The sequence below is a fragment of the Desmodus rotundus genome, chromosome 4, assembly GCF_022682495.2.
Source record: "Desmodus rotundus isolate HL8 chromosome 4, HLdesRot8A.1, whole genome shotgun sequence".
NCBI lineage: Eukaryota > Metazoa > Chordata > Mammalia > Chiroptera > Phyllostomidae > Desmodus > Desmodus rotundus.
Genome location: NC_071390.1, coordinates 177,902,734 through 178,106,410, shown reverse-complemented (window position 1 = coordinate 178,106,410; position 203,677 = coordinate 177,902,734). Strand labels below are relative to the sequence as shown.

The following is a 203,677-nucleotide window of genomic DNA, read 5'->3' as shown; positions in this document are numbered from 1 at the left end:
TTCTTTCTTTGCATATATACTTCCACTCCCTGTTACAGCATCAGTTTTTAAAGGCCACTCCTTCTCCACTAAATTGCCTTTACCCCTTGTTGAAAATCAGTTGTATGAGTACTCGTAGGAGCTGGTCATTTCAATGTATTTGCTTATTTTGACACCAGTTATAGTTTCTTGATTACTATAGCCTTACTGTCTTGGACCCAGTAATGTTAAATAAATACGGTCATTGTTTCTTCACAAAGTTGTTTTGCTATGATAGGTCCTTTGCATTTCCATACAAATTTCAGAATTACATTTCTACTAAAAGCCTGCTGGGATTTGATTCAGATTGTGTTGGAGGTATAGGTCAGTTTAGGAGGATTTACATCTTAACAAGATTGATTCTGCTGCCCCATGAATACAGCTCTCCACTTCTAAATTTCTCCCCGCAATGCTTTATATTCCTCAGTATTTTTTAGCAGATTTATCCATAAGTATTAAGTGTTTTAAATGCTATTGTATATTATATTGCTTTTTAAAATTTTGATTGTCCTTTTTTCCATTGATAGTATATAGAAACACAATTGATTTTTTGTTTGTTTACTTGTATTCCGCACACTGGCTAAAGTCACTCCTTAGTTTCAGTGACTTTTTAATATATTTCATCAATTTTTCTATTTAGACAATCATGGAGTCTTTGATTAAAGACAGTTTTACGTCTTTTCCAACCTGGACACATTTTTTTTTCTTATCTTGTTGCACCGGCTAGCACCGCCAGTCCAGCATTTAACAGATGGTGTTACAGCAGATGTAATTAATTTCTTCCTGATTTCCTCTTCCGTCACGGAGTCTGATGTTAGTTATAGGTCCTTCATGGATGCCCTTTATCACGTGGAGGAATTTCCTTTCTGTTCATAATTTGCTAGTAGGTTTAATCATAAATGGATGTTGGATTTTGTCAGATGCATGTGTCTTCAGCTATTGACATGATCATATTGTTTTTCTTTTCCATTTTATAGGATGATTTATATTGATTTTTTAAAAAATATTAAATCAGTTTTGTGTTCTTGGGATAAACTCAACTTCATCACGATATACTATCCCTTTAAAATGTATTATTGATTTCTATTTGCTAAAGTTTTGTTAACTTTCACATCTAAGCTCATGAGGAATATTGATCTGTCATTGTCTCTTCTTGTAATGTCCTTTTGGTTTTGGAATCAAGGTGTTGCTGGCCTTGTAAAATGGGTTGGAAAGTATATTCTTACCTCACACTTCTGGAAGAGTATGGCGAGAATTGGAATTATTTTTTCCTTAAACATTAGGTCTAGTTTATTGGTGAATGTTGGTGCCCAGAATTCTCATTATTGGAAGGTTTTTCACAAAAATTCTATTTCTTTAAAGATATAGAACCTATCTGGTTATCTGTTTCTTTTTGAATGTTCTTTGATAGTTTATATCTTTCAAGGAATCTTCCCATTTCATCTAGATTGTTTAATTGATTGGCCCAAAGCTGTTCATAATGTTTCCTTATTATCCTCGTAATTCCTGCGGACTCTGCACGGTGCCTCTGCTCTCATGCCGGATCTTAATCATCAGCCTCTTTGATGTGTTTATTTCCTTGTTTGTTACTGACCAGCCTGGCTAGAGGCTTATCCATTTTATTTATCTTTCAAAGAGGCAGCTTATAGTCTTACTGGCTTTTTCCACTGTTGTTTTTTTTTTAATTTTATCAGTCTCTGCTTTTATCTTCATTATTTCCTTTATCCTATGTACTTCAGGTTTAATTTCCTCTTTCTTTCCTAGTTTTTTAAGGGGGAATGTGAGGTCGTTGACTTGCGAGCTTTCTTCCTTTCTAACATGGGAATGTACTCCCTCAGTGGCGGCCGCACACCCCTCGCGGCGGTGGAGTCAATGACTTGTCCTCCCCATTTGCAGCACATTTTCTGCTTCTTTCATGCCTGGTGTTCGTCGGTCGAACACCAGCTGGCTTGTTAGGTGCGAGATACTTTTGTATTTCTCATAGACAGCCTTGAGCTTTGTTCAGGGGGCGGTGAAGCCCTTGGAATATTTTGATCCTTTTGAGTCTGGTTTCTAAGGTTGGTGAGGTGGGACTAGGGCATTGTTTAGTCTGTGACTCACTATACCCCATGATCGAGATACGATTCTTCCGGGCACCCTACAGAATGGCCCCTGACTTACAGGGTCTTCAGGTCTGGCTGGTGGGAGGCATCTGTGTCCCCAGCCCTGCAGGGCATTGAACCCGATTCCCTCCAAACCTTTCAGGCCATTCTTCCCACGGCCCCAGGTGCTTCCTGCGTGCGTGCACTGAAGGTGCTCCCTGACCAGTGGAGGTGGCCCTCTGCGGGTCGTGGGGGTTCTTGCCCCCTGTGTGCTCTCCTCTCCCATACTCTTCCTGGCAACTTCTGGCCACCTTGACTGCTCTGGCCTCTCCTCTCGTTCCCCAGACTCAGGGAGCCCCGGCTCCAGCTGGGTGCCTTTCCCCACAGCAGGGCTAAGGGGTCTCTCCAGGCAGGGAGTGCGGCAACCACAGGGTTTGCCTCAGTGGATTCCGTCTCTCAGGGGCGGGCAAGGCCCTTCACTGCCTGATGTCCAGTGGCTTGGGAACGAGTGTTCCGTGCCTTCGGTCCAGGTTTTCAATGATTCAAGCGAGAGTGTGGATCTAGTCCTTGTCGCTACATCCCGGTTATAAGCTTTAAGCCAAAGCAGTTCTAATTTAAAGATAATTTACCTTTCCCGTGTCAGCGAGGTTTGTGTCTTTTTGTATAATTAAGGTGCTTTTTCTTTTTCTGTGAATTGCTTATTCATTTCTTGGCTTATTTTTCTCCAGGGTTTTTCTTTCTCCTATGATTTTGGAAAATTCTATAGAGATTTATATATTAGAGATAATAACTCCTTATTAATATTGTGTTTTAAATTCCAAATATTTTTAAAGGTAACATTTGTTACTTTAATTTTTATGTTTTTTTGTTATGCAAATGTTTTTAGTTTTTATATACAAATATCTTTATTGCTTCTAAATTATTAAATGTATTTCTTTGAAAACAAACAACACAAATAAGCACATTAAGTTGTAATCAAGCAAAACAGATAAACGCTTTTTTATAAAAATCCTCACTCAAGGATATTTTTATTGATTTTTTTCTTTTTTAGAGAGAGAGGAGGGGAGAGAGACAGACAGACAGACAGACATTGATGTGAGAGAGGAACATGAATCAGTTGCCTCCCATACACACCGCGACTGGGGATCGAACCTAAAACCTAGGTATATGCCTGGGAACCAAACATGCAAACCTGCTGTATGGGATGATGCTCCCACCAACTGAGCCACCGGGCCTGCTGGTTGGATAAACTCCTTAAGCTTCCCCGGGGTGGGGGCACTGAGATTCTGGTATAACAGACAGACTGTCTGCACCCAGATGTTTTGAGACAGCAGTATGGAGACGCATATGCATTGAGTGTGTGCATCTATGTTAGAAATCATGGCTAAAGTCGAATACCATGAACTTCTGCCTGTGGAAGTCAGTGGCTTAGTTCCTCTTTCTAAAGCTCTGGTTACAGAGAAACGGTCCCCAGCAGGAAGTTCCAAGCACAGGAGCCCAAGCAGAAAGACTCACACTCCGTCTCAACAGAGGACCAGGGCTGGGGGCAGGCGCCACCACGCGCTGAGCGCCTCCTATGGGTCAGGCTTGGTAGGGAAGAAAGCAGACTTAGGAGAGAAAGGCAGTAGTGGGTATCTGCCTGTCCATCTTGCTAGCCTTTGGAATACTCATCCCAAATTTGGAAAATTTCCCTCCTGATGGTCCTTGCCCCCCTGACCCAGAAGTCAGTGACTCACTTCCCAGCTGCCCTTGTGAAACAGGACAGGCATGTGACTCGGACTTCGCCAAAGAGAAACCTTGATTTGCAAGAGAGAAATGGTCGGAGGAGCAAGCACATAGGAAGCCCGCCTCCCCGTGAGGGTTACAGCAGGGGCTGTGTTCAGAGAGGGGCAGGGGGGCGGGGGGGGGGGGGCCGTCCTGCCATCCAGCCTGCAGTCAGCCTTGGGAGCTAGGATGGCTGAGCTCGGTGGAGCCACTGTGGGAGAGCTTCGCTGGAGATGACCAGCAGGGCACTTGGATATTATAGCCACCAAACCTGATCCTCAGGCCCTTTGGGGACGTGGGGGGCCCTAACACCTCCCAGTCAGCGTCGGCAAACCTCTGGCGATCGCCCATTATCTAAGGCTTGGCAGTATGGAGACACATTAGGAAGTTGCAGCTCCTTCAGAGCTGACAAAAAGAAAAGAGACATAAATAAGAAGAAATCCTTCGTTTTCCTCAGAGAATAGAGATGAGAGAAAGTAAAGCCACCAGCCGTCCCTTTGTTCACTGAAATGGGAATCGAGCGTTTTCCAAGTGCCAGATGCTGAGCTGCGTGACAGATCACAGTGGGGCGTGGAGAGCAGCCCGGAGAGCAGAGCCCTGCGAAGGTGGGGATGCGGAAAACAGCGCAGGCCCCCCTCACTCCCTCAGCGCAGTCGCCTCTGAAAACAACCCTGCAGGCCGCCTGGGTGGCTGTTGGACCTTACCTAACAGGAAGCCCAAAGGTGCTAATCTGACAAACCAGCAGGCGGTTGTTTCCCACCCCACCTCTCTCCCACCCCCAGCAAGACCACTCAGTACTGAATGACAGCACCCTAGGGGGGAAACACCCTCAGAAGTGACCATTAACAGGCACGATGCGTTCATTCAGCCAGTAATTTGCAGAGCGTCTTCTGCCTGCCCAGCACTGTTCTAGAGTCAGTGAACACTGCAAATTGCTACGTTCCATGGAGTTAACATGAGTCACATCTCTCAGCATGGTGCTGCAGCGACTCTGAATATGTCATGTTCACACCCCCAATTGCAGGCCCTGCCCCAGCCTTTTCTCCGAAGTGCTGCCAGACTGATCTTTTTGAAAATGCAAATCACGTCTTGCTTATAGTCCTCCAGTGGCTCTGCATCACTCCTAAGAATAAAGCCCAGATTCCTTCCCATGGCCTGCAAGGCCTTGGAGGGTGTGGCTTCTCTATGAGCTCATATTCGGCCTCTATCTCCTTGGTGCCCCCTAATTCAGCCACCTTTGTCTTCTCTCTGTCCTTGCAACGTGCCAAGCTGGGTCATCTTAGGACCTTGGCACATCTGGTCCTGACCACTCAGCTCTCTGTAGATTTCTTTGCTCAGGTCTCAGCTCAGCAAGGACTTCCCACCCATCCATCTTCCCTGCCACCCCTCTTCTCTCCTTCCCGTGGTGCTGTGCTATCCGTCATCAGCAATGGCAGTGGACTTGGCTGATGTCAGTTGAGGGGGAAGGGAGCAGCAGCCTTCCCAGTCAGACACACTGGCCTGTTCTTCTATCCGCACGGCTGCACAGCCTGAGACCAGCTCCTTCATCTCTGATCCTGTAAAGGTGTAAGTCTGGCCACATGCTTCCTCTGCTCAGAGTCTTCTGCAGGCTTCCCAGCGCCTCTCTGGACCCTGGAAGCCATACCAATGGGACGGTTACCCACCTGCCCTCTTCCCCCTCCTTCCCTTCTCACTCCAGTCCAGCCCCTCTGGCCCTGGGGCGCCAGACCTGCTGCTGCCTCAGGCCCTTTGCCCTTGCCAGGCTCGCCCTCTGCGGTGCTCTCCTTGATGCCCCCAACCCCCACAACCCCTATGGCTTGCTCCCTCCCTTCCTTTGAGCCTTCACTCGCATGTGGCCCTCAGTGAGACCTCCCTGGTTGGCAGTAGCAACCCCACCTTCCCTCCTCTGCGCCTCCTGCCTTCCCTCCTTTCCTATTTTCTCCCTGGCATTCGCTGACTTGCAGCTCATTGTACCAGTGGCTTTTTTACTGGTTTATGGTCTGTCTCTCCCCAGCCCAGTGACAGCTCCAGCACCCCGGGGGAGGGCTTGTGTCTGCTTTGTGCTGATGCGGTCTAGCACCTAGGTAGGGCTGGCTGTCGGCAGACCTGTTGAGTGAATGAGCGAGCAGGGTGCCACAGGCGGTAAGACCCCTTCCTGGCATCAGGGTGGTGAGGCACCCGTGGACATTTAATGATGCGGGAGGCTCAGTCTCCCTTGAAGAGCCGCCCTAGCGCCACCCCCACCAGTCCTGGGAGCAGTAGAGCGAGTTTGCTTTTAACATGCAGCGTCCCGGGTCACGTGCGCAGGACTTGCCTGCAAGGGTGGGGTGGGGAGACGTGGATGAACGTGGCTCCTAATATACTTGACATCCTGTAAGAAAGAGCTCAGAGCGCGAGGTAGACGGGCCTGCATTCGAATCCAGGGACTTTTATCACCTGTGAAACCTCCAGCAAGTTCTGTAACCCCCCTGAATTTCCCTTTTAATCTCTAAATGGGGAAAAGTCACGTGGCTCCTAGACCGGTTGTGAGGGCTAAGTGGGGCGGTGTGTGCGGTAGGGGCCACGACCCTGTGGGGTCTCCTGGGGGCAGGGCCTCTTGTCAAGTCAGACCCCCAGGGAGACTCCTGGGGTTCAGGTCACCGTTCCATCCCCCACCCCGGTGGTCTTTGTCCCTCATCCATTTGGGCCCCTCTCAGCTGTCAGAAAAGCTCTGAACGGTGGGGGGAAGGCCGTTTCATACCCTAAGCTGGCCACCTCGAGCTTTTTGCTGAGGCTCAGTTCGTTTTTCTCAGGAAAAAAAGAAGGAAAGAAAAACTATAAACAAAAACATAAAAAAAAAAAAATCCTGCTTCTTAGAGGCAAAGCCTCAGGAGACAGAGGGGGGACGTTTGCTCAGTGACAGCCTGGTCTCCGTGCTGGGCTCGGAGGGTCTGTTCCCAAGAGGATGGGCACAAAGGCAAGGACACTCAGGCCACCCTGGGGTGGCTGGCCCTGCCGTTGAAGGTGACACTCTCTTTGTCACTTGCGCCTGAAGGCGCCTTTGAGAAGCAGGGCAGGCCTGGCCCGCAGGGGTGGCGGAAGCAGGCCCCACCTTTGGCCAACAGAAGTCATCCAAGAACCTGGCCTGTCCCCTCCTCAGCCCTGGCATACAGTACGGACACACCCATCAGTGAAGCCCCAGCTCTCCTGCAGCTTCCTGAAGCCCGGGCTGCACCAAGGCTGGTGACAAATCCCCTGCCCAGGTCAGACTCTCCCAGAAGCAGAGCCTGGGGCAGGGATTTGGGCACACGGTTTATTAAGAAAGTGCCCCTGGGAAGTCCCAGTGAGGGGGGCAGGGAAAGATTGAGCCCTCGGGTCAAACCCAGCCTTGAGAGGCAACAAAGCCGAGAGTACAGTTAGAGTTTGTCCGGCCCCAGGCTCCTCACTGGTCGGTCACTGGCCATGGGTGGGGGCGGGGAGGACCAGGTTGACCCTGTAGCTCTCTGTGGGGGTGGGGCAGGGGGGAGCAAGCCTGGGAAGGGCACAGGGACAGGGCCTGGCAGCAGAGCCTCCAGGGGCTGCGCCTCATCTACAAATTCGGGGTCCCAGCTGCCCCCGCCTCACTGGGCTGTGGGGGCGTCCTGCGTGTGCAGACCTTGGCAGACCACTCGGCAGACAGCAAGCCTGCCGCACGCCGCCTCCTGGACTGGGCCGTCACAGTCCCGGACCCCCGCGTCTCAGCTCTCAGCCGGGTTCTGCTCCTTCCCCCTCTACTCTCGGTTCCACGAGATTCTTCCACGTGTTCCTCCAGCCCTTTTATTGAGGTTTTTATTGTGGCAATAACTTTCCGTTTGCAAGATCTCTCAGATTCTTTTTTCCCTCCAGACTACCTCGTCCTGTTGTTTTATGGCCGCAATATCGTCTCGGATCTCTGAGGAGATGAGTTCGATCTTTGCCAGCCCTCTTCTCTTCCCTCAGTTGACTGTTTCCTTCCGGAAGAGTCGTTCTCGTTCTGTGTCCCCTCTCCCGGGACATGGCTCTTCCCACATCTGCGTCTCCTGGCCTGGCCTGCGGTCCATCAGTAACGGACCATGCTGACTGATGGGCACAGGTGGCTCTGTGGACCCTGCTGGGCATGTGTGACCACGTTTGACCACTCAGCCTCCCTCATGAAGAAGGCAGGGTCATCTGTGGGTGAGCCTGTCCCAGGGGTGTCACTGTGGTCCATACAATTGGTACAGACAGGGCGCCCTCCCCCGCCACCAGCTCCGCCCTGGGTGCCAGTCCCTGCAGCCGGGTTTGCCCTCCTGGGGGAGGTTCTTCGTGTCCTTAGAAGGGAGAACTCCAAGTTCAGTCTTGGAGACCAATGAAATTCTGCTGGGAGGGGCTGCAGGGGCATTGTTGGGGGGTGGGGGATGGTGCTGAGCTTTTCCACAGGCATTTTTAAAACTTTTTATTGTATAACAATGTTGGATTTACAGGACAGCTTCAAAGGTAGCATTAGAGTCCCCACAGGTCATTCATTTGTCCCCCCAGGGTCAGCGTCTCACATGCCCACGGTCCAGTTACCGACGCTGAAGAGTGACTCGGTGCATGACTGTCACCTGAGCTGCAGCCTGTGCTTGGGCTTCTCTATTTTTCCACGACTGTCCTTCCTCTGTCCCCTGATCTGACCCACCATCCGTCATTCATTCGGGCACCCTGTCTTCTCATTGCCCGGCGTCCCTGTCTTTCACGGTGGGTGATGCTCAGGTGTTGTGTAGACTGCTCCCCAGTCGAGGTTTGTCTGACATTTTCTCAGGAGTAGACTGGGGTTACAGACTCTGATGACGCGTCTTTCTCGTCACCTGTCATTCTGTTCAGACGTCACTGGGACTTTTTACTGGCGATGTTATCTCTGCCCGCCCGGATTAGATGGTGCCTGTTGGTACACTCACTCTCCCATTTCTCCCTCCCCCTTCCCTTACTCTGTGGGTTGGAAGCGACACAGGTCAGCCCGAGAGGTTCTGGGACCACTGCCAAGGTTTCCGTGAACACCCCTGGCTGCTTGTCATTGGTGGACCGACTGGGACCTCAGGCAAGGCTGGCACACTCACTGGGACCTGGGACTGGGAGGCATGGAGCATCAGGGCAGGCTGTCTCCAGGCACTTATGTTTTAGAATTGGAGGCACATAGGAAAACATTCCAACTCATCATGGACGGTGCTGCCCAGTGGCTTGGGACCTGTCCGGATCCCGGGATCCCCCTTTGTGCAAAGGGGTGAAAGACTTGGGCCTTGCAGAAATCCGAGGGTGCCGTGGGAGAGCACAGGCAGAGGGCTTGGCCCGGGGCACCGCGCCTGATGGGTCCTCAGTGAATCTCCGTCCCTCCTACCTGAGCAGCAGCTGTCCCTCCACCGCTCGAGCACTTGTCCTGAAATTTACAGTCACCAGAGTGCACAGGACTCTGACCTCAGTCTTTTCAGGGGACAAGATGATGACGGAAGACGGAAAAATAAGAAAATATGAGGGCACGATCTCCGCTGCCTCTTGTCTCTCTCTGGTAAAACCGAGCCAGGAGGGCCTGGGTGGGGTCTTCGCCAACAAAACTGTGACACGCGCCCCCAAGCCCGGGGAGTCTGGGTGTCCCGTTGTTAAAAGCCGGGTGCTCAGCCCAAATCTGTTTTCCCTTCCCCTTTCCTGACAGAACCCCAGTTTGGGTGGGGGGCACGTCACCACGTCCCCCCAGGAAGGTGACCCCGTCTGCAGCTTACGGGAGTGGGGGACTGCTGGTCCAAACCCATCAGAGCGCTGTGTTCTCCGATGGGTGCTGGGTGGGCGTGGCCGGTTCTGACCCGTGAGCCATTGGGGGAAGGCTGAGGGACTTCAGGGAAGACTTGTCCTGGCAACGCACTGTGCTCTGCCTGGATGGCATGTATTTCAGCTTCAAAGCTGTCAGCTGGGCAGGCTTAGCGGTGTAAAGGCCCTCACACAGATTAACAAAATGTGGGACGAATTCCTCCAGGGATACAGATTTAAAATGCAATACCCAGAGCATGTCAGCTTTACACCCCGCTGGGACCTCCAAGGAGGTGCGGGCGGGCGGGAAGCTCCGTGGGAGGAGATGTGCAGAAGACCCGTGGATACATCCTGGGCTTCTTTGATTTGGGGCTTTGATACAGCAGGACTCTCCAGCAGCTTGGTCGCTAGTGGAGCGAAGGGATTTTCACACATTTCCCCTGCCAGGTATGTCTGCAACCAACCCTTCCCAGCGCCCTCACCAGGACAGAGGCAGTGGGCTTCACTGAAGGGTAGAACTGAACACCGATGGGGGCGGCATTGCTAGTGGGTGGGGCCAAGGCCACATTTTGGGAAGAAGTGGGGCCTTGTTGAGGCTTGGATGGTGGGCTCTTGCTCCACTGGGGCTTCAGCTTGGCTGCAGTTGGTTCTTGTTTGGGCTATTGTTTCCCGAGGGAGCGCGAGAACAGGTGTGGTGGGGGGTGGGGAGATGGGGAGATGTGGAAGGGCTGATCAGCAAAAGAGGACTCAGGATTTTCTTTTTTCAATGATTTTATTTATTTACTCTTTAGAGAGAGGGGAAGGGAAGGAGAAGAGAGGGAGAGAAACATCAGTGTGTGGTTGCCTCTCACACGCCCCCTACTGGGGACCTGGCGCAGAAGCCAGGCATGTGCCCTGGGAATTGAACTGGAGACCCTTTGGTTTGCAGGCCGGTGCTCAGTCCACTGAGCCACACCAGCCAGGGCCCCAGGATTTTCTTGTCCTGCCCAGAACACCACCCGAGAACCCTCTGCTCTCACCCTTAGTTATTACTATTATTTATTTTATTGTATTTTTTAATCCTCACCCGAGGATATGCTTATTGATTTTAGACAGAGGGGAAGAGAAGGCGGGGTGGAGAGAGAGAGCGAGAGAGAGAGACATCGGTGCCTCCCACACCTGCCCTGACCGGGATCGAACCCGCAGCCTTTTGCTGTACGGGACGACGGTCCAACTGAGCCGCCTGGCCAGGGCTCACCGTTGATTATTCAGTTGACTGAACATGACATGTGCGATGAATTCCTGTGTAGAAAATGGTGTTGAATGGCACTTAGAAGCAGGCTGTACAAACAGATTCTTAGAATTCAGACGACACGAGGGTGGCAGCCTCGCACCGGGGCGGGGAATGGGGGAGGGCGGGCAGGGGGTCTGTGTGGAACCCACGACTCCTGTATCTGTAGAGAGGAAAGAATTAGAAAGCGTGTGTCCCGGGCATGGGAATAAACTCAAAGAGACGAGACACTGAGAGGGCAGTCCCCGCATCGCCTCTCTCTGACCTGGGAAGCCGCTACTTGCTCTTTGTGACAGTTAGTAATTAAACAGCAATGGCCTTGTCATGACTTCATGTTCAAGGTCGGAAGAGGAAATATTGAGAGACACCACGTGTGGGCTGAGTGCTCCGAGTGACAGGCATTTGCTAACCGTGGTCCAAGGAGGGCTCCCAGGTGGGACTGTCTGCACTCCCTCCACGTCCCCAAGGGGCAGCCCTGGCGGGGCCAGCTCTGCCCCGCCCACCCCATGGAGTTCGAGCCAGGAGTGGGGCCGGCGGGGCACACCCCCCTCAGTGGTCCGGTGTGGTAAGTGCTGTGGAAATTAAACCACACAAAGCTGAGACACTAGACAGAGGACCGCTGGGAGGACCGAGTAGCACAGGACGGAGGCAGGAAGTCAGAGGGTGACTTTCGATAACACCCAACTGGAGAGGGGTTATTGACAAGGGTCCACAGTGGGGAAAAATCCCACCAATCAACCCACGAGGGCAAAATGGACCATGGATGTCACTGCAAATCCTTCCCCATGGAACCCCGTGGGGCTGAATCCCCAGCGAGCACGGCAGCTGTGCATTCTCCACCGGCCCACCCCTCGTCCCAGGGGCGCCCTCTGCCTCAGAGGCCAGCACACGTTCTCCGCCCAGGGCCGGCCCGCACCTATCTTCAACCTTCCGGGCCACAACCCCCGCCCCCTGCAGCTGTAGTGGGAAAGGGCTGAAGACTCCTGGAAACGTGTGGGCGTGGCCAGGTGGGCCTGAGGACAGAAGGCTCTAGATCCTGGTTACTCCAAGGGAGGTCCCTGGCTGGCCAGGTCTTATCCCCATGCCCTGGAGGCTTGTTAGCAATGCAGAGTCTTGGGCCCCACCTCACCGTTGCCAGTACTGGGCCGGGGCTCCCTACCCTGAGAATGGGGTTTGGAGGAGGGAGAAGGGAAGACTCATGAAGAAGAGAGGGTGGGGGGTGGGCACCCTGTTCCGGGACAGCCTCTGGGAAAGAAAGCCCTGGCATCGGGAGGGGAGGAAGTCCCGGAAGTGGCCCTGGGCCAGGCCAGACGCAGGAAGCCACTGAAAACAAGTGTCACCCTCTTCGAGGATTTGTGCTGGGCTCGCTTTTATCTCATTCACTTGAAAACTATTGATTATGTCTTCGAGTCGGGCGTTATTTAGACTGGGAGGTGAGGGCGGGGGGCCCAGACATGAGAGGACCCACCCTCTCCCACTTGAAGGAAAGGATAATGAGCCAGGGGCAAAAAGTAACCCTACTGCACAGGTGACAGCAATTGAGCTGTGAGAAGGTTCCGGAAGGCGTGTGAGAGAATGGAAAACACCTGGCTTGGGCTAGGGACGTGAGGAGGTGCGGAAGACCTCGTGAAAGAGGGAGTTTCATTGGTCCTTGAGAAACACCTGTTTCTCCACACGTCCAGACGGGAGTCGAACCCGCGAACTCTGCACCCTACGGCCAACCCTGGCCCCTCCGCACCCTGCCGGGGCTGGGGCTGGTCTGACCCATAATTTGAGGGCATTTTAAGGGTATTTTTGTTTAGGTGGAGAATTTTCTATATATTTTGCCTAGTGACCAGGTTGTACCTTTGTAAGTATAAAACACTAAGATGGTAATGATAACAGTAATAATTATATAATTATAATAATTGTGTAACTTGTGATCAAGTTGGATAGAGCCTTGAATTGCTAAGTTTGGTTTTCATTCTCTGGGCAGAGAACACCCATCACTGACCTGGTATCCACCTCCCCCCACAGCTGTTTATGCTTCTCACTAAACTTAAGGTCTTAAAGGCATTACCCATCCCACCCAACCCCGAATAAGAACGAGGCTGTGGGAAGGAACGTCCAAGAAAGTTTATTCTGAACAAGGAACAATGCTGGCTTGAACAGAGCCAGGAACTCCAGCATCTCTCCGGCTGCTTCCAGCTCCTGCCCCCAATGCATGAAGCCCACCCACCGAGAAACCACCGAGAAACCCCCAACATTGCCGGGGTCCCTGTGGGGACAGACGCAGTCCGGTTGTTCCCCAGCGGGGACAGGACAGTGCCGACAGGGAATGAGGAATAAAAAGTGTGTCAGCCAAGTAAGTGGACGGACGTGGGCAACAGCACCCAGGCGTCGCCCTGGCTCGGAGGAGGAAAACAAGGACCGTTTAAAAAAATAAGAATATAAAACCACACATTACATTGTAATGCCTCTTGAGGAAACTGACAGCCCCAGGGATTGACTCACGGTGTAAAAAGTGAAAATTGGAACTTGGGTGAAAAAATAAAAACGTGGTTGAACATGCATCCACGGGGACGTACAGATATTAACGCCGCCAGAAGTTAGTCCAAAGAAGCCACACGGCGGGCTTGTTTCTACAGAAAACTAACCAAATGAGTGAAGAGGGCCGTTCCTCCAAATGTTGGCGGCGCTGCTGAGCAACAGTGGCGTCCGTTCAGCGGGCGGTCTGCGCCGGCGCCTTGCCCCCGCGATCAGAGCTAACCCCCTAACAACCGGCAGGGGGCGTCTGTCACCCCCATTTTTAAGCAGAGGAAATTGACGCTCACGTGGTGACACCATCTGCCTAAGGACTTCCGGTTAGTAAAGGGCGGGGCCGGCTTCTGAACCCAGGTCTGAGGTTTATCCCTAATGCTGCAGCTTCTTCCCCACCGGAGGCAACAGGCCCTCAAGGCCTTTGTTTTCCGTGTGGCCCCACGAACCTCCTCGGGGGGACTTCCTATAAGGACCCAGGCCTCCTTGCCCCCCATCCTGGAGGGGGTGCGGAGAGTCAGAGGCGCGCTGCAGGACTCGGTTTTGGGAACTAATGGCATTAAGGAGGGACAGAGGGGCAGTGACTTGACCTTGTGGGTGGGCACCTACGTGCCATCCCGGCACTGGGGTGGGGGCCTGCTGACATGAAAAATGGGGTGAGGCAGTCTTCTGTGAATGAGGGGAGAAGTCGTCTGTAGCCCCAAGACCTTGGGGACCAGGCTGGTCTCAGGCCCCGCCACCATAGGATGCCAGAGACGGGGCTGGCAGAGAATGGAACGAAGTCTGGCTCCGGCCTGGGAACGGTGTGCCCACAGGAAGGGCAAACGCCACTGATGTGTGTTTTGCCTTCGAGCTGCGTTTTCGAAAGTGCTGTCTAAGGAGCTGGGTGGACCGAACTGCAAAGTCTGGTGGTCTCATTGCTTCGGGGGCGGAAGTGCACGTCCACCATCACGATTAGACTCGGCGCGTGCAGAGGCTCAAAATCGTCAGCTACCCAGCAGGAGTTCCCCAGTAGCCGTGCAGTCAGAGGTGGGGCAGAGAGCTGTTGAACCCCTTTGGCAGATGCAGGAAACTGAGGCACAGGAAGGCTGAGGCTTGTCCAAGGTCGCACAGGGAACCATTCTGGCAGCTGGAACCAGAACCCTGGCTCCCCAGCTCCAAGCCCTGGGCTCCGCCTGCATCTGAGGTGGCTGGGGCGAGGCAGGGACCGTTGTGGCACAGAGGGGGACCTTTGTGGGCAGGGCACAGATGGGTGCAGACCCGCTGGGCAGGCCTGGGTGGTGGCTTAGCTGCTGCAGCTGCGGGAGCAGGCGGGGCCCAGGATGGTGGTGTTGCAGCTGTCCCGGAGCCCGCCCTGGGCCTGGCTCCCCGCGCGGCCCTCGCTGTCCGGGCGCTGGCCACCCTGCCCCTGCTGCCTCCTCAGCCTGCAAACAAGCACAGCACCAGCCTGCGTTAGTGACTCGGGGAAGGGGCGGTGAGACGTCCAGGACACACTGGGGCCAGCAGAGTGCCCGGGACCCCTAGCCCATACCTCCCCCAGGCCTGGGGAACCACAGTACTCTGGAGCCAGGTGGGTCTGCACTCAAAGCCCGGCTCAGGTGAGCTCAGGTGAGTTATTGCCCACACAAAGCCTCGGTTTCTCCATTGGTACAGTGGAGACAGTAACGCCCACCTCGTGGCCCCCGTGAGGTCTGCAGGGCACTGTGGATGTGACTCACCTGTGCTCACCGTCAGCACAGGTGGTGAGGCCCCCACACCACCCGTGCACATGTTCGCGCCGAATGGCCCCCGATGGACCAGCCGCCGTGCAGGGTGTGGGCGGGCAGGGGAAACCCTGGGGGGCAAGGCAGTCGTGGGGGACACGGTTCAGACTGTCCCACGGGTAAATGCCCAACTGGGGGCACCCAGGCCTAAATGTGAAAGACCAATGAAGGGACCGTGATTCTGAACGTGCATTTCTTCACAGCAGGGCACTGGTCACCTTCCAGTGAGTTAAGATGCTAACATCCTCTCTTTCTGGGCTTCGAGTTTGGGTTCACGCACCATCCCACAGCGGTCACTGCATGCAACCGAGACATGGAAGGAGGCAGCGAGAAGTCGGGGTGCAGGGAGGGACTCGGCTCCAAGCCAGGCTCTCGACCCCCGCCGGTCGGACCATGCCCGTCCCCTGAATCTCGGTTTCCCCATGTAACATGGGCTCGCAGCCTTCACTCGGCGGGAGGCTCGGGAGTCAGAGAGCCTGTGTGTGAAACACCCAGTGCGGGGCGGGACACGGTCCCAGCAGTGCGCTCTGCCTCGTCTGACAGACACAGGGCTCCGAACGTACTTGACATTAGTAGGCTGGAGGGCAGACCTGCAACCTGATTTAAAGGTTTAACTTCACGTCCTTGCCATGTGCAGGGCCCTGGGGACGGTCCCCAGGTGAGTACAACACAGTCCACGGTCCACCACGGTTGTGCGTGTGTGCCTGTGAATACGCCGTGTGGGGATGCCTAGTGCCAGCATGGGCGCCCCTGTCCGAGCAAGTCCTTGGGCTGTGCTGAAACACCAGCTGCAAGGCTGTGTTACAGGACGGTCACCTGGGGGCCCCTGCCTCCTCCCCTTTGCCCAGCTGCAGGGACGAGGCCCCCGTGTGCCGTCCTGCTGCCCTGAGGTGTGCGGCTCTCGGGTAGGACGACTGGGCAAGGTGGCCCCAGTAGAGGAGGGGCTGGGACAGGAGGGCAGAGTTGAGGTCTGGTGGGGGGAGGGTGTGTGGAGGGGAGAGGAGGGGAGGGGAGCGGAGGGGAGGGGAGGGGGGAGGTTCCTTGGGAGGTTCCCTGGGCGAGGCTGCTGTGTGCCTCAGAATCTTCCTCCAGCTCTCTCCCCCGCCCTCCATCCTAAGAGACTCAGGCACCTCTGGAGAGAAAACCATACAAAACAAGGGGGAAACAAGAGACCAAGAAACCCAGGAGAATGAGAGCGGAATCTGTTTACTTCCGGGGCAGGATGGCACTGGGGGGGTCACAGCTGTCCTGCTGTGCAATTCTCTGGGGGCTTTCACAAGATAAACAGGAATCCCTTTCAGATTTCCTCTGAAATGCCCCAAAGCTGGGATTTTGTGTTTAAAAATATCGTGTGCGCCCAAACATGGCTGCACTGAGAGCCAGCAGGGCTGTCTCCGGACTCACACTCTCACTCTGACAGAAAACGAAACTTGGAACGCTGCTGCAGAGCAGTGGAGCCTAGTGACGCAGGAGCCCCGATGAGGGAGAGATGGCTTCGGACCCTACTGTGGGTCAGGGAAGGCTTCCTGCAGGAGGCGGCATTTGAGTCGGGCTTTAAGGACTACAGCCGAGAGCCTCCCAACTCAGCGTCCTCACCTATCTCTAGCCAGCTCGGGATGCTGGGGTCCCAGCACTACCCACACCCATTTAATAATAATAGTAGTAGTAGTAGTAGTAGTAGTAGTAGTAGTAGTAGTAATCATTTTTACTATGACAGGCATTGTATCAACAGCCTCATTTAATCTGGTCACAACCCCAGTGCAAGGCAGGGGGCCCCGCCAGCCAATGCTGGAGACAAGGCCGAGGGCAGGGGGCACAGGACGTGACCCCAGGCTGTTTTGCTCCAGAACTTGGGCCCCTGACCACCCGCAATCCTGCCTCTGTGCCAGCACCCCTGGGCCAGCTCCATCTGCGCCCCCATTTCCCATGAAGATGCTGAGGCTGAGTGGGGAGAAGCCACGCAGGGTCCATGGACTGCTGTCCCTCCAGGGTCACGGCCGGCTTCCCGGAGCCCTGCGGTTTGGAAGGGCTCCATGCGGCGGGCCGCCGGGGACTTACTTCTCTCTGTTGAATACGATGAATTCCTTCCGCACGGTCTCCAGGCACTGCTGCAGGTGTCCGTTCTGCCAAAGAGCACAGACAGGGGACTGTGAGTGACCGTGGCGGCGAGCAGAGATTGGTCTAAATGGGACCGGGGAGGCCTGGGGCGGGGGACAGCTAAGTGGCAGGAGCCGCCTGTGGCACGGGCAGCTGGGCCAAGGGGACCCAGCAGACAGAGAAGTTTTCCTCACTTTGAAGCCATAAAATCCAATGTGAAAGCCCTGTTGGGCGGGTTGTGCGCTGAAAACCATCAGCTTGGCTTCCTGGTCACTGGAACGCCCCTTAGACCTAATTAAGCATGAGGCAGTGGGAGAAATGCAAAGCCACCCTGCAAGGTGCACATTCCCGTCAGGAACAGGTGCCAAGAACCACCTGTGCCACCGCACACCAGGCAGCCCCGCCCCCGCCATGTGTCCTTATTAACATACACTCAGGCGCATAGCGCCTGGGGCCCACATCCTTCCAGAGGCTCCAGAGAGGTGTTAATTTCTTTTAAAAGAAGCAGAAAAAAAATGAACTCTTAGTATTGAAAGTTATATTCATCTTCACACCAATGTGGTCATAACATATAATTAAAAAAATGTTTTTATGGAGGAAGGGGCAGTTGAGGGTTGTATGGGGCCCCCTTACGGGACACGTGTTGAAGTTCTGCAGTCCTAACGCCCCAACCGGTGAATGTGACCTTGCCGCTGTCACTAGTTAAGATGAGGTCATACTGGAGAAGGGTGAGCCCTCAATCCAATGACAGGTGTCCTTCAAGGAAGGACACAGGGCCAGGGAGGGGAAAATGCCACGTGACGATGGAGGCAGAGAGGAAGTGACGCAGCTACAAGCCAAGGACTGTCTGGACGGCTGGCCACCGCCCGCGGCGGAGCCTGGCTCTACCAGTATGCTGATTTTGAACTTCTGGCCTCCAGAATGGGGAGAGAACAAATGCCACTTATTTTAAGCCACGAAGGTTGCACCACTTAGCTATGGCAGCCTAGAAAATGAACACCTAAAGCCGGCGTGCCCGGGGCTCCACGGAAGTCACGGTGTGGCCCTGGCTGTCTCCACAGCACGACACCTTTCCCAAGGGAGCTCAGGACTTGGCACCCTTGTTCTGCTCCTGCCTGGGGACCCACGAGGCTCCTCCTACCCGGGGCGCAGAGCTAACCGAATGATCAGAGCGGGGACCGTGGCTCTGTTCCCAGTTCTGTGCGGTGAAAGGCCACTTACTGGATGGAGGCATCTCATTTACAGCAAGTGAAAGTGTCTGGGTGGGTGACATGGCGTGCCCCCCCGCTGGCCCCCCGCTGGCCCGCCCACACAGCGCTCACCAGAGAACAGCCGTCCTTCGTGCTGTCTTTGGACCTGTTCTTTGCCAGCCTCTTCTTCTTCTTGTGCAGTGGCTTGGACTCGAGAATCATTTCTTCAAGTTCAAAAGTGGGGTCACAGTTCAGTCTCCCTTTCTGAAAGGAAAGCATGGTTTGTCTTCGCCCCATTGACCGCTGGACTTTATCCCACTCGTCCATTCATCTGCCCAGCCCTTCACGCTGCAGGTGACCCACTACTGCGGGACACGTCCTCCTCCGTTTCCCCCTGTAACTCTCTCCGCCCACCCGGGACAAGCCCACTCTCCCCATCTTCACGTGGACTCCCTGCTGTGTACGTTTGTGTCTTGAGGCTGAGTTCAGTTTTCCAATCTGCCATCTCCATACTTTACCCTACACATTCCCATGCCAACACTCTCTTCTATAAATACCGTTTTTAGTTGTTCAGTTCGAAAATGCCATTTCTGATCAAATTCTTCCCAATTTCCAGTTCTGGTTGTCTGCTCCTGCTGCGGCCAGAGCCAGTGGCCCCGCTTGGCCCTCCCACAGGCTGTGGCCCCACCCACTGGGGTCAGGAGGCCTTCGGGTCTCCCTGCCTTCCAGACCTGGGATCCCAAACTGCAGGCGGCCTTTGTCTGCCCTGAGGCTCCGGATGCTGCTGCCCAGGCAGCAAAGCCTCACGGTTAGAACATCAGCGGCTCTGGAGGTACAGTCTCTCCCAATGAGCAGGTTGGGTTTCAGGCCTGAGTCTGCTGGCCTGATGTATCTGCCATTCATTCATTCACTGATTCATTCATTCATTCATTCCAAGGCAGGCTCCGGGTGCAGACTGCCTGAGGTCACCTGGTCCCGCCAATTTCTCACTGAGTAATCCTGGTGAGTCTCCCAGCCTGAGGCTCCTGACAGACTCACTTCCTGGGTGCGAGGTGCGGCACCCCGAACACACTCTGCCCGCAGGCTGTTATCATTAATTTATTCATTCATTCACTCGTGCTCATTGATCAGCAGCCCCTGGAGGCCTCCGTGCCTTCCAGGCCCCCCTGCTCTGGCAGAGCCCAGCCAGCACAGCATGGTCCCCACTTGGAAGTCTCAGGAGGACGGCAGCCGCACCAAAACGTCAACCTGGGCACCTCTGCAGTGGGGTGACCAGTGAGGCTGCAGTCTGCGGGGGAGGTAGGGGCTGGCCGGGAAGTGTCCCCATGGAGGCGGCACCTATGTTTGCCTTTTGTGCAGAACCCGTTCCCAAGACCCTCAGGTGGGCGGGTTGCTGTGTTTCATGCTGAGTCTGGAAGGAGGGGTGGGAGGCGGGAGACTGCCCCATGGACAAGAACGGCGTCCCTGGAAGGGGGAACAGCGTGTGGCCAGGTACAGAGCAAAGGAACAGCATGGCCAGAGGGCGCACTGCAGGCTCCTTCTGGGTGTGACGGAAGCTCGGGTCCTCTGCATGAGTGTTTGTGTGGGACTGAGTGTGCATATATAAGGGTATGTTTGTGCAAGAGTAAGTATGCATGTGATGGAGTGTTTGAGAGTGTGTGTGAGTGTTTGGACGGGGCTGGGGAGGAGCGGCAGATGAGGGGCTGCAAGGGCAAGCAGGTAACCATCCTTGGCAGACGATGCCACGTGCTGGCCCCGTGTCCCCCAGGCCATCTGCACACAGCCCTGGGAAGGCTAAGAGGCAGCAAGGGGGGGAAGGAACCAGGCAGTTTGCGCCCCACACACAGGACCGCAGCAGGGTCCCAGGGTCCCGATGGACTGGCCAGAACGTGGCAGGAGAGGGCGCAGAGACGCTGGCGCACTGCTCTGCCATCGCCAGCGTGGGCGTTCAGCCACGGGCACCGAATGTGACCTCCAGTGGGTGCATTAATGAAAACAGCCATGACACACACACATACACACCACACAATCATACCACACTCACACCCAACACACACAAGACACCCCACGCTCACATCCAACACAAAAACACACCACACGCTCACACACACAGCTGACATTGGCCCGGCAAAGCCCTCCAACTCCCACAGGGGGATGAAGGGGAAGGGCGGTGACTGAGCAGCCACTCTGTGCCTGGCCTGCCCGGGGCACCCGGTCTCCACACCCCGTTTGCTTCTCCCACTGTCTGAAGGGTACAAGAGGGGGCAGGGAACCAGAGGCAGCCCTGAGGTGAGGGAGCAGGTCCTCTGGGTGGGTCCCTAAGGAGAGTGGTCTAGGCAGGTGGACAGAGGACCAGACAGCCATGAAGTGGCGGGTGCCCAGGCCCGGAACACAGAGGCAGAGGGTTCTGTGACCCCTGGGCCTGCACCTCTGCAGCCTGGCCGGGAGGGAGGTGGGGGCAAGGGTGGGCTCAGAGGACCGCAGGGCCAGACCTCCAAGGACACGGTGCCAGCCTAGCCGGGCAGGGACGCAGGGTCTGCTTGTTGGGAGAGCCATGAAGAAACCCGTGTCACCAGGCTGTGCTGCCCCAGCAGCGAGTCCAGGGCACAGACGGGCCGGGGGAGGACGCGAACTCAGGAAGGGGCCCATGTGTCCCAACCACTGTCTGCGAAAGGGGGTCTTGAAACCTTGGATTCTGGTAGAAACCAATCTGGGGAAACATTTTTGCATCAAATGGAGTAACAGAGTCTTTAAAATAATCTGACATAAAACACCACTCTGAGAAGTCGGGGACCCCGCCACACCTACCCGCCTGGGGGCCTCAACAGGTCTTTTCTGCTCTTTTGCACTTGTGGTGTGAGTGTGCACGCACGTGAGTGTGTCTCCGGGTGGAGGCTTGCTGGGTCTGAGGGCTGTGATGGGTCCCCATGGTGCCAGCTTCTGTGCCCTTGTGCTGAATCTCAGTGAAACGTGAACCTCGCTGCTCGGGAAGCCAGCGACAGGGGCCCTCTGGGAAAGCAAGGCCGGGGCCCTGCCGAGGGCTGCGGGCCATCACACGGGGCCCCACTCACGTTGGGCACGAAGCTGGGTGTCAGTGCCTTCTCCAACACGGCGTCCCAGTTCACGTCGGCCAGGTAGGGTGCGCTCTGGACGTCACTGAGGCTGGACAGGCGGCTCTCGGGGTCCTTGGTCAGCAGCTGGGGGCACAGGGCGACCATGCTTGCCTGAGCCGAGTGCCACCAAGCTTAGCAGGGCTCTGAGGGCGGCGGCGTGGGAACCTGAGGGGCCTCTGCTTTTTACACTCCAGCCGTGCCATGCCCTGCCCGCTCTTCTCTTTATAGCAGGGAGGGACCAAGAGGTCAGGCTGCTTCCACAAGGTCACCCAGACAGGGACTCTTTGGGCAGGGACTCATTTGCCCTTGGGGACTATGGCTCTGTGACACGCTGGCCCTCAATGGTGTCTGCAGAGGCTTCTAATTAAAAATGAAAAGAACCAGCCACCTCATCTTAGGACTTTCGGCTTGAAAATGGGGCATACAAAGTGTCACCAAATTCACCCTGGCTGGTATGAGGTGACCTCTGTGGCGGATGCCCTGATTTCGTTGGTAGCCAAGGGGACACTTTTCAGCTTCTTCTCAAACAGATTTCTCCTAATAAGTGCGACACAGTATAAAGACAGCCGTAGACTGCGGCCTCACACCCCAACAGGCCTCTGCCTGTCCACACTCTGCCTCATCGAGTGCAAAGGACGCCAGGGCTACAACTGTAAGGACAGGCGTCCTCGCCCTGGGACAGCCACCGCACTGCCCGTGGCCTCGTGGGAGCCGCTGGGTGCTATGTGCTGGTCCGGGAGCAGGGCGGTTACCCCTCCGTGTCCAGGTCACGACCAGGATGAGACTCATGGGGGATGGGAAGGGCTGCCGACAGGAGGGGGCGGCAGAGCCCCCTGGTAGTTGGTCTGTCCTGCAGCGAGCGGGCTCAAGTCACCGCCCAGTGAGAGACGCCCCGCGGGGCTATGTCTGCTGACCTGGCAGCCTCTCCTTAGGGGCTGCCCCCACGTGAGCGGAGCAGATTTAGAGAGACCCCACTGCACTGCCCCACTGGGGCTCAGAGGTTAGGGCAGCCGCTGACTCGCTGCGGGGGGCGGGGAGGGCCCTGGCGGGTGTGGAGGGCTCCCCGTGATTCGGTGATTGGTCAGGCTAAGGACTCTGACTTCTAAGGACTAGACGGTGAATCTGCTCTAAAGCAAGTCAACCCCTTAGTCACTCAGTGTGTCCCTTACAGCGGGGTGGGGGTGGGGCTGGGCGCGGAGTGCGGACAGCTTGGCCAAGACCCCAACTCCGCCCCTAACACCCCTGGCACAGATGGAGCCCTTCACTTTCCGAAGCCTCAGTCTCCTCAGCTCTACTGTGGGGATCACACCCCACCTCGGTGTAAATCCACTGGGTGTGTGGGGGTCGCATGAGCAGGGCCACCACGGCCCCCTGACCAATGCTGGCCCACACCCTCCAGTGCTGGCACCGTCACTCAGCTCTGTGGGGGGTTCCAAGTGACCGGAGCTGAACGCCAGCCTCAAAAGGAGGGCACTGTGACCCCCTACCCTCGGGCGGGCCTCACAGCCACCTGGAGAGCTTAGGAAAATACAGATGCCCGGGCCCACCCCAGGTTCCTGATTCAGAGGGTCGGAGGTGGGGCGTGCATGGAGGGGGAGCAGAGGGGCTGCCTCTCCAGAAGCGCAGGTCCGTGGACCGCACTCCGAGAACAGCTTCTGTGCTAATAATAGCAGCAGTTCTTGCAAAAAGTCAGGAGACACCCAATTCCCTAAAGCTCGGTGCATTGAAAGGCCGATTGTAGCAAACATTTACAGAGCCACCTGCGTTACGTATTTCTACGTATCAGGAGCTTGTGGCGGTGTGAAAGAGCCCACGGCTTTGCTGCCAGAGCCGGGACTCCAATGCCCAGCGGCTTGGTGGCCCTGAAGGCGAATTAGAGCCCCGGCTGTATTTCCTGGTCCCCAGCTGGCCAGCTCCCTCCAGGATGCCCTGTGGCAGCACCTTACCTGCTTCAGCAGGGCGACCATGCCCGTGCCCCACGTGGAGGAGTAGTGCACGCGCTCCACCTTGAACACGTGCAGGACCTCGTCGACGGGCGTGGCCGAGTGGATCTCGTAGGGCCTCTGCGGAGGGAGGACAATGGGCAGAGTCAGGGCCGGTGCCACTGATGGGGACAGGAGGCCGCAAGGGCAGACCACGGCTGGCACTGTGCGGCCACCGGGGACGGCTTCCTCTTTCCCTCAGGTAGTTCTGGGTGTTCCCATTTCACAGCAGAGCAGGTGGCCTGGACCCATGGGCCACCAGTGACCCGGCCCGTGGGGCAGTGCGGGCACTGGCTGGCAGGTGCTCTGTTAAGGCCGTGGGAGGTTAAGTGACTCGAGCAGGTCACACAGCCGATAAGTGGCAGAGGCAGGATCCACACCCAACGGCCTAACTCCAGAGCCCCCCCCCCCCCCCCCCGCCCCGCTCCTGGCTCAGGAGGGCACTGGGGGTACTGGGGTAGGGTCTGGAGGGGCCGGCTCTCGTTACTGGATGCCCAGCCACACCTCAGTCACAGCCCACACTTCCCAGACTGGCTGGCCCCACATGGGTCAGTGGTTACTTTATCATAATTCTTCTAGCTCCAACAAAGCGGGGGATTATTCCTTGTCACACAGCTCCCTTTGCCATCTTTGGCTATTTCATTGGAATGAAATAACGGGAAAACACGTGCTGAATGCCCCAGGACACTGAGCTGGGGACTCGGGGAGACGGGAACAGACAGAAAGGTGGCACACCCGTGGATTACACCCCGTGGAACACGAGGAAGGTGCACTGTGCTGTGGGCACCTCGAGACCGGCACTCAGGACTACCAGGCCAAGTGGCTTCCTGTGTTTTGAGCTGACAGATCAGCCGCTGACCTTGGCACGTGACCTTTGCCTCCAGACATCCCAGGGGCTGGACCAGAAGCTTGCTAATGCTCAGGGACCTCAGAGCTGACACCCAGGGCTCACCCCTCACACAGGGCTCCTTTCCGCCACCCTGCACTGTCCCAGCAGAATGCCATGTCAACTCCACGCCAGCCCGGTGCGGCCTGAGCGCCTCCCGCCTCCGCGGCCCCCTCGCAGACGCACGTCTCACCCAGCCCCGCAGCAGCTCGTAGGCCGTGACGCCCAGGGACCACCAGTCCACGGGGTGCGAGTACCCGGGGCCTCCGTCCACGCACACCTGGAACACCTCTGGGGCTGCCAAAGACAGGACAGAGAGAACGTCACCGTGTGTCTCGGTTCACACTCTCCGCCCCTTAGGGAGGGGACGTGGGGGCGGAACCGCGAGGCCAGTACCCCATATGCTACGCCACGGGTTTCCTGCCCCCCGTAAGTGAGGAGTTGGCTCCAGAAAAGCTGCAGGAGTCATGGGAAACACCGGTGTGACCACCTGGGCAGAAGGACTGTGGGTGCCTCGCATGTGCGGTGGGGGCTGACTACTCTGCAGAGTCAGGGGCAGCCCCTGGAGCCGGCGCATTTGGTGGAGTGTGAACCCTACCAGCACGGGAAATGGGCGGGCAAGGTCTCAGCTGAGAGGCAGAAGCCACACCCAAGGGGCTGAGAACTTCGGTGAAGGTCACTCTGCTTCTGACAGCAACACCAGGCCAGGCGGCCTGGCCACCAGGGCTGTTTAGAGCCCTTGGCGCCTGCTGCCATCTCAGAACAAGTTTATTTCAGCAGACGTGGGGCCTGTCCCGAAAGCCTGGGGTCGGTAATGCCAGGGACTGAAGGCAGGCTGGGGGAGCCGGGCGCTGGGGGAGGGGGCGATGACAATGGTCTGGAACTAGCTAGGGGTAGCGGCCGCACGACATCGTCAATGCGCTCAGTGGCACGGAAATGCCACTTTAACGCGGTTCCTTCTGTTATGTGAATTTCACCTCTGTTAGAAAGAAGCGAAGGATGGAGGTGCAGAGTGGGGGATTCATCTTGTCGCCTCACCCCACCTCACTGGGCCAGGAGTGCACCCTGAGCTCTAATTGCTCAGTTTGGCCTCCGGGAAAATGTAGTGAAATGTGTATAATTTCCAGGGAATTCGTTTGTAGCTATGATTTTGTTTCACAGTTGTCGGAGCAGCCGGAGTCTCCCCTGGGGAACCACACACGCTGTGATCAGAGGTGCCCGGACTCTGGGGTCAGACCGGTGTTCAGACGGCGTAGCGATGGGAAGGCGCTGGGGTGGCCTCTGGACACGGATCCCACCCGCGGCCCAGCTCTTTGCCTCAGTTTTGGAAGTGGGACACAGCCATTTGTTCAGAGTGGTTGGGAGGGTTCAGAAAGACAACGCCCAGGCCTGCCGGGCTCACTCATGCTGAGGGCTGCAGGAATCTCAGGCAGGATCTTTATTAGCAGAGCTCTGATTCACACGCCCCTTCCTGGCATGCTTAGCCTCCCCACTGTCCCCCTGTTGCCCAGAAGCCTGGGACCCTCCTAAACTTCATCCCCTGCAGCCTCATGATCTAAGTCTCCAGACCCTGAGTTTTGCATTTTCAGCATCTCTTTGTCTCTCCCTCTTATCCGTCCTAGATCCGCCTGACTTTAATGCTGTGGGCCCCACCTGTTCATCTGGCATCCGGGGAGCAACTTGAGGCTTCCTAGGACCCGCTGGCCCTGAGCTGTGCTGTTGTTCGTCATCCCACCGGGCCCACCCTGAGCCCCCTTCCCCGCCTCACCATCTGCACATGCATCCTCCTCTGGGCTGAGGGTTCCCAAGAGAAGCAGTCACATGGGTCCCTGTGGACGTCCCCAGGGCCCCACAGCAGCTGGGCCGCCCACGTGCTCAGACTGAGCGGGAGGCAGGGATGTGCCCGTGAGTAGGGGAGCGGCTGTGTGCCAAGGTGTTCCCTGAAAACCCTTGTCATGCCCGCCAGCCCCGAGCCCACCCGGTGCTCAGGGTAGAAACAGCAGCTGACGGATTCTCTCCCGGCTGTCACAAGCAGTCAAGTGACAGATGTCTGCAGCCTGTAAAAGGTGACATTCTCTCTTCCCCTTCACACTTGGGGCTGATGATAGAATGTAACATTTATGTCATAATCCATATGCCACAAAAATGACTGCTCTGGTGGCCCGGAATCACAGCGCCATATGGACTTAGAGCTGAAGCGCGGCTACAACACTACACCCGTCACTCCACGTGCGGGTGACTGAGCTGGCGCACCACAGGGAACCAGGTGCGACCGCGGGGTGCCAGGTGCGACCGCGGGGTGCCAGGTGCGACCGCAGGGCGCCAGGTGCTAGTGAAGGGTTTACCACGCTCACGGCCTCTCCACGCCCTCCCAGCCACCCAGCCAGCCAAGCGCTCTGATGATGTCCACTTTTCAGACGAGGTAGTAGAGGCACAAAGGGGTGTAGCAGGCTGAACTGCGTCCCCCCAAAATGTGTCCAGGTGCTAACCTCCAGCACCCGTGAATAGGGCTCATCTGGAAATAGGGTCTTTGCAGATATGATGGGGGTGAAGGTCTCAAGATAAAACGTAGGGGTGAATGTCTTTGTAGGAGGAAAAAGAGGGAGACCGAGGCACAGAGAAGGCCAGGGGAGGGGGCAGAGACAAGCAATGTGACCACAGGCCCGGGGACTCCTGCAGCCACCTGGAGCTGTCAGAGGCGGGAAGGACCCTCCCCTGTGGCCTCTGGAGGAAGTGCAGCCCCAGAGCGTGAGAAGGTGACTCCTACTGCTTCCAGCCACCACGCCTGTGGGTTTGCTGTGCAGCGTGGGACATGGATGAGGGGCAGGGACGGTGCCCCAGGTCATCCGGCCAGTATGGCAGAGCGGGGCAGTTTCTCCCTGGTTTCTGACTCCAGAGTCCTCTCTCCGACGCTGCAGTGACTGCCAGGAGTGATGGGGGAGACCTGGGATCGGTTGGGTTCTGGCACACCCTTATACTTTCCTGCCCTCCCAGGGCCTGGGGCTCAGCCAAGTACACAGCAGGCACTTAATAAATGCACAATTGGCTCTTTCACCACTGAGGCCCCAGAGCCTGTCCAGCCCACGGCCTCCGGGTCAGTGTGGCGGCAGCAAAGGGTCCTGTGGACATCACCCTCTGGGACTGCAGCCCCAGGCTGATGGAGGAAGAACAATGCAGACTGTCCCCACAAAGGGCGCGGGGGAGGGACCAGAGAAGCAACCCCCTACCCCTGGGGAAGGGCAGACAAGCCACCTGGGCTCAGACAACTGGGGGCTTCCCTGCTGCTGGGAGAGGGCAGGACCGATGAGAAGGACCCGCCCCCGAGCCCCTGGGCACTGAGCCTCCTGAAGATAGAGGACAGGGCTCCCCTTTCCCCCTCAGCCCCGAACAGACCTGCAGGTGTCAGGTGATGGGAAACGGAGGTCTGCTGCTCAGGGACCGAAGGGCCAGGGAGTGACCCTCTGAGCGCAGGCCCATGGGAAGGCCTAGAGCTGGAGGTGGCACCCCCCTCTCAGCCCTACCCCAGAAGAGGCATGTTGAGAGTGACCAGGCAGCAAGAACCCCGAAGGGGCTCAGACCCCGCTGAGAGGGGCTGGGTTCTCCCCCCACCCCCTCAACACAAAGCGAAGGGACAGTCCTTTCAACAGATGGTGCTGGAACAACAGGGGGGCCAGGGGCCCCCAGAGGAAGCCAGATTTACACCTCGCGCCATATTCAATGATGACCCCAGAATGAATGTGGCTCCCAGGGTAAAACCCCAAAGCATCGAACCTCGACCCGAAAAACAGGCGAAAAGCCCTCGTGACCTCGTGCGAGGAAGAGTTTTAGAAGTGACAGCAGATGTAAGATCAATAAAGGAAGAATTGGACCTTATCAACATTGAAGGTTCCTGCTTTTCCGACTCCATAGATGCCAGAAAGACAAACTAGTGGCTGGTTGAAAACGCACAAACAACACACACCTGAGAAAGGACTTACAGCCGGTGTGGGTGAAGACTCTCAAAGAGCTTGGTCAGGAAAGAGCAAGCGATCCAGTAAATCCTGGGCAAGTGACCGAAAGGGTGCTTCACAACAAAGGCACAGGGACGGCAAAGAGCAAATGAAAGTCTGCTCAGCAGCATCAGTCATTAGGGAATGGCAAACCAAACCTGCTGCCTACATCTCAGAACGCTCGCAGAAACAGCAGCAAGCACAGGGCCGGTCCACACTGGGCGGAGGCGGAGCTCGGGGTGGGTGTGGGGGTGGGGGAAGTGGACCGCCCTCTCCGGAACACGGAACACGTGTTGGCAGTTTCTCAGGAAGTTAAATGTAGACTTTCCATATAGCCCAGGAATTCCCCTGCTACGTAATTACTCTAGAGAACTGAGAACGTGTGTTCTTAAAAAAACCTGTGTGCAAATGTTTGTAGTGGCTTTATTCAAAATCATGAGTCACAGCTCAGTGACTGTTTCGGCTGTGACTGACAGACCAGCTGTGTGTGTTCGCCCAATGGGGCTCTGCTTGGCCATAAAAGGGAACAAGGGACCGAGACACACGATGACATGTGTAGATCTCGCTGTAAACCACATCGTTCTAGGTGAGAAAAGCCAGATTCAAATGCTAGAGACAATATGGCTCCATTTATGGGACCTTCTGAAACAGTCACAACAGTAGGGGTAGGAAACTGATCACTGGCTGCTGGGGGTGGGGATGAGGGAATTCTGGAGGTGATGGAATGTTCTATATCATTGCTGTGGTGCTGGTTATATGACTGTAGGTGTTTGTGCAAACTCATAAAATTATATGCTAAAAGCATACATTTTACTGCAGGAAATTTGTTCCTCAAAAATAAACACTTCAAACTATATGTTTATCAGTTTGATGGTTTTTAAAGTGATTGTCTTCCTTACGAACAGCCAAACCAGTGAGGACAGAAACATTGTCTATTGGTTCACAGATGCATCTTTGGCCCCTAGAACACTGCCTGGCACATAAAAGGTGGTCAGTAAATCTCTGTTGGATGGATGGATGGATGGGCCAATGGATGGATGGGTGGACGGATAGATGGGTGGGTGGGTGAATGGATAGATGGACATGTGGGTGGATGGATAGATAGGTGGATGGATAAATGGATGGATGGATGGATGGATAAGTGGATGGATGGATGGATGGATGGATGGATAAGTGGATGGATGGATGGATGGATGGATGGATGGATAGGTGGATGGGTGGGTGGATGGGTAGATGGATGGATGAGTAGATGGATGGTGGATGGATAGGTGGGTGGATGGATAGGTGGGTGGATGGATGGATGGATGGATGGATGGATGGATGGATAGGTAGATGGGTGGATGGATGGATGGATGGATGGATGGATGGAAGGATGAGTGGGTGGATGGAAGGATGAGTGGGTGGATGGGTGGATGGGTGGATGGATAGGTGGATGGATGGATGGATAGGTGGATGGATGGATGGGTGAATAGATGGGTGGGTGGGTGGGTGGATGGATGGATGGATGGATGGGTTGATGACAGGTTCTCAGGAAAGTCATTGAGGACTGGAGCCTCGCTGGCCTGGTTGGGAATGCTGGCTCCATCACTTTCTCTGGGCCGCAGGGCTGCAAACTCAACCAGCCCCCACCATTCCAACAGGAGAGTATGAGCAACGCCATGGTGGCTCCACAACCACCCTTGTTTGCTCTCTGTGGGTCCTTGGGGAAAGGAACCAGCATTTGATGAGCACCGATGAGGCACGAGCCCCATGCTCCTCCTGAGCACCCACCATTCCCCAGGGCACCCAGTTCCAGTATGAATTGGGGTTTGTTTAGGGTCTGTCTCCCTCACAGACTGGGAGCTCCGTAAGGCAAGGGTGTGTCGGATCTGGCTCTGCTTCCCAGGGCTGAGCCTAGTGACAGCGGCAAGGGTGTCTCAGCCACCAGAGTGTGCGTGCGCTATTGGTCAGGCGTCATGCTCTGTGCCTTCCACAGCCATTCCTTGAATCCTCACAGACGGCCCACTGAGGCCGGCCGCCTCTGTCACCGCTAATCCCACTTCTCAGGTGAGGACCTTCAGGTTGGAAAGCCACCCTGCTGGGACCTTCACCATGCTGAGCTCTTTTTATGTGTCAGGTCAGGTGATGAGATTCACCCGAGTTCGCCTAGCCGCTAAGGGGTAGACCGGTAAAACCCACGTCACCCAGCCCTGCCCTGGCAAGCCTGGCTACCCATCTGCATCCCCAAGGTCACACATGAGGCGGACCCCATGGGTTTGATCTTGACTGTGGTCAGCACTGAACTTCCCGTGGCCTCCCGAGGCTCTTAGCAGGCGCTCAAGACCCTCGCACTTCGGCCTGTCTCACCTCTCCCTCCCCACCACCTCTTGCTCTCTAAGCTATAAAATAACTGAACCGCCAGGCTCCCCCAGCACACCACGCTGTTTGCATCCTCTGCCCTGGCTGTTCCCTCTGCTGGAAGTGGCCTCTCCTTATCTGTACCCAACAAGCAAACTCTGAGTTTCCCCGAGAAAGGGAATCCGTCCTGACCGTGGCCTGTTGACACCTGCCCCTACACATGGGTCTGCCCCACCAGACAGCGAGCCTGAGGCCGGGGCACACCACCCCTCTGAGCCTGGTGCCTACAAGACTCCAAAACTGTCTGCGGAGGGAAGGCTCGGTTCTTCGCTCCATCTCAGGCGCATACCCGCGGAAGCCCCCCGCAGTTGTGGGGCCAGTGCTGACCTCTCATCGGGCACATTTCAGAGAGATGTTTTTCTTCTGATTGCGAATTCCATCTGCTCTTCTAATGAATGAGAACTCACTTCTGTGCAAATGTTTCTTCCAGGATCACCCTTCATGAGCCACCTTTGGGAGCTCACTCATCAGCCTGTTCCCTGAACCCGTGTTTGGAACAATCGGGAACTTTTATTGGGCCTTTAAACTGAACAGCTCGAGTGAGCGAAACCAACAAACCTGCCAGGTGACGTTGTCAGGAAACGACAGCCCTGGGACATGCAGGACCTGGTGGATTTGACTTCACTGAGGGAGCCCGCCGGCACCCCAATCTCTCCCCTGGGCACCTCCCTGCCTGGTACTGCCACTCCGACCGGGCCTGCAAACACATCCATTCGGAGACTCAGTTTTGCCCTCTGGATCCCATAAGCCCCACCTGTGCCTTCGTTCATTCATTCAGGACTGAAGCTTCTCTACTTAGAAGGGCGCCAGCAGCCCTGAGCCCTCCATGCAGCTGGGACAAGACTCCTTTCTCTTGTCCAAGGGACATGGCTCTGTGACACAGGGGGAACCCGGTGTCCCTAGGCGGTGTGTCAGAGCAGCAAAAGCATGTGCTACCGACCCAGACAGACGTGGCTTCAAACTCTGCCCCCTTCATTGGCCAGCATCTCTCTCTCTGGCCTTCAGCTTCCTCATCAGTGAAATGCAGACACGTAGGACCCTCCGGTGGAGCTGCTTCTGGGGTTAAATGCGACAACAGACATGCTGTAGGGTCACAATATGTGCTGGTTTTATGCTGCCTCTTGCAGGTGGGGTCCCTGTGGAGAGTGGCCAGCCAAGCCACCATGGGTCCTCTACCCCAGAGGCTGCGACCAGGACATGGCTGCCTGAGACGTCGGGGGGCAGGGCCAATGTGGCCTGAGCAGAGTTGCTGCCTCGGTGCCAGGAAAGTCCACTGTGTGCGCTGGCAGAGCAGGCCAGAGGGTCAGGGCTGGTGCCACCTGGTCTTGAACTTCTCCTGGAGGCCAGGACCCGCATTCCTGGAGATCAATTTGCTTGCGGAGCCAGCCCAAAGAACTCAGAACTCACGTTCGGGGTGGCGGGGGCCCAAGGGGAGCTCCTCTTTACATCATCGCTCTCTCCTCAGCCACCTCTGCAGAGATATCTCCTCCAGCCTCTCCCTGCCCCTCCAGCAGGATGTCCCCTGGGACTCAGAATCGGGGCTCCTCCTCCTGCGCCCTCCCAGAGTGATTGGGTCACACTGCCTCAGCTCTCTGCACCTCAGCGCTGGAAACTGCCCCCAATCCACAGATCTCGGCCATGCCCCCGTCCAGAGGCCTGGAGGGCCAGACTGTTGTGGGGTTCCTGCAGACACCAAAGATTCCAGCTCATCCCTGCCCCACCCCAGACAGAGGACACTGCCGTAACCTGCCCCGCTGCATGCCCCAGACGCCTGGGGGGCAGCTTGGACACCTCCACCACCCCACCCTCCTGCCCTTTTCATCTCTCTTGAATCTGAAGTCTGTGACCTGCCTAGACAGACTTGCCCCAGCTCTGGATCCTTCTGGAATGGGACTTCAGAAAGACCTCCAGCAGTGAAAGCCTTACTGGGGTCCCAAGGGGACTATGTGGAGGGAGAGGACCCCCTCACGGGTGCACCTCTGGTGTTCGCACTGACCTGGGTCTGCCTGTCACCACCGATGTCGCCCTGTGCAAGTCCCCCAACTTCTCCCAGCTTTGAGCCCACCTACGTTTGTGAGCGTGATGGAGGGAAAGCACTTAATGCAATGCCTGGCACAGTAATTGCTAAAAAGTCACATTTTTACCATTAGTTGTTGCCAAACTTCATGTGTTGGATGTATTTAGCAAGTTCGAGAAGAACGACTCTGCGGCGGATTCGGGGGAGGTGACGACACAGTGTTCAAATCTCCGCCCACCCACGTAGAAAACTGGCAGAGCAGATGCGCAGCTAGCTGTGCATCCCGGGCACCATTCACTGGTGAGGACTATGTTGTCCTCACAAACCCCAAAATGTAAGTGGGTAGGAATGAACCAGCAACAGTGACAAGCCTGGTGACTCCTGTGCAAAAGGAAGCAGGGAGAAGCGAGGCAGCGTGGGGTGAACCAGAGAACAGAGAATCCAAATGCTCCTGGCCACGGGGAAGCACAGCTGGCCGACAGACGAGAGGACCTTGGCCAGCCCAACATCAGGGGTGGGAAGGGGCCCTTGGCACGTTCTGCACAGGTGGAGCGGCTGGGACCCCAAATCTCGCTAATCAGTGCAGCAGAGCTCCCTGCCAGGACGGAGCCCAAGGAGACGCTGTCGGGGGTGGAATCGTAACTGAGCCGACAGGGGACGTACAGACCCAGGAAGGGCAGGTCCAGGTCTGGTGCGCAAGTGGGACCAGCCAGGGAGCCCCGGCTCGAACACTGGGTTTGGGTTTTGACCTCACGAACACAACAGAAGAGGTCAGTCTGTTGAGTTAGAAAAGCTACCCTAAACTGCCCCGTCTTCTAAAAGTTCAGGAAAAATAATCTCACATGAAAAATAGCAACAGAGAGGTATCCACGTCAAAATCCATGCAACTTTATTACGAGACCGAGGAGAACAAAGAGCAGAATAGCACGTTATAATGGAAACACACCAGAAGGATGCACAAAAAAAAAAAAAAAAAAAAAAAAAAAAGAGAGACCCCAAAACCGTAACCAAGTGTTTCAAAGAGTTCGGTGACAGTGTGGCGGACTGGCTCATTACTGGTTCCCCATGGAATCAATGGTAGCCCATCTGGTAGCCAGGCCTGTGCAGTCAGTCCTTCCCACAGGCTCCCTGGTCTTGGTCACATGATGTGCTTTGGCCAATGGACATCAGGAAATGTGAGACAAGCAGAGACTTTATAAGCATGTGGGAAATGGGCTCCCTTCTTGAGACTATTGTCGCCATGTAGCAAGCACACTCTAATCCCCTTGATGATGGACGACCACACAGAGAGAGGCCCATTCATCCCAGCTGAGTCCTCACTGAGCCCCACCCCCACTGACCCACTGGCTGAACCTGGGAGCCCAGCCCAAAACAGAACCAGCAGAAGAACCATCCAACCAAAGGGCAGAATTGTGAGAAGTAACACATTGTTATTGTTCTAAGCTACTAAGTTTGTTTTTTTTTAAAGATTTTATTTATTCATTTTTGGAGAGAGGGAAAGGTGTGGGGGAGCAGAGAGGGAGAGGTGGGGGTGAGGAGAGAGGGAGAGAAACATCAGTGTGAGAGAGAAACATTGGTTGGTTTCCTGTCTTATGTGCTCCAATTGGGGGCTGAACCCACAACGAAGTCACGCGCCCTGATTGGGAATTGAACTGGTGACCCTTTGCTTCGTGGGATGACGCCTAACCAACTGAGCCACATTGGTCAGGGCCTGAGCTACTAAGTTTTGACATGGCTTGTTACTGAGCAATCAGGAATTAATATAGACATCAAGAACTAAGAACTAAGGAAGACATTAATAAAATTATACAAGACATAAAAGAACAACATATATTAGAATTTAAAAACTCAGAAATCAGGCAAGAGAACTCGGGAAAAAATTAGAAATAAAGGGAAATTATTTCAGTAATAATTCCTTCACTAGAAAGCACACAAAGTAAATAAAGAAAACAGATGATGCTTTAAAAGAAAGAAAAATGAGGAAAAGTTAAACAAATGAAGAAGAGCTAAGAAAGATTTGAAAATGATCGATAATGAAGGTTGGCAAAGAAGACCCAACACGCGGATAATAGGCGTCCTTAAAGAAAACGAAAGGAGAGGAGAACCAAGATGGCGGCGTAGGTAGACACACTGCGCCTCCTCGCACAACCAGAACTGACAGAGAATCGAATGGCAAGGGGGTCCGACACCAAGGAAATAAAAAATAAACATTCATCTAGGCCGGCAGGAGGGGCGGAGACGGGCACCGGGGTGGAGAGGACTCGCGTGGCTGTGGCAGGACCGAGACTGGCGGAGTGTGGGACGACAGGGGCAGGCAGTCTGAGCACTAGCAGACCCTGCGGCCACACATTCACGCAGATAAACCAAGAGGGCCGGACTCGGAGTGGCGGAGAGCGGGGCAGGCAGAGTGCGGGTAGCACACTGCAGCCCCACATTCGAACATAGATAAACCGGACGAACGGCGGGGAGTGAAGTAGACCGCGCAACCCAGGGCTACAGCTCTGGGAAATAAAGCCTCAAACCTTTGATTGAAAACGCCCATGGGGGTTGGGGCAGCAGCAGGAGAGACTCCCAGCCTCACGGGAGAGGTCGTTGGAGAGACCCACAGGGGCCTAGAGTGTGCACAGGCCCACCCACTCGGGAACCAGCACCAGAGGAGCTCAGTTTGATTGTGGGTATCGGAGTGAAAGATTGAAATCCGGAGGAGAGTGAGGCTGGCGCCATTGCTCCCTCTGGGCCCCTCCCCCACGTACAGCGTCACAGCACAGTGACCAGCGTTACCCCGCCCCGGTGAACACCTAAGGCTCCGCCCCTTAAAGTAACAGACAAGCCAAGACAAAAAAAGAAAAAAAAAAATGGCCCAAATGACAGAACACTTCAAAGCTCCAGAAAAAATACAACTAAGCGAGGAAGAGATAGCCAACCTATCGGATGCACAGTTCAAAGCACTGGTTATCAATATGCTCACAGAATTGGTTGAATCTGTTCAAAAAGTAGATGAAAAAATGAAGCCTATGCTAAGAGAAACAAAGGAAAATGTACAGGGAACCAATAGTGATGCGAAGGAAACTGGGACTCAAATCAATGGTGTGGACCAGAAGGAAGAAAGGAACATCCAACCAGAAAAGAATGAAGAAACAAGAATTTGGAAAAATGAGGAGAGGCTTAGGAACCTCCAGGACATCTTGAAACGTTCCAACATCGGAATTATAGGGGTGCCAGGAGAAGAGGAAGAACAAAAAATTGAAAACTTATTTGAACAAATAATGAAGGAGAACTTCCCTAATCTGGCAAAGGAAACAGACTTCCAGGAAGTCCAGGAAGCTCAGAGAGTCCCAAAGAAGCCAGACCCAAGGAGGAACACACCAAGGCACATCATAATTACATTACCCAAGATTAAATGCAAGGACCTACATCCAAGATTACTGTATCCAGCAAAGCTATCATTTAGAATGGAAGGGAAGATAAAGTGCTTCTCAGATAAGGTCAAGTTAAAGAAGTTCATCATCACCAAGCCCTTATTATATGAAATGTTAAAAGGAGTTACCTAAGAAAAAGAAGATCAAAAATAGGAACAGTAAAAATGACAGCAAACTCACAGTTACTAACGACCACACCTAAAACCAAAACAAAAGAAAACTAAGCAAACAACTAGAACAGAAACAGAACCACAGAAATGGAGATCACATGGAGGGTTGTCAATAGGGGAGTGGGAGGGGGAGAGGGGGGAAAGGTACAGAGAATAAGTAGCATAAATGGTAGGTAGAAAATAGACAGGGGGAGGGTAAGAATAGTGTAGGAAATGTAGAAGCCAAGAACTTATATACATGACCCATGGACATGAACTATAGGGGGGGAATGTGGGAGGGAGGGGGTGGGCAGGATGGAGTGGAGTTGGGGGGGGGAATGGGACAACTGTAATAGCATAATCAATAAGTATATTTAAAAAAAAAAAAGAAAACGAAAGGAGACAGAATGTTGACCAAAAATACTACTTCCATCAAAAGTCAAGAAGAAAAGCCGACCCCAAGCCACACGTTGCATACCTAAGCCTGGAGACCCAAGAGACCGAAACCAGAGTTACATTCTGGCAACACCTAAGCCTGGAGACCCAAGAGACCGAAACCAGAGTTACATTCTGGCAACACCCGGAAGGGCTTGTTTGTTTGACTGCTTGTTTTCCCTGAGCTTGCGTGGGAGTTCTCAGAAGACGGAGGGGAAGGTGTTTCTGGCAGGAAGACAGCTTGGGGAGAGCCCAAAGGTGCCAGACAGCACAGCACATACTGGGGCCGACGGGGGTGGGGGGTGGGTAAAACAGGGGATGCACACTGAGGCTGCAGCCCCCCGGGCAGCTCACACCCGAAAGGTGCCGGGAACACTCACCCATGTAGGGCTTGGTGCCGGCCATGGAAGAAGCCTTTTCTGCCCCTTTCACGAGCGTGGCGATGTTGAAGTCCGTGATGTGGACGTGTCCTGGGACAGAGAAAGAGAGACCCGGTTAGCAGGAGCAGCAGGCGGTGGGGCCCTTCCCGTGTGACTGAAGGCTGTGGTCTGCGAGGTGCCGGGCGGGGAGAAACCACGAGAACAGCTACTTACATTTGCATTTTGTCTGATACTTTGAAAACATCTTTTTTTCTTTTTCTTTTTTGCAGCATTATTCACCGTAACCAAGATATGGAAACGGCCTAACGACCTAAGTGTTTGCTGACAAGTGGGTGAAGAATGTGGTGTGTCTACTGCGAAGCATTATTCAGCCGTGAGAAAGGACATCTCCCTTTGGTGACACCATGGGCGGACCTCGAGGACATTGTGCTAAGTGAAGTCAGACAGAAAGATAAGTGCATACTGCAGGAGAGCACCTACATGTGGAGTCTAAAAAAAATCAAACTCACAGAAACAGGGAGTAGAAAGAGCTTGCCAGGCACTAGGGGTGGGGAAAGGGGGGAGGTCGGTAAAGGGCCCGAACTCTGAGCTGCAAGATGAACAAGGCCCGAGGATCAGATGGAAGACGCGGAGACCACGGTTGGTAACTCTGCTGCACGACTGAAATTTGCTAAGAGTAGAACGTAAATGCTTACGCCTGTGTCTATTTCGTGCGCAAACTATGCAGGACAATTTTCTGGTGGTTCATGCATAGTCCCCATAGATAAACAAGTCCATTATGCAGAGGCCACGGTAAAAGCAGTTGAGGGTTAAAAGTGTAGAGGCACTGACCCAGAGAGGGCAAGCTCCTGGTAAATGGAAGAGACAGGTCCCCCCAGACTCCGGGTCAGGGGAACTGTGAGTGACCATGGCTGGGGCAGTGCACAGAGAGGACTCTCACGCCCGGGGGCCACTCTTGTCCCCTGTCTCTCTGCAGTGGTCACTGGGGGCCTCAGGACTGTACCTGACCAATTTAGCGGGGAGGGGGCTGGGGGTTGAGACCCTCTTCCAGCCAGCCCAATGGGATGTGAATAAGCTGGGTGCTCCCACAGGTAGGTGTTCAAGACCCATGAGGGAAGGGGAAGGGAGGGAAGGGGGCTGGAGACAAGATAGGGGGGAAGGGGGGAAGGGAAGGACCGGGAGGGTGGCTCCTGAAGGCGCGGTACTGGCTCTCTAGGGAATTGGGAGCATAAACACCCGGCTCGGAGACCCTTGAACACCGGATGTAAATGCTCACATTTTTTCTTACTTATCATTACAAGCCGTGAACATGGCTGGTTGGACCGTCACATCCGAGACACATTTGGGGTGGTGGGACTTCCGCACATAGGTGAGTGGCATGCACAAAACTGGCTTTGGGGGGACTTGGAGGGCACCTCTAAGTGATGAGTCCTGTTGAGGGGCCCCTGAGACAGGCGTGTCTGATGCCATCAGCCATGGTGGACAGAAAAAGCACCAGCCCGTCCACAGCCAAATCCCAGGTGTCGGCTCAGCTTCCAGCACTGATGTGTGGGGGGCCACGCTGCCCGGCACTGTGTCCGGGGTCCTGGGTGTGATGCAGCCACAAGGTGCTCAGGGATGACCGGCAGGCCCCTCCAGGTGCGTGGACTGTACTGGGAACCCTTTCTAGACAATGCCCCATGTCCCACCCAGGTAGGGTCCCTGGAGTGTCTCCAGCCTGCAACAGCCCCCAGGGCTGGGATGAGCGGCCCTGCCGTCGGTTCATCTGCCCACAGTCCTGCCTGCAGCGAGGCCGTGTGGGGTTGGGCTTGGGGGCACACTCTCTAAGCCAGACAACCTTGGTTGCAGTCTCAGGTTTGTTGTGACGAGCTGTGTGACCCGGTGGGGGCCAGTGAAAACTGGAGAGATGATTTTCCGGGGGGGGGTCAGGAAATGAAGAGCTGTCTTTGCTTCAGGAGCTAAAGTGATATTCTGTGTCTTTGTCCAGTGTGACAGGACCCCTGGAACTGGAGCAGCCTCGTGCTGCCATGAAGCAAGGCAGCCTGGAGATGAAGCCTGTCCACAGAGAAGCTACAGCTGCAAGGATAGCAAGAAACGGGGCCAGAGCCTGATCAAGCCCTACCTGAAGCTTTCACCACTGGTCTTCGGTTCTACCAGCTGAAAAACACCTTTTATTGCTTAGGACAGCTCGAGTAGGGCCTTTGTTCCTTGTCATACACTGCAGGTGTCCCCATTGAGACAGCCACTCACTAGGAGATTTGGACAGGTTACTTCACTCTGCCATCCTCTGATTCCTGGTTGGGGGAGTGGAGCTAATATTAATAAGCAGCTTGCAGGGTAGTTTTAAGCATTAAACAGGGTGGTGAGGGATGGAGAACAGGACATTTGAGCAAAGACAGGAAGAAGAGAGGCAGCAAGCCACTGAGCCACTGGGGATGAGGGTGGCAGCCATAAAGGACCTGCAAGGGACCAGCTGGGAAGGACCAGCTGTGCAGGGCCCTCAGGGCGGAGGAGAGTGCCACTGACTCCCAGGAAGAGTGGGGGTGACATGACCCGGCTCACTCTGGGACGTCACGCCGGCTGCTCGGACTGGAGGCCAGGGCCAGGCCTGAGCAGGGGGCTGATACCGGGGGAGAGGAGTGTGCCCCCATCAGGTGAAGCCTCTGTGACTTAGGGCTGCATGACTGGTCCCGCGTGGGTGTCAAATGTCACACTGGCCCTCAAGTACTCTTGTTAAGAGGGTACGATGCCCTCATTTTACAGAAGAGTAGCCCGAACATCCAGAGACCAGTGACCTGTTCAAGGTCATGCTGCTGACATGTGGAGAAGCCACACCTTGTCTCCAGGTCCCCCTCCCTGGGGCAGGGTGTTCCTTCCCTCTGCCACACTCTGTCCCCTTGAGGGGACAGCCCAGCCCTGCCTTGCTTCCTCCTGGCCCTGGGGGCCCGGGCACTGGGGAGTCTCTGAAGCAGACTGTGGGTGCACAGCAGGTGTGACAGATGGCAGAACTCTACTCCTCTTCTCCTCCGCACCCTGAGGAGCTGTAACTTCCCTGAGCGTTTCCTGTAATGGCTGAGTAACACGTGGGGAAGTGGGAAACCAGTGCCGTACTACGTCTCCCAGGAGCTCCTTCTGGGAGGGCAGAGACTGACTACAAAATGTGCCGATATGAGCCAGATTTTAGGCTATTCGCTTCGCAAAAATTGAAAACATTCACAACTCAGAGAGAGAAGGAGCCCAGGGTACTGTGTGAGACCCATCCAGACATGTTTTAATGAGCATCACTCATCAATAATGACACCCCCAGCCCTGCTGATGCACCCCGCACCCCGCACGCTTCTCTCCTTTCTCTGGACGCGTGGAAAGCTGTCTCACATCCAAACCTTTGACAGCATTGGGAATGCTTTCCCTCTCCCTCTGCCTGGCGGCCTCCCATTCGTTCTTCTAAACCTGGCCTAAGAGTTATGTTACCCATACATGCACATCAGCCTTTGCTTACATACGTCCGTTAACAGGAAACTCACTACTACAGACAGCGGTCTCTATGACTGTGTCTCCGTCAGCTTGGGCTACGAGAACAGGGTATCACAGGCTGGGTGGCTGAAACATCCCATGTTTATTCTTCATGGTCCTGGGGCTGGAAGTCTGCGATCGGGGCACCAGCCTGGCGGGGAGCTGGAACAGGAGCAGGGACGAGGGAGGCTGCTGTCCGCACTACCCTCTGCCCTGCCTCCCTCTCATCACACTTGAGGGGGTCAAGTCTGTGAATGTCTGCCCCCACCTTGGCCGGTCTACAGGGTCTACAACAGGCCTAAGCCAGAGCTCAGGGTGGTGCTGATGTAAAGAAAGATCTGGAAGCCCAAGAGAAATGAAATCAGGGATATGGGCCCAGCCGCCCCAGCTCCCCAGCACTCACTGTTCATAGTGACCGTGTTTGCGGGACAGATGTTGTGAGATGTAACTCAGGCTGCCCGTCTGCCGCTCGGGACCATATGTGGGCACTCCCCCTGCCCCCACTTATCTTCACGGGGTTCACAGAGAACTTAACGCAGGGCGGCAGCAAAAGGAACGAGAAATTGCATCGAGTCCCCCAGCACAAGCTTGTCCAGGCTCCGTCGGCTGGCAGTAGCGGGGGCGGCCTGTTCTGAAGCCTGCCCCTGCCTGGTAAGGGGCCGAACGACCCTGCTTTCCCTCCGCTCCCTTTGACTTCACTTCCTCCCATGTCTTGGCTAATGGGTAGGAAAGCAGGGCCTTCCACCTCCTCAACGTGCTCCCGGCTCCCCTGTGCAGAAGGGAGCAGTGGAAAACACCCTGGTAGGAGAAGCCAGTGCCCCTGGGACTCCCTGAGCAACTTTGCTGAGATCTCGGCACTCCGCCCCCTGTCCCCTCGACCCGTTCCAACACCATCGGTATTGTGTGCCTGCTCAGCACTTACACCCCATGTGACTCAATGTCACATGGAAACCACCTTGTCCAAGGCTTTGGAGAGAGCTCATCAGTTCTCCTTTCTCTGCATCCCTGGCTCGTGATGGTAAGCCACTAGACTTTTGGGTTACTTACTGCAGCACAGCCGGGGCCACCTGACCCATGCACTTCCCTTCCACTCTGTGCTGGGCATGAAGTTCTATGCCAGCGTGTCAATCACAATGAGTATCATTTGCAGAGAAGTTCCGTAGGCGTGGTCCCCTCTCTGCGAGCGCCCTGCGAGGCTCCGTGCTACAGACTATCTTCTGGCACGCCCCACCCTTGTCCAGTCCGTCCTTTCCTGCCACCTGGGCCACAGGGGCCAGGAGGAGCGGAACCACATTTCCTGGCTCTCGGGCGGCTGGGGTGCTGGAAGATTCAGGCTCTGCTGATGAGATGCCCTCGGCAGGTTTGGGAGGTGGAAAGAACACAGAGGCTGTTTCTGGGGACGCAGCCAGGGATGAGCAGGTTCAATGGGCGGGGGGCTTTGCTGGGGCAGGACTTCTGTTACCGTTGTCTTGCCTCCTCCCTCACGATGGAAGGGGCTGAGGAAGCAACTATTTCATCCAGCGTCCCATAGCCAGTCCATAGCTAGGACTCAGTACCCAGCGTCTTACTTCACTAAGCCACTGAGTGTTCTCTTGGGAACACTCAAGCCCAGATGAGAAAGACGTGCTGACCAAGGACAAGTAGCCGCCCAGGGATGGGGCTGCCTCCGCCCCCGGAAACGGGATGGCAAGACCACTGCTTTCCCCGCGGGGTCCCCATCGCCTTCACCGACTCATGCCAGACTGTGGGGCTCCTCTCCACACAAATGTGCTTCGTGAGGCCAGGGGCCGGGCCATCCATGGCTCCAGCATCAAACACCATTCTGGGGACAGGGAGCCTTGAATGACCATCATCAGGCAGAGCTGGAATCTGGACGCATGTTGGTTGGCAGAAACCTAGAAGCTTAAAATGTGACCAGGAAGTGTTCGACCTCAGTACATTCTTAGCCCCCATCCGCCCTTTCTTCATGGCCCTGGGGAGGCGGGGAGGCGGGGCGGCGGGAAGAGGCTGTTTGGGACAAACAAGGAAGCCTCGCTCAGCCTGGCTCTGCCCGAGCTCCTGCTGGCAAGCGCTGCACGCTCTGGTCCTCCAGCTCTCAGTCTCACCCGGGCAGCCCTCCCTCCACTGAGGAGAGGTCTGGGTGGTGAAGCCTCCTCGCTCTGAGGTCCTTTGGACTCATATAAATTCAAGCCTTTATCAGCAATGAAGGTGACACTTTGGCATCTGCCTGCCACTGCGCTGTCCTATTTCGTATTTGTTAGGACCCCACATGGGGAAGACAGGGCTGTGAGGGGTGGATTTGTGCCTCTTCCCCCAAATTAGAGACTGAAGCCCTAACCTCCAGCCCCAGGACCACAGGATGGGACCTCGTTTGGAAACAGCATGGCTGCCGATTAAACTGGTTAAGATGAACTCACACTGAAGTACCGTGGGCCCGAGTCAATACAACCGCTGTCCACATAGAAAGGGGATGTTTGGGCACAGACACACACGAGAAGGATGCGTGGGAGGCTGGAATGATGCGGCCACGGGGCAGAGGCTGCCTGGCATCCTGACCTCCGACTTTCTGCTCCCTGCTCTGCAAGAACGAATTCCTGCTGTTTGGGCCCCTGGCTTCGTGGGACTAGGTTACAACAGCCTTGGGAAACTAAGACAGGGGCTATTTATTGGGGGCCCTCAGGTCACCCCAGAGCCAGTGCCAGACAACCGGGGCAGCCCCTTGGCCCCAGAGCCCCTGAAGCCCGCTCGGCCTGCCTCACCCGTTTCGCTCCACAGAAACCACCGGGACGGCGCCGGGCCACCTGCTCTGGGCCTGTAGAACGTTCCGACTCTCCTACGACATTGAACTACAGTAGACACTTCCCTCCCAGCAGCCTTCTGAAAAGAATCTCATGCCACCGCTCCCCCACCCCCCACACAAGGACAAACCCAGAATAGCTTTAAATGGCATTCCTACACTTTGTCCTTAAACTCTTGGGAGTCCCACCAGGAATAGTGACCCCCCCCCCCACTGTCAGCTCCTCAGGCTCAGCAGAAACACCTCCGCCCCTCACCGGTTGGGGTGGGGCCCCCCCACCTTGTCCCCCCACCTCCTTCTCAGCAGCTCCAGCCCCTGCCACTGAGGATTTGGGAACACGACGTGCCTGGTTTGGCCCTTCTGGAGCCTCCGCTTCCTGGCACGGTGGCGACGGGCTATCTGTGTTTTCACCAGGGAGGAGTGGGTGTCGATGAGCCACTGCCGTTTTGGGGAGCACTCATCCCATTTGCCAACAATATGACAGCGACAGATGGGGAGCCGCTCTTCGAAGTACGTCCAGTTAATGAGCGCTCTCAGCGTGGTCCATGAATAGAAACCGGAGGCAGAGAGGAGCCGACAGATGGGAGACAGCCGCCACAGAACAGACAGCTTGTACTCACAGGCCCGAAGAGGAGGCGTGCACCGTGGCGTTGGCGGGGGCACACAGGGAAGACCGGGGGTCACCACGAGACAGAGGATGGGGGGGGACTGTGGGCAAGAGCCTTTCTGGTGGTTTCTGCGGGAGGGAGCGGGAGAGGCAGGGCGCGCAGGCTTAGGTCGGCTCCCCTGAAGACTGTCGGGGCTCTGGGGCGCAGGGGCTGCCAGGTGTCTGGCACCTGGCCCTGCGATGACGAGGGCAGGGGACGGTGGCCTGCAGTGTGAAACGGTCAAGCGTCAGAATGCAGAAAATAGTAAGTTCTGCACGTCACAGCCCTAGCTGTGGAAGTCAGATATGTGGTCGGGGGGCGCTTCATGGCCTCCTGAGGGCGGAGCTTTCTCACTTGCCCTGGGGAATGCCAGGGCCCCAAACGCTCTATCAACCCCACACATGTTGCAGGATCCCACATGGACATATCCCCTCCTCCAGGAAGCCCTCCATCCACCCCGACCCCCAGCCTTGCTGACTTTCTGCTGTTGCAGAGCTCACCCCTGCCAGTCCCAGCGCTGATGCTGCTGGGTCAGAATGGCCTCTTCATCCTTCTGCCTGGGCTCCACCTCAGAAACACCAGGGAAGTAAAAAATCCCAGCGCCTAGCCCTGGCCTCTGTGTGTGGGGCTTGGCCTCAGGACACTTTACAGTTCCCTGCTGGGTGATGTGCAGCTGTGGCTGAGAGCCGCCTCCCCAGGCCATACAGTCCTTGACCGCAGGGGCTCTGTGTCCTTCGGCCACCTGGCCCAATGCCTCCAAGAATGAAGGGACACCTTCCTGGATATGAAGGAGGACAGAGCTGCCCATGAACTCTAAACAAGGGCCCCCAGGGACCCTCAGGGCACCATGCAGGTGCTACCCTCCCGTCTCTGTCATCTCTTCACCCGCCTGTGGGAAGAGAGCCCGCCACAGGAGAGAGAGCAGCTGCCGTGCCTATTGGGCCCACTGTACCCGCCACGTGGCAGCCCTTCCGTTTCCACCGGCCTCTCCCAGACGACTGCTCGGAGGAGCACGCTCTCCCCACTGGATCGCCCCGTGGCCGCGTAACACGCAGTGTCCTCCCTCCGACTCCAGTCAGGTCAGAGGACTTGCTTTGCCCACAGGGGTGGCAGCAATGTGACGCAGGTGGAGACTTTCCCTGGTCTGGCTTCTGCTGCAGCCACACTGGGCCACGTGGGACTGGCCTGCCAGAGGCGGGCCACTCAGAGCAGGCCGGTATACCAGCCGGCAGCCAGGCGACCCTGAGACGGGCCAGTGAGCACAGCCAGCACCCCCAGGGCTGCCTGGCTGGCCCCGCCTGACCTCTGTCTTAGGAGCCAGCCCTGCCTATGAGAGCTGAACCCACAGACCTGGGAGCAACACGGCGCTTCTCATGTACGCCATCAAAGCCACAGTGCTGTTCCTCACCCGGCCCCACTGTTCCAACAGAACCTGAGGGCGATCCTTGGCCTTCCATGACGATTCAAGTCCCGTTCCTCCAGCTCTTGGCCCTTGGCCCCAAAGCACACTCAACTCTTCTCCTCCCACCCCATCCTGCCATGCCATGTCTTCCTTCAACTCCATCTTCCCCCAGGTTGGTCTCTCTCTGCTTTTGCTACTTAGCCCAGAGACCCCAGACCTCCGAGAGAATCAGAGTGCCCGCTGTGGGAGCTGAGACCCAGCCTGGGGGGCGGAAAGCCGAGCGGAACCGGGGAGCGGAGCGGCGCCTGTGACAGCCGGGGGCTGCGTGTGAGCGGCCGGTTCTGAACAAGGTGAATAAACTATTATTGTGCTTATTTGCTTACGTCTGTTCCATTGCACACCCAGCCAACCAGCTTGTCCTCTGGAAAAGCACTTCACGGGACCAACGATCAAACTCTTGAAAGAGCCCCGGCAGCTCTCTGCTCGGCCAGCTGTCCTGCGACGCAGTCGCCGGAAGGTTAGGGGGACGTGAGGTGCAGCATGGTGGCTGCAGCTCGTGACACTGGTGGGTCTGTCTGAAATTTGCCAAGGGCACGAACCTTACATGTCATCACCACACACAAGAAAACGGTGGCGGTGTGCGGTGCAGGCTGTTCCCACTGACCGCAGCACCGTGGTCGTTCCCCACGTGCACCTGTGGCGCTGTCCCACCTGCACGGATACGACTGAATTCCCAGTCATGACTCGATAAGGCTGGGGAGAAGGGGGCAACCATGGCTAAGGAAACAGCTGGAAAGCTGATGGGCGTCTCTGGTCACAAACAGGGGAAGGAGGGCCCTATTTCCTGGGGGAGGAGACTTGCGTATCTGATAACTCCCTGTACTGACTGCGAATGCTCCTGGCCCTGACTAGGGCGGTGGGTCATAAGCCATTCACTCCTTAGTATAAAGTAGTGTGGTCAGCGCTCGACCCCAACGCCCAGATCAGTGGGGACACTTGAAACAGGAGCTTGGAGAAGAGGGAGGAAGGCGGGTCCAGAGGCGCCTGGGGGACGGTGCGGGCGTCTGCAGAAGGCAGGTTTGGGGCCTGTGTGAGCCTCGTGGGACGTGGTGAACGATGGGGAGTCCAGAGTGGAGAGCTCTGGGAGGAAAGTGAGAAAGGACTGAGGTCAGGGGTTGAAGACATGTGCAGAAAGGGAGGGGGAAGGGATGGATGGGGACCTGGAGGTTGAAGATGAGGAAGCGCAGAGGAGGTGGGGGTGTGGGAGCGTTGTGGCTGGGCTGTGCGGACAGAGCGGGGACTCAGGCGTCACAGGCTCTCTGGGTGTCTATCCTCATGGACACGATGGTGGAATTATTCCTATGACCTTCTGTTCCTGCCTTAATTTTGCTTCTGGACATTTGTCCAGGGCCTGAAAGGCCTTTGTCTAGCAGTCCCCCTCTGTCATCAGGGGAGGTCCCTGAGGATCCTGCCCAGGGCCCACCCTGTGGGCCCCCGGCTCCCAGACAGCCCCCCACTTCCCCTCGCCTTGCCCTGAGCAGGGAAGGGACAGGGAGAGGACGGGTGACACACGCCGTCACGCAGCATTCTCCATTGTTCTGCCTGGACCCTTGCCACCCCTGCAAGGTGGCGCCACTTCCGTTCTGTTTCTGGGGAGGCCAGGGCACAGAGGGGTGGGGCAACTTGGCCAGGGACACACAGATAGTTGGGGGGTCAGCTGAGCTCATGTCCGGGTTTCCCGACTTTTAGATGCAAACGGAGGACCTGCATGGGCACCCTGAGCTCTGCCTGGTTCCCTGGCATCTCGAGGCTGCCCCTGACCTTCCACTCAGGAGCACGGGGATTTTGACCCACTGCCTCAAGCACTCAGTTGGGTTTCAGTGGCCAGTGGGCGATTCGGGCCCAGGTGGTCCCCACCCAGGCCTCTAAGTGCACCTCCCGATGCCCAGGGGCTCACACAATGCGACAGGACCCCCGAGACACACTGGCAGCACATCTGGGCTTCCACAGGGGCTTTGAAGAGGAGCCATGGACTCAGCCTGCAGGGGTGGGGGAAGGGTCCAGAGCAGGTACGTAGAAGAGGCAGCATCTCAGAAAAATCCCCACTGCTCTGTCTAGCCTCCCCTCCCCCATCCCAAAAGCCCCTGGGGGACAAGGCCCTGAGTCAGTCAGCGAATTCGGTCTCCGAGCTACAGAGCTGCCACCCGCCTTGGCCACAGGGGACTGTCAGGTCAACTGGCTGTGCATCGTTGGGCCGCGCCCTAGACCACGGTCCTGCCGTGGCTGGGCACCACTCCCTGGCGCTGACCTAGAGCACAGGGCAGGCTCGCCGAAGCAGATACCAAGTCCCCCTGGAGACTCCCATCAGACTAAAGTTGGGGACCCGCGGCCATGGAGCCTGCTTCTCAATGCGTGGCCCGTGGACCAGTGGAGTCAGCTCACCTGAGAGCCTCAGAGATGCAGAGTCTCAGCCCCACTTCTGACCGACGGGACTGGTTTAACATAGTGGCCAGGCTCCATGCGCCCACAAAAGCTTGAGGGGCCAGGCGACGCAGGCTCTGAGGATGGCTGATTTCTGGCTCGCCAGCCACGCACCATCCCACCCAACCCCCACACGGCCTGGCAGGCGGCACCTCTCTCCCCATCTGACAGGTGGCACTGGGGCTCAGAGAGGTGAGCTGTTTCCCAGAGTCACCAGCCCGCAGGTGGGGGCCCTGGGATGGAAACCCCAGGGGTCTCCAACCCTATCACCCCCACGTCTGCTTGGCCGTCTTCACACCAGGCCACCCATAGGCACATCTTCAGATGTGAAACCTTGAAATACACTCACCTTGGCGGGACACAGACCAGAAATTCACACGGATGTTCATCCACCAGCACTGAAACCCCGAAGAGGCTTTCTACTCGATCCTAAAATCCCCTCACCAGGACCCCCAACCTCCCCGGGCCTCCACCTTCCCCCTTGCCTACAAAGCACCCGCGGCAGGCCTACCGTGCTCATCCAGGAGGATGTTGTCTGGCTTGATGTCTCTGCAACAGAAAAGAAAGAAGCTGAAAACATGATGCCTGGTGCCACGGACACGTGGGGAACGCGGCATGAGGGGACAAACGCCCGGCAGCACCCCGCGAGCCGGCCGCCCTGCCCGGGCGTGAGGCCCCGGATGGAGCAGGCAGCAAGGACTGCGGTCCCGGAGTGCCTGGGATCTTCTTCCTCCTGTTTGCTGGGACTGCGGGGGGGGCTGTGTGAGTGGTTTTCCCCGGAATATTCACAGTGATTTCTGGCCTTCCATCTCCCCGTAGTGAGCTCCTCACTGAGCAGGTGGTGTCCCTTCTGGACGCCACGAACCCCCCACTCGCCAGGACACACCTCCCGCACCACTGTCTCCTCTCTGAGAACACGGGAGCTGAGGCTCGGGGAGGGTCAGTGACGCGGAGTCCGGGATGGGCCACACCCGGCCCTCCACCAGTGTCCCCGTGGTCTGTGAGTGAGGCACGCTTTGCCTCTTTAAAGGGCTGTAAAAGTAAAACGAAACGACCACCACACAGCAGCAATGAAAAGGAATGTGCGACAGAGACTACCGTGGCCCTAAAAGCCTAAAATATTTAATATCTGCCCCTCAGAGAGACAGTTTGCCAGTGCCTTTTTAGGGGCACACAGCGAGCCACAGAAAGGACATCTGGGCCGCCACAGTAGCAGGGCCCCCCCACTCCGAGTTGTGCTGTTGAGGGAGGGGCTCCGCTTCCTCACCGCCGCACCCCTGGTGCCCGGCGACAGCAGACGCAGTCAAAGGAAAATCGGAGCCGGGCGGCAGTTCACGCAGAAAAACTGACCGGGTTCAGGACCGCTGACGTAGGAGGAAGAGACGCCCGTGCAGGACAGTCTCAGTCCCATGAAAGATTCACACGAGCGGGGGTTCACAGCCATGGAGCAGGTGGTGGCCAGGGGGTGGACAGTGGCTGAGTGGAAGCCCTCGGGTGAGGGGATGCTGGCTCGGCTGACCCACTGGGATTTCTGCAGAGGGCGGCTGGGGGTCAGACCACACCTGGGGTAAGGGGCCTGGTCAGGCGTGTGCGGGGAGCCTGGATTCTCACGGCCAGAGCAGGTTCTGGCTGGGACTGGGCAATGCAGAGGCTGGCACGGAGGAACTCGTGGCCGAGTTGGGGGAGGGAATCATTGTCAACACGCAGGGGACGCAGCGAGAGAGGAACAGGGGACAATGTAAAAGCCTTCGAGGCCCTCCGCTGACATCCTCAACCCCAGTTCCTTATCGCTGACACGCACACGCTTTCGAGGCTCGATACAAACCATCGATTTCAGACACGCGAGCGCCATGCCCACTGACCATGAGCGTCAGCTCCTCTGAGACGGAGGACAGCTCCCTTCCAGGTCAAAGGCGCTTGCCCCTGGTTTATCAAGTAGTACTTCCGCCCGAAAGCACAGGCGGCTGTTCACAGCAACGTGAGGCTCCGTTCACGGCTCCAGGTTGGAAGAGACACTCAGCGTATCTATTTAAATTTTCGTTGCCGTTGCGACTTCGGGAGCCCATGAATGTTGACGGGCATCAAGTAAATGGACCCCGCAGCTGAGGTCACACAACACCCACGGCGGACCGGACCTAGAGACTGATTACTCACGGAGTCCCCGTGAGGAGGGTGGCCTCGGGAACTCACAAAATGAAAACGGGGGCGGAAGACTCAGAGTCAAGTGCCTGCGGGCCCAGGCAGCAGCACTGCCTCCTGCCCGCGGCCTCCCAGCGGGTCTCCCAAGAAACGGTGAGAAAGAGAATAAACTCAGAAACCAAAACGCAGCAGCCAGGGCTAAAGTGCATCCCATGAGGTGTCCCTAGGACTGAGGTGACACTGTTCGGGGCGTGGGGATCCCCAGGGGGTGGCCATGGCCCCGGGAGCATGAACCCAAAATGCCAGTGATGATGAAAACGCCCCACCTCGGGGTTCTCTGCCGGTCTGTCTGTCTGTCCGTCCGTCCTTCCGTCCATCCTTCCTTCTTTCCTTCCTCCTCCCCTTTGACTGTCCTGTCTTTCTTCTCGCCTCATTCTTCCGCTTCCTTTCCTTCACGAACACCGCTCAAAGGTCTGGGCTCACGGCCGGCATCGCGTGGCTCTGCACACGGTGCCTCAGCTCAGGCCTGCGCCTCCCTGTGAGCAAGTCCTCAGCCTGCGGGTGAAGCCACAGAACGCCAACGAGGACACAATCTGACCTGTGGCAAGCTTCCAGACGAGGGAGCACGACAAAGGGGCGAGTGTCATCCCCATGCCACAGAGACTCTGTCGAAGGCTTGGTCTCAGCAGGTGGGAGTGTGGCAGCCTCCCTTGCTGGCTTTGAAGAGGTCAGTGGTCACGGGTAAGCAGGCCACACAGCAGAGCCGCAGGTGCCTCTAGGCCCTGGGCACAGGGACTGAATCCTGCCAACAGCCATGGGAGCTTGCGGGCGGTCCAGACAGGTCTGGACAGGAACGCGGGCCAGGAGTTTGCAGGTTTGTGACACCCTGGGCCGAGGGGCCAGCAAAGCTGTGTCCAGACTCCTGACCCAGGAAAACTATGAGAAAACGCCTGTGAGTTGTTTTAAGCTGCTAAGCTAGTGGTGATTTGTTTTGCAACCACAGAAAACCGATACACTACCTGATCTCGGCAAATGGAAACAGTAGCCCTGTCTGACCGCTACCAGGCGTATGCGATGATGCTCAAGATGCTACTTATACATGCAAGGCTCAGGCCAGCTCCCAAGGCGTGGGAAGTGCTGAAATAAATGACAAGTGATGAGGGTTGCTCTCCCTGCTTGTTACAAGGAGCTGGGGGTGGGGTGGGCTCAGGGGCGGATTCTTGAGCTTCCAGCAGAATGAATTAGATCTCTTTCATGGGAGACGCACCAGCTGACTCTTGCAAAGCCATCCGGAGGAGATAGAACCCTGGCCCCTGGGATTTAACAAGAACTCCATTTCACGGAGAAGCGCACTATCAGAGCCTCCAGGCTGGCTGGGTGCAGGGCCATTTCCTCCAGTCCTATTTTCCACACCGATCATATCTCATTCCGGTGCGTCATCTTGCCCCACGTGGGCTCCTGTGTTCAGAAACTGTGCTCGAAGCGGGGCGTGGGAGGGAGAAGCCGCCAGGTGTTCTCCGAGACCAGGGCCATCATTCCTGAGCCGGGCACAGTGACACTTTGATGGAAAGGACGCATCTGAGGCTACTGTAAAACCCGGTTCTTGCTCTTGAACGATTCCCCAGCCCCCAAGTAAAACGCAGTGTGACATGTCAGCTCAGCTACTTTTAAAAACAACACAGAAATGGCTCTGGTCCAGACTGCCAAGGAAGCCCGTGGGTGGTGTCTGCGTATGTCCCTTCGCAGGGGTTTCCGAGGGATGCGTGCCGGCAGTCTCATGCAGCGATGAGGACAAGTAACTTGGGGGACAGAGAGGTGCGTCTGCGAGGTGGAAATGTGTGGATGCTCCACCACCAGAGAAAGACTCCTGCTGTGACGTGCGTGGGGGTGCTGGGGAAGGCGGGTGCGGCGCGGCTGAGGGCCGATCCCGGGTCTGCCTCTTGCCCGCCCTGTGGCGCTGCCTGCTGCCTGACCGAAGTCTCACTCTCCGCAGCCGTAAGTTGGATAATCTTACACACGCCATGTGTCAGGGTGAGGATTTGTTTGTTTGTTTCTGTCATTTTCATTTTGCTTATTGTTCAAGCACCTAACCCCACATCCTAACCATTACAGGAACTTGGCTTTCTTGTGTTCTAAGACAAAGTCGATGAGACCAGCCCTCTGATCCAGAAGCTTCTGTAGCTCCCACCGCTCCCCAAAGAATGGTGGTCAGGGTGTGCGGGGTGGGACTGGGGCCAGGGTTAGGAATGGCCAGCTCTGAGGCGGAGGAGACCTGGCTGGGGTGGCGGCTGGAGCCTGGAGGCTGAAGGGACACACGTTTGGAGAGGTGGCCTTCTTTGATTCCGGCTGGATCGCAGTCCTCATCGCTGCATGAGACTGCAGGGAAGCCAGCTGCAGGCTGCCGGATGCAGGGAGGGATTCTGGGGACTGTCTTCTGCTCCGGCTGAACCCTAGTGACTCCGTTTGAATTTGGTGAGGATTTACGAGAACCACCAGCACAGTGCCAGGCCTGTGGGAGGCACGCTGCTTCTCATCAAGGACAGAGAGAGGCCGGACATTTCGGCACGGAATCTGGGCCAACTCCTCAGTACTGGGGCAGGGGGGTGGGTGGAGGGTTCAGCCGGAGGGAGGCATTCACTGGGGTGAACTGGTGGGACTGACCTTGGCCGCTGACCTCCGTCTGAGGCAGCGTGGGCGGGGCCTTGCACCCATCCGCCAGTAAGCTGATGCGGGACAAAAGCTAGTGAACTTGGTTCTCGCGTTTTGGGATCTCTCACCATACTGACATGGACCGTTCTAGAAACTGGGTCACAATTAGGAAACTGCGTCTCACAGCTACTCCTGAAATGTGACGTCTGCCCTCCCTCTCCAGCTTCCTGAGGAGGGTGGACATCATGCGGGACCCCAGCCCCCAATGCTGTGCCTGGAAGTTAGCAGCGAACCTTTACTGAGTGCTCAGTATGTGCCAGGCTCAATTTTGAGGTCACGTGACTTTAACACGGCGTGTGGTGGCTCCGTATCAGGTACTAGGGCAGCACTTTGTCACCTCACTTAACTCTGGCATGACTCTTAGAGGCAGGTGTCCCTACTCCTATGTTATTGATGAAGAAGGAGCTATTCATAGAGGGTCAAGGTCACGCGGTAGCAGACACAGCCCAGGCTCCTGCGGCCTGCTCTCTAGGTCGGTGCTTTCTCACGGGGAGAAAAACAGTGAACCAGACTTCCTTGAATCTAAACCAGGCAGCAGCGATTTGAGGAGCATGCTGCAGTAAGTATCTGATTTGATAAGAAAATTACGTCGTCTGCGTCTCAGAGTATGCTTATGACCGCACCCTCACACAAGGTCGCATTTGATTTTTAACGCGGCCCACCTGGCCCTGCAAAGCCTAAGTCTAGCCCTGTCTCTTCTAAACCCCGTTAGTGGCCGTCCGGGACCAGCGGGACCTCTATGAATAGCTCCGTCGCACTGACGGCCAGACTCCGGCTTCCGCACGTGCCCACAGAACCCCGGCCACGAAAAGGGAACACCGACATGTGCTTGTCAACCTTTCAACCTGTCTGCTGATGGCGTCGATGGAAAGAGTCCCAAGGGCTGGCATTGAACTTGCACAGCAGGAGGGTGAGAGGGGACATTTCAGCCCAGAGGAGTCATCAGGGTGCAAATTCGGGATGAGGTGCTGCTGCCACAGGCCCCGGGCCACTGCTGGACAAGCCTTTAGAAAGCGCGGGCCAGCGTCCAGACTTCCTAGGGCTTTTCCTGATTGGCTGGTCAGCCTGGCCCCCGCCCCCTTGGGTTCTCCGACACCCTGGCTGTCCCTAGCCCCGTCTCTCAGTGGGGGCCCTCCCCCCCCATAAGTCCTGATGCAGGTTTAAGACGCAGCTCAGGTGCCGCCCCTCCTGGACTGCTGTGGTGGGTCATGTTGTTTCTGCCCGGTGCCCGGGCATGGGATGTATCTGCAAACAGCGTCTTTGCAGAGGTAACCCCATGAAGACGAGGTCGTGCTGGACTGGGCCCTCAATGCAATGATGGATTCCTTATACGAACAGAGGAAAGTCCGTGATCCCCACAGAGAAGCGGGCGACGTGAAGACAGGCAGAGAGAGATCGGAGTGACGCAGCTACGAGCCCAGGAATGCCGCGGAGCCACCCGGAGACAGAAGGGAGGCAGGGGACGGCCTCTAGCTCAGAGCCCCCAGGAGGAACCACACACGCCAACGTCTTATTTCTGACTTCTGAACTGTAAGAGAACAAATGGGCTGCTTTAGGCCATCCAGTCTGTAGCCCACAGTGCCTCCTCCGGCCCCGGGGCCCGCCCTGCTTCCCTGTGCCCCAGCCCAGCCTCTCTCACTTGCTCGCCCCTGACTGCTCCAGGAGCTCTGCAGGTGCTGCCTCACTCACCCTCGTGGGACCTGAGCTAGCTTCCTGCGGCTGCTGCAACGCATGACCACAAACCCAGTGACCTAAAACAACACGGATTTGTTCGCTTACAGTTCGGGAGGCCGGACGTCCGAAATGAGCCCCCAGGGCTGAGCCCCTGCCGAGACTCCAGGGGAGAGCCTGTCTCCCGGCCTTTCAGCTTCTAGAGGCGCCCGCACGCCGTGGCATCGATCCAACCCCTCTTCTCTGTCGTCACACCTTCTACCGCTGGCTCTGACCCTCGGGCCTCTGTCTCATACAGACACCTGTGGTTAGGCCGGACCACCTGGGTGACCCAGGACCATCTTCCATCTCATGATCCCTAACTTGATCACACAGCAAGGTAGCACAGTCACGGGTTGGGGGGATTAGGAGGTGACATCTTCAGATGGGGGGCATTATTCAGTCTACATTGTGTCCCTCACAAATCCATATGTGGCACTCCCAACCCCCAGGACCTCAGAATGTGCCTGTACTTGGAGATCGGACCTTTAAAGAGACGATTAAGGTCAAATGAGGTCACTGCAGTGGGTCCTAATCCAACCTGGTGTCCTTTATAAGAAGAGGACATCAGGACCCAGACACACACAGAAGGAAAACCGTGTGAGGACACGGGGGGAAGACAGCCATCCACATGCCAAGGGCTGAGGCCTCTGAAGGAGGCAACCCTGCCCGCACCTTGACCTTGGACTTCCAGCCTCCAGGACCGTGAGGAAACAAATGTCTGTCGTGGACGCCCCCAGCCTGTGGTATTTTGCTGGTGACCCTAGCAGGCTCATACAGGCAGGCACGATTACTCCTGTTTTACTGACAGTGAGACCGAGGCTGAGCTCAGTTAAACGTCCCTGAGGTCTCAGAGCCAGTCCTGGGAGAGCCAGGCTCTGCCATGGGTTAGAGACCCACCCATGACTTGACTGAATGGCGAGGAAGCAATTTTCAAACAGACGCACAGCCTAGGGAGGCGGCCCTGTCTGCATCCAGCTTGAAACCCCACGCTGCAGCTCAGATCTTTTTTTTTTCTCTAGCTTTCTTCTTTGGGACAGGAGGTGTGGCCAGTCAAGCCATGCTTGGGGGCTGCTGGCCTCTCTTTAATCTCGAAAAGAACAAACATCAGCACGGCTGGCATTGATTAATTTCGTTGGAAAGCTGTGCCACTCCACGGGGGCCTGGATGGAAACTTGGTTACTACGGCAATCGCACTCAGCTAATTACTCCTAAGTCTATCTCATGCAGGTTTGGAAGCTTTTAGGATTCACAGACACGTTCAAGGAGGCCCTGGGTTCCCTTAATTCCTTCACAGATGGGTGAGCCCAACAGCACAGCGCCCTAGACACAGGGAGGGGATCACAAAGACCCCGCAGGCCCGCCCAGCTCAGTGCAGCTTCCTTCCAGCTGCTCCTGGAGCGCCCAATTGCAGTGGCCTGTCCTGAGCTATCCTGCAACCTCCGTACAGCCCCAGCCACTCCACGCACAGCGTGTGGGAAACAGTAAGCGTCTGTGGAAGGGCAGGACGCTGTCCACGGCCCCACGGCAGCTGAACAATCCTGGGAGGGCGGATAAAACCCTGGAGCCCTTCACATGGGAACGACAGCTCATATCCTTACTCTACTACCTCCCAGGTCTCAGTTTTCATCTGTAAAATGGGCAAAAATGAAATGATGTATGCAAAGAACCTAGCTCAGCCCCTAGCATACAGTAGGTGCTCAACACAAGGTGACTCTTTCCCCCACCCCAACTTGGCAGGGAGTCCAGAGGGAACAGGGTGTAGCAGAAAGAAAGACGGAGGGCTGACCCCTAAGTGATTATGACCATCTCTCATGTTCGTGCGGTTTTATGGTTCAAACCCCCCTCCCATACTGCAAGTCATTCAACCCGCCTGCAGCATTAAATTCTCTTTGTGGACGAGAAACAGAAGCCGAGAGAGGTGACGTGACTTCTCCATGGTCACAGTTAAAAAGTGGCTGCAGCGAGCTTTGAACCAGCTCCCCTAATGCTCATCTCTCCTTCTCACCTGCCGGATGGCGCGCTGGTGGTGGGAGCAGAGCCGCGCTGCACCACGGTCCTCGAGTTTGTGCATGTGCGTCATCCCCGGGCTTGGCGCGCTCCCCAGACTCCGCTTGGTGCCCCTCGGCCTCTGCTGACTCTGCTGGGCATCACTCGCCCTGAGAAGCCCTGGACAGACCAGGTCACTGTCTTGCCCCTCCCCCTCCCGCATGTCACCACAGTGGCCGTGAGCCGTGTGTGCGTTCGTGGGATGACGTGGCGGAGGCGTTTCTTTCCCAGCAGGGCCCGCGTCTAGACTTGCAGCCCTGAGGGGGCGCCGGGCATGTGTTAGGTGTCCTCCAAGGACGTCCCAATCTATAACTTGTCAGCAGGCGCGGGCAGACACCGGCCAGAACGCTGACCTTGAGTCCAACGTTCCCGAGAGGGGCTCGGGTGCACTCGGCCAATCAGTGTGGGGTCCCAGCTTGGGGCTCAGGCTCCCAGGGCCGGCAGGGGATCCCCAACACTTGCAGCTCCCCAGGAGAGCAAGGCCGAGCTCTCATTCTATCTCACTCACTTGGGGCAGGCAGCTTGCTAATTGCCCCGAAGGTTTGGTCTTGCACTTCCTCCGGGATTCAGCAGTCAGGGTGGGCTCTCGGGGCATTTCTGTCCACGTGCTCAGACCATGGCCCTTCCATTCTTCCCCCCACCTTCTGGAACAGGCTGGAAAGAGTTCGAGTCCACATCCAGGCCTAATCTCACTCTATCCACGTGACTCCCATCGGAATCTGAGACCCGGGCAGCGGGGGAGGCCCGACCACCACCAGGAACACACAGTCATTTCCCAGATGAAGAGACTCACACTCAGGAGAGCTGAGTAACGTCCCTGAGTCCTCTGGGAAGTTAGCACCGGAGCTGGGGCTTGAGTTTTGCTTTCCTGGCTGCTGTCGGCTTCTTACCGGCGTGGATGGCGCCTGAGTCTCAGAGAAAGGTGTTTAGGGACCCAGGAAGCAACTGTGTTTCTCCCTCTCTTTTCACAGGGAGGGAGTGGGGCTCAGAGGGGTCCAAGTGCTTGCTCTAATTACAGCTCGGTCTGTTTTCAGCTGGGCTTGGGGTGAGCCAGCTCCACAGCCAGTGCCCTTTCTGCCTCCATGAACTAGCCCTCCTCACTTCTGCCACCTGCCCACCATCGGCCCCTCGGACCACCGGTCACCACGCTGCACGCTGCAGGGGCGCTGGGCAAGGATAAAAAGGCACGCCATGGTGTCTATGGGAAAACACAGGGGTGCTGCGTCAGAGAGAGAGGATTCAGGAAGGGTGCTGCTGCCTCTCCTGTCCCTCAGGCTGTGTCCCCAGCTCTTTCAAGCCAAAGCTCCATGGCCTCTCACCCAGCTCGCTCTGCTCCCGCCCCTCAGCCCCCTTGCCGTTTGCCAGGCAAAACCCAGCCCTGGTTAAATTCTCCTTCCTGATGACTCTGCTGGGGTGCCCACCCAGCTGATCATAACCAGGACCTTCCCTGAGTGGGGTGGCCCTTCGCACTCACTCTTTAACGACTCTCCTCACTCTCTCTTCACACCCCAACACCTTCAGCCCCAAAGCCTCTGTCCCACCACTGGCTCCACTGTCTTAGGCCCACGCCCAACCGCTCCACCCCATCCCGCCACCTTCTCACCACAGCAGCCAGGGTGGGGGGTGTTCTCTGCTCACAGCCCTCCATGGACTCCTCTGCACGGGACGACCGAACACCGACCGCTGCCTGAGGCCGCTACCGCCTGTGCCCGTCCCTCACTCCACATGCTCACACTGGTCCCCACCACGAGCACGGTCCCACATGCGGCCTTTGCCTTGCTGTCCCCGGCCTGGGAGGCCCATCCCACTCTCCCTGGGACTCCCTCCCTGCCGCTGCCCACCTGCTGCCCACACGCCTTTATTTTTCTCCATACCCTTCTCCCCCCTGACAGTTTACTCACTGATTTGTCCTTGTCCTCTTTCCCAATTAGGATGTAAAGCCCAGGACAGAGGGGCTGTATCGCCAGGACCCAGGACAGGGTCTGCAGCAACTGGGTCATCTGGAGCGTGGGACAGCTGAGAGGCCCGCCCCCGGGACTGCCTGCCTCTGCGGACTCCTCCCATCTGTCTCAGCGCTGGCCCCACGCAGCATCCCAGGCCCCACCCCGAACCAGTTGCAGCCTCAGACCCTGTGGCCGAGGCCTGGGAACTGGCATTTTCAGCAGGCCCTGGTGGGAAGCTGATATCTCCTGGGGTCTCAGGACCCTGCTCTGCTGGTGGAGCGAGACAGGTGACTGTGTTGCCCCCCAGTGGGGCGCTGCATTCAGGGGAGGATTTGCCTGGGACCCTCAGCCTCTGGCATGTAGGCCTCGCTTCATTAAAACACAGGCCCTGGTGGGCTCTGATTCCTCTGGGAAGCACTTAGCAGGATTTTGTCACAGCTGCCAAGTCCCTGGCACCGGGTCTGACTGGCGTGATGGGGAGGGGAGCGTCACCTCCTGACGGACCGTGGGGGTATGTGTGCGGGAGAGACACCAGCGGGCTCTAATTCAGTGCAGATCTAATGCAAGCAGACACCACGGCGCTATCAGCTGGCCAAGGAAACAAGCAAACACACCCACCCTCCCCCATCCAGGGCTGACAGCAGGGCCAGGGCGGCACGGAGGGGGCAGGCAAACACAGGAGGGATGTACCACCCTGACTTCACGAGGAATGTGGGGCCCTGATTAGAAAGCAGAGCCTACCTGGCGTGTTACAATTTGTATTTTAAGAGTTGCTATTTTCAGGGCCCCATCTCTGTATTGCATCCAACAGGGCATGTTGCCGAAGTGTGTAAGAATCCCAGACTGTCAACCGGAAGGGACCTTGACTGTCTGAAACGGACTAGCCCTGGCTCTCATACCCTCTCTGAGCCTCAATGTCCTCCTCTGTAAGGGTGGGAAGGGGTAGGGGGTGGAGGGTGGGGGGTGGGGGCCAAGGGCGAGGCTGCTGCAGACTCTGACCAACAACTTGGAAAGGGGCTGACCCTCCTGTGCGGCCCTGCCTCCTGCAGCCTCTTTCATCAACCTGAAGCTGACTGCTGGCCCCATTCGTGACAGTCCCCTGGCCTGCTCAGGGCTCTGAGTGACTCCCTCTCGGTTGTGCTCTGGCACATGGCTGACAGGGAGCGAGAAGAGAGACGGGGAGACGGAGGGCGGAAGCAGGGAGGGAGAGGAGAGGGAAAAAAGCTGGCTTGGTCTTCTCCCCCAACCATTAGCAACATGGGCACACTTTGGGGGGCGTGGCGTGGGGGTTGGGAGACAGGGCAGCAGTGAGGTCTGCACCCTTGCTGGAACCCAGCGGTCGTCACCTGCCCACTTGGTGACCTGGCCTGGCTTGGTGACCTGAGCCTCACTTTCCTGGCCCAGGAGCACCGTGAAGCCAAATGTGAGAGTGGGCAAAGCCTCACGCTAGAGCAAGAAGGTGAGGGCTGGAGGTCAGAGGGAGGGGCCTCGGGACAGTCTGGGAGGGAGGGAGGGGCCCACCATGACGGGGCCTGGGGCTGGTCTGATAGCAGCATTGGGATCCAGGGGGATCCCCACTGGGGGCGGGGCCCGGCCTTTACATTTGTGGAAGATGGTTTGAAAGCTCTCAGGGAACCCTGGGACTGACGAGACGCATTTGGAAAACCAGGACGCACTAGAACACGGGTGTCCGACCTGTGGCCCAGGATGGCTGTGCCTGCGGCCCAACACAAAACAGTAAGTTTACTTAAAACATTATGAGTTCTTTGGTGATTACATGTCGCAATGTATTTAATGTGTGGCCCAAGACAATCTTCTCCCAGTGTGGCCCAGCGACGCCCGAGGTTGGATGCCCTTGCCCCAGAACACGCTAGAACACAAGTCCCAGGTGGACGGGATGTTTGGGCTGGGCCCTGGCCCTCCGGTCTTCCTCCTCAGACATGGTCTCCACCCCTCTGTGGACCTTCTTTTCCCCGACTGTCTTGAACTTTGACCTCCACAGTTCAACCTTTCCGTGTGACTTACGGGGTCTCTGAGTGGGCCCCTGGTAACAGCCCCTGTCTCTCACACCTGGAGGTAAAGTTGGAGGGTGAGGTCTCGCAGGAGAGCCCAGAGGGCCTGTGGCCGGGCATCCGGAGACAGCCACCAGCCCTGGGTGACTCTGGACCAAGGAAGGTCCGTCACATGGAGGGAAGGATGGGCTTGGGCAAACATCTAGCCCAGAGCACGGAGCAGGACACCAGCTCAGCGGGCAGGGAAGAGCGGGGCTCGGCCAGCATGCCTCTCCAGATGATGGATCAGCAGTCACTCCACATGGGGGGCAGGGGCCCAGAGAGGCCCCTTCAGAGGTGGAGGTATCAGGAGAGGGAAGGACTGACGGGCTGTCCCCTGCCTGTGCACCTGCTGTCCCACAAATCCAGCTGTCATGGGCCAAAATTCCAGCTCGGCCCACAGACCCGCCACTCCCATGGGCATTGTGAACGGACGGTGTGATGGGTAACTTTAGTGCAGCGACTGGATGGGCCACAGGGTGCCCAGATATTTGGCCACACATTATTCCAGGTGTGCCTGGGAGGGTGTTTTGGGGTGGCATTAACACTTGAACCAGTAGACTGAGTAAAGCAGACGGCCCACCTATCCATCAAGGTCGGAACTGAACAGAAGGGCTGACCCTCCCCCTTCTAAGAGAGAATTATTTCCAAGCTGACTGCCTTTGAACTTGAACGGAAATATCCGCCCTCCCTGGGTATTGAGCTGGTTGAACTCTGGACAGGGACCACGCCGTCAGCTCTCCTGCATGTCCTGCTCGAGGATGCCCCCTGCAGGCTTTAGGGACTGTGCACCTCTGGACTCACAGGAGCCAGTTCCACGCGTGTCAATGGCAGGTGTGTGTCCGTCCCATTGGTTCTGGTTCTCTGGAGAACTGACTCCCGCAGACAGGCTAGTCATAGCCGTGAGTACGCAGAAACTCAGGTGTCATCTCGTTTCTGATTCCTGGGTGACTCCCACTCATGCACCACGTCACGGCTCTGAAGCTGTGTCCTCCGGAAAGCTCTGCGTGGCCCCACAGGCTGACCCCAACTTCCCGCTGGGGTGAATGAAATGCTAGATGCCAGTTAGTACTCAGTGCGGCACGGCGGCCCTCAGAGGAGTGAAATGGGGATTCGCCATTCAGAGCCAGGTCTCAAGTCGAAGGGCCTTCAACCTGTTGGCCTCCTGGCGGAAAGCTCAGCTCTCATGCTCCACAGCATGAAACGCCTGCGGAGATCCTTCTGAATTCAGGAAGAGCTGGGCACAGGAGTGTGAGAGACGCCCCCTTCTCCTGCCGAGGCCCTGAGCCCAGAGAAGGGAGACGGAGTTATTGATGTGACAGGAGGGGTGAGGCTGAACCTTGTAAGCAGTCTCCTGACCCAGAAAAACTGAGAGCAGACCTGTCACCTTCCCCCTTTAAACGTTCTGGTGCTTTCGGTCAAGCATGGGATGAAGCATTCGATTAACGACCATTTCCTCGGGAGGATGCCAACCGAGGCTCGTGATGACAATGTCTCAACGGCAGAACGCCGGCGCAGGGAGTGAGATCCTGTGAGTCCCGGCCGGAAGCATCAAGCCTCCTGCAAACAGAACATGTGGCACCCTGGTGCTTTCAGTAAATTAACCAAGTCCGAACACAACCCAGCTGGACGGGGGTGGCAGGACCCAGGGGGCCCAGGGCCGTGGCAGCTTCAGAGAGTCACTGCGCCCGCCTTGCTCATTGATGAGATTCACCAGAACCCACACCCCACTCTCCGCTTCCACACGCCCTGTTCTCTTGCCCTGGTCCCCAAGCCTCTGTCCTCCCCACTCCACTGTAAGCCCTTCTGGCTGACTGCTGGCGCTCATCTCCCTTCCCAGGGTCTACACTCCTGGCTGTGAGATGGGAGGCGGTGGTTAGTGAGGCCCACAGCCCGGTGGGTGTGAGGACTGGATGACACGGCCCCTGTAACGCACCTGATGGAACCACATCACGAGCTTAGCGTGCCACGGCCGCTGCCACCAGGAACTTGAAATTTGCCTTCCAAACTGAGTAGTCCGGGAACTCGGCACCGACTTCAACAAAGTCAAGGTCAGGAACTGGACCCAAGTCCAGCCGTGTGAAATGCCAGGCTCTTCTACTCAATGCAAACCCAACAAAAAGGCCACCAAGAAATCAGATACATCTGATGCCACATGAGCTGCCATCTGGGCCAGGTGCCCAGGCCATTCCTGTCCCCTGCCCCCATGGTGGGGCCAGTGTCCTTTCCTTGCACATCGCTTTGGCACCTCCCAGGCACCAGGGGTGTCCAACCCACGGCCCGCGGGCCCCATGCAGCCCAGGATGGCTGTGAATGCGGCCCAACACAAAACCGTGAATTTACTTAAAACAGTAGGAGAATTTTTGTGATTACTTGTCACAGTGTATTTACTGTGGGGCCCAAGACAGCTCTTCTCCTTCCAGTGTGGCCCAGAGACGCCCAAAGGTTGGCCACCCCTGTATCTGATCTCATCTCCACCACCAGCCAGGGAGAGGCGCGCACTCGCCTCACTTGAAAGATCAGGAAACGTGGGCTGAAGGGCTCAGCAGCGTGTTCCTGTGACTCAGGCAGCAAGTGGGGCAGCCGGGCTCCAAACTCCGCTCCACCGAATGAGCGCTGCGGTCTGTTTGACCTGCCTGCTCAAACCCTTCGACGAGTTAAGGGGTGGGGGAATGCAGCAGAGGGACCAAGTGACAGTGACAGCACCCCCAAGGCTTGGTGCTCACGTCCGTGTCTCTTCCATCCTCACAGCGACCTGAGGTCGCCGTCCCCACCCCCACAGCGAGGAGAAAACGGGGTCAAGGCTTGGGGCGGGGGATACCTTCCCACAGAGCACACCGCCAGGGACTCAATCTCGGGACCTCAGCTCCTTGCTCCCTGCCTTTCACGCATCCTTCCCTCTTAGAAGTCTCCCCCCCCCCCCCCCCCCCGCTTCTTTGAGAAGTAGGTCCGAGCGTGCATGGATCTGAGAGAAATAACACACGGTAGGACGTGATGTGCACATCGGCACAACCATGTCTCCCTAAACCCTTCAAGCACATCTGTAAACATCGGGGAGCGTGACAGTGTGAGCCCTGAGTTCCTGCAACACTGCCCTTGGAACCCACGGCCTCAGCGCCCCAGTCCGCAGCAGCGCACCTCTGCGGCGCTCGCGCGTGGGCACATGCTCCCCGTGAGCTCCTCTTCCCCCGTGACCCCCTAATCAGTCTCTTTTGCAAAACCAGTATTGTCAACACCAAAGACGAGCTCCCAAGTCAACCTTTCAACACGCCACAGGAACATGTGTGTGGACACGTTAAGAATGCCCCCCGCTGCCACCTGAACAGAAATTCTCTGCGTTGTCACGCACTTGGTGGGGCTGACGGCTTTCAAAGGTGACCGTCTCCTCTCCAGCCCAGCGTCTAGTTTCTCTGCTGTAAACAGAAAGTTCTTCCACACGCGGCCTCTCACGCATGCCAATGAGCAGAGAGTGGTGGAAAGGTGCCAGGGGGTTAAAATAGCGGTGAAGGCAGATTCGGTCTGGGGTTTAGCTTAGAGAAGTCTGAGAGGCACTTCTTGTTCGACTCCTTCACTCTTTCTAGATGTCTGCAGGCCCTACTGTGTGCTGGTCACGGTGTCAGACCCCGGAGGCAGCCAGATGTATGACCGAGCTCCAATGAATGAACCCCCAGTCTGGTGGAGAAGGCAGATATGAAATACGTCACTTCTGTGACAGAGGTATGCAAGAGTCCAGTGGGAACACGGAGGACAGAATACTCCACTGTTCAGAAGAATCTGGAGAGGCTTCCTGGAGGAGGCAGTGCTTTCTTCCCGGGAGAGCTGGTAGAAGAGGCGCATGCAGGCTGAGCCGGCCCTGTGCACACGTGGAGGCCTCACGTCTCTGGGCGGGTATGGACTAGTAGCCTATTTTTCTGCTTAGCATGGCTTCCTGCCCTCTCTCCTGGTTCTTTTGGGGAATCCCTTCCCCTCAACATGGTCCCAAAAGGGCTGTGCATGGGGCCCAGAGAGATGGGCCCATAGTTCAAGTTGGCTAAATTAGAACATTCCACCCTCTGGCTATAGGAATTCATTCAGGGATGGTCATGAGACTCAGGCAGAGCCGACCAGAGGCTTTCGTGGGGTTGATAGGAGAATCCGGTGGAAGGGAAGCGGAGTCGCCCTGTTGCGGGTGGCAGGCGTGCTGCTGGGTGGGGGAGAGCCTGCTTGCCAGACAGAGTTCGCGGAGACCTACGGAGCAAGATCTCTCCCTCTCTCTCCGTATTTCTCTGAGGTTGAGCCTCAGAGACATCAGATATGCTGAACTTGCACATTATTTAAAATACACTTTCCTTTTGTCTGAAACTGGCTTGATCTGGGCTTCTATCTGATCTCATGGAACAACTATGACAAATTGCTGCACCCTAGTAACCTAACAGGACAAGTGGGCAAAACGAGAATTAGGGGTCACATCACGGAGGACGAGGCCGCAGCCTCCAGACGTCATCCTGTGGGCACACTTTGGAAGAAGCCAAGTGACGTGGTTCGGTTTTGTTTTACAAAGACACCTGCAGCCGGCGGCTGAGTCGGGGTACACTCCACTCGTGAGTCCATGCAAATACAGTGAGGGCTTCCACTTAACTGCGTGGAGCCGGGGAGGGGGGGGCGCCCACACTATGAAGGCACCGGAGGCCCTTTCCTCTTTAGTAACTAAGTTATTTAATTAGCAGTGAATATTGAATTTTTCTACGTTAAATAGTGGAGGCCACCCTTGAAAGGACCATCTCTCACACAGCAAAATCCCCTCAGGTAACACGACACATATCACAATTAGCAAGCCCATCGATTAATAAAGGAAACAAAGGCCCAGGCACCCCGGGAGCCTGGCCGAATGCACTTCTCCACAGCTAGCTCTCTGGCTGGGCAGAGCCGCTGTGCTTCTCCACAGCCCTGAACTTGAACTCATCGTCTTGGCTGAAAGCCTCTGAGCATCGTACCTTCTAAAAGCACTAATGCTGGGCCTAGTAACTGAGCCCAGGCCCAGGGCTGGCACCAAGGTTGGAGACCCTCTTTAATAGGCGAAGTCTGCCCAGGACCCATGGGAGACACAGGCTGTGACCCTGAACTCTGAGCTGGCACACTGGTGGCGGGACCTGCTTCCAACCCAGGCTGAGCCCCGGGAACCTGGCCTTGACAAGTCACAGCCTCTCTCCGAACCTCCACGTCTCCACTTGTAAAATAGGTGGAATCATAGCACAGGGCCCACACCCGGGCACTGCTGCCTGGATCACAGGAGCTAACACAAGAGCCTGTAATGATGGAATTCAAACTGCTGAAATGTTTAGGTAAAAGACGTATTATACTCTTATCACAGGCATTCCACGCTCACCCACGCATGCGTTTCGGAGAGTAAGGCACTGTCCGTGGCACTGCGGCGACGCTGCTGAGGGGACACGGCTCCGAGCTCGGAGCCACAGAACCGAGTGGGGAAAAGGCATCAGCCGAACACGCAGCCAAACGCTCCGCTGTGACAGTGGAGGTCTGGACGAGAGAGGACGAAGGATAGGGCCCACTGTGCTTCCCTTCCCAGTCATGGTGGCCGTCATGGAGGGGACGATGCCTGACTTGGATGTGACATTGTAACAACAACGTTCTAGCCAAACTGTCTGTGCCGGGTGGCGTTTAGTTAATGGAAGGTAGAGGTGCCACAGGGTCCAGCAGGTGGTCTGATCAAACCCTCCCCCTGTTCTCTCCCACATCCCTGGGATGGCATTTCCCCTGCACCCTCGCCTCCTGGTCTCCAGCTGGGCTGGCCCCGCAGTGCAGGACTGCGGAGTGGGAATTGGGGTTCCTTCGGGCAGTGGCTGGGTGCAGCTGCATCTCCTCCTAGTGGGCCAGCGTGTGTCGCACAGTCCCTGCCTCGGTGGTACTGCCCAGGCTTGGGTCTCCCTGAGCGGGAGCTCTAAGAGTCCTGCTCCCCTGCAGGGCCGGCTCCAGGGCTCCATGACGCCACCCTCGCCACCCCTGGCTCCATGTCCGTCCAGCACCAGCGTCGGAGCAGCAGGAAGCTGTTGCCTCATCCTCAGCTGATGCCCACTGGCTCCTCAGGGCAGAAGAGGGCCCGCATGCCACCGGCTCCCTGGACGAGGAAACACTCAGGGCAGTTTCCATCCCGCCTGCATTCCAACGTGTCTGAACAAAGGCCAGTGAATTGGTCCCCCTGAGAGATGGCGATGGTGGAGGCACCAAGGGGAATGAGGAAGATTTCGAACTTCACAGACTTAGGAAGAGGAGAGAGGACGGTGGGGGCTGGTTCCCAGGGGGACAGTGCTGCCAGTTCACAAACAGATCGTGAGCGCATCGGGCGCACGCTTCAACGTTTGATTCCTGCGCTTCAGTCGACTGCCTGTCACTCGTCTCTGCCTTTGTACCTGCACTTCCAACCTGTAAAATCTCCGCTTGCAGCACGAACAAGAGCTATTCCACGATGTAGACTTTCTATTCCTTTTTCAAAGAAAAATAACAGTGCTGTACACGTCTTGATGTGGTGAAATCTCTCGTATTAAAGAAAGCTTGTTTACTATTGCAGAGAGAATTCGGTTCCCACGTCAAGTACCTCCCGCAGTGGTGAAAAGGAAGAATGTGCATCAGTGTGGACCCTAGCAGTCCATTCTAATGGGTAGCATCCTCCAACCTGAAATACCAAGTTCAGTTTTTTTCTTTTACAAAAGCACCGCATGACGTTGACCTCTGCAGCCGCCTCCTGACTGGCTTTCCTCACCTGCCCTGTCCCTTACAACCCCTCTGCGTGTGGCCGCTGCCTTCCCTTCCTAGAGTCCACTAGTCGTGTCTCCGTGGTCTACAGAGAACGTCTGGACGCCTCGGTCCAGCAGTTCAGGCTCTTCACGATAAAGCTCTAGCCTAGGTGGCCTCTCAAAAACTAAAAACAGAAGCGCCACACTATCCAGCAATCCTGCGTCGGGGTGAACACCCCAAACGCTGGCTCACGGCAGCATATCCGCAACACGAGAAGGAGGATGCCGAGCAGCTGCCGTCAACACCTGAAGGATCGACAAACGGGGTCCAGCCACACGGTGAGACATTGTTCAGCCGTCACAAGGAAGGCCGTTCCGACACCTGGTCCACCGTGGAGGACACTGCTCAGCGAACTGTGACCACACAGAGTGAGCCAAACACCGTGGGGTCCCACTTCCGTGGGGCCCCGAGGATCGGATTCACGGACACGGCAAGTAGGACGGTGGGTGTCGGGGGCCGGGCGGGGAAGGCGAGCTGTTTAGTGGGTGTGCGTAGTTTCAGCTCCTGGAGAGGAAAGAGTCCTAGAGGTTGGTTGCACAGCCACGTGTGGTCCCGTAACACTACTGAGCCATACGCTTCAAAGTGGTTAAGATGATACATGTTATGTGTTCTTTACCGCAGCTTAAAAAATAAAAATAATGCTGGCATGCTTTCCAGCGTCACGCCCTGGTCGGCTACAAAGCTAACCGACGCCTCCCCAGCACGCCCCGAGCCTCCTGCAGGCTGGCAGCGGCCGCAGGACAAAGCTGACCTTTGACGACTTCCTGTGCAGACAGACTGAGCGTGAGCCCAGGGACGCCACTGGTCTGTGAACCTGGCAGCCCTTTCCTGGCGTCAGTTCTTTCTCCGGGAAAACCATCTCCCCCCTGTCTGTACCTGTTACAGTGCTGGTCAGAGTTCAAAGCCCAGCTCCTCCATGAGCCCGGGGAAGGCCTAAGGCACAGTGAGCGCTCACTTCCTGGAACTCTCAGAGTGTCTGGCACCTACCTGTCCACCTACCTACCTACCTACCTGCCTCCCTCATGATTCACGTGCTGCACTCCCTACACTGTCTTCACCAGTAAAAGGGGGGCTACACTGAATTAAACTAAGGTACACACACACGCATCTATACCTTGTGTGTGTGTATGTATCGTGCATGTGTACACGTACACCCTGGCATGTGGTGGCCAGTGCCCAAACATGGTAATATTATTACTAAGAGCCAGTGTGCTCCTCCCATAGGACTGAGGCTTCTTACGGGTAGAGTTGCCTTGTCCTCACCTCCCTGACCTTCACGCCTGAGCTCTGACCTTCTCCATCACTGATCATCGAACACCTCGAACACATGAACACATCGAACACCACCATCGAATGATGAAGCGCTCCACTCAGGGAAGGTCTCAGAGCCAGAGGGAAGAGCATGGGAACGAAGCTTCAGAGATCACAGCACCCTCCCTGCACGGTGACGTTCCCCAAAACGCTGCCCGATCTCCCAGCACGGTGCTGTCATCTTGCTTTGCAACATCTTCTGCAAAACGGCCTCGGACTCACCAGGGCCTTTCAGAAGTCTGCCTTCTGCTTTCCTGTTCTGCTCCCAGATTTCGGTCCCGCTGCTCCGACCTTAAGTTGAGACAGAGGTCCCTCGTTCTCAAATTTATTATCTAACATTAACACTCTCCGCCTGCTTGCGGGAGCAATTTCTCCCAGGAGATGGAGACTCACTTTAAGGAATAAATTGGATTCTCTTGTATCTCACTCTTCCGTCATCACAGAGCCGTAAATCCTCCGGGCGCCGGCTCGCCCTTAACGGAAGGGAACCCGAGCTCTGTGCCTGGAAGTGGCAGCTACTCCTGAAATGGAAGGGGAATTTCTCTTCTAAATGGCTCTTCTGCCTGGCTGCGGTTTTTGGTTTTTTTCATCTGAAGATTTCTTTCTAGTTGCTCTGACCCCGGCCCATAGGGCGATGAAGGAGGTCTGAGATCTGATGAGAACTGGCAGGTTAGTTTGACACCGTGGTGGGAGAGAGAGACTGGGGGGATATCTGGGATACAAAACTAGGTTCTATCAGTTTTAGCCTATGTGTATCAGTTATGGTCATTCGATTATGAGTCTCACTGGACGCCCAGGACGTGGCGGGCAAGCATTGTGCTGTTGGTTTAAGGGGCGTTTCCTTCCATTCCCGCATACACCCATTTTACAGATGACAAAACCGAAGCACGGCAGGAGGAGCTGTTCGGAGCCCTCAGGGCAGGTTTACGTGGTGCCACCAGGGCTGGGACCCCGGCGGTCCCATCGGAAGCTCACGCCTGACGGACTGAGATGGGATAGAGCCAAGTGCAATTGTGAAGTGCCAACATGTAGGTGCTGTTAACATGATTTCTAGGGCTCTGAACTTCAATAATATGGATGTGCTTTTCTAAGGCACTTTCCCCCCAGTTATGGAGTTTTCAAAAAGGATCTAGGAAAAAATATATAAGAGAAACAGAAGATAATTTTAATCAGTATTAAAAAGGCACAACTTCTATAAAAGTCCGCAACTGTATATAGATATATATGAGATAATCAATATATACATAAATAAAACATGACTGTTAAAAAGACAGAAAAAGGAAGTTCTTGTGTGAGAAGCTCCATCCTTCGCGGAGAAAGTTAATCACGCTTTGACTTTCCGCATTGAAAGGATGACGGACTCATTAAAGAAAGTTTCAAAATAGCAAAAGAAAGAAAATCACATGAATGTTCCCTTCAACCCCAGATCATTAGGAAACTTCTTCTGCGTCTTTTTCGTTTAATAATCAGGCATTTCTTTACATAGTCATGACATTTTATCAGCTATAATTTCCCCCCAAGATCACAAGAATCACCCTTCCGTGTTGCTGGGCTTCATAGCCAGCGTTATACGTGGGTGTCGTCAGTGCCTCGAGTTTCTCACCAGGAGGCGTGCAGTTTCCCTCCAGGTTGTGTCAGAGGTCTCTCTCCACCGCCGGGATGAACAGCCTCGTGCAGAGAACCTGCCTGCAGGCCCGACTGAACCGATACCTTCCAGTGAATTTAGTGGGTCAAAGCGTGGGAACATTTAAAAAGCACTTGACTCTATTGCCGAGTATCTTTCCTAGAGGGTTGTAACAATTTCTACTCTCACGAGCGACCACACACCCACGCTGCCCAGAGAACACTTGTCTAGGATGCTTTGTCTTAGGAACTACCCGCGCTCCCCTCAAAGCAAAGCCTGACCCAGAGGCCACTGCTTCTAGGTCCTGAAGGTACACTTCTTCCTGGCTCCCTGGGGTCCTGATCAGGCACGACGCACGCGGAGCTGCTGAGATGCTCCTCTGCGCCTGTCTCCCTAGGCTGCTGTGAGCCTGGCGGCCGGCCCACAGTAGGCGCTCAGTGCATCAGGGTTTTGGAGAAAGGGACCATGCATGCATGCATTGTGGGTTCTACCGTGCTGTCTGGCACACAGTAGGTGTCAATCAAATACTAACTGAATGACCATGAACCTGTGACGTTTTCTTTCTGAACCTCTCATTTATTCAACTTCAGATTCTTGACCAACTCACTCAGTCCCCTCTCGGGGTGGCCAGAGGCATCAGCACATCTACCGGCCGGCTCCTCCGGAAGCATCTCTCCCTGGTCTCCTGCCCCACTCCACCCAGAGCCGGTCAGGCCCACACCTCAGGCACGAGCTCCCTGCACCGGCAGCCTGGAGCTGGCCTTCACCTCTGCCCCCTGGAGACCCAGCTGTCTGCGTCTCACGTTCTGCCCCTTCAGGACTCACTCCCTGCTTGCAGTGGGTCCGCCTCGGTTTTCCAAAATCTCCTAGAGGGCAGGCGTGTGGAGGTCCATTTTTTGAGACCTGGCACTGGTGAGAACGCACACCCACACACTCGATCGGTCAGCTCGTGTCCACGGCCTTTGAGCACCTGACAAATCCCAAACTGTGCGGCTCCTTGGCCTGTGTGACCTGTGGTTCTGGGGACGCTGGGAGCACCTGGAGTTTGCTGGCTGTGAGTCTGTCTCCAGCCACGGCGCTGTGTCCGTGGTAAGCCCTTCAACCTGGAAACCCACGAATTTCAGATCCACGAGGGTTTCTTCAACTATCTCATTGATTACTTCCCCTGCGTTGTCTCTCTTCTCGCTCTGATGCTGGAATGACTGAGCTGGTCCTCTAATTTTCTCACGTTTTCTATTTACCTTTTCGTTTTATTGTACAAGGGACGCCCTCAACTTTATCTCCCAACACATCTTCTGGGCGCTTCATTTCTGCTTCCGTATTAATTCATAAGCGCTCTGACGTTTGTTTGTTCTCCGTATTTTTGAAGAAAGCCGGTATTTCTTGATTTACAAACGGGATTTACAAGAACCCTTTCTCATCCCTCTGAAGATACTAATCATAGTTATTCTGGTTTTCTCTCCCTGCAGAATTTCTGTTTATCCCAAGCTTTTCTCCGCTGTCCATTTGCCTGTGTTGGATCTCAGCGCTCACGTCAGGTTTCCCAGGTGCCTGATGACCCTCAGCTGTGCTAACCCAGTTGGGAGCTCATGGTGAAGGAGTGGGCTTGCTGACTGTGAGCTGCACTCTAAGAGGTCATGGGGACACTGTGATGTCACAATCTATCCTCTTGGCTTGCTCACACCCCCAGTGAAACCGTGTGAGCTTCCTGCCGAGAGGAGGAAGGCCTGGAGACACCGACCCAGCCCCGCCGGAAGTGGGGTAGGGAGTGTGACTGCAGCACCTGTGCGGTTTACACCGAGCTAGACTTGGGTTTTTGGTCCAGGCCCTCAGCGCCAGGAGGTCGGTGCGGGCAGTCCAGATGCCCTCTATCTGACTCTAGGATACAAGCCTGCATCTTCTGCTTGGGACAGAGGAAGGGCCGACCACCCAGTTACTCAGGACGGTAAGCAGATCTGGGGGGTTTCAATATTTCTTTATTTTATTTTATCATTTCATTTTATTTTATTTTACTTTTTCTTAGAGAGGGGGGTAGGGAGGGAGAGAGGGAGGGAGAGAAACATGGATCAGTTGCCTGTCGAAAGTGCCTCTTCTGGGGACTGAACCCCCAACCCAGACATGTGCGCTGACCAGGAATTGAACCGGCAACCTTTCTCTTTGTGGAATGACGCCCAACCCACTTAGCCACACCATTCAGCACTGGGGTTTTCAGAACTTTCAAAAAAAGGGTTCAGGCTTACGGTCATGGTGAGGGCACAGGAAACGCGGTACTCGGGACCTCCCACAACCACATCAAAATTCCAGCTAAACGAAACCACCTAAAATCTCGCTTAACAGCAGTCCCCTAACTAAGGTCACAGAGGCCAGGCCCCATCGGACTGGCTGGTGTTCGGAATGCCGGACCCTGCACGTCACTCTCACAAAGCTACGAAAACAAAGCCGTGAAGGAATACGGCTACTGGCGGATGCACTAGACTGTTTGCCCTCCGTGCTGGGGTTGAGATGGCAGCAGATCAAACAGCTGCTTGTTCCCCTGTTCCATGAACTTGACATTGGTTTTGTCATACGGTCGCCCCCTCCCTATACCAAACGGGCAGGTTTAATGCATAGAAAATCCCTTCACCCACTTCTTTCTCCAAAGGACAGGGAGGTTGATGGTTATACTGTATAAGCAATGGCACGAGGCTATGGGGCGAGGTGGACTTGGGCCGCAAGGCTTAACCCCGCAGCCGTGGAGAGCCGGCGACAGCCCAGCGGCTGCAGAGTAGCAGGAAGCACCATCCAACAGCCACCCGAGGGTGAGCATGTGGGGCAAAGCCCAGCCGCCCCTGCCCGAAACAAAAGGAAGGGAAGCTGGCCTCCCGTGAGTCAGCAGGCCACGGCAGTCCCCTGAACGGCAGAGATGAGAAGACAGGCGAAGAAGCGGATGGGCCAAGCTCAGATGGTGAGATGTTGGCATACCCAGCGCTTCGCAGACCGCAGAGCACGGGATCTGTGGAAATGAGGGGGGTTGAAGAGGGGCAGTAGGGGGCCACCAAGGTGTGACGTGAAGGAGAGGCCGAAGGTGCCTTTCAGCCACATGCACTTCAAGGAACTACACTAAGTAACCACCCAAGACAAACTACACCAATAGGGCGACGCTTTTAACGTCATATATTCAGGGTTCCCACGGTAAAGTTATTCTTTAAAGAAACACTTTCAAACAATATGCCTGACTTTCGCCTCTTTCCCGTCAGACAGTCCCTCCCCGTCTCCTGAGGGGCTGGGTGCCGTCAATTCCTGAGCCTTTCAAGGATTCTTTAGTGTCGATCTGTCCATCCGCTCTCGGTTCTTCCTGGGGGCAACTTCAAGTTCAGTTTCTGGTGTGCTTAGTCACTTGCTGCTCGGTGTCTTCTCTGCAAACCCCCGAGGCTTTCCCACATCTCCTCTTCACTCTTCCCCTTCCTTGGGAATTTATCGTTTTTCAAACATACCTTACTGCCATTTACTTGGTTTCAAACAAAGAAAACATAGACATGTGTGCTTACTCTACCGTCTTCACTGGAAGTGGGAATCCTTATCTTCCTTAAGTCTCCCAAAACTGTGTAAGTCAGGCGGTCAGCAAGTGTGGTCAGGGAGGGGCCTCCGTGAATGTACCAGGCATCCTGGAGCCTCTGGTGGACCTCTGCTTGGGTCCAACCCACCTTGCTCACAGGCCTGGACCTGGCAGTGTAGCACGGGTGAGTAGAAGCCAGGCCCCTGTCCCCACGCCCTGAGGAGGCAGCGGAGACTCGGCTCACAGCCAGATCCCGGGCCAGCACGGAAGCTTCCAAAGAGGAAGGCACCCGCCACAATGCACACCATTGACTCCCAGGTCCAGAAAGGAACAGGGCAGAATCCCCTGCACGGCCACCTCACATCACGGGACCGTTCTAACCTGACACTGGAGGGACAGGCCATTCCTGTCTCCAAAGACAGTGGAATGGAGAAGCAGAGGCCAGCCACCAGCCAGGTCTGTAAGTGGCGGGAACTGCGATAGGGCCACGCCCAGGCAGACAGGACGCAAGCCAGCAGGCTGTGTGCGGAGGCTGCACAGCAAGGACCAGGTTGTGCTGTTGCTCATGGTCTCCGTGCCCTGTGGCTTGCAGGGAACGTCCGTGAGCAAACTTCCCCTGCTGCAGACCGCTCCCAGTGCACCCCCACCCCGCACTGTCCCCCCGCCCCCCCCCCCCCACCTGGCAGCCCGCTGACCTGTGGATGATGTGGCGCCTCTGCAGGTAGTCCAGCGCCAAGGCCAGCTCACAGATGTAGAGCTTCACCGCACCCTCCGTGAACTGCACGTTCTGCTGCAGGTGGTAGCGCAGGTCCCCGCCCAGCAGCAGGTCGGCCACCATGAACATGTCCTCCTCGTCCTGGAAGGAGTACCTGGGAGCACAGGGGACAGAGCTCCTTAGGGACAGAGGCCTCCAGCGTCCTCACGACCAATGTTCCCATCTTACGGACGCACACACCGAGGCCCGGGGAAAGGCACTGGCGTGGCCCGAGTCACAGTGCCATCGACAGAGCACAGAACCCCGGGCTCTGGCAGACACGTGGCATTTTAGCCACCACCAGGCTCCGATGTGTGACTTTGTTTTTGGCGGATGCCTGAGTGCGGTGTTTTCAGGACTTGCAGTCCCCCTCCCTGACAGTTCCTCTGTTCCCCACACACATGCCACTCCCCAACAATGGGGGTGGGGCTTGTTTCTGCAACCCTTGGATCCTGTGACACTCTGGTAAGTCCAGGGACAAGCCTCAGGGAACCTGCAATTTCTACTTCCTGCCTCTTAGAAACCGGCCAGAGCCCGAGCCCCAGGGAGAAGCCACGAGAAGGACAACGAAGGCGCTCCGGTCAACAGCAGCCTCAGATGAGTAGTCAGTGACAGGCAGTGCCACCTGGGAGCCACGGAGGAGGCCACCTGGGCCCCGGCATGTCCCACGGCAGCCCCTGCCGATGTCATGTGGAGCAGGACCGCCCAGTGGAGCCCGCCAACCAACAGAACAGGAGACAACAAAACGGCTGTGCCCTAAGCCATTCCTTAAGCCTGCTCCTGACTGCCATGGGGGGCTGACACGGCACCGGATTCATTTAAAAAAATACACGTAGGCTTTTTAGGGACCGCAGAGCCAACACACTGAACTTGGGAATGGAGTTAAACAATCACAAAGTAGAGTCACAATGTCATAAAACAGTGCCATATCCCACAGAGAACCGTGGGACAGAATGAGGGCATCGTGACGTGTAATCACAGAGTGACAGTGTCGTCATGGAAAGTACACCCATGTCTCGCATCTTCGAGTGTTAGACCTGGGCCAGCCAGGCCGTTCTCCTCTTTGGACAGAAGAACAAACTGAGGCCCAGAGGAAAGAAGGAAGTTAGTGAGCCAGGGCCAGGGCAGGGACAAGAGCCCTGATCTCCAGCCCTCCCCGGTGCTCTTATAAGGACATGCTGGGACGTGCGCACACTGTGTGCCTGTAACCTGGGCGTGCAGCCCCTCGGAGGGGACCTGACGCTTGTTTGCCCACAGGAGGTGACAGCCATGTGCTCACAGGATGGGGGATTCCAGGGCTGGAGAAACGCTTACAGGCCACCCAGGCCCACCAGCCCCGTATCACAGAGATTGGGAGCCAGGGACCGGAAATGGTGGCCCAGACGCCACAGGTCTTGTTTGTGTCACGAGCCGTCCACACAGTTTAGAGTCCAGGCCAGGAGGTCGGAGCCCCGTGCTGTGCTGCCCAACCACAAATTCAGCAGGTATTTACGGAGCACCTGCCCTGTGACCAGCACTGGGCTGCGTGCCGAGGACACTGGGACAGAGACTGCCCTCTCTCTGAAGGAGCACACAAGGTCCCCTGTAAGAGGGGGGCTGAGGCCACAGCGCTGGCCGTGCAGGGGGACAGGCATGCTAGGAGGCTCTCTGGGGTGCAGCCAGGCGTGCAGAGGGAGCCGGCTCTCCAGAGGTGGCGTGGGTGGGGGGTCTTTGCAGCTGAGGGGTACACTGGGTCTGGAGCACATGGGGACTGTGACTCAGATACAAGAACTGCATGAACCCTCTGGTGCTGGGGGTCCAGGATTCTTTGGGGTCGTGGCTCCTCCCATATTCCCATGTCCAAAGTCTCAGCCACTGACAGTCACAGAGGGGTGGTGGTGCAGCTTCTTCCCTCCAGTGTGGCCCCACTTCAGGGCTGGTGGCCTGGCTGCCAGCCCAGGCAGGCACCAGAGGGCCAGGGGCTTGCTGGCTGGTCCAGGGCCGTCTGCAGGGCACTAGCTGGACTTCCCATCCATTGCAGGAGAAGCAGAAGCTCAGTCTGGCACGTGGTCGCCGCCTCTCTGGACGCATCGAAGGAGTGGCTGAATGTCAACGGCATGATTAAATAATAAAGCAGGCCCCACCCCCGGAACCCCACGAGGTTGGCTCACAGGCTGGGGGCCCTGGCCTTTGCCAGACACTGTGGGTCCTGGGTGGCCGTCCAGGTAACGTATCTGAGCCACGTGGATGGACAGAAAATCAAACAAGGGGGCTCCAGACACACGAGCCCACAGCAGGTAACCGGACGAAGGCCTTGGAAGCCCTCTTCGATCTTGTCTTTGGACGTGGTCAGAGCCATGGGCGGTGACTGATGTCTTCTCTTCCAGGCAATTTCAGAATAAATGTATCTAGTTCCTTGAGAAACCCTTCTTCAACTTTTGTGGGAATTATGGTGACTTTACAAATTAAAGGGAATTAACCTTTCCAACCTTTCCGTGAATAGGAAATACTTGGTCTTCTTTTAGGACTGGCAATGAAGTTTTATAATTTTCTACTTGAAGGTCTGGCATAGATGTATTTTTATTCTGAACTTTAAGCAGATTTCACTGCTGTTGTGAATGTAATCTTTTAAAACAAGGTTGACTAAAACCGGTCATTGCCAGGGGAGACCCGCCCTCCAGATTGTGGCCGTTCCCCTCGACTCTAGAAACCTGGCCGATCTCGTGGTGGTCAGTTCGCACGCCCTTCCCTCCGGGCTCTGGGTCTGCGCATCCTGTGAAGGGGACGGTATCTCCTACAGAAACCCCTGGGTACCTCCTCCCGATCCTTAGGCCTCTTGGTCTTTGTCTCGTTTCACTGTCGGGGGCCTCCAGTGAATCATGGATTGTAAGAGGCGGTGGTGGGCATTTTTGCCTTGGTCTGGACTTCAGTAACGTGTTCTCACCGTTAAATAATGTGTTCACTGTAGGCATTTGGTGAATTCATTTATCCAGTTTTAAGAAAGTTGCTTTCTACACTGCTGGGAATTCTTACCAAGAGTGTGTGTGCACAGGTGTTTTTTTCAACAGTAAACTGTCTGCATTTCTAGACTAAACCCTACCTGGTATATAAACTCACAAACATACACTCAATATATGTACGTACTTGTGTACACAGATATGTATGTAATTATACATATTGGATTCGGGTTGCCAATGTTTTGCTTAGGACTTTGCATCGAATGTGCCACACTTTCCTGCCCACCATGGTCCTACGGCCTGACCCCCAGTCTGGGTATCAAGGTCAAGCCAGCCTCACAGGAGGACGACGTGGGTTTTGTCTCTGCTCAAGAAGAGTGTGCGAGCGGCCTCACTTGCTTGTGGGAAGTCCGGTCCACGTGCTCTCTGTTCTGGGCCCCGCCCCCCTCACTGCTGAGTCCTGCTCCTCCCTCTCAACAAACAGAGGAGCAAAAGTGACCAGGGGCTGGGAAGTCCCCGTGCCTCCCCTGGCTGCTGGCGTTGGCTCACCCAAACCCTCCGGTGCTCCCCAGGATCCATGTGGGCATCCTGAGAGAAAGCCTCCTCTCCTGGGTTTGCCAGGCTGGAATCTGTGCCCGAGAGGCTGCCTGGATCCTGCTGCCCTGAATGCGGACAAGACGCACCCTTTGAGCGAGGCTACCCAGAGCCCAGCAGAGCCTGCGCAGAAGGGAGTCCCTCCTGGTACTCCATACACTCATGGGCCTCGATGACTGGGCTTGCGGGCTTGCGCTGCTGTCACTTGGAACTGGAAGCATCTGAACTGATACATCTTCCCCTTGGCTCCTGGGGAGAGCGGCGGAGACACTCAAAGGAAACTACAGGACTCAGCCACACTGGGCCTCCTATGGAAGCTCCATCCGTGCTCTGACCATGGGTGGCCGGCTGCAACACCGCATCAACAACCGGGGCGCTCTGCACCCTCCCTGCTTGGGGCCGCTGCCCACGGTGCCTCACCCAGCCTTCCATCTGACTCTCTGGCGGGGCAACACGAGTGCTCGGGAGAGAAACTTGCAGACCTGAATGGATTCTACAGCAGAAATCCAAAATGCAGAGAGGGCGCTGATTGGAGCCCTAGCTCCAGGCTTGGCTCTTTCTCGCTGAAGGCCCACTTTGCCCTGGGCCCCCGCCCCTGCACCCCCAAAGACACGTGATGTCATTATTGGAGAACAGAGGACAACCCTTCATCCGTCTCTCTCTCTCTGCAGTGCCGCACCATTGCACAGCTCCGTGCCACAGTCCCTTTGGCCTCCTCTCGGGCTGGAATTCTACTCACACCCTCCTGCAGCCCTGGAGACAACAGAGCCGCCAAGGAGGAGTCCGTGCTCTGCCGCTGCAGCACTGCCCTGGGGCAGTCTGGGTAACGGGCTCCCCTGGATGAAATGGCAGATGGGAGCTGCACCAAGAGAGTCAGTCCATCTCCAGTGTCTAGAATCCAACACTCATCCCGTTCAGCGCTGGGGGGTGGCCGCTGTCATCCTCAGTTTTCCAGTGGAGGAATGGAGGCCAAGAGAGGCCGGCGTGTCCACGGTCACTACGTCAGGGTCCTTCTTCAATAGCATGTCCTGTCCCCTCTCACCTACCTCGGGAGGCCTGCAACTAAAGCTCAGCTCTGTTACCCACGAGTGAAAACACGCGTGAGCACATCTGAGGGGGGGTGTGCACAGTGGGAGAAACCGGAGTTAGACACCCCACACGGGTCCCCCTTTGACTTCATCTCACCTGGCCCAGTGCCCGGCACCAGGAGACCCTCCCCAAACTGTGCCATGATGGGGAAGGAGACAAGAACCTCTGCAGGAAATCCCAACCTTTCCGACTCCTCCTGCAGCACCAGGCCACGCGGCCATGTCTAACAGTCGCCTCACTTCATTTCTTTCCTGGGGCAAAAGGAGCTGAGTGCCCAGAGATGACTCCGTGGGATATTCATTCCGGGGCCAAAACCAGTGGCCAGGACACGCCACGTGTCTCCGACACTCGTGTCCTGCCTGTGCGGTACCTGCAGAGACACAGATTGGGCGTCTCCTGGGGCCACGTTCCGTCCAGTTCGATCTTCCGGGGGAGCAGTCAGAGAGGAGGGTCACCCACCACGCTCACTCCCAGCGATTCTCAGGGATTTAACGTCCAGCAGGAGAGGAGCTAAAAATACCCTCTCAGGCTGCAGACATTTATCCACTCATATTGTACAAAGGAAAAGGAGCTTTTCACACTTGAATTCTACTTGATGCATATAAGTCTCTTGATAACATTCACAATGTAAGCTTTTTTTTTTTCCTTTTTAATTTGACTTGAGTTACAGAGTCCTCAGGCCATTCAAATACCCTGCCCCTCACTGCTCTCTGCACCAGGCCGATCCTGCCCCTGCTTCCTTCCCAGGAAGTCAAATGTTGCTGGGCAGCTTCCATCTGCCCCCGTGAGCCACACAATAGCAAGGGCAGACTCTCAGACGCCATCCGCTCCCCAGGCCACGGCAGTTTTGGGCAGGGGAAGTAGTGGGCGATGCAAAGGCAAGCTGCAGGCCCGACCCCCCGCAGCCTGCCCACTACACAGCAGGGCTTTGCAGGCCCTGAAGTGTCATCTCTCCGTGTAAATGCGGAACACCGTTCCGGGGTCTAATGGTTTTGTTGATATCCTGCATGCCTCTAAAGGTTTTGCCGTGGCTGCAAAGTAAGTCTGGTGGAAGAAACGGAGAAGAAACATGTGGAGCCAGGGCGGGGCCGGTGTGCTGCTGGCCTGGACACTCTGAGCACGGAACGGCAGCTCCGACCTCCTTCCTGTGCAAAGCAAGCAAAGGGCAGCGCATACCGGACCGCCTTCAACTGTGTGGCGGAGCCTGCCAGGAAACTGTCCCGGCAAGGAATTTCTTTCCCGGGAGCCTTACGCTATGAGATCAATGTATTGAACTGTTACAGGGCTATTTAGGTTCGTTCTTTTTCTTGGTCGAGTTTTGGGGTTTCATTAGTATTAGGTTGTTTGCAGTGTTCCATTATCATCCTTTAATGGCTGCAGGACCTGCTTCACCCTGGTATTTATGCCTTGGGTCTTCGCTCGGCTTGTACTTGTGGGCGCTGAGAAAAGCTCGTTAACCCTTACACGGTTTTGAAGAGCCAGCTTATTGTTTCACTGATTTTTTCCTATTGCTTCCCTATTTTCAACTTCATTTAGTCTACCCTTTATTATCTCCTTCTTTCTGTTCGCTTTGGGTTTATGTTGCTCTTCGTTTTTGTCATTTAAAAGTATTTCAGACACAGAAAAGAAATATATATATATATATATACACACACTTATATATAACATATGTGTACAATATGTACATGATTGTAAGTAACAAGTGATTGGTAAGTAACAAAGCGTGCAGCAACTACCCAGGTTAGCGCATCAGCCTGGGGAGAGTGTGGCGTAGGCGGCGCTGGAATCTCTCTCCACCTGGACAACAAGCACACTGGCAGGATCTGTCTGATGCAGGATCGGTCTGATGTGGCCACTCCGGAACTCTGCTGTCCGTTGAAGGCCTGCAACTTCCAGCAGAAGGCCTTGAGGATGAATAGCAGTTCATCTTGGTCAACTTCAGCTCCGGGAAGAGCAGTAGCTGCCCATCCCTTGCCTGCCCCTCGTGCCAGGGCAGTAAGCTGTGCACAGGTGCCAGGAACAGCTCGCACACGCATTGCAGAAGCCCTGGTGGGCGAGAATGATCATGTCCTCCAGAGAGCGAAGACTTGTGCTTCTGACCACAAAGCTGCTCACAAAGGCACGGGGGGCCATTTCTGTGGCATCTCCCCCACTGCGGCAAGCCCCGCTCCTCTGGCGGAAGTGACAGCCAGATCCGGTGCTCATATTTTTTTTCTCCCTCCTTCATTTTTCTCTCTCTTTCTTTTGGGTTCCACACGTTAAAGACGAATACATTTAAAACCACATAAATGGGGGCAATTAGAAAGTCACCGTGCATGCATGGGGAAAGACACAGGTTCAGGGAAAAAACCTGAGAACATCTTAAGTTTATATTTCAGGCCAATCCTCGATCCTTGGCAGAGACAGCCGACAAGGATCCCCCAAAAACCCCAAAAACGAAAAACCCTGAGCAAATCCTGAGGAATGGAAATATTCTGACTTTAGATTTACCACGTTTTACATTCAAGTGTTCAGTTTTCAACAACCACAAAAAAACCCCACAAAAAACCATGAGGCACACAAACAGGAATGCATGACCCATTCGAAGGAAAAAATAAACCAACAAACTATCTCTGTGAAAAGGTCTGATGGCAGATCTACTAGACAAAGACTTTAAAATAATGGTCTTGAAGATGCTCAAAGAACTAAAGGGAGGTGCAGAGAAAGTCAAGAAAATAATATATGAAAAGGTGAAAATATCAATAAAGCAAAAACCTAAAAAGAAACAAAAAAGAAATTCTAGAGCCAAAAAGTACAATAACTGACATAAAATAGTCACTAGGAATTCCAAATCGGATTTGAGCAAACAGAAGAAACAATGAGCAAACCTGAAGATGGAACAATGGAAATTACCAAGTCTGAGAGAGAGAAAGAAAAAAGCTTGAAGAAAAGCAATCAGGTCACGAGGGGTGTGTGGGACACCATTAAGTGAACCAACAGCCACATTGTGGGCATCCCAGAGGAAGGAGAGAGAGAAAGAATAAATATTTGAAGATATAGTGGCTGAAAGCTTCCCAGATTTTATGAAACATAGGAATATAAAAATCAAAGAAGCCCAGCAAACTCCCATAGAACGAACTCAAAAAGACCCACACTGAGACCTATTATAATCATACTGTGGAAAGCCGGAGACAGAGAGAGACCTTGAAAGCGGCAAGAGAAAAGCAACATGTCACGTACAAGGGAGGCTCAGTGACATTATTAGCAGTTGTCCCGTCAGAAGCTTTGAAGGCCAGCAGTCGGGGGGCTGATACATGCAAAATGCTCAAAGGAAAAACAAACAAACAAACTGTCAACCAAGAATCTCCCATCCAGCAAAACAGCTCTCCCGCAGTGAGGGAGGAGAGAGTAAGACATTCCCCGATAAACACAAGCTGGGCGACGTCATGATGACCGCTGGACCCGCCGTGCAAGGAATGCTCGGGGGAGTCCCGCAGGGCGGAACGACAGGGCGCAGGACTGTGACTCCCAACCGTGTGACGAAACAAAGCTCCCGATAAAGGCAAGTACCAGGCTGTTATAAAAGCTCGCATTGTAACGACAGCTCGTAACTCCACTTTTTGTTTTCCACATGAGTTAAGAGAGCAATACGTTTTTACAGAAGCAATGATGAGTATAAAATTTAATAGTAGTATAGTGCTTTGTAACTCCACAGTTTTCTACATAATTTAAGAGACTATCGTATTTTTTTAAAATATCAGCTTGTGTTTTAGACACAATGTATAAAGGTGTAATTGTGGGACATCACCCACCGAAATGGGTGGGGACGGACATGTAAAGGAGCAGAGTTTATGTGTGTTATTGAAGTTAAATTGACGAACATCCAAATCAGAGTGTTGTGATTTTAGGATGTTAAATCTAACCCTCACGGTCACCACAAAAATAGTAACAGGTGCACACAACAGGCAATCAGAAAAGAAGTTAGACGTTTCACAACGAAAAGAATGAACTGGACGCAAAGAAAGACAGTAATAAAGGAAATAAGGGGCAAAAAGCTCTCATGCATACAGAAAACAAGCAGCAAAATGACGGAATGGAGTCCTTTTTTACCGTCAGCCTTCCAAAGGAGAGAAACCTGGTCCCATGCCACAGCGTGGGTAAACCTTGAGGGTGTGGCACTAAGTGAGATGAGCCAGTCACAAAAAGACAGATGCCGCCTGATTCCACTTAGAGGAGTCACAGTCACAGACGCAGGAGGAACAGCAGCTGCCAGGGGCTGGAGGGCAAGGGGGCGGGGAGTTCGTGCTCAGTGGGTGCACAGGTTCAGATCTGCCAGACAAGAAGCCTCTGGGGATGGACAGAGGTGATGTTTGCACGATAACATGAATGCATTTAATTCCATGCACTGTACACTTACAAGGGGTTGCGAGGGTGAACTTTGAATGTACATTTTGTCACCCCCACCCCGACCCACAGAATCTGACACACAACACCCAGGTCTCTGGGGGCCCCTCCTCAGTCACGCCCTCCCCCAACCCCCACGCGAAGCTGCTCTTCTGAATCTGTGCTTGTCCTTGTCTTCTTTTTCTGTGTGTTCCATGCGATTGTGCTGGGTCTGAAATGTGTCACTTGGTTTCTCATCATGTAAAACAGGACGACAATTCATATCTGTGGCAAGCAGTGCCTCTCTGTAACAACAGAGGGCGCTACATGTGAGCCCCAGCACCTGTGAGGTATGCACTCGGGGTTCCAGGTTTACATGTGAAACACATTTCTCTTCCCAGAGCCCATCGCCGACTTCCTTGTCTCCTTGCTGATGGGCAGGGTGGTGGCTGTGTAGCAGAGCATCACATCGAGCAGTAAAAATGGTCCGCAGGTCAGCCACTCACTCATTCATTGAACAGATGACTAATGAATGTCTGCACGGGACAGGGTAATACATCAGCACAGCCAGGGAGGCAGGTGGAAAGAGGTCTGCCCACATGTTACACAGGAGACGCTGAGGCTGAGAGCACACTCATGAGCAAATCGAGAATCAACTCCCACTTCTCCGCGTCTGCATGAGCTGAACTGCTCGGACCCAAATGCAATGGCTCCTGTCTGGTCACCATGGTCTGCTGGGAGTCGCTCCCGAGAAAATGAAAACACTGCACTGAAAAGATGTCTGCACCCCCGTGTTCAATGCAGCGTTATCTACAACAGCCACGATATGAAAGCAACCTAGGTGTCCCTCAATAGATGAATGGATGAAGATGATGTGGTACATTCGTGTGTGTGTTTATATGAAGGAATATTACACTGCAATAAAAAAGAACAAAATATTACCATTGGTGACGACATGCATGGACCCGGAGGGTATTATGCTAAGTGAAATAAGTCCATGATATGTAGACTCTTAAAAAGCAAAACAGAAACAGACTCATGGAAACAGAGACCAAAGGGATGGTTACCTGAGAGGAGAGGGGGGTGAAAACGTAAAGGGGAATATAGTCAATTCTATTGTGAGACGCTTACACGGTGACAGATGGTGACTAGCACTTGTGGGGCAGTCACGTTGTAAGGCATGAAAACGTCACATCGCCACATGGCACACCTGCAGCTAATACGACTGATACATACTACTACATACCAACTGTGTCTAAGTGAGGACAGGATGAATGGGCTGGGCGAACCCAGAACATGCATGGTTTGCCTTCGCGCTCTCTGTCTGCAGCACGGTCATACTACGGCGCAAAACCGAACATGCTCGCTGTACCCCGTTTGAAACAAACAAATCTGTTGGCTTTCAAATGTCCCACGTTTATTACACGGATTTGGAGCTGGAGGGAACCAATTTCATGGGATAGAGGTTCATCAGCAGTAGCCCATGCCAGTGCCGAAGCCTGGCCCTCCTATCCAGTGGGAGCCAGTCCAAATGAATACAGTGTCCTCGTATACGAGTCAATTGACGAGGAAATTGGAAAACCCCACAGGCTTCTGTTCTCACTGGGAGGCAGGTTGTTGCGGCAGAAGAACACAGGAGCTGGGCGTCTGGACGGAGCGGAGTGCAGATTACATCCCACCATCTGCCCGCTGTGCCTCTCCGGGCAATGCTTCAAGTCTTGTAATATGATTATTGTAAAAATAACAAAAAAATCACAGGGTTAATATGAGATGCATATGAGAGATACATGTGGAGGCAGTTTGAAAACATAAATGCAATTACTACTCTATGATAATAAATGAGAGAACAAGATGTAAGTCCTCGGGTTTCCTTCTCGGCAAAGAAGTGGCCGCATGACATGCAACAAGCCTCACGGAGTTCCTTCGAGACTGGACCCCAGAGGCTCTGTGTTCCAGCGGGAGCCCCAGGGAGGCGCTGGAGACACAGCCTGTGGCCAGCGAGGACGGAGCATTAGGAAAGGGCTCCTCGCCGCACTCCCCAAAGGAGGATGTACAGTTTAAGAAGTTTGTACAGTTTTTTTAAAAGGCATCAAAACTTAGTAAAATGATGAAATGTCTTTTAAGATGTGGGCTCGCTGTGTTCTCACTTTGTTCTTGAACTAAAAGAGACGCTGTGGGGCATCTGCAACAGGTGACAGGCGTGGTGTGCAGGGCACCTGGAAGAGTTGGGGCTACTGATGCTTGGCTGCAGCGCTGCTCCTGTTTGAAATCCTTCACGAGGCTCTTCTGACTTCCAGAATGTGGGTCCTGGCTATTCGTCCAGCCCACCCTCCTCCTCTCCACACCAGGGACCAGGGCCCCGGCTGCACTAGATGTGAACTGTTCACAGGGTGGCTCTCCCCCCAGGGACCCTCTCGGAATCCCTTCTGCTCAGCCCTCCTGCCCCATTCCTTCCTCTGTCCATTCTTCCAGTCTCCCCACAGCACCCAGGACACAGTGGCAGCCACGAGCACTGATGCAGACACGATGAGGGCCATCACCGGGGCAACGTGGCAACTCGGATTTGAGAGGTGGACAGAAGCTAGCCCGCCACGGACCCTGGGGCTTCAGAGGGATGGGAAGGGGCTGGAGCTGTCCTGCCAGAGACCGCACTTCCTCTGGGGAGCTGCCTCCCCACCGCCCCCACAGGCCAGGCCAGAGAGTGGCCGGACACAGTCCGAGGTAAGCAGGTATTGGCATCAAAACGGATTAGTGGCAGTTTTACATAAATGCAACAGACTTGAAATCGTGGCCTGGAAAACAATTATCTACCATAAAATATGAACTGACACATTGGAAGAGAATCAATTCACACTCTTTGTGATAACGAAAGGACATGAAAGATAGATAAGAAGTGACTAAGTTGAACTCACACCACCATTAATGTTATACAATTGGTGTCTTTGTGGTATCTGAATATTGTTGGCCCGGCCCCACCACTGGAAGGGCAGCTGCGTAAATGCAGGCGCCGTGTCAAAACCAACTGGCCGAATATCGGTGGGTCTGCTTTTCGGTGGACTCCCTGCTCTCTCTCATTGGTCCGTTTGTCGGTCTGGATGCCGAACACTGTGTTGATGACTGACTGTGTGTGTGTTTGTAATGAGCCTAGAAACCAAGTATATCCGTTTTATAACTATGCTCTCAATCCTTACCGTCGCTTTCACTATTCTAAGAGCGTTGCATTTCCACATATTTTTAGAAAGCAGTTTGTCGCTTCCTACAAAAGAGCTTGCTGAGATTTTGATTGACAGTGTGTTGAATCTATGGATCAATCTGAGGAAAACTGACACCTTAGCAATATTAAATCCTAAGATCTATGAACAGTGTTTCTCTTGACTTATTTACGTCTTCTCTCCTTCCTCTCAGCAGTGTTTCGTGGTTCAATGTGTAGGTCTTTTACATGTTTACTCAGATTCATATCTGAGTATTTTACATTTTTGATGTTACTATATAGGATTGGCCGAAAAGTCCATTTGGTTTTTTCCATAAAATAAAAGGCACGTTTTTCATTTTCACCAATAACTTTATTGATTTGGATACTTTGAGTCTGTCAGCTATCGCCCGCTACTGGCTTCTAGTGGGTAGGGGCCAGGGGGACTGCTGAACATCTTCCGATGCCGACAGCCCCACAGCAAAGAATATTTGGCCAAAATGTTGATAGTTCCAGGAAACTTTGCAAACCACTTTTGACACGTTCCATCAGTCACGGCACCTTCTCACTGAGCAACTTTTTTTTCCATTTCAGTTGCATTTTTACCTTTCTTGAAATAATAAAACATAATATGGGGAAACTGTTGTGTATTTTCTTCCATCTTCAACATTAAAAATGGCCGCACGAAAATTCACCAATTTTTATGTTTTTTTTAAACGCACGCTGATATGACAGCTGTCACAATATTGTCTAACAAAATCGCTTCAAATGAAGTTAAAGACAACTAAGCGCTACGAGGGCCATCGTACGGAAAAAACTAAATGAACACTTTGGACAACCTGATAAATGGTATTTTTAAAAATTCAATTTCTGATTATTTATTGCTACGACATAGCAATAGAATTGATTTTTATATATTGACCTTTCCTGAAACCCTGATAAGCTCCGCTATTAGCTCTAATATGTTTTGGTAGATTCTGCCAGATTTGCTACGTGAACAACACAATGTTATTTGCAAATAAAAAGAGTTATATTTGTCCTTTCGAATCGGTGCTTTTTTCCTTTTTTCTTGCCTCATTTCACTGGCTAAAACCTCCCGTATAACTTTTAATGGAAGTAGTGAGAGTGGGCATTCACGGCTTGTTCCAAATTTTAGGGGGAAATCATCAATCATTCTGCACTAAGTATGATGACGATATCTGTAGTTTCTCGGATTTCGTCAAATGCTGCTTTCACGTTCCTGAAAAAGATCCTATGTTTTTTCCTTCTCAGTTTGTTCGCATGGAGTGTGGCATTGCTTCTCAAATGTAAAACCAGGCCTGGATTCCTGGGGTCACTGTCACTTGCGAACGGTGTATTCTGCTTTTTATACATTGCTGGATTTGATTTTCTAAGTCTTTGTGAAGAATTTTTGCAACTCTGTTCCTGAGGGACACGGGTCTGCAGATTTCATTTTTTAAATAATGTCTCCTTTTTTCTGTTTTCTTTTCCTGTAATGTTTTTATCTGACTTTCACACCAGGGTAGCGCTGGCCTCACAGAATGAGCCGGGAGGGTTCGCTCTGTCACCACGTCTTCAAGGTCCCCAGGCTGCTTTCCTGTCACGTCTAATCTGTCGTCTGTCCTGCCCAGTGTGCTTTCAACACAGACACTGAGTTCTCATCCTAGAAGCTTGACTCAGCTCGTTTATATCTTCACGTCTCCACGTAACTCGCTGAACATGCAGAACACAGTAACAATCGCCTTTAATGTACCAGTCAGCTTCACATAACCCTCCCTTCTCCTTGACTGTTTCGGGAAGGAGGGGAAATCTGGTCTCTCTTACTCCATGTTGGCCTTATCCTGATTTCTGAGACAGAGTACTTTCCATATATAAATATAGGTATTTATATATTTATATTACTTTATTTAATATAACAAATATATATTATTTATTATATATTATATTCAATACACATATAATATGTAAAGTAATATATGTTATATATAACTAACATATGTAACATATTTATAATTTATATATTTTAATATATTTACTAAATACAATATATTTATTATATACTATATATTTATTATACAAATATGTAAATTATAAATATATGATATAATAAATACATTGTGTTATATTTATTGTATATTATATATTTCATATTACACAATAATATATAACATATAATCTATATTATACATAACTATATAGTATATATAATAAATGTACATCATTATATATTACAATATATTTATATTATATTTATTATACTAAATATATATACTTATATAGATATATTTATATGTAAATAAATTTGTATATAATTTTATATATTTTTTATATATAAATAAAATAAATAAATATAGACAGATAGATGAATCGCTATGGAGTGACCCAGGTAAGAGGCACATACAGTAAACAAACAGGACGCGACGGCCCCTGAACTCACAGAGCTTAGAGTGTAGTGGTGGGTGGCAGCCCAACAACATGAGGCACAAAATAAACACTGAAAGGAGACAGCGCAGGCGGTGGTGGGCACGTGAGAGTGACTGGCAGACTGGAGGACAGCGGGGAAGCAAGCACAAAGCCGCTGGCCAGCGGGGCATCAGTGGGAGGCAGGATCCGAGCCGCGTGCTGAGGCGGAGGTGCGTGTGCAAGGTCGCAGTGCAGGGCGCTGCAGGGTCAAAGGCCCTGGTGGGGAATGAGCTCAGCGCCTTGCCGGGCCGAGGGTAGGCCCTGCTGGCTGGCGTGGAGTGAGCAACATCTGGAAGAGAGGTGCGGAGCAGAGTGGCCAAACTGCGTTCAAACACACAAGAAACGTCAAAGGGAGACTTAGCCCTTAGGGTCCGTCTGTCCATCCGGACTGGTGAACAGGAAACTGCGAGGAAACCAGCTCACCCTTCCTCGTGGCTGCAGAGGTTTCAGCCCAAGGCTGCTGGTGCTCAGGACAGAATGGCTGTCCTGCCTCTCGTCCCAGTCCACCTCCCAACAGCACGGCCCCCGCCATCGGGAGTGCCAGCTGTCCTCCAGATCCTCACCCCTAAAGGGAAGCCGCCACACTGCTTTCCGGAGGTGACAGAGCTGAGGAAGGGATGCCATCATCAATGCCTTCTGCACATGAGGAGACGTGGCACACACCTGGTGCCTTTAGAGTGGTTGCCTTCACAGTAAAAAGCGAAGTACTTTTCGGTTCCCTTCCCCCACACCGTGTAATTTGTCCTCTCCCACCCTCTGGCTGTGAGCCTGGATGAGCATCGGGAGGACCGCAGAACCAGAATGCGTGCATGAGCTTGACTTCAGTCCCAGCCGCGTGACTTACTCATGGTGTGACCTTGGACAGGTCGTTTAATCTCCAAGACACCCCGTTTCCTTTCCTGAGATGGGAGGATTCTCTCCTCTTTCCCCTCTGCCCCCCAGGGGCTGAACCATGTTAGTGAAACGGAGCCCGTCCCCCCACCCAGAAGCGGGACTTGGACCCACGACTGTGCATGGGACAGGACTGGGCGAGAAGCTGAGGAACATGGGGAAGGGGTGGGGGCAGAGCGGGTACCAAGGCCGCAGTCTGTAACAAACTTTTTTCTTCTATTCGATTTCTAAAATACGAAGCCTGAACTGGACTTAAGAGCATGTGGCTGCCACAGTCCCCGATGATACAGACACGCCAGATGCTGAACAACTCTTCCCCATTCACCGCCCCTGCTCCTGGGAAGCGCGCTGGGCTTCCTCACTCCCAGTTCCATCGGGATGATGGGACTGCGCGGCAGGCAGCTCCAGATGATGCAGGTTTGCAGCATCACACTCTCCATCCCAGCATCACGCCCTTCCAGTTTCATGGCTTAAGACTCCCTCCCCTGGGTCCCACCTTGGTCCCACAGGCCCCCAGGAGTTTGGATGTACGAGCTGGGAAGCCTTGTGCTTGGCCTTTATTTAACGTGCTTGGCAGTGGAGAACACAGATGTAAAAGTACAGGACCAAAGCGCATGCAAAAGGCGCTAGAGGTTGAAAAGGAATTGTAAGCAGAGTAACTTCAGCGTTAACCAAGCACATTCACCCATTTCCTCTGATTTCACTCTGCAGAGTCAGGTGACTTCTATTCCCGTGTGCAGACAAGATGTGGGCTCTTGAGGCCTCAGGGGGCACTGCTGTTGACCGCAAAGGTGGGGGGAAGCGACGCCCACCCAGGCTGCCGTGCCAACTCGGGGCTCCTTTAAGCAAACCCTGCTAAGACGGAGCTGTGACCGGGGCGAAACGCTGGATTAACGTGAGACCAAACTATTTTAATTCAGGCTACGTCGGATTTGCCCTTTCACTGTGTGTCCTAGGCAATGGCAAGAATTCTTTATCTAATTCCCTCACCTTTTCCCGGAGTTCACACCACCTCTCAGCGGCGCCGTGCCTGTGAATTTAATTAACTAGCTGTGTCAGGTTCTTCCAGATCATTAATTAACATCTCTGAAACCAGACCTCAGCCTTTCACCCTACCACCCCCTGGAGACTTCGGGCAGCCCTGAAAATAACTGTTCTTTTAACCCCACATAGTAGGCGCAGCCGGCAAAGGGAGTTTTATAACTGTACTATCTCAAAAAGTTAGTTTTGCCAGGGACAGATTGGAAGCCAGTTGTGACTATGTTTTTGTCAAAATCCAAGTACAATAAATTGCCTCCAAAAGCTGTTGATGCTTTCATTATTACTAATGTTCAGTAATTAGAAAAATGATTAACAAAATTCCCTGCAGCCTCTTTGGTTTAAGTCCCAAGCCTGCTTAGTGCAGACACACGGTATCATCGGGAGACCACACGTGTATCAGCAGACGAACACCACCCATCTCCCCACCCCTCCCATGCAGAAATCCGAGATCTAGAAAGGCACCTTAAAGGACAAAATCAAAATGCAGAAGAACATTTATGTACACAGGTCATTGTTTCATATATTAGCAAACATCAGACCCGATCCTGTTACCTAACAACGAGAGAATGGGTAAGTGTTGATATGTGTTGGTACATCCATGTTACGGAATAGTATACTGCAATTAAAACTAACACTACATGCCCTGGCTGGTGTGGCTCAGTGGACTGAGCACTGGTCTGCGAACCAAAGGGTCACTGGTTCGATTCCCAGTCAGGGCACATGTCTGGGTTGCAGGCCAGGCCCTCAGTTAGGGGGTGTGTGAGAGGCAACCATGCATCAATGTTTCTCTCCCTCTCTTCCTCCCTCCCTTTCCCTCTCTCCAAACGTAAGTTAGTATCTTTATAAAGAAACTAACACTATGTAATTACAGGAAAGACACTTGGGGTATGATATCTAGTAGGAAGTAAAGAGGATAAAAACCAAACCCTACAACAATCACAGTATATAAAGATAGGTCAGAATGGACCAGGACTGACCTGGGGGAAAGATGAAGAGCCAACTTGGGATTATAAGAAGGGGAAAGGTTTGTTTTCGTGTTAAATTTTAAGTTAATATATACGCAACAAATTTTAAAAAGGAAGACTGCCCCAATTCAAAATATTTCAGAAGCATCTTGATGTTTCTGGTGTGATCCCGGATGTCTGCATTAGTACAGAGCGCCTGTGCCCGTACCTGCCCGCGAACCCAGGCCCCACCCCCTCAGCCAGCTCCGAGGTCCTTCAGACCGCCAGCATCGGTGTGCGCGCCAGGTGGAATGTCAACCAGCGCCTGCAGCAGGACATGCAGGCAGTGGGTTAGAGGGACCAAGGAAGGACCACTTGCTTTCCAAGGTGAGACTCCCACTCGGGAGCCATATGAACACCCAAGCGTTCTCCCTTCTCAGGGGGCATGAATCCGAGAGGGGTGGTTTGCCCCATTTCCCAAATTCTAACAAAAAACCAAAGAAAGTCAATGGAGAAAGAAAAGTTCTCCTAACATTCAGGACTAGAACAACTGGTTATCCATATGGGGTGAGAATCATCACCTCACACCACACACAAAAGAAGATTTGAGATAGACCTACAAGTTGTGTATGGCCGTGGCTCATCCCTTCTTACTACTGCGCTGTGTGTCGATGGAGGCACCACCCTTGAGAGACGCACTCTGTGCTCTGGGGCGAGTAAAAACTCTTAGACAGGGAACAGGAACAATGCACGTAAAGAAGAGAGATGAGCAATTACAGTTCACCCAGCGCAAAACCTCACTCATTGAAGACACCATAAAGAGAACGAAAAGCACGGTGCAGCCTGGGGTAAAATACTCACACAATATATAACTGACAAAGGACTTTCATCAAAATTTACAAAGGACTCCTACAACTCCACAATTTAAAAAAACAACCCAGTTTAAAAAAAATAGGCAAACGGCTTACAAGGCAACTCGCAAAGAAAGGTTTATGAATGCTGGTAAGTAAATTAGCCGGCAGAGAAAAGGAAATTAAAGCCACAAAGAAACGCCAATGCACACTGACTGTGAGGACCTCTGTCAAGGATGACGACGCCAGATGTCGATAAGGGTGTGAAGCAACCAGAACTCCCGTCCTTGTCCACTGGGAGTGTCAAGTTCATCTTAACTTCGGAGAACTGTCGGCCAGCTTCGTATATAAACTTACGCCTGCCTCCTGCCCCAGCAATTCCGCTCCTCAGTGTTCACCCACCAGGAATGAAAGCCGACACTCCCAGAGACACGCACGCAGGAGTGTTCGCAGCAGCCTGACTCGCCACCACCCCACTCTGCACGTGTCTCCCAGGGGCGGTCGGCGTCTTCATCAGCCCACTGCACAGTAACGAGAGGGAGTGTGCTGCTGCTCCCATGATGACACACTCCACACTCGACTCTCACAACTGTGCTGCTCGGAAGCCCGGCACAAACTTCCCATCCCGATCAGGCTCTGGGAGAGGGGAAACCAGCCCAGGGTGAGGGAGATAAGAAGAGTGGATTCCTGGATAAAGTAGTGATGAGGGTTGACAAGAGAAAATTTGGGGCTGATAAAGGTGTTCTATCCTTTGATAAGAGTGTGGGTTACATGGGCACCTTCGTCAAAAGTGATCAGACCAACTCATGCACCAGAATCGAGGAGGGCACTTCAGAGGTGTGCTTCTGGGGAAGTCGTCCTACGTGAAGTCGGCTTCTGGGGAAAGTCGAGAACGAAGCCGTCCCCACCAAGACCCGCTCTCCCGACCCCTCGTCTTGCTCACTGTGTGGCGAGTTGCCAGGCCGGGCGATTCTGCACCAGTGGGTGGAGGTGCGGTCTGCGGGGCTCGTGTTTGGGGATAAGCGGAGCATCTGCTGCATTTCTCTGAAGAACTGGAAGTAAAACGACGCTCCGACGGGACACAGACGCGCCACAGATTTCTGCAGGGAAAGGCTTTGGGCCGGTGGGGGGAGGTCAGGGACGTCTTCGTGGAGGAGCTGAGACTGGAGTGAAGTTTTTACAGGGGTGTAACTCAGTGCCTTTACTCCAGTTATTAAAGTAATAGAAGTTCATGGTAAAAAAGAAAAAATAGAAATTAGAAATCACCAAGTGTTGAGTGAAACTCAACCCAGATTCTATCATTCAGAGACAAGCTTTGTAACAATTTGATGTCGTCTTTCCTGCCAGGTGCCTCCCCTCCTACCCCCCATGAAATGTGCTCTCTAGGAGGTCGTGTTTTACGTAGGGTGTCCAACCTGTGGCCCAAAGGCCGCATGCAGCCCAGGATGGCTATGAATACAGCCCAACATAAAACCGTAAATTTACTTGAAACACTATACGATGTTTTGTGATTACGTGAACTCGCGTCCAGCAGTGCTATGACTCACGCCTGGGGCCCAGGAGCAGTGGGAACACTCACCGGTCACAGCTCACCGTGACCACGCCCCTGTATGTGCGGGCTCTGGGCCGAGGGTTCCCGGAGTACCGACTCCGTCTTCACACCCACCTCGGTCCATCGGTGCTGTTAACGTCAGCACTGTAAACACGCACGGAGTGGGCAGGTGATGTGGCCACAGACACCCAGCACATTGAGAAGGAGGATGCAGGATCGAACTGCAGCAGCCCAAGCCCTTGGCAGGGAGGCTGCAGCAGCATCCGCAGGCCGAGCCCTGGCCTCCACCGCCCACTCAGCACACTCTGCCTGACCCCTCTCCACATCCCCACTGCCTGGCCTAGAGGCTGACACACAGCGGGTGATGGGCAGTGACTGGCAGGTAAATAAACGAAGGTGTGAATCAATGCACCTCTGTCTTCCTGGAGCCAACACAGAGCCTGGCACAGTGCGTGCTAAGTATCTGCTCAAAAAAGCCTCTTCCATGAACACTGTCATTTTCAGCAGGAGAGAGCAGACACCAGGTTCTCCAGGTGCTGCTGCCTACCCGCCCGGGCTGGCCGTGGAGCCAGCCTCCCATCCGAGCCACACGATGGCCCCTGGAGAGCCAGTTAATCAGACTTGGGTCTGACAGTGGAGAGAGTGGAAAAACACAGGGAGACACTGTCGGTGGTGGGGAGGAGGGAGGGCGGGGGACTGGCAACGTGCAGGAGACAGAGAAACAGCGAGCTATGCCCCCCACTCAACAACGTCCAGCGGGCCACTCCGAGTCAGCCTCTGCCCGTTCCCATGGCGTTGTTACAGTGCGGTTGGGAATCCTGTTGGAACGTCTGCCGCTCAGGCGGTAGAGATCCTGGGCCGTCCGCAAGCTGCCGCGCTCTTTCTCCTAGGCGAGCACAGACCTGCACCAGGGCCTGTGCTTCATTCAGAAAACGGTGGCGGTGGCGGCGGCACGGATGACACTCATGACAACTTATGTTCCGTGTGTCCACTGAGTTTCAGAAGCTGTCCGCGTGCTGGTTCCTACGACAGTGCAGAATTGTAAGCTTGATGAAATTGGGTTTCGTTCCTGGCTTGGTTCGTTCCCACTGTGTGATTTTAGGTGAATTGCTGAACCTCTTTGATCTCCCATTTCATCCTGTGCAACAGCGCAAGCTCAGCATAACTATGGTGAGTGTTGACACCCACAGCCTCCTCCCTCCTGCAGCTGATACAGGCCTGTCTTCCAACATCCAAGTCTGCATGTCCCTTCCCATGCTCACGGACTGTTGGTGGCTCTCTGCAGCCTGCATGCCATGATGTTCTGAGCCTCGTAAAAGGACCTGTGAAGACTTCCTGCGCAGCTGCAGTGACGGAGGCTGTGATTCACCACCCGACCACTCAGAGGACCGCAGACTTGCCCCCAGCTGCTGGGAGAGCGACAGCAGACAGCCCTCAGCCATCAGTCGCCTTTAGGACAGCCTCAGCTCAAGAGAGCCACCTTGGTCAAGGTCGCTCCTCTTCCCAGGGCGGCCCCAGCCACTGACTGGCCCAGGTGAGGGTACGAAAGCCTGGCCCCGCCACCCTATCCCAGGATAACCCTGAAGAGCGGGGCAGCTTCAGAAATGCCTGCGGGGTCACTGAAACATCACTGCCACTGCACTGAGGCCAGCTGCCCCTCCTCCTGTTCCTTTTCCCACAGGCTGACGCCAGGCCACCCCCTCCTGAGGCCCGTTCTCAGCAACCCCGTGTTTGCTGATTTTCACCTCCGAGTCTGCATCCCAAAAATCCAACTGGCAATTCAGGCCACGTCTCTGGATCAGGGTCCCACCTCCTGTCTCACGTGCCAGATGCCTTTCCTTCACACCTTCCCAGCTCCCTGCTGCTACTCACACCTCTTCCCTGTCTGGACAGCCTCTCCCAACTCACTCAGCAGCCTACAGAGCTCCCACTAATCCCACAGGATCAGAGAGAATGGCCCCTTCTCCGAGAAGCCTCTCCTGATTGTTCTGGGTCCCCTGCGCCCAGAGACAGTGCTGACCACACCGCATTGTCATGGCCTGTTACCAGTTGTGACTCCCTTAGGTGACATCTGCAACCTCTCAGCGCCTAGCCAGGGTCTGGCACAAGGCAGGAGCTCAGCCAATTGCTGCATAATGTACGAAAACCCTGCCATGCCTGGTGCTGGGCACCTAGTGGGTCTTTGTTAAGGGCATGGCTAATCTGCACTGTGGGAAAAATGAGAGGCATTTGGAAGCTCCCTGCGTTTTTCACTTGATGGAGACTTGCAGAAAATCGTGTGTTCAGTGCTGGGTGGCGTTCTGCTTCCATCCCTTGCTGCCCTGCATGGAACAGCCTGGGTGCCCCTCTCTCTGCCCCCAGTGCGTTCCTTCCTGCAGGAAGGGGCTGTGCCTGCCTCACACACGCTTCCCAGTTCTGCTATGCTGCCCGTCGTGCTGAAGGTGCTGGAAAGAAGCAGGGAGGGGAGAGGCTTTGGAAATTACAGTGCAAATAACAGGCACTGAGGCTTGCTATGTTCCCTGCAGTGTCGGGGGAGCTTCAGCACCGCTGACTCGTTACATTGTCACGCACTCTAAGACACACACTTTATGAATGGAGAGGAGGGGCCCAGAGACCTGGAATAGCCTGGCCAAGACCCATGGTCTGTAGGGGTGGGACCCAAATCGGAATCCCGGTGGCTAGGGGATAGCTGGGCCTCTGAGCCCTGATGTGGTCCTGACTCCCCGGCTCTGGGCAACCACTTGGCGAACATCTACTTTCTGAGCACCTACTGTGTGCCGAGCATGGTGCTAGGGGCCAAGAACAGATCCGTCATTGTTTACAGATGATCTGACTGCTTCACTGGAAAAATCCAAAATAATGTAATATAAATTATTAGAATCTTTCTGCATATCAGATCAATAAAGAAAAATAAATCGCATTCTAGTCACCAGCAATAAACAGTTAGAATATGTAATTTTAAAAAGATCCAAAAAAAATAAGTTGCCTAGGAATCAGTTCTACAATTGTTTATGGAGAGAATGACAGTACTTTGAGGAAAGATACTGTATTATATAACACTTAAATACATGGACAGAAATGCCGCGCTCACAAATTCAGTAACACAAAAACGTCAGCTCTCCTCAAACTCATCTATAAATTCAATCTGTCTCCTGTCAAAACCCAGCGGCTTTAAAGGAAGCTGACAAATTGACTGTGAAGCCTGCACGGGGAGACAAAGAGTGACCACGCCCAAGACGGACTTTGAGGACAGACAGGATGGAACGACTTCCCAACCAGAACCTGAACGTTCTCATCGCGCTATAATTAGCGAGGGACTGGCGAAGGGACAGAGGGACCGGAGAAGCAGGCCGGAGAGCTCAGAAACGGACCCACGCGCATCCGGAAACATGACAAATGACAGAGGTGGCACTTGGCACTGGTAGATCAGCGAAGAAAGATGCAAAAACCAGAACCGAAACCAACAACAACCAACAGTCAACTGAGGAGAAGACCGAGAGATTTCACTATAATAAAACTGAAACTTCAGTGGGTCAAAAGCACCATAAAAGAGTAAAAAGATAAGCCACAGACTTGAAAAATATATTTCCAATATATCTGACGGATAAAAGATGAATGTCCAGTTTGTAAAGGAACTCCACATGTTAATGAGGAAAAACAACCCAATGGTCCCCAAAATGTATTAAAGTGCAAAATAGGTAAGTCACAAAAAGTAAACCTAAACGGCAACTAAACATCCAATAATGTGAGGAGGTCCTCTTCTGAGAGAGCATATGGAAAGTTACAAGAGCCTTCTCTCAACCCAAAGACCCAGAGCAATCCAGAAACACTGTACGTAGCCTTGTAGGTCCCCAATGAGGAGGAGCTGAAGTGTAAAAGACGCCCGTGAACTAAATGCCGGAAGGTGATGAGCCATTCCTGGGAGAGGAGAGGACCCCCCTGTGTGCCCCTTGCTGGGGATCACCAGGAGAAGGACTCCATGGCAGGAGGGAGAAACCAGCGCACTTGACCTTGGCGGGCTTGTCTTCTGGGGAAGGCCCCTCTGCCGTGATGCGCCCTTGGGGAAGAGGTGCTGCCTGTCTTCTCCCCGTGACCACACACCACCCTCCTGAGGTGCATCGCATCCGCTTCCCGCACACACTTCCTTTTCCTTTTTATTGAGCCCTTCCCCCGTGGGCGAGGCCTGGGAGAAAACCTCTCCAAGGTCTTGTTTGAACAGGGAATGCAGCAGGGACCACAGACCGGGCTGCCGAGGAAGCCTGGGTCTTTCTCATTCACCTCCTGCCTGTGAAAACCTCACAATAATGGATGCAGTGGAGCCGGGCATTAATGACTAACATCTGCAGACGTTTTCTCTGTTCGCACAGCGTTTTCACGTTGAATTCCTCGTGAGACGCTCCCGCCCCTTCCCCCAGGCAGCCTGGGGCGGGTGGCCAAAGGGAGGTGCGACAGATACACCCACCAGCCCAGCATACTGCCAATGTTGGGAACAGTCCTCACTCCTGAAGGGCCTGTCAACCACAGGGTCCCGCCCTGGTAGAGCACTAGGGAGCTGGCATGAATGACAGCCAGGCTAGCCAATCAGATGACCCCATCTCCTTGGTTGTACAAAGTGGCTCAGGGAAGGGCTCAGACCAAGCCTGGCCTGAGTACACCTTTTCAGGGTTTGTAGAATTTAGGCTTCCCTTGGGCTGGACCTCCCTGACGACTCCTGGAGATTCTGGGCAATCCTGGTTGTGCATTTCCCTTCCCCTCCTGCAAACCAAGTTCACCAGAGAGCCTCCCATGGGCTCAGTGACAAGGTGTGGAGAACAGAGGGCGTGGCGGGGCTGCTCTGGCACAGTGATCAACGCCCACCCTGTGTCTGACCCATCAGCATGCCCTGCCTGCTGTGTGTGAGGCAAGGAGGCTGGGGCAGGGAAGAAGTCCTTTGCGAGCGGCTCCCCTCTTGGAGCTCAGGCACAGACAGATCGAGGAAGAGCAGGTGTGGGAGGGACATCCTTGTGGGAGTGCCGGCGGCGTTTCTCACACCTGTGGGTTCTCACTCTGGCAGGTGCCACTACCCACTGCCGCACAGCCCCATGGGAACTCTGGAGGACCCGGGAAATTGTATCAGTGCCAGTGGGCTGGCTTGATCATCTTCTGCTTTCTCCTGTGTCTCCAGAAATTTCTATTTAAATAGGTCTATGGGCAGGTTTCCACCCATTGTTATGACAACCGAACACGCTATTTCCCCCACTTCTACCATGCCATTAAGCTTTTGCTAATCTGTTCCTTAAATATGGGGGCTCTGTTCGAGTACTTTTCTCAAACCTCATGGGGACATTTTCTGTGGATTCATCTACCCTCTGGGGTGACAGCAGCCCATGCTTCTTGAGTGCTCTGGGCCACACCCCGCACTCAGCAGTTCACACAGCACATGCGTGTGGGAGCTTCTGACGTACCACATCCCCAGCCCAAAGGAGCATTCCCAGGGCTACGCCCGCAGTTCTCAAAGTGTGTTCCTCTGGGAACCTCCAAGCCCCTGTCGGAGTATCTACAGGTCCAAACTATTTTTATAATATGAAGACTGTATTGGCCAAAACGTTCATATTCTCATGAGTGTAGTATGGAGCTTCCCAGAGGCTATATTATATGTGATGGTGTCAAATTAAAATGAATGCAAACTCATGTACAGGGTCCAGTGGAAGTAACGTCTGCTTGGGTGTGGTTGGGAGGGTAATAATATGGGTGCAATAATTTATACCTTTAAATTTGAACATTTCACCTAAAATGTCCTAAAGTGTGCTTGAGTGTGGTATTATTATCATGTTACAGAATTATATGCTTATGATTCTGTAATAAAAGATTTTGTAATAAAAAGGGGTGTTATTTGTGGTGGACCCCATATTTTCATGTTTGGTAGGGTTTTCTAAGGTCCATGGTAGGTTTGTGGTATAAATATGTCCATTTTCAAAGATGACCTCACAGTCTGTCCTTAGAATTTCTCATTAACCATGTTTGGCTGTACCTACTTGATACCAGCAACCTTGAAATCCTGACATTCCCTGAGTTAGAAAGCAATTTCAAAACGGTTTCTAGCCCTGACTGGTGCGGCTCAGTGGGAGGCGGGATCATCGTGCAAAGCGAAAGGTCGCAGGTTCAAGTCCTGGTCAGGGCGCATGCCTGGGATGCAGGTTCGTTCCCCAGTTAGGGGCATGTATGAGAGGCATCTGACTAATGTTTCTCTCTCACATCAATGTCTCTCTCCCTCTCAATCTCCCTTCCTTCCCCTCTCTCTAAAAATAAATAAAATAGTTTAAAAATAGTTTCTAGAAAATAAAAATATATCAACATTTAAATCTTACTGAAAGCCACTATTTTATAACTTGATAATACTTTGTGTAAAGTAAAGGTACATTAGATTTAGACTCCTCGCCTCCTCAGCCCACAACTAAACCGCCCATGTCTACAGATGCTGAAAAGGTGGACTCCGCGTGGCCCAGTTCCCACTCAGGGAAGAGAAGAACCTACTCAATCCCCACGACTTAGTGGAGACTACAAACAAAGCTGCCGTTAACGGAAACCCACACGACTACTTTTCCCCTCAACCTCGCAGACAGGAACCATGCGTCCCACTGTGCATCAGGGAGCAGAGTGTTTGAGAAAAGCGCCGCAGTGCCAGCTAGACTGTGGCGTCACGTGAGACCGATCATGGAGCATAAAGAAAAAGGACCAAAATATTTCAAACACAGACAAAAACATTCCTTAAAAGCCAACAAAAATTTGCTTACTACGGATTTTCAAACTGTAATGAAAACGCCACCAAGGGGAGTTACAGGTGAGGGGTGGTTCCAGTGGCGGGGCGGCGGCTCCAACAACACGCTGTGGCCTTGGCCCTCACCCCAATGACAGCACGGAGTGCCTGCCCGTGAAACGTCAGCGAAAGACCTCACGGCATCGCGCGTCTGCAGCAGCGCAGCAGCCCTCTGAACCAAAGACCCAGTTGCACACGGGAAGACCGAGTCACCTGACCGGCGGCAGGACTACCTTTCTTCTGCCTTACAGGTGGATGCGTCTCTCTGTTCCGCCGGACTTGCATCCTGGTACCGGCCTCCACTGATCACTGAAGACCTTCACGTGAATGCCTCGCCACAGCAGCGCCGGCGCGCGGAAGGGCGGAGTGCCTTCCTAATCTCGGGATGCCCGCTCACCAATGGCAAACGCAGCAGTAGGCAAAGCCCAGGGCGCCTTTGCACTAATGAAAAGGGGCACCGAACGATGCCAGTGGTCACTGCATTTCTTGCTGCCATGCACTCATGACCAGAAGCCAATTTTACCTAAGGACAGCGCTGGGGAAGCAGGAAAAATGCTAACTTTAGCAAATGGACATCCCTGGGTATGTATGTGCTTTTAATATGCTGCGTGACAAAGCGGGGCACGTGCATAAAGCGCCTCCCTCCAGAAAACCAAAACTGAACACGCTGGCTGTTCAAGTGCAAGCTGAACTGGCCACTCTGTCCATGGGAAACCCTTCCGAGCTCAGAGACCGACTGGCCTACAAACCTGAAGAGGGGGTGAAACGAACCTTTTTTTTTTTTTTTTTCATGGAAATCATCTATCTCACTGTATTGCCAATGACAAAATTTGAGTTTTCAAGTGAAAATTACACTTTTAGAAAATTTGCATCTGTCACATGAGTTTAACAGTTTCCCAGTGTTTAAAGATGTTTCTGGTGAGTGTGGGAGTGTTAATAAATATGATTTGAAAATATCGTATAATGGGGTGTGCCCACATTTGGAACATCTGAATAAATCAGTGCTTCTTCTCCAAATTGTGTTATGTTCCAACATCACACATGGGTAAGAGTTTCACTTCCATTTCAAGACAGACCAAAGGATTTTAAGAAAACAAAATGTGAAAAGCTAATTAACATGTTATCAGTTGCCATATCACAAAAACTCCCTAGGGAAATACCACTCACTGTGTTTTGGAATAACATCAAAGAAGAATATTCAAAATTATCTACAAAAGCTACCAAAATATTCCTCGCTCCTCCAGCTACATATCTGAGTGAGGTTGGGTCTTCTCCATATTCTTTAACCAAAGCCTCACACTGCAACACTGATGTGGAAGCAGACACAAAAATGCTGTTTTCAATAAAACCTGACGTGCAAGAGATTTGCAAACTGTAAAACAATGGCGCTTTCTCACTATATTTTTGTTTGGGGAAAAATAAGTATTTTTTAAAAGATTTTTAAAAATCCTTGCTTGAGGATGCATTTGCTGATTTGTTGGGCCAGGGGAGGGGAGGGAGCGCGAGACCAATGTGAGAGAGAAACAGTGATGCGTTGCCACCCATAAGCACCCAGACCAGGGGTCGAACCCACAACCAAGGCACCTGCCCTGACTAGAGATCTAACCCGCAACCTTTTGGAGCACAAGACGATGCTACAACCAAGCCGGCCACATTGGTCATGGCAAAAGTAGTTTTTTTAAAAATTAAAATGTTATCAATGTAACACATAGGGAATTTCTTATTGTCATTTTAAAATACCTTTATAAATAAATGTGTTACATGTGTTTAATTTCTCAGTTTTCACTTCTAAAACTGAACACATGGACAGACAAAAGTCACATAAATAGAACTTTTTAAAAAAATTTTTATTGTTATTCAATTACAGTTGTATGTCTTTTCTCCCCATCCCTCCACCCCACCCCAGCCAAACCCCCCTCCCTCCCCTGCCTCCACCTTCCCCCTTGATTTTGTCCATGTGTCCTTTATAGTAGTTCCTGGAAACCCCTCTCCCCACTGTCCCCTCCCCACTCCCCCCTGGCTATTGTTAGATTGTTCTTAACTTCAGTGTCTCTGGTTATATTTTGTTTGCTTTTTTCTTCTGTTGATTATGTTCCAGTTAAAGGTGAGATCATATGGTATTTGTCCCTCACTGCCCGGCTTTGTCCCTCACTTAGCATAATGGTCTCCAGTTCCATCCATGCTGTTGCAAAGGGTATAAGCTCCTTCTTTCTCTCTGCTGTGTAGAATTCCATTGTGTAAATGTACCATAGTTTTTTCATCCACTCATTTGCTGATGGGCACTTAGGTTGCTTCCAGCCCTTGGCTATTGTAAATTGTGCTGCTATGAACATTGGGTGCACAGGTTCTTTTGGATTGGTGTTTCAGAGTTCTTAGGGTATAATCCCAGCAGCGGAATTGCTGGGTCAAAGGGCAGTTCCATTCTTAGATTTCTGAGGAAATTCCATACTGTTTTCCATAGTGGCCTCACCAGTCTGCATTCCCACCAACAGTGCACTAGGGTTCCCTTTTCTCCGCATCCTCTCCAACATTTGTTTGTGGATTTGTTTATGTTGGCCACTCTGACTGGTGTGAGATGGTACCTCATTGTGGTTTTAATTTGCATCTCTCTGATGGCTAGTGATGCTGAGCATCTTTTCATATGTCTCCAGGCCCTCTGTATGTCTTCCTCGGAGAAGTGTCTGTTCAAGTCCTTTGCCCATTTTTTAATTGGGTTGTTTGTCTTCCTGGAGTGGAGTCGTGTGAGTTCTTTATATATTTTGGAGATCTGGCCCTTGTCTGAGGTATCATTGGCAAATATGTTTTCCCATACCATTGGTTCTCTTTTTATTTTAATGAGGTTCCATTTGTTTATTCTTTCCTTTATGTCCCTTGCTTTAGGGGTAAACAGAACTCTTTGAAGTTGTCTGTAACAGTTGTGGGTGTTGGGGCCATGAAGTCAAACATGTTGAGACCACTGACCTGAACTGCATATGTGATGGCCACATGCGTGCCCATGAACACCTCAAATAAACATTTCTAAAATCTCACTTAAAAGAAAATATTAGCTAACAATTCTTGAATGTTAAGATTATGTCAGGTGTATAATAAAGTCCTTTATAAGCATTATTGTATTGAATCCTCACAGCTCTACGATGTAAGTATTATGAGAGATCGTTCCCAGTCTTTGTTTTGCTTCCCCAGAAGCTGCCCTTGAGGCGAGGATTTGTCTGAAAACAGTTTACTTGTAAGGGTTCCCAGGAAAACCAGTCAGGGAGCAGAGAAGTGGGACCTGGAAGGAAGAGGCCAAGGACCCGTGAGAGAGCAGGCAAAATCCCAAGGGCAGCCCCTAGGGGAAGCTCTGGAGATAATGTGAATCACTCCCCAAATACCCCTGATGCAGGCACGAGGGAGCTGGAGGATTCACCTACCTGCCCTTAGGTAGTTCCAGGAGGATATAATTCTTAGGCAATTCCAGCTTTATGCACATCAGGCAAAGAAGTCTCTGGAAGGCCAGGAGCAGCCCTCCCAAAAGGGTGTCAGGTGCTGGCAAGCTGGAGGAAGTGCACTGGGAGCAGACAGGGGGTAAGGGTACCCAAGCACGCAGGCACACGGCCGGGCACCAACAGCATCTGCTACACCTCCCCATCCCCCCAGACACACCTTCCCTCTTCTGTAGCACCCACCTCGGTGGGCCATGTCATCCTTCTGAGCCTGAAACACAGGGACCCAAGACTCCCCCTCTTCCCTTATTTCCGGCAGGAATTTGGTCTCCAAGCCCTGCCAGTTTCACTTCCTTGACCTCTCAGGAGTACGTGACCTTTAGACAGACCAGACACATTTCAAGGCTGTGAAGTTGAGGGGAGGACTACAGCTTCTACTGGCAGAAGTCGGGGTGCCGACTAACACCTCATCCCAATTGCAGACATTCAGGTCCCTCATTAAAAGGGCTGCACCTAGGGGCAGGGGGAGTAACAGAGAGAAGGACATCAACGGCCCCCAGGGGCAGCCCATCCTGGGAGAACAGAGGGGCAGGCACCCTCTGAGGGACCCTCAACTTCAATACGCCAGCTACTTCCAACAGACAAAGGATGCGCGAATGATGTGAGAAGCCCACTTGCTCAGAAATCGGTGAGGTGCTGACGGGCATGAAGAGACGGTAACCGCTTGTCCCTCATCAGTCCCTCACAGGACTGGGGTTCTAGCAGAAATCCCTCTTTGGGTCAGCCTGATGGAGAAGGGAGGGAGGACAGGCTATCCCTGTACTTTCTGTCCCCACTGCCAGTGCTGTGCAATCGTCGATCCCCGCAACAGAGGCCTCGCTCCCCGCCTGCCTCCACTGCGCGCCTCACTCCCATGGGGACCCCACTGTGATGTGAGTCATTCCATGTTTCACCCCCTACTTAAGAGCCCTTGGTGTCTCCTCACTGCCTCTAGTTGGAATCTAAATTCCTAGGTCCCACCCTTAAGGCTCTTGGTGATCTGCTCTCTGTCTTCCCGGCCTTGACTCGAATCATTTGACTGTTTGCACGTTATGTTCTGTTACTGCAAACCTTTTACATATAACATTCCTTCTCTCCGACTCACTCCAACCTGGAAAGCTGTTGTTCGCCCTTCAGTATTCAGCTCAGAGACCATCCTCGTGAAAAAGCCTGATCGGACTTCTGCTGGCTGATGTAGGTGCCCCTGCTGTACCTTCTGACCTAGAACTCACTGGTCACTCTGCACTGAGACTTCCTGCTTACCTCTCAACCATCACAAAAGAACTGTCCTACGCATACTCCCACTCTGTCACGGTGCCTGGCGCCAGGCTGGAGGCGCTGGACAGATGAACAACCGAGTGAGAGCTTCAGGACCGTGGACAGCTCCCGGGAGGCCCTTGGCTCTGGTGGTTTTGGAGCCAGGGTTCTGGACTTTCTGGGACTCTTAACTGTTAAGAGTCCCTCACATTCTGTAGACCAGCCTTTGTAGTTCTTGCCCTTGAGGCCCAATCCAGGATCTGGCTCTACATTCAAACATGCATCTCCAATCCATCTACTTTCCGCTTACTTATTGCAAACCTGATATTACCATCTTTTTCCTGGGCCACCACAAAAGCCTCCTCAACAGGCTGCTCGCTTCTGTACGCTAATCTATCCTCCAGAGCAGTCAGAGTGGCCTTCATGGGTTACAGACGGACACAAAGTTGTTGGCCATTATCCCCAACAGGAGGCGTAATCAAAGCCCCTCTCTCAGGTCTGGGCGGGCCCAGCGTCTTGTGTTAACAAACAGGAGGCAGGGTGACGTGGGCACCTTCCAGGCTGGTCCTGAATAGCAGTCATGTAGATTGAAGTGGCTTACAGAGCCCGGACACACTGAGAACCAGGCGCTTGGCCCACTGAGAGATATATCATAGGGGAAAAATAACAGCAAAACTAAAAGTAATAACAATAGTAACAGCTTCCATTTAAGAAGAATCCTTAGGAGGCCTGAGGCCGGCTCAGATGTGTGAATTTCACTCTGTTCAAAACCCTGTGAGGTTAGCACCCTCTCCTTGTTTTTCAGTGGGGGGACCAAGGAGGCTGACACGCCTTCTGGTCCGAAAGGAGGAGACCTCAAGCCACCCTCTCTATTTGGGGGTACGACAGATGCCTCCCCACTCCAGGTCCAGGCACTAAAATTGTGGGACAAGACCAACTGCGGATAAGATCTTATGTTCTCCAAATTATTAACACAATAAGTCAGATGCCACACCGTGTGACCGTGGTATCTGTCCTGCCCTGAGAAACTCCCCGAAGTACAAGGGCCAAATCCTGTCGGTGAGGCCGTACATTACTCAAGGCCCCGAGCACACTGGCACACGCCCTCCTTCCGAGCCCACCGATCTTCCAAACACGCTAACGAGGTGGATGGGGACAGGGGTGGCAGCCCCCAACGCTGCCGTGACAGCAAACTCTGTGCTCCACGCCACCTGCTTCGATGCTCCCTCCCCCACGGCCCCCTGACCCTCCCTGCTCCCCACCCCTTCTTTCTCGTGCCATGCAGGATGACCTCCTGGCAAGGGTGGATCAAAAATATTTCCATCCTGGAGGTCGGCATATGGTTATGAATCATAGATTATGGCAGTCAATCATAATCTTGCCTAAGTGTGAAAGAATGCAAAATTATGCCTTCTCCGAATCCATGCAATGTGTAATTTCAATTACCGACCGCTTCGGGCGGGGGGGGGGGGGGGGGCGGGCACCATGGTGTCATTCACAGGGCGCTGCAATCAGACGCAATCAGCCCAAGGAATCGGAGCGCTGGCCATCCTGCTGTGTGAGCTGAGGGTGCTGCACCCGAGCTATCCAGTCACTGCGTCACCGGCACACACATGGCATAGGAATGTCCTCAAAACTCGCACGTTGTCAACACGCATGAACACACACACATAGGGGCCTCCATTCACCACCTGGGGTCGGGGGGACTGATATCTGTGGAACATGCACTGAGCAGCGAGCTCCCCGCGTACCTCCAGTGTTAGGCTCTGGACACAGCTCCACACAAGACGCGATTTTATAAATTAACAACTGAATGCAAATTAATAAAACAGACCTCACACCACCCCACCTGGTTTAAAACTCTGTGGGGTTTTAATGGCTTCTCTTTTGAAAAAGGAAACCCTTGAAACTAGTCCTGAAAGCACGTCCAACTCCTCCACCCTGCCCTTCCTATCCACATGCCCGCCACTGGCCACCCCGTGGTCCTGTATAGGTTGCACCCGCCCACTGGCCACCCCGTGGTCCTGTATAGGTTGCGCCCGCCCACTGGCCGCCCCGTGGTCCTGCGTGGGTCACGCGGCATCTTCTCCAGGGCTCTGCCCTCTCACTAGCCTTCCTTCTCCCTGATCCATCCTCCCCTTCTCTGTCTTGGAAACTCCAATCTATTTCTCAAGTTGCAGCTCAGAAGCCACCTCCACAAGGAGGCCTCGCTGACCCTGAGGCTCAGACCAGGTGAGGTTCCCTACTTCATATTCTCAGAGTTTCTCCACCCTTCTCCACGATAACAAACAAGCTTTGTGAGGGTAAGGGTTGTGCCTATTTTGTTCACAGCCATTTCCGCAGCAGCTGACCTGGAGAGAAAGGGATGCTCTTTGGCTTCAACGGAAGTTCTCCAAGCGTGGTCCCCACACTCGCAGCATCAGATCCCCTGGAGACCTGCTAGGAATGCGCATTCCCTGGCCCCACCCCAGACCTCTCGGGCCAGCAGGTGCAGGTGGTTCGGACACGCACCCGGTCTGAGAACAGCTGGCTGTAACGTTAAGGCACTCACCCTCCAACAAGAGAGGCTGGTGCTGGGCAGTCACGAAGAGCGCAACGGCAACCAGCGGCAGGTGCTGTGTGCGGGCTGATTTTGGATGAGGTACAGGAGCGGCCTTCTCATAGTCAGAAACTTCCATCGCTGGATGCCCTCGGGAGAGAGAGCTGGCTGGGCACAGAGGGCCCCCGCCGAGCAGGTGCATTTTGGGGCTTAGCACTCAGTCAGCGTTGACCTGAACACTGGAGGAGAGATTCCTGAGTCAGGCAGGACTGGCTGTGAAGTACCCCTCCTCTCCCCAAGGTTGGGCGTGCTCCAGGGGTTTGGAGGCCTGTAAGGAAGTGTAACGGCGCTTGAGGTTGTTTAGGTTAAAACAACATCTGACGTTGAACAAATGTAATAAAAACCGTAAGCAGTCCCCACCCCACATCACGGGAAGCCGAGCGATGAGGACTTTGTACGTCACCCAGTGAGATCCAAGTGGGGCGCCATCTGACGGAGGGGGCCAAGCAGCCCTGTGCCCGGCCAGCCTGAGGAGGGGTTGCTGCCGCTACAGGAAGTCGAAGGAGCGCGTTCCCACGCAGGGAGGCGCTCCGCGTTCACGCGCCATCTCCTGGCTGGAGCTGACTGAGTGGGGGATCGTTTGGAGATGAATGACGTGGGAGATGCTGCAGTCAAATCAGACGAGGAAGTACACTAGGATTGGAGTGACTCAGACCGTTAACCTGCCTCCCGAGAGCCATCCGTACAGGAACCCCCAGTTAGAAGTCACAGTTGCCCCGTTGTCTGGACAGACTCCAGGACTAGTTCCTTCTTTCTTGAACCCGGTGAAAACATTGTTTCCCTGGAGTTCCTGGCCCCTGCAGAAAGGACAGGACTCCACGTACTTTTGTGTCACTGTTTGTTCCTGGAATAAGTGCCCCGGAGAGCAAACGGCTTATTCCCTCCTACAGAGACCTGAAAAAGTGATGGTTAGGCTTCTAATGCATCCTCTGGTCCCAGAGGCCTTTGGGTCACAGCTCTGAATGGAGGATCCAGCGCCCCTTCTGTGGGTGGTGACTGTCCCTTTGTCCACAGGAAAAGAATCATGTACACACACATGTAGATCAGAGATGCAGTTTCTGCCTAGATGAAAAAACTGTCTTGCGTCCTGTAAAAATGTGAACACTTTGTTCGTATCTTTCTCATAATAAAAACATAAATTTGGAGCATTTGCAAATATGCATCAAAAAACAAGAAAAAAGAAAACACTTTCCTTCCAAGAGGAAAATGCAAATTCAAATGTTAGGGAAAAATGCAAATTCAAATCTCTCCTGAATATGCGCATAAGCAGGACCAAGAGGAAGCGCCAACGCACTGGAGGCAGATAGCCTTTCACTCCCGGGGTTGTGAGAGAGTTTTCACTGCTTCTTACCTCTCACTCATCCTTGCCAGGTGGTGATCACTCACAGCGTGACTGTGGGGCAGAGCTGGCCAAGCCCGAAACAGGGGCAGAACAGACAGCCCTGAAACAGGCCCACAGCATGAAGGTCACTGGGGAGAATGAACGTATTCGGTCCCTGAGAGACTATGCTACATGATGCTGGAATAATGGGTTTTCTATAAGAAACAAAGAGAAACCGGATCTAAATACCACCACATACAGAAATCAACACCTCGCACCGTACAGACAAACATCCTGAATTTAAGAATAAAACGTGAAAAGCCATGGTTCAAAAACGGTTAGAAGAAAATGCACAGAAATGTCATTATGACGTCAAGATTGGGAAGGACTTTTCAAAGCAGATGCAAAATGCACCAGCTTTAAGAAGGAAAGATTGGTAATTTAATTCCATTAAGACTTAAGATCATTTTTATCAAAAGACATCGTAACATGTAAATACAAGCTCCAAATTGCAAGAAGACAATCAACATCTCTAAATCCCCCATACACCAGTAAGGAAAAAGACAATCTTGGTAAAAATGAGTAAAACGGCACAAACGCAGGTGGGTTGCATTCCGAAACACAACTTCCCCGCAAAGGAAAAGGAGCAACTAGAGGCAGGCTTCTGTTAAGGGGGAGAACGTTCAGTTATGGGGGTATTAGAAGCCCACCTGTTCGGCAGACTCAGCCCGTGTTCCTCAACGACCTCCTTGTCAGTAATAAACATGATACTTGGACCTCTGCCCGCCTCATTTCTGGGCTCCTTTCCCAATCAGTAAAAGGGAGAGGCGGTATTATTCAACTCCAATCTCCACAGAAAGGGATCTGGATTTCATTCCGGATGGTTTTGAACAAGTCTGACATGATCTGACTTAAGCCTTTTTGAAGTTCACCCCGGAGGCTCTCTGGAGAATGGACCGCAGGAGACAAGGACGAAAGCGAGGAGATCATTAGCCAGTTTTCACCGTAACCCGGGACAGGCACGAGGGTGGCCTGGGGACAGGAGCGCAGGAATAAAGAGCTGGCAGGGTTTGCTATTGTGCTGATCGGGGAGGCAGGGGAGGGAGAAGAAAAGATCAGGAGGAGCCAAGAATTCAATCAAAATGAAAGGAAATAATGGACAAAAAGTGTCTCGAAAAGAGAGGTGCTGCTTTCAATGGCTCCTTCGTGTTGTTCTGTAATGAATGAACGCCGTTCAGGTTTCATCTGATTTTCAGAGCAGGAGGCTGGAGAGACTGTTTCGGAGACAGAGCCGCACAAGCGCAGGGAGCAACTCCTGCTTCTGAGAGGAGGGGCGGATCCTCTGCCTGCAGTAATGAAGGTCCCTCGGCCCAGTTGCCAGAAGCTGCCTTCCCCGCTCACCGGAGACCGCCTGTGGGTCCACGCGTCCCGTGAACCTTGAATGTTTGGTCCTTACAGCCCGCGGCCCCAGCCTAGTGCAAATGCGACATTTATGTCCAAACTAAATGTGCATGAGCTGTCACCCTCCCCCCGGCCCAGCACAGCCACTTCCAATTATGTCGTGTTATAAGAGATGATGGCAAATGCTGGAGAAATCACCTAGTGGCCTTTGCCAAGATAACAAAATTGGAAAGTTTGGATTAAATCACAGGATGTTGAGGGTGTTCTGACGGGGGAGGGGAGGCAGTTAATTGTGCTCGAGTGACCGACCAGTGGTGGCTTCTTCAGAGGGACCACGGGGAGGGGCTGGGTCGTCTGCCCCTCACCCCCGCCCTGCCTCTTGTAACCTCCCCGTGGTCCCTGGTCACTGCAGAGCGGACGGGCACGACTCGTGTACTGAGAGCTGTTTATCGAGCTGACCGCATGGCCACAGGCCATTGGGAAAGAATGTTCAGTTTGCGAGGGGTCACATCGGAAGGTTATTTGGGCAAATGGCCCCGACTGCCTAGCCGGGTTCCTGGGCAGCCAAGTTTCTCTGAATCTGGTACTTCAGTTGCTCCGTCTGATAAATGTCAACACTAATCCCATCTACTTGCCGCCTAATCGTGGGGATTAAGTTCGTGGCCCAAACAAAAGACCAGTCTTAGCTCAGCTGCTGTAACAAACGCCACAGCTGGGGGCCTTCCACAGCGGCATGTGTCCCTTTCAGTCTGGAGACTGCAAAGCCAACGTCAGCTGCCAACCACTTCCAGTCCACAGCCAGCTTCTTGCTGTGTCCTCCCAAGGTGGACGGGACAGTGGCAGGGAGCTCGCTGGGGTCCTCTCTTTTATGAGAGCACTACTCCCAGTCCCGAAACTCCACCCTCACAACCCAGTCATCTGCCTGAGGCCCCGCCTCCTAGACCTTAATCTGGGGGACAGAGACCCTTGGTCTCCAGCACGCCAGCAGTGTCCGACACACCGTGCACAGGCCACAGGTAGTATCAGCCTTCGGTGGCAGCTCCCCTGTGTCACGCTCCACGACAGCACCTGGCACCCAGCCGTCACACCCGTTTGTCACAGGGACGGCGAATGAGTCATCAGTGCCCTCTCAGACTCCGTTTCCTCACTAGTAAACCGAGCAGCAAATTAACTCCCAAGTTTTTATGGAGATGAAGGGTAAGGAAGACACCAAATAAATGCTGGTTTATCAAAGGGACTTCAAAAAGCCCCATCACGGAACTAAAAATGGCATCAGGGAGACTCGCCCCTTGGTTATGTTAGAGATTGCTTGATGCGCCATTTGAGAGTTTATTTACTTTTCAAATGAACAGAAGACGTGCATTTTCAACTATGAAACATGACTGTTTCATCTGCTTATTTCCCCGGGGAGGGAATGAGGCCACACCACAGGGCCATTATGCGGAGCCAGCGAGTTGACACAGGGGATGCCTGGCCCTCAGACAGGCTCAGCACAGGACAGCACCTCCTCCCCAGAGCGAGCAAATGCATGACCAACGAAACAACGTGGGCGCCAGGGACTCACTCCTATCAATGTTTCCTTCCCTCCCCTGACGGAGCCCCCCAGGCTAAGGGATACAGGACCCCTGCTCTTCCCTGGCTCCTCATGGTCACCCCCAGGAGCCAGCCGTCTGAGCTCTGTCACTGAAGGGAAGGCCATTCTTCCTGTCATCCTATTGCTGACAAGGCCACTTCTAGTGGGTGCTGATGCTGACCTTGCTCTGCCCGCCCCTCCCCCCCACCTCCGCCCAGCAGCCTCACTTCCAGAAACCTGGAGTGGAGGGGAAGCAAGCCTGTTTTTTTTCTCTCTCTCTCTCCCTCCCACCCCCAGAATTACAAATCTTTTCCATTACCATAGGACCACAGAGGCCTTGTCTTTTTAATTTCTTACATTTCCAGGGAAGAGATCTGATGAGTGATGGCCATGGACGGAAAGGGGCGGGTCAATGGGCAAATAAGTTTACTGGGTTAAAAATGAAAGTGGTTTCTTGCCATAGCCGGTGTGGTTCAGTTGGTTGGGCATCGTCTGGCAAACCAAAAGGTCCCCGATTCCCAGTCACGGCACATGCCTGGGTTGCAGGTTCAGCTCCCAGTTGGGGTGCATATGGAAAGCAACCAATCGATGTTTCTCTCTCATGTCAATGTTTCTCTCCTTCTCTTTCCCCCTTTCCCGTCTCTTTAAAATCAAAAAATTAAAGAAAAAAATAAAAGTGGTTTCTTTATTGCAGGTCTTCCCAGCGCCTTTGGCATGCCCCTATCCTCATGACCCTGCAGGAACGGAGACGTGGAAGTACTTCCACAATGAACTTGACCGGGCACGCCTTTGGGTAGAACACACCTTTGCACACTATAGTGTAACGGTGCTCCAAGGAACGGACTTCAGAATGAACTAGGTGCCTGTTTATCTGCTGTTGGATGCTACTAGTGCCCACCGCCGGGCTGGGCATGACAATGACCTCCACACCCGGCCCCTGCCTCACGGAGTTTGAGGTCTGGCAAGGGACTGCCTGACGAGTGAGGTCCAGTGAGTGGGGTCCCAGCGCCGTATTGGCAAAGCCTGCCCAGGGATCTGGTGCTCAGCGAGGTCAGAGCGCCGAGGGGCAGTTTGGGTGAGACCACTCGGGGCTGCTCACCACGAGTCTCCCTATTTCTGCAGCCACACGTGGGTGCATGGATCCCCACATCTAGATTTGAGCTGGAGGTAGAAGGTTCCAATCTGGCCTCGAGTCCAAGCCGAGCTTTCCAAACCTGCTTGTGGCAGAACCATGCGGTGAGGCGTGAGGATGCTGCCAAGATATCAATAAAGCAGCACTCTAGAATCTGGCTTGGCATCCCTGTGGTCGGTTCTATCTCCCTGAGCCCGGGGAGAGAAGCAGCGTGGGACGACCCGGCACCATGACCCCTCCCGGACCAGCAGACCTGCGGGAGGGCTCCTGCCACTTTAAAAATAGAAAAGCTCATTCCAGAATATCTTGGCTAGTTCCACAAGTGACTTCAGGTGGCTTTACAACATAAATGCAGAAAACAAAGTGATGATAAAAATAGAAAGACATCTGGGACCAAAGAATTTCAATGTCAAGTAGAAAGCAAGGCAATTAAAGGAAGAACAGCAGAGAGAGGCAGGAAATGAACTGAAGAACAATGTGTCAAGAGCTCAGGCATCGTCTCATTTAAAATCTCACATTTAAAATCTAAGAAGTCGACAGTAGCCCTTATTTTACAGACGAGGCCACAGAATCTCAATAGACTGTCCGAGTCCAGCAGCCAGGGACCTGACCCTCGAACTCAGGCCTCCCTGCCCGCAGGCTCGCTATTCTTAGAGCCCCATGTGGCCTCTCTGAAGAGGGTCAGCTCTGACCTGCCTGTCAATCAGAGGGGAGAGGATGGCACGGCCACACACACACTCTTCATTAAGAGAATGAGCAAGCTTTCCAGTTCCCCAGGAAAAACACATTTTTTCTACCAAGCACTAACTTAAAAAAAATAAAGCATCACTCCCATGGGATCAGAGAAAGCTTCTCGGATGAATGGTGGGCAGGGTTTTGTGGTTCAAATAGGAGCTCATGGCATAAGCAGGGGTGGGAGGAACCTCAGGAAAGTGGAACAGCCAGGCAAAGCACCTGGTGCTGGAGGCTCCGTGGAGTTGAGCACGGGGGTTGGGTGGGGGGGTGGTATGATGTGAGGTTAATGAATTAACTCATGTTGTAAAGCTCGGCCAAGTTATAAACCAGAGAGAATGAAGAGAAAATACAATTTAAAGAAGTAGAATAAAATCTACTCTAAAAGTAGAGTAGGTGGGCTCTACTTTTTTGGAACATGCAGTAATTCAGAGAAGCATTTGAGGGGCTGGTTTATAATGTAAGCAAGACTGGAGGCACCGACAGGTGTGCAAATATTCAGGAATACATTAGCACAGAGCAACAGAGCTATGCTAATGACAAACACTTAATATATTCATGAAAATAGGTCCCATGGTACCACTCCTATCTACACCTTATTAGGCTTCCTACTTTCTGCATGACGTTGACCTACCTGCCTCAAGTGGGCTGTTTCTGTACAAATAACCGGCCTGCATCACTAGTTAAAGGGACACTCACTGCAGGCCCTGCCTTTAGCTGGACTTGTAGCTGAAAGGGGTAACCTATGTCACCAATGTGAATTACAATGTCCTGCCAGCCACCTCTGTTAAGACCCACGGCTCCTCCGAGATTAACATCCAGACGCAAAACCTGTGTCTGGCTCCTGGTTCATCAGAAATCTCATTACTCCCCGTGCAGACTTCAAGGGTGTGGACAAAATGGAAATTGTCAGAGTGGCTTAGACTGATTTTCCTTTTCACTGCACCTCATTCAGAAGTGCATAATTAGAAGGGAAAGACAAGATCGGCCACCTCTGCATAAATGCTGCACACGGCAGGAATCTTAAACCAGCCGACACCCCAATCTGCCATTGTGTCTCCCCCGCAACCTGCGCCACCTAAATGCAAAGTGAGGATGAACCATGTGGACTTGACGTGAAGGCCGAGCTCCCGCTCCTTCACTCACGTGCCCCCGTGGTCTGCTGCTCCCTTCTCCCTCTTCTCTGCTCCCCATGCTCCTGCTTCTCCCTTGGGACGGAGGATGACGTCAGCACCTGGACCGTCAGCACCTGGACCATCAGCTGAGACTCAGACCCTGTGGCCAGATGTGTGTGGGGTCCATTTCAACTGCCACGCTTGCCAGACTGATCATTCCCCCAGACACAGAAGTCTAGCCGCTCTCTGAAATATTCAAAGAGACTTACTGAATTAATGGCCAATAATTGTCTACAAGCAAAAATCAGCCTCACGGGGCATCAAAGACATGCGCAGGAAAACGATTACGGTGCCATCTCTTTCTGTCCAGCCCATTGGCCAGTGAGGAGGTGGCGAAGGGGCATTCCTAGAGATGGCTGGCCCTGTGCTCACATCTGAAATGCAACTCACTGTACATTTCAAAACCCTTTCGGTCCGGCATGTTGACTCCCAGGAGTTAATATTTCAAGCAAATAATCGGGGAAGCAGACCAAGTTTCATAGTCACGTTAATGGCTGACTCTGAAATGTGACCTCTGGGGGGCCCCACTCCCTCACTTCACACAGGTGTTGTGGAGCTCGCTCTGTGGGGAGCGGGCACCGTCCATCCTAAGTGGTCAGCATGGCACAGCCTGGCACAGGTCACACGTGTCAGAGAGGAGCTGACAGGCAGAGAACACAGAGAACTTGCAGGGTTGCTGTTGTCACCCTTGTGGTTTGCTGAAAAACAACACGTTCTTCCATAAAACATAACAAAGTGGGGTTCATTCCAGGGAGGAAGAGGCTCTGCCAGGAAACGTGTAAGTACAGCCAGCCGTACTCCAAGGTCAAGGGAAGCAAACATCTGAGCGCCGTGATGACTCTTCGAAGGCATCTCAGATTTCAAAATCAGTTCTAGAGATAAACAGACTCTTAGAAAAACAATAACGAAAGGATAACACCCTTACAGTTATTGAAGCAGCCAGACAAGGAAACAGGACAGAGGTGTAGGCACTGGAAAGGAGAGCATGTTCACTCTTCATCCATCCATCCATTCATTCATTCTCCCCACATTTCTGGGATAGCTGCCCCACACTTGTTACCCAGGAGGAGAATGTGGTGTGGGGGACAGGGGGGATCCAAAGGCTCGACCTTGACTTTCCAGGGCCTCAGGGACAAGACTACTGAGTGGTAGGAGAAGTGACAAGACATGCCAGTCCCCTGAGCTGGGCACCGCAGAGGTCTCGCTGGCGATCCAGCGGCAGGAAGACCGGCCCTCGCAGTCCCTTGGGAAGGGTTTTCTGAGAAAACAGCACTCTTTGAGACTTAGGACCTTGCAGATCCCACTCTGTCCTTTAGGAGCAACGTGGCCCTTAAGCCAACACTGTCACTGACCGTGCTCTCAAACTGTCCTCACTGCAGGGGCACAAGTGGCCGCTGCCGGGGCAGCACCGTCTCTGACAGCAGCCACTCACTCGGCTTTCCATGCACAATGGCCTCTGCTGCGGAGGGGACAGCAGGCGGTGCTGGTGGCGGGGGCAACCTGGGACTCGTTCCCTGTCCCCCACAGTACCTGTCCCAGCCTGGGGCACAGCAGTTAACAAGGAGGTGGAACCGAACATTGACCATGAATGTGCCGCCTTCAGTTTTACAAGTTGACCTTGATTTTCATGAAGCCCCCGGTGTTTTGGATTCAAACACAGTTTGGGGGGCCCCCTCCCTGCTCATCAAACTTGACTGTGCCCGGAAAGCAGGCCTGGGGCTGTCTGATCTCAGACTCACAGAGCGGGAGAGACAATCCAGGCTGCCAGCTGTTAAAATGGTTAAGCAGCAAAAACCTTCCTTAAGTGAAACCAAATGTAGAACCTAACACATAGTAACAGGAAGGCAGCACGAGGCAGGACGGAGGCGTGGGCTGGGCACAGTCGACCCCACGGCCTCCAGGGACCCCCCAGGGGCTTCCTGGACCCCCGAGGGCTCTGGGGAAACCAGGGGGACCAGAGGACAGAGTCTACGGCTTTATTTCACAGCTGCGGAAACTGCAGCCCCCAGAAAGAAAGTGTCAGGTTTCCAGGTCGTGGCTACAATCCTAGCGGCAGGTCTGCTTTCCCTCTAAAGTCCCTTCACAACTGCAAACAACTTTCGCTGCAGCAGCGAGAAACACCACGAGAAAAATGGAGGCAGTGCTGTGGTCCAGAGAGCCCTGGAGGGAGCTGGGCGGGGTGTGAACCCCCGTGGACTGTGGGGCCCTGCCCTGTCACTCACTCCGCTTCTCTGAGCCCCCGGTCCCCAGACTGTCACAGCACCTGCCCTGGGAACCTGCTGTCCACGGTCAGCACCGGGCTCCCAAAGGTGCCACTTCCTCCGGGAGTCCCCCTCATGCCACAGAGGGATGCCAGGGTCCTTCAGTTCACAGTCTCAACCTTCTTGGACACTCCTCTTACCACCTGCAGAATCTTGAATTCTACGTATTTTTATAATTACTTGATTTTTGCCAGTCTCCCTGTCTAGACGGGAAAAGGAGACGCTCGACCCGGGTGAGGCCGTGTCTGCTTGGCTCTGCCCAGACCACCAGCCCCCAGCACAGTGCCCAGCGGGTACTTTATACCTAATGAAGGTACTTAATAAAGGCGTGCTGACGAACGCACTCCGGAGACGGAGGGCAGTGTGGGCTGTGGCGCGGAGGACACGGGCAGCACTCGTCACGTGCACGGGCCGTTGCTGTACTGCTGCGGGGCCCTCGCTGCCTCCGTGGTCACCCCCACTACGTAAAATGGAGCAGCAGAGGGCCTGCCAGACAGGCCCTGGTGAGGAATGACGGGACAGCCCGTGGGAAGCACGGGGCACAGTGCCAGGCACCCAGAACGTACGTGACGGAGGTCAGCGAGTAGAATCGCTGCCACCACGACACAGTGGCCTATGAACGGTCCCTTTCCCGCCTCGGCTTCACAAACTTGCTTGGGGTAGGGTGGAACGGGGGTCGAGCAGCTCTTTCTTCAGTCGGTGCTCCGATGAGCAGAAGAACCTCTGCCGGGCTCAGGGGCTGAAGGTCCTATTCAGGTTTGGTTTACAGGCCAGTGTGGGTCAGGGTGAGTGAAGACCTGGGGGAGCTGGCCCCACATGGCTCCCTGCATGGGGCTGGCGGGGGAAAGGAAGGCTTTATCACCCAACTAGTCCACTCAGCGGGTACTTCTGAGCATTGTTGGAGCCCAGCCTTGGTGCTGAGTGCTGCAAAGGGCAGGGGGCGGGGCATGCAGAGCAGGGTTCCCGCCCTCACGGAGCGAGCCAGCCTTCCCTTGTGTGTGTGCACGCACCTGTGTGAAGGAGGCGAAGAAAATAAACAAGATAAACAAGTAAAACGAATTGTGTTATAAGGGGGAAAGTCTCACAGCATACAAAGCAAGGGACTGCCCAGGAGAGAGACCTCAGGCAGAAGGTCACATCTGACACAGGTCTGAAGGACGCATCTGCAGGCGTGTGCAGGAAGTTACCCCAGGCAGAGGAGTACAGGTGCAAAGGCTTGGGGGAGGGGCAGACGCCTGGGTGTCGGGAGAACTTGGGGAGCTATCATGTGACTTTGAAAAACTTGAGGAGCCAGGCCGCCCATTTCCAATTTAATTAAGCTCGCTGCGGCAGGTAAGTGCTTCCATTAAAGTGTGTTGCATCTGAGGCAGTTTCGGTGTCTCTCCGGGGTGGGAGTTAAGCTAAAATCGCCCGGTTCTTGAGCAGCCTCCAGTGTCACCTGCAGTCCTCACAGGTTTCACCGCGTCCACAGCCTCCTGCTAACAGTTTCATAACCCGTCCACCACATTTACAGGTCATTATTCACACGCGTGTTCTTCTTGGCAGGAGGTGTGGTAACGTACGTCTTGCTCGCTCACAAACTACCAGTTCTACACCGGGGCTTTCCTGCACTGGGGGCCTTGTTTGACCAGGCCCCCACGAGGGAGGGGGGTACTCCCCTCCCACAGATGAGGAGGCTGGGGCTTTCCAGGGATACCCTCTGAGGGAGGGAAGGCACATCTGCCACTTTCCGTTTGCTGTCCAGCATACAACTGCCACGCTTCCCCTGCGTTCGCTCTCAGAGCATCCCTCTCCCGGTGCGGGTGGGGGAGGGGGGCAGGCCCAGCATCTGCTCGCCTTCCTATGGGGAAGTCCAGTCCTGGGCTTGGCTCTCAGATGTTGGCTTTGGAGGGAGCACAGGCTTTGGTGTCAGATCGGGGCGTGCCAGGACTGGGCTGGAGCCGGTCTGTGAGAACTGCTAGATTCCCGGCAAGTTTGCAAGCCGTTTAACATCATGCTGTTACTGTGAAACCAACCACCTTTTCTTCTGGCTGCTGGAAGGGAATACCACAGACTGGCTCAGAACCAACAGAAATTCATTTCTCACTGTTGCAGAGGCTCCAAGTCCCAGACCAAGGGGCAGCCCGATCTGTGTGTGGCAGGAGCCCCCACCCTGGTTCACAGCCCGCTGTCTTCTCCCGCTGTCCTCACAGGTGGAAGGCGTGAGGGCGCTCACTGGGGTTTACAAGGGCACCAAGCCCAAGGATGAGGCCCCGCCTTCAGGACCTAAGCACCTCCCAAGGCCCCACCCCCAACACCATCACACTGGGGCTCGGTTTCAATATACGAATTTCGGGGAGAACACAAGCACTCAGTCTGTGGCAAACCGATGAGAGCATTTACGCCACGCAAACGCGCCACACCAGGGTTTTGTCCGCTCGGAGAGCTGGTTGTTAAGCACCCCCAGCACATCGTTGCTTCAAATCCTGACGCTGCCTCTTGTTAGCGGCGGACTCCTGTGCAAATTATTTCACCCTCTAGTCCTCCACCTGCGAACTGGGGACGGGAACGCCAGCCTGGCATGACGGCTCTGAGGATGGATTGGTACAACACAGGGACAGAGCTGCGCACCGAGGTGATCCACAAACCACGGTGTTGCCGCCTTGAGGCACGGAAGGAGTGGGGGGTGGGTTGAATAATTCTTCAGGGCCCAAGGGGGGCCCAGCTACAGAAACACACGTGGGGAAGCATGAGCAGCAGCCATTGAAAGGGTCACAAGAAGGTGTCGCATTGGGGCAGGAGATGGGGAGGCAGAGCACCCCAGAGACCGTGGGCGGGACTGGAGTGAGTGCTGGTTCTCCCACATGACCCGGGACAAACCCCACACTCTCCCTGATTGACAGCTGCCCCCCCACCATTCATCCACAGGAACTGTCTCATGTACCAGGGCCAACCCCCTGGGTCCAATCCCCGGCCTGAGCCCTGGTTTTGCTCAGCTCCACGTCTGCCTCATCCCACAGCTGACCCCAGGAGTCAGAATACAGGGTGATGTACCTTCCAATCCCCACACACGCCCTACCCTGTCCCCTGGAGAATGACAAAACTACGTCACTTAAAAACAAAATTGGGAAACTTGGCATTTTAAAAGCAGAAGCTGAAGTTCCCAGTGACATTAACAAATCCTGGAATAGTAAAGAACAAAAAAGGACCCTGGACTGGACAGCATCACCTCCTATCCCCTATCATTGAGGGGTTACCATGGTGATGGGGACCGATGAAGTCATTACTCACTGGAATCAGAAAAACTGCACCAGCGTTTCCCGTCTCTGCGTTGGGGGTGGATCGGGGCATCACCTGACCCCCGGGACACGGCAGAATACATATTTGTGATCTCTACGTATTTTCAATTTACCCCAGAACCCCAAAGGATGGTGACTATAGGATGTGAGCCAGAGAGCCGAGGACCAGAATCGAGTGTGGGTTTAGGGTCTGTCCTCTGTCACCTGTGAGCTCTGTAAAGATGGGGCAGGACAGTCCCCCTCCTTCACTGTGCCAACATCTCGCACCATGGTGGGCACATCGTAAGGTCTTCACAAAGGTTGAATGAATTGACTTCTTGAACATCAGATGCTGGGAATACAGATGTGAGTAAGGGGTGGTCCCATTCCCCAAGCAGCTCCTTACTAATGGAGGAAACAGATAGGCAGACGGACAGAGGTGACTGAGGTGCCTTGCAGGACAATGGGGTCCAGCACAAAGAAAGGCCTGTGGGTGGGGGCACAGGAGGCAGTCCCAAGAATGCCCGACAGAGGAGGAGATGCCTAGTCAAGACAGTGCCTGGCACCTCATAAGAGTCCCCTAAATATTCATGTAATGGATGAATGCTTGCGGGAAGATGAGCAGTGAGCCAAGGGGAGCCAGCGTCCCGGGCAGAAGGAGCAGCAGGTGCAAAGGGCAGGGAGATGCACACAGCGAGGTGAATCACAGGCACGGCACGTCAGGTAGCATGGCCAGAACAGGAATGTACCCGGACGGTAGCAGGGGTGGGTGTCAGGAGGAGAGACACTGACTCTGGGGGCTTTGGGAGCCACTCAGGGTGCCACACAGCAGGGGCTGGGCTCCGGTTTGCAGTTGGGCGGGATTTGCCCTGTGCTGCAGACTAAATGTTTGTGTCCCGCAAAAATTCCCATATTGGAGCCCCAGTTCCCAGCGTGAGGGGGGGCTGTTGGGAGGTGATCAGGCCATGAGGGTGGGGCCCTCTGCAGGAGATTAGTGCCCTTGTAAGGGGAGACAAGAGAGCTCCTTCTCTCCCACGGGAGTTCACCCAAGGAGACGGCCTCGCCCACACCAGGAGGAGGGTCCGCTTCAGAAACCGACGGTGCTGGCCCCCTGACGGCAAGCCCCCAGCCCTCGGATCTGTGACAAACCGAGGTGTGCTGTGGAAGAACCCCATCTGCGGCTCTTTGCGGTGGGGGCCCGACCTGACGAAGGCACCCTGTGCGGGGCACGCGGGTGACGGACAGCCACTGAGTGTGGACCTAGCTGGGAGGCTATAGTGATGGTCAAGGCCAAGGATGATTCTTTTTATGGCAATGAGGCTGCTCAGCACCTGGTGATTGTTTGCCAAGGACTTCTATCCTTCACCCAAGGCTTCTATCCTTCACCAAGACTTCCCCAAGCATCCAGTCTCTGTCTTCCCGCTCCCCACCCCCGCCCGCCCCCAGTTTCAGCCCACTCGGCTGCACCTTGAAACACCTTATGTAGTTTTATTTTAATCAAAGGTCTCAGTGTCTTAAACAAATACTAGCCACAAATTTAAGTGATTCTGTCTCGGACTGGAGTGACACATTGACTCCATCCATCGGGACTCAGGGAAGGTTCTAGAAACATACACTTGCTATGAGAACTGTTTAAACTGATTCCAGGTGTCCATTCTCATCCAGTTCTGCCAGGTAGTCACACCCACAGTGACGTCCGCAGTCAGCTGGGCAGGGCAAGCCCCTTGCCCAGTTTTAAACAAAACATTGTAGCAGCTAGTCAGGTAACTATACCCAGTCAAAGAAGTAGAAATTTGAAAATACAGTCTGCAAACACCCGTGGACTGCCTACCCACTACCGTTGAACTGGGGTAAGACTCTGGTACTAAAAACGCAAGGCCCTTCTCCCAAAGTCAGCCGGTCCGCGTGCCCACTGCTAGAAGAGAACGAGACAGCAATTTGTGCAGCCGAAGGCCGGCCTGAAGGACCAGGGCCCGTAACAGCAACCCCAGGGAGGTGCTGGGTGCGCGGCCACCCCACGCCTGAGCTGGTAAGGGCACTTTCTCTCTGCTGCCCCGTGTGGTCCTTACAGCACCATGTGGACGGAGCTGTCCCTTCGTTAACCTTGACAACCACCTAGAGACCCTGTGTCCAGACGCGGTCATGGCGGGAGTTAGGTTAGGCCTTCGACACGCGCATGGGGGCAGCCCTTCCGCTGCCCAGCAGCCTCGTCACCCACAGGACGCAGAGCTGGACGGTGGGAGTGGAGGGCCGCAGAGCCAGGGTGCTGAGAGGCCTCCTCACCGCCCCCCTCTAGGGCTCCCACCCACGCACTCCTGCGCAGGTCAGAAGCCCAAGTACAAAGCAGCTTTGCTTCAGAACAGGTAAAAGTACCGCTCTTGACAAGCCAACCTGGACCACTCCAGGCTCGGGGGAGGCCACCACTCACTCTTTAGAGACAAAATGGTCACAAAAGCAACCCGCGCCTGGCCTTTACCCAGCCCGCTACTGAGCCCGTCAGCAAAAACAGGAGCGAGAAGGTGCCAGGCCAGGGTTTCCAAGGCCGCAATCCCTCACCCACCACTCGAGGCGATGAAGAGCTGGCAGGTAATTAATATAAGGCGGTGGTGTCCTTGGAGCGACAAGCAATTTCTCACTGTGTTCCCATCCCGCCGGGGGCGGGGGAGGCAGCCAACAGGGGCCCAGCCCACAGGGCTTCATGCGGGGGTGGGAGGCCATGAAGCCGGACAGCCTGGGTTCAAGTTCCATCTTCTCCACTTACTAGTGGTGTGACTCAGTTGCACCATCTGTAACACGGGGCAGTAACATCAGGACAGTAACAGGAGAGCAAAGAGGCTGTAACAGGGGGACTAAGGAAGTTGCAGGTGACACCAACCAAAGACAAGGGTTAGTGGTCACTTCCCTGCAGGCACTGAAGATCTGAGGGCACCGGGTGGTCTGAGGGCAGCCAGGAAGCCTGCAGGGCAGGATCAGCCCATGAGGAGCAGGTGCCCATCGATTGTGTGGCTGGTGCAGCCTCCGCTGGTTTCTGGACACACTTCCCGTCTCCCTCTGGAGTTCCCCTCCCTCATTCTCTGTTCCTGAGACTCAGGTGCCACCAACCTTCCCCCCTCCCCCACTGCTTCTGGGGGGCATGTGACATGAGCCAGGTCTGACCGGCCAGCCCGTGACCTTCAGCCTCTGCTGGGGCTGTCCAGCCAGGAGGAGACGCCGGGGCAGCCAGCGGTCGGCATGTGTCTCGGCCCTAAAACAAACTAAAAGACGACAGCTGGGGCCAGAGACCACGTTGGCTGGAACTCAGTCTTTAGTCATAAAGCCCGGCCACTCCCCTTTGTGCCGAAGCAAGTTGAAGTTTTTGTGCCCGTACCCGCATAAATCCTGGCAACACGCCCCGCGCAGCGCACTCACTGCAGCCAACGGATTGAGGACTCACTGTCCCTTGAAGGGGCATTATCTCCTATCGTCCACCCGTTATAATATATATGCAAATATATACATATCCCAAATCAAGCAGCAGGTCCCCCCGCACCCCTTGCGGACACAGAAACATCACGCCATCAGGGGCCAGCATTTGCAGAGGGTCTTACTTACCCAGCACTTTCCTGGCATGAAGGGGCGTCTGTCATTCATCGGCTGGTGTCTTGGAGACCGTGAATGAAACACCCAATACCGCTGCCTAAGGGGGGGACCGCTCCGACATAACGCCCTTCTTCAGCACGCGTCACAGCCCAGACGCGCACCCGGCCCCCTTGCCCACTCTAAGGAGCCTCCCCCAGGAAAGTTCAAGCCCCCAGATCTTCACCTCGGCATCACTTACGCTGGCAAGATCGTCAGAAACAGCCCGACATAACCTCTATGACGGGACTACAGTTCAAACGTTATGGAGCCATAAAAAGGATTCACCACGAGTTTGAGTTTGCAGCAACGAGACTACACTCCTACCAAACCGTTACTTTGAAAAAGCTACAAAATGTCCCGTGTGTTTCCGTATCGACGCCACAGTAACCGAGGGTGGGAGGGTTCGGGGTCATTGTCACCTTCTTAGGTATTCCGTTTTCTGAATTTTATAATGAATGTATGTTGCGTCCCGGTTAGAAATCTACTTTAAAAGTCCCCTCGTACAGCAATGAAAGCCCAAAGGGGTTTATTTCCCTCCAATGGCTGAAGTGCTTGGGTCGCTGCCGCAGACACGAGGAGCCCGCCCTTCCCACCGAGACTAGTAACACATGGATGGTTTCCCCACGGAAACGCCCGAGGCTGCGGCGCCTGCCCGGCACCCCTGGGTTTCCCCAGGCGGGACGATCCGTGTCCCTCCTCGTGCTCACACGGGGAGCAGAGAGCAAGTGCCCTTACCAGAGAGCAGTGTTCTGGGTGCGTCTATGGAGAGCAGTCGAAACAGCGGGTGACATTGGGAAAACGGGCTAGACTAGACTTCCCCATCGGGTCCCCTGTGATGCTCTTAAGATCAATCACCACCCACTGAGGTCAGAATGAAATGGAATTTGTTTCCTAGAATAGTCTGTCCTGTCCCTTCAACAAAACCCAGCTCAGGAGACGTTCAGTCAGAGCCGTCAGCATGTCTGAGGCTGCGTCCGACTCCCAGAAACCAGACCCAAGGAACAGCCCTTGCTCTGGAAGGCTCCTGGCCTAAGGCCTTCATTAGCTGGACAAAAGGCACACACAGGATTTGGTTCGTGGAAGCTGGGGAGCCAGGGGAGGCGGGAGTTTTGGGAAGAGGAGATGTCCCGTGCAAAGGCCCAGCTGCAGAGAACCACCAGCAGGGTGGCGTTTCTTGGGTGCAAATTTAAAGCAGAGATAATAACTAGGGATGGGATGGACAGAAGGTTCCGGAAGATGGATCCCACGGGCCGTGTGGGCTGGGTTCAGAACTTGGAATTTAGGGACCCGCACTGGGCAGCCATCCCGAGTCCTTCTTCCCATGGGCACTACGGGGGTGGTTTTCTGAAAAGTCCCTCACAGAAGACGCACTTGGCATTCTCTTACCACAGTCCACATGTTCTCAGATGGACAAGACCTCCTCTACATTCACCTTCCACTCTGACTCCTCAGGCATGGAAACAGAATTAAAATTTAAATTAAGCTACGTTTAAAGACTTCATCAGAACACGCACTTTACAAACTAGTCCTCGGAAAGTGGACTCTGCAAAATACCCGCAAGAACATCTGAACCCGGAAAAGCCCACTCCTTTCTCCTCTTCGCAACCTGCAGGGCTCCTCCCTGCAGAGCTGCGCGGGCGATGCGCTCTGTCCGGGGGGCTTCTGCAGGCCGGGGGCGGGGGCACTCACCACAGGTTGACTAAGAAGGGGTGCTCCAGCCCCTGCATGATCTGGAGCTCCCGGAACACGTTGCGTACTTCATCCCTCTCGATGCACTTCTGCTTGTTCATGTACTTCATTGCATACATCTTCTTCGTGTCTCGCTTCTGCACGATGCATACCTGAGGGGCAGCCAAGGGGAGGACGTTCAGGCCATCGTTCCAAAAGTAAACAAGATCAGCCCTCACTGCATTTCTGCTTCGGGGTTCAAGTCTCCGTTCTGAAAACCTGCCAGGGAGCAGCTCTGGCCACGCCTCCAGCACCTGTGATGTGGAGGAGTCGCACCAGACTCACCTACTTACAAATATTTACCCCCGATCTTGGCCAGCATGGGTGCTGGAGAAGGAGCAGGAGATACAGGAAGTGGAAGAGGCAGCCCTGCCTCAGGCCAGGGAGCCCACTCCGAGGTCCATGAAACAAGCCAGCCAGGCCGGGGTGGTTAACTGAGGCCGAAGGAGCGAAGCCTGACCCGTGCTGGGAGTTGGGCCGCTCTACCCCAGGCCCCTTGCCCACCCAGCGGGGTAAGTCTGGGGCTCCCAGGCTCCCAGAGTGGGAGTGTGCCCACAGGGTAACTGGCTGGTGGCCCCCCCTGTATTGGCAGCCTTCCTGCCCGCCCTCCCCTGACTCGCTGCACACCCATCTTCGTGTGCCCGCCGCTTCCGCACCCTGCACTCGAGTCCTTGCCCTGGAGCCGCCCCTGAGAAAGCCCAAGCAGAGGCTCGTGGCGGGAGTCAAGGAGAAGTCGGAGGTCAGTGACAGCAATGACGGTGGCTCTGTGGACTGAGTGCTTCACTGAGGCCAGACACTGAGCAAACTGTCCCCTTCACCAGCCCACTCAGTCCCCACAAGACCCTTAGGAATAAAGCATCCTCTTTCCTCGGGGACGAGGAGGTGGCAGCCCAGAGTTCCACAAGCTGCTGAGTAGCAGGGCGGAGAGGCAAGCCCGGGACGGTCTGACTTTTGAGTGACTCCTTCACTGGGGGCAGCCGGGCGCAGGGCGGGAGGATGGGTGGTCAGAGGAGTCTCTCTGGAGGAATTCATGCCTTCCTCTCGTCTCAGGGCTCAAACCCTGACTCTCCACCTCCTCAGCCCCCACTTTCCACCGGTGCCGCTTCCTCCCACACCTGCAAGACACTCTGGTTCCCAGTCCCTGACTCTCAGTGGTGATGAGGACAGGCCCAGCTGGCTGTCACCTCCTGGGCAGGGGCCGGAGGAGGGTGACAGCAGCTCAGAGATGGGGAAGAATTGGAAGAGACGCTTCAAAGTCGAATAAGAATTCCAACTTTAAAAGTAGTGCTAATAATATCTGAATAGAGCTTCAAAGTCTGACTTCATCCAAGATGTGAAAAGGGTAGTTGGTAGAGGATGTGGGACAGCGCTTGGAAGTTTGGATTTACAAGTAAAGAGAGAGAGGCCAACGGATGGAGAACTGGAATGTCATTTATACCAGGTCCGCCAGGACCCAGTGGCCTCCAGCAGGGAGGAGGGACTTCTCTTCCTGCCAGATCCGAATCCCGTGGCAACCAGGGGATGGAAGCATCTGTGAGCCTGAGCAGCATTTCAGTCTAGTGAGCGCGTGACAAGGAGCTCTAGAGGGCTGATGGCACTGCTCACCAGCAGGCGACACAGAGCAGGTCCCCAGACACTCCACGTGAAAACAGGAGAGGCACAGGGGTCCCAAGGGGCACCCCTGCACCTCAGCCGGGTGGCCTAGAGCCTTTCCGCAAGAAATCACAGCTAATGAGGCGGAGATGGAGCAATTTGGCCAAAGCCACCCAAGCTGCTAAAAGCAAGCACCCAATTAACATTCCTCATTAGTCTAATTCACTTAGGAACTGATGTATCATTATTAATTACAACTTATTAGGACAAACAAATAAATGCTAGCCAGTGTGGATTTCGGCGATCTGCCCCCAAAACAGCCTGTGGCATGCACACCACTCGTCGGAAATGGGGGGTGGGCCTCGCGTCAGCAGAGGGTAAGGGTGCCGGCAACCCTCATCCCCGGAACCTGGGCGTCTCCAGCCAGACTTCATGCTCAGCTTGAGTGTTCATGGGGTCCATCCCACCCAGAGCTCGGGGAGGAACCAGAATTCTGTACTTTCCGAAAGTTCCCCGTGGGGTCTGACGGGCAGACCAGCTGAGAATCTCTTTGCCAGAATCTTCAGGACGGTCTCTGTCTGGCTGCATCCTCCATGACCTTAGTGGTCGGGATTCGAATTCCTACTTTACAGCTCAGGCACGCCGGCTCTGAGGGCCGCGGCAACAGGGAGGCCAGAGTCGAGCTGGGCCCCAGAACGAGGTGGGTGCAAGGCCAGCACTGCCCCTACAGGGGCCCTCCTGGGGGGCCAGCCGGCGCCACCCCCTTACCTGAGTCAGCTGACCCAGCCCAGCCCCAGCTGGAGCACACCTGGCAAACACTGTTGAATGAATAAACAGCTAGAGTGTGACATTAAACGGCACTGGTTTGTTTGCGGGAGCAAGATTCTGGGGAACAACTGATTTGGGGGAGGGGGTCAGGACTAAATAAAGTTACTAAAGAGAGGGGTCAGGCTGGGTCCACTGTTCAAACATCCTCAGCTGACAGGAACACTGTCTCTGCAGACAGTGACCATGAACTGCCGGAGCACACCCACCCTTCTCCCTCTAAAGCAAGACAACACTTTTCTTCAAGGAGGCAACGTGATCCAGGAACTACCTGCAGCCACAGGTAACCGTGGTCCTGCCAATGAGATATGTTAGTCTGCTAGAGGCTTCTAGGAAAGGTCTTGCTTTCTGGATAAAAGGGAATAGCTACAAATGGTCCACATTTCTCCCCGCTGCCACTTTCTTGTCTTTCCTTCCTTGAACACCTACGTAATGTCCGGAGCTGCAGCAGCCCCTTGTGACCATGAGGCCATGGGCATCTCAGAGATGCTGAACCCGTTATGATGGAGCCACCTACCTTTCCACTTTTTTTCAGGTGAGAAAAATAACCCCCTCTTTGTTTAAGCCACAGTAAGGTAGGTTTTCTGCTTCTTGTTGCTGAGCGCATCTGATACACAAAGTGTAGGATGACTTTTCAGAGCACAGAAAGCCCGTGTGGGCTCTGATCAATGGCGGACTCAATGGGATGGGCAAAAGCTGGCCTCTCAGAAACAGAGCCCCAAAGAGTGGGCACCTGAAGGCAGGGGTGGGGGGTGGGTGAAAGGATGAAGGGGCATGCAGTCAATAATACTGTGATAAGTATTACAGCACAGTGACAGGTCATTACTAGAATTAGTAGGGCGGTGACCCGGAAGGTATAAAAGTGTCAAATCACTACACTGTAGTACACCTGAAACTGATAGAGTCAATATAAGCTTGTACACCAACTATCCCTAAATAAAAAAATAAATTGAGACGAAACAGTTGGCATCAAGAAAAATACTTCCTTGGATGAGCAAGCATTTCTTAAATGACTGCCAGGGGCCTGGAACCATGCCCACCATGAGGAGGCACCTCAGAGTGTGACCGTATTTGAAGAGAGGGTCTTTGAAGAGATAGTTCAGGTAGAATAGGGTCATTCGGGTGGGCCCTAGTCCTGTATGACTAGTGTCCATGGAAAAACGGGGAAACGCGGAGATGCACACGCAGAGTAAAGGCGATGTGAGGACACAGGGAGGAGACGGCCGTCCACAAACCCGGGACCGAGGCTCCCAAAGCAGCCAGCTCTTCACACACTCGATGTCAGGCCACCGCTGAGACAGCGACCCTGCGTGCAAACCCCCACCTCCGCCCTGTGAGCAGGGCTTTGTCACAGGGGTGTCAGCAAACTCACACAGTTGGCTTTTGTCCTGAGGGCACTGGGGGGCTTCTTTTAAACAGCCAACCCCAGGTACACGAGTGGGAATGAGTACATAACAGAGAAACAAACAACGTGGAAAGTCGGAGGTCTGAGGGGGGGAGGGGTTCTTGCTGAGAGCAGGGTGGAGGGGAGTTCGCAGGCCATGACAAGAGGTGACTGTGGGCTTCATAATGAATTCATGCTACGGCTCACGCACACACACGCTGATCCCGTCCGGAGTCACAGGGAGGCCACAGTGTTGGGAAACGCCAAAGGAAGTTGTGGGGACGGGGCTGGGCCAGCCCTGGTGCTTCTGCCGCCCTCGGTGCTGGGAACGTATTGCCGGGGGGGGGGGGGGGGGGGGGGGGGGGGGGGGTGAGGTCGGAGCCACGTTGCAGTGAGAGGGCCTGGGAGGGCCTGTCCAGCAGACGCAGCGAGACTCATCGTGGGAACTCGGCGGGAAATGCACGCGAGCGGTTAAGTCTGCCAAACTGGTCAGCAGTGGGTCAGCTGCTCTGGCCGGGGCCTGAAGGCATTCATGAGGGAGCCTGCATTTCCTGTGATATGTAGCTCTTAATAAAGCAATCCCGGGAGCCAGCAAATTCCTCCAAAGTATGCCTCAAGCCAAACACAACCTAATTAATATAAAATGAATAAATATTTCATTGAAACGAAACGAATTCCATCCTTCATGAAAGACATCTGTGTGAACCAAGGCTCCCAGGCATAAGCACCGTGTTTCAGGATTCTGAAGGGCTTCTCACACAACAGCTCACTCTTCAGGCTCCGGGAAGCGGGCAGCTCGCCCAGAGCCACCCGCCCGGGGCCGGGGTTCCAGCTCAGTGCTGTCAGAGTCTGAGCGGAGGCTCTCTAACCGCTGTGCTGCAGACGGTGACCTCACGCGCTTTCCTAGAAGAGCGACCACATATGAGCTCTGTCCAGAAGGTCTCCAGCCATGCACTATGAAAAAGAGACCTTTACTGAAGAAGAGACTGGATACAAGAAACATTGTTCACGGGACAATGACGCCTCAGTCCCCTTCAAAGTAGGCACCTTGGGACCTCACACAGGTCCCCCAGTTGCCCTCAGCTGCCCTGTCATAGTTTCCTGAGTCTTATCGATGGTCTGAAATCTCTTCCCTCTCAAAGATGATTTTAGTTTTGGGAAAAGCCAGAAGACACAAGGTGCCAAATCTGGCTGTAGGGGGGCTGAGTCACCTGGGTGATTTGATGTTTCACCAAAAAACTCTGCATGGGACATGACGCATGTGTAGGTGTGCTGTCGTGATGAAGCTGCCAATCACCAGTTGCCCATGGCTGCGGCCTTCTGAATCATCCGAATAGTTTCCATGGATGAATGTTCAAGCTTAACACATAATCTGATGCAGACTCATCGCTCTACTCACTCAGTTATTTTGAATGCGACGGTCACACAGTACACATGCTCACTCAGTGGTATCTACCGCCCCCACTGACCAGTACAGTGAAGTCATCACTGTTCACACATGCACATTCCAGTCCTTTCTCCTTGGCTGCCCGGTTACATCCATGTCGTGCAAACCCTTCTCGTTACAGTAGCAATGGCTGGACTTTTTCCAGACAGACCTCGTATTCTGAGGCCCTGCTATGGCAAACACAGTGCCCCTGCCCCATTACTAACGCTGTGCCTGCCTCAGGACCTTGGCATCTGCTGCCCCTTTTGTCTATGGTGTTCTCCCCCCCAGATCTTCACATGGTCTGTATCCCTCTTCACAGTTATGTCTTGGCTTAAGTATTTCCTCCTCAAAGAGGCCTTCCCTGCTGCCCCCTCCCCCAAGGAAAGCAGCCATCCTACCCGCCGCCCCCACCAGGCCATCACACTCTCCTTGTCCCTACGGTGACTATCACTGCTGAAACACCGTCTTCGTTTATTGTTGGCGTGTTTGTCTGTTTCCCTGCCAACCTGTGAGCTCCATGGCCTCGTGGACCTCGTCACACACAGCCCCCCAGAACGCCTGGTCGTAAACGTTTCCCGTACGACTGAAAGCCCCACTGTGCGCTTCTCCTGTCCCACCACCTCCAGAGGGCCCAGCAACTTGAAAGATGCACAAGATTCCAAAAGACTATTATTTTTAAGAGGAAAAAAAACCCAAGTGAAATGTTTCTGAACATTCCAACTGACACACGCATATGTAAAATCCAATCCCTGCTTAACTCCGAAGTGGCTGTGTGGCATCTGGGCCCTGAATTGGTGAGTCTGCTATTAATCAACTGTTTTCTTCACACCATAAACTCACACGCAGGTGTGAGAGTCTGGAATGTGGATGAGGCCACTAATGATACGCTTGCGTGCGGGAACGATCGGCCTCGCATACTACGGCCGTGTGGAGTCTGGGACCACCGTCTGCGCGTCCCTGCTCCGCCTCACCCAGACCCCCCCTTTGAGGAACGTGAAGGACTATCACCACAAAACTCGGTGCCACTTTCCGCTGCTTTATGAGCAGACTGCCTCGGGTGGCTCCATGAATTTTAATGAACTCCCTGTTCATTTTGCTCCAACCCTCTGGCTCCTTAAGCACAGGGTCCACTGCCCATCCAGAAAAGACACCTTGGAAGCAAACCTCTCAGAAAATTCTCCCAAAGTCTCCTCCTCGCTCCCTAGAAGATCAGGGAGCCCTGTTCACTTCCAAGTCCACTCAGTGAACACTCCGCCCTGGACTCAGAGGCAGCAGAAGCAGAATGCCGGCGGGCTCCCACATCAGGGGGAGGGTCCAAGGGGGGGCGGTGACTAGAGGGGCGAGGGTGAGTGATGCACATTTGCCACTGGGGAGGGAGGTGGGCAATCAGCCTCAGGACCCGAGTCCAAAGACAACCAGTGCCAACCAGTCAGTCACCCAGATCTTCCCGGTTGATTGGTTAATTGTGAAGTTCTTTATTCATCTATGTAACACCTACCCATTCACACTATACATCATATGTGTTCTCTGTATGATTTGTACACATGTGCGTACACTGCGCAGGGAGCACGTACACATGCATACGCGGGCGCACACATATGTGTGTGCATGTGGATATACTGCCGTGTGTGAGCACATGTATGTGTGTGTGCATACATATGTGCACATGTATCTATCCTATACATGTGGGGCAATATATGCATACACACCTATATGTTGTTCAGTGGGTGCACATTTATGCGCCTACACATACATGTAAGCGTGCATATACTACTGGGGGGTGTATATGTGCACACATGCTCGTGTACTGCTTACAGGGCATATACGTGTGGATGTAAGTGCATGTACACACACACTGTATTGTGTAGCTAAGATAGTTGCACCTGCTTCTGTTTCTTTGCTCTGGGCCTCAGTCTTCCTTCTACAGACCGACCTCAGTTCCACCAGCTGCTAAGGAAAACGGTGAACAGACGGTGAACAAACGGTGAACAATGCAGACCTGTTTTCACACAGCACCCGCTTCAGGAGGGAAAAGAGAAGCCTTCGGCCTCCGGCTCTGGGGAAGGGTTCTGAGCGGCTGGGCTTGGGTCGCACACACTCCCTGGAGCACGCACTGGTGGAGCTGGGTAGGGTCTGGGAGGCTAGCCTGGCCACCTCCCAGGTGCATCTCAGGGGGAGGGAGGGACCGCATTGACTGACAGTCCTCAGGGCCACAAAGGAGTGGGGAGGCGGTCTCCAGTGGAAAGAGATGTTCTCATGAGCAAGGGGACTGAATAGCAAACAGGGAAGTAAAAAAACAAAAAACAAAAAACAAGAAAAACAGCTGCCGCTGCAGTTCCTCATTCTTTTTCCATTTTACAGATGAGAAAATTCGGCTTCAGAGCGGCTAATCTCCTTCCCCAAGCACCCACAACTGACACCAAGCTGAGTCAGCCTGACTCCCGAATCTCGGCGCTTCCACCAGACAGGCACGAATCACTCTGCTGTGCCTCGGCTGTCCCAGCCTTCTGTCCAAAAAGGGTTATTTAAAACGTCGGTAATTCCTGCGAAAATCAGTGGACCGCCTGCAGCTCTCCGCTCTGGTGCGACACTGAGGAGGACAAACGGGCGCCGAGATTTCCGTCCACTCAGGTGCGCTCTTTTCTGATAACCACGGCTACTGTCAGAGTTTAACAATGGCATGTCTTTCTGGAAAGCGATTAACAAATGCCAGATAGCGAATCTGCCAAGGACGGGAAGCAAAGCCAACTGGTCCACAGGAGGAGGGTGGTCTTCTCCACCCTGTGCCGGCCGCCCCCACCCGGAGTTTAATAAGAGCCGCGCAGACCTCTGCACTGGCCGTGAGGGGCGGCGATGACCTGGCCTCCTGACCGGAACAAAGCTACGTTCCGCTGCCCTGGAGTAAACTCACTTCGTCCCAAATGCCGGAGGTTTGCATACGTTCCCCGTGAATTTGGGTGTCATCAAGAAATTGCCATGACCCCAGAGCGACTCTAACAGAGCCTCAAGACAGCTGGCATTTTTCAAAAGATCCATCATACCCATATTTGACCCTTGTTTGCTCTGGACTACAGGCTCTGAGCGCCGAGCCACCAGGCCCACAGCGGCGCAGACGTAGGCAGCAAGGGCAGACAACCCTTTCAAAGGACGATGACGGGATACAGGCAATTTAAAAATCACGAGGCTGCGTGCTAACAGATTTGGCTGCACGCCGGGAAAGGACGCAGAGGTACTCAGGACTGAAGTCGTCAAGACTGTGAGGTTAAACGTGATACACTTCCGTGTCTTCCACGTGGGGTCAGCCGTGCTGTGGACCAAAGGATGGGCATCAAGTTTCCTTACTTCACGAACTGCTCCAACTGAGGACCACAAACAACAGAAGGTGAGGGCTGGACGGGGCGTTTAAAGGTGTTGTTGGTGCTGCTGAAGTTCAGCCACTCTCACGAGATTACAGGCAAACTGCCTAAACCCTGGGCCGCAGGCTTCTGAGAGCGTAGAGAAGAGGGGCCTCCAACGGGCACGTGAGCTCCGCCCGAATCCCTGGCTGTAAGAAGGAATCCAGCAGAGAAAGGAGAGGAAGGCAACAGAGGTCTGTGCGCCTGCCCCAGGGGCAGAGCGAGCAGCGTAAGTCCAACCAAGTTCATTGCTTGTTAGAAGTGCATTTCCGAAGCAATACAACAGAACCCGAAGTCTCTACAACGTAATATTCACAACCTCCAGGACGTAACCTAGAACGACTCAACCTATAAAAACTGGGAAAATGTGGCCCATTCTCCATGGAGGCAAATCTGAAGATGACTCAGATGCTGGAATTAGCAGAAAGGACATTAAAACAGCCTGATGACTATGACTAAGCCGCACGTTATAAAAGGCAACACGCACCAAAAAATGAGAATACAGGAAATCTAAGCAGAGACAGAGATGCTGTTTTAAACCCAGAGCCGCCACCTACGCACGCCGCAGTCCAATGGCTGGCGCCCATGACGAAAGGAAAACCTCAGAAGCAGAGAGACGAAAGTGGCCCGTGACACACCACGTGATAATGGGTCGGTTTCACGACCTGTCATCAGAAACAACGGTGGTCAGGTGACAGTGGTACAGAATCTTTAAGGTAACGAGGAAAAAAAGTCAACCCAATAATCTGTACCCGGTAGAAATAGCCTTCAAGAAAGAAAGGGAATAAATACAGTAAGTTTAGGGGGGAAAACCAAATATTCAGAAATTGAAAAACACAGGCCTAATTAATGCATGAGTCAAAGAGAAATTAGAAAATATTATAAACTAACTAATAAAAATACAATACTTAAAAGTTTGTGGAATGTAGCTAAAGTAGTACTTAGAAGAAATTTTATAGCTTAAAAAACTTATATTTTTAAAATGTCTAAAATAAATATTACCTACGGCTTCACTGTGAAAATCTAAGAATACATAAACTGATCAAGAAATTAAGAACAAGAACACAAATTTCTAATATCAGAAATGAAAGAGAAGTTGTAATTATAGATGCTACAGAAATTTAAAGGTTCGTATGAGAATATTATAAATTACTTTGTGCCAACAAATTTGGCAAGCTAAAGGAATCTGGTAAATTCCATGAAAATTACATTTACCAAAATTCACATAAGGAAAAACCCAGAATAGCCGAATAGACTCACATCTATTAAAGAAATTAGCCCTGACTGGTGCGGCTCAGTGGACTGCGTACCAGCCTGAGAACTACAAGGTCACTGGTTTGATTCCTGGTCCCAGTCAGGGCACATGCCTGGGTCACCGGCCAGGTCCCCAGTTGGGGGGCGTGCAGGAGGCAACCGATCGATGTATCTCTTCACACATTGATAGTTCTCTCCCTCTCTTCCCCTCTCTCTGAAAATAAATAAAATCTTTTAAAAAAGAAATTGATCTTTGTTGTCAAAAGCCTTTCCCCAATAAACCCCTTACCCAAATGGTTTCATTCATGCTCGAAAGTCCTATCAAACATTTAAAGAAGTGCCACCGATTTTACACAGTCTTTCAGAAAATAGAAAAGAAAATGTCTCAACTTATTTTGTAAAACTAGTATAAGATCTAAAAACAAACCCTAAAATAACTATGGAAAACCACAAGATGACTATCACAACTAATAATTTAATTAGCAAGATTTCAGGATACAAGATACAAAAGTCAATTGTATTTTTATATCTAGCAATAAACAATTTAAATAAAAAACAACTCCCTTAAAATAGTGCCCCCCAAACTCCCTTATAAACTATTTAGGGAAAAGATTAATACAAAAAAAGGGCAAAGCCCCTGCCCACAAAATTACAAAACATTGCTAAAATAAATTAAAGAATCTCCAATAATAAATGAAGGAAAAAAATAGAGAGATATGCCATATTTGTGAATTAGAAGCCGCAGTGCTGTTAAGATACCAATTATATTCAATTTGATACATAAAGCTGATGTAATCCCAATTATAATCCCACCATCTATTTTATTTTAGAAATCGACACGCAATTCCAAAATTTGTATGAAAATCCAAAGACCTAGAACATCCGAACAATCTTGAAAAAGAATAAAGTTGGAGGATTTACACTACCTGATTTCAAGATTTACTAAAAATTAAGACCGTCTGGCCCTTGCATAATAAGTAGGTAAGATCAAGGGAATAGGGCCCAGGGGAGCTCCCACGCGCCCAAGGCACTGGACACTGCACGGGGACGCCAAAGCTGTAACACGCATAGGAAATCCTTTCAAGAAATGGATGTCCACATACAAAAATAAAAAGAACCTCAACCCTTACTTCACGTCAGACAAAAAATTTAATTCAAAAACTATAAACTAATCCATAAAGCTTTTATAAAGTAAACATAGGAAAATATCTTGGTGACTTGAACATCTTTCCTTGAGCCAAGTTTGCTCACACAAGTCATGTAAAGCAATACCCCTAAAAGGGAAAATTCAGTAAGTTAGACCTCATCAAGATGTAAAATGCCTGCGCCCCAAAACACACCACTAATAAAATTAATGGGTGAGCCACGGCTTCGCAGAGAACGGTCTCCCATCTGACAAAGGACTGGTAACCAAATATATGCACCCCACACCTGAATAACAGTAACACAACCCAGTTTTTAAAAATGGCAATAAGTTTTGAATCGAAACTTCACAAATGACGATATATGACTGGTCACTAAGCACATGAAAGAAATGTGCATCACCACTTTCCATTAGGGAAATGCTAATTAAAAGCATATGGAGACACTACGCAACACCAGAATACCTAAGGTGACACACGCTGATAGCACCATATGTCGGCAAGGACGTGGAGCAGACGGCATGCCTCGGTGGGAGCATAAAATAGTACAACCACACGGCAAAGCCTTTTGGCAGTTTTGTGCAAAACTAAACAAACACCTACTCTATACCAAGCAATTCCAATCCCAGATAATACCCATGAGAAATGAAATCGTATGGTCCCAAAAAAAGACTACAAATTTTCACAGCAACTCTGCAAAACAGCAAAAACTAGAAACGGTGGTGGAGTCCACCACGATGAAAACGGAGTCACAAACTAACGTGTTAACACTGCGACTCAACCGCTCCCGTGTCACGGCACGCACCAGCTGACTGCTGAAATTCTGCGGCACACCAAAGAACTTATTTTGGGCCAATCTGACAAGAAAATAGGTATGATTTTGATTTGTTCACACTGGGCGGCTATCCTTATGTTGGCTGTTGTCATTTTTTATTTGACGATCTAGAGGAAAAGAGGTCAGTGCCCCTGTAGAGCGAGGTACTGCCTGATTTAAAAATTCTTGTGGCACACGGGTGGAAATCGCTGGGTTGATGGAATGGAATGTTATTCACCGGTGGAAAGGAAGAAGTGCTGATATGTAACAACACGGATAAGTCCCCAAAGCATGATGGTGCAAATCATCATGCAAAGTATTATGAAGCCGCGTTCAAGTGCGTATGTACAATCTCGTCTCCGCTAAGTGCCGGGGCAGGCAAATCCAACCTACAGCGCATGGAGGGGTCGGTACAGGTGCGTTCTGGCTGGTAAAGGTCAACAGGGACTTCTGGGTGGCAGTCATATTCTACGTCTTGGTAGATGCTCATGTGACACAGGTGGATGCATTTCTAAAAACGGCACCGAAAACTTGAGGTTTGTGCATTTCACTGTATGCACTTTTACAGCAAAAGAAAAACTATAGACAAATCTCTGTGCTGAAATAACTGGGGTAAATGTACAGATATTTGCAATTTACTATAAAAATGCATAAAAAGATGGGTTGATGGATAAATAGAATAGGTGTTTCATAAAGTAAGTTTGGCAAATGTTAATTGTAGAATGTAGAGGGTAGATATGGGTGTTGACTATAAAACCCCTTCGACTTTGCCGTATGTTTGCAAATTTTCACACTGAAGTATTAGAAAAATACTACAGCATACAGACATCTGGTCAGCCCTGCCCTCTACAGAGAGGGTCCTGTTTGAAGTCTGCATTTGGTGTCCTCCAAACTCACCCCTGTACACCCATTCCTCCTGGGCTTTTCTCCACCTGTGTTTTTCAGACTGGACTTTAATTATGTTTATTTCTCTGCCTCCTGCATGTATCTGAGAGAATCCTGAAAGCAGACACCATACCTCACAGCAAAAGAAATACTATAGGTCCGCAGCCAAACCCGGCCCTCCACCTTGTTTTATCTGGCTTGGCACCTTGTTTCTACCTGGCGGCACACCGAGCTCCTTGCCCCTAGTTAAGGAGCAGTTACATTTATACAGTCCTAAGTTACATTCGGCCCTTTGAAGGCAACCACGAGGCTGATGTGGCCCCCGGTGAAACTGAGTGTGACACCCCTGCCTTACCCGGTTCATTTTCATGACCTCAGAACCTAGAACGGGATCCGAACCACATGATCCCCCGGATGGTGGATGGATGGCTGGACGGCTGGATGACGGATGGTTGGGTCTATTGAAGGAAGAATGAATCAATGGATGAGTGAATAAAAGAATGAAGAAACCGACCTAAGCTGGCTAATTTTATATCAGCTTTACACAAACTACCGATAACAGAATTAGAGAAAACTCGACGACGAAGCCCCTGTTAGACAGAGCTGTGTGGTTTTCCAGAAGAACGAGGGCCGGGAAAGACCATGAGCCTCGCCAAGCCTCGTCCCACCGCTCACCAACAGTGACGTGTCACACGTGACGAGATGCTCTGGGAAGTGAAGTGCACACCACAGCCCTGCCTGTCCCAGTGCCACCCGTATGTCCGAACAAATGCCCCTCCATGCAAGAACCAGGCGTGCCCACCGCTACCACCTCCTTCCGAAAAGCACATCTGGTGCTTTTCCCACGCCCTCCCCACTCCCTGCTGCCTGGGGGTGGGGGGCAAGGCCCCACACAGCGGGGGGATTGACAGTGACGGAGCGAGGGTTTGGTTTCGTGCCCGGAACGGCACTGTACAATCGCACTGATTTATCACAACAGCCCGATGTGGACACCATGGACGGGTCCATTTTCCGTGCCCTGCACGCTCATAAGCCCTCGCTGACTGACTTCCCGGGGTGGCAGCCGCCCCAAGGGAAACCCCTGTTTGCCCGAGGACAGTGTGTAAGGAAAAGACACCCCTTATCAACACTGATGGCCCTTGAACGCCCTTCTGCCCCTGAGCCAGGTGGTGACACAGACGGACACACTTGGTTCGAGGGGACCGATCAGTGGATGCAGCAGCGAGGTGCACAGGCTCGACAAAAGCCTAACATGGGAAAGAAAGTCTGCAGCGTGCTGTGTGGGTGCATCCGGGGACATGGCCCGCACTGCGGGATTCCCAGGGGACATGGCAAGTCCCTAACTAATGGACACGGAGGTTAGTGGAGCAGGATGGAGAACCCCCGGAGACCCGCCGCAGCACGCTGCGTCCACAGTCGAGGGTGACGTGCGGCGCACTGAAGGCTCAGTAGGAGGGTGGATCTCACATACGTGTTCTTTCCAAACAAAACGAAGTGCCTGTGGTGCGGGAAGGCGCTGATGCTGGCCATCTCATAGGTCTGTGGGTTTTTTCCACTTTCCTCATTTAGATCCTCGAGGGAGAAATGGCATTAGCGCTCTTGAAATAATTACCGTTGTGATTCACCTAACCAGGGCTGCCGTGGTAATTTAATTTTCAGAATGAAATTACAGCGGATCCAGAGGAAAGTATTCAGACTTCCTCTCACATTTCAGATGTGGCGAGTCCAGAGCTTTCTGTCAACCAGCCCCCAGCCACCAGCAGGAAGCCGGACACACCAACCTACGCCCCGTGGGTGGGACTTTCCTACTTTGTTGATGGGATTTTTTAAGATCCGTCATTCTTACCTTTCCAAAACTCCCTTTCCCAATGGCCCGCAGAATCTGAAAGTGGTCAAAGTTGACTGCAAAAGAAAAAGGGGGGAGGGGAGAAACAAGTCAGATTTGCCACAGCAATGCACTGGTTCTCGAAAGTTCTCACCTGCATACCTGACCACTTATTCCAAACGGCTACCGGTTTCGACTGCGTGCGTTTGCTGTGGATACGCTCCACCACAGAGTGGGTGCCCTTGGCACTTTCCACCCCGCCCCCCAGGCAGCAAACACCTCCCCAGCGGGTCTATGCCGAAGGGATGACAGGGAGTATCTTGCACACTTGGATCGCCAAGTTCTCGCACACGCCACGGTCTCCTGCACCAGGATGATCTTCCCCCATGCCTGGTCCCCATCTGGTCCACCTGGCACTCTTACCTCACACACACAGACAGCAACTTCCCTGCCCGAGTGTCCAAGAAGCTCATCCTGCCTCCTGTACAGAAACCCTGGGCCCGCAACCGCACCCAGCCTGCCACCTAACACCTGGCGCACTGAGAACCGAGAGCCGGGGTCACTGCTTAACTTAGCAAAACGCTGGTGACTCGACAGAGATTGGTTTCTTTTGAGAACAACCTGCCAGGGAAAGAAATTCTGCATTTTCAGGTCTTCCCCACTCACCGAAGGTCAAGGGAGAAAAGTGATGGGCTTGGACTGCACTTGTATGTGACCAACAACAAGTCCCCAAGGTCCCTCGCAGGTGCCACTGTTGGCATCGGACACCTGCCCTCCATCAGCACTCGACACCTCGGCTTCCCTGAGGGTCCCCACTGCTTCCTGCTCCCGGAAAGCCAGCCCCCCCACTCCCTGGATTTGGGGGAAAGTTCCCACCTGGCCTTTATGCTGCCTCTCCCCAGCTCTCTCTCATAAAGTCCTTCCCCACCCCCACAAACCACCTCTGAACTTTCCGCAGGGACCAGGGAACCCAGCCTGGATCCACACTGCTTAGGCTCACCCCTGCCACACTCTGAGTGACCTCAGATAGGTCACCTGGCTTCTGTTTGCCTCATCACCCCTCTGTAAAACGGGGGAGCAACCTCTCAATAGCCCCAGTGGTCAGCCACAGAGGATGAGGAGCCACCCTTCCCTCCCCGGGGTCTTCCAGGAGAGGGATTTCTGTGAACAGCCCTGGCCTGTCGCCCCAGCAGTGTGCCGGCAAAGCAACGCACCGGCCTATTTCTGTGCATCCTGCTCTCTTTGTCATCTGTCACTTCAGGGGACAGCTTTGCCTCTGCTGTCTCGCCAGGAGCTTTTTGGAGCCAGCAACCACGTGGAGAGGTTTGTGGGGGCTAGACTTGTCCCTGGACACGTGGTGAGTCTGGCTAATTGTGGGTGTCAGAGTCGGGGAGCCCGTGGCTGCTGGCCTCCGGGGCCCCTCCTCAGGCCCAGCTCTCTCCCGCTGGGGGCAGACTTGGTTCTCCAGGGCCTCCTCTTCCTGCCTGCAAACTCCAGAGGGGCGTTAATTACTGAGCAAACTGGCAAATGCCGGAGCTATTATTACCTTTATGTTTGGTGGGGTAACATTGTAAATAATCTCACTCATCCACATCCCCTACAAATCTGACCCTGAGTGTGGGGCGGAGGAGTGACAAGAGCTGGCAGGGGCAGAGGAGGGACCCAGGGATCCCAGGAAAAGCCTCGACAGACACAAGACCTCGCCACCACGAGCGGGCAAGAGCCCCCAACACAGGACGTGGAAAGGCATGAGTCGGCGCAGAGAGGGGGTCAGCCCCTGAGATCACCAGACTCTTCCGTGGGTTAGGGACACGTCAGGCCGCCCAGAGCCAGAGAAGCACTGCTCAGGGGTCCCTCTCCCCGAGATCAGCACGCTGCCCTCACACGGGCTGCTGCAGCCTCCCGGGGAGGGGCACCCAGGGACAGGTGGTGAGACCACGGCAGTCCTCAGACAGGCCCACACTCGCCAGGGATTCCCCTCCCCGCTCCAGGCTCTAGGTTTGCTCCCAGGCCCATGACCAACAAGAGTCCCTTTGCCCACCATCCCCAGAGCCCCCAACCCAAGAACTGCTCATATTCTTCAGTAGCGCCTGGCTGCGCAGGTAACAAAATCCTTTGCCCACCATCCCCAGAGCCCCCAACCCAAGAACTGCTCATATTCTTCAGTAGCGCCTGGCTGTGCAGGTAACAAAATCCACACTCCTCGCCATGACCTTCAAGGACCTTGCCTCCCTCCTGCCACCCCCCCCCATTCCCTCTGATTGTCAGCCTCCCCATCCTGGGCCTCCTGGTGGGTTTCCACACACCCCAAGCCCCTGCTGCTCCTTGTTCCCCTGCCTGGATGCTTGGCCCTGCTTCACACCCATGCCAGCTCCGCCACCCCCTCAGGCCTCTCTCCAGGGAGAAGTGAGGGGCCTTCCCTCAGCGCCACTCCGGCTGGCCAGGGCCACAAGGGACCGTTGCTCCTAGAGACCTGGTGTGTGTGTCCCAGAATAGAGCAGATGCCCAGTGTCTTCAGCCCAGGGACATGGCCAGGCTCCCTTGTGGATGAGGAGACATGGGCAGCCCCCGCAGCCAGCTTGTCCCGGGTGAAGGGATCTCAGGCTAACAACAAGTCAATCTCCAGATGAGGGACAGTGTCCACCCAAGGGGGTGGAGCCAACCTGTAGAGCAGTGAGGGCACTGAGGTTGGCAGGGGTGAGCCCCGAGCTCGGGATCGGTGGCTGCATGGTGGCGTTGACCGTGAGATGCAGGGGCAGAGGAAGAACGAGGGATGGAGGGAGGGGACAGAGAAGGCAAGAAGGGAGGGAGGCAGCTACAGGGCTCAAGGACTCTCTGAAGAAGGGTGACACACTATAGCCACAGAATAGCTTACTCTCAAAAAAGAAGAATAAAGGGGGAGGACCCACTCTGTCCAACTGAGGGCCTACCACGATGCTCACAGAGAACTGCCCTTGACCATCTCCCAAACCCCTGTGCTTCTGCCCAAATATAACCATAATTTCAGTTACCCTTGAAAACAAGTGACAGAGTCTCGGGGATGTCTCCGGCCACTCTCACATGCAGAGCAGGTTTCATGCAAGCCGTGGCCTCTCCCTGACTCGGCTCATTCATGTGGGGTCAGGGGAGCAGAAAGAGCTGGGCTGCTGAGAAATCCCAAACAAAGGAAAGGCTCCGACCTGTGACATGAAGCACGCTAGCCACCCCCCGCCCCGCCCCCACAGTGAAATAATGAGCCTGCGCAGCTCCTGATCAGAGGCGGCTGGGGCAGGCCTTGGAGGCTTGGACACAGATGATACTCCTCACCCTGAGGGCCGCAGGGAGCCCCACAGGGGTTTGAGTGGTAGAGTGTTGTGTTGTGTGTGCCTGTGTGTACACACACGCACGTGTATACGTGTGCTTAAGCGATGGAGTGATATGACCTCTTTTGCCCTGTAGCGAGATGCCTCATCCACCAGTATGAGCTGGGTTATGCTGTGTAACAAACACACCCCAGATCTCAATGGCTTCTAATAATAAATGTTGCTTTTTCACTTGTGCTACTTGCCCACACATCAGCCGGGACCCGGGCTGACAGGGGCTCCATTTGATCTGCTACGTATTCTACGTCTTTGGTCCTGGTCTGCCTCTCTCCTGAGAAGTGGCATGTCTGTCTGTTTAGTTCACCTTCCACCCCGGTGCCTGGCGTGTGGCAGGCATTCAGTCACACCTGTCGAGGAAATGAACGTCATCAACCCCTGGAGCAGGCAGGCTCCCAATCAGTCACGGGTGGAGAGCTGCTCCTGGGGAAGAGGGTGAACTAAATCCACACCCCCCATCCTGACTCCTGTTCCCCAGCTCTTTGTGAAGCTCAGCCACGGTCCGTTTCTCCAGCCTCAGCCCAGCTCTCTCCCCCATATGGAAACTTTCTGGCACCACCTTGTGATGGTCACTTTACGTGTCAACCTGATTGGGACATGGGGTGCCAGGTGTTTGCTGAAACATTACTCTGGGTGTGCCTGTGAGGGTGTTTCTGGGTGACAGTAATACTTGAATTGATAGACTGAGTAAAGCAGATTGCCCTCCCCAGTGTGGGTGGGCCGCACCCAATCAGTTGAAGGCCCACAGAGGGGGAGAAAAAAGGCTGATGCTCATCCATGTAAGCGACAGTTCTTCCAACTGCCTGCTCGAGCTGGGAAATCAGCTGCCTCTGACTCGAAATGAAACGTCAGCTCCTCTTGGGTCTGGAGCCTGCTGGCTTTCACACTGAACCTGACGCCGTGGGCCCCCCGGGTCTCCAGCTTTCTGAGTCCCACACGTCATGGGACTCAGCCTTCTGAGCCAATTCCTTATAATACATCTCTATCTACCTATCCACCCTATTGGTCCTGTTTCTCGTATTCCCCGACCAATACAAACTCATAGCTGATGGGGGCGCCCACCCACTGCCCCTCGGTCCTTACCACCCCCAAGCATACACTGCCAGTCCCCACACCTCTTCACGGGAGGGCTGGGCCTCGCCTCTGCCCTGCACGTTGGACGGGAAATAGCCCGAACAGAAAGGACGCCGGGGCAGCCCTCCACCTGTGATGATGGGCACATCTGGACCACTGTCCGACGTTTCACCCACAGAGTGGGTGAGGACTCCGAGGTGTGCTCTGCACAGTGCCCACAGTGGCAACTGCTCGATAACACAGGCCTTGCTCGCGGCCTCCCCTCTCTGCCTCACTTCCCCGCCCTCCCAGGGAACCGGGGAGCTCCTCCTGAACAGACTGTTGCTACTCGCCCCGGGATTGCATGTCAGGGTCTGGTTCTAGGGAAACCCGAACTGAGACCACCCCCATCCGTGGGCCCACGCACACACGTCATTTTCTAGCTCAGGGCCCTGCACCCTTCCTTCCAGTGTAATCACGTCCTCTCATTGCCATGGATTCATTTCTTAGCTCACTGCCCATCAGCAACAAGGGCCCTAGTCCGTCTCCGTTTCCTTTGTGTCTCGCGTGAAGTAGCTGTGCAATAAATATTTCATATGCACCTGTCAGTAAATGAAGGAAGGAAGGACTCGCCCTGGACAAGCGTCTTCTCCCCTGACCTCGGCCCCCTCGGCAGGAAGACGAGGCACCTGGGAGGTCACCTCTGGCTTCCACAGCCTGGGCTTCTGCGATGTCAGAGGCCCCGGGATAGGGAAGCACGTGGCTTTGTTGCCAGACAAGGCTCCGGACAAAAGCGTGGCTTCAGCCTGCATTAATGCAACAAGGAAGCCGGGGCAGCGTGGCAATTAGGAAGGAAGAAAGAGGGGAAGGAGGTCTGCGGCCACGGCCAGGGCTGCTAATGACGGGGTACAGCCCGAACTCTGGGAGCGTCTGCACGTAAATGGCCTTTTAAGGGTTCCATTCTTCAAAACTAATGAGTGTTTCAGACCGAGACATAATGATTCTCTGCTAATCACTGTTTTAGTCACCCCGTCTTTGCTCAAGCTTTCCACTCGTGAGCCCGGGAGGGAGAAAGATGACCCGGCTTCCCGGGCGATGAGCCTCGGCAGTCTCAAAGAACAACAACAAGGTCAGAAGCCACGTCTGAAGTGCCAACGCCAGTGGGTGAAGGCAGTCGATTATCGCCCAAGGCCTGAGAACAAAGAAAGAGAAAGGACAGAGTCCAAAAACAAAGCCAGCTCACACACATGCCCCCAGTGCCTTTGAGAGGGGGCGGTGAGCCCTCAGCGCTATCGGCGAAGGGCGGTTTTGACAGATTGCTGCAGGACGGACCCCAGTACTGACCACGTCTCCTGTGTCCATGACAGGGGCAGTCCCCTCCCACAAGGAGTCTGAGGTTGACCACCGGCCTTGCTCTGGCCACAGGGGTGACAGCAAACACGATGTAAGCGAGACTGAAAAACGCTTTCACGTGACCGTGTACCTCCTTGTGCCCCTGGCGTCCCTCAGGTCCCCGCCGCCGTGTGAAGCGGCCCGAGCGACCCGGCCATGAGAGGACAAACCCTACGGAAGGGAACCCCGCCAACCCGCAGCTGGCTGCCCTGAGTGAGCCTCGGCCCAAACTGCTGATGTGCCAAACCGAGACCAAAATAAGCGGTAGTTTGAGGGACAGAGTTTGAGGTGGCTTTTGTTACACAGTGACAGCAAAACTGTTATCACGTCTTCAGTAAAACAGTGAGCCCCCTGGGAGTAAACACTGCCCTCTCCCCCCCCCACTCACATCCGGCCAGCTCCAGGGGGTGGCAGGTCAGGGCCGAAAGGCAAAAATGCAGCCCCTCGGAGGGTTACGTGGGAAAAAATCTTCGGGACTTGTCGGGAGTGAGGATTTTTAAAACAAGAAACAAAATGTGTCTAACCAATAAAAAGGGCGAACTTATTATGTGGGCTACAGTAAAGTAACAATTCCTGTTCACTAAAAGATACCACTAGGAATGAGCAAACTAGAGTGCAGAAAATTTTTACAATGTTTGTAACTGATTCTTTTTTTTTGCATGTGTATTTGATAGATGATTCTTATTCACAACACATCAAACACATAAAAATCAGTAAGGGAGATAACCCAATTTGGGAGATAATTGGCAAAAAACTTGAACAGACACTTCATAAAAGGAGTATCAAGCGACCATTTACGTACGAAAATGTGCTCAATTTCATCACACATCAGAGAGCTACAAATTGAAATCACAACGGAATGTCACCACACAACGCCCCAGAATCTCTAAAATTGCCCAGAGCTATAAAGAACACTAAATGTTGGCAAGGGTGCGGAACAACTAGAATTCTACATATCGCTGGTGGGAGTTTCAATAATTAAAAATCCACTTTGCAAAACCATTTGACTGTGCCAACCGAAGCCGCACGCTCGAACATGAGCTGGTAATTCCACGCCGAAGGGCAGGCACGTCCCAGACAACTGCGGGGACGGCAAAGACCACGTCGAGACACACACAGGGTGATGTCAGCCTCAAACTGAGAACAACCCCACCCCCACCGGGAGCCCGCCGGACAGACTGCGGTGCATTCCCACACCGAAGCACCACGTGTCATCAAGCAGAAACAAGGGACACGCTGCGGCATGCAGGTGACCCTCAGAAGCCACGCAGAATGAAAAAGTCACACACGCAGGGAGACTCTCCACAGAGTGGCTTCTGTGAGTTCCAAGCCAGGAGGAAAGTAAAGGCAGGTGAAGGCAGGGCTTACCTCCGGGGGCAGGTGAGTGGGACGCAGCACAGGGTGGGGGGCCCTGCTTGGGGCCTCTGCCACATTTACGGATGCGTGCAGTGGCCGTGTAGGTGTGCTCACCTGTGACGACCACCTCACGCTGCATGTATGACTGGAGCAATAATGTGCTCACGTGTTATGCTTCAATAAAGATGTGTATAAAAAATGAGACAGACACTTATAAAAATGCATGGAATTTACGAAAACAAAACTCATAATGGGCCTCAAAAAAAGGAACAAAACCCAAGATATTATCCAAGTGGAATATGCAAAGAGACCAACTCTTCCGAAATGTGGGGAGAAAGGGAAAGAGCTGGGCACTTACTCTGCCGTCCGCAAAGGGATCGTAGCAAAGGAATCATACTCCGGGGGACCACAGAGCAGAGGACAAGGTGGCGTTCTTTCACCTCGTAACTCCAGAGGAAGTGGTGGAGTTACAATTTGCCGTTTCCAGGTCCTCAGCCAACGCCCAGTTCTGGCCGTGGCAGTCGGCCGACAAGGGGTTTCACAGGAAAGGGACCAGGTCGTCACTACCTAGCCCACTGACCTGTCTTAGCACCTCTCACAGCGACACATCCACTACCAGCAACGATGCGTAGCTCCGCCAGTGAAGAATGCACACCCCAAATATTCAATGTCCATCCAGCCTACGCTTTAATCTTACAGTTCACAGGATGTCTAAGGTCCGGAGGAATAAATTAAATGACACCACAAGGAAGCAGTAACAAAATCCAGCACGAGAAACATTTTTCAGAAAAACCTCCCTCCTTCTCAAGTAAATAGCATGAACAAGTAACGTGAAGAGAAACGACTCCTAAGGTCCGGAGGAATAAATTAAATGACACCACAAGGAAGCAGTAACAAAATCCAGCACTCGAAACATTTTTCAGAAAAACCTCCCTCCTTCTCAAGTAAATAGCATGAACAAGTAATGTGAAGAGAAACGACTCCTACAGGTTACGAGAGACAAAGAAAATTCAGAGACTTAGCAACAAGGAACAGAAAGGAGGAGCTGTGTTTGACACCTGATTTCAACCATCAACAGAAACCGTATTTTGGGCAACAGAGAAGATTTGAATATGGACTGAATGATCTTGACTACTGCATTCTTTTTTTAAAAAGATTTTACTTATTCACTTTTAGAGGGGAAGGGAGGGAGAAAGAAAGGAGAGAAACACTGATCGGTTGCCTCCTGTACACACCCTGACCAGGGACCGAACCCATAACCCAGGCATGTGCCCTGACCGGGAATCAAACCGGCGACCTTTCGCTCTGCAGGGCGACGTCCCACTGAGCCAATCTGGTCAGGGCCACCCATCACTCTTAATGTTAAAACTTTAGAAACGTTTGAACTGAAGACAGGAACAAGCGAAGACTAATAAATACTTCGAAAGAGGTTCAAACTCACAAGTATCGGGAAATGCAATTTTAGAAACTCATCGTATTGACAAAAACTTAAAGTGTTGACTTAAAAAATTTAAAGTCAACCAAGTGTTGACCGTGTGTGGGCAAGCAGGAACTACCAAAAACCTCAGGTGCGTGTGCAAATCACCTCTCCGGGAAGTAACCCGTCAATCGATATCTCATCGAGTCCAAGGGGGCACACCCTAAAACCCAACGGTTGCAGTGTTTCTCGGTGTGCATTTATTCCATGGCAAGTGTCGGCCAGAAACTCCCAGGCACGTGCACAAGAAAGCCCACGCAAGCAGGCGCCATCGACAATCAGTGAGGGGTGAGTCAGTAAACTGGGGATAATTGCAGGAAGCCAGCAGAGCCGTGAGCACAGCTGAGTCAACGTAAAACATCCCGGGGAACGAAAACGCAACGGGCAGAGCAGTCTCATTTCGTCTGGGTAGAGTGTGAACGCCGGAGCCACTGCTTTGGGTTACATAACACGAGGTAGACGAACAAAAAGCCCCGTGGAAACATTTGGGAGGATGTCTGGATTCTGTGTGATCGACAAGGGCTCCAACACAGTCTGCGATGTTTCTTTTCTTCCGCTGGGAGGAGACGCCCGTAGGCATTGTAGTATTTCCACACTTGTCCATGTTTGACACATTTCAATGTAAAAACTCATTCAGAACTGAAGAGAGATCTGGTTTGCGAATGCTCTAACTCACGAGGGCCTCTAGGCCTGCTCCTCCCCATGGCCAGGGTCGGCTGTGTCTGGGTACCCGAGGCACCCCGATTTCCCCACGATTGGAGAGAGCCAGCATGCATGGGCGCATCTCTCCCTCTGTGTGTTGATCAAAGGGACTGGCCAGCCATGGACTCTGGCAGGAAATGGAAACCCGAGTGGATGCGGTCCCGAGAACCCCAGAGCTGTACTTCCCTGGAAGCCCTGTTCCTTCCTCCGGCAACTGCCTGGGTGGCACTTGCTTCTGGAAAACAACCGTCTGTGGTTTTCTCCCCGGAACACACTTGGCAGCCTCATCTCTTCTCTGTCACCTGAGACCTGGAGTCCTGTGAAGCAACTGGGCTGGAATGGAGCTCCGAGTGTCCACAGCAAAGGGGGAGGGAGGGGCCGGCCCCTGGCAGCACTCACCAGGTAGCCAGGTGCGTCTGCCACCATAAGCACACCAGGCTCATCGGCAACACCTGCCCGGGTGCCCACTGCCCTGGGCAGGTGTGTCAGGGTCCTGGGGCCGCCGTGACAGTGTGTCCTGGAGAGCAGGAACGCTCTCTCGACCCTGGTCTCTGCCCTCACCTGTCCCCTTTTTCCAAGGACGCCCATGACACTGGATTAGGGCTCACCCTGGCGACCTCACATCCTCCTGATTATCTCTGTAAAGATCCTATCTCCAGATAAGGTCACCTTCTGAGGTCCTGGAGGTCAGGGCTTCAGTACGCAAACCTCGAGACAACTCGCCCACCGACCGAACCAGAGACCTGCCTTCGCGCCCAGCATGGGCCTCAGCAGCTCACAGCGCTTTCGGGCCCTGCTCACCAGGGGCCACCTCCCGTGCGCTGGTGAATCCCCAGAACCCAGTTCAGAGCCAGGGGCATTTAGTGGAAAACGTGAATTGTTTGCTAAACCAACTGACAAATAAAAATGCGTTTGGATTCTGTCATTTTGAATGCATGCCGGCCGAGAGCATGTCTCGGTGAGCCCTCTTCTCCTACGTGCACTCGGGCCACTCAGGAGGGACATCGATGACGCCCGTCCCGCTCGCTCCCTGTGTCAGCGACTCTGCTGGGCCCTCTGCATGACGTGAACCATCTGATTCCCACAATGACCACACCAGGTGGATCCAGCCCGCCGCGTTCAGCAGACGAGGAAACCGAGGCACGGTGGCGTGCAGGGACTTGCCCGGGGCGGCAGAGCTACGAGGTGGTGGTTGTATCAGGAAAGGCAGGGGCGGTGTCTGTCCCCTCACCCCTTCCCCCCAGCAGGGAAGATGCCTGGCACAGAGTGAGCCCACCACAGTTTGCACAACCATGTCCTTGTACGTGTGAACACTTGTGAGAACACACTGCGGGGGGGGACAGCAAAGTGAGGCGGCACCAGAAAAAACGGACAGTCCCCAGCCAACTGGGATGTGAGGTCAATTCAGCAATAAATACCGAATGGATTAACTAAGACCTGGTCTACCTGAGGGCCCGGATTTTAATCACCACCTAACCCGCGGGAGGACGCACGTGTGAAACTGAACCACACCGGCTTGGGGTATTTGCTGAAAAGCACGCTCCTCGACGCAAATCCACGGCAGTTCACATCGGATAGGGGCTCCAGCTGCACTGTTGTTATTGCACAGCCTGCTATTCCGCGCTGGACAGTAGAAATGCAAATTAAAGAAATGCTTTCTATTAAAAATCTTTCAGAAGACTAAGTCTTTATAGCCTGTAATTGGGGAACAAGATGGGATAAAGTTTCTGTTCTATCGGAGACGATGATAAAGGAATCATTCCTACCGTCCATTCCCGAAGAAAATAACAGTTTCCAATGAACTTTCATATTCATAATGGTCTTAATTATCTAACCACTTTTGTGAGCCAAATGTCTTTCCTTTTGGCATCAACAAAAGAGGTAATTTTAGTTTTTGTTTCTACTTTCTTTTCTTCCTTCTCCTTTGCTGCCTCTGCTCCCTCCTTCCCCACCCCATCCCCTCTCTTCCAGGAAGACACAGACATGGGATTCACAGCACCGGCCTCACGCTGCACGGGTCGGCCCCTCCGGGAGGCCACACGGTGTGCCCCACTTCTTCCCACAAGGACAGCAGCTCCGGGTTGGAAGAAAGTGTGTCCTCTCGCACCAGCGCTCTCACGGGGCCACCTCAGTGACGGGTGGCCATCTCCTCCCGGCCTGAACACTTCCTGTGGCAGTGGCCCATCCGCCTCTCCAGAGGGTGTTCGCTGTGGCCGTGCAATTCAGAGCACGGTACCAAGAACCCAGGGGTCGCTGAGCACGCTGGCTTTGCTCCGCTGCTGTGTGACCTTCCGCAAGTAGCTCCCCCTCTCTGGGCCTTGCATCAGAGGCTAGAGTCGGAAATGCTGTGATTTCTATTTGGCCTATTCTGTGTTTTTTTACACAAGAACTTAATGAGACACTAACTTTTAAAATCTGAACATTTTCCATAAAAATTCAGATATCTGGCTGCTTTAGAAAAGCAATCATCTGCCCACCCCGGCCCGGGTTCCTGAAGGGCGACCATGGACTGGAGTTCAGTGGCGGCGGCCCACGCTGGCTGGGACAGGCCCTCCTGAGAACCCAAGAGCCAAGTAGCCATTCCTGCGACTTCTGTCCCCTGAAGGCGGCTGAGATGGGGACCGTGACTCACACACTTGCAGCACAGTACCCATCCTGTTGATAGGAGCTTTCCCTCTGCCCGCAGTGTTCTCCCAGCCAACTTCACCTTTGGAAACTGCAGCCAGCCTTCAAGGCCAAGTTCACAGACCACACCCTCCACCAAGCTTTTGTAACAAAAAAGCCAAACCACGATGCCAGTGCTGTGAACGAGACAGCCAATTCGATTAAACGGGACTTCATACACACAGAGCCACAGTCAGCACAAGAAATACGGTCTTTAGAATGACTGAGGTTCAACTCTCAGCTCTGCCACTTTTTTAAAAAATTGTATTTATTTCTAGAGAGAGGGGGCAGGAGGGAGGAGAGAGGTCAAGAACCATCGATGTGTGAGAGAAACATCGATCCATTGCCTCTCGCACACCCTGAACCAGGAACCTGGCCAAAACCCAGGCACGTGCCCTGGCCGGGAATCGAACTGGCGACCTTTCAGTTTGCAGGATGATGCCCAACCCACTGAAGCCACACCGGTCAGGGCGCAGCTCTGCCACTTCTGAGCTGGGTACCTTCCTTGCGTTCTCAGTTTCACCTTCTCTGGAGTGGAAATAAAAGCGCTTCCTGGGGTCACTGAGATTGCTGAATGAGCTTCCACGTGGCGTATGCTGGACACTTAGCAGGAGCTCAGTGACTGTTAGTCCGTTCGCCCTTTACGATTGGGCAGCACCATGGGAGTAACCTCAATATCACCAGGGAGCACACACTATAATCCCAGAATTAACACTCGCTCCTGGTGTTCTGGCCATCAAGTCCCCCAGGCTCCTCATGCGGCATCACAGAAGGTACCCAACTGCGGGGGGTGCCGCGAACACGCCCCTTCATGTCCCCTCAGGAAGTCCTCGCACTGTTCCCAGCCGGCCCCAGCAGCTGCCACCGCTGCCACATTTCTAAGAGCCACCACACGAGAAACCCCACGCAGGCTCAGAGGCTGATGAAAGGCGAGCCTCAAGGTCAAAGTGAAGGTCTAACAGTAAAGCAACCGGTGGGACAGGCCCAGGGCTGGACGGGGCGTCTGACTGGGCAGAATGTGCGCCAAAGACAAGCTACGCTTTGTGTGACGCTTTCTTTCTGGCACGGAGCAAACCTGGTGACCAGCTTTCCTGGATACTGGTCGCTCCCCACGGCGGGTTGCAGAGGGGCGCCCGCCTGCTGGCACCTGGGCCTCGCACACAGCAGCCCATGCGGAAAAGAGGGGACGTTTTGTTGTCATTTGTACGGGAAAGTACAAACGTCCTAAAGTGTGGAGGTCGTGCCCTTCGATCCCTTGTGTCAGCTGTCTGACAATTCCTGAGAACATTTCAGCGTGGGCCCAAAACTCCAGCTTTCTCAGGAGCGTTCGGAAGGCGAGTGGAACGTTTTGTCACCGTTAGCCCCCGACAGAAAGAATGTCCCTACTCTGAAATTGTGGGGAAGCTTGGAGGAGACAGCCAGCACCAGTCGTAAACCCACCACCCACGCAGCAGCCGTTGCAATCCCCGCGGTGGCAGCGTGTCCCGTCCCTGTGCGTGCGGCCTGCCTTCTCGCCAGGTCCTGAACACCCCCCAGAACCGCAGCAAACACCGTGGGAAGGACCGGTGGTGTTTCAGCATGCCCTGCCGGGCCGCTTGGGTTCGTTAGGGTCGGACCCTGACCTGTGTCACTTACACGGCACCCATAGTAAAGCATACCTAGTTCCACAGCCGAAGGGCCACGTGAGCAGTGAGGAGTGCCTCCTACTCGCCAATACCGCCTGAAACCAAGCGCAGCGGCTGCTCATCTACATGCCGCAGGCAGCAATGGTGAAATAGGCGCCCGTGAACGATTTTGCCACGGTGGGCAAGTTCCAGAGCAGGTGAAATAAAGATAAGCCAGCAGACAGGTCAGATGACACAGTTCTTTGGGACTGAGGCCCAGACGCCTCCTCTGGTACGAGGAACGGGGGCTGCTCTTTCCAAGGCCATGGCTGAGGGAAGACATGGGCAATGGGACCCGGGGGAGTGAAAACACCATGAAGCTTGCTGTGCTTATTAACAAGATTCGGCTGTTTTCTTGAGTAAGGGCTCCTTGGGTTTCTACAGAACTCTGGTTAACTTCCAGACCTCCAGAAAGCTGATTGAGGTTTTTGGCCCGTTTTCTTGGAATTTCAGAGTTTCTGACTCTGCCATGGCTGCCCGTGCTCCGTGGATGCCTGCTCTGCACATGGCTCGGTGCATACTTGAGCTACACGGTATGTCCTCGGAACGATCCAGAGCTGTGCTCCCGATGTGTCCCCAGAACTCTGGTGCCAGGGGAGGGCAGCTGGCACTCAACTCCACGTGCGGTGACTTTGGGACATGCTGAAGTGACGTCACACGTGTTCCCTTCCTGTGGGATGTCTCGGGGCCCATCGTATGCTACCCAGAGATGCTGCGTGTCTTCCAGGCAAGGACACGGGACAAAGACGAGAAGAGCAGGTAGCCTGTGGGCCGGGAACAGTGCGAGACGCTTCTACTTACCTCCTTGCAGTCAGACCATCATATGGCATCATTCCCGCTCTACAGGCGGCGACACGGGGGCGTAGGAAGCTGAACAAAATTGCCCCAACTAGTAAGTGCCAGAGCAGGGCGTTCGATCAGTGCAGTACCCTGCCTGTGCCCAGGCCAGTGCCCCACGTGGCAGAATTTCCCTAACGCGACGCTTAACCTGGCCACAGGCTCACGTGCTCAGAGAACTTAGGAAGACTCAGGTGTCTCAGAACACGTCCTGGGGAGTGCTGGGCTGATGCACATGAATAACAGAGACACCGATCCTCGCTCTTCTCAACACATTTGTGGTCGTAAATCACGCCCGAGACGCTTGCTGCATTACATATCGATCGGAGACGGGAACATGGAGTTCTTCAGCCTATCAATGATCAATACATGAAAGCTTCTGAGCTTCAGTGTCTCCTCCGAGGCAGGCATCAAAGGCAACCTTAGAATAACAACAAAAACCCCAGAAGACTCTACCCTGAGGTAGGGCTTAACAATATAACTTTAATTTGTGAAATTATAGAAGGACGAAGTGAATTGATTCCACCTGAAAGATCTGTGTTCTTCTATTTTTTTACACAGGTGTTTTTTCCAAAGGAGAAAGTAATTTGTTCTCAGCATTAAAAAAAAAAAAAATCAAAAACAACACATGAAAAGGGATGGGATATAAACACCTTAGTTCCTTCCACTCAGAAGCCATTTCTGCCAGCATAGCTCTTTCTAGCATTTTCAGTATCCAGTTTTCTTTTCATCCTTAGAACCTGGCCATAAATATAATTTTTAATTATAATTATTTTTATACCATGAAACCTCTTCATAAACTGCTAGGGGTTTTTTTGCGGGGAGGTTTGCCTGCTTTCCAAATATGTCATTCCTGGAAGTATCATAATTCACTGAATCCTTCCACTTGTGCTGACTATTTAGGTAGTTACCCATCTTTCACCGTTTTAAATGACACTGTGCTAAGCTCCTCAGCGTGATGCACTGCATGCTGGTGCCCACCGTGTCTGCAGAGGTGGGGTGGGGCTGCGGCAGCCAGTGGAAAGTCCACAGACACGCCCACTGACAAGGCCAAGGGTGGCAGCCGCCTCCCCGGCCACAGGGAAGTGAGAAAGGACCGATGAGGCACCGTGAGACAGTGGAGGAAATATCTGAATGGCCCACAAATTCACCAAAGAATATTATATCTAAAACAGGACCCATCCAACAAAGCCACACGGGTTTATTTAAGAACGAGGGGCTGGTTACCGAGAGGCAGGGCCGTGCAGAGGGAGAGCAGAGAAGCAGTCCGTGCCCAAGGAAGTCAAACAGACGCTGGCCCCTCTGGCCACTCTTTAAATGCGGGATGGAAAAGCACTGTTCCTTCTGTCACTTTGGTCCCTCGGGAACCGTGGGGACGATTCCCGTCCTGTAAGTAAATGTTTCGACTAGGAGGGACGCCCGCGACTGCTTACTAGTCTCCACGCCAGTCTCTGTGCCACAGGCTCTGTGTGCCCCATCTCACTGACCCCTTGCCACGAAGCAGATACAATTGCATGCAACCGACCGATGCGGAAAAGGAGGCTCAGAAGCAGAGTAACTGCCCCCGAGCTTTCTCGGCAATAAGGGGCCGAGCCAGAGCTGCAAACACAGCTCAGTTTGGAGCCTGTTTCCGTCCACAATACCAGCTGGCCTCTCTGACCAACTCCACAGCCTGGGAGGAAAACATCTCAAAAAGCATTGGAAGCAAACAGAATGCACATTTCTAAATCTCCATTCAAAGGGAACGACCCAGTGCAGCTGGATGTCAGTCCTCGTCCGGAACCCCCAGGGGAGGTCTCGAAGTCGACCAAATGTTAGAGCCTTGGAACTGTCCATACACTGCTGCTCCTTTGCAGAAGTCCAGTCCAAGAAAACGGTCTGAAAGGCAGGGGGAGTGATGTCCACCAGGACCTTCATCTCAGCACTGATGGTCGCAAATAAAATGGAAATACTACTAAGAGCCAACAACAGAAACTAAGGGAAATAGAATAAGTTCACTTAATGTAATTTTGAAATCACTAAAAATGTTATGGTAAAATTATTTTCATTACATGGAAAATACACATCGATCGTAATGGAAAGTGGAAAAGCTGAATGTAAAATTGCACTGCACAATAAAGACATTTAAAAACTACTTATGCAGCCCTGGCCAGGTAGCTCAGTTGGTTGGAGCGTCATCCTGGTATACTAGGGTTGCAGGTTCAATCCCTGGTCAGGGCACATGCAAGAGGCAACCAATGAATGCATGGATGGGTGAAACAACTCAATGTTTCTCTCTCTCCCTTCCTCTCTCTCTCTTCCTCTCTCTCTCTCTCTCTCAAGTCAATAAATTAAAAAAAAATTTAAATACTTTTGCAGGGAAAAAAGGTCCTTTCAGGAAATGAGGTAAAATTTAACATAGTTGCCTCTCAAAGTTAGAACCACAGCAGTGATTTTCTTTCCCCATGTGAGTTTTGGACTTTTCCCATTTTTTTGTATATCATAAAACGTATTATTTTTATGATAGAAAAAAATTTTAACAGAGATCTCAACCAACCAAATGTCAAGGATCTGGGCAGATGCTGCACAGGGAAGGAAATGCATGGGGGAAGGAAATGCATGGGGAAGGAAATGCACTGGGAAGGAAATGCACGGGGGAGGAAATGCACGGGGGAGGAAATGCACGGGGGAGGAAATGCACCGGGAAGGAAATGGACAGGGAAGGAAATGCACTCACACCCATTCATTCAAATACTGGGGCTGCCGCCCTGCATTCCCAGCAGGCGCTGGGCCCTGGGGACACGGGGGTGGGGCAACAGACAGATATCCTGGCCTTGTTGTAGCGTGATCTCGGTGCAAACAACAACGAAGACAAGTAAGTACACCATACAGTCGCTCCACAGTGACGAGGGTGCGGCGCATGCCGGGAGGGACAGAAGTTTATAGGGGAAGGCTCCCCGAGAAAATAATTTTGTTGGAGGGCAGATTGAGGACACTGATGTGCTGACACCTTGTCTTGGGAAGCTGAGAAGTGGAGGGTGGCCCTCCAAGTCCCCAGTATTCCTCCAGAATGTGACCACGGGAGGTGCCCCAGGTGACATTTAAGCCAGAGGGAACAACAGCCACCAGGAGCTACTGGGTGGAATCTGGAGCTGAGACAGACTCAGACCCAGCAGCCGGGCCCCAGAACCGCGGATGCCCACCACTTCCCACTAGCCATCTGCTGGGCTCCCCTGCGCGGGGCGTGGGCTTGCATTCTCCTTGGTGGGATTTTTAGCCTCCAGGTTTCAATCATGGCAGGTGTTTTTTTTAAGGCGGGTTCTGCTTGTTTTCATTGTCCTGACATTCTCGTGTCGTTTGTGAACTGGCGTGGGGCCAGCCACACTGAATGTTGCAAACACTCACTCATTCTTACAAGTATCACTACGTGGACTGCTGGCGGTGGGGCAGGGAGCGTGCAGTGTTCCAGCAGCCGAGTGCACACACAGAAGCTTGGTGACGAGGTCCCCACTCAGTGGAGGTGACAGACCAGGGAGGCAGCTCCCAGTCGTGGGCATCCTCCAGGCTGAGGGTGTCACTGTGGATGCTGAGACCTGAGCAGGGAGCCCACCTTTCTCCTTGCTCCTTTTCCTTCCTCCCCCCATGGCCTAGTGACCCAGTCCTCCCAAAATAATTCAGAGAAAAAGCACTGTCCTGGAAAATTGTACAAGGAAAGCATAAAGATCTCTCCTTAACTCAGGCCTAGTCACCAAAAAGACCCAAGTGCCTTGCGACACCGGCATCTCCCCCCACAGCGCTGGCCATGGTCCCCGAGGCAGATGCTCACACCTGCACTTTGTCACCCTCCCCTCTACAACCTGTCATCGCCAGGCACGTAGTTCGCCGGCTCCAAACCCCACCTTCCCGGCACATTTTCCCACAGCATTAGCTGATAAGGTGCAAAACGCAGATTAGGTCAGTACAGATCAGCCTTGTAAACACGCAGTACTTACTAGTCAATGAAGAAGTGATGTAGAGAAAAACGCTCGTCAGCAATGCAGAGTAAGGAATTGTGCCTCAGAGGACATTAGAAATGCCTGGTGCTTCGGCCCAGCAATCCCACCCCAGGGCACTACAGCTCTAGGAAGACAGTCCTACACACAGGAGGGAAAAAATCATAAGCCAAGCTGGCTGATTTGGCATCATGTATAAAAACAAAAAACAGGAATGAGCCCAATGCCCCACAATAAGAAACAAGCCCCAAAACTACAGTATCTCCATACGCTAGGACAACAGGAAATAGTTAAAATGTAACATTTATCCACTGTTGCTGTGGATTGGATCACTGGTCCCTGTTCTTCACTCCCGCAGAGCCCTATTGAACATCTGCATGAATGCCGTGGCTTCACGGTCACGGGGTGCTCTGCCCGCCCCTTAACTGTGGGTTCACCTGGGTGTGTGACTCCTTCAGCCAATGGTGGTAACAGGCGTGACACAAGCAGGCTGTGAGATGTGCTAGTGGACTTGGCTTGTCCCCTCGCACTGCTGCCTCGCCATGAGGCCTTCCTCGGTTCGCTTCTGCATCTCCCTCCCGCGTGGGCTCTGGAGCCACAGGGGCGGGGGCAAGAAATAAATGCTTCTTGTTGTAAGCCACTGAGTGCTCGGTGAGCATGTTACATAGCGAAAACCAAGGGATACAACCAGGCAAGCTTGTAGCTATGTGGAGCCTTGCACTGGGCCAGGTGGAGACACAGTAATAAATATTTATGGAAAGAACAGGAAGCTGATTGTGTGCCGGAATGAAGTGAAAAGAGGGAGGGGGGCACCCCATGTTTGGAAAGAGAATATAAGAAAACACATCAAAATGAAGATTATTGACAATTGTCTAAAGTTTTCTAAATGTTTAAACTTTTCTATAATAAGTCTATATGAACTGTAAAAAGAATTAAAATAATGTACTAGAACTAAATTTGATCAACACTCAATTTATCCAACAATAAACAAATATTTAAAGAAGGAGAAAAATAAATTGGACACAAGGATTAATCGCTGGAGTGAATTATGAGCCTGTTTAGATATATTTTTAATGAAAAACACAACAGAAAAACACAACATCTAAAAAGGCAGTTTCACAAGGACATATAAATAGTGCGTGAAGACAGGGGAAAAGGGTTTATCCTCCTCGGGAGTCAGCATCGTGAGCATCAGCACCACCCTCGACTTGCACAGCAGATCTGCTGAGGGAAGAAAACGAGTGTGGAGATCTAACACTTTCTGGAGAGAAGGTCTGGGGGAATTGTTGTATTTATGCTGTGCCGGTGGCAACAAATCTTGGATGTTTGGGGTGCCAATGTCTCACGAATTATAAAGTTATAGGCATTCACACCCTGTATTTCAATAATCATATATACTGTTTTAGCATTTACACTACAGGAATAACTCAATAGACACAATCGACTTTATGTCCCAAAAGGGCAAATTCCCGTTGGAGTCCTTGGCCGGGTCCTGAAATGGCCCGAGTAAGCTGAGACTCCAAGGAGCCCAATGAAGCAAAAGGTGAAAAACTGGAAGAAGAGAAGAGCAGAAGGTTCAGCAGCTTCCCAGTGCTGGGGACAGAGTTTGAAGTTCCCGTTAGGACCAGTGAGAGTGCGTATGAAGTCCTAGAATCAAAGGCTACAGTCTAGAATATAAACTAAAACCACCCTGGCTGGTGGGGCTCAGGGGACTGAGCGCTGGCCTGTGAACCAAAGGGTCGCCAGCACATGCCTGGTTGTGGGCCCAGTTCCGAGTTGGGGGTGCATGAAAGGGGACCACGCATTGAGGTTTCTCTCCCTCTTTTTGTCCCTCCCTTCCCCTCTCCCTAAAAATAAATAAAATTCTTAAAAAAATAAAGTAAAACCAAAAGATAACCATCATAAACCTAAAGCCAAGACTCTGAATATCAAAATGAACTTGCACTTAATTTATTTTCCTGGTGGAACAAAACTCATACTCTTGAGAGGAAGAAAGCAACCAAGGGGAAATCCTAGAACTAAAAGTTAAATGAGAAGAGTTAATTGGATAAAATGATGTTGTCTTCATTAAAGAATTCTAAAATCATAATGTGCCAGGGATGAGGTTAGCGCTTTGCATGGACCACCTTGTATAATGGACCATCTACAATGTCTCGCTTACAAAGAAAATTCCTAGATACGTGAAGAAACAGAGAATGTGCCCCATGGCCTGGAAAACAACATCCAGACAAACACACACACAACTAAGATGTTGAAATAGCAGACATGTTAAAGAATTTATAGAAAAATGTAAATTTGCTGGAAAAACATGAGATATTTCAGGAGAGGTATAGGAAACCTGAAAAAAACCAAATGATCTTAGAACTGAAAATTGTAATATCTTAAACTTTAGGATTCATTCATTTGAGAGAGTAGACTGGACGACACAGAAGAAAGAGTCTGTGAACTTGCGGACAGATCAACAGAAAAACATCCAAACTGAAACAGTGAGAAAATACGTTTAACACACACAGAGGGGAAAAATGAACAAGTGCCCAGTAAGCCACAGGATGTTACCACGTGGTCTGCCACGCACGACCTTTTGGAGCTCCAGAAGAGCAGGAGAGGGAGAGAGAGAGAAACTGGAAAGATATTGGTCAAGGATGACTCCAAAGTTTTGGCCTGAGCGACTGGAAGAATGGACTTTTTATTTGCTGAAGTAGGAAGATGAGAAGGAGTAGGTTTGGGGTGTGGGTTAGAAACAGGAGTTCGTTCCACTGAGGGGCATGGAGAGTAAGGATCCTGCCTATATCCATGTAAAAACTGGGGGCTGGCAATTGAAAATTGAATCTGTGAGGTTCAGGCTGAGCCTTGAAAAAATGACACAGTTGTCGGCCTCTAATATAATACCACCTTACATGGCCGCAACTTTCAACCCACCCCAAACCAGCATCCTCTCTGAGGACCTCTGCCCTAGCGGCCTGGGCCAGACGTCTGCTTTGAAATCGAACACAACGTCCCCATTAAGTACAAACTGATACGTGCACCTGAAGGACGGGCAGTGGTGCCTCTCCCACGGGGCACGTCAGAGAAACCAAATTGCCGCCCTGCCTCCCTGGGCCTGATCTTGCGTCTTCTGTGTGGGCTAAGAAAGAAAAATCCTAAAGCACAGGTTTGTTTCTCTGCCTCCCCATCCTGCTGCCGAAATGAAAGGGATTGGTAAACAAGCTCTGAAAGATGTGTAACTTCAGCTTAAGAGACCAGGACACCCGAGGAAGCCCAGGAACATTTGTTACTTCCTGGAAGAAGTAACTGACATGCCCATGCAGACGCTTTCCAAGGCAAGCCCGAAGCCCGCCTGATTCACGCAGGGAGCATGGGCCGTCCTAGGAAAGCTCCCTCCGACTCTCCTGGAGGTCGAACAGAGTAACTACACTCCGGAAGGAGGGTTAAAGAACCGCACTGCAGCTCATTAGACGTGACACACGGGGGCTTCTCGCTTCTGTTTAAAAACGTGCTAAAAACAATTACATTGTAAGTAGATTGTACAAATGTCTTCTGCCACTTAAGAGGACAGCAGAAAATCAGCTGTAGGGCCTGTGAGTGGCACTTCACACAGCATCGGGGGGCCGGAAGACTTGGACAGCCTCCGTGGGGATATCTGTGTTCACACATGTGTAACGGCACTGTGCTACAAGTCACCGCCCCCTACATGCAAACGTATCCAACCAGGAACACCGAGGACACGCCCCCCTTTCTGGAGGACTTTTATAATGTGTTCCGAGCCGCCCATTTCCCCACCCAGGCCCTCTGTTCTTCAGGCTGCAGCTCGCGTGGTCCTTACAAACTACAAACGCCAGACCGAAGCCAAGAGGAACACGCCATTCCCTACCCGCTGGGCCAGCCTGTCTGAGGTCGATGTCCTACGGCCCAGGCAGCAGCCCTGCCAGGCTCTGTCCCAGCGGGGCCCTGGGCCGGTTTAACACCAGTCTTGCTGGCTATTCTGTAACAAATGGTGAGAGAGCACACAGGAGCGGAGGCTGGGCCCCCTGCATGTGCCTCATTCGCACACCACGCGGGTGACGCCCCCTGAGCACAGATCCTGGTGGAGGTATAAGGTGTGGAGGCTCAGCGAGACCCCGGTGAGTGTGTTTTGCAGACACCCGCGTGAGCAGGCACACTGACAGCTCGCAGGGACGGGCCTCCTGTCCCAACCGGAACTGCCTAATTTCATGCAGCGTTTCCACTGTGCGGTGAGGACGAAGTACCTGTGCAGGTGCGTATTCTGAAGTAGGGATTGTGTCATCTCAGCTTCTGCACACCACCCTCCGCCCCCCCGATTTAAATGCTCTTGTGTTTGCAGTTGAACCTGGCACTGCGCATCATAGAGACAAATGGTAAAATTCTCGCTAATACTAAGCCTTTTAAATTTTCTTTACTACTCAGAAGTAAAAAACACCGTGACGAACGAAGAGACAGAGAGGGGTCATAAAAGAAAAAAAAAAGCTTTATAAAATAATATTTTAGGACCTTTAATGGTATTTTTCCAGCTTTTGAACAAGGGACCTCACATTTTTAGTTTGCACTGAGTCCCACAAATTATGTAGCCAGTCCTGAGAATTAAGAGTAAAAATCAAATTCCTTAGTGTTATGGACATGTGTACATTGGTGCCCCCTCCCCCACCTCTAAATTCATGCACTGGAATCCCTGATGGGATGGGGCTTGGAGGCGGGGCCTCTGGGAAGTCATTGGCTTAGATGGGATCACGAGGTTGGGGCCCCCAGGATGGATTAGCGTCCTTATAAGCAGGGACAGAGGCAGCTCTCCCTCTCTCCGCGCGTGGAGGTACAAGGAGAAGACAGCTGTCTGCAAACCAGGAGAAAGCTCACACTAGCACCTGGTCTTGGACTTCCAGCCTCCAGAACCATAGGAAATAAACACCTGTGGTTTAAGCCTGGAGCCCGTAGCAGTCAGAGCAGCCCCAGCTGACTGCCACACGCATGCACCATGACATGCCAGGCCCTGCAACACCTGGCTGTTGGGCTTGTCAAGAAGGACTGAAGACAAGACTTGGAAGACAGCTCGATGCCCCAAAGTGAGGACAGCTGCCCCCCAAGTCCTGGATGCACAGGACTTGCCAGCGTCAGGCTCCTGAAACCGGCCTGGCCCTTCCGGACAGACGCAGCAAGGACTCGGGCGAGGGAGCTTCGCTTGCCGAGGCTGTGGGATCAGCTGTGTCCTAGGAGAAGGGGAGCAGCAGAGGGACGGACAATTGGTGGAGGAGTCAGAACCACCTCCCTCTTGGCCTCGCCGGGCCTCTCTCTGCTTTTGTGTGTTTGTGCTGCCAGCTGTTGAGCCAGGTGCCCCCTCGGCGCTGCTCACTGCCAGCATGCCACACTGTCACCTCATTCCGTTCCCATGGCTACCAAGTCAGACTGTGTCCCCATTCTCCAGAGGCAGAAACTGAGGCTCAGGGAGGTGAAGTCACTGTCCCAAGATTACACAGACAATAGGTGGGAAAATCAGGATGTGAACCTGTGAAGCCCCACATCTGTGCTTTTAACCCCAAAGACTGTGCCTTTAACCTCTGTGTAGGGACCTTCTTCAGCCACAAAAGTTAATTAAATAAACCTCACAGAGCATTTGCGATGTGCCAGACTGTGCATTCTACCTACGGCCCTCATCCACCCCTCCCAACAACTGAGGAAGTGCCATTCAATCCCCATTTCACAGAGGAAGATGCTGAGGCTCAGGGAGTGAAGATGCGGAGTCCAGGTTGCTCAGCTAATCAGCGGCAGGGCCAGCAGGGGGCTCCAGGCGGTCGGACTCCAGAGTCTGTGCACCCAACCAACACGCTGTGTGAGGGTGTCCGTGCTGGAAGATTCTGCGAGAGCCCTGGACAGGGGACCAGCAGTATCCCAGAGCCTTGTAGGCCCAGAGGCCCACGTCCGACCTGGCCGCGGAGTGGGGCTGGATGTGGTTTGAGAGAGAAACAGAACCGAGTAAAAGACATTCAATGCAGCTCCAAGGATGGGAAGGAAGTGTGGTGTCCCACCCCTTCGAGGGCCTGCCGTCACCTTCGCGCTAACGTGCCAACCCCCGAGCTGGGCGCACACTGCGGACCTGTCCGCTGCCCAGCCCCGTGTCCACACACCTGCCGTGCGGCCCCACGGATGGGCCGTTCATTAGAAACCCTTCGCAAAGCGTCCAGTGAGCAAGCTGCACCCTGAGGACGTACGAAAGGTGAGCGGTTCCCCCGCACTGAGCACCAATGTCTGGCATCGTCTCGCTTTCCCTTCCCTCACACAGAAGTCTTAGTCTGTCTCCAACTTAAGCTGGAAATACGAAGTTCCTTTGTAAACGGTCCTGTTAAAGTAAAAATCAGTCAAGGTAGGGAAGAGTCTTAAATAAGTAACAGTGCAGGCAGTGCCTGGCTATGGCAAAAATAATAATAATAATTCTGCAGGTGGGATGTGAGCTGCTGAGTTGGGGGAAGGACTGCCCTTCCGCCACACGGCAGGAGGTGAGACCAGGCACCACAATTTTGTCACCTAAGCAACTTGGTTAACCTCAGAACCCCACAGTCCCCAGGTATAACGTGAAGCCGTTACCTCCCTCACGTGTCATTAGGAAGAGCAGATAAAATTGCGTATGGCAAGTACTCGGCCCAGAGTAGGTGTTCTTAAACACACCCTGGTCTCCCTTAGGTACCAGGAGGGAGCCTGTCGCCTTCCCTAGAACGTGCAGGGACCCTTCTTCGTCTCCTCTGGCCAGCGCTCCAGGACAACAGCCGCGAGGACAGGCTCTGTAATGCAGGGAAACCCACGCTAAACCGCACAGCCTCAGGCCCTGTCCTGTGCTGTTGGGGGGGGAGGCAGACCCTCATGAAGTACTCACACGAAGAAGTGTAGAAGTACCACCGTGACAGACACAACGTAGGGGCGCGTGGTCCTGTGACGGGGTCCCTGGGGGTCTTGGCCCGTCTGAGAATCAGCCTTGAAGAAGGAGAGTGGGAGAAAACCAGGCCCCGAGGGAAGCACCTGTGTGGTAGGCTGTGGGGCTGAGCATGCAACTTACAAGAAACTGAAAGAGTGCCACGTGGCTGAAGAACAATAACGTGGATGATAGGAACAGAAGCAGCTGCGAGCCAGGTTCGGGGCTAAGAACTTTAAGCACACTGAATCACTTAACCTGTGCCAGGAGGGACCAGGAGGGGAAGGGAGAGGGAAGCACTGGGCAGGTTCTAGACCACAGCGCCTTGGAGGTCACATCATGGTTCCTCCCTCTGACCCCAGCTGCAACGGAACCCATTAAGGAACGCTAAGGTTGGGGCTAGCCTGATCGTACTTGGAATTTAAAGCTGTAATTCTGGATGGTGGGTGGAGGACGGCTGAAAGGGCAAGGGGGAGGGCGGGAGGCCGTTCGGAGGCAGCACGGGGTCCCCAGGAGGGGTGATGCTTCACGGAGCTGGCGGAGGTGTGGCTGGACACAGGGGCAGATGAGAGATGTTTAGGGGTAAAATCAGCACAGCCGGGTGCCTAATTGGATTTGTGGGCGTGAAGGAGGCGGAAGTGTCAAGGAAAACCCGAGACAGCCTGGCTTTGCAACGGGCTAGACTCCTGTCCTATCCACCATTCTGGGAAATTCTGGAGGAACGTGAGCTTGGCTGAGGTCATTTTGAATTTGAAGTATTCATTCTTTGGAGACAGCCACGTGCAATTATGCCCAGGATCACAGAGCTGTAGCCCACAGCAGAAATGTGAATTAAAGAAATAAATTATTGAGTCATATGGGAATATGTACCAGTGGTTAATGTCGCCTCTCGGCTCCAAAACCACTGCTCTGTGACCGCAGAGCAGAACCCTGCGGACATGTCTCCATTCCATGTCAGACTTCCGGTAGAAAGAGTCACAAAGCTATGAGCAGACACTTCACAATGGCGGGAGCTAAACACACGAAGACACCGCAGTGTCATACATGAGGAAGTGCAGTTTAACGCAGCAGTGAAATCCCACGAGAGGCTCGTCCAGTGGGCAGATGTGAATGAAAAGGGCAGTAACACTGAACGCTGGCGGGGACGGGAAGGGGCGCCCTGCATGGCAGCCCCCCTGCACAGCTGCCTCTGACGCCCCAAATGCAGCCCGTCCAGATGAAGACGCAGTGAGCGCACAGCACACGCTCAGTACCCAACACGAACAGAAGGTGAGAAGTATCTTCATGACTCTGATGTGGCGTCTCCATTGGAACCACATTATTTGGGGCACATTGGGTTTAACACAATGGATTGAGTTCATCTATATCTTTTTACCTAAGTAATGTCACCACTAGAAAATGTAAACTTTGCACACGTGACTGGCGCTTGTAGATTTATTCCTATTTCTTTAGGGCGGTGCTGACGTAGAGCAATGGGAACGTCCGCACAGGCGTGTCAGAGGGGAAACAGGTACAACCCTTGGGAAACCATTTGCACTTGCTTAGGTTATAAAGTTGCACATGCGCTTCCTCTATGACTCCGCCCCTCTCCTACAGGGGTGTCCCGGGGAGACCCTCACCTGTGCATCAGAGGATGTACACGAAATCCACAGTGGCACCGCTCACAAGAGCCAAGCACTCGAGAGAGCACCAGTGTCCGCCCACGGGCAGAAGAAAGGTACGGTCGCGTAACGGAACATCACACAGCTGTGCAAATGAGCGGCGATGCGCGGCAGCATGAACCTCAGAAACTCAGTGTCTTGAGCAGAAACAGAAACTTGTAGGAGAACATATAATACATGGTGTGACTTCCATAGATTTCCAAAGCTGTGAGGTGCTTGCACCTGCCTGCCCAGGGTCCGCGCGCCCTTCCTCCGTGGGCTCTCCAGTACTCCTTGGGGAGACTGTTCCCACGCACTCAGTGCAAATGCCTCCAGCAGAGCCAACTCCAAGCCCCAGGTCCAAGCCTGGGCATGGGACCCAGCCTGGCCGGTGAGCCTCGTTCTTCCTGGTCACGCGGCTGGTTCAAGAATGTCCCACAAGACTTCATCAGAACCAATCAGAACTAACCGGGAATATTATCTGCCACAGCCATGAAAAAGATGTTTCCTCTTCCGTACTCGTGGCTGTGAGGCAGGAGGGCGTCTGTCTGAAGCCACACAGAGGACAGCAGAGAGGCCAAGCAGGGCGACTCCCGATGGCATCATTCGGGAACCTGGGCCCAGCCAAGGCACACGGACAGGATCCACATCTGCATTCATTCATTTATCCATCATCCGTCAAAGACGTACTGGGCGCTACTGTGCTCCGGGGGGTCTTCTAAGTCTTGAAAATACAGTTATGAATACGTCGCACCACACCCTTACCTTTAAGCAGCTCGTGACTCCTTAGGAGGAGCCGGTGACCCACCGGGTAGAAGAAAACAGAGAGGAACTAAGAGGAAGGAGGGAGATGAGCTCAGAGAGGGCAGGGCCCGGCAGGCATCCCTCGGAACATCTGCTTCCACTCTCTCTCTCTTTGCAGCTGGAGGCAGGGGGTGGGGGCAGGCTGACCAGAGGACTGGCCCACCCCGGTACCCTTTTTAACAGCATCACGGGGGACACTGAAGGGGGAGGGGCCAAGTAAGGAGAGCAGTTGAGGCGGCTATTCCAGTAATCTAAGCAAGAGATGTGCCGGTGGCTTGGACCAGGTGGCGGTGGTCAGAACTGGCCGGAGCTGATTAATGCCTCTCAAAGGACTTCTCGTTGGTTTTCTGTCACTTGCAACTGAAGGAGGCTGGTCTGACACACCCTGTACCACGTAATCTCAGGCACCATCACGTCAAATGAGCTGTTACTTTAGGTACTACAGAGAAGAAAAGCTGCCCCTTAACCTGGGACATGATTCCTTCTCGGCACTTGTCACATCACTGTGAGCAACACGACCACACGCAGACAGTAAGTAAAAGAACATCCCAAACACCACCCTGGCCAGCAGGGATCGCAAACCACAGCCCAAGTTCAGAGACGTTTCAACACGGAAAACGGGTGCCTTAGACTCGGTGGAACGCAGTAGTGTGCAAACGGGTCTCACTTCACAGAGGTGACTGAGAGATGCTGTAGGTGTGCACACCCCCCCCATTCCGTGACTATTGAAAGGTGCAGACGAATCCTGCCATTCATTTCTACTATACTGTCGCATACTGACTCACGGCCGTTTTCTTAATCCTTGTGTGCAAGACAAACCAAAATGCATTTTCAGAGGAGGTATGGTTCCTAAAATCTCAGCTTTACACCCAAGGATCCAGCCTTAGACAAGCGCACGCCTCCCACAAACACGGAGCCGAGCCCATGGACCCCCAGCCCCTACGGGCCCCTCTCTGGCCTCTACCTCTGGGCACACTCTCTGCACAGGAGCAAAGTACCCCACGCATCCTGAGCTTCCCCAGACTATTTCTGGTGGATGCCACCTCAGGCACAAGTCACAAGTGGTCCGAGTAAGGAAATGAAGGTGTAACAGGAGTGAGTGTGCCCACAGGTCTGGAGAGGCTGATGCAAAGTCGGGAGAGAACCCTGCAGCGCAGAGGTCGCAGCCACTCCGTGGGTCACAAGTGAGGCAGACGCCCCAGGTTCACAAGACCGTCGCCCGCTGGAGCCCACCACCCCTCTCCAGGGAATGGTTATGGACTAGCTGGAGGTAGCCGAGTAGTTCCAGAGGACAAGCGCTTCTGTGTGTATCTATGTCGCCCAGGGAGATGCTTTCACATTGCGGGCCGCATGGAAAGTTACTTGGCCCAATAACGACACAGGAGTAACACTTATTTCTGAGTGTCTCTTTTAAGTCGTGATACTCAACCCGGAGCTGGCTGTGCGGTCGTTTAGTCGAAGCCCCTCGAATGAGGACGTGGGCCAGTAGCCGGTAAAACATTCACCGCACCCCCGGACACATAACGACGGTTTCTGAAGCCCTAAAACGTCTCCGACCCCTTCGATCCAGTCATCTCTCTCCTTGCACTTCATTGTAAGGAATTCATCGAAAAGAAGAGGAATTCTCTATGTATAAGATTCTGAAGCAACTATTTATAAAGATGGAAAACCAAAAACCTCCATTTCTAACAATAGAAGATATTTAAGTAAATAGGATGGTTCCATTTGATGGAATATCTAAATCCATTCAATTATTCATTTCGAAGACACTGTAGCAAGCAACATAACTACTTAAAATACAACACTAAGAGAAAAAGCAGGAATCATTTTATTTGTGGTAGGCGTATACTTATACAAAAACGTCTGGACGTGGATAACGTCAGTAGGGGGAAAAACAACTCAAAAGCAATTCTGACACGAATCTGAAACAGGAGATGCTTCTGTCTCCGTTCCCAAGTCTTGCACTGTGTTAAACTGCTCAACGAAGGCTTCTGGAAGCTGGTATCCCCGATGATCGCGTAACCGATCAAGTGTTGTCAGAATGTATCTTACTACATTCCTGCTGTGTTTGTATAAAGAGCACCCCACCCCCCCACCGGAATCCCATCTGCGTGCTGATCTCCTTCCGCGTGCTCCTGCGCACCGGCGAGGGATGAGCGGCCCAAAGGCCTCCAGATGCGGCACAGGGGACGCTGTCAGGTAGACTCTGGAGGTGCACAGACCCGGTGTGAGTCCCGGCTCATCCACACAGGCCGCAGGACCCCCGTGACCTCTCTGGTACCATGCAAATGCTGAGCCTTCCCTGGCTGAGTCACAGTCCCCACTTGGGTCGGAAAAGCCATCCCTGCGATATAAGTGACGCTCGTTGCTGCTGTCATCCGACGCAGGTTAACCTTTTGCCCTCAGAATACAGATGGGAAATTTTCAGCTCTAGCTTCGCATGAAGTTACTTACAAACAAAACCTGCTCTGGTTGGGAGGGTGTCTGCACCCTCAACCGCCCAGCCACTCTGGTTTGGGACAGCGTGTTTGTTCCCCGGACCACGTCACTTCCCAGCTTAAATCCTTCGGTGGCCCCACAATGCCTCTATGATCAAGTCCAAACTCAGGGCCGGCTGGGCACTCGGGCTTCATCGGTGTGCCTTCCAGCCTTGCACGCCACACTGCGGGAGTGCTAAGCACCCTGCCGTCCGCCAGCGAGCCAGGATCACCCTTCACCATTCGCACTTCCGGTCCCCTTTCTCTGAAACACCCTCCCCCCTCCACCGACCCCTCCTTCCCTGGTAACTCCTACCATCTCTACACGACTGAAGTCTAAGCTGAAGTCTTCTCCCACCAGTCCTGTCCTCCCTGCTCCAGCACCCCCCCCCCCAGGACACCACTGCCCCCTGTGCTCCCTGCTCCCTGCGTGGCCCTGGCTCTGTCTTTGCTCCGGGAGCCCCCTGAGGGTTAGGACTCGGCCTCCAGCTTCCCCATGTCCCTGCTGACCAGCACAGGGGCAGATGTGGAGCAGAGTAAATGCCTGTGACATAAAGAAACTGGTGGCAAACGAACGAGTTTTACTTGCACACGGAAACAATTAAGAAATATGCTGGCAACGTCGAATAAGTTAATGTGTCACTGGGGTGGCAGCTGGCGCTAGCCTTGTGTTTCAACAAGCCCTGAAACAGGCCCTTGACCTTGGGCCCCAGCCCCTTCTGGAATGAGGAACAAGAGCAGGAAAATCGAAAGGCTGGTGACGCCAGCTGTAAGTAACTCTTTTGCACATAAGTATCTTCAAGCTCATTTGAGGGGATAAAGGACAGAGACAGTTGTCAATATGAGGGGGTGAATCCCCTCTGCAAATGAAGAGGAAGAAGCTGAGGGGATCACCCAGAGTATGACCTATGGCCCCGGCTAGAACCACAAAGGCCTGACCTTGGACATGGAATGTAAGTTTGTGCTTTCTTCCAAGAAGGGGGTACAGGGCTGCCATCAGTGGGGATTCTGTTATGGGCTGTGCTGTATCCCCAAACTTCCTGTGCTGAAACTCCAACCCCTAGTGGACCTTAAAGAAGATAATGAATGTTACGTGAGGTCACAAAGTACGCCCGAGTCTGATGGGGCTGGTGTCCCTACCCGAAGAGGAGCAGCCCCCAGAGACCTCTAGTGCCTCAAGCCACAGCGAGAAGGCCACGGGAGGACCCAGCGAGAAGGTGACCATCTGCAAGCCCGGAGGAGAGTTCTCTCCAGAAACCAACCAGGACGGCTCCTTGAAGTTGGCCTCCCAGCCTCCGGCGCGGTGAGAGATCACACATTTCTGTTGTTCGGGCCACTGCCAAGAACAAGTCTGTTGTTTCGATGCGTGTGGCCTCTTGTCACAGCAGCCCGAGCTAGAGACCCAGACAGCCCCTCCCCAAAGCAGGCAGGACAAGGTTGACTTGTTGAGGAAAGAGTTTCTGGCCCCAGCCATCCTGTCCACCGTCAATGAGTGTGCCTTCCCAGAGGGTCTTCTCAGATGCCATTGTGTGCCCCTCACAATGGCATCTCACGGGACGAAGGTGCTCCAAAGCTGAGACCCATCCCTAGCAGGCTGTCCCAGAGCAGAGCAGGCCTGGCAATGCTGATAGCCACGTCAAGATCACTGATTCTGTGACAAGGTCAGGGTCATTGTGAATGTAGCTGAGGAAGCGTTCAGCTTCAGGGGGTCCAAATTCTTCCTGGGACACCCAAGAGGCTCCACCCCCTTCCTGTCTCCCTCTCCTCTGTCAGCTCCTGGATCCCCACCAGCCTGTGCGCCACACTAAAGAACCAAGAAGAAGGGCTTGGGCCTCATGGGTCCCCCAGCCCCTGCCCTGGCCCCACCCACTGCCCTTATCACCACCACTGGTCATTCACGATGCAGCGCCTCTGGACCAGAAACTCCTTCAAGAAAGAACCACATGGGCCTGACTCGACTGTCTTCAGCGGCCGGACGGCATCCTTTTGAAAGACGCTATCAGGGCCCGCATGAGACCAGCCCCCACAGCGCTGTGGTGCTACGGGCACGCCAGCACCTGGACACACGAGCCTATGCCTGGGGGGGTGACGAGAAGCGCAGCCTCAAAGCCAGCTCTGCCCCTCTGGAGCTGTCACTAGGACACGTCCTTTCGCCAACTATAAAACGGGGGCAGAAAAGCCCGGAGCTCCCACGGTTGCTCTGAGGCCCGAGTGGCCACAGGAGGCCCCAGAGCTGGGCCTAGCGCTCAGTAGGAGCTCAGGAGGCTTAGCTCTCCTTTGGGGCGCGGTGGAGATCCTGAGCCGCGGTAGGCAACGAGCCCTGAGACGCAGAGAGCTAACAAAAGCCACGTGGTGGTTTAACGCTTTCACGTGGTTGCCGGTGGTTGAGCTTCCAGCAACCACGCAGAATAGCAGGTGGTGCCATAATCTCCCCTCACGGGTGACGAAACCAGGTTTCAGGGGGGTTAAGTTGCCCACGGACACAGAGCACTGGAAATGGGGTTCTGCTAGTCCAAATACCTGGCTCTAGCACCCCGGACCACAAGGACCCCCGGTCCTGGAGTTTAGAGAAGGTGTGACAGCCCACACCGCCCCACGCCAGCCCGGCTCCTTCCTCGGAGCCACGGAGTTCAGCCACGAAAAGTTTCCCTCGGCTGTCCGGGGCGGTGAGGCTGGCGGCATGGAAGCGGCGCTGCACGAGGCACACGCATCGTGGACACACACGCGCCTAGGCAGCCTCCTTCAGCCTCGGGCTCTGCAGGAGACCCGGCTTCCCCACGACCAGCGCCCAGGCCAAGCGGGACTCGCCTCCGCAGGCCACACCTCCCTTCTGCTCCCCGAGCGCAGGCTTCGGGTTCCCCTCTCCGAACCTGCCACCCCCCTTAGGGGCCCCGACAAGCAGGGGCTGCCAGGGTGGAAGCCCCGCGCCTGGGGCCCGGGCACAGCGCGGAGAGAAAAGGGGTACGCTGCCGAGGCCCGAACGCAGCGCGCGGTGGCGGCGCCCCTCGCCCTCTTACCTTCCTCGTTCTCGTCAAACACGGGCTTGTGGGAGTGGTTCCCGCCCATATTCCTCCGCAGCGACTGCCGCCGCTACATGCTCGGCCGCGGGGATGCGGGGTGCTCCGTGCGCCGTGCGGAGCGAGGGGTGCCGGGTGCGCCGTGAGGGTTGCGGGACTCGGGGTGCGGGGCGAGCACCCAGCCCAGGCTGCAGCCGCGTGGCGAGCGGTAGGGGGCCGAGCGCCGCGCAGGGGCGGGGACCGCGGCCACCGCGCCCCCTCCTCCTGAATCCCCCTCCTCCCGGGCGCCCCCGGGCTGCGCTCTCCGATCCGCCGCGCCTGCCCTAGAACCCTTGTGCTCCCTCCCCGTGCCAGGGCCACGGAGCGCGCTTCTCACCAGCTGCAGCGAGTGAGAGGCGAGAGGCGGGAGGCGGCACGGGCAGAGGAGGAGGGAAGGAGGAAACGGGCGGGGGCTGAGCGGAGGTGGTGCCGCCAGCCCGCTCAGCTTCGGCGACGGCCGGGACGAGGGGGCGTGGCGTGCAAGGGGGCGCGAGCTCAGGCCCGGGGGGCAGCCTGGAGGAGAGGGCACGGAGCACCTTCTCCCCGCCACACCCACCCTAGCCGAGTGCAGAGTCAGCCCCAAGGACTTGAGATTCTGGCCTCCGGAGCTCCCTCTAGGCAGTAAGCGATTTGTAAGCACCTATTGTATGCTGCGTCCCCCTACACGCCCCCCTCTCCACCGTCTTGCTAAGTGCCTCATCCCCACGGTCAGAAAAACCATTGCCCCCACTTCAGAGCCAGGTAGACAGACGGACGTTCAGAGGAGAAGGAGCTCTGCGGTCAGCAGTTAGTCCTTCCTGGCTGCCAGGGGAGCCCCCCACTGCGCCCCATTGGGCCTCATTGCCTTTTTGGGTTGAGACCTGTTCTCCAAGGCTTTTTCCTCTTCCTGTGTTTCTAAGTGTTTAATGAATTAACGTAGGGTCTAGACCTTCAGGGTCCAGCCTGGCCCCTTCATTGTACATGGGAAAACTGGGGCCCCAAAGAGACCATTGCCTGCACCAAACCATTCTCCCCAGGAGTCGCCGACTGAGCGTGGGCCTCGGGATTCTCCCTGGCGTCCTCGAAGTCTGCTTAAGGGGCGGTGCGCCTACGGGTTGGCGGGCTGGGGGCAGGGGGTGGGGAGCCCAGACGGGGGTGGGGGGGCGGGGGGGGGCGGTACAAGCCAGGGACGGGGTGCTAAAGACTGGGGTGCAATGGGTGCGTCCCGAGGCTCGTAGGGCCGAGTGGGACGAGCACGGACCCTTAGAGGGAGCTCCCAGAGGGACACGCAGGTTACAACACGCGGAGCACCGGCCTGCCCACCTCCTGCTGCCGGCATCTTCAGCCACAGCCTGCCACCTGCTGGGCGCCTGAAGCCACTGCCCGTGCTTGGGAAGACAGCGCTTCTTTTGGAGTCCATCTCACCCCATCTCTCTCTCTCTCTCTCCATCTCTCCCCTTCTCCCCGGTGGGGGCAGGGGTGGGGGTTGTCTCTCTATCCAACACAACAAAACGCCCAGACGCATGAAAACATGGAAACGGCTGCATCCAGGCTAACCCAGCTCAAGTTTCAGGACTGGCCTGGACTGCTAGGCCTCTGACAAGCCTCATTTACAGCCCCGGGGTCTTCTACTGCTTCCTGTCTGTCCCGCCGCCTTGGAGTTCTCACCTGTGAAATGGGGAGGTTGATATTAATAGCCAGGGTTGCTGTGAGGATTACACCAGGTAATATTTATAAAAGCAGATAATGTAACAGTGCCAGGCATATAACAAAGGATCAATAAATACTTGCCTTTCATTCCACCAACAAGCATTGATTGGGTGGCTGGCCCACCCCGGCAATGCACTGAACCCAGATACCTCGAGAGGCAGGAGGAGGGATGGCTCTGGGCCCTGCTCTGCCCAGGTTTTATCCCACTTTGCTACACTCTAGCAGGCCGATGTGGTAAATTGCTTAACCTCTCTGGCCTCAGTTTCTTCATCTGTACAATGGGGATAATAGTACTTCCTTTCCTAGGGCTGTCAGGGGGAATAACGAATTGATGTTGGTGCCTGAGACACAATAAGCACAACAGAGGCATTAGGTGTTACCCTCAGTGATGAGCTGTTCGGTAAACGGTGCCATCTGCCCACAATTCCTCCTTCTCTCCCCGTCCTTACCTGTGCTCGCTGGGGTGGGGGGTGTCTCCCCCCACACACAATGGATGTGGAGCACACCATAGGACTTAGTTTGGCCAGAGGTATATGGGAGGAAGTGACAATGTGCCAGTTCCAAGTGAGTGACAGCCTTAATAGATGCCACATGTTTCAGCTCCCTTGTGCTTTTTCCATCCATCCTGGGGAGGCCTGGCCCTGGAGTGGCCTCTATTCCCAGACTGAGAAACACAAGCAGCAGACTGAGCCTGCCTGAATCCTAAGCAGAGTTGCAGGCTCATGAGCAGGAAAAATATGTGTTCTTGCAAGTCACAGAGATCGGGGAGGGGGTGGTTTGTTTCCCAGCATCATCACAGAAATTGCTGACTGACGCATACTAAATAAATAGTCGAGCACGCAGAGACCGCACTGCGATGAGCATTGCGGCGCAAGGAATCCCGGGAGGCTGTGGGAACGCACAAGGCACTTGTCCCAGCCCTGAGAGGCAGGAGAGGCAGAGGGTCCCCAGAGAAGAGTCCTGAGCACATCCTCCTTTCCCCCCCTTCTTTGCTGAACAAGCATTTTCTGAACGCTTACTGTAGGCCAGGCCTGTGCTAGGTGCTGGCCAGACCCAGTGGGGAATAAGACAGGGTCTGCTTTCATGGAGTTCAAGTTCAGAAGCCTAGTGTGGGACAAGGACAACACTCAAGAATGGGTCATACCTGCAGACAACCCCTTCCCTGTGCCTCTCCCCATTCACAGACAATGGGCCCTCTTCTCTCAAGTGCTTTTCCTGGATCCCCGTCTTAATCCTCACGACAAACCAGCCGGGAGGGTGTGATTCTCCCTGCACTGAAGGTGACAAAGGCCAAATGGTTGAGAAGTGGTGGACCTGAGACTTAAATCCACAAACTAACCATGTATATCAAATCTAAAAGAAAGGATGTAGGGAGTAGTGGCTATTTCTGGAGCTGTGGAATTCAGATCATTTTTATTTTATTTTTAAGTGCCTTTGTATTATGTCACATTATTTTAATAATCAGGAAAAAGAGTGGTAAATATTTTCGTTGTGAAAAAATCTTGAGACAATAAACTACCCCTGATTTCGCAAGGTGTGTCTCATGTTCATCGTTACAGTTACTGGTTGACCTGAGGGGTGTGCTTCAATCACCCCCATCTTACAGATGGGGAAAAAGAGACTCAGAGGGTCAAGTGGCTTGTCCTTTGTGCCATATTATTGTGTTAGTTCCCTACAGCCGCTGTGACAAGTCTCTACAAATTTGGTGGCTTCAAACAGCAGAAATATACTCTTGTCCTGTTCTGGAGGCTGGAAGTCAGAAATCAAGGTGTGGGCAGGGTGGGTTCCACCTGGGGGCTCCGAGGGGGAGTCAGTTCCAGGGGTCTTCCGGCTTCTGGGGGCTCCAGGCTTTGCTTGGCTAACGGCTGCTATCTTTGCTTTTTACTTTTCTTTTTTCCATAAGAGCAAAAATCCTCCAGATTTCTTTCAGTTAGCAAAACCAGGTCTTTCATAAACATGTCAAAAACATGTAATAGAGGTCTTTCATAAAATCAAAGTGGCATTAAGTGAACTTTTGAAAAGTGGGAGCTACCTGCAAGCAATCAATACATGTTTATATTGACCATGTGGACATAAGAAATGGACCTGATCTTTAAAAAAAAACCAAAAAACTAGTTCAAGGTCATGTTTAACTGCTCCTGGCAAAAGGCTTTCTCATCTTGCTTGTATTTTGGGTGGGACTCTGGACTAGGGTAACTGGGGGGAGCAGGGAGTGAGCAGAAATGCCAACCCCTCTGTGATAGAAGGTGTCTGGAAGCTTTATCGCTGTCTCTGCAAAGTAGCAAAGTAGCCATTTGCTCCAAGGGTTATGTGAGAGATGAGCCCTAGACTGATGAGACGTAAGTGAAACTATACACATAACCAAGAATAACACATGGAAAATATGCCTCAAAGCCAAGTGCAAGTATGGTTTCATCCCACACAGAGCGTCCAGTTTCTCACTCTTCCTACAGGTAGGTAGCGCTATAAAATGCCCCCAGAAAGAACATTTCCGGGTCGCATCGGGAAGGACTGAAACAGAGTACACTCCATGGACATTTGTAGCCAAAAGAAGACAGGTGAGAACTTCAGTCTCTTACTGCTGCCGGGGTGGGGGCTGCTGCTTTAGATAGGGGACAGGTCACACATTTAATCTGACCACCCTAACCTGGGCCGCCCCTGTCCCCAATCAGGCTCATTTTCAACCAGAAAGGTCTCCAGGTAAGGAAAGCAGGACGGCTGGACTGCAAGGTGCTCCCTGCTCTCTCACCCTAGTCTCCCGAGAGACCAGCCACGTGTGGAAGCCTCCACAAACCCAAGTCGGGGCTGGAGGAATTTGTCAGGTACTGCTGACCCAGTCTGCTGACTTCCTGCTCAGTTAGCACATTCCTCCCCCACTTCCTACGTAGGTTGCGCCAGCCCCCTGGAGAGAGTGGCTGGACTTGGTTTCAGCTGTGTTCTAAGATGAAGCCAATTCCAGGCTCATGGCCTAATAAGGATTTGTATGGTCTTCTAACTATGTGCAAAATAGAGACATAAGTAGAATAAAAGCCAGCTGATTCTCTCTGCTGAGCTTGTCTGGCTTCCCTGGAAGGTTGACTGTGGAAAGACCCTGGAAGTTACAGTCCAGGTCGGTGATTTTCAGCCCGTGGGCTGTAAGAATTTTTAAACCAGGCAGTACCCGACTAGGGGCGTTGACCTCTTTTCCCTTGGATTGTCAAATTTCAAAAAAATGACAACAGCCAACACAACAGCAGCCGTCTGGTGTGAATGAATCAAAATTACACCTATTTCTTTCGTCAGATCAGCAAAAAATACATTTTGGGGTGGGCCGCAGAATTTCAGTCATCAGTTTGCGGGAGCCGTGAGATGAACAAGGTCGAGAATCACTGGTCTCGTTTCCCCCGGGAATCCGACGAGGGGCCCAGCCCCCGAGTCTGTGTTCTCAGACCCCCCACAGGGGCACAGAAAAAAAGGGACCCGCCTGGGGTCCTTCTCCTGACACACGTTGTTGTGAGTAGAGTCCTGGGGCCACCAGTCCTGTCTCCGAGGGCGTGACCGAGCCTCCACCTGACTCCCACTGGGAGCCACGGACTCCAGCAGCCCTAACCTTCCATTCTGGGCCATGCAACCCCACTGCAGAGACTAACGTCACTCCCGGGACAGGGCCTCTTCGGTGTCAAGCCGTGTTTTAGAGTCAGCTAGATCAGATTTTGTCCTCGTCTCCGGTAAGCCTGTTTTATTTAAAACTCGATTCTGGTTCCCTTACCCGAAATACCTCCAGCTTGCCCTCTAGTGCAGCGCTGGACATCATAAAGGGGGAAAGAAAGTGACGGAGGCGCGGCGGCACACCAAGGTAAGCCACCGTTTGCACACTCAGTTCCGTGGCTGGAAATCGTTTCACTCAGGTAGCAAGTTGTTCCGAATGATGGAAACAAATAGTGATTTCAGGAGTAACCCTTTATTGAGTCCATGTGTGTACGTGGGGGGGGGGGGGGGGGCGGAGTCTCACAAACTAAAGGTCCGTAAATTGCTACTCGTGTGGTGTGTCTGCGTTTCTGGGCACTATAAAACCTCCCCGGAGGTGCGTCAGAGTTTGGAACGTGGCAGCCCAGCACTCTGAGCTCCGTGTTCTTACACCGAAGCCGTTTGCATAGCAGCTCCACGGTGACCTCAGACTGGGTGATTGTGGGGAGTTCTCGCTGCCATGTGAACCAGGCTGGGTCGCAAGGAAGAAAGGAAGGAAGGCTCCGTCGCTGCCAAAAGCAGCATCCATGGGGTGCGTTTCACTGTGTCCCTGCCCAGGGTTTACAGGGATTCGTAAGGGCTTTAAGGGGGTCGTCATGAACACTGTGAAACTGTACTTGAACTTGGGGGTGTGTGCGCATGTGAGTGTTTGTATGGAGAGAGAGTTAAAGTCCTTCCCAGTTCCTTCCGAGGCATCAGGAACCCACCCTCCCTCGAAGACAAGGAGTAAGAAGCACCGATCCATAGAATAGTCCATCAGGAAGAGTAAGTTCTTCTCTCAGAAACCAGAACCACATGCATCAGGAGCGATAATATTGACTTCCTAAACACAATCGTGTGTTGAGGCAGGAAGGGTGTGGCCTAGGAGGCAGGAGAGAGGCCTTAGAAGTTCTGCACCAGCTCATTTTGTGACCTCTGCTAAGCTACTCCCCTTTTCCGGGCCTCAGTTTCCCTTTCTGTAAATGAAAAGAACGAAGGAGCTGTGCTGTATGGCAAAGACTGCTACGTGATCTTTGGTATCCATTTGTCCCTTCTTTTTAAAAAGATAACATTCACCCAGTTTTAGCAGAGCACATGGCTGTGTGACTGGAGACTACATTTCCCAGCACCCTTTGCAGTAGGTGTGGCCATGTGACTAAGTTCCAGCCAATAGGATGTGAGAAGTGATGTGTATTGGGACTGTACTCTCCCTTCCCATTCCTGTAGGCCTGCAGGACAGGGTGAGCCAGCTTCCCCGCTGCTGGTGAGGACAGCACCCTAAGGAGTAACAGAAAAGCGGATAGAAGGAACCCCTCATAACTCACGCAGCAGTGTGCCCTACTGGACTTGGGCTGCCCGCCCACCTCTGGACCGTGAAGAGAGAATAAAACGCTGTTACAGGTCAACTGCTGTATTTTGGATTTGAGGGTTTCTTTGGCTCTGCAGTTTAGCCCGTTATTTAACTCACACAGATCGGATGAACGCCATCCAACGTGATCCTCCTCCTCCTCCCACCCCCTGCATCCGGAAGGACGCAGGCTCGTAGCAGACTTCCAGCAAACGGAAGAGAGGGAACCGACAGAGGAGCGCGCGAATGGGTTTCCCAGTCGGGAGTGCTGTGGGGATGACTCACGAGCCAGATCGGCTGCGGGTGAGATCATGTCTAAACTTGCTTCCAAACCTAAGATCCCGTCCTGTGGCTTCTCAGGACCGAGGGTCACTTGGGAGCAGCGCAGCGGTGACTGGCCCGTCTCGGCCGCGTGTTCACCGAACAAAGGGTGGGGGGAGGTTCTAAGAGACGCCTCTCTACTACCCCTCTCAGTTATTCACTCCGTCCGTCACTCAGCACACTCGCGTTCATCTCAGGCTGGGCACCCGTGGGCATGGAAATGCACCAGTCCTCGGGCGACCCTCGCAAACCAGTGACCCGCGCTGGTCAGTAAAAGCATTTTGACTCCGTGGAGGCTCCCCCCTGGGGATACGGATGGCGGAGTCGTCAGAGTCACCCCAGAGCTGGTCTCTCGGACAGAACTCTCTTTATCTTCGCTGCCTTTAACTTGGCCGGGAGTTCTCACTTTGCCTTGGGGAAGGTCATCTGTCAGAGCCGGTTCTCAGAGTCCTCAGGGCCTCCTCCCCAGTCTCAGTCCACTCCCTTCATCTGCAGAGCAACTGGCCTGGGGCTCTTAGGAGTCAGAGTTCCAGCCATGGAGGAAGAAGAGCTGGCTGTGGTCTGAGCCCACCGCTGGCCATTGGACCCACCGCTCATTCAGTGTTCAGCTCTGCAGCTTGAACAAGTCATTGCCTTTCAATTTCTTCATGGGTAGAGTGGGGTAATGTTTCCTATCTTACGGCGTTGTGTGAACTTTGTGTTTTTTTTTAAAAAAGACACATTCAGCGTCATGATCAGACTATTACATTTAGCAATCAACAGCATGGGTGCAAAAAGAAAAAAAAAACTACATTAAAAACCCTTTGTTGGAATGCTTTACACCTTCCACAGAACAGAAACCAAAATAACCTGTTATACAGTTAGTCACAAATACAGTCCTCGAGGCTTTTTTGCCCATTCACATGAGTGTTGTGTAAAGCATGTCTTCTTTGTAGCAGCGAGGCCCTGCCACCACTGTGCGTGGCTGAGGTCACAAATCCGTTGTAACCTGTAGCTTCCCCGCCACTTCTCTGGCTCTCCTCTCCTCCTAAGCTTTGTTTCCCGGCAGTAATTAAAACCTTCTGCCACTGCCATAGCCGCTGCTGCTGCTGGAACCGCCATAGCCACCTTGGTTTCGTGGTTTGGCAAAGCATTGGCCTCCACCACCACAGGGGCCAGAGCTTCTGCCTCCAAAGTTTCCTCCTTTCACGGGTCCAAAATTTGAAGACTGATTGTTGTCATTGCCAAAATCATTGTAGCTTCCGCCACCTCCAAAGTTGCTTCCGTCATTACCAAATCCATTATAGCCATCCCCACTGCCACCATATCCACCACCACCACAGCTGCCACCAAAGCCACCTCGACCACTGAAGTTTCCTCCATGACCAAAGTTGTCATTCCCACCAAAACCACCTCCATGACCACCTCTGAAGTTTCCAGAACCACTGCCACCTCTTTGGCTGGATGAAGCACTAGCCATATCTTGCTTAGATAAGGCTTTCCTTACTTCCCAGTTGAGGCCATTCACAGTGCGGTATTTCTGAATGACAACCTTGTCTACAGAGTCATGGTCATCAAACGTCACAAAAGCGAAGCCTCTCTTTTTGCCACTGCCCCGATCAGTCATGATTTCAATCACTTCAATTTTCCCATGCTGTTCAAAATAATCTCTTAGGTGATGTTCTTCAGTGTCTTCTTTAATACCACCCACAAAAATCTTTTTCACAGTTAAGTGGGCACCTGGTCTTTGAGAATCTTCTCTTGAGACAGCCCTCTTTGGTTCCACAACTCTTCTCTCCACCTTGTGTGGCCTTGCATTCACGGCTGCGTCCACCTCCACAGTGACCTACGTGACAAACCCAAAGCCTCTGGAGCACTTGGTGTTTGGAGCTCTCATCACCACACAGTCTGTGCACGTTCCCCACTGCTCAGAGTGGCTCCTCAGACTCTCACCTGTTGTTTCAAAGCTCAAACCTCTGATAAAGAGCTTCCATAGCTGTTCCGGCTCTTTGGGAGACTCTGACTTAGACTTGACGACTGCAGAAGAACTTCAACGATGCTTACTCAGCAGCGTCCACCGGCAGAAAGGAGTAATGTAACAAATGTATCTGCCAGCCTACCTTCCGCCCGTTGTGTGAACTTTGAATCAAAGCACCCAACCGAGTGCCTGCTGCCCCCCAGTGGCTCGATACATATGAGTGGAGGCTGATTCGGTAGATGAGGACTATTCCTCTGCCCGGCAGTATGGCTGGCATCTGGTGGGCGGAGACCAGGGGTGTTGCTAAAATATATAAAATGCTCAGGACAGCCCTCCACAATAGGGAAATATCTGTCCCAAAACGTCAATTGTGTCAACACTGGGAGACGTCACTCTGATCCACTAAAATGCCAATTTCGACGTGGTGCACTCAAACTGTGGCTCGGGCTGCTGTGTGCGGTGTGAAGCGCCACGCTTGCCTCGGCGTCTAATGCATAACTGCAACACGGCATTTCTGGGACTGCAGTAGGAGTGTTGGAAGCACTCGCCTCCAAATGCCAGCAGCACGAGCTCTAGTTTTCCATCCACATGTGCGTCATTGCTGGCCGAACCTGATCCTACCTGCTCGGGTCCCCTCGATTTCGGGACCCCCGGGATCAGGAAGCATCACCGTGGCCCAGTCTGGCTGGCCATTGCGGGGTTCCTGTTCTGAATGCACAGGCACCCGGACCCAATTTGCATAATCAGAACCACACATGGGGCCTGAAATAGGGAAGGAGCCGAGGTGGTGAGGACGGTGATTACCAGTTAAGGTGTGATGACTGTAGCATTTTTCAACCCCTATTTATCGAGCACCTACTACATTCCAGGCACTGTGCTGAGTACTGGGTATTTGGGGGGGGGGCAGGAAACACAGTCCCTACAATCATCGCATCCAGCTGCTGTCAGATGGCTTTAGCATGTATTATTTTATTTACTCAAACCTTTGATGTAGGCGGAAATGGTGTTGCATACAAGTGAGAAAATGACACCTGCCAACAAGTGCACAGTCGGGATTTTTGCTGCAAAGAACAGAGTGACTCCCAGGTCATAGAAGCATCACAGGAAACTGTTAAAGGGTGCCTGTTAGCTCACATGGTCCCTGGGATGCCCAGAGCCTCTGCAGCCAGGCACTCTGATGACAACACCCACTGAACAGGCTGCAGTGCTGTCCCATTGCTTCCAGGCACTGGCGGGGGAGACGCTGACCGTCTCTACCCTCCTGCGCCTGCAGGACAGCCCTAGTTAGATGCCGCACATGCCAGGGGTCACCCAAAACATTAGGGATGGAAGCACTGCTGAATGTATTGTCCCCCTTTTCTAACTCCCTCCTCCTTTCTGCACAACACCCCAATTCCTCCCCGAGCCCCTATCGGGACCGAGAACACTAGTCACCATTTATCCACTCACTGAGCAATCACCATAGGCCGAGTAGTGTAAGAATCACGTTGCAAAAGTCAGTCACTTTAACCCTCCCATAAGGACTATCTTTCCATTTTCTGTATGCGAGCAGTGAGCCTCAGGGACTGATCATCCAGTCTCTTCCGCGGGGAACCTGCGTCGAGACCTCCTGGGAGGCGGGCCCTGCTGGGCACTCTAGCACACGATGGAATGAAGGCGCTTGGCCCTAAGATTCTGTAGCGTGCCCCGTGAGGCTGTCGGGCTACCGATATTGAGGGCTCCGCTGGGCACTAAATGCCTCCCCAGTGGGGTCTGTAGTTTTCAGATGACCGTGCAGGTGCTTCTGGTATTCTGTAATCAAATTTCTATTTCACCATAAATGTGCAATTTTAGCAGCATTTCGAGGGAGGTCACTGATGGCCAGGAGGGGGGCAGCAGACACCAGTGGGGGAAAGTGCGTTCTGCCTCTTGCTCTGACCTCACTGCAGGGCCTCTGCGCCGGGGCTGCCGCGAAAATGCACCCAGACCCAGCATCAGAAGGTGGAGCCTGGCAAAGAACCCAAGACCAACGTAAGAGTCGGCTCAATGAGGATGAGGACGTCTTTGTTCCTCTTCTTTTTGACATATAAACCACACAGGGAAATGGGAAGATGTCGCTGTAAAACACCAGGCATGTGCACAACAGGCAACGCTGTTTTTAAGTGTGTAGATGAATTTTCTTTCCTTCTCTCCCTCCTCCTCTCTAAAATCAACAAGCGAGTCCTCGGGCGAGGATACAAAAAGTGACCATTGAAGAAGGAAACTGCAGTGTGAGTTACTTGTAGATCAGGAGCTGTAACTGGCTTAACAGCTTCATTTGCCAGAGAGAAGAGAAGCCCCCAACACCACCTCTGGCCAACAAGAAACACTAACGCTACCGCTGGAAGGGACCCAGGGCAGCTTAGAGTCTAAGGGGGAGTTTTAGGACTTGGCCCCCGGGACTGGAACGAGAGCTGCAGCTCCATCCAGACACTCCTCCGACTACCTCCCGGCTCTGCCGATGCACCCCTGGCCTTGCCTGCTCCTCTGCAGACAGGCCTGCTCCAGGGCGGGGACACACTCCTGGCAACCACGCAGGAAGGCTGCTGGGGTTGGACAGCCACTTTCTCCTGTATCCATCTATTAATCCCAGGGAAGGTGCCGATTGGTCCATCCTGGGACATCTACCCATCACCATTACCATACTGGGGAGGTAAGTATTGGCCTAAGATGCAGTTAAGGAACAAGGTCTATGACCATAAAAAAAAAGAAAAGAAAAGATAAAGAAATTGAAAACCACAGCTCCCAAAGTCACTCCAGCTCTTTCACGTTTATTTCATCTCTACAAAAAGTCTGTGCAGTAAATGTTACGAACCCCACGCGTCAGAGAAAAACGAAGGACGACAAGGTTTGCACAGTCACGTCAGAACAGAAGTGAAAGGGATAACGTACAGGTTGCCAGTCATAAAAACAGCGGCAGCGACAAAAGCACAGCATGGGGAGTGGCTGTGACATTGTAACAACGGTAGGGCCACATGGGCCCTGACTTACCCAGGAGTCACCTGGTAATGCATGAGTATACGGATGTCTAACTGCCATGATGAACCCCCGAAACTAATGAACACTGTGTCAACTGTGACTAAAAAGCAAATTTAATAAAACACCCACATGAGAGGTGGACACCTCAGTCTGCATTGCTCCAGAGCCTGTGTCCTTTCTGCTAAGCCAAGTCAGGGCTCCCCTGGACAGATTTGCTGCCGAGTCCTTTCTGCATAAACAGACCCAGAGAATGTGTTTGGGGAACTCGTGCTGCACATCGCTTCTCATTAAATTTTGAATCGTGTATTGAGGCTTTATAGAAGGGTCTCTATTCTAGAACATGGGGTCCTTTTCAGAATCACTGTCCCAACGCCAAGCGCAACGTCAGTGTTTGTCCTCAGCCCTTCCCTCCGGGCCCTGCGGGCCAACTTTCCGTGTGGGCTTGCCAGCAGCATGAGGAACGAGCTCAAAAACACACAACCGGGGCAGGCGTTGCAGCTGTTAACCGAAGGAACACCGATGTCAACAGGAACTCCGGAGGCAGCAGTCTGGCGAGTGGCTGAGCCTCTTCCCTCCAACACCCACTGGCTGCGAGCGCTGGGCCAAGAGGCACCCGCAGCCCTGGCTCCTGCATTCTGACCTCGGACGGCAGGCGGGCGGGCGGGCAGGGACCCCCAGGTGGCCTCCAAAGCCAGGTGCTGACATCAGCATCTCAGACTCTGTGTCTGTCCGGGGTGATGTTTTCCTCAGAATGGACGCTGCCGCTGGGCTCTCCCAGTTGTTGGCAAAAAAGTTACTGGCTGGACATTAGGCAACTGAGGAGACCTGAGACGGGCCAAGCACGCACAGGACGGGAACATAGGGGCCGCTCAGGAAAGGTGGGATTCTGCGTTTGAGCCAAGTAACCAGGGCCGAAGAAAACAGTGAGTTCCTATTTCTTGTGGTCTGCTCAGGAACTTCCCATAACCCCTTGGGGCTGGGAACAGAGAGTGTTTCTCCAGATACTGCATCACTCATTGAAACATGCCAGTCTGATCAGACACAAAGAAAAGGGTAAATGTTCTTTATCTAGAAATGCTAAAAAGGAGTCCCAGGCTGCGAAAGCGCTCACTAGGTCACAAGACAGCTGCAGGCAGGGTCTGCTCCCAGCCCAGAGCTCAGGACTTTCTCCAGGTGTTGGCAAGATGTTACCTCTCTGGATGGGGATGGGATAGCAGGTGCCCTGGACTGTATTGGCAGCCACTTTGTGACCACACAGGGGCTCGGCTTTAAGATGGAGCGAATGGTATGTATGTCCCCGCAGGCTCCGCCAAAGCAGCAGAACCAGAGAAAACAGCCTGTGTGAAGGTCAAAGTCCCCTTGGCCAGTAACTACGGACCCTTCGGAGTGCTATGGGGGGTGATTTGGAGCGAGTCACTTAACCTCTGTGCCCTGAAATGATGGTAATAGAGTCAGCGTGTTCATACTTGCACAGGTCAGAGCAAGGCAGCACTTCCAGGGCCAGCGGTTGTCGACGTCATCATTGTCACTGGGGTCAGAGTGCAGGCTGGGTGGCACAAGATGGCCGGGACCCAGCCACAAACCTCGGAGTGTGCTGCGGGCCTCGGGGACGCAGGGACACAGGGAAGGATCAGAGACGGGCTGGCCTGGGTGAGTCTCTGCTTCCGAACTGGGTACTGGGAGGGGACAGCACTCTGGGCAGAGACATTAAATGTGATGCCACTGTGGGAAAGGGCCCTGAAGCTGCTTCCCATGGAAGAAGGCGCAGGAAATGGGGACATGTGCCCTGCGAGAGCAGAGTCTGTTTCTCCCAGGTGGGGTGGGCGGGGGTACTGGTGCAGACAGGATGAGGAATGACAGTGGTCTTGGGGTCGCCACGGGTCTGTCCTGTGGAAGAGGGGTTAGGCCATGGCTGGCAGCAGGAGGGGTGGTCGCTGTGTCCCACCTTCCCCCCAGGAAGCATCTGTGGGAGCCAGGGCTGCCAGAGTCTGGAGGGCGGCCTTAGCAGGCAATAGCCCCATCAGGGGAGCCATGCGAGCAGACTTGGTCGAACACCAGATAGAGAGGCTGTAAGGGAGCACAGGCACCAGGCAGGTTGGCGTGGAGCGCGGCCAAGCTCCTGGCAGTCTCGATCTCTGTCCTTCTTCGGAACACAGAGAGGCAGGGCATTAGTCCGCTAAGCAGCTATGATGAATCACCAGAAACTGGGCGGCTTAAAACAACGCACATTTGTTCTCTTTTGTCCTCCATCCTGCAGGCAGGATGTCCAGGAGCTGCCCTGGGCTAAAATCAGGATGCGGGCAGGGCTGGTTCCTCTGGAGGCTCCAGGGCAGGACCCTTATCCTCGTCTCTCCCAGCTTCCAGAGGCACCTGCATCCCCTGGCTTGTGGCCTCTTCCTCCAGCAGCAAAGCACCTCCCAGCTCCCCTCTCTCCACCCCACCCCACCCCACACCATTTGGTCCCATCTGGTCTGGTCCTGTCCCCCATGCAGGTGGAGCTCCGCAGGCGCAGGCACAGCACGCACCCTGCGTTTTCAGTTAGTTGCCTGCTCTCTGTCCTGTGAGGACGGGACCCCTACCTCTCGCATGGTTTGTCCCCACTGTCCATCCAGGAGACTCTCAAAACCGTAGCTGTGTGTCCAAGAATGAACAAAGAATCCACTCAAAGAAAATGCTGCTATCTGGCAGAGAAATGTTCCCCTGCTCGCTCCTGAGTGCTGGTGGGCGGGCTCTCTGGACATTGCGAGGCTCCATGAGGCTCCATGAGGCCCCACGAGGCCCCATGAGGCCCCGCGTATGTGGGCCCAGGCTGCGGATCAGACCTGCGGGGATGGCAGGGCCTTTGGGAGAAGACAGAGGCTCTAGTCTGTGGGGAATTCCCCCCTGGATATTTAATACTCACACTCTGGGCAGAGCAGCCTGACGCTGCAGGAGCAGAGGAAGGGGACGGTGGCAGGGGGCCAAAGGGCTGTGGGGGGTGGGGGGTGGCAAAGGAGACCTTTATGAGAGCAGACATGGGTCTCTGGAGCCGCCCGCACCCGGATAGGGTTGTGGGCAGCCAGTGTGGGGCTGGCTCTGGCTGTGCCCTGTGGGATTTTAGTGGCTGTGCCTTGCTCTTAGTAACAATATTAACAGCCATCAGGTTAATTAAAGCCTTCTGAGCCTCTGCTCTGCCCCGCTGGGTGCTGACCAGATGAGATGAAAGGAGCCCCGGGGGGTGCGGGAGAGGGGCGAAATCCCCTCGGCTCTGTGTCTGGTGCCCCCAGTGCAGCAGAGCTTCGGGTTTGCCCGGGGGGCCCACGGACACCCACTCGCAGTGTCCTGAGCAGGACAGGGCCAGGTCTCTCCGAGACACATTAGCTCAAGGTCAAAGGCGTCCCTGGGTCCTGATTTCCAGTCCAGGGACGGCCCCTGGATCTGACCAGCCCAGGGACTTGTCTGGGTGCCTGGGCTTGTTTTCCTCCCTGTCCCCAAAGTGACACTCTCCCCATGAACTCGTCTGGGGCCCCGGAGCGTTTCCCAGGGGCCCTGGGGTCCCTGGCCGGGCGATGCCCCAGAGTCCCCCACAGAGAGAGTGAGGGGACTCCTTCACCCAGAAGGAATATCCGTGTTTGCCGCTTGTCCCTCCAGTTCTGCCCCGTCTGAGAGGGTGCCCAGGACACAGTCCCCAGGTCACCTCACTAAAGGTATGTAGAGGACACCCACCTACAAAACAGGGAGGCGTGACCATGACCCCTACCCAGGGCTGCAACACCAGAAAAACACATAAATGGAGTGGTGGGGCTGGAAGGGACCTCTGGCATGGCCCAGGTGACGCCTCTGTTTATGGACAGGGAGTGGGTCTCAGGGCCAGGCCAACAAGGTGGGAACAGCTACAGCCAGGGTTCCATCCCTGCGGCGGACCCAGAGCCACGCCGTGCCAGGGCCACCATGATCCTTTCACTCATCCCTCTGGTCCCCGTCTTTGGTTGTTTTGTTCTGGGATATGCGGTTGGCCTGGACCCCTTTCGGCCCCTCTGGCAGTGACAGAGGCCTTGGAGACAGGCAGACCCAGGCCTGGGGCTTCATCTGTCTCCACCTTAGCCTTGTGATCTCAGGGAGTTTCCTATGCCCTGACCCTAGCTCTCCACCTCTGTGAAATGGGAAGCACCCCACCCACTCCACTGGCTTTCTGGGAGCTCAGGCGCTGGCCATGCAGTTGCTGCACATGTGGTATCTAAGTGATGCTCATGCATCTGTGCCGGGGCTTAAGTGACGCTCAGGTTAAGTGAGAACCTTCCTCTCTTCTCACAGCAGCTCCTTCTCCCTGCTGGCCCCACAGTCTTGGGCAGCCCACAGGCCCAAACTCCTCTCCAACCGCAGGTCCTGCTCCAATCGGCCCATTTGCCTCCAGCTTTGTGACTCTAGGCAAGTTGCTGGAGCTGCCTGAGCCTCAGTTTTCCCACCTGGGACAGGGGGCTGTTTCCTGAGGCCCCCGTGGTGCAGGGACAGCTGTAGGACTGGAGACGGTGACATCAGCTCTGACGTTAGCCCAGTGGCGTTAGCTCAGAGTCTTATTCCTCACCACGAATTCGGAGCTGGGGACTCCCATCATCCCCATGTCACCGACAGGGAGAGGGAGGGAAGCATTAGGAAACCTGCCAAGGTCAACGCCAGAGGTGAGTAACTATGTGTCCCATCGAGCATCTAAGGAGACCACTTATTGTGCCCATCCCAGGAGAGCGGCCTGCAGGGCACCCTGTAACAGAGCAGAGTGTTTGGGGAACTGCTGGCCTGGCCTTGGGGTCTGCTCTGTGTGGGGCCTGGGCCGGGCGCTTGACGTGGGCTAGCTGGGGGAGTGATCACCCACCCCCCGCCATGGGTGCCAGTGCCAGCCCACCTTCCAGATGCCCAGACACAGCTGCTCGGACGGTAGATGACCGCCTGAGGGTCCCCGTCTGGTCAGTGGGGGGTGGGGGGGTGGACTTGGACACCCAGCTGCATGACCCCAAGCTCCGTTCACTGGTACTCAATCCATCACTGCTGGTCCTTTCCCTCCCCCACCTCTGCTCAAGGAAACCAGCCAGCTTTATAACCGATCCCCAGTGTGAGGGGACTGGCTGCCCACTCCTGGCCTTGGCTGAACCTCCCCCTCATCCATCTTGGTCTCCCTCTTGTCTTCTACCCCCACCCCCGCCCCCAATCTGTGGGGGCCCCTTCAGTCAAATCCCCTGACCAGGGAGAAGCTTGAAGCTTGTATTGGAAGTGTGCAGAGCACCGCCCTGCTTACCCTCCAGGCATCCAGCAACCCCCAGGCAGCCCCTCCTCTCACAAGGGTCTGAAAGGATCCAGTGTCCAGGTGGGCGTACTCCATGGCCTGGCTGGGCCCCACAGGAAATGGAGGCGTGGAGGACCACCCCCAAGCAGCTGCTTAAAGGGGCAGCTGGCCTGGGGCTGCAGGAGGTCCCTCTGCGCCATGATGCCCTTGCTGCTGCCCCTGCTGCTGCTGCTCCTGGCCGGGCCCCCCGCCGTAAGGCCTGCGCCCCCGACCTGCTACTCCAGGATGCTGGGCCTGAGCCGGCAGATCACCCGGGACTTCCAGAGCCTGCAGGCCACCGAGCCCTCGGTGAGTCCCCTCTACCTGCACGGACCAGGAGGGCCCGTGCAGACCCAGTCCCCAAAAACGTGCTTTTGAACCAAGAAAAAAAAGAAAGCACTTTTTCTTTTCTGGTCATTGTTACTCTTAAAGGTATTTTTGTTTTATTCCCATCCTTTTAAATACGGGACCAATGGTTTGCAATTTCTCTTAAGTACAAAGAAACATAATCCAAGACTTCACAATTTCTGCTTGTAACTTGCTAGCAAATACCAGAGGATCTGTTGTGAGATGTGGAAAATGGAAGAAAAAACCTCCCAACAGAGTTTGGCTGATGAATTCTCTTCCCTGGCCAGCGGGCTCTCTGGGGGTGACTCCCAGACCTGGGCTCCACCCCCACCGCTGTGGGACCCGGGACCTGGGCAAATTTCAACCCCTGATCCTAGGGTCCTGCTCCGTGAGCACGGGCAGCCGAGTGCCCACCCCTCGAGGCAGCTGGGAGGGTTCGAAGGGCGACTGCAGGTGCAGGAGGCAGAGCAGGGCCTGGTGGGGGACCCCAGGAGTAGCAGCTGCTGCCTCAGAGGCAGACTGAGGGCCACTCAGGACTAGAACCCGGACCTCCTGAGCGCCGCGTGATTCTAAACTCCATTAAAAACCTGGGTAAAATTTAAGTGTCCCTTTACCACTTGTAAACAGTCCAAACAAAACGTAACGTTTCTCAGATGTGGAGTTTATGGTCCCCTAACACCTTCTTTGTATTTTCTTTTAAAAGTTAAATAATGTTTACTTTTTTCTGATTTCGAAAGTCAGGTAGTTTGTAGAACGGTTGGAAAAGGCACAAAGGACAAAGAATTACTTGCCATTCTGCCCCCTAGAGGTGACTGCTGACATGACACGTGGGGGGAGTATTTCAGGTTCTGGTCTGCACAAAGGTATCAAAGTGCATGCGGGTGTGCGTGCGTGTGCAAGTGCAGGTGGGTGTGTGCACACGTGTGTGCATGTGTACGAGCGGACTGGGTCAAACAGCACAGCACTCCGCAGTTCCCACACTGAAGTGGCGCCGTCACACGAGCTAACACCCTTCTGCAGCTACCTTCTGCCGCGTTCGTGCCCCGCAGCTCACCCGCAGGCCCCTTGGGGTTGTGGGTGCGGAGCAAATGTCTTTTCAAGGACTCTGATTTAAACGGTACAACGAGTGTGTGGGCTCCCAACTGCAGAGCCGGGCGGAAGAGGAGAGACTATGCATTCTCTCATTTCACAACTGGGACGCTGAGTCACGCAGAAGGAGACCTGCCCCGGGTCACACAGGGGATTCCAAAGAAGGTGTCAGGGCACCACAAAACCCTCTGGTAGCGTGGGACCAGAATCTGGGTCTCTGGCCTTCAGTCCTACACCAAGAGTAAAATACAGTGGTATCAAAGTATACAAGCATACACACTTTGGTATTAATGCAGTATATTCTAAATATTGCTACACCTAGATTACAGTTACAGACTCTTTAGTATATGCATGTACGTGTGTGAACTTGTGGGTGTGGATATATTTACGTATATTTACAGGTGTGGCTACATATAGTGTAAGGCAGCCCCCTAACTCATAGTTAGTGACACCATGTCTGCACTCCGACCGTTGGGTTCTGGAGCAATGTGGCCACAGGACACGGGAGCCCTGCGCGTGTTGGCCTCACAGCCCTGGGCACCTGCGGCTGGTCCACCCGCCACAGGGTGGGCCAGGAGCCCTCTGAGCCCAGGCTCAGGGTGTACCCCTTTCTGCAGGAGCCGTGTGTGAGATACCTGCCCAGGCTGTACCTGGATATACACGTAAGAGGGGTCTGCCTGCCTGGGGGAGGCACAGGTGATGGGGGGGGTCTCGGATGAAGGTCACAGGAGCCCCTAGCTCCCGTCCCTGTGGCTACTGGAGTCCCCCATGAGACCCCCTGTCCCCACTCCCAGAATTACTGTGTGTTGGCCAAGCTGCGGGACTTTGTGGCGACCCCCCAGTGCTGGAAAGTGGCCCAGGTGGACACCCTGAAGGACAGAGTGCGGAAACTCTACACCATCATGAACTCGTTCTGCAGGAGGGTAAGAGGGGAGGTGGGGAGAGAAAGTTGATGGGTGCTTCCTGCTCACACAGCCCTTCCTCAACCACAGTTGCCCTTGGTAAGTGGCGGGGACTCAGGACAAGCACCTTGCCTCCAGAAGCTCCATGCTGAGGCAGGGACAACACCAGGCCCACGTGCTAACCATTTGACCCAGACTCTGGGGAACCAGGCGGGGCTGTGGTCGGGGCAGGGGGCCACCAGATGTGAGAACTCCCCGATCCCCTTCCAGAGTCAGAGGAGGCTTTGTGCAGAGTCCTCAGGTGTGCTCATGGCAGGTAGAAGAGGGGCCAGAGGCAGAGGCAGCAGGAAGTTAGCACTAGCTAAGACGTGGGCAGGCACTGGCTTGGGCCTCAGACACACCTGAGCTGCGGTCTTTGTCTTCCCGCTTCACCGACAGCATGTCCCTTCACCTCTCTGAGCCACAGTTCCCTCATTTGTGAGCTGGGGACAGATAGTGACTGTCTCGGGGCCACTGGGAGGATAATAACAGTGCACCCTGACCGTGTGTGTTGGGTGGCACTGTGGTAACTCCCTGGACCTGAGAACCCAGAAGGGGGACTAACACAGAGTTCCCAGCAGCGCGCTGGCCCACGGTTATGTCCTTGGGCAACTTTAACAGTCAGCGGTTCAGTTATAATGTATCTGTTCCCACGTCAAAGACGTGGTAGGCATTTGCTCCCCACACCCATTTCCCCCCTCCTTCCTTTCTCCCTTGGTCTGTGGGTTGGGGATGGGGGCAGTGGAGATAGGAAGGAGACATAAATAACACAGTCTGCAAGTGGTGTTCTTACTCTAAAGCATTTGCAGGTGAGCTCTGGCCATTCTTCATGGTGCCCCACTGCCTGGCCCAGAGCTGTCGCTCAGTAATTAAGGGTCATCATTCATTCCCTCCCTCCCCATCTATCCATCTGGTCAATCAACATATGTGTGAACTCAGTAAGTGATAAAGAGCACACGAGACTCAGTGGGAACGTGAAGACAGGACCATCTCTCCTTGGGAGAGTAAGGGATGGGAAGTTGCCACCCAAAGGAACAGCCTTTGAGGACAGCCAGGAGTCCAGCATTCGTGCCTGGGCTCTGCAGCCACCCCCGGTGGCAGCCGGCTCACAGCATGCCTTTTCCAGGACCTGGTGTTCCTGACCGACGACTGTGGCGCCTTGGAGTACCCAATGCCAGTGACCACGGTCCTGCCCGACCGTCACAGCTAAGGCAGCCCAGGCCAGAGCGAGGACCCAAGGGGACAGAATGACGTCGGCAGCCCAGCGCAGTGGGCCATAGCCAAAGTCCCCTCAGGTCTCCCTGTTTACTGTAGCATCTCAAACTGTCACATGTCTCTCCCCCTTCTGGGAAGCAGGGCTTGTGCCCCGGCCCCAGGACTCCCCTTGAGCATAGCTAGAGCCTTGCTTCCATCCCCCTTCGCTTGTCTCACTGGGACGCTTAGATACACGAGCCAGCAGGCTGAGCTGACCACTAAGAAAAGCGCACACCCGCTTCCTGCTGCTGAACGACAAGCTAGGGAACAAGCCGAAGGCTGTGTGCGGAGTGCCCTTCGAATGCAGCAGCGGCACCGCTGTCCTTTCTCGATAGGAACCGGCTTACGTTTAACCAAACTTGTTTCCTGCCCTCTCCCACCACAAGCTTCCCTTTCCTTTTTAAGGAAACAGGCTGCCTATAAGATGTATTCACAAGGTCTGTAATTACACGGCGCCAAGGGAACCACCCTTTCATTGAAAGGGGATGAAGAGCCAATAAAGATGATCGGTACAGCAAGAACCCCGTGTCCTGCTGTTCGTGTCCAAGGTGTGTCGTGCTTATCTTACCTGCTGTCTGCAGGGCGCCCTTCCTCCCTTTCTCCACCGGGCGCCGGCAGTTCTGGGTCTGCTTCCTCTCACTGCGCGAGTGTCTGTCCTTCCCGCATTGGGAGATGCTCTGATTTAGGTTGGGGAACATCCTGGACTCTGCGTGGTGCCCACGGGCAGTACGGTCCCTGGTACTCACTGCAAACGTCAGTCTGCTTAGTCCTTGTAACAAACCTGGGGACAGGCATTGCAGCAGACCGAGGCTCACGTAGATTACGTGACTCACCAAAGGTCGCCGGCCGGTAAGTGGGTTGAACTGGAGGGCGCTGAAGCCCATGCTTTTCCCAGGGCCCCACGCTGGTTCTCTGCCGGTGAAGCAGCCTGTTTAATTCAGGAAACCTACAGAAACATCTCAGTTAAGTAAGTGGATTGTTGAAAATCCGTCACATGTGACGTACGGTTTGTGTCTTTCCCTCCCTTCCATACATACGGGCCACACTTTTCCTCCTTGACCTGAGAGGTCTCCGGCCTCTCCGATGATTTATGAGGAAGCCCCACTAGGTTTTCATAGTCTGTGCAGAAGCGCAAGCCCCAGCACTGCTGTGTCGGGCTCCTCAGGCGGCTGGAACCAGGCGCCACAAACGGTGTCCCCTGTTGCCCCCTCCCATCTATCCAGCTTCCTTCCAACAGCAGAACACTGTTTCCAACACCCGCCTGCTGACCTATGGCTTCCACCCTGAATGAAATGTACCTTTGCACCTTGGTCTGCGATTCCCCGTTTACCTGCCCCCCCACCCCTGCCAGTCTCTGCAAAGCACCCCTGACACACAGCACTTGGCCACCAGGTCACGTGTTTGTTTGCTCGCCTGGTGTGTCTCCCGCACAAGACGGCGAGCCCTGGAAGGCAGGGACCACATCTTTGTACCTGCACCTGGTGCCGCGCCTGACCTCAGGAGGTGCTCAGTCACTACATTGTGGGTGTTTATGGATACTGGACACGACTGACTGGGAAGACTACTAACATCAGCAGTTAAGGTCTTGCGGTTCCAGGGGGTCCGTGCCCCTCCTTCTTAAAGTGCACACTGTTTGCACACATCCTATGCTCGGAGCTTCGGAGGCCTGCTTCCTGTGTCCAGGGACTGCTGACTCTTGCTGGTTTGGGCAACGTCGAAGCCTCAGTAACGCACACACACATCTCGTGGGTGTTCACTGTCCCCATGCTCTGACCATGAAACACGACCCTCCCGGCCACAGCCAGCAGCCAGGGGTGCACAAAGCCCGGAGCTTTGCTCCCGGCGTACAGCTGAAAGCTCTGTTGTCAGCCGGCTGGCGTGGAGCACCGGCTGCAGAAATTGGATCATCCTGACGCCTTCACCCACCCCCGCCCCCCAGCGGAGGTTTAAACCAGCTGAGCATCACTCAGGCCAAATCCTCACGGCGCAGGCCTGGCCGGTTTGCGAAAGGGCTAACAATGGGAAAGTGCCGCCTGCATTTGCACAGCGTCCAGGTCTGTAGGTGGTCAGGTCCAGAGCTCAGGGACAGAGCAGGGACCTGCCCTGAGATCGAGGAAGTGTTGGAGGAGAAGGAGGGAAAAATAGAAAGACAGAGCACAGCTCTGCAGAAAGCAGCCCAGGCAGCCGTCACAACTGTTTACATTCCTTCACACAGGGGGGGTGGGGGGGGGGGTCCCGGGAATTATTTGCATCCTGGACATGCATTTTTAAAACATTTGCAGTCACGTTCCTAAAATGCAGCTCTACATCTTTTTTCAAGAATTTTCTGGCCGTCCCAGAAAGAGAAGGAGGTGCACTCTGGAGTTGCTACTTTTTCATTCACGTCCTCCTGGTCCTGGGGCTGCAGCACCAACCCAGGTCCGTGAGCTCAGAAGCTGTGCCTCCCTCAGAAGACAGCTCAGGCTGCGGTGGCTGTCACAGCAGTGGGTGCCCTCCCCCGGCCCGGAGTTCTGCAGGCGTTCTGGGTCTCGAAACCGTCCAGCTCCAGCAGGGCAGGGGTGGGGGCTGAGCTCCGACACCCTGCACTGAAGCTCCAAGACACGCTCAATTTATCGATGGTGATAACATCGTAAGTACGTGGAGAGCTGTGCAATTTCCAAACTCTTTTCAAGTCTATTCTCCCCTTGCTAACTTTAGTTCTTATGCCGACCTTGGGGAACGGGTGGGTTCGCACAGTTTGTCTCCATTTCTAGATTTAGGAGTGAAGCTCCAACGAAATACCCTTCTACCATAAACATGCCTAATAGTTGCACGTCTGACAATCTCAAGCGTTAGGACACGTGGTACCTGACATAATGCTGCTGGCGGCGTGAAAACTTGGGACAGGATGTGGCGTGACCTCGTAAATCTCAAGGGGTTTATGTCCCGTGGCCCAGCCATTTCAGCACTAGAACATACTCCAGAGAAATGCCTGCACTTGTACCCCAGCAAATACATCTATGGGTGTTCAAGACAGGATGTTTCACTAACAGCAAATTACTGCCAACAACCCTAAAGTCCGCCAGGGAAGGAGCGGATAAGTAAACTAGACTTACGACAAGGAATCACGTGGCCGAACCTCAGTGCCTCACATTGAGGAGCAGAGGGCATTCGGAACCACTCCATTTCTGTAAAGGAAAACAAACAGGCAAAGCATAAAATATATTTTGGGGGTGCCTGGCTGGGTGGCTCGGTTGGTTGGAGCATTGTCCTGTACACCAAAAGGTTGCAGGTTCGATTCCTGGTGGGTGTTTCTCTCTCACATTGATGTTTCTCTCTCTCTCTGTTTCTCTCCCCACCCCCCTTCCTCTGCCTCTAAAATCAATAAAACATACCCCTGGGTGAAGATATATATATATATTCAATAAAATGCTGAAAACTATGTTCAGGACAGAAGATACCCCCCTGAGGAGCGGAGGAAGAGGTAGTTAGAGGTGGGCAATACGGAGCACTTGGAAAAAGAGTAGCATGGTTTTTCCTTAAACTGGGTGACAGATCAATATTGCATCAGTCTTTAGGACAATACATAATATTATTTAGTCTACATTTAATAAACAAAAATTAAACCGAATAGCATTCACATAAAACATCAAAGGTTAATTACAAAAGCTATTTAAAAACCAATCTCATTTATAATAGCGGCAAAAACTATAAGGTATCTGGAAATAAATATGAGAAATTATGTGTACCAACTTTATAGAGCAAATTATTGTAAAACTTTAATAAAGGACATAAAAAGGCCCTATATAAATAAAAAGACAAGCTATGTTTATGAGTCTGAAAATAACATAAATTCAGTACATCCAGTGAACATCCCAGCAGGATGGTCTTGATATGCTGAGCCTAAAATTTATAGAAAACAATAAAAAATCAGTGAATTTTGAAAAAGACGACTCGGGGGAAGGGGATCTCCCAGCAGGCATAGGGACTTGTTCTGTAGTTCCAGAAATCACGGCGCTGGGGTATCCACGCAGGGATCACGAGAACCCAGTGGCTCAGAACAGGGGCCCAGAAACAGACCCACGGAAACGGAAATGGGGCGAGTTTCTGAGCACACGTGACAAAGCCCCGGAAAAACAGCAGACACCACACCCGACCGCGCCAGGACGACCGGCTGTCCCCCTAGAAAAGATGGAAATCCGCTCTCTCGGTGACACCGCACACAGAAACGAATTCCAGAACGGTGGCAGGTCTGAGTAAAGCCGTATTTTCAAATATTTGGAAGAACGCATGGCAGAAGACCGTTGTGTTATTAGGATCAGGGAAGAATTCTTAAACAGGATCCAAAGACAGGATCCAAGAATGAAAAACATTAATAAATACAGCGTAACATTTTAAAAGACACAGTAAACAAAGCGAAAGAAACACGCTCATGGATTGGAAAACGCATGCCTTCACTGCCAACGATTTGTATCCAAACTGCCCACAAGTCAGTAAGGAAGATAGAAAAGTGCCAGGACTTGGACTTCCTAACCTGGAAGGAGAATCCCTAAGGAGCGTTTGAATGCAGGGGAAGACGCGGAACTTTCTAGCAACCAGGGAGCAGCCGCAAACAGCGCAACGCCTGGCGTTTTTAAAGCCACCAGCAGAGGAAACACAGAGCCCCCTAACGCCTGGGTTGGAGCGGAGGCGCAGGAGGGGGACCTCGTGCGGCTGCCGGAAGTGTAAACTGATACCGACTGTTCGCCCGCCGTTTCTTAACGTTTCGCGGCTCGATTTCATTTCTGCGCATGCGTCTCAGGCGGACCACTGCAGGACGTGGGGACAAGGGTGCTCGCCCTCGCCTGCTCACCGGCTGTACCGGAAACAGGAAGAGAAAAAGCAGCCCCCTAGAAGTCTCCCGGCGAGTGAAAACCTGCTGCGCTCGGTGCGTGAGATACTACACGGCCGTTAAAGGGATGAGCCGGGCGCCTGCTCTCACAGCCCTTGTCCGCTAAGAAAACGAGTCACACCGCGATCAGCCCCTTGCGGTATCTGCACATTTTCAGAGCTTTCAAAAACTTCGTGGGGCAGAATCCTCCGCAGTCCCTCAGATCTGTCTCTCGCTTCAACCTTTTCCAGCCTCCGTTCCACTCACCACCTTCGGAGCCACCTCACCCGTCCTCCGCCTCCGAGACCAGCCAACAGTGCTTTTGGGCCTGACTCTCATTGCCGAGCAGCCTCGAGCTCCCAAGTTCGTCAGAATTCTTCCACCGCGGTGGAGGCCCCGCGAACAGCGGAGTCGCCCTGCATCTGCGGGCCCCCGCCTCTACCTCTCTCTGGGCTTCTGTGTCCACGGCCAGGACATGCATGGCCCCGGAGGGCGTGGGCGAGGCCAGCAGGAGCGTCTCTTGAAGATGCAAAGCCAGCTTGGTGGCCGCGTCTTCTTCCAGCGCATGCAGAGGCCGTCCCAGGATGAGGGGGTGACTCTCAGGACGCCGTGGGGCCGCCGTGGTCCTGGAGAAGAGCCTGACGCAACCCTCGTGGACCTGCGGGCCCTGGTTCTGCCCGTGCGGACCCTCGGCTCTGGGACTTCCGGGAGAGCCACGTCCTGGACGAGCAGGTGAATCTCATCCCGAGGAAGGGCGACCACCTGACTCGCCTCTGCGGGCTGGGCGGCCGCTAGGCTGAGTGTCTCTCCGAAAGGCCCCCCTTGAGCACGACCAGGAGCCTTTGGGGCCCAGAGGCCTTTGCGCCCCCGTGGTGCCTGGCCTCTCCCTGTCGCCACTAGGCAGCCTCTCACCACCCTGGGGCCCTCTCCCTTGCCCCCGACCGACTGGAAACAAACAGGCTTTGTGCAGCAAGGTGGGGGGAGGGGACTTCTCAGAAGCACAGGAAGATGGGTTGGAAACCCAGCACCTTCTGAGACTAGGTGCTTCGCGGGAGCAGGGCCCAGGAGGCGGCAATGGGAGGGGAATAGGGCCGCAACTCCGGCAGCCACACTGGACTTTTAAAAAACAAGCGTGGATGAAAAAATGTTAGCATTTACTGAATCTGAGCGGTGGGTCCCTGGTACTTGTCAGTCATTCTGCATTTCAAATATTCCAGAGTTTAAAAGGTTAGGATAGCCGTTTCACTCCAGGGAATAACCAAAATCGCCTCCACTACAAGACACAAGTAGTATTTAGTTAGTGCCTGTTTCCCACCATTTCTCCCTGCAGAGAGCGGAGCTACACTTTGTTATTTAACACAGAGCCAGGGAGAGAGGCTCAGTGCTCTGCCAAAGACGACCGGGCCAAAAAGAGGCAGAGCTGGTACTCACACAGGGCTCCAGACCCCGAGCCCGCTGCTCTTTCCGTTTCTGGGGAAATCGGCAGAAAACATTTCTCCGGAGGACTTTTTAGGACTTGCCGTGTGCCCGTAGGAGCCCAAGGGGCTGGGCCACAGCTTAGACATCGGCTGGAGTCTCAGAGAGGCAAACACAGCTGCTCAGCTGCACAGCCTCCGAAGCCTAAGTACCCCCCTCCCCCCTTCCAGCTGCTGGCCGGGGCGGGGCGTCTGCGCCCTCCACTCACCCACTCCCCACAGCGGGAGCCCTGTGCCCATCTCCCCCAGGAACCAGAAGAAGACTCGGGTCGGGAGACCCACCTCCTGGCCTCCTGATGGGACTGATGGGAGAACCTCATCCAACATCTTCACAGCCTCTCACCCTGGGCCCCATCCGCCCTCTGAGGACAGGGACCCGGGAGGGAGGGGCCAGGCCCAGAGATGCCCCCGAGTCTCTGCTGCTTTGGGAAGCCCGCTGTCCATCGCTCTGGCGATTTGTACTCTCTGTCCCCAGAGAGGTTTTTTTCTGTGTGTTCCCTTCAGATGGGCCTCTTCGATGGGCTGCTGTGACAGTTCTCTGCTCCAGCCCAGGAGTAATAGAATGTCCCCATCAGGAAGGTCACCTGCCTGCGCCCCACCCTTCCCCTGCACTCCCAAATCCACATTTCTAGGTCAGTTCCTCCTCGTCCCTCCCAAACCTCTTCCTCCTCTGTTCAGTTTCAAATGGAAAGTTCTGGAATGGCTCATCAAGTTCACAACCTCATGCGACTTATTTTACAAGGGGAAAAAAAAGGGTTGTTTTGATTAAAAGTGAGGAAGCAAGGGATCACCACTGTAAAGTGAGTCAAATACAGCACCTGGTTCTCAGGAAGGCATGAGGTGACACGTTTAGCAGAGAAAATTAACTCGGGTGCACAGTTTTGATGGGGGAAGGTTTCTCTGGAGCCGCAGTACCGTGAGGACGAATTGAAAACCCCCTGCTGAGGAGGGTCACTGGGGAGGAGTACAGCCACGGGGGACAGTGCTCCTGAGCTGCTGGCACTGCGGAGCCCCTCTGGTCCATTGGCCACACTGAGGTCTCGGTCTCCTCCTATTGGTGGCGCAGCTACAGCAGTGACATAGGCCTTCTGAGACCCCTTGCTGACCAGCCTGGCTCCCAGCTGGCCCAGCCTCTCCTGCTGCAGCCTGGGGTGGGGGTAGGGGTGTGCGGCCCAGGTTCTGGAATGCCCGCGTGGCTGCCTGAGAGGACTGCTTCCTAGGCATCCGTGAAATGCAGGTATAGCCCCTGCTCATCTCTGGCCACAGGCTGAGCTTCCTCCAAGGAGTCTGGGCCCTGGAATAAGTGTCCCCTTCCCGGCGTGGGCACAGACAGCTGGTTGGCCACGGATCCATCTGCAGCAGAAGCAGCCGCCCCTCCTTGGTCCCTCCTCCTCAGACCTGTACATCCCCCCATCCTTGAGTGCCTCTGTTTTCTAGAATGCTCTAAGGTTCACGGAGCCCAGGTAGACACGCAGACCCACATGATGTTTTGTTTCAGCACAACGCTGAGAGGAGATGCATTTAGAAGAAACTGGGTCTCTCCCATGTTAAAGGTGACAAAGGGGAGCCTTCCGAAGGGGAAGTGACTTACC

At 53.8% G+C, this 203,677-nt stretch overlaps 3 protein-coding genes across 5 annotated transcripts; 1 reads left to right on the top strand and 2 right to left on the bottom strand.

Moving 5' to 3' along the window:
* Positions 1–12,987: 12,987 nt before the first annotated feature.
* Positions 12,988–174,966, bottom strand: STK32B (serine/threonine kinase 32B). Of its 3 annotated transcripts, XM_045183054.2 has the most exons (12): positions 174,778–174,966; positions 141,473–141,528; positions 126,867–127,018; positions 74,623–74,796; positions 48,576–48,613; positions 37,225–37,314; positions 24,632–24,735; positions 23,517–23,633; positions 21,529–21,654; positions 18,590–18,721; positions 17,229–17,293; positions 12,988–14,831 (listed from the first exon to the last, which is right to left on the bottom strand). In XM_045183054.2, exons 1-12 carry the CDS (start codon positions 174,824–174,826, stop codon positions 14,693–14,695), a joined length of 1,242 nt encoding a protein of 413 aa, XP_045038989.2. In that variant the 5' UTR covers positions 174,827–174,966; the 3' UTR covers positions 12,988–14,692. The 3 variants fall into 3 exon arrangements, with proteins under 3 accessions (XP_045038989.2, XP_053779364.1, XP_024429583.2); XM_053923389.2 differs by lacking the exon at positions 141,473–141,528 and having other exon boundaries at positions 174,778–174,905; XM_024573815.3 differs by lacking the exons at positions 141,473–141,528; positions 174,778–174,966 and adding an exon at positions 139,982–140,080.
* Positions 174,967–182,855: 7,889 nt separating this feature from the next.
* On the bottom strand, positions 182,856–189,002 carry LOC112316685 (heterogeneous nuclear ribonucleoprotein A1-like). The gene is given in 4 exon segments (XM_053922908.2): positions 182,856–183,895; positions 184,458–184,598; positions 188,667–188,720; positions 188,921–189,002. Coding segments are annotated over 4 exon segments (1,242 nt in total). The 3' UTR covers positions 182,856–182,930.
* A 3,262-nt stretch (positions 189,003–192,264) lies between these two features.
* On the top strand, positions 192,265–196,282 carry CYTL1 (cytokine like 1). The gene is made up of 4 exons (XM_024573532.4): positions 192,265–192,438; positions 194,184–194,228; positions 194,361–194,489; positions 195,634–196,282. Exons 1-4 carry the CDS (start codon positions 192,289–192,291, stop codon positions 195,715–195,717), a joined length of 408 nt encoding a protein of 135 aa, XP_024429300.1. The 5' UTR covers positions 192,265–192,288; the 3' UTR covers positions 195,718–196,282.
* Positions 196,283–203,677: the final 7,395 nt, after the last annotated feature.

Excerpts from the sequence above, each read along its gene's own strand:
- STK32B (XM_045183054.2), bottom strand. The coding sequence starts at position 174,826 with ATGGGCGGGAACCACTCCCACAAGCCCGTGTTTGACGAGAACGAGGAA. Across the intron at positions 18,722-21,528 it reads CACCCAGCTTCGTGCCCAAC|AAAGGGAGACTGAACTGTGA; the intron begins GTGAGTGGGGCC and ends CTTTCCTTTCAG. Across the intron at positions 17,294-18,589 it reads CGAAGGACGGCTGTTCTCTG|AACGGACACCTGCAGCAGTG; the intron begins GTGAGCGCTGTG and ends GCTCTTTGGCAG.
- CYTL1 (XM_024573532.4), top strand. The coding sequence starts at position 192,289 with ATGATGCCCTTGCTGCTGCCCCTGCTGCTGCTGCTCCTGGCCGGGCCC. Across the intron at positions 192,439-194,183 it reads TGCAGGCCACCGAGCCCTCG|GAGCCGTGTGTGAGATACCT; the intron begins GTGAGTCCCCTC and ends CCCTTTCTGCAG. Across the intron at positions 194,490-195,633 it reads TGAACTCGTTCTGCAGGAGG|GACCTGGTGTTCCTGACCGA; the intron begins GTAAGAGGGGAG and ends TGCCTTTTCCAG.